The sequence below is a fragment of the Castor canadensis genome, chromosome 15 (genome assembly GCF_047511655.1).
Source record: "Castor canadensis chromosome 15, mCasCan1.hap1v2, whole genome shotgun sequence".
NCBI lineage: Eukaryota > Metazoa > Chordata > Mammalia > Rodentia > Castoridae > Castor > Castor canadensis.
The window spans coordinates 60,264,898-60,553,255 of NC_133400.1; the positions used below are offsets into that span (position 1 = coordinate 60,264,898).

General features: G+C 41.0%; 2 protein-coding genes and 1 pseudogene across 5 annotated transcripts; 2 read left to right on the forward strand and 1 right to left on the reverse strand.

Annotated features, from left to right (window-relative positions):
- Positions 1-216: 216 nt before the first annotated feature.
- Map3k8 (mitogen-activated protein kinase kinase kinase 8) lies at positions 217-21,602 on the forward strand. 4 transcript variants are annotated; one of them, XM_020178696.2, is made up of 8 exons: positions 217-348; positions 4,169-4,527; positions 11,218-11,385; positions 12,545-12,806; positions 13,623-13,729; positions 18,396-18,548; positions 19,233-19,479; positions 20,501-21,602. In XM_020178696.2, exons 2-8 carry the CDS (start codon positions 4,192-4,194, stop codon positions 20,629-20,631), a joined length of 1,404 nt encoding a protein of 467 aa, XP_020034285.1. In that variant the 5' UTR covers positions 217-348; positions 4,169-4,191; the 3' UTR covers positions 20,632-21,602. The 4 variants fall into 4 exon arrangements, with proteins under 4 accessions (XP_020034285.1, XP_073912410.1, XP_020034284.1 ...); XM_020178695.2 differs by lacking the exon at positions 217-348 and adding an exon at positions 375-730; XM_074056308.1 differs by lacking the exon at positions 217-348 and adding an exon at positions 798-3,852.
- Positions 21,603-25,921: 4,319 nt separating this feature from the next.
- On the forward strand, positions 25,922-169,045 carry LOC109695915 (uncharacterized; annotated as a pseudogene).
- Positions 169,046-172,396: 3,351 nt separating this feature from the next.
- LOC109695916 (lysozyme-like protein 1) lies at positions 172,397-183,879 on the reverse strand. Its single transcript, XM_020178698.1, has 4 exons — positions 183,741-183,879; positions 183,242-183,400; positions 173,517-173,595; positions 172,397-172,466 (listed from the first exon to the last, which is right to left on the reverse strand). The coding sequence occupies exons 1-4, from the start codon at positions 183,877-183,879 to the stop codon at positions 172,397-172,399; spliced, it is 447 nt and encodes a 148-aa protein (XP_020034287.1).
- Between the last annotated feature and the right edge of the window lie 104,479 nt (positions 183,880-288,358).

Here is a 288,358-nt window from a genome sequence, read left to right on the forward strand (position 1 = left end):
CCTGCAAGCGAGCGGTCTCTTTCTGTTTACGGAGAGAAAGGGGAAATGGAAAAGGCGGGGAGGTGGCGGCTGGCGTCCGCTGCGCCGCCCCTGGGCCGGCTCAGACGCCGTGAGTCAGGGGCCGGCGAGGACGGCCTGGGCGCGCGGGTGGCCTGCAGCGCACTTGTCCGCTCAGGTCCGGACGACGCGCCACGCCTGGGGGCCAGTCGCCCTGGCTCCAGCTCCGGCCGCTGGACTTCGGTGCGGCGGTGTGCCTGGCTCCCGAAGATCCGCCACCAGCTGCACACCGAGCCATCGGGAGGGACGCGGCTGGAGCGCTGGGCCGACGGCAGCGCGCAGAGGCCACAGGTAACCTAGAGTTTGGGGACTCCGGGCAACGTTCGGATAGCACCACTCCTAGGTACTCCAGAAGTTCCCACTTAGAAATAAAGGTGCCCCCTGCAAAGGAGAGAACTCGCAGGCGTGGAGGTGGGGATGGGACGGCAGCCGGCGCAGCTATGCCTTGGCTCTTGGCTCTGGTCGCCTGCTGCAGTCAGGCACAGCTGGAAAGCACCTTGCGCAAGGGTCTCACGAGGTGAGACTCCTCCCTCTTCCTCCTTCTTCCCGGATCCCCAGCTACCCAGCACTGCCAGTCTCGGCAGAGCGAGGGGGAGCGGGAACCCGCGGTCACCGCTCCTCCTGCGGCGGGGGACGCCGCCTGGACTGCTGCACTCTTTTCTGCAGAGACCTGGTGAGTGCACCGCAGAGGCTGGAGGACCCGGCTGCCACCCACCCAAATGATGAGTGTTTTGATAACATGCAAGCCCTTTAGGCTCCCTTGGCTTTAAGGATCTGGTGGAAGGGAGGGGTGGGGGGAAGTTGAAAGACAAAAGTTTGGTCCAGAAGAAAAAGCTACTCTTGGTTTAAAAAAAAAAAAAAACAGTGAGAGAAATGCTAAATTCGTTCTTGACATACCTGTGGCCTGAGTCTTATTTGCTGCATGTAATCCAATTCCAGCCGACTTCCCCAACTTTCTGGATAGGTTGAGATTTGTATGCACTATGTTCTGACAGATGGCTCTTTAGGACTTTGTCCTAAAGGAAAATAGGATAGTTTAGGTATCTAGAAGTTATGAAGCAGAGTAACTTTGACTCTACAGGGCTGAAATGCATCTTTCTGGGGCTTTTTGAGAACAAAAATATCATAGAGATGCACCCTACGGGGCAATGTACTATTTTGGCAGAAAAAAAATCTTTTGAGTGGGAATTCAAGATATACTCACCCTTTGTTAGGCAGAAACTGGTGCCTGTACTATTGGTTGTTTTCATTCACACTTGCCAGGACCCACTCAAGTTTCCTTTATGTGCATGGAAGAAGCCAAGAGTATTACATTAATATTTAGGAATAGTATTTCCTCTTAATTTCATTACTGCTTTATGAAATAAGCAGTTTATTTTGGATTATTATTTTGAAATTCAGTTTCAAACTAGTTTTGACTGTATTTGCACCTCTTTCTGTTTCTAAAATTAGCACAATCTTCTGTTAGGAAGTAGGAATTTTGTGAGGATTTTATTGTAAACTGTGTCCAGGGACAATGATATTATATAAAAGTCTTTACTGTTAAATTAGAATAACTTCACCATGCAAATTCATTAAGCATTTTGTCTGCTTAATGAAGGCAGGAAAGTACTGAGGCTTTTTGCAGGAGTATTTAGCAAGCTGACTAGCAGACTGACAGGTCATCAGGCTTGGTGAATAGCACAGATTTGCTTGATGGAAGCCTGGTGTTGCTAAGACTCAGGGTCAAACACTCTTCTATTCCCTGTCTTTCTCTCCTGATGTTATTCCCTCTCAACTAGCCATTGTGTGTGTGTGTGTGTGTGTGTGTGTGTCTGACCTCGTAGGTTTTACAATAAGTGCTTGGTGAATGTTTGAGACTTTCTGTAGGATTTAAAAACCAAAACTGATCTTCCACTGTAGATCAGCTGAGTGAATTTGAACTGCATAAACCTTTTCCCTCTTTCTTTCTTGAGTCATGTTAACACTGGGAACTTTATTTTCTGATCAAGTCATCCATTAGATAAGTGGGTCCCGGAGACTCTTCAGTCAGTGGGACCTTCAAGTAGACTTGTTTTTTGTTTTAACTTCTGTTTTTCTAGAAGCAGAAACTGCAACTAAATAGCTCTGTGAACCCAAACTCAAGTGTTGATCCATTAACCTAAGAAGTTCCCCCTTAACTGTACAGGTGCCAATAACTTGAATCACAGTCTCCCTCAAAGATGTACAAGATGTCTGCAAAGGAGCTGTCACCATGATCTTTGAACTAAGTTTGCTGTTAGTAACCATCAAAGCAATTCATAGGTTTCCGTTCTCCTCCTCCTCCTTTTTCCTCTTAGTTTAGATGCTTAGACACAATCTTTGGAATCTTACAGTAAAAAAGTCTGGGGAAAAAGTAGCCACATCCCACTTGCAGATACGAATGTTGGCTAATGCAGGATCTGCAAAGCCAGGTCTCTGACTCAGTACTTCTCCTTCATGCACATAAAACAGTCATGAATGATCATTTATTCACCACTCAGCAAACACTAGCTGAGCACGCTTGTACACTTGAACTCATTTAATCCTCTCAATCACCTCAGAGAAGGTAGATGTTCTTATTACCTCAATTTTGCACACGGTAGAAATTGAGGTTCAGAGAGGGGAAGGTATTTGTCCAGTAGCATGCAGGCGGAGGAGGGAGTGTGGCGGGGAGAGGGTAGATTGTGCTGAGATGTAACCAAAAGCAGTCTAGAGGACTATTAGATTGCGGAATGGATGCTAGAGTGCTTGCCTAGGGCACAGTTTATACATCAATGACCCTCAAATACATTAATGATAACACTGAATTGGGTGGTTCTTTTGTCAAGTGGAATGCACTCAGAGGCAGGTGGTTCCCAGGGGCATTTCCTAGAGCTTTGCACTAAGGTGATCTGATCTAGGTGCATGGTCTGGACAGTGTTATGTGTGTTCATTTTGGTGCTTTTTGGTTTCCTTTGGTGGTGCTGGGGGTGGGACCGGGGCTCCAGCACCAACCTACATGCTCAGCCTAGCTTGTGCTTTTAAGAACCTGAAATATCTTTCAGAGACAGGCTGTGCTTTCTTGAGGTTGAGGGAGCTCTGTAGTTATGTGAGACATACATGCTTTGAAATTGTCTTAGATCTCTTAGATCTGCTTATCTGTTCTCATTTGGAATGGGGTTGAGTTGTTTGAAGATCGGGAGGAACAAAGTCACTTTTTACCCTCGCTTTACCTTCTCCTTCTCAGCTGTAGTTTCTGAGTGTGGCACCTGAATGTGCAGAAAAACTGAAATGTAAATTTTGGCCAATGCAATCAACTTATTTTAACCCAGGTCTTGTTTATAACAGATTTGGCTTTTCTGGCCTCTGTCTACTACCACAACTTCTAGAGGTTCATTGAGGTAGACATCCTGTTAGCTTTCTTGGACCCTGGAGAGATTTGCTTTGTACTATTAAAAAAATTCTGGTCTCATGAGGGGACTGCTGAATCATTGGTAAAAGAATCTCCTTTCTCATAGATTCCAGTCCCCTCCCCCACCTTCCAAGGAGCTCTTTAACTCATTTGCATCAGAATGTTCCTGAAACTTAACCTCACATCAAATTTGCTTAGATTAAAATCCATTTTGAATGCTTAGGGCCCTAGGGGCCTAAATTTTATTTGCTGAGTTAGTTCCTGAATTTAGTCAAGTACTGTTTTTTCTTTAAAGTCACCAGAGGCACAAAAGCCACCGTGATTCTTGCATTGGATGCTACTTTGGGGGACACCCCAAAGTTAAAAGCTGTATGGAGCAGGGAGCCTCAGGTCTTCAAAGATCGGTGAGCCGCTGTCTGTATGGTGTTTGTGTTTAGTGAAAGTTTGTTTTCAGTAGCTCCAGCTGATGCCACAGTGAGCAAGCTCGCAGCCTCTCAGGTTTCCCCCTGCAAACTGAGCTGGGCTAAAGATGATCTAAGGTCCCTTTCAACTGGGCACTGTCTGCCCACTTAAATTCACACATGCTGCTAACAGAGAGCTGTCATTTTATAAACAAAGGCATAGGGAAGCTTATTCCCAGCGCATTTCATGTCCATTTCCCTTTGGTCTCTGGTGCAAACACCAACAGAGTAAACTAAGTTTTTGTGTGTTCTCTTGTAGACTCTCCAGAAAGCACCACAGTGATGGAGTACATGAGCACTGGAAGTGATAATAAAGAAGAAATTGATTTACTAATTAAACATCTAAACGTGTCGGATGTAATAGACATCATGGAAAATCTCTACGCGAGTGAAGAGCCGGCAGTGTACGAACCTAGCCTAATGACCTTGTGTCCTGACAGTAATCAAAATGAGGAGCGTTCTGAGTCTCTGCTGCTTAGTGGCCAAGAGGTGCCTTGGTTGTCATCTGTCAGATATGGGACCGTGGAGGATTTGCTTGCTTTTGCAAACCATATATCCAACACTGCAAAGCATATTTATGGACACCGACCACAAGAATCTGGGATTTTATTAAATATGGTATGTTTTTTTTCCCCCATCCATTGAGTGTTGTCTGTTCACCTTTATTAATGCAGAATGGCATTTGAACTTGGTTTAGAGTGGCTGCCAGGTGTATGATTTTTAAAAATGGAATTTCTGGTAAGAATCATCTTCATGTTAAAAATGCAAAAAAAAGTCTTCATAAGAAATTCCTTTAAAGATTCTTGACCATAATTTAGTAGTAATTCTATAAACAGGTAATTAAGAATGTATTTTTTTTTCTGTGCTCAGGATCAAATACAGGGTCTTGCACATGGTAGGCAAGCACTCTACACTGATCTATAGCTCCAGCACTTAAGAATGTGTTTTACTAATAATTCATTACAAAGCTCATTCATATTTATACAGAAGAGAAAGGCTTAATGTTATTCTTCAGCTGAGAGAGGAGTACTCTACTGATATTTTTGAAGACTGAATTATTGGCTCCTCCTCTTGTGTGACATCTTGAAATGTTATAACACTAATATTGGCTATATTTATTTCTTGCAGAAATGTAGTTTGTAGGTATTAAATAGCTATCCAGGAGTTCGCTCTCTTTACTTGGCAAATGAATAACAAGTGATGTATTTAGTTAATCACTCTAAGTATGCAGGTAATTCAAAGCATTGTGACAACACTTTGTTGTCAGAATAGTCAATCAGGTGGTGTGCTTAGGTGTGCCTGGCATTCTGGCAGGCCCTCAGTATGTCAGAGGTGAGTGTGGGTGGTGGCTAAAGGTGATCTAATTTTGTAAAAAGAACAGTTTGCAAAGGAGTAGGTGGTGACTTGCAAGAAGTACTTATTGAGGAAAGTGACTTTCTGGCCTTTGGTGTGTATAAATTGCAGAATGGCCCATGCTGGGGGAGTCCACGCTAAATAAGGAGCGTCTGGGCAGAGTCCTTAATGGTTTTGTTTTTTTGTGTTCCACATTCATTTAACAAAAACAACACAGTAATTTAGGTCATCTAGGTAGTGAATGGCTGTGTTCGGCTCAGTATAGAGTGAGATTACGTTTTGTATGGTTGTGTGACTTCCTTTGATCTGGTTATACCAAACTGCATTTAATAGTTGACTAAGTACTTTGCTTTCAGAATATCAGTTCCTTTTATAAATGGGAAGTAATCATTTAAACTAGGAGCTGTACCTGATTTTCTTAGCTGAGGTATAGCTGGGTAGGGCTGGAGGTGTAGCTCAGTGGTGGAGTGCAGGCTTAGCGTGTACAAGACTCTGAGTTTAGTCTCCACGTATAGCCAGAGGGCTCTGGTTCACGGTAATATGCATGTGTACAATGATAAATTCATAAGTATTTCTGTCATTTTTACATGTGTGTTAAATGAAAACATTCAGAATAAACAAATTGTTCTTGCTTATAAGTATATAGAGACTTGGGTGTATTTGGCCAGCACCTTGGCCTATTAGACTGATGAAAGATGGGCCTTGTCCACAAGAGAACTCAGGAAAATTTTAAAGAGTACAAAGAAATGGACTCCAGCAGATTTTTTAGGAGAGGCTAGAAAAGCTAATATAAAATGGGAAGAAACTAAGCCATTAAAAAGAAATGAACATTTTATCAGCACAGGGTAAATGAAATATCATTCACTGCCAACAAGCCCATGCTCTACAAATTAACAATGTCTATGAGAAAGAAAACTTAAGAGTAAGGCATGTTATAAAGACATATTATGAAAACTTTAAAAATATTTTTATTTTAAAATGACTAGGGGTTGGGAGTGGTGGGACATGCCTGTAATCCCAGCTACTCAGGAGGTTGAGGTAGGAAGATTGTGGTTTAAAGCCAACCTTGGCAAAGTTAGTGTGAGACCCTATCTGAAAAACTAAAAAAGCAAAAGGACCAGGGACATGGTGCAAGAGGTAGAGCTCTCTTTTTGCACATGCAAAAAAAAAAAAAGGATGTAGATATATATTTTATAAATACATATATGATATATATATTATATATCAAGTATATAAAATATTAAGTATATGAACCAAGTATATAAAGTATACCAAGCATATAAAATATGAAGCAAGAAGATTGAAACACAGAATAGAATAAGAGGAGGACCTTACAATCAGGATTGTAGGTCTGTGGTCAGTGATGATGGGGTCTGTGGTTGTCACTGGCATTAAATACCAACTACATCCCTGCTACTGGTGGCCCTGTATGACAGCTCTTTGCTTCATAAATAATGGTGTGTGCATCGGACTTTGTCATCTCTGATCATAGCCAATCCGAGATGTGGTGGTGCTAGGGGTGGAGCTTGGTTTTAGCTCCTGTCCTCCTAGCATGGTGTTCTCTACAGATCCATCCTGTGGTCGTGACCTTTCTCTCCTCTTCCTACTGCCTTTTCAAAGCTTTTCAACTCTTGGGCTTTATTTGCTATTCTTTTTCTCTCTGCATTAGAAAATAACCTACTACCTAGATTGGTTCCAAGGCAAAAATCCATCCATAAAATGTACCTAGTACCTTCTTTCAAATATTCACCATTCAGTTGGTGACAGAGTTGGGATATCTCTATGTATCAGGTGCTCTTCCAGGTGCCAGATAGAGAGACTTTGGAATAGTCTGTGGTGTAGGGAGCTCGTTGCGTGGTGCAGGAGACAAGTGAACAAGTGATTGTAACACAGTGTGCTCAATCCTGATACGACTACACCCTGACTGTTCTGGGAATGCTTGGGCAGGACGCCTCACACAGCCACGAGTGTAGGGAGGGGGTAAGGGAAATATCAGCAGGGACATGGGCTTCCAGGAAGAATTGGCACCTAAGCCAAGTCTGAAGCACCCAGCTGGAGTCAGCCAGATGAAGTGGAGAGTGTTTCTGATGCAGGGAACAGCATGTGCAAAGGCCTGGAGGCATAGAGACTTGGTGTGTTCAGGCAGCTAACAACCACAGTACCAGAATTAATTAGCCAGGGTGGAGAACCAGGGATTGTAAAAACTTCCCGAAGCGTAGGCATGTTGAATGGCACTCTGTGTGTGCGTGCGTGCGCGCGGGTGTGCGCGTGCGCATGCGTGTACGTGCTGTTTTCTTAAATATAATGTTTGTTAATGTTTGTTACCCACCATCCAGCATGGCCGGGGGAAGGAACTTTGAGAGACTAAATCTAGGAGTTGCTCTGTGTCAGAGTGTTATTATTTATAAATAACCACTTCATAACCTGAGCTAGGGTTGAATAATCCAAGATGCGTTTCACACACTCAATTCTTTGGTGGCTATTTATGGAGCTGACGGGCTCCAAGGGATTCATAGAAACCTGTGTGAGATGCTGAGTGATGTTTCTTGGAACTTAGTCGTGCGGTCAGGGCTTCTCAGGGTTGGAAAAAACCCTTAAAGGTACGTGAGTTCAGCCCTCTGTAGTTTGAGTCACCCCACATCGTCATCTCTAACAATGGCTACAGCATTTGTGTCTGTGCTTCAAAATCTACTGTGATGAGGACCTCAGCACATACTGGGCCATTCGATGTCGTAGTTGTCAAATTCTGACTAAGAAAATTCTTCCTTATGTGAAACTAAAATGGACCGCTTGACTTCTTCCCTCGCCCTATACTTAGTCCTGCTTTTTGGCTGAAAAAAAATGGTATATACAGTGAGTGGTGCTGAAGGCTGTGGACTCTGAATTAAAGTCCCTGGTATGTAGTTTGCCTCAGAACTATGGATTGGCTATGTGGCTTTGGAGTAGTTATTTTATCCCTCCATGCCTCAGTTTGCCCACCAGTAAAATGGGTAACCTCATAGCATTTACTGTATAAAGTTGTTTGGTTCAAATACTACGTGTGATCTGCGTACACGTAGTGTCCAATGAATGCCAGCCATTGTGGCAGTTGTATACAGTTGTTACTCCCTTTCTTATGCAGTCCCTCCAATATTTTAAAACTTGGATGCTCCCTGGATCTCTCTCTCTGCACAATCATTTCTAGCTATGTCTGCTACTTCTGACTCATTATAGTATTAACTCTCCTTGTCATCCAGCAGTGCTGTTTGAACTCAAGACTGTGCCATCAGAATTTGAACATGGGTTCCATTTGTTGTGTGACCAGCAAAGTAGGCAGAGCTAGTGAGATCTTTGTTCTAGAAAATCTGCCTTTGTGACTGTAGCTCAAGGTCACATCTGCTTCATGGTAGCCATATCACAGAGGCACTCCCAGGACTTATTCTTATTAAAACACCTGAACGTTTTTCTCAAGTGCTGCCTCTCAGCCCAGAGTTGTTTTAGTATAAAAGTAGACATCTGGATGGGGAAGCAGAAGGCATGCGTTGCAGTGTCTGCACTTGAAGATGACTTTGATAAGTGGACAAATTGGCAGAGATAAACAGCACAGAGTACTGTGAGATTGCGAGGTGGGGCCCCTAGAAAGAATTAGATTTAAAAAAACCAAACCCATTGCAAATCCAAATAGGGACGGTCTGGGGCTAAGGAAAGAACCAAGAAGTCTGCAGAGCTGCACAGTGGTCAGGAATCACACCTCACCAGGTAAGTTCAGGGCCTATCATCAAAGAAAAAGCAGGGTGCATTCAGAAGAGGGTCCCCAGGCAGGTCCGTAGATTAGGGGGAAGGCAGGTTTTTGACAACTGGGTTTGCATGATAGCTCAGCTTTAATTACAGTCTTCTGGAGCACAAAAGTCTTTTGTGTAAAGACTAGGAGTTGTGGCTTTGGGGTTTTGCAGACCTGAGTTTGAATCCTATCTCTGATGCTGACTAGCAAGTTCCTTAACCTTGTGAAGTCAGTTTCCTCATCTATGAAGTGCAGATAAAATCAGTCCTTACCTGGGAGGATGGTTATAGACTTTGATGAGAAAATGTAGTGAAGTACTGAGCACAGAGCCTGGGTGCATACTTAGCACTCAGTATCCTCTTGGACATAAGAAAAGGATGAAATTGGGTTATAAGTTTAGTTTGGATAAAAGTAAAACTTCTGTGGAGACAAGTTAAACCCTTGTTAACCCAGGTTAACATGGTTAACTCGAGGGTGGATTGAAATTGGATCTGTCAGTATTTAACAGTAAGAAGGGGGTAGCCTGCAAGCATTCCTGTGTGCTGTGAGCATTCTTCTGTCTAAATGTGGATGGGACTGCATTTACCCAGTCCTCGGCGTGCTGCAAGATGAGGCCTCCAGTGACCAGAGGTGAACCTTCAGAGAGGAGGTCATATTACAAACTATACTCCCGCCTGTCCCCTCTAGAGTCCTGCACAGGGTCCCACACAGCAGAAGCACTTGGTAAACATAGAACTTTTAAACATAGTGACTTTGCATTTCTAAGTATTAGGGTTATTCTCTGTCTCATGCCCTGACTAATAGCAAGCATGTGGTTATGGGATGTGTAGCTAAAATTAGCAGTATTGGAGGCTGATTGAATAACCCTTCCGGTTATTAGGACTATGCCTGTAATGGAGAGTGAGAAATCCCAGGCATCTGCAGTAGAATTCAGGTGCTCATTCTTCTCCCATGGGATGGATTTGGGGTTTTCCACCTTCCCCTTCAGTGTCTTCCCTCCTTCACATAACTTAATGCTCTTTCATACTTTTATAATTCCTGAATTCATCATCTGAAGCCATAATATTGCTCATTACATTTAAGGAAAACTGATATTTTTGGAGACTATTTATCCCTTAAAAGAATACTTTAGACATTTTTTTTTATGGCTCGTGTTCCAGGTCCTACTTCCTATGGCTTACCATGTTAATTTGTTTTAATTTTAATTGTGATTATTTTCCCTTTTCATTTTTTTCTCTTTAGAAGTTGAGATATACTTTCTATACTGTAAAATACGCAGATCTCAGATGTCTACTTGGGTGAGCTTTGACAAATGCACACATCCTGTATCCCATGATGTTATCAGGATACATCTCAAAAATTTTAAGTTGACTCGTTTTGTTTTTGTTTACTTATTTTTTCTTTGAGTCAATTAGTTGTTTGTTTTTTATTTTTTGCTTTTTCAGTACTGGGGATCAAACCCAGGGCCTTGTGCATACTAGGCAAGTGTTCTACCACTGAGCTGTACCCCTAGCCCTTAGTTGGCTAGTTTTAAAAGCTATGATTCTAAGTGTTTTCTTGCCCATGAAGCCTCAGAGGTCACGTACCATCTGTCTCTTGCTCGTGGCTGCCTCCTTAGCACCAAATCCAGTGCTGGGCATGTGTTAGGCGCATAGTAAACACTGAATGACTAAGCCGAAGACAAATAATTCTGCACTGACTTTATTTGTGTAGCATTGTAAACTCATTGCTCTGGTCCCACGCATTGTTTTGCACAGTTCTCTGTGATCCTCAGTTAATTTCCACGCTCTCTGTGTGCATCATGTGTGAGTAATAGCTATGCAGACAAACAGGTTAGCACATTTTATTAGAAACAAGTCAACCTACAGGCGCAGTTGCAATCTTTATTTTCAGTCTTTGGGTCATGGTAATTATATTCCTTAGATAAATACTTTTTCAAGTTCTACTTGGTAATTAATTACTCATGAGTATTTGAAAATAGGACCAGATCTGACCAGGGACCCATGTCTGTTACATGCTTTCTCTGTCTTCTGTCTTGCTCAAGTTCTAAATATAGTCTCTGTAAAGCATCAGGATTATACATTTACAATGAATGGCAATTAATTTAAGTGTGGTGTGAGAATGCTTCTATTGGTGGGTCTTAGGAAAGGACAACTTTGCTGAAATTCTCACCTTCTGCATTTATTTTCTCATAGGTGATCACTCCTCAGAATGGACGCTACCAAATAGACTCTGATGTTCTCCTTATCCCTTGGAAGCTGACTTACAGGAACATTGGCTCTGATTTCATTCCTCGTGGGGCCTTTGGAAAAGTGTACTTAGCACAAGACATAAAGACTAAGAAAAGAATGGCCTGTAAACTGGTATGTATATTCACACTGCAGGTCTGACATTCTGGCCTTGGTTTATTTGTGTCAACCCAAGGTCCTACTCCTTACACTGGATCTTATCTAAGGGGCCCTGCCTCAAAGCATTGGTGTGTCTGGATTTGCTTGCTCCCTGGAGCCAGTCAGTTTCCAAATCTCTTCTTAGCTGCTTACTTGATTTTAATCTAATTAAAGGATTGCATTGACTTGACTACCATCATTGCTCTTGGAGGGGAGTGGAAGCGAACTCTCCTGCATTGGAAGAGCAAATCTGTGTACAACTGTTTCATCCTGTCCCCTGGGGAGGGGGTCAGGCTAAGAAGCAGAAACTGGGAGAGCCCAAGGCTTTTCAAGACTGCAGGTTTAAAGAGCTGAATTTCAATATACAATGACTGAAAAGACCTCGTCTCTCCTTACTAATAACTGATGGGCTGGTGGAGTGGCCCAAGTGGTAGAGTGCTTACCTAGCAAGTGTGAGACCCTGAGCCTGAGTTCCATTCCCAAAAAGAGGAAAAAAAAAAAACCTATGGCTGCCAAACTACTGGCACTTTGGAAAGTCTATAACATATGTGCCTAGACAGACTATAATCTCAGCTATGTGGAAGGCTATAGGTAGGACTCATTTTCTTTTAACCCACTGCTGTATTTTAAAGACATTTCCAAGTTTCTCTTGAAAAAGATATTTCTTTCTTATTAATAACTATCTAATTTTTCCATGGGATGGATAGATGGTTCAGTGCTTATTTTAAATGCATTACTAGAGTGTGATTAAGGGACCAAAGCCTTCTTGTTATCTCACAAGTTGAAATATTGAAACAATACAGCCTAAAATCTAGGTGTCATAAAGATGATGTGTGTAAGAGATCAGAAATTCTCTCACTTTTGATTCATTTGCAATTTTGAAACCTTGATTGGATCCTTACAAATGAAAATAGCACTTCACCATTTTGTTGTTTATGTTCTTGTTTTGAATTTCACCCCTATGACATAATTAATGCTGATGCAGATCTGAGAAGACCATTTTACCATGGCAGTACCATTTCATACAAGTCAAAAGTATCTTTAAGTTACCTATTTGACTTCTGGTTTGACCTGTATTCTATGTATTTTCACTTATGAGGTTGTTTAGAATTTTGCGGGTATTTTTGTCTTCTAGATCCCTGTAGATCAATTTAAGCCATCTGATGTGGAAATCCAGGCTTGCTTCCGGCACGAGAACATTGCTGAGTTATATGGAGCTGTCCTGTGGGGTGACACTGTCCATCTCTTTATGGAAGCGGGTGAGGGAGGGTCTGTCCTGGAGAAGTTGGAGAGTTGTGGCCCTATGAGAGAATTTGAAATTATTTGGGTGACAAAGCACGTTCTCAAGGGACTTGATTTTCTACACTCCAAGAGAGTGATTCACCACGATATTAAACGTAAGTAGCTTAAGCTGTATACCATTTTGGCTAAAAGAGACTCCCTATATAGTAGGCAAATGGAAGACAAGACAGTTCCCTTGGAACACTGTCACCTTCCTCTCTGTGCTCCTGAGACAGGTCTTAGGATCAAGCTAGGCTGCTTCAGCTTTCAGAAGAAAGGATGGTTAGCTAACAGTAAGTGCAAAGAGTATAGCCACACATCAGTTAGGTACACCGCCTATCAAGACTTTTAAAATAGTCATTTAAAGCTGAGAGTGTGACTCAATGGTAAAGCAAGTGCTTAGCGTGCATGAGGCCCTGGGTTCCATCTCCAGCACCAAAAAAAAAAAAGTAATTTGCTAGCACATGCATAGTTAGGGAACTTTTAAATTTTGAACACCACTTTGACAATAATCATTAAACAAGCCCTTTCTTACTGTTTTCTAGACTTGAGATCCAATGGTGAGGCAACAGGCCAGAGAGACCCACTCTAAATCTTTAATACCTAGTGCTAGATTGGACTAGTACAACTTTTGCTTTTTGTCTTAGAAAAGTAGCTTGGTAGTAGTAGGCTTATATCTTAAGGTTTGAAACTCAAGCTTTTGAGCTTTATTAATAGCTACCATCATCTGTGTTCACATTGGCTAGATTCTTGATAGATTTAAAGTGATTTAACCACATACCAATATCTGTGCTCCTCTTTTGAACATTGCAAGCCTGTCTTATTAGGAAACAATCCAGTCTATTCCAGTTTGAGACTCATTGTTTTAGATGAAGCTTTCATTTTGTATACAGGTCTATAAATAATTTTATGCTAAACATTTCTCATTACAGCCAGTAACATTGTTTTCATGTCAACAAAAGCTGTTTTGGTGGATTTTGGCCTAAGTGTTCAAATGACTGAAGATATCTATTTTCCTAAGGACCTCCGAGGAACAGAGGTGATTATATTCCTGTGAAGATTGTTAGTATGTTATTAAGAATGAAAGGACACATTCTAGAATTACCATAGGAAAGGCCTAAGAAGGGAATGAAAGGCATTGTACTAAATCACTATTGTTTTTAGAACACGTTTAATGAGCACTGTGTGCCAAGTAGCATTTAACACTTTAATTTTAACTTCTTTTTGCTCTGTCATTTATCACACATGATGACATTTACAATATGCTATATGATATTGCATTAAAAACATGCATACACAAACTGCACGTGTATATGCTTTGTAGGACATGTGTACATATATATGAACATACATTCATAGCACTTCCAAACAATGTAAAGTCAAAATAGACTGCCAGCAGCGTCTATGCAGATATTCCAAAATACTAAAATCTCCTAATTCTGAAATACTTCTGGGTCCCAAACATTTCAAACGAGGGATATTTATTTGAACTTTGAAAGCCCACGGTTGGGCTTTCAAAGCAATTATGGAATTATACTTAGCTTTATAATAATAATTTTAGCACTTCCAATGAATTATATTATTTAATCCTCACAAGAACTCTATGATTGGTAAATGCTATTTTTGTAGCAGATACTATTATTATTCCTCCTATTTGACAATAAGGAAATAAGCTTGAAGAGATTAAAATGAAACATCTGAAGTTACTTGCTACTGACAGAATTTGGATTTGAACTCTGTTCTTTCCAAATAAACCTAAGATTTAACTGCTGTGTAACTGTGACAGAGCCAATATACCGGTAACACACACTACTAGTATAACTGACACCACTAAGTTTTGGTTCAATTATAGTCTTCATTCTCTTGGTCATTGATATTTATTGAGGACTTACCATCCAGACCTAGCTTTCATCTTAGGGATCCGATAATAAAACTGAAGTTGTGAGCACAAATTCATCTTATTTGAAGCTATGAAACAGTGATAATATTTAACTCATCTGTGAAGAAAGAAAGCCTTTCTTGAATCTAAATGAGGTTGTTGGACAGGCGCGGGTGGGCCGTCAGTAATATGTTTGATTGAACACTCACACTAGGACGTTTGCATTTGATTTATTTAAGGAATATTTACTGAGCATCTGCAGGTGATGGGCTGTTGTGGGCCCCAGTGAGCCTGCTAGTGGTGGGACTTCAGCCATTCTCACTCTTTGGGAGGACTTATTTTATTTTAATTAATTAAATTTTTAGAAAGCTATTCTAACACATCATCTTATTGTTTCTTTTTGGCTTAAATGAATTTTTTAAACTAATACATAAAAACACAAAAATTGTACACATGAATGGGGTACTCCATGATGTTTCCATACAGTATGAATACCTATTGTGCAGCAGGTTAAACCTATCTGCCTTCTCCCAGCCCGTATCACCTTTTTTTTGGTGAAAACATTCAAAACCCTTTCCTGTAGCTTTTTGAGGTATGCAGTGCACGATGGCTTCCTGTGGTCCCTCTCTTGTGCAGTAGCCCTACCTCAGTACAATTCAGAGCACATTGATAAGCCTCCCCTCAACTGACCCACCTCCCCATCCCCCAAGACCTCTTTTAGAAAGAGATCAACAGGGGCGTTCCGGATGTGGCTGGGAAGGGAGAGCCGCCCCTCTGGCTACTCTCCAGCAGCCTGAGGCTCCACTACAGCCTCCCAAGCTAAGCTGCCGCCCTCCTCTTCCCTGGAGGTGCTCACCTCATGTGGTGAGGGGTTCTTGGCTGTCATTTGTGCCTCAAAGTCACCAGGTCAGTCTTGGTGTTCAGCCAGATGACAACCCTCCTTGAACTGAATTGCAGTGAAAAAATAAAGGTCTTCTTTTAACTCTAAAATTCTAGAAGACTTTTCTTAACTCTCTCAAACCAAAGACTTCCTGGGCAGCAGAAGAAACCTCTGCTTTGGTGAATTTCTTGACGTCCTTGGAACTTACTTGAGAGAGGTCTCTTGATAGCTGTCTGTGAACAGAATAATATTCAGAAGAGAAAACTATAGACTTTTTTTTTAATGAATGTTTTGTCTCCAGATCATAAAAGTACTTCACCAAAACACAAAACCTCATCAGACTTCATGCTTATGGCATGTTTTCTTTGGAAAAATGTTTCAGCATATTTTGGCCTTAGTCAGGACTTCAGATATGTGACATTCCACCCAAGAGCCAGTTTGAGAAACCAACTATTTATGGTATCAGAGATGGAAAATAACTTCTGCTTCCCGGCAGTGTGGTCAAATAGAATATTTTGCAATGCTGGAGAAAGGCATGTCTTTTCTGGGATTCTCTACCGGGATGCTTAGATGTGTAATAATAACATATTTCACTCCTCAATAGTACAGCAAGAATTTTGAGCTACTGTAAGTTGCTTTGTATGAAGGGCAACACTGACTTTAGTGTTTATAGTTAAAAGGTCTTTGCTTTTTGGTAGTACTGAGGTTTGAACTCAGTGCTCTGTGCTTACTAGGAAGATGCTCTACTGCTTCCTAGTAATCAACCTGCATTTACTATCTGTACAGTACTTAGAAACTGAAGCTGGATAAGGAGAAGTGAGATAATGCTTGTGAAGTCCCAAAGAAGCCTTCCAACCCGCTTCCTTTTCTCCTCATAATAAAAGAACAAATGAGATAAAATGATCTTGTTAGCTATATGGATCGGCTTTCCATTACAACCCCATTTCTGATCTCTTCAATATAGCTCACCAAACACTAATCACCTGTGGGTCTTTCTCCCTCCTCCCTTTCTTTCTCACTGTTCATACTCAGAGCAATGTATTGTAACCATGTAATACATATCCAGCGTTAATCTGACAGATATTTATTGTTCTTTAGTTACATCGTGGGGAGAAAGACTAAATAGTGTATGTAAATAACAAATTAGGATTACTTCCATAGGGTGGTCTTTTTAAAAAGTTCTTACTTTCTTCTGAGTCTTACAGAAACTTACCTTCTGTGAGTGTACATATAATATCACACGCACACATGTGCACAGGCACAGACACTCTGAGATGCAGAACTCTCGGAGAGGGTGAGGGTCCCATTGGCTCTGGTCTGTGCCTTCAAGGCAGCTAGCACTTGCTCTCCATGCCTGAGGGCTCACTGGCCTGGCTCTTCTGACTCATGGATAGCTTGAGGAACTGTCTGCTTGACGGCCTGCACCCAGGTTACCAGGCTGGACCGGATGCCACCTCCCCCAAAGGCAGCCTAGTGTGCAGTCAGCTAGAATCTGCACAGATATGGCCCATCAGACCAACGGTTTACAGTTTGCTCAGTTCTTGCTCCATATGGGGATGGGGAGGAGGAGATAGGTATCTCTTATTGTCAGCAATTTCCACTCCAGTTTTCTTTCTTTCTTTTTTTTTCTTTTACTTGATTGCAGTAAGGACACTAAACATCAGATCTACCCTCTTAGCAAAATGTTAAGTGTAAGACACATTGTTATTGACCATAGGTACAAAGTCCTACATTTATTTTTCTTAACTGTGTGATTATATTTATTCAGAAAGTCTTTCAGAATCCAAAAACTGTGTCTTGGCTACAGGGAAAGTTTGTGAACAAGGAGCTCAGTTTAGCTTGTATGCTGAGAGCCAAAGGAAGCCTGCCCGGAAGTGAGTTTTAGGAAGGAGTCGAGCAGGCTGAGGATGGGGAAACTGGGCAATTTCCCCAGTTTTTGAACGCTAGCTCTTTAGTTATTTACTCAGAAATGTATTCCGGGAACACCAAACCCTTTCCCCATATTCACATGACAGCTTAAAAACTTTTGAAAGCTGAATTCATGTTGAGTATCCTTTATCTGAAATGTTTGGGTCAGAAGTGCTTCAGATTTTGGATTTTTTTTTTTTCAGATTTTGGGATATTCACACATATACAATGAGATATCTTGCAGGAGGAAACCCAAGTCCAAACACAAAATTCATTTATGTTTCTATGCAGTACGTACACATAGCCTGAAGGTCATTTTCTACAATTCTTTTAGTGTTACTTGCATTTTTACTGTGATTTGTCACATGAGGTCAGATGTGGAAATTTCCACTTGTGGCATCTTGCTGAAAAAGCTTCAGATTTTAAAGCATTTCAGATTTGGGATTTTCAAGTGTTTCTTATTTTTCTGCTGTTGTTTGTTTTTTTTGTGTGTGGAACCGGGATTTGAACTCAGAGCTTTGTGCTTGCCAGACAGATGCTGTACCACTTAATCACCACTCTCTGCTCATACATTTTATTTTTTAAATTCTTTCATTCTGAGCATTTGGTGTTCATACCCTATAGGATTCTGCCACCTTTTTAGCACTGCAGATAGAAGTTTGTCGGTTAAATCACAAACAGATGAAGAAGTATGTTTGTGGTGTCATTCAAATATAAAAGGAATTGGTGTTTTAACAGACAGATGAACTATCCATGATCAGTGTTTGCAGAACTCTAGTGGGTTCTTGGCCCCAGGCTCTTTGCTGCCAGATCAGCCATGTGTTCAGTCTGTGCAGAGAGCGTTCTTTGTTGGACTGCAGAGAACCTTCATCTGAAGTGTCCTGGCTGTAGAGAATGTCTGCGGTGTTCTCCATAGCAATGACATCCTCTCCAAAGGGATGAAGCATGAATTAAATATGAGAGGCAAAAGAGCCAGTTTCCAGAATGGGTTCAGGGAAATGCAAACTGAGACAAATGGTGTTTCCGTGTCTTTTTCAGATTTACATGAGCCCAGAGGTGATCTTGTGCAGGGGCCATTCCACAAAAGCAGACATCTACAGCCTGGGGGCCACGCTTATCCACATGCAGACAGGCACCCCACCTTGGGTGAAGCGCTACCCCCGCTCAGCCTACCCCTCCTACCTGTACATAGTAAGTGAGGGTCTGCCTGCTGAGTTCTGCCTGCTGGGATAGAGGGGCTGCTGTCCCTCCTCTACCTTCCACACCTGAGTTGGGGGATGGTGGAATAGTGACCCATGAGAAGTGGCTGCAAGTTCTTCCCCTGTAGACAGAAGCTCCATTCTTGCAAAGAAAACATGGCTGTTTTAGCGAGACCCCACTAAGCAAACGTCAGATGTGCATTGGATATAAATTATATACTATTCCATTATACTTTATGTATAATAATAAAATACCATTTAGTATCATCAGAATGCTAAAAATCTGTCAGCCAAGTAAGTGTTCTTTGAACACTTTCTTTTTAAAAGAAGGTACCAAATGATTGCTCTCCTGCCAGCCTGGCATGTAGTGGAACATAACGTGTGTCTCCCATGTTACTGTGAAAGACTTAGGAGCAGACATTTCCCCACAACTGCATGGTGGCCTCTGGCCACTAATAGGAAGCTGTCATTGCTTATGTACCTTTTGCAGCATTAAACCAAAAGATGGTTTAGCTTGCTGGGAGATAAAAAGGGACGCTTGTTTCAGAGTCTGAACTGTATTTGCTGCACGTCATGTGGTAGGAAGCAATGTGCTTTTGAACTCTGGAAAGTTTGCTTTTCCTATCGAGGGTTTCTGTCTTTACCATTGATGCTAAAAGTGCTGTGTTATGGGTAGATCCACAAGCAAGCACCTCCATTAGAGGACATTGCTGATGACTGCAGTCCAGGCATGAGAGAGCTGATAGAAACTGCCCTAGAGAGGAACCCTAATCACCGCCCGAGAGCAGCAGACCTCCTAAAACACGAAGCCCTGAACCCCCCCAGAGAGGATCAGCCTCGCTGTCAGAGTCTGGACTCAGCCCTCTTGGAGCGGAAGAGACTGCTGAGCAGGAAGGAGCTGGAGCTTCCTGAGAACATTGCTGGTAGGACACCCTGCTATAGACAATGCCCCTGACCCCTCCTTCCATCTACATCAAACCTCTGATGTAGTTCAGGAGAAAAAGAAATAGCAGTCAGGCACCACGGCACACACCTCTAGTCCCAGCTACTCAGGCGGCTGAGGCAACAGGAACGCTTGAGCCTAGGTGTTCAAGACCAGCCAGGCCAACCCTGTTTCAAAAACAAAACAATAACAAAAAGAATGACTTCTGGAGTGCCATGCATTGTATGAGAAACAATTACAACATTAGTGAAAGCATCTTTAAAAATTGGCTCATTTGCCACCAAATCAGAAGAGGTTTTTGATACAAATACAGGTAACACAGTCATTGGCAGTTGCCTCTGAGTTGCTTTTTGCAACGGAGAATTTCATTTGGCTTTAAAAACAAGTCGAGCATGACAGCTTTGTTGTTGGAAAATGCTGCATTCTGTTTGGTCCAATTATGGCTCCTCCAGGCCGTGGTTAGAAACTTGGGGCAGTTCTCTGCACAGGTGAGATACTAAGCTTGGAGTCAACTTGCACGTCATCTTCTTCTGTTGAAAACCTCCTTGCCAAGTATGACTCAGTCCCATCTAGGAAAGGCAGTATACATTCCAGGAACACTGGCTATGAATGGAGAAGGGGCTCCATTTTTGTTAATTGGTGGCATTCTTAATCCATGAAGATCCAAACCCAAATGTCAAGCCTGGAACACTTGCTTGTCTGCATTCCTTTGTACTTGTCTGTTTTTTTAAAGTTTTTAGATAAAACCATCTGGACTGTTGGAAAATATGCCAGGAATTCTAGCTAATTTCTTATCTTCATTGACTGTCTACGTCATATTCCATAAGCTAGCCCTTAGTGTGTTCAGAGGCCAGACACTAAAGATCAGAGGTATTCTGATGACACCAAAGCTGGGACACTGTAGGGTTGGTTATTTCCCAGAGAATGATTTCTTTGCTGAAGGATCTGTCTTTGACACATTCTCATCATTTATTTTATTGTTTCGATGTTTCCCCTTTCAGATTCTTCATGCACAGGAAGCACTGAGGAGTCTGAGGTGCTCAAGAGACAGCGTTCTCTCTACATAGACCTTGGAGCCCTGGCTGGCTATTTCAATCTTGTTCGGGGTCCACCAACACTGGAATATGGCTAATGAGTGGCATTGTTTGCTCCAAACTAAGACAGCACTTAACTCCTGCTGCTGGTTCTGCAGGCCACACAGTGGCTCTGGACATTGAATCATACTCTTTATTAGGGGTCAGTGAGGGCTCCCATGACATGAATGTGACTCCAGGTGGCCCCTGTGTGTTTGATCGTAAAGCTACTCTGGTGTACGCCAGGCCTCAAGGTTCTCATTTCTCAGGTGGTGGGACTCAAAAGAGAAAGTGGAGATTCATAGAAGGATCGTTTCTGGTAACTAATACCATTCACTGTGCACTTTGCTTGAAATTTAAAAATTACTAATCACGAGGATCTTAGCCTAACATTACTATTCTTGGCTCTTATTTAAGTATGGGATCTTCATTTAACTCAGAACAGTTATTTTGTATATATTGGTGTATATTGTGTATAACTCTTTGAGCCATTATTAAGATTATAAATTGAATTCATTGTATTTTGGATAAATAGAATAAATTGAATATTGTAGCAATAAGCTTAACTAGTGTCTTAAAAATGGCTGATCAATTAGGAGCCATGTGACAGCAGGCCACTAGTGAGAGTTTGTGTTATGTTCCTATGGAAACATTGTACTGTACATGCTATGCTTAAAACATTTAAAACATGATGTTTTGAATGTGGATAAAACTGTGTAAACCACATAATTTCTGTACATCCCAAAGGATGAGAGATGCGACCTTTAAGAAAATGGAAACTTATAAATTCTTGGTGATGCTTTTATAATTCATATGACTATTTTCTTTAAAGCATTTGTTTATTAAAAATAGCATACTGTGTATGTTTTATATCAAATGCTTTTATGAATCTTATATATATTTTTAACATTTTAAAGTATGTGAGTACTCCTACTTAAAGTATGTTTTTACATTATATAAATGAAACCCAAATACATGTGTCCAATGTAAGTGGTCAGATCAACTGAATAAATTCAGTATTTTGTCTCAATTATTGTAAGGAGTGTGATTGTCAACTGGGACTGGCGTGGGCCGTGGGGTTGGGAAATACGTTGGAGAGAAAGATGCACCACAAGAAGGCAAATAACAGAAATCTTTGTAAGTTGTATGCTGCTCTTCTCTTGTGGCTTGGTACAGCTATTGTCGCCAGCTGGCACATATATCTTCTGGTACACTGAAGTAGAAAAATAATCGTGAGTCACTGGTTTAGGGTAAGTGGGGTTCTGTTTTATATCTTGTTTTTTATACATTCGTACTACCTTGGAATGTTGGCTTGCAAGCTCTTTACTCATTAATGTTTGGCAAGTTAATAGCTAACTTTCCTTGAAGTAAGGCAGATTTAAATCGCATACACTAAATTCTAAGGAAAACTGTTAAATAGGAGCCTGATCCTTCATCCACTGATGAATAGGATTCAATACCTTTGCATGTGTTACAAAAAAGACATCGTCTGTTGTATGTTAGTCAGCTTTTTATCACCATAGCAAAATACCTGAGACAGCTTTTAAGGAGGAAAGATTTTTTTGGCTCATGGTTTCAGAGGTTTAATTCCATGGTCATCTGGTCCCATTGCCTTTGAGGCAATACATCATGGTGGGAGTAAATAGCAGAGGAAGCTGCTTACCTCATGGTTGTCAAGATGCCAGAAAGAGAGAGAGAGAGAAGGGGTTAGGTGTTCCTATATTCTCTTTAAGGGCACACCCCAATGAGCTAAGTCCTAGTAGATCCCACCTCCTAAGGGTTCTGCCACCTCCCAATAGTGCAACAGGTGGGGAACCAATCCTAAACACATGGACCTTTAGGGAACTTTCCAGATCCAAACTATACCATCTCATAATCCTCACAACATACATACATACCTGTGATATGTATTCTTAGCATTTTTTTTCAGAGAGGGGAATAAAAATATAGTGAGGTAACTTTATGCTCAAAAATCACAAAGCAGGTAAAGAAATGCAAACCTAGGCCTTTACAACTCCCAAACTCAGGCTCTTCTTCATACTATGCTGCTTATAGTAAGAAATCACAGTAAGTAAGCAGCAGCTCTGTGCTCTTCTGGGATTCAGTTCCCTAGGTAATGTTGGTGGTGAGTGTACCATGGAGCTGATGAGGCTTCAGCCTCAGGGCTCCTCATTTGCCCTGGCCCATCCATGACTAATTGCATATCACCCCACATGAGGTTGACAAAACTTAGATCCACTCTTGGATAAAGGTAAACATGTTTTAATAATTTTTATGAAAAACTTACATATTCAATAGGAATTGAATTCCAGTTAACAAATTTCATTTGGAATGGAGAAAAACATTCTTTTAAAATACATTGAAGCTCCTGTGGAGAGGATGGGAGATGTTTGCTTAGAGTGGGGTCTGCAGTGATGGTGTCTAAGGAAGTAAGTGGTCATGAGAGAGTTACAAGGGGAAGTTGTGGCTGAGAGCCATGTACCATGGACTTGAAAGCTGTTCACCTGGGAGGCCAAGCGTTGCAGCTTGAGATGGGTCATGAGACAGAGATTCAGTTTAGGAGAAGCAAGGAAGCTTCAATGGGCTCCAAGGGAATCCATCACTCATCTCCTGCGAGGGTGGACAGTGGGACTGTGCAGCTTTGAAGTGTAGCTAGGACAGACTAATCACCTCCTGAAGCCAACTTCTGCCACCTTGGTTTTCCAGCTTTAGGCAACAGGCCTCTGATTGTGCGGTGGGCCTGTGTTGCACTTTGGGAGGAAGATGAGGCATTTTTAGATCTAGCCTTGGAGATTAAGTCTAAGCCCATTGATAGATGTGTAGTTGAACATGCTTGCTGGAGTTCACATGGACAACCTAGAACCTCATCTTCTGATCTTATATCCCCTGTGTATTGGCATCCAGGTCTGTAAAATAACCATAAGAAGTCTGTCAGGAATTTGAAGGAGCTAATGGGAAGGCAGCCAGCCTTGAAGAGCTATGGATCAGCCATGTCTCTATGCCCCTTGAGCTAAGCTTCCATTGGACATCCGCCATGTCACTAGACTATGTAACCATTAGGAATTGAGTTCCAGTAATAATTCCATTTTGAATGGAGAAAACCATTTTTTTTAATACATAGGAACTTTTGTGGTGAGATCTGAGGGATATTTGCAATCTGATATTTTATTGGAAGTGTATTTCTTCGTGTAACTCAATATGAAAGCCCATGTTGACTGGAGGGCCTGGGGGATTTTTTGCTTTGTAAGTCTGCAATGTGATTGAGGGTGAAGATAGATTGAAACTTCAAGTCCAATGGGCAGCTACGAGAAATATGCCCAGCAGAAGAGCAGGCCTATTAGTGGAGAGTTGAAGCCACATGGGGCCACTTTGGGCAAATAACTATGCCAGGTCCTTAGAGGACACAGGTAGGAGAAAGTCCTGATCCCTCTCACTTCTCCAGTACAAGCTGAAGGAAAGTACATTCCATTTTGGAAATGCTCGAAGGTAGAAGGCTCTTCATTATAACTTTTGTCCCCATCTGTTTCCAAAAATAGACTTTTCTGGTCAAGGATTACTTGCAATTTTACCATTTACCGAAAGCTGACTTTTTATTTATTTATTTTTGTGATGCAGGGGATTGAACCAAGGGCCTTGCACATGCTAGATAAGCATTCTACTATTGAGCCACACACCCAACCCTAGACTGCTGGCTTTTTAGATGTCATCTTAATCTCAAGGCATAAGAAAATGACCTTTATAGTAATATGCTTACTATCAGATCACCGATATCAGGTTCCAAAAGCTCACTCTGGGCCAGAGAGAACAATGCACTGTCGCCATCTGCCACACATGTGTGTACTAATCCTTGCAGACGCCCACCAAGATTGTGCTTAGCTCTATCTGGAGAGGAGAGGGTGTGCAGATCAGAAAGTGAGGAAGAAAGAGAAAATCACACTCCCACTCCACTGGACAAAGGCTCTCAGTCCAGGAGCATCAGCTCTCCCTTAACAGCTGTCCAGCCCATGGGCTAGATATTTTCTCCTATATGACCAATGTTTGGCCTCTGGGAAATCTATTTCTGATTGCCATCATAACTATCACCCACAAGAATAAAGCATGTGCTTCACATATTTTCAGTGTTGGGGTCAGTTCTGAGTAGTTAACCGAATCAGAGAAATCTGCTTCAAAGGTTACAGAACCAGAGGTATTAATAGCAGGCAATCTGGCTGTACAGAAGGCCATATCTGAATTAATGAGATCCTGTTGATTCTAGTGATCATAAAGGGGAGACCAACTGGAAATACAGATTAACCTATAATCAACTAATTGCAGAGCTTTCTTTCATTACACCTCTATTTAAAGGTGTCCTGAGTTGGCCTAGGATGTAAATTGGGTCATCATGGGAATAACACCAAGACTAAAAGAGATATGGATTTCTCTATGAATGTTGGTTATTGTTACCATTTTAAAATTTATTAGTGCTAAACGTTCTAGGAACCTTAATATATTTCAGCTTCATCTTTCTCACATGAAGGTAAAGTTTCAGAAAGCATCTTATTGGAATATGTTTTTATAGTGGTCCATTTATAAACTCAAAAGCACTTGACTCTTTAGCCTAATTAACCTTCTTTCAAGACATCAAGGGAGATGCAAAGGAAGAATGATATTTTCAACAAAAAAAGAAGGTTAATAAATGTTACTGAAGGCTTGGAGCTAGGAGTGGAGTGGACTTCTGGCTCCATCTTGCTTTTCACAAAGGCCAATGTCCGTGAGCTCACAAGGCTGAAAGCAGTTGTTTTAGAATAGCATCAGGAAGGTCTTCTGCAACTTTTTGGCTTGTGTGAGAAGGAAATGACACAATTTACACATACACACACATGCACACACACGCACACACACACATCTCTTTCTGCTTTCTACCTAGGTCAGGTCTTGACAAAGTTTTTCTCCCAATAGGACAGAGGTCTGAGAGGTGACAAAGGGCCTTGGAGATCCCAAGAACTTTGTGTGGACTTGTCCTTGGTTGGACCAGTGAGCAAGAAAGCATCAATTGCTTCCTGTCTTAGTTAAGTTACTTAGAAAATAAAGAAAGCTGGAAAAAGGGAGGTAGAGGAGGCAGAGGCAGAGCCTGAGTCAGGCGCTGAAAGCCAGTGGTCCACCAGCAGTGCGAACCCTTCCGCAAGCTGCGTTGGAGCCCAGAGGCAGTGGCTCCACCCCCTCACCCTAGCCTGGCCTGGTAGTCAGGGGCCTGAGAGCAGATCCTGAGGCCACCTTTGCTCAGCCTCAGGTGAGGGCTGGCTCTTTGCAAGGCATCTTCAGCAGCAGGTCCAAGGAGGCCTCTTCAGCAGCAGGACCGAGGAGGCCACCATGACCAAGAACTCCATGCCCACTCTTGTGGCCAAGCCCAAAAGGACCAAGGCCTCCAAGAAGTCCACAAATCACCCCACCAGTATTCAGACGTGGTTGTGGCGGCCATCCAGGTGGAGAAAAACTGCACAGGCTCCTCATGTCAGTCCATTCATCAGTATATCAAAAGCTACTACACGGTAGATGGATCAAGTTATCCATCAAGCACCTGGTGACCATGGGTGTCCTCAAGCAAACCAAAGGGGTGGAGGTCTTGGGCTCCTTCTGGCTGGCCAAGAGTGATGAACCCAGGAGGTCAGTAACCTTCAAGAACACCAAGAAGGAAGTCAAGAAGGTGGCTACTCCAAAAAGGTCAGCCAAGCTCAATAAGGCTGCCTCCAAAACCCCAAGCAAGAAACCCACAGCCTCCCTAGTAAAGAAGGCCAAGAAGAAGACAGCTGCCACTCCCAAGAAAGCCAAAAAATCCAAGCTTGTCAAAGCCAAGCCTGTCAAGGCATTCAAATCTAAGAAGGCCAAACCAGTGAAGCCCAAAGTCAAGTCCAGTGCCAAAAGGTGGGCAAGAAGATGTGACAGTGAAGCCTTTGCTTGTAGACACTCCTTCCCCTTTCCAATTTTCTTTAAATACTTTTCTCCTTTCTTCTCTCTTGATCCTCATCTGCAGCCCTTTGCCAATCCTAGTCTGACTAGGATACAGGTTTGGATTCCTCAGAAATCATGGAATAATTCCTTTTTCCCTAACTAGTTATGCAAGGATAGCAGCATCCTGTCTCACCTGCACAAGGAGGAGGATAAAGTTGGACCTTGTTTTCTTGATTGACTATTCATCTTGGGGGTTGGGATCTGGGTAGGCTCTGTTTTGTTGGGTGGCTTATTTGCTGTGAAGGTAGATGGGGAGGAAAATGGGCAAGGCAGTTCTACTGACTGAGGGGGCCTAGGAGCTAAGTCTGGGAGGATCTTTAGGGCTTTCTTTAAATTGGACACCTGCAGAGTTTCACAGCACTTCTTGGTGGTTGAGCAGTGGAGGTCCAGGCCTTCTTTCCCACCATGTTGTCTGCCCTGTGGCCCCCTATTGTGTTAGGGAGGAGAGAGGATCCAAGTGAGAGCTAGATGGGGAAACATAGCTTCTCCTAGTCAGCAGGAGCAAGCCATTGGGAAGAGGGGTCTTTGGGGTTGGTCAGTCTCTTGTAAAATGGGAGTAGAAATTTTGGGGGAAGGGTAGGGAGTCAATGAAGTGCCTCAGTGTGTCCTGTAGAAATGGAGTTTTTCCACACAATTGATGGACTGTGTCCAGGAGGGCTTTTTCTTTCTCCTTGGTTTTTTTGTGCCTCCTGTTTTAAGATGTGGCTTTGCTTGGTTTGATCTAGTGCAGCTTCACCCCCACGACACTCGAAAGAGCCTCCCGCCTCTTTACTTTTGAGTCTTTTCTGGAAAGAGTTGCAGTAAGACGTGCTGCAGTTGCTCTGAGTTTGCTAAGTAGAGTAAAGAGCTAGGTCTGATGCATGTGTGTACATATGTGCATGTGCACATCTAGGGCTAGTTTTTATGCCTCACCAGGAGCTGGTAGAAAAAGACTGCACAGTTATCTTTCTCTTATTTTTAATAAAATAGGAAAGTCACACAATTATGCCTCCTCACCCCCCCTTTATAAACAAGTGTCATTTGTGCCTGGAAAATGCTGCTATCTTTGTATTTTAAAACTTTAAAATAAAATAGAAAATGGGAAAAAAAGAAAAGAAAGAAAGAAAAAGAAAATTAATTCAGATTTTCTTACTGAAACCCAAACTTTCTTCTTTTGGTATGGTCAAAAGGTCAAAGAGAACAGAAGACTTGGCAGGGGTCTTCCTCATTCACCTTCTCAGATTTTTCCTCCCACTCTTGTCTTGACCCTCCCACCAATTCCCTAGTATTGTTCCCCAGAAGCAGTTGCTCTTAGCAAAAATAGTCTATGCACATACAAACGTGAGTCTGTGACACTTTTTTTGGTAAACAACATAAACATACAATGGTAGCATAATTTATGCATACTTTTATATCTTGCTTTTTTAATGGAATATTTCCCAAAGATTACAGAAAGAAATATTTATTAAGAGCAATCCCTTGACATGAGTCTTACTGAGGCAGGAGAGATAGATGAGGAGACAGGGAAATTATGTTATTTTAACAAATATTTATAGGACCAGACTCAGACATTGGAACAAGGAAGGCTTGTCTGGCAATGAGAGGTGCTGAAACTCACCTATTGTACCTGTGTTTTGGGAAGGTCTAGATAAGATCTCCGTATTTCACAATAATAAACAGCATTCTTCTTGGGCACTCAGAACCATTATCTAATGGTTGGGGTTGCTAGACTTCTGGTGATGTGGATTCTCCCATCCTGGGAGAGTATAAGACCATGGATACTGGTCCACCATTTTGAGTCTTTGCTCCCATTTCTTGTGTGGGGAACAGGAAATATTTCTCTCTCTTTTCTTCTTCCCCCTCCCTATCTATACTTTATCCTGTTATACTAAAATAAATCCTAGCTAAAACTTCCACCTTCTGAGACTCCTTGTTGTGAGACACCTTAAAATGCTTCTCATGTTTGTGGATCTGAAGGACTTGTGACTTTGTGTGGAAACTGGGAAGCTGTAGGAGCCCCCTCATCCATCCTCCACTAACATTACCTTGTAGCCAAAGTCTTTCCAGCCTCTCTGCCAGAAAGTAAAAGGCTTTACTTTGGCTTTCCTTGTACATTGCTTTCCTCTTCTAGAAATTCAGGGAAAGAGCAAGATAGCCTTTCAATTTGCAGCTAGCCATCAATTCATTTAATAGGAAAGAAAATTGAATGGCAACCAATTTATTGTTTTGCTTAAGGTCCACATTTATTCATTTACAGAGCATGGATGGGAACCAAAGTTCTTGACTTTTAACCTTGGGATTTTGCCAGCAGAACATACTGCTGTTTGTGCTTACTGTTTCCTTTTTAGTGTCTATGGCCTAGGAAATCCCAGAGCAGGAGCAAGGTAGTTCATACATATGTTAGCTGTGGGGTGTGGGGAATTGCTAAGGCCCATCTGAGTCGAGTAATCAAGCTCTCCCTTCTGTTCATAGCAAGGAACTGGATCCTGTCTCATGTTGATAGCACACAATGTGATGCAGATGGATAAGAAGAGACTCAGGGATAAAGGATGGAGAGGAGAAAAATACTCTACAGCTGGAGGGAAAAAAATCAATGTGATATTAAAGAAGAAGAAGCAGTTGTGTTTGGGGCAAGAAAATAAAGTCATGAGCTTTTTTTTTTTTTTTTTTTTTTTTATCAAACTTAACAATGACACAGCTAGCTGTGTTCCCTAAGAATCCTGGGATGTACTTGTGGGAAGCTATGAAGTCCATGAACTGATTCTGTGAAACTCCTTTTCATGTAAGCCATATTGGAATGTTGTATTATTTTCTGTTTAGGATGAATATAATCTCAGTAAATTGTGAATTCTGTAAAATCATGCACAATGTTCCAAGAGTAAAGCCCTTTCAAACTAACCTTAACCTTGCAGTTGGTAGGTGCATTGGGAATGTTGTCTTCTTCATCACTTGCCTTGGTGACTGATACTCCAAAAAGGGAGGTCAGAATGGGTCACAAGTGTGTTCTGCAATCCAGAGCAGGGAGGGAAATAACTGTACAATGACTTGAACCATTGTCCTATGAAGTTTTTATTTTGCCCAGCAGGGGAACAATCTCAGAGGAAATGGGTGGTTTACTGTGTATCTTTTTGGTGGCAGCCATTTTTACATATCTTAGCAAAGTAAGAAACTGAGGTCCTGAGAGTTTGGGTAAGTGATGTGGGATACTCACGCACAAATGACAGATTTGAGACTTAAACTCAGGTCTATCTGACTCCCAAACTATATTCCACTAAATTCCACTTCTTCATGATGTCACTGGAGGAAAGGGAAGAAACAATGTCTTACTAAAGCTTATTAAAACAAGAATCCCAATACTATGGCTATTATATTATTTCAATTTCTAGAAGTGAAGTTGTTAAATAGTTATAACATTTTAATGGAACATATCCTCTATTTTTGGTGGTACTAGGTATTGAACTCAGGGCTTTATACTTGCTGGCAGTTGCTCTACGACTTGAGCCACACAACCCCATATTCTCTTCTGTAATATAATTGTAAAGAATGTACTCTTCACTCATAAAGAGTTAACCATTTCATTGGACAATAAGATCAGAACTCATGATAGCCACCAGGTCACATACAGGTACTTAAGCACGTACTTGTATGGCACAGGCCACTGCACAATGCATGGGTATATGCAGAATATAAAGTTGAAGCAATAAAGGCTGAAATAACTCATAAAACTGGAAAGGATTTGCAGCATTAGTGTCTTTTTTAGGCTGAGCTTCCTAGAAAACAGAGAGCGAGGCAAATATTTTGTGGGAGGTACAGTTCTGGGGCAGTGAGAGCAAAAGAAGAGGGAAGTAGGGAAAGGAAAGAAAAACTGAAGCAGGACGAAAGGACAGGTAAATATAGTGAGATGCATTATTGAACTGGCCACAGCATCGGAGGAACACCCAGCAGGTTTCTTGTCCACATGGACGATCTTTGGAGAGGCTATACAGAGCACAGCATCCCAGAACACCCCATTGATGGAAAATGGGGAAAGAAATTGAATTTCTCTCTTTCCTGTGTCTTATCTTTCATTGATCAAGGGTTTCATGTGAATGTTAACTCTTCTACCCTTCTGGATTGGGCGGTTGCTGAGAAAGCCAGTTTTCAGGACTACCATTTAGCACTCCACCCAAATCTGTGTGCGAAGGGAGTCAGGCCTAGTGCAAGAGCTGCTGTGCCTCTGGAGCAATGGCAGTGGCAGCCATGTGGGGTCACGTGAATCTAAGCAGGTGCATGAATTACATCTGATAAAGAGCTTAAGTGAAAAGAGATGTGACTTTCAAATTAGCGTAATTTTAGGAAAATCTATTCACAAAGGAACTCTTTCTGGAGGTAGCCAGAAATTATCCTCTGGAGATAATTTGTTATCAACAGCAGACTTGTTACTGACTTCAGGTTGGAGGGATTTAGTGAAGAAAGCAATTGCTGAACTCAGGATATTCATGAAGAAGCAGCCACTTTGAGAGAAACAGCAACTTCTGGATATGGGACTCTGCCAACCTAGAGCCATTTCACAAAGAAAGAGAGTAAGAACTGCAACAATGGAAGCCAGAGAAAGAACGTCTTCTCTCTCTCTCTCTCTCTCTCTCTCTCTCTCTCTCTCTTTCTCTCTCTCTCCCTCTCTCCGTACATGTATATGTGTGTGTCTGTTGCCGGGAACCGAAGAGTCCATTAAAGTAGTTCATACAGGCTAGTGTCCCAGGCTCAGAGCTGGGTAGAGAAGTGAAAAGAGAGGACTTGGAGGGCACATCGAGGATGTGTAGCACAGCTCCCACAGATCATCTAGTCTGGGTTTTTCTCTCTGATACCATTTTAAAAAATCAAATGAAAAATGAAGTAGCTTGTTCAAGTTTATTGTACCAGAAGAGACCTTTCCAGGGTGCTACAGTTTGTCTTAGTGTTCCCCAAAGGCCCATGTGTTAAAAACTTGGCACCTAGCCTATTGGGACCTTTTTAGAAGGGTTAGGAGGTGGGGCTGAGTGGGAGAAAGTTAAAAAGGGAGTCGGCCCCTCCTCTCTCTCTCTCTTTGGTTCCCAGCCACCATACGCTCCTGCCACAGGCTCATAGCAACAGGGCCAAGCGATCGGACTGAAACCATGAGCCTTAAGAGTTGATTATTTCAGGTATTTTGCCACAGCAATGGAAAACTGACTAACACACGGGGTGATCTGAGCATAACTGGGCAGGGGGAGAGAAGAAAGGCAAACAGATGCCCAGGAGCAGAAGTGAACAAGGTAAGTTTATGGAATACCGAGAGGTGACCCTGACCAAACAGAAGTTGGTGGATTATGAGGACTGGTAAGTAGGTGGGGTCAGACTTTGAAGGGCCTGAAAATAGAGCAGGTCACTGTCCCCTTAGTGTGGCAGGAAAATCTTGCTATTACGTTTTGAGATGAAAGCAGCATAAAATGAGATTAGTTTAGACAGAACCAGATTACATTTTTTAAAAAAGGGAAATTGAACTCAAGGAGCCTACATGGGAAACTGCTAAATTAATACAGAACTGGAGAGGTGCAGCCTGGATTTTGACTATGGTAGAGGAAATAGTCATAAGGAAAAATTGGTAGGAGATGTATTGCTGGATGAGTGGATGGCAAACCTGTCTTTAAGTCTTTATGACTGACAAATACCAATGACTTTGACAGAAAGAGGATAGGTGGTCATCCAGGTTAGGGGTGGGAAATAGGGTGATGATGGGTTCTGGTTGAGACCAAAAAGACCCACTACTTAATCATCACCTCTGATCTTGCCATGTGCAACCAACATTATCATCTATAAAAGAACAGGGTTTTGTTTTGGTTTTTTAGTGGTACTGGTTGTTTGAACTTAGGGCTTTGCACATGCTAGGCAAGTGCTCTACCACTGAAGCCATGTCTCCAGTCCTTTTGTTTTTAGGGTAGAGTCTCTCCAACTTTGCTCAGGATGGATTCAAACTCTTTCCTTTTTTTACTTATTATTATTGTACTGGGGGTGGGTTCAAACTCTTGATCATACTGACTCTACCTTCCTAATAGCTGGGATTACAAATAGGCATCACCATGCTCAGATTGTTCTATCCTTTTAAAATAATAACCAAGGGTGGCAATAGGAGTGCTCTTTCAATGTACAGGTAATAAGGGGTGCACATCTACAGATGGTTCAAAAATAGTGATGACAGGTTGGGGTGCAGTTCAATGTTAAAATGCGTTCAGCATGCATGAGGCCTTGGGTTCAATCTCCAGCATCCAAAGGAATGTCTAACTTTATAACCAGCCTTGAAATCTGGCATAAATTTATTTTTAAGTTTCCTGAACATGAGATTGCTGAATCAAATCACCTCCTGCTAAGAAAAATGGAAAATGTGGCCAATGGAACAAAAACTCTTAAAAGCTACTGACAGAAATCAAACTATTTCAAGTGAAATAGTTTAAAGAAAACAAAAGTGAGGACTTTTGTCACATCATTTACACCTAACTATGTTTCTAGCCAAACAAAAACTTTACTTCTGTGGCTATAGAGCAGGTATTTCATGCACAAACAGAAGGAATTTTTTTGGTGCTGGTAGAAGAAGCCTCAAACTGCAAACAGCTTTGAAGGAACTTGTAAAAACTAAACATACTCTTCTATTAGAATGTGGTTTTATTTCATACATAAAATACACTGGCATTCTTTTTGATAGGACTCCTAATATTTCACAATGATTAAATGTTTGAAGTAATCAGATGTGTCCATATTGGAGAGAATCAAGTTAAAATAAAGCAATCATCCAAGGGCATCTTTCCAATTTGTAGGAGATTGTGGATGAATTTTTCACCCATCCCTTGGAGCAGTTGGGCATGGATGGGCTGAGTGGACACGTTCAGTGTGATTAAATAAATGGCAAAGCCATATTCACAGCCTGTGTTCCCAGTACTGTTTACCAAGGTCAAGGGAATCCATCATTATGAGTGCCCTCTGCAAATTATTCTTTGAATCTTTGCAGAGTTTATGTTATTGGGTGTGTTTCCTCCTGTGTGATGTTTTTGGAACCATAGAATCATTTTACTCATTCTTTGTTATTTCACTTCATCAGTGAAAAATGTTGCCGAGCGTAGGCAACAAATAAAAAGCTTTTCCCAGATGAGATCCAGTGCTCAGTATGAAGCTGTGTATACCACGAAGACTAATTTTGAGAAGTGAAGACCAAACTTTGAGGTTCAGTGCGTTGGCTTAGATAGTGTACTCTGCTCTATGATATTTTTATTCTCTTAAGTTTTTTTTTTTTCCTGGATGAAGTTTTAGATAAGGTTAATGTGACACAAATATCTGGAATTTGCCTTAAACAACAAGCACTGTGCTTTAAAATTGTTTCGTAAAGGCTGCTTCATAGAAATTATGAAGGACTTTTATCTCTGTAATGATGAAAATAAAATTCAATTTTGAAGAATGAGGAGAAATGACAAAAGATACTGGGCTTACTTTGCCAGGAGAAACTCAAGGAGCAATATTCAATTGCCTATTCATTTTTCCCAAGAACTGGAGATTCATTCTAAAGGAATAGATGAACTAATACCAATATGTTCTCCTATTCTGAAGAGGAGAAGAAAAACTCTGGAGTCAGGCAGCTGAGGCAGGAGGATCCTGAGTTGGAGACCAGCTTGGGCTATGGAGTTTGAAGCCAGTCTGGGCTATATAACAAGACCCTGTTCCAAAAATTAAAACAAAACCAAATAAAAAAATTTTTGGAATGTTTCTATGAAACATAGAACATAAATCTACAATTAATTTTCTGGAGGAGATATTTGGAAGAGAAAGGAAGTTTTTGAATGTACAATCTATGGAAAGCTGCTGGGATCAACCTCAAAGAAACAAAAATGTGGGCTGTATTGAAAATTCTGGAATTTATTGTGAAAAATGAGATTTAAGAGAATCCCTGCTAAACTACAGTCTTTTTCTAATTCTTTGTATATCTGCTATTTTGTGTAAAAGAAACTCTGAATTTAAAATTAATATAAACTCTTCTCCAGTCAACAATGAGTAAAGGTGGGCAAACCTGAGCACAGGGCCTATTATACATAAATATGCAATACCAGTATTCACAAAGTCATTGACAGATTTACAAGATATATAGCTGGAAAACAGAAATTAATCTACTCTCTCTTACTGCAGTTGATAAATACACACACATTTTTTCCTCTCTCAAAATTGCATTAGTGTAGGAGTCTTTGTTCCCATTTCCTGCCTGGGGAACAGGAAGTGCTTCTCTCTCTCTTTCTTCCCCTTATTCCTTTTCTAATAAACTTCACTGTTACTTTTACAAAAAAAAAAAAAAATTGCATTAGTATAATTTAAAATTATTTTCATTTTTGTGTTGTAACATTTACTCATCTGATAGCATTAATATGTAGTTGAACTCCAATAAAATCTTTTTATTATTTTGCTTTATTTCTGGTCATAACTATTATTTATTTTATTTTATGACTGTGACTGAGATAATTTTGTTATACAAAGAAAGGAGGTGTTAAAATGACTTGTCTCAGGGGAGAATATGTGAAGTGTGCCATTGTGACAGTTTCTGTGCAAATTATACAAAGAGGTCTTTTTCTGGTAAGGTGGTCAGGAAGTTGAATAACTTCTTAACTCTTGGTCAAGGTCTGAGTCTCGGCTGGGACTTTGTTCTTAGTTAATTTTACCCAGATTCTGGTAGATTAGAGGATGACTCACGAAGCTCATGCATAGTGGGGACTTTAACTAAATGTCTTGAACAAATGAGTATATAAGTGCACGGAGGACTCTATTCTCTAGCAACTCCCTTTTAAGCATGAAGTACCATGTGGACTCTTAATAGGTTATAGCTAGGGTTTAAAAACATGTTAAAAAGAATGATCTAGATTCTTAGTTGCAATATTTCTGGGATATTTATAAATGTTGGCATGGGTTTTAATAACTGGGTTGAATATAGCCTGATTCATAAGAAATTACAAAACCATAAAAACGGGGTGTTTCTTAAGGAACAAAATTTAATTTAAGAGGAAGCACACAGTGAAGAAAGATGACAAAGTAGCAAGAGTTGCAAAAAAGTAGAAAATAACATAGAAATGGAGGGACAGATTTTCCCCAATTACTTCTAAACTCTCCAATACACATTTTAGCTCTTTGAAGACCAAACAAGAGAAATGAGGGCTAGTGATTTACAACACTGGTAGGAAGCTTAATAGAGCTTTTAGCACAGTTTCAAGTGTGGGTCCTTCATATCTGACTGAAAATAGCCCAGCAACTCAAGAAGGGGTGATTTGCTTCCTTCCTCTTCTACACTCACTGATGGTAATTACAAACTGAGCTGGAATAACTTAAAAAAAAAAAAAAAAAAAAGCCTGAGAAGAAGAGGAAGTGCTTGAAAATACTTGGTGTGCTTGGTGTGAGTTCTCGTAGATTTTCGGTAATCGTGAACTGTGTTGATTTTGCCCCAGCGTTCTTCCAGTGAGAACCCCTGACCCTTTGCAGAAATACATGCAGTTCAGTCCTCTTTCTGGCGTGAAAGGCAATGTTTCTTCCTCATGCTATCCTGAGTGCATCAGTGCAAGCCTGGTAGTGGGTGTGGATAAAGAAACATCAGGCCAGGCCTTGTATTTTGATTCTGTTTTTTCTTTTTAAAAATGTTTTATTTTTATTTGACATACAGTGAGCATACCTATTTATGAGTTACAATGAGATGTTTCCATACAAGTATATATTGTGTAATGATCAAATTTGTGTAATTAGCAAATCTATCACTTCAAACATTTCTCATTTCTTTGTGCTAAGAAGATTCAAAGTCCTTTCTTCTAGCTAGTTGGAAAAATACAATCTTTATTATTAACTATAGTCACCCTACTGTGCCCTGGAACACAGAACATATTCCTCCTCCTATCTAACTATAACTTAGTACCTATGGACCAACATCTGCATCTTCCCCCCCACCTGCAAATCCTCCCTATTCTACTCTCTACTTCCGTGATCATCCATTTTAGATTCCAAGCACAAGTGAGATCAGAATGTATGTCTTTCTGTGCCTGGCTTGTTTCACTTACCATAATGTTTTCCAGTATTTTATCTATTAAAATTTGATGCTATTTTTAAAGAGATCACCTTGGGTCTTGGATTGGGGGTAGGGTGAGAGAAACGAACCAGAACAAAGAAAAGATAGTGAATTATGTTGAAGAGCCTACTCAGTCAGCACCCCAAAAGGGTTTTAGTTTGTATGAAGGACAGTCAAAAAGAACTATGATTTCTGCACATTATTTACAAAGGTGAAATATTAGTAACAGCAGGAAAATGATTAAGTGAATTATGGGACTTCCACTTACAGATTTTATATTCTCAACATAAAGAGTTAATCATTTTATAAAGGAGCTGATTCATGCTCTGTTCAGTAATTAGAGTTGTCTAGCCAGAAAATCTGAAAATGCTTGAAAGGAAGTCTCTCTTGCTGTTATGACAACATACAAACTCAGTACCTGGTTTACATGGGCCTTCATTGCCTGTTGAGTCTTAACCTTTAAAGCTTTCTTTGCCGCCTTTCTCTCTGGTCTTCTCACAGGTTGTTCCCTCTGTCTAGAACAAGCTTTCATATTGTGCAGGTAAATCCTGATAATTCTTCAGATCTCGGCTTTGACCTTTTCTCTCTGGGGGATGTTGTCCTTGCTCATCCTTCCATGACCAGGTTGGGAGCTGTAGAACTCTGCTTTTTGCTCCATATTGCAACGACCTAATTACTTCCGACACTACCCCATAGGCTCACCTGTTGCAGGGCCCAGGCTTTGCACCCTCAGGACCAAATTAAATCTTTATGCATAAAATGCTCAGTAAGTATCTGATGCACAGCTTTGAATATGGTGTGAAAATTGATCAGCAACCGTATGTGTTATGTTACCATTTAAACAACATAAAGGAAATAGTATACAACAACATGCTAGCATTTTCTTTGCTAGATTTGCATTACAGCTATGTATTATTTTTGCAGTTACTTAGAATTGTTTTGTTATTTTAAAAATGTAACAAAAAAGAGGAATCTATCTGAATTCAATCTTGCAGTGGAGAATAGAGTTTCAAGCATAGTGCCTGTAACAGTGCTTTGAGAGAGAGAGAAAAAAAATAAAGGCTAGAGTAACCTTTGGGTGGAGGGAAGTTAACATTTCTATAAACCACCCCATGCAAGCCACAGGAAGGCTGAATGAAAGGGGAAATGAAACAGGCAGGCTACAGCTGCTGGGGGCAGGCAAGGTCCACCCCCAAAAAGAAGGAAAAGACTGAAAGAGAGGTTTGTAGGTAGGAAGGGGGACAGTATGGGTGAATACCAAAGAAATAGGAAGGAATGCTCTAAACTAGCTGCGGATAACTTGGAGGGGCAGCCAAGGACAGTCAGCACCAGATAACTCCCACTGGGAGGAGCGTGACCTTATTTGGGTTAGATGGATAAGGCAAAGGAGGGAGCAGGCAGAAGGCACTCCTAGGAAATCCAGGTGGTGGTAGTGTGCGTGTGTGTGTGTGTGTGTGTGTGTGTGTGTGCATTTGCGTGTGCGTGCATTTGCGTGTGTGTGTGTGTGTGTGTGTGTGTGTGTCAGAGGTGGTTGATGGCACAAGGTTTGCAGGCAACAAGGCTCTAGGAAAAGACTCCAAGACAAACAAAAAAAGATGCACGCAGCTTGACAGATGCAACATCTGTTTATCTGAAAACAAGTTGGAACTGTCAGAAGAAAAGGTGTCAAAGGTGAGGGAAACTCAGGAATTGAGCAAAGATGAAGAAATCTACCCACGTGGCGAAACTCAGCTGAAAGTTGACATGCATGTGACTAACAGTGAGCAAGGGATACAGGCCTGGCCCTGGAGACTGGTGAAACCAGTGAGGCAGTGACAATGAGAACATGTTTGTTGTGCTGGAAGAAACTGGGTGGAGGTGTGTGTCAGGGACAACTTCTGGCTTGTTGAGTAGTAGGCTGGGGCAATAATGGAGTGACAATTTGTAGGGATCTTCTTAAAGGAACAGGAACAACAGCAAAGGGAGCTCAGGGGAGTTGTACTCAGAGAGGCATGCAGGCTGGGATGGCTGGCAGGATAGGAGGGGAGCACTGAGTGGGATTGCCTTACCTAGGTGAGCACTTCCAGGCCCTCCTCTGCTTCTCACACTGGTTGATTCACTTCAGTACGTAGCAGGAGTCAGATCCAGACGACATCCTGCTTAGATTTTTGAACCTTAAATTTTCTGAGACCCAATGCATATCTCTGTCTGGCACTAAGTTGTAACAGACATTTACTAAATGCTTCAGTAGAACAAAATGAGATGTCCTTTTACACGATCATGGACAATAACTGACAGCACCGGCTCCAGAGTATGCATCTCACCAAAAGCTGTTTCTGGCAGAGGCATTATTAAAACAAGCAGTTGGGAGGCCTCCAGCCTATATCCAAACAGTGTATCTCATCAGCCATCCAGATAAGTTATTTGCTGGGTCCTCACATACAAGGGTGACCTCAGAGGCATCTGATTATCAGGTCCCAAGTTCACACATAGGAAATGATGAAAAATACTCTCGGCTACATGCACACAGACACACGTAGCGCTAAGATGCAAAATTTAGGAGTTCAGGAATTGCCTTCTCTGCTATTTGGGAATGCTTATTATTAAGAATGGAGCCCCAAGCTGATACGCAGATAAGAAATGCAATGCAGACAGTGGTTGGATGGCTCTCAGATCTTCAGTTCCACTCTTTCCTCAAGCTCAGCTGCATCCCTGTCCCTCTAATTGTGGAAATTTTCCTTGGATCTGTGGGCCAACACACTGCCCTTTATGCTGACCTATGTTGAGCTGGGGATGTGTCTCTCATCTTCGAATAAATACATACAGGCTGGTGAAGTTGAAGTTCTTGCCTTGGTTTTGGTTGCTGTAGGTGCCAGTGGGAGCTGTACATGGAGGACACTGAGGTCAAGCAGGAAGGTTAGGGCAGGGTGGGGAAAGGCCAGAAAAAAGAAACCAGGGCAGGGCTATGCAGGAAAGCAGCTATGTCTGAACCGCAAGTCCAGGAACCATGACCATGAATATAATAGCAGATTTAGTCATTTAGGGAGCTTGTCATTTAGAGGAGGACTTTAGCTGATTCAGGCGACATTCAGAGACATGCAATACATGTGACTCAAGAGACCCACTGAGTGTGCTATGTAGTTAAGAGAATTAGTGCTTCATTTCTGCAGGATGAAGACATAGGTGCATTCACGAAATTAAATTGCATGACATTTCATTGGTATTGGAGATAGGCCATACATCTGCAAACAGTGGAGCAATTATATGCCCCCTGCTCAAGACGGTCTTGGTTTACACCAACTATTTTGCTGTAATATATTAATAGTACTCATTTTCTCTCTCAGAAGTATCCTGGTTTGAATGATACATTCTGTGGTCCCCTTCGCAAACAGCCAAGAAGATGCTGTGTTATAACTGAAAGGAAGCTTGGGTTCAAGGTCTCTACATGGAAACAGAATGGTAACTGCTGCCCAGAGGAACACAGGAGGAATGAGACAAGGTGAAGTAGCAGCTTTGGGAAGAAAGGGAAAAAGATGAAACTTCTGTCAAGCAGGAAAGAAGAGGAGGTTATCAGGGATCAACAAAGTGGTAGGGGGAGGGGGAAAAAAAGCAACAGCCAGAAAAGAAGCTGCTGAGGACATTTGGGTGGATCTGTCAGTGAGGTCTGGTGAGCTCAGAGCCAAAAGGACACATGTTCTCAGTGGAGCAAGAGTGACTTTGGAGGATACTGAAGTGTCACAGATGAAGAAAAAAATGAGTCATGGCAGTAGAACAGGACTGGGTGGAACTCAGAGGTTTAGTATTAACTTCAGGCAATGGGATCAACGTGTCACTGCCAGACTCCAGAGCTGTGCAGAGGTGGTGACAAATGAGTCCAGGCCAGCAAGGTCTGAATCAGGGTCAGAGATGGACACCAGCAAAGCTCTCTGAGGAAGCCACTGCTCTGAAGTTCTCTGACATAGTCATATTTTTTAACCTGACAAATTCAAGGTCATTGGTCAATGCTGACCTTGGAACAGATAAAGAATCCTAAGCATATGAAGATCTTAGATTAACCCTTTCAAGGAAAATGAGACCCAAGTGGGTTATGTAGCTTGTGTATCCACATGGTGAGGCAGATCTAGACCTGGAATCCCAGTAGTTGTTCCCAGGGCACTTCTCAGAGTTCCCAAAGTGTACCATAAAAAACACACATCCAACAAACCATGACACATCCTCCTTTCAGAAGGTAACCTTATAGGGAAAACTAAACTTAACCCAGGACTTATAAACTTGACCATGTTTCCCATTTTTTCCACGTAACACAGATTTTCTTTTTTGAGAAATACATCTAAGAACACACTTTGGAAACAAGAACCATGGGGATTTTGGCTGCTTAGACTCAAGTTCCCTGGGATTGAGATCCTCCTCATTCCCTAGGAGCCTTTGTACTATGTGTCTCAGTGGACAGCCATGTGCTCTTGGTTGGTAAGAGTATCAGCTAGGAAATCTGTTCTGGTGGGGTTTACTGGGTCATGTGACCCATGGGCTGTGTGTTCTCTATTTGCCTCTCCAGGTTCCTTCTCCAGCCTTCCCCACATGCTTTCTACCAAGTGGGCTGATCTGTATGGAACATGTTTCTGGGCTTGGGCTTCTGTGCCCTCCCTGGCTTTTAGTTGTACTTGAGCAAAGAGTAAAGCAGAATATCAGAGTATGCAGTGCCTTGCTTCCTCTCCTCAAGTCAAGACCCCAGGTGTGGCCACACAGCTCTCATCTCTTTGCTTGCTTTCTGTGGGCTGGGTGATTACTCCCTCCCATGTCCCAGGAAGCCCAGAGGTGCTCATAAATACCCACTGTCCCTAGCCCCAAGAACTGCACTACTTTTGTGGTTCTCAGCCACACTTTTACAAGCATACTCTTTATTAGACTCTCCTCATTTTATGTTTGTCACCAAGACCTTCCTCTTTGGGAGCTTGCAGATGCAGTCCTCTGTAGTAGAAAAGATTTTTAACTCATTATTCATTAATTTTGTTCAGCAAGTATTGATGGAGTGCCTACAGTGGGCCAGCCTGGGCACTAAGGACAGAGTTACAATGATGGGCAAGAATGGACCAGGTCCCTGCTGCCATGATGCTTAGAGAGGGGGATGGAAAATAAAGAAGAAATAAATCATGTCTTGTCCTAGCATTAGGAAGGAAATGAGCACGGGGCTATTATTGAGAATGATAGATGGATATTTCCATCTAGCTAGGCAGGTCTAAGACCTAAAGGATAAGAAGGTAGAAAGGTAGACCTAAAGGATAAGAAGGTAGAAAACCAGACAATTTTCCAGATGGGGGAAATATCAAGCACCAAGATCTGAGATAGGGAAAAGCTTAACATGTTTGAGGAAAAGGCAGGAGAGTGGATTAGTTAGGGGTGGGTAAAGGCTAGGTCATACAGGGCTGTGGGCAACAGAGAGAAGAGCCCTGGTTCCCTGATTCTATCTCTGCAAAGCTCCCACCTCACTCCCATGTTGCATCAGCCCCACCCATCTCCTCTTTCTTTCTCATGCAGTGGGATTCCACAAAAGCCTTGCAGCAGGGTCCCTGGAACGTGCCATTCCACTCTGCAAATGCAATGACTCAACACCCTTTCAGCATAAAATTCAAATTGCACAGGAAGTCCGCGGTGACCTTGCCTCTGTGCTTTTCCAGGCCTCTTCCCCTGATACTATTCTTTCCAGCAATGCTTCCTGCATCTAGCATAGTGCAGGCTTTATCTAGCTTTCTACTTTTATACGCTGTTTTCACTGCTTTGCATGTCCTTCCCACCTGCCAGCCCTCTCCTCTGCCTAGTCAACCACAGTGAATTTTGGTTCTTTAGGAATTGGCTCATGTCAACTTCTGACAGCTTCAGTCTCTCACATCTGTCACTCTTCACTCAAGTCCCTTAAGGGAAGGCTGTTTTCTTCATTTCTGACTCTCCTGAAGTTGTTTTCATGCTAACACATAATGTGTGTTTAATGAATTGATAAATAAATCAATATTTCAGAAAGTGAAGGGGAAAAAAGCAACAGTAAGAAGCACAAATACAAGGAGCAGCACTGAAGCACAGAAAAGTAGAAAAGACAAAAAAAAAAAAAAAAAAAAGAGAAGCAAAGAATTAAAGAAACAGAGATTCCAGGCTGGCAGAGTGGCTCAAGTGGTAAGAGTATGTGCCAAGCAAGTGTGACACTCTGAGTTCAAACCCAAATGCTGCCAAAAAAAAAAAAAAAAAACAAACAAAAAAACTCAGAGATCCCCTCCAGGAAGTGGTAAAATAAGAAGGGAAATGAAAATGGGGCTATCTATGTACCATAAATGCTAGAGGCACAGACTGCAGGGCTAGAGAACCTGAGAAACAAAATGTGGAAAAAAATGAGAGTGGTGTCTGCCATCTGAATGAAGTCAGTTGGTGAGGACTTTCTTGTTAGGCAGACTCAATCAAGACAGTATGCATATCCCACACGTATCAAGATAGTTTGAAAATCAAAAAGGAAATAAGAAAAGGCTATCCCCTTTGTAAAAGATTATCATGTTGCATTGTATGGTGAGCATTGGGCAGTTACAGCTCTCACACATGCAATGACTCATAACTGCTATGACAGTAAATAACACAGAGGGACGTGAGCTCTGTTCCAGTGCCATCTTTACAGCATGAGTACTTCTGAGACTCACTGTTTTGTGGGCTTCCTTGAACTCCCAGCTGCAAATTAAACCAAATAAGCTGGACTTAGCCAAGATTATATTTGGACAGGCATGGCACCTGCTAATACCCACAACATTTTCTTCTTGGAATCCTTTTATTTTTAATCTTATTTTTAAAAAATTTAAATTTTTTTCTTATGTTATTGTTGTACTAGGGGTACATTGTGACATTTACAAAAGTTCTTACAATATATCATAGTTGAATTCTCCCCTCCATCATTCTTCTTTATCCCTCTTCCCCCCCGTTCCTGGAACAGTTTCAACAGGTCTCATTTTTCCATTTTCATACATGACTACATAATATTTCCACTACATTTGCCCTCCAACTTTATTTGGAATTGCTAGTCACTTCAGACATGAAGGAAACAATTACTACAGTAGAGCTATTGAAGCACTAGGAAAGAAAGGAAGGAAATATTTACTAAACTCCTCTGAAGTGATAAGATGTTCTATATCATTTTTCTCATGTAATTTTTTCCTTGTTCATAGTTTTTTTTTTTCCAAGACTACATCATCTTGGGAAGAAGCTTTAATGATTCAGGTAAACTCAATTGAATCCCAGATTTTCCCTTGAGATGGTAGTAAAGTGTGTACCATAGGGATGAGCTATTCCTGGGCAGATCTGATGGAGGACAGATGTCCCCCCACTGAGGCAACATCCGAAACTGTGCTATCTCCATCCTCACTGACTTGTTTTATTTCTTGGAACCACTTAGCTGTTTACTCATTGCTAAGTATGATGGAGCAAGTGTGATGTGTCTCCCAAGAATACTTATAATTTGAATGAAAACTGGAGCAAAGGCAATGCCTGACTAAGAAGGACAAATACAAGATGGTGACTTTTCAGCATTGTAGGGAAGAGTATTCTCCAAGAAGACAGAGGCGCGTTATCCTTCTCAGTTACTCAAGGCACACTGTGCAGATAACTTACCATCTGTAAGTTTGATCCAGGGTGAAAGACATGCTGCCATGGTAGTTTTTTTTTATTTCAGACCCTCAACAGTCCTAATTTGAGTTGGTTAAAAGCAGCTTCCAGGCATCTAGAGGCTATCTGGGCTTTCATGTTGTCTGGCGCTTGGCTGTCTCTTATGTTACTATCAAGAGTTATATGGCTTTCCTTTTCCTCTTCTTCCTCACTAGTCTAAGCTCTCAAATTTCTCAAAGGTATAAAACATTAACCTTGAATTGCTATAGAATAAATATTTATGTCTCCTACAGATTCATATGTTGGAATCTAATCCTCAACATGATGATATCAAGAGGTAGAGTCATTGGGAGGTGATTAGGTCATATAAATGGAATCTTCATGAACAGGATTAGTGCCTTTTTACACAAAAGAGAACCCAGAGGTTGATGGAGTGGCTCAAGCAGTAAGAGCACCTGGTTAGCAAACATGAAGCCCTGAGTTCAAACCCCAGTGCTTCAATAAATAAATAAATAAATAAATAAATAAATAAATGAATAAAAGACACCCCAGACTTTCCCTTAGCCCTCTATCATGTGAGGATACAGCAAGAAGACAGCTGCTGATGGAATGAGGATGTGGGAACACCTGACACCAATCTGCCAGCACCTTGTTCTTAGACTTTTCAGCTTCCAGAACTATGACAAATAAATTTCTGTTGTTTATTATAAGCCACCCACTCTATGGTATTTTGTTATAGCAGTCCAAACAGACTGTGACAGGGATGCACCTAGAAAAACGTTTTGATTGATTAAGCAAGAAACATAGAAAGGCATCTGAAATAGTTGGACTCTGGACTTTGTTATGCAAAGAATTGCAACATGTCCATGCACACTTATTTTGGAAGATTGATCTGTTTCATTTGTGAAAGGTGAAAAGTCCTAAGCAGATAAGTCTGTGATTCTGTTTCAAAGTCTGTTCAAAATTTTACAGCCTGAAAAGCTAAAAATCCCATTACAAAAGGAGAGGAAAAAAAGAGAGAGTGAGATTGGGTCTCTGACCACCTGATAAAAATGATTTGGTCAGTCAAGGAACACAACTGGGTCTCAGGCAGGGGGCAGCACAGGATACCTTTGGAATGAATGTCCTGGGGAATCACTCTAGTGTGCAGTTCTGTTTGCAAGGCCAGAGGCAGAAATTTCCTCAGTCCTGCACTGACCACTGTGCACCTGCGTGAGAGTGTTCCAAGAGCTGGGCCCTAACCACTTCCTTCCCACACCTTCCCTTGCCTCCCTGTCAATTTCAAATGTTTTAGTAGTAACACAAGCATTTGTATAAAAACCAGACCTAATAAAACAGCTGCATTATAATTAACTAATACCCATTTAAAACTAAAGAGAAGCATTTAGCATTATTCTTTAGTCATATGGTTACCAAATCCTGAGCAGTGAATTGAGAATATGCTATAAAATGAAAGGATCACTGAATTTCAATCAGAAAGAGACATTAGAGAAGATTTAGTAGAGACTTGCTAATACAGAGCTGTGGAGACATTTTTTCCAAGATGGTGCATTGATGGTCTAAAAGATCCAGGGCTACTAAGAGTCGGACCCAGAGTGAGAGGGACTGCTAGCCTAGTTCTATTTCTCCTACAACATGCTGTAGAAGAATCTGAACTGTACATCCTAGTTTAGAAAGGGAGGATGAGGAGGAGGGGATTCAAATTACAGATATTTTGAAAGTGAGATATAAAAAGTTTAAGAATGATTGGTAAGTAAGAGAGAAACCATGAAACTTTTAGCCTGAGAGATTTATCTTTAAAAGTCAACTGAGTATTTCAATGGAAGCCCATTTGGCTAGAGAACATGAAACAAACACTCATCCAGAGAAATCGGGTGCCCTGTCAACCACTGGGTGTCAAAGAACAGTAGGCTAAACGTATCCTTGTCCAGGACACTCTGATATTTAAATACAGAATTTATGTAAGACAGTACTCTGGATGGATCTGAATGAAACCAGGCAGTTAGAAGACAATGATGTACAGAACAGAGTCAAAAACTTTGGAATTGAGCAGATCTGGATCTAAAACTTACCACGGTATGAACTTAGCCAGTCAGAATCTGCCTGCATCCTCTCTTATAAAGTGGGATTAAATGTTCACCCCATGGGTGAAACAGGAAAATATGAGTAAAAGTAACTGGCATATAGTAAAAATAAATGTAGGAGAATTCTTGACCCTTTTTAACATTTTAGGGTATAGAAGTCAAAGGAGAGGCTAAAAGGAAGAAATAAATAAAAATACATCCTTATCTGGCATATATGCCACTGAAGGAGCTAAGAGGAGCTGGAGGAAGACAAGCAGACCAGGGCACAGGGGAGATAAAAGCACAGCTTTTAAAGTGATTGTCCTTAATGAATCTCCTTTGATATACACCAATCTTGTCTATGTCCTAATCTAGACATATTAGGTTAAGGTTTCTGTAGTGGGTGAAGCTAAGTTTTGCTCCAAATTTAAAAAATATATAGGTCTTTCTAGTTCCTTATTTGTTTATCTTTTCTTTTCTTTTTTTTTGTTGGTGCTGGGAGTTGAACTCAGGGCCCTGTGTGTGCCAGGCAAGTACTCTACCACTGAGCCATATCTCCAGCCCTAGTCCCTTATTTGTAAACGCTATTATTTTGCTCATAATTATAAGAGCATATGGTTTAACACAGTTTCTAAAGCCAAATATTTAATGTTGATCCTTATGTACTTGAAATCCATTTTAAGTTAATACAAATACTTTCAGCAGATGTTACTTGAGAAAGCTTTGCTAGCTTGAAGATTCAATCCATTTATTTATTTAGATGGGACTGGGGTTTGAACTCAGAGTTTCATGCTTACAAAGTGGGTACTCCACCATTTGAGCCACACCTCCAGTACAATTTGCTCTGGTTATTTTGGAAATGGGATTTCATGAACTATTTCCCTAGGCTGGTCTCAAACTGCGATCTACCTGATCTCAATCTTCCAAAGTAGCTAGGATTACAGGTGCGAGCCACTGGTGCCTGACTTCAATCCCTTATTAAGGAAAATAAAGGAGGAAGGAAGGATGGAAGGAAGGGAGGAAGGGACGGAGAGAGGGAGTTGATTACCACATTTCCCCATGTAGAATTAATGAGGTGGCCAAATGGGAAACAAATGAGGGGCCTGGGGAGGGAAATGGGAGCCCTTATGGGAGGTGACATTCAGCATAGACTTTCCTCTCCAGTGTAGCCTGGAATTACCAGAGAAACTCTTAAGCTGGAAATTGGGTCCTCATATTTCAAACCTGTTGCCCCAAGAATAGTGTAATGTAGTGTTTTTCAAATGTCAGGTTGAGACCTATTAGTGGCTTAAGAAGTCAATTTTATAGTTGCCAATGAACCTTTATGAAAAAATTCAATAGAAGAAAATAGAACAAACTGCATTGCACACAGAGCTGCAAGGTGTGGTTACACAGGAGCAGTCTAGGGATATGTTATTTGCATTGCAGTCTACATGTCTAGCACCCTAGCTTTATCTTCTGGAATTCCTTTCCAGAAACTTTCCTTTCCATGGTCTGGGAATGTCCAGTTCTGTGGGTCTCAAAGCAGCAGCACCCTGTCTTCTTCCCCAGAACCTCAAATGGGGAAAATATTCTATCTCCCCTGTTCCTGGAGTCAAATGTGAGTTATTGCCCAAAGCTAGGTCAATTGGATATTCTGATCAAGAAATTCACATATTACTGGGCACCGGTTGCTCACATCTGTAATCCTAGCTACTTGGGAGGCTGAGATCAAGAGGATCAAAGTTCCAGGGCAGAATGGACAACAAGTTCGAGAGACCCCATCTCAACAGAAAAAAAAACTGGGTGCATGCTTGTCATCCTAGCTATGGCAGGAAGCCTAAAATAGGAGGTTCACAGTACTGGCCAATCTAGGCAAAAAGCCTATCTTCAAAATAACTAGGGCAAAAAGGGATGGAGTCCTGGCTCAAGTGGTAGAATGCCTCCTTAGCAAGTGTGATGCCCTGAGTTCAAACCCCAGTACCACATAAATAAATAGATAGATAAATAAAAAGAAATTTGAATCTTGAAGAAGGTGAAGCAGAAATTCAGGATAGTTGTAAATTATTTATGGTGTCAGAATGGGGTTGGGTGGCAGAAACCACCAGTCAAGGCTGGAAGCTGACCAGTATCTGTAAGGGCCTGGCTGCATTCTAATCAACACACCCTCTCTGTGTGCCCAGCTGCCCAGTCTCCTTTGAGTGCTACCTGTTTTCTGGTGCTGTGAGTCGTTCCATATATGTCCAATAAATTGCTTATTTGCAGAAATTTGCTGGGGTTCATTTTCATTGCTTGCAACCAAAACTCTGGCCAAAATACAGGTATTTTCTTGGGGTGTTGGACTTTCACTGTGATTTACCCATTCTCTTATCATGAATTCTCAAGGCATCAAAATATAATAATACAAAGGAAGAAGCAAAGAAATATATGAAAAGACAAAATTATTTTTTTCCTAATACATTATTTAACAAGCATTGTATGGTGATAGGAAAAAGACAAGAAGCACGGACTTCCTTTTAATGTAGCTCATATCAACCATTGGTTGATGATCATATCAGCCATTGCCTATCTAGCCAAAACCACTGTTCTGTGATTTTTCTGATGTCTCATTTTGACATTTATGAGTTAGCATTCAGTAGCATTAAATATTCTTCTTCAAGGTGTTTACTATTTATTCATCTCTATTGCAATCAGAATAATGTAGAATATTTGCACTCAAATATCCTTCTAAAGACCCAAAACTTGTGCATACTGTTTCATTGATTTTTTTTTTCTTTTGGCTAAAATAAAAAAAGTATAATACCTTCCCATCATTGTTTTTTTTTTTTAATGTGCTTTTGTTGAGACAGACTGTAAAGAAAGACAGTGACGAATAAGTGCATTCCAACAAACAATTATTTTCAGACTTTTAAAGCAGGCATTCCAACTTGACATAAGTTACCTTTTTAAAGAGGGCTTGTGTTTGTTTTGTGCATTTGACCTAAGCAGAAAAACAGCTCATTTCTCATACTTAGGAAGTGGTTTCAGTGTTGGAAAAACCTTAGTCATAGAGTGTGATAAGCAGTTGACCAAATATGCATTCTGCTAATGCATGCCGATGCCACCCGCTGCCAGGAGGAACCACCCAGAAGTGACACTTCTCAGTGGCTAAGGTAAAGCCATGTGAATGTTTGCATCACTCTACCCGAATACATGACGAAAAGCCAAAGAAATCACGCTGCCTAGTCCTGTGTATCAAACAATTTCTTATAAACCCATTGCTGGTCATGGTTTTGCAGGTAGGTAAAGAAAGTCTCAGAATCCCTGAAGTTTAGCTAATTTCTTGTTTGTCACAGTGGGGGATTTCTTTTTCCCTTTTCTCTTTCGCTTTTCTACATCATTTGAGCACTGCCCTTGTAGCTCTTCCCTCCTTCAGCCTTTCTGACCAGCATCATGCCACAATGACTTGTTTCCTGTGGGGACTCTGTCTTCTGCCCCTACCTTTACTATGCTCAGGCTCAGAACCTGTGATCAGTGTTGTTTTATATTCATCTGCTCTTCTTCCTGTGTGGCCAAACTCTGGTCCTGAGATGTTTCCATTTCAATGTCTGATTTTTTTGTCTTTTTTTGTGTGGAATCGAATCCAGGGCCTTGCACATGCCAGGCAAGTGCTCTACCACTGAGCTACAGTCCAGTTCTCAGTGTATGAATTTGTTGTTGTTGTTGGTACCACCAAGCTCAAAGCTTCACTCTGGCTAGGCAGGTGCTCTATCACTTTAGCCATGCCCCCAGCCCTTTTATGCTCTGGTTATTTCGAAGATAGTGTCTTACTTTCTGCCTTGATCAACTTGGGTCATGATCCTGTTACTTGTGTTTCCCTCAGCAGCTGGGGTAGCAGGTGCACACTATTGCACCCAGCCACTGATTGAGTTGGGGATCTCAAACTTACTACCTAGGCTGGGCTTGAACCAAAATCTTCCTAATCTCAGTCTCCCAAGTAGTTGAGATTATAGGCATGAGCCATCTGTGCCCAGTCGAATTTCCAATTATATGTCAAAATGGAGCATGGTGGCTCTTTACCTGGCTTCCCAGGCATCCTTTTTCTAGCTTCTGTCCTACCTCACCAACTCTTCACTGATCTGAGCTCTGATGGGGCTCCATAAGGCATGGCCCAAGGTGTTTTCACTCTAAACTCTCTTTCCAAGTGACAGTCTGACCGGGTCTCCTCTTGGGTTTTCTAGGATCATTAGCCCATACTCTAACGGCTCTTATATTTGCAAGTGGAGACCCGACCTTCCCCTTTCAGCCCCCACTCTTCTTGATAACCTCAGAACTTTCGGACAATTCAAAGTCATCATCGTGAAAACCCCGAGTGCCTCCTTATCTTTTGTTCTCAAATCTGCTGCTTTTTGGAATATGTTTTACTAGCAATTTCCAGGTCTGACCACTATGGGCACAAATCCTTTTCCCTCTTCCTGCTCTCTTGCCTCCATCAACTCATTCTCAGCTCCCTAGACACTGCTTTTCTTGAACATTAAAATCCAAGATGTGGCCTGGCAGGGTGGTTCACACCTGTAATCCCAGCTAGTCTGGAGGCAGAAGTAGGAGAAGGGTCGTTGAAAGTCAGACACAGGAAAAAAAAGCGTAAGACCCTATGTGAATAAACAAACCAAAAGCAAAAGGACTGGGGACCTAGCTCATGTGTAGAGCACTTACCAATGCGAGGCCCTGAGTTCAATCCCCAGCACCACAGTAAATAAATCACTAATACAAAATAAACAAAAAGGAAAAAGAATAATAAATTGTTCTCTCTTTTTTTTTTGACAGAACACAACAGTTCCTTAGACCAGCCCTCCTCTATTTTCTGTACCCCAGAGGTGACAACTTCAACAGTTGAAACTAGTTCTATGGATGGGTAATACTCACCTCGTCACTAAATAGGTGCTTCTATTGCTCCTTCTTTATTTTCCCTTTTTAGTTGTCATCTGTTGACTTCTTAATATGAAAGATAAAGTTAGTTTCCTTTCACAACCAGCTCCCACCACATTCATGGACTTCTAGTCCTTTGACATAAACTCCAATTTCAGTTAGAGGAAACCTGTAGAGTTAACCATTGCCCTTTTCTTTTTTTGTGATGCTGGAGATGGAAGCCAGAACCTTGCACCCATGCTAGGCAAGTGCTTTTGTGTGTGTGTGTGTGTGTGTGTGTGTGTGTGTGTGTGTTTTGAACTCAGGGCCCAATAATGCTTTTTAAAAGGGGATTATAAACTGGGCACTGGTAGCTCACACCTGTAATCCTAGCTACTTGGGAGGCTGAAATCAGGAGGATTGAAGTTTGAGGCCAACCTGGGTAAATAGTTCATGAGACCCCAGCTCCAAAATAACCAGAGGAATGTGGACTGGAGGTGTGGCTCAAGAGGCAGAACACCTGCTTTGAAAGTGTGAAGCCCTGAGTTCAAACCTCATCCCACCAAAATAAATACAAAATAAAAAATTCCTTTCTTTCTTCTCATATTGTTCCTTTGACTCCAGTCAAGGGAACTTCTTGACCTCTGACTCTAACATTGTGCAATTTCACGATAATTGGTTTTAGCATACTATTCTGAATATCCTGGGAGTCCTACTCTACAAATTCATTCTCAAATTTGATAAATTTATATCCATAATTTCATCAATGTTATTCTCCATTAATTTCTTCACTTAGCTTTTCCTTAATTAGACCCTATGCACACATTTTCTTAAATCTTCTGTTTTTCCTTCTTTTGTATTTTCTGAAATAGTTCTTCAACTTTGATTTCAGTCATCCAGAGATTTTTTTAAAAATCCATTATATTTAAATTTTAAAGCACTTTGTTGTGCTTTAAGGCACTATAAGAAAAACCTTCTTTTTTTCTGTTCACACTTCATGGATAGACTATGTTATCTCATTATTCCTGAAGAAATTGATGATAGTCTTCAAAATTCTTTCTTTTTCCTTTACATTTTAAATTCCTGGTTAGTTTGTTCTGACTTCCATTTTTCATATTAAAAGGCTTCTTAGACTACCAGGTGATCCATGGCTGCCCACGCACGTTTAGCAGATGGATATCCCATGGCTGAGTGGGAGGGCTGGGCACATGGACGTGTTTGTGACTGTGGGATTTACTGTAGAGTGAGCTGATGTGCTGTGTTATTGGGAAAACACAATGATCTCTTGAACTTTGTATCTGCCAGTCTTTCCTTGTGGAGGGGATTTTAGATTTTCTGGTCCCTTGTCTGAATGGTAAAAGCCTGGCTATTGACTTTCTGAGGACCAGGTATGGAGGATGGTGAGGACTCAGCATTTGGAAGTCTTCATTCAGCCCTATCTTCTTGGAACTCAAGTATCAGCCTTAATTATGCTTGGTTTCCCCAGCCATAGGTCCTCCATTTTACTCTTCCTAGAGAATAAGCAGGGGTGGGGTGGGGGGCCGTCTAAGCATGAATGTGTAGGTATAGGGGTTGAACTGATACTTAAACAGACTTTAAATCCAAGTTTTGGACTTAAAGTTCTGGTCCTCAGATCTTCCAGAGGTACCCAAACACTATTTCCTCAGTCTTTGGGGTATCTACAGTTCACATCATGTTATTTCTTGACTTTTTCCCACACTGGGTTAGGGCTCCATTTTCTCAGGTCTATTAAGTCAATTGCCACATATTCTTCCAGTTCTCTTTTATTTTCTTTCTGTTCTCTCTCTCTGTCTATCTCTCTCTCTATCTTCAAGTCTCTAAAAAAAGTCTTCATGGACTTTTAAGAGTGTGTGTGTGGGCCTATCTACCATCTTGGAAGTCAACTGCAATGTACTCTTCTAGAGCAATGAATCTCTCCTTTATAATAACATAACCCTATTTACAATTCCTCTTAAATCCAAAACAGGTCCTTATCCCATAAAAAAGAATTCGTATGTGTGTAAGTTTTATTTGCTATAAATTTCATTTTTGGTATAATGAAGGAGGTGTTTGGTATGAGGTTGAGAACTACTGCACTATAGTATGTAGACTATGCTGTGTTTAACTTCAACTATTGCTCCAGTGTGTGATCATGCCTGAGCTAAGAATAACTGAACACGCAGTTGACTCACAAATAATTATTCCTACCAATATAATCCTTAGCGTGGAATCCTTCTCAATAGCTATGCTATTTGGTTTTGCTTTCGTATTTAAGTACGAAAACAAAAAAACTTGTCACTATTTCTCTGCATGGTATTGGGTTGTCTGAATCTGTAAAGCCCAGTGTGGGCCAGCATTGGTGAAGAGCTGCTTTTTGAGTGGGATGACATTTGGACATGGTTCCAAAAGTCAGTGTAGCTGATTGTACAAATTTTGATCACTGGACTCCCACTTGTAAAAGGGAGATAAGGATGGTACTAATTCATAGGACTGTTGAGGGCATTCTATGAGATCACGGGTTAGGTTATATGCTTAGCATGGTGCCTGGGCAGAACAAGAACTCCATCACACTAGCTGTTACAGAAGTGGTAACATGGACTCTGGGATGGGCAGCCTATTTCTTTTGTTTTGTTTTGGTGGTATTGGAGCTTGAATTCAGGGCCTAGTGCTTGCTAGGCAGGCACTCTACTAGTTGAGCCACTCAACCAACCCTTTTTTATGTTAGATGTTTTTGAGACAGGGTCTCAGAAACATTTTACCCCAGCCTGTTGTCAACTTGTGAAGCTCCTGATCTCTGCCTCCAGAGTAGCTAGGATTACAGGCGTGATCCACTGGCAGGCAAAAAGTGTGGGTTTGAATCCTGGCTGTACCACTCATGGCTCTGTGACTTGGGAAGTTTCTTACTTTCTCTGTGCTTTGGTTTTACTCATCTGAAAAAATGGGATTGTAACAGAACTGCTTCAAAGATTGGTGAGGATTAAATGAAGGAATACACAAGAAACACTGGAATATGCCTGACCTCACGAAAAATTAGTTACAAATGTCATAGAGGGTACGCACTCACTAGACCCCTTACCTAGTTCTCTTTTTGGAGGGAGTTTAGAGGATGTGGCTGAGAATTTTATGCATGTTCTTTTGGAGTGTGGGCGTCTGGTCCGTATGTTTTTGGTTAGACATTAGATCTCTGCTCTTTAAAACAAACAAGATCTAGACTGTCACATAAGAGTGTACTTTAAAAAATAAATCTGTGGTCAGCATTGCTTAAATTGCTTAAATTCAGGATACGGTTTAAATTCTAAATCTTCACCAAATGCATATTAGCCCTTATGATATCTGCCAGACAAGTGATCTGTTGCTACCTGGTTCTGTAGCTCAGCTAAACCTGAGTACTGAAGTAATTGTTTACTAAGCTGAGATGAGAAAAAAATGTCTGATGTGTTCTGTTGGAACAACGCAAAATTACTGAATTTAGACTGGTTGTTTTTTGGCGGGGAGAGGTAGAGATAGGTTTGACATTCTATTTTAGAGAAGTCAGCAGTGGGCTACCCCCTTATCCCCCACCCTCAAAGGACTGGAGGAAATAATCATCTTGAACAATGGATAATATGGTCTTAGGGGTTGTGTCTGCTAAAACACCAGCTCTTCCCTTTGGGATTGTGCATGCCCACTAGGTACCAAAATAGGGTAAAACTTGGCACTTCCCCTTCATTTTGTGTCTTTCTCCTTTGTCATAATCTTGGGTCAGGTTCCTGCTCAACTCTATGTATGTTGATCATTAAAGCATTTAAGGACTGTTAATCTGAAGCTGACAATTCTCCTTTTCAAGGCTGAAAACACCAGGTGTAACTAAGTTTTTTTTAAAGAATTACAGAAATATTTATAACGTCCTATTCCAGACCCACTGGAGTGGCACCCAGAGGTCTTTAGTCCTTCCTCTATACCTTGCAGGAGGAACAGAGCCTTGCAGGTAGAGGATGAGATACCCTCTTCCTCCCCCATGAAGGACAATCCTTTCATGGGAACTGAGTTACCCCCGTTCCAGGATCACAGGCCTGATAGAAAAACTTCCTGAGAAGCAATGGAGATTGTTCCCTGAGGAACAGTAATTTCCTGGGCACCAAATGGACACTGTCTCCACCCCAAGCAGAAGCAGTTTCCTTGACATCCCTAAGACCACAACTCTTACCTTTGTTCTTTCCCTTCCTCGTAACTTCAAGACCACTACTGTCACTACCAAGGCAACTCTTAGACCTGTCTTCCTGTGTGGCCACACTGGAATTAGAGTTCCTCTTCTGGTTTCACATCAACTTCTCCACCTATTACTCAGTAGGGACCCATAGCATTGGACTTCTGCAGCCCTAGCAACAGTAGCACCATGTCTAAACAAGGTTCCTGGTCATTCACAGGCTTTGCTTGTCAATCCCTTCACAGAGGAGAAACTGTTTTATGTGCCTTATTGGATTGGTAATTTTACTGTAGCTTAAAATATATGTATCTCTAAATGGGCAGATGTTTTTGTAACCTATATGTGGGAAAAAGATAAGTCAAAATAAAAAATATTAAAAATCATGATTTGGCAAAGATCCTCAGAAAGTTGACTGATATTTTTAAAAATATCATGACTTTTTTAAAGGGCTCATTTGGGTTAAATCTGCCATTAGGAACATTCACTAGACCATACTAAACCCTAAATTAATTCAAAATGTGCTCAAAGTACATTGCTTAGAGTGCTTTGATTGTTTAGAAATATATTTTAAGTACTTCATGCAAAAGTAATTCAAGGAAGCACTTATTTTGCGTGTGTGTGTGTGTGGTACTAGATATGAACTCAAACTGTACTTGCAGAGGCTCTGTCACTTCAGCCACATCCCCAGCACAAAGAAGTACTTCTTAATTCACACAAATAAAATTAGTATTTTCCCCATGAATAAATTAAGGAAATATAAATGCACATTGTTTTTTACTGTGCAGAAAGGATGAGTGAGAGGCCTCGAAATGTAAGCTTTAAGTACAAGGCTGGGAGATTTTGTATAACCACCGCCCCATCCCCTCTCATTCCTTTGGACCAGCAGAACTGTGTATAAGACTTAGACAATAGTGAGGGACATGATTCCGGTGAATGTTTTCCAGAAAATCTAGGAAATGTGATTTTTAAGGCTCGTATTTTTCATGTGTTTTTTTTTGAGATCCCCTTATTGCATTTTCTGTCTTCTCCCAAGGCTGCATCTCACAAGTTTTCTCCAACTTTGTACTGTATTTCAAACACCCACACAGATTTCTTTCTCCTGGGCCATGGGTGTGGAGTGGCGAGGGATAAGGTGGAGATGAGTGGCCTTTAGTAATTCAGAATTTCCTATACGAGTCCTCATTTTTTTCTAGAGAACATCTTGTTTTCTCAGACCTGACATGTATTAATTAGTACAGAATGAATTTCTGGTAAAGTCATCTATAAGTAAGGCCCTTTGGATACCCACAAGTAATTTACAGGGAGCTCAAGATTTCATATACTGTTTATTCTTTTTATGAAAAATGGTTTACTTTTTTGAAGGCAAGGAGACATATAACTTTTGTATAATGCTTTTTATGTTTGTAAGCACTTCTGCTGGCAGCAATATATATATATAACCTATACTGGAAGGAACATTGATCTTGAAGTCCATTTAAGGTTTTGCCCTCTGACTAGAAAAGTATGAGAAAATTAGTTGGCTGTTCAGAACTTGAGTTTCTTCCTTTATACAGTATGCATGATAATAACTCTAGAGGGCTTTTAGGAAGTGTAAAGGGGCTCTATACATTGCAAAACATTATTCATGTCTAAGTGGCTACTCCAAACACAGCAAGTGCTTGATAAAATATCTGCTGGCCTATTACGCAAACCGTGGTTACCTTCCATATCCAGTATTTCTCACTGCAATTGGAAAGAGGCTGTCAAATGTAGGTAAGGTCTGTAAAAGGGAAGCAATAACAGATGGGATTTATTTATTTGTTTAGATGGGATCTCACTATGTAGCGCAGGCTGGCTTTGAACTTGTGATCCTCCTGCCTTAGCCTCCTGCATGCTGGGATAAAAGGTATGTACCACCATGCTTGCTCACAGATGGTCTATCAGTGTTCATAAGGGTGACCTGCTTGAGCATTGCTTATTTAATTTGAAACATAAGTTTTAAAACTCCACTGAATTTACTGGTGAAATGATAATGATGTATGGGATTTAGTTCAAAATCACCTGGGGGAATGGGGTGGGGAAGTAAGGGGGAGTAATAGATCAAATGAGATTATTCACGAATTCGTAACTGGTGAACATGAGTGGTCAGTATACAGGATTTGTTCTCTTATTCTCTCTGCTTTATGCATAGCATGTATGTACACATGTATATATCCTTTGTGTTGTTGGGGATGGAACCCAGGGCCACATGCATGCTGACCATGTGCTCTATCACACTATATCCCAGCCTTTATCTATATATTTTTGAAATTTCTATAAGAAAAACTTAGAAACTCCAAATAAATAAAAGAGTTCTTCCTAGAGCTACTCAGGATACAACAATTGGAAATTAACATCTGAAATCCTACTTGATGTACTGGTACATTGCAGTTTTGCTTTTTCTTCGACAAAGGAAAAAGTCCCTACTTACAGGTGGGAGGAAATAGCCCCAGTTCTCAATGGAAGCTGTTGGCTGACTCAACCCCTTACCCCAGGAGACTTGCCTCTAGTGGACAGGGTATTCCCCTGGGCTCAGCCTGGGCTCCAGTGACTCATACCTGAAATCAGTTTCACATCTAACTATCAAGAGCACTGCTCACTTCAGTTGGAACCCAAAGGCCTGGTTGAATTGAGGAGAGGTTATTGAATACCCTCTTTAAAGGTCAAAACTTTCCTCCAGAAAACAGTGTTCTCCAACTGGAAGCCTCTGCATGATGTCACCCAAGACACGAACTTAAAAGGGGACGTTTCCTAAAAGTACACTCCAATCTTGTGTGACATTCATGTTAGGGATGAAAGCAGCTTAAGCCATATGCTGACTTGTTTACTTAGTCTAAACAAATGCCAGGTAAGTTGCGGTCCATGATGACCTTGACAATATGGGCTGTCCGGACAGTTGACCACAGGCTTACGTTGCCTCTGATATCATAGGAATTTAGAAGAAGACACTTTCTCACAGCATGCTGAGCAGATCCCCATGGGTCAGGACCTTAACTCCCTAGGAGGCTAAATGCACATTCAGAAATCTTCCCTGCCAATGGGTTGGGCATCCCCTGCCCCTCCATGGAGGCTTGCGAGTGGGCTGAAATTTATTTATCAACCCATTCAGTCTTCCTCTTGCTTTCCAAGTGGAAGAAACAGGCTCAGGGAGGTGGAACAACTTTCGTACAGTCATACCTTGTGTGGCTCAGTTGACTTTGAGGTCATATTTTTGCTGATCTTAAGGAACCTAGAAATTCTTTGTTCTACATGGAATTTAAGGCAAATGTCCTGAAGATAAAAATCTAGCCTTTAAGAGGAATGCGAAAAAGATAAGAGAGCAAGAAGGTTTGCCCACGTTTTTCATACCTTGAAATAACTCTGTGGGAGTAAATGTGGTACTTCCATGTTAGCCATGTGCTAACAACACCCTTACTTACCTCAGATCTATAAATCATAATAACTGATAAGCTTTCCCTGTATGTTTTGCTCAACGATGTCTTGGCTATTTTTGGATCTCTCTTTCTACAAAAATTTTAGAATAAACTTCATGTTTTGTGATAAAACTTGTGATTTTACTGCAAAATACATTCAGTGTATAAATAAACTTGGAGATAACTTGTAGAAAATTGCTTTCACTTTGATATCTAGTATTCAAATCCTTGGACATATTTCCCGTTCTGTACCTAGGTTTTCTTTGATGTATATCAATATTTTCTGACTTATGCATAAGTCATAAGACTCTTACACATAAGGGTTTATACATATTTTAAATTTTTATTCTTAGCTTCTTTGCAGATTTTTCTTTTAGAAAAGTTGTCTTTTTTAGAAAGCACATTGTGTAATTCTTTTTTTGTTGGTGTGTAGACATGTGCTTGATGTTTTGCTGTTCATCTTATATAAAAGTTAGCTAAATCATTTGCCAATTCAATTATTTTATAGATTATCTTGGAGGTTTTGTATGTGGAAAACCGTATTATCTGTGAATAATGACAGTTATATTTTTTTCTCTTCCAATTCTTATTCCTTTGATTTCACTTGCTTATCTTATAGCTCGGGACAGTGTGTACATTAGGATGGATTGTAGTGAACGTCATCTTGTTATCAGTGCTAATAAGAATGCTTGTGTGTGTGTGTGTGTGTGTGTGTGTGTTAGTAGACACCCTTCATCATGTTAGGGACTCCCCATTTTTGCATCTTTTTCTGTTATGATTATTCCCATTACCCCTCCCTGCTTTACCCTGCTCTGTGTCCCAGGAGGCTGATTTACATGAGAGATATTAATGTGCTCCCTTGCTTTATGATGTCTGCATGGCTTTGGCCAATGGAGGACATTGTGAGAGATAGGAGAGAGGGAGCAGAATGTGGTCGGGATGGCTATTGCTCTAACTCCCTCCATCTTGGATCCTGCTAGGTAGCCTCCCTACACACCCTTTCTGTCTCCAGGTTCTGGCAACTGTTCCCTGTCTTGTTGCCTTTGGGCCTGAGGGTGGTAATGATGTCCTCTGTAACCTGATCAGATTTTCCTTGTAGTCAGTGTGTTAGTTCCCTTCCTTACACTTTGACACAAGCACCCAACTCTTGCATTGTATTCTCTGCTAATGTCTCTAGCTGGGTCCTTCTGTCAATAATTTCCCTTGGCCTAATAGGAGTTATTTTTCCTGGGAACAAGTACCTCAGAGCAGCCCACAGCCAGTGACTTACTCACCTGGCATTAACAAAAGGCTGACTCCCTTGTCTCAACGTGTTATAATCCTGGGATACAGTTTCTACTGTGGAGTTCACTGCAGGATCAGCTTGAGGCTGGGCTGCAGCTGAGGTCATACCCAGTTTAGCTCTTTCCCCTGCCCATTCTGCTTCCCTTCTTACTTCTCTCCTAAGAGCATGACCTCCGTAGATCACGGGTACTCAAATCCCCGTCTCAGGCTCTGCTTTCCAGGATCAGACCTAAGCCTGGCCTGAGGGAACAGACCCCGAGGAGGAGAGTCTGGATTGGCCCACTCACTGGCCAGCTGTCACTGGTGGTAGGAACAGCACTGCTAGTCTCTGGTGGGCAGTACCTACTCAACTGCAAAGATTTTCACCTGCTTCACGCTGGAACAGCATGCAGGTGGAAACAGATGCACCTGCTGTGTGAAAGTTGTATTATGGTCATCAAAGGCTGGGGAATTGGGGGATTTGAAGGTAGAAAATGTCAGGTTCAGAGCTCAGTCGTGAATTCAAAGCAAAATGTGGAACCAAAGGGTTTCCTTGGCAGCGTGAATTCTAACTCTCTGAGTTTGGAAGGCACCAAAGCTGAGGTCCAGATAAGGAACTGACTGGTGAGAGGACCACGACTTTGGAGAAAGTGAATTCTCAGATCTGGCAAGTCTCTCGTGTGACGTCAGAGCCCTGTTAGGGCAAAAGTAGATGCTTAAAGACTAGCATCGGGATGCCTTGTGTGCTGAAAAACCAAACACTCCAATTTCCCCACCCATCTGCCCCCAGGAAAGCACTCCACTCCTGTTCCATAGAGGGTAGACCCTCCTCCTTTGCCTGGAGACTATGTAGAAGCCTTAAGTGACTCATGTGCCTTATAAGACAATGCTTGTTGTCCTCAGTTCCTCCCTTACTTTCTTTCCTGGTCACCATACTTGTCATTAGGGTTAAATACCCGTGTGACTAACTGGAATGCTGCACTTGCTAAGAGAAGGCAAGAATTACAACCCGGAAATAGCTTCAAATCTGGCTGTTAGGTACTGGTAGGAGCACGAATTGTGTATTTGGGAGTGGACCCTGAGAGTGCAGGATCTTGGGGGACCCATTCAGGTGAAGCTGGGCAAGAGAGTGGTTTTCAACACAGATTTCTTCATCATGTAGGGGGGCCCAAGGGACCTGGCCCTGGTGGGATGGCTTTGCAAGCTTGGAGAAAGTGGTGAGGCATGCTTTGTTCTGCTTAACTGAAGTGGAGAGGCTAAAAATGCCATGGCCCACTGTGGAGGAAAGCCCAAGGACCCAAAGACTGCTTGCAATGGATTTGCTATCTGTAGGGAAAGTGGTTACGTGTAGGATAATGGATATGTACACAGGTGCACTAAGTACACTGTTGTTAGGTAATCACTGAAGGACAACTAGTTATGTAGCTATGGTTGGGTTCGCAGTACAGTAGGTACAATAACTTGGCTGGATGCCACTTTTGTCTTTATCTCTATAAAACCCACTGCTCAAAGTGGCCTGGGACTGGCTGCTGTAATGGATAATAAAAATGGCTCCACGTGTTTTCTCTGGACTGCCCGAAACACAGACCCATGAATACAGATTAGTGACCATGAAAGACAGTTACTCCTTTTTGTTCTGTTTCTAGACTTGATGTTGCTCTTAGACTGCAGACTCATTGACTGGAGGACACAGGTCACCATAAAGGATGCTGCAGCACTGTGGCAACTACATATGATAGTAGTGTTTTTTCCTAATCTTTTCCCAAAGGGATTTATTTGGGTAACCACACACTGATGAAAGCGGGATGCCCACATCTTTTGAGGAGTGATGAATACAGGTATGAGTTGAGCTGGGCTGGTATCTACCATCTTGGCCACGTGTCACAGTAGGGGAGACTGGATAATAAATGGAGTCATGGTTTGTTTGGAAGATTGGTAATAAGGATGTTTGAGAGGAGAGATATGGCTAGATGAATGGGAAGGGGCACACAGTGAGAGAATCTTGTATCACTTGTTAATGTCTACAAAAAAAGATGCACTGTAGAAAAGACAACTAAGAGAGGAGAGCAATCATGAATGGTATGTATGACTTGGCCAGGAGATGCCCATTTGTCTCTGTCCTCAACCTCCCAGGCTGATTGCATATGGGCTCATGGAGGAGAGTCACAGGCTACACATGGTAGAGGGTTGGGCCCTTCTTGCAGTGGGTCTACTGACCCACAGGGTGGATTCACTTAATGGACTTTCCCTGATTTCCAAATGTCTGTTAGGAGTGGACATACCTGGCAGTAGACAGAAACCTCACATGTGTTCCTTGAGTTTTTGAGTACGAGCCATCATAGTAGGAAAAGCAAAACAGAAACCCTTAAGTCATGAGGTGGATGGTGATGAGCGCCATCTTCAAAAACTATGGGATGTAGGGATAGTTGTCCCCATCACAGCTCAGTTTCTACCAAAAAAAAAAAAAAAAAAGAAAGATGGATTGTGAGAAGTGACAGTGACCTAGCTGAGTGCTTGTACTTTACCTCATGACTGGGCTCGGTCCTTTACTAGAGGACATCAACACTGACTGCAGGACACAGAATCAACTATTGATTGTGGTCTAAGCTGCCACAATTCAAACATTCCGTTGAATACCAATATTCAAGAACATTTTTTTGTCAGTACTCAAGAGGCTGAGGCAAGGAGATCATGAGTTCAGGGCCAGCTTGGGCTACAGAGTAAGACCCTGTCACATAACAAACAAAAGAATAGTTTTCAGCCTTAAAAAGGAAAGAAACGCTGGTATGTGCTACAACATGGATGAACCTTGAGGACATCACACTAAATTAAACATGCCAGTCACGAAAGGATGAATCCTGTATCATTCCACTTAAGTGAGGTACCTAGTGTTGTCAAATTTATTGAGTAGAATGGTGATCTTGAGGGGCTGAGGAGAAGGGGAATGGGGGAACTTTTTCTTTAATAGTTTCAGTAGCCCCTTGGGATCCATGGTGTATGATTCCCAGAAGACCGCCATTGAGGAAAATCCACTTATGCACAGGATGCTTACAGTGCAGTGCTGAACTGCGATGCTTAATTCATTTTCCCACAGCAATGACTAGATTTCGCTGAAGTCATGCCGCCTTTTGACACGTCTCAAATTTCACTTTAGCACTTCAGTTAAGCACATTCACCTTTACTTTGCTTTCAGGGTACCCCTTGCATTTTTGGGAGGCAGATTTTCACTACATAAAGGGCAGCTCCCACAGCGATTTCAGCACAACTGACTGTAACACGGATTGACTGACAGCTTCTCTGCATCCACTGGGCTGAGGAGGAAGCACAGGAATTTCAATTTTTATGTGTGAAATTTCTTTTTTATTTTAATTTTTTTTTTTTGACCGCACTTGCTCAAACCCACATGTAAGAAATCTGTGAGTAAGGCAGGCTGACTGTAGGGAGTTTCAGTTTTGCAAGATGACCTGAGAAGTGGAGATGGAGGATGATGTTTGGACAAGAATGAGGGGTCTTAACAGCACTGAATTCCACTGTTAGAAATGACTAAGAAAGCTAGTTTTTAATTTGCTTTTTTAAAAATTTATTTATTTTTGATGCTGGGGTTTGAACCCAGGGCCTTGTCCAGCTAAGCACACACTCTACCACTGAGCCACAGCCCAGCCCTGTGGGCACTTGGGATCTCCACACTTCACTGCTTTCTTTATTCTTGACTTTTGCTGTCTTCCTTAGACAGCAGAGGGAACTTTTCTGTTCCTTCTCCAGGATGAGCTGAGCTCCAGGCCATCTGCACATATGTGAGTGGTTTTAAAAGAGGCTGGTTTAAAGCCACTGAGTTTTACTGTGGCGTGTTTCTCAGAGAAATAGCAAACACACTTCAAAGTTCCAAATAGCATCTGTAAGGCCTATGTAGACTTTAAATGATACTAATGCAAATGCAAATAAGAGCATAAATGTATTGCTCTAACTTAAGAAATAAACATTTCCAAATAGCTTTTCACATTCCCTTCTCAGAGATAAATATGATCCTGATTTTGTTAATCACTTCTTGTTTTTTTTTAAAAACAAGTTTAACAATGTTTCTATGTATCGCTAACCAATAAATGCGTTGCTTAGTTTTGCTAAACTCTGTTATAAGGTGGGAACTTGGTTTGGTATAAAATTATGCTTTAGAGATTCAACCGTGTTGACTGAAGAATTTAACATGAATTACCTTCCCCACCCCCACACTGGTAAGTTATCTCCTCTGTCCTGCTATTGGTTGCCTTTGATGATATCACAGGAATATGTTACAAAATCCAATGCTGATTAATAAATTTCATTTTCTGCCCAAATCCAAGAGTGTTTCAGGATGCTTTCTACAAAGCTCTCCCTGCAGTTCACTTGCTGTTTTGTCCAGTACTTTCTAGCTTTCCAAGTTGCATGTGGCATTGGTCCACACGGCCTAGGTGTGCTTAGATTTCCCCAGATCTTATCCCCCAGCCTTCTTGTATCTCAGTCCTCCCATGATCACTTCCTCTTTCTTGAAGTTTGTATGTTAGAGTTTTTGAGGTTCTGTTAGTGATATCATATCAGTTTTGTTTCTCTGAAAATGTTTGCATTTTCCTCTTTTTTCTTGAAAGATGGTTTCTCTGGGCAGGAAGTGCCAGATTACCATTTGCTATGTCATGGCACGAATATTGGAGATATTAATCTACAGTGTTCTGGCTTCTGCTTTTGCTGTGGAGAAATCAGCTATTCATTTTATTGGTATTTCTTTGTAGACAGACATTTGTCTTTTCTCTAGAAATTTTAAGAGTTTTTTTCATTTTTAATATTTTGGAGTTTTTTTTTTACATACAAATGCATTTTTAAATTATTCTGCTTGAAGCTGGGTGTCGATGGCTGAAGCCTATAATCCTAGTTACTTAAGAGGCTGAGATCAGGAGGATCACAGTTCAAAGCCAGCCTGGACAAACAGTTCATGAGATCCCATCTTCATGATAACCAGAGCAAAATGGACTGGAGGTGGGGCTCACCTCCCGTCCATTTGCAAGTACAAAGCCCTGAGTTCAAACCCAAGTCCCACCAAAAAAAAATTAATAAGTAAAACTATCCAGCTGAGATTTGTTGAACTTGCTGAAGATGCTCAAATTCTCAGACTTACTTTCCTCCATTGCCCCTCTCCTAATTTCTCTGTTATTGCTTTCTGAACCCTGATTCAATGTATTCTTTGTTGAACAGTCTCTGCTGAGTGGCATAGCTCTCTTTATTCTTTTCCTTTTTAGATTTGTTCTTCTGTGCTATGTTTTTGAGTAATTTTTTCAGAAGTGCCTTCCATTCTACTAGTTTGGTTTTTAATGGTTTCTAATCTGGTGATTATTCTTCAGTGTTTAATTATACTCATTTTATTTTCTTTGGTAATTGTAATTGTTGGAAGTACTTTAAGATATGATGCCTTTTTTTCTGTTTATTCTTCCTCATGGTGTCTTGTTTCATTGTCAGTTTTATGATTTTTGAATGTGAGTTCATGCTCTTTGGACATCTACTATGGGAATTATTTAAAACCCAGTTGGTTTGAGTGGATGTATTTCCACAAAGCATTTGCATTTGCTTCTTCCTGGCACTGGGAATGTAATAAAATCAACTCCATTTTAAATTAAAACTCTTTGTGGTGTTCCAGGCTGTGCCACCCCTACTGGCCTGAAGATTGGTCAGTGGACATGAATGCTTAGGGAGAAGTTACCACTTCTACTCTCAATTTCCATAAGATGGACTCGATGGTGTCACAAATGACAGGATCTCATCTCTTTATGGCTGATAGTATTCCATTCTATATGTGTATCACATTTTCCTTACCCATTCAACCATCAGTGGACACTTAGGTCATTTCAATTTCTTGACAAGTATAAATAGTGCTACAATATGAACATAGGAGTGTGGATGTTTCTTTGTAATTATGTCATTTCCTTTGGATAGATGCCCTGGGATTGATCCCCAGCAATGCATAATAATAATAATAATAATAATAATAATAATAGTTATATGTTATATAATATATATTATTATCAGTTACTATTATTATAAAATAAAAAATTCCAGAACCAAAGCAGAAGTAGATCCATTTCTCTTGTAAGGTATATTTTTTTTGGTTCATCCTTTCCCCAGTCTGTATTTGGGATGTGGCTGATGGATGGTTTTGACATCACAAGGCTCGTCTCCTATGTCCTTAAACAAGGGAATTCAAACAAGGCTAAGCCACCTGGTGTCGGGGGAAATTTCTGGATCTGTTACAGCATCATCAACAAAGTACTTCTACTTTGCTCTTGTGGGAACTTCCTTGGTTGTTCATAAGCTTAACCATTCATTTCAAGATATCAAATTTTATGTTTAATCTAAAATTTTTAGGTTTTATAACAAAGTTTCAGTATTTTTAGGCTACTGTGTTCTTAGAAGTGGAACTCAAGAATATGGTCTAGAATCTCAAACAGTGCCTTTTGTGCAAGAGTCCTTTACATGTGTGTTGAATGAATGTGAATATTTGCCTTGCCCTGTGTCACATGTGAATCCTACTAACCACTATTTTGTATTTCTTTTGTGAATTCTCCAGCATTTAGTTTAGGGCTATGCATTTGTTAGAGGCTCATTCTAACGCTTGTTGTGTGAATATGCAGGTCCTTATCTTGTGTCTCTGGTGAGGTGTTAAACAATAATCTTTCTTGGAAACATGTTTCATGGATTAGTTACTTTCATATTAGCAAGCTCCTATTCTAATCAGCACCTCTTCTCCAGATGTTAGATTCATTTTGCCCTTTGTGAAGCTGGAGACCAGTGGATTAACAATTTTCTCACTTAGAAGCAATTACATAGCTGGGCATGGTGGTACGTGTCTATAATCCCAGCACTTCAGAGGCTGAGGATGTAGAGGATGTCATGTTTGAGATCAGCCTAGACTTCATAGCAAGACCCTAGCTCAACAAAATAAAACAAAACAAAACAAAAAAACCCAATCGCATCTTTGGATACCTAAATGATGTCAACATGATTGCTCTAACACATTTCCCAGGCTGAGCACCACACCCTCAGTGGCGAAGAAGTGCATTCTGGGTAAAGTTGGATGTGGTGTAATTAAAGCTTTATTGCTGACAGTTCTTTGTCATCATTCAAGCATACATTTGAAGAGGACTTGCACAGGTGGCTTGCACCTGGGCATTCTCACTGAAGCCACTGGGTCCTAGGCACAGAATTTCAGGTAAACAAGGCAGAGGGCAGCTTTGCCATTGCTCTGTGGCCAGCCCCTTGCAAGAGCCATGTCCAGGTTCTGGGAAACCTGCGAAATTTAGCATGACTCTCATTGCCTTGCTCACCACTGCAGCTTCCTGCTTTCCTACCCAGGGCTGCTCATCTCTGAGGCCTGGAGGGGCTGTGTCTGCCTGGCCTCTGAGTCCTCCACCCAAGACAGATAGGAACTTGGCTGGACAGAGGCTGAAGGAGAAGCCTGCTCTTCATAAACTTGGTGACGCTTCCTTCCCAGCAGCTTATTTCATGGTCATTCAATGATAAGTATTTGAACCATGGTCATGGCATTATTATATATCCTACACAGCTATCAGTTGCACAGAAACTTCCCTAAAAGATACAGAAGCCCAGAAAGTGAGGCTGGTGCATTAGCTCATACCTGTAATCCCAGCTCTTCAGGAGGCAGAGGTAAGAGGTTTGAGATTCAAGGCCTTCCTGGGCTAAAGCATGAGACCCTATTCAAAAAAATACTGTAAGCAGAAAGGATTGGGGGTGTGGCTCAAGTGACAGATCATCTGCCTAACAAATTCTGAGTTCAAACCCCAGTACTCCCCCCACCCCTGGAAAAGAAAAGAAAAAAAAATGATCAGAAAAGAAAAAGTGGGACTTCATTGGATACAAAGATGGTGCATTTACTTCTGCCTGTCCAATTAGATGAACAGCTGATCCACAAACAAGTATGGACCTAGTCCCTCTCAAGAGCTCAGCTTTGTGCTTGATTCTGAGAAGCATATAGGAAAGAACCAGGCTCTGCCTCTGGAGAGCACCACTTGATAACTACATTTCTGAAATTCATTCCACAAATATTTGTTGAGTGACTATGTGCAAAGCACTGCAGTAGGCATTTGGGATGCAGTAGTGACAGAGATAGACCAAGATCTCTGTGCTGGGCAACACTCATTCTAGTTGAGTCCCAGAACAGTTTTATTAATGGACTCAGATTTTTCAATGCCCCAAGGGAGACTTTTGCTTAAGGAAACCTTAAGGAAACTTGATTGTGAATTCTTTTGTAAGAAAAAAAGAAAAGAAAAAAGTTCCTTCTCAGGCCTGGGCCAGGCTTCCTCCAGTGGTTCAGGGAAGCAACAGTGGCTGGGTATGGAGATGCAGGTGACTAAGAACTGAGAAACAAGCTGGCCACAGGGGCTGGCCCATGGATAAGACGATGCTTCAACCCTGTGCATGTTCCATTATCCCTTAGGACTTCCCTTATGAAACACCAATCAAAGATCAAATTAGTAAGGATCTTAATTAACTCATCTGCTGGACCTTTTGAATGTATTTGGCCTTCGGAGACTAACCTGGACACGCACCCATGACACCAGCTCTGCACAGACTGTTAACTATGGTAGCTGTGTTTTAGAGGGGTAATACCTCTTTCAACCCATGGCCAGGTTGTGAGGTCAAGTGAAGAGCTAGAGGAGGAGTTATGAAAAGTGCAAAGTGCAGCACAGAATGAACTTAAGACCTGTGATCTCTCCAGACCAGTTTCGCACACCAGATACCGTGTTGGCTTATCATGACTCCCACACACTTGTAGGGACTCTGTGGCCAGTCAAGGATGTTCCATTCCTCCACTATGGAGTCAGATGATCTCAGGCGCCTGTACGCATGCTTTTATCAAGAGGTCATGGAGCAGACAGAGTGAAGAAAAGCTCCAGGCAGGCCTTGCCCACTCGCCCCTGTAATCCTCTCTGTCGTATTACACAAAAACTCCCTGAAGAATCGTAAATCTTTTTATTGGGGCTAGGGATGGAGCTCAGCAGTAGAGCACTTGCTTGGCATATATGAGTCCCTGGGTTTCATCACCAGTACAGAAATAAATAAAAAAGTTCAGTGAAAGTTCAGTGTGAGTTGGATTTGAATCCAGCTCTACTGTGTGCTAGCTGTGGCACCTGGAGCATCTTAAATAATAAAGCTGTCCTCATCTGCCATCGGAAGGGGGTGATCTTGATTGTACTGCTTCAAGGGCTCCTGTAGGATGGAACATGGATGCTGGGATGCCTCACACTGCCAGGTGTATAGCAGGTGCTCAGGTGTTGGCTCTCAGCTTGGAGAGGAGTGTCTGGATTTACACAAGAAACTTAAGAGTAAAGGAGCCTAGGCTGGTCGCTTATTTGAATGAGTATCATTCTCAGTCCCCAACGTCAACCAAAGAGGCCACGACTAGTTGCCTGCTAGAGATTCCTGTCTTTAGACTTGCCTCAGGTACTTAAAAATTCTCCACTCAGGAAAAGTGGAGAATGGGAAAGTGAGATGAAAACACAGCTAAAGCAACAGAACATCAACTAAAACTTTAACTTTCTCTTGTCGTGGACAGGCATAGACTAAACACTAGAAATATCGCAAGTTTAGAACGATGTATGCTGTTACTCTCACCTGAATTTTGAACTTCATTGTTTGTATACACCCTTCTGCCTTTTGACTGTGAAGTCTTCCCATGAAGATGGACTGCACAGAAATTTAGTAATCATGGTTTAGGGAGAGCTAGGCAACTCCTATTTTGCACACTGGATGCTCACAAGATTCTAACATATCCGTATTAGGATTAGCTGTTGCTTATTGTAGAATTGCCTTTGAAGAATGGTCACAATAGAGTACCAACCACCAAAGAAAACACTGCACCAAAAATTCCAATGGTGTTTCAAAATTGGTGGATGAAATCAGAAAACGGTCTCTTGACAAATATGTTACGCCATCTAGTGACGAGTTTTCAAACTGCAGGCACCTTTCTGCACCATGTGGATTTCTCTTTGATGCCCAAGCAACCCTGGAAAGGTGAGGAACACAAGGCAGACACCATATTAGCCAAAGCATCTGTCCTGAAGAATCTCACAGGTCAGGAGGCCATGGAGAAGTCAAGTGCATGACCTTAGTAACCCATCTGGGCAGAAGAGTGTTCATGACAGCTTTGCTTGGAAGTCTGAATTTGCTGTGCCTTTCGTAAGATACCTCTGGAAGGTGGACACTCGACTGATATGCTTTGTTCTGTGATGGGTTAAGGTCACAACCATTAACTTGACTGCTCTAATTTTCTACCTAAACTTCTTTTAGGGAAGTGGGAACTCGGAGAAATATTGGAAAATGAGAACCAATGTTAACTTCTATTCCTTTTTAAAAGTTTTTGGTGAGGAAATTGAACTCAGAGCTTTGTGACTGCTGAGCATATGTTCTGCCATTGAGCCATTCTCCAATTCCCTTATTTTTAAATGCAATAAAGACAAAATAATTAGCCCAAAGCCCCGCTCACAAGGTGGGAAAATTCGTCTTCTTGGCTTTTGAGTTTAAGATGGCCTTGTGTGGTTTTCACTCTTGATTATTCATTCATTTCTTCAACACAGGCACACCCTCACCCTGGGTCCATGATGGAGACTGGGAGGGACAGAGTCCTTGTTTCCATTGGACTTTTACAATAGACCCCACACTTCAAAGCATGGGTTGTGAAATCATGTTGTGGGCTGCAATGCAAAAAATGCAATAGAACAGAACACATGCTATTATGCTATGGCCTTGCACAGGAATATGGGGACATAGGCACAGAATAATGGCTAACCCCATGATGGCGTGGCCAATCAAAAGTCACAGCAAAATGCCTTAGTTTGGCAAAGACAATGGGTAAGGAGAAGACTCCAGTGTACCGAGTCACCCACAGAGGTGGGAGCCCAGATAGGTGAGCAGAGGTAGGACTAATGAGAAGGGATCATGTGATTGCTCACAGAGAGATATTGGGGCCCAAGTCACATTACCCCAAGCTATAACTGGAAAAAATGACAAGTCACCCTAAAATATTCTTTTATGGCATATTTGGTGCTCATTATCGTGAGACTTGGTAGATACAGGTGTAGCTTTGTAAAGTTGTCCTTTTGTAAAAGAAATTTATACCTGTAAAGGAAACCTATATTGTAAAAAATGTATCAGAAAGAATGATCCTCCAACAGCTTTTATTACCTGAGCAATTTTTATCCACATGACAAGACAACCTTTATGCTTGTTGCATTTTCTCCTCTCACTGTGCTATAGCATGTCTCCCTGCCCCATAGAGATCCCAAAAGCCTGGTCCTTTCTCTGGTTCAGGACACTGTAGAAGCTTCAGTCATCTGACCTCTCTTCCACTTCCTTGGTTTGAGGGGCTCTCGTGCATATGTACCTAATTAAACTTTTTTTTCTCCTATTAATTTGTCTTGTGTCAATTTAGTTTGCAGCCAAGAAAAGAACCTAAAAGGGTGCAGGGAAAACATTTTTCCTCCCTCTATAGAGACCTAGGGCTTGAAGAAGAGTGCATTTTTAGTCTCATGGCTAAAAAAAAAAAAGTCACTGATTTGGAGTACTGATAGGGAATGGAGATAGTACAGAGGTGCTTGAATTAGTAATTCATATTACATTAGTGGTGCCATGTTATCCATGGTTTCAGCTAATGAGGCCACCAGTTCCTAGAACACCTGGATCAGGAGTACCTAGACTCCATCCCCTGAGTCACTAATGAACTATGAAGAAGGACAAGGAAGGAAGATGCTTGGAGGGACTTATTCACTCTGGGTAGGGCCAGGCCTCCATTAAATGAAGGTTTATTGGAAGAGCACGTGCCCGACATGTGAGGCACTAGAGTGAACCAGCCCCATTTTAGCCTTTTCTTGGCTGGGTAACCTTTGACCAGGAATTAAGCTTTCTCTACTTCATTTGCCTTATCTACAAAAGGAAGACAATAAAAATTTTAGAGTAGTGTTGGGGAGATCAGTAAAAATAAACAAGTACCTGGAATATATTTGACATCCCAACAAATGCTATTAATTATTGTGTGAAATTTACAAACTGAAAGCCTCTTTGTATTACTGTCAACTGAGAGTAAGAATGGTAACTCAGCTTCCATAGGTGCAGATTTCAAAGAAAAGGGTTGTGTGGTAGGCATCTGATCTGGGTTACTCACCTAGATAGTGATTCTGGTTGTCACACAGCATCCACACTCAAAGGCATTTTCTTTCTTAATAATAATAACCACACCAACAGCTAACGCATATGGGGTTCCCATCATGTGCTGATCATAGACCTGCGTGTTTGGATCCTCATGACAAGCCTAAGAAGCAAGGGCTGTTATTCTATGGTGGAACATGGGAACTGAGGCCTGTGGCCCCTGGGTACCAGCTAGTGAGTCCAAGCTGGAATTGATGCCACAGCTTGACTGCAGGCTTCACTCTGCACTGCTCCTGATTCAGGTCTGTGCCTTCCAGAGCTGAAGGAATTGAAAAAGAATGTGTTTCTATGTAAAAAAAAAAAATGCTCATCAAATGTCAGAAGTTACTTAAAGATTAAATGACAGGTTATTAAGTGGTTTGAGGATCTGCAGAGAAAACATGACCTTCAAAGAAATATCACCAATTGTCATTAGTTTGAGGATCCATGGGTTTCACAGATCCAGTTCTCAAGGATGGCAAATGTCTAGTGTATTATTACTTACAAAAGAGTGCACTTAAATTTAACCATCACAGAGCTTCCTTCTATTACCAGGTTAGAATTTAAGCCCTTTTTCTGTAGGATTTTGAAAAACACATCAACAAATTTAACTTCTAAGTACTTGCTAAATACATACGAGTCTCATGGGTGGGGTAGTAGACGCTCACTCTTATGAGGACCGCTTTATTTATCAGAAAAATAAAGAATGTGGTCCACTTGGGAGTTCAGCCCTTCCACTCTGCCAGCTGCTTTTCAGAAAGTTCCTCTAAATACCCAAATCATCTGCAATGTCCTGTTTCTAAGACGGGCACGTGCAATTCCTGACTAGTTTCATGGTTCATGTTTTAGGGGAGGGTAATTCTGCTGACTCCAGACTCGTCCTGCTAATGACACAAATTAATGTGTTAGTTGAATAATTATGTAGGGCTTTCTAATTTTTTAATTTGGTGAAACTGAGGCTTGAACTGAAGGCATTGTACTGCTAGGGTATTGCCATACCCTAGCCTTTACTGGGTACTTTCTAAATGGCAAACAGCCTAACATTGTACTGTTAGAGTCAGATTATCCTCTCCAACAGAAGAGAAACCAAGGCAGAGAGAAGTTATAAAACTGTCTAGGATGATCAACTAGGAAACAGGGACTTCTATAAATTGGATTTAGAATGTTTCCCAAAGACCCCTGTGTTAAAGGATTGGTTCCCAGTGTGGTGCTACTGGGAAGTGGTGGAACCTTTAAGAGATGGGGTTCAGTGAGAGGTCTTCAGTCACTGGTGGAATTGATTGGAAGAGGATGGTAGAACCCTAGTCTCTTTCCCCTCTCATTCTGGTCATGCTTTGATACACACTTCCTACCAGGATGTGCTGACTCATGATAGGCCTAAAGCAATGGGTTTAAACATCTAAAAATGCAAGCCAAATAAACCTTTTCCTCTTTATAAGTTGTTTATCTCAGGTATTTTGTTACAGTAACAGAAAGCTGACTGACATGGTGAGAGTAGATTTGCATGTAGGCAGCATGGTTCCAGAACCCACTCTCAATAACTAGTTCCACAGGCCATTCAGTCTAAGTTGGTACTGAGCACTGATTTGGGGTACAGATCATCATCAGGGAACAGGAGCTAATGACCATAATATAACCAACACTGTGAGGTGGGGGAGCAAATAATCATGATCCCTGTTAACACAGTGGCAGCTTATTGAACACTCACAATATCCCAGGCTTTTTTCTTACTCTGCTGCCGTCAAATAGAATGAGGTATTCTTAGTCTCTTTTTTGAGTTGAGTAACTGAAACTCACAGAGCCTAAGTAATTGCCTCTGGTCACACATTTGGTTAACGGTGTCAGCCAGCTGTTGTGACTCCCAATGTTACATTTGTTCCCCTACAACATGCTATGAACTTCTAAGGAGGTGATAAAGGTGGACAAGCCTAGGACTTTCCTGGAAAGTTACCCTCCCACCTTCAAGGACTGTCAGAAGATCCATTGTCTCTCCTATGACAGCATTTGAAACTCACAGAATATCTGTTTCAAATACAAGGACTGTGTTTAATTTTTACATCTTCTATACATTTGGAACTGGTGGGAACCTGTCTACTTTTTTGGAGGATCCAGTCCAAGCTGGTTTGAAATACTTTGTGTACTTTGGGTGGTGGGCTTGCTCTGGTGGTCTCACAGTAGACGCTCTTGGCATCGCCTACTGGTCTGTGTGCTCGTTGCTGAGAAGCAGACCCTACTGCAGAACATACAAAGAGAAAGGTTTGTTTTTACCTCACAATTTTTAGGAGGTTTCAGCCCATGATGTGTTGGCCCCATTGCTTTGGGCCTGTGACAACACTGCACATCCTGGTAGGAAGTATATGGTAGAGCAAAACTGCTCACCTTGTGGCCAGGGATCAAAAGAGAGAAAGAAAAGAGTATAGGTCCCACAATTCCCTTCAAGGGCAAGCCCCCCAATGACCTAGAAACTTCCTGAGAGGCTCCACCTCCTAATAGGGCTTTTCTGGGACCAAGCTTCCAAAGTAGGGGTGTTTGTGGGGCTGTTTAAGGTCCAAACTATAGCAGTTCGATTACTAGAGAGAGACAATCTCTATTCACCACTCACACCACTCCCTACTCTCTCTACTCAGGAAAGTCTAATTCTTTTTCAAACAACAGCTTTTCAAATATTTGAACAATTTTCCTGTCCCTTCTTCCTCTTCTTTTTACAGAACTAAACATCATCACAGTCCTCAACAGTCACGTGCATGACATTTTAAGCCCTGCTCATTTTTCTTTGAACACGAAGAAGGTCAAATTCTGGATGTCAGAGAACCAGATCAAGACCAATCCACAAAACAGATAGTTTTCCTTTCCAGTGTGTAAGGGATTAGCGTGCCATGCCTGCCTGCCCTTGTCACCGTTGTGCGGTACCACTGCCATTTAAATGCTCATGCTTGTTTGGCATTGAAACCACCCGTGATATCAATCATCCTGTGTGCCCATTGCCAGCTTGGTAAAGAGCTCAGGGCAGAAAGCAATGCCCTGTGAACTCTAGGTTCTGTATTTCCCCATGTCTTCAATGTCACTTTGTCAACCATGACATTGACTTCTAGGCTTAGCCTAATGAGTTAAGTATGGCTTCTCTGTTAAGTCATCGCCTCTAGTCACTTAGATGAGTGAACCTTTAAGGGTATGCCTTGACCTTTGTCCTAGATTGGAGGAAGAAGCTGACATTTTCCTGGTGGTGTCTTCACAATCTTCAGATTCTTAGAATGTGAGCAGAACATTGAGAGTCATTAGTCAGCCCTGGCATATTCCAATTTCTGACCCAAAGAGCTACAGCAACTTCCCCTTTGAGAGTTCCTCCCTTTCGCATGTTGAAATTACAAACTAGAGAAAACACACAGCTAAGTTTCAGGTGCAACAGCTTTTCTCCAAGTCTAGAAACTCCCAGGAATTTTGCCAGTGACTCCTGTGCCTTTCCACTCTGCCAGTCAGAAGTCACAGTGAAACTCGTCATCCCGCCTGGGGGTTGTTTGCTGCCCACCTTTGAGTGCCTTTCATGAATGGCTTAGGGAAGTTACATTCTATCATAAAGCTCCTGCTTGGAGGGTTTCGAGCAATGACACCCATTTTCTTCTTTTTTTTAAAAATTATTCATTTATTCACAGGTGCATACATTGTTTGGGTCATTTCTCCCTCTTGCCTCCACCACCACCCTCGCTTCCAGGCAGACCCTGTTCTGAGCTTTTCTCCAGTTCCCTTGAAGAGTAGAAATAAGCAATAATAAGAAAGACATAGCATTTTTGCTAGTTGAGATAAGGACAGAGCGATTCCTAGCATTGCTTTCATGTACAAATGTGTTACAACCCAGGTTGATTCATCTCTAACTGATCTTTACACTGGTTCCTGATCCCCTTCTCATGTTGACCTCTGTCACTTTAAGGTTTCTGTCTTAATTCCTCTGGAGTGGGGACATCAAATGCTTTCACGTTTTGGGTTTTCTATCTAACCCTGTACCTCCCGTATATGTTCTCCCCTTGTCATGTAACCCAAGTCCTACAACATTTCTGTATTTGCCTTAGATCTAAAGACTGCATATGAGGGAGAATATACAATTTTTGGTCTTCTGAGTCTGGCTAACCTTGCTCAGAATGATGTTCTCCAGTTCCATCCATTTACCTGCAAATGATGAGATTTCATTTTTCTTCATGGCTGAGTAAAATTCCATTGTGTGTAAATATCACATTTTCTTGATCCACTTGTCAGTGGTGGGGCATCTTGGCTGTTTCCATAACTTGGCTATTGTGAATAGTGCTGCAATAAACATGGGTGTGCAGGTGCCTCTGGAGTAACCTGAGTCACATTCCTTTGGGTATATCCCCAGGAGTGGGATTGCTGGATCATATGGCAGGTCTATGTTTAGATTTTTAAGAAGCCTCCAAATTTTTTTCCAGAGTGGTTGCACCACCTTGCATTCCCACCAGCAGTGTATGAGGGCTCCCTTTTCCCCACATCCTCATCAACACATGTTGGTGGTGGTGTTTTTGATGATGGCTATTCTAACAGGGGTGAGGTAGAATCTTAGTGTGGTTTTGATTTGCATTTCCTTTATTGCTAGAGATGGTGAGCATTTTTTCATGTGTTTTTGGCCACTTGGATTTCTTCTTTTGTGAAAGTTCTATTTAGTTCAGTTGCCCATTTCTTAATTGGTTCATTGATTCTGGAAGAGTTTAGTTTCTTAAGTTCCCTGTATATCCTGGCTACCAGTCCTTTGTCTGATGTGTAGCTGGCAAATATTTTCTCCCACTCTGTGGGTGGTCTCTTTAGTTTAGACACCATTTCTTTTGTTGTGCAGAAGCTTTTTAATTTTATGAAGTTCAATTTGTCCATTCTTATCTGACCACAATGCATTAAAACTAGAAATCAACAACAAAAACAGCAGTAAAAAACATGCAGACAATTGGAAGCTGAACAACACATTGCTCAATGATCAATGGGTCATTGATGAAATAAAAGAGGAAATTAAAAGATTCCAGGAAGTTAATGAAAATGAAAACATGAACTACCAGAGCCTATGGGTCACAGCAAAGGCTGTCTTAAGAGGAAAGATTATAGCTATGAGTGCATATATTAAAAGGTCAGAAAGATCCCAAATCAATGATCTAATACTACAGCTCAAACTCTAGAAAAACATGAACAAGCAAACCCCAAGACAAGCAGAAGGAGAGAAATAATTAAAATAAGGGCTGAAATCAACAAAACAGAAACAACAACAACAAAAACTCTTCTTACAGTCTTTATTTTTTTCTCTCTCTCTCTTTCTTTTGTCATTGTTACATTTACTTACATGTGTATAAGTTGTTTGGGTCACCTCCTCCCCCTACCCCACTTCCAGGCAGAACCTGTTCCACCCTCTTGTTCTCCAATTTTGGACTAGGACTAAAAGAGACAGCCCAGGAATCAGCAGTAAGTAAGGACCTTTGGTCTGCCAGGGATGTGCCTGGGATCATTCCCTCTGCCAAGAGCACAGAATGGTGCTGGGCTTGGGACCAGCCACTGGTGGCAATGAAACCATGTGGCTACAATAGAACCATGCAACCAGCATGGCCCTCCACAAGTGATCAGATTTCCCCAGCTTTTATTCCCAAGAAAGTGAAAATGAGGAAGGAAAAGATAATTTCCAAACTTGAAATCACCAAACTTGAATTCTAAAAATGCTGTGACCTTAATTTATAGTCCACATATTAGACTGCATATTAATTATATTCCATTCTGTATATTTCTATATGCTTTTAAATATAGATTCTTTTTAAAGAAAAGTCTTACATTTATGGAAAAATCAAAACAAAAGCACAGAGAGGTCCCATATATTCACATAGTTTCCTCCCATTATAAACATCCTACATTAATATGGTATATTTGTTACAGTTAATGAACTATTGTTAATATTATTTACTAAAGTCTATATTCAGATTTTCTTTGTTTTTACCTGTCTTTTCTCTATCCAGGAGACCACATTACATCTTCTTGTTATAGCTCCTTAGGCTCCTCTTAGCTGTGACAATCTCAGACATCCTTCTTTTTCATGACCGTTACAGTTTTGAGGAGCACTGGTCACGTATTTTGTAGAATGTCCCTACAATGGGATTCATCTAATTTTTTTTTATTTCTGGTAGTTAGTCTGGAATTAGGGATTGGAGGTGGAAGACCATATACATTACATACCACGTCATCCTATCCCGTCAAAAGCACACATTATCAACACAATTCATCCCTGTCGATGTTGACTTTGATCACTGGGCTGAGGAGTATTTGTCAGATTTCTCCATTGCAAAGTTACTCATCCCCTTATCCCTCTTGCACACAGCACACTTAAGAAGGAGGAAACAGTGTGCAACCTCACACTTCAGGATGGGATAGTGATGTTCTGCTTCCTTGAGAAGCCAATACCTACATAAATTATTTAAAATTCTTCTGCATGAGAAATTTGCCACTTCTCTCCTAATTATTTATTTATCATTTATATGGGTATGGATTCAATTGAGTTTATGCATTCTTTGAGTTTTTAGCCTTTTAAAAATTTGGGTTTTTACCATTAAACATTTAGGTTGTTTAGTTCTTGTTATACTACAAAGTCTATTATAATGAATATGTGTGTATTTAAGTTTTGCTGACATCTTTGCATAATCATTTAGCATAGCCTTCTGGAAATAGATTCTTGGAACAGAAGTTATAAACATTTTAATGCTTTTTTGGTATGTACCACCAAGTTATTTTCTAGGTATGGTACTTAACTTTTATTTCTAGCTGAAGAATGTGACAACACTTGTCTCAACATATCCTTGCAAATGTTAAACATTAAAACATGTTGAATGCTTTGCTAATTCAATAGGAAAAAAATGCTTCAATCTTGTCAGCATTGAGTATAAATTTTTAAATATTTGTTAAGATTATAGAAAAACAAGTGTTGGTAGTTTGATTTGGGCCTGGGGTAGAGTTCATGTGGTAGAGCTCCTGCCTATCAAGAGTCAGGCCTAGAGAAAAGGTTAGATCAAAAAGAATTAACCTAGAAGGTATCACCCACGCACAGGAAATCAATGTGAGTCAATGCCCTGTATAGCTATCCTTATCTCAACCAGCAAAAACCCTTGTTCCTTCCTATTATTGCTTATACTCTCTCTACAACAAAATTAGAAATAAGGGCAAAATAGTTTCTGCTGGGTATTGAGGGGGGGGAGAGGGAGGGGGCGGAGTGGGTGGTAAGGGAGGGGGTGGGGGCAGGGGGGAGAAATGAACCAAGCCTTGTATGCACATATGAATAATAAAAGAAAAATGAAAAAAAAAAAACCCCTAGTACCACCATAAAGAATAGATTTTTTTAAACTCACCAGTGAGGGTATGCATTTTTGTTGCTTTTCAATGGGGGATGTGGAGTGCCATTTATGGATCTATTCTCAGCTCATACAGATCTATAGCCTAGCTATTACAGAGCCCCTCTTTCTTGCTAGAAATGTACAGTCTGTTGATGCACAATACCTCAACAGTCAGAATACCTGAAGCTGGGAACTTTCCAAGGGAAAGACATTTATTTAGCTCAGCATTTTGCAGGTCTAAGAACACTGATCCTGGCAAAGGTACCCTGACTGCATCACAGCCTGGTGAAGAAACAGAAAGAAAAACAGCTTCACACAGAAGAGAGAAAGCACACGGGGTGGCCTTGCTTTAGAACAACCCCTCTCAGGGGGACTGAATGACTCCTTGAGACCAGCACTAATCACTTCCAAGGGAAATGGCCCTGTAATGGTTTTAATGTGAAATGTCACACACAGGCTCATGTTTTGGATGCTTTGTCCCCTACTGGTGGCACTATTTTGGGATATTGTGGAAACTTTAAGAGGTAGGGCCTAGCTGGAGTCAGTAGGTCATTGAGGGCGTGTCCTTGGGAGTATATTTTGCCCTGGCCTTTTCCTATATCTCCTTTCTCTGCTTCCTGGCCACGATGACATGAACTCCTCTGCTCTGACATTCCCTCCCTGCCATGATGGACCAACATCTCTGGAACCTTGAGCCAAAATAAATCTTTTCTTTAAATGGTTTCTGTCAGATATTTGGTTATAGTAATGAGAAAATTAATATAGGTCCCATGACCTAATTACTTGCATGAGGCCTCACCTCTTAAAAGTTCCACCAATTCAACACTGCCCCGCTGGGGACCAAGTTTTCAGCACATGAATCTTTGAGGGACACACTCAACCACAGCTAAACCACAGCACAAGATATGAAAGAACAAGAAGAAAATGTGTGTGGGGAAGTGGGGCTGGAAGTAGGTATTGTTCTGTGGTAATACTCAGAATTGGTAGTTTCAATCTTTCCATGATCACTTTCCCTATTGGGTGACTTGGATAGTCCAGAATACTAGTGGATGGGAATGATGCAAAGGGAGTGACCTTTATGATTTGCCTGTGAATTGGAAACCACACCTGTTCTACTCAACAATTTTTATACAAAGTCAAATATTGTCTGGTTGGAGGAGCAGATAAATGAAAAAAATCAGTATTTGCTGTGCTTGAGTGGAGGTGAGTACAAGGAGTAGGGAGCTTTCTGGAAATAAAGATTGCTTCACAGAAAAGTGATATTAGAGCTGAATCTTAAATAATGAGCTCACCAGTTGGAGAAGAGAGAAGAGGATGACTCTGAGATGTGGGGAGGCAACAGGTGATTTGGAATGGAAGCAATAAAGATTTATTTAGAACCCATGTGATGGAATTCTAACCTATAGAATGGAGAAGACACGGCCAGTCCTTCCAAGCCTGTCCTATTACTACCCCCTGCCCAGCCCCTGCCATGTGTACTCAACCATGATCTGTTTCCCTTCCAGATGATTGGAAAAGGGAGACCCATTAAGGGATTGTTAGGAAAGATGGTGGAGCCTATATGACCCTGGCCACTTTAATGATTTTATGAAAAGAACTCTCTCCCACCAGAGTTTCACCTCTGATGCTTTTCAATGAGAAGAAATTGCTCCTATTGTCTTTGATTCATTGTATATTAAATATTAAATGTAATAGCCTACTATTTATTAAATACACATCAGCTTACTGTATCTAACAAACCACAGCTTGGTAGGAAGAAGTAGTGAAAAACTTTGAATGCTACACCAAAGAGTTTTGGTTTACTAATTTCACAGTAGGGTGTCCATGTGATACGTTTTCTAAAGAGGAGTGACATGATGAGTGCAGGTAGGAAATGCATAGGAGATATCTTCCAACCCAGGAACATCTTGGAATCTGAGCTCTTTGCCTATCTTGATTTCCTCTACCAGCTTTCCAAAGGATTGCATCAGTATCAAGAAGTGCCTGACAGTTCTACCACATTTGCAGAACCCTCTGGAATAAATCAGAAGATATTGGAGGTAGATTATTTAGTGACCACACTTTCCTCTTCCTCTAGGTATGCCTCAGTGCAATGCGACTTTTCTGCTCCTTCCATCAAGAAATGAAGGGTGGTAGAAGAGATGAAGGGTGGCAGAAGAGATGGAGGGTGACTGTTAGCCCTTGTTCAAACTGCTTACCTCATGTCTCAAGGGCTACCGTAATTACACTTTGCTATTGAATCACTCTTTGCTATCTTAAAAAAAGAAAGAGAGAGCTGGAGACTATTTCTCAGCACCTTGAAACGAGATTTGCTTAGGCTATTGAGACATTAACAAACATGATACAAGTAGAGGTTCAAAGCACTTCTGTGTTAGACTTTCATCTCTCTTGGATCCTGGGTCCTCTGTATAAACAAGTTTGAGAATAAGAAAACATGGTAGAGATAACCAGCACCAACAGCCAGACATAAGTGACCACCTTGATCAAAAACTGCAGGCAATCCATCAGATGACCTTGACCTTGTGAAGGACTCCAGGTGAGACCAGCAGAAAACCTACTTAGCTGAGCCCAGCCCAAGTTGTCCACCATAGAATAATGAACACCAAATTTTGAGATATTTTACTAGCAACAGATATAACCAGTGGGACAATTCACTGTTGAGATGGCCATAGATCATGCTGACACAGAATAAATCAACAGAAGAATCAAACCAGCCCCACCCACCCAGAATCCCTAAAATAGACATCACTGGTATTTTGATTTAATATTTTATGGACTTGTCTTTAAAACTAATGAAAATAATTTCCTCTTTCACTCCAGGTTTTCTTGTTTGTTTCTGGCATTTCTAGCACTTCTTGTTTTTCTATCTTGTCTCCTTTCTTCTTTTTAGTTTCTATTATAACAATGTCTACTTCTTTTGATAGTCTAACTCTGTGTGCATTCTCTCTATGTGGAGCAATACAGAGTGTTGAAATTTCTCTGCTTTGTGGACACTCTGGTAGTCCTTCCACTTGTACCTCTATTATTTCCTCTTTTGGTTTCTTAAAGATATCCCTCAATTAGGAAAGAAAGACTTTCTTTAGATTTCTTAATATTTTCTTCTGAGTGAAATATACAATCTCTGTATTTTAATAAATGTCTGAAATTATAAAAATCATTTATATAAATCTTTACCAAAGTCTGTCTGCCATATGATAGGGAAGGTGATATGAAAGAAAATCAGCACCACACAATAACGAAATTTTCTAACTATAAACCACTCACTTACTAATTATTTATAAAATAATTATAATTTTTATAAAATAAATTTTATTTATTTACTTATTTATTTTGGGCAGTACTGGGGATTGAATTTAGGGCTTTGCACTTGCTAGGCAAGTACTCTACCACTTGAGTTATAAACCCAGACCTTTTTTGCTTTAGTTTGTTTTTGTTAAGTTCTTATGCTTCTTCCCAGGCCAACCTTGGATCTCAATCCTATGACCTCTGCCTCCTGAGAATCTGGGATTACAGATGTGTACCACCACACTTGGCTCCAATTCTCCTTTAAATAGCATTATTAAATCTGTCTCTCATTCAAGATTTATCTTTCCTCTGTGAAAAACATTATATATTTTATTTTGATGTTAGCATGACACCCAGAGACTGCATGCATGCACTCTACAACAGAACTATATCACCAGTCCCTGAAAAACAAATCCAACTTTTAGACAAGGTTTAACCTCAAATGGTTCTTTCATATTCAAGAATTTAGTTACTAAATTTTCACTGTGTTTCCTAGGCACTTGGCTTTGTGCTAGGCTAACAGGGTAGAAGGAGATTCTGTCTTTAAAAGAGCAACAAAGAAACATAATATTAATTTGATATACTAAGTACAGAAATAGACATGTACATAGGGCATTATGGGCATCAGTGGCTGGTGTGTTGGGGGTGTGCTTGCAGGAGAAGGAGATGTCAAGTTAAATGGTAAGTCACAAGTCAGAGTTAGTCATGAGAAGCATGGAGTGCTGGGGTTGGGAGCACACAGGTTGACACACAGCGGCCTGAAGGATTCAGAGTGAGGCCTGGACTGCTATGGCGAGGGGCAGACTTTGTCCCACCATGCACAGTGAGCCACTGGAAGATCTCAGGCAGGAAGTGATGCTGTGGGATATGCTGGTAGAGTTCACAGAGCGAAGAGACTGACTGGGAAGACTGGTGTTTTTCTGGATCTGAGAAAGAACAAGAAGCCAAAATAGGGTGGTGCTACAGGAATAAAAAGAAGAGAGAAATGAAGAAATGTTTACACGCACACACAAACACACACACACACACTCACATTTGGTAAAAATAAAATAAATCAAGACCCCATAAAGGCTGACATACTGTTAGAGAAAAGCGGTGTTCAGTGCATTTCCTTTACTGAAGCAGTATAGCGGCGTGTGATGTGCTACCTTTATTAAGGTTCTCATGCACTAGGCATCGTACTAGGCTCTTAGAACTTCAGAAGGATAAAGTCTCCAAGCCATCTGATATCAACTGAGTAGTAAGAACCTGAGTCCTACCTGTATTGTAGGTTGTGTGTGTTATTCACACAATCATCTGTGTCATTGGTTAATTTCTCCCAGTCTCTTATAAATATTTAAAAATTCGGATTCAGACTAACAGCTGCAGAGGCAATTGTGGACCATTCACATTTTTTTTTGGTGGTACTGGTTTTTGATCTCAGGGTTTCTCACTTGCTAGGCAAGTACTCTACCACTTAAGCCATACCCCCAGCCCTTTTTGTTTTAGTTATTTTTCTGATAGGGCTTCGTGCTTTTTATTCTGGTCAATCTCGGATTAAGATTCTCCTATTTATACCTCTTGTGTAGCTGGAATTATAGGTGTGAACCACTGCACCCTACTCCACATTTTATTGAAAAATTTTATGGACCTTTGTGTTCTAGCTAAGTGCTAAGGAAGCAAACAGTTAGCCTTGGCACCATTTTAGTGTAAAAAAGAGGAGGAAAAAGAAATGTAATCTACAGACTTAAAATGAATTGGCTTGGGAAGTAAGGAAGAGTGAGTGAAGAGTCCATCCTGGAAGGTAGCTTGATGAGGAAGCTGAGGTAGGCCATACGAAGAAGGGTGATGGAGGAGTCTCAGCTCTTCAGTAGAACCACCACAGACATTGGCTCGGTGTGGGGCGGACATGATTGATTAAATCAATCTGAGACTTGTCTTCTTAGCCCTGTCCCCTAAATCAACTGTGCCAGTCAAGACTATTGGCTGGAGGATGAGGAAGAGAATGAGGTCTGCTAGGTACAGCTGAAATGTGACATAATCAGTTGCCAATTTTTTTACTTAGAGCAAGTTGATAGACATGGAGTTCATTTCCCAGATACTCTTACAAGTGTGAGGAGGACAGTGTTGGACCTCTGATCAGTGGTGGCTAAGGAAGGCTCAAGGGTGAGATGCTGCTCCCTGTTCTCCTTTGACAGGGGTCATTGGCACACAATGGACTATGCTAGTTGGCTTAGAGATTTTTGTTCACAGATTTTTGTTTCTGGGTCTTGTGAGGGAGGCAATTCTTTATATAAACACTTGTTAGGAAAGAAGGTTTTTGTTTTGTTTTTAAGAGGTGTTGCTTTAAATACAGGATAGGAAGTTCCTTCCTGAAGAGTTAAAACTCTGCAGGTTAAACTAGCAGCGTGCAAATGACAATCCGCCCATTGGCTGATTCTGTGACACTTACCAGAATCTTTGTTAAATACTGTTTTTCCCAAAAATCATGTAAGAAAATCAAACAATGGCACATACAAGTACTTACCAGGGAGAAAAAATAAATATGAAACCTTTTATTTATCTTTACTTTTAGAAGAAAAGAATACACCCTTCTCTATCAAATGCAATTTATTTTTTAAATAGCAAATCAGTTTCACTGGAATTGTTACCATTTTTTGTACTCAATATCATCTTTCACGAAAGGGGAAAAGGCATTCAGTTGTGGCTCATCTTGTAGAATATTTAGACAACACAGATAAGCAAAAAGGAGAAATAAAAACATTCACAATTTTACCTCTCTGGGAGAATGTGTGTGAAAATAGCTTTTCAGTATTGTTTCCTTTATGTAAAAACATTGTCCAAGTCTGGAAGGAATATCCTAGTGGTGCCTTAGGAGCAGCAAAGTCTCAGGGGATATACTCAGATAAAAAATCCAAGCTTTGACCTCTCCTCAAAGAAGAGATGATGCTAGTGGCATTTGTACCATAAGTTGTGATGAGAGGAGCAACTTGAGGGTGGAAGTTACACAGTGGCTCATGTTTTGCTTAGTTAGAGAGCGTCAATATGGTTCCCCCTCAGACTTCTATGAAACACAATACACAGAGGGAAGAGGATTCTGAGGTCCACTTTGGGAGGAGGCAAGAGGCCAAACTGGAAGCAGGAAAATAGGATCAAGGGATATATGCACACATGACAGATGGGGAGAGAAAAACTCCCAGGGTTGTAAAGCCTGGGAAGGACTGCCTGACTTGTTTAAGGAAGGATATAAGACATAGATGGAATCTTTTGCGATTCTTCAAAATATTTTTATAAAAAATTATTCATCATTTGCTGCTGTTTTTGAGGGATGGATTCCTTTCCTTTATGCATAGGAGTTCTTGTTAGTGGAGGGTCCATTGTCTGAATAAAGCTCGCCTATCAGACAACCAAGCTAACCACTGTGAAAATACTCACTAAAGGCACTGGTCACTCATAAAACCAATGCTAAATCACTTTTCTCCATTTTCTTTTTATCTCAAAATCACATTTTATACAATGAAATATGTTGGCCTTTGCTCTTTATCTAAAAATGAAGAAGCAACATTGCTCCCTACCCGTTGTTTTGTTGGTTGTCCTTTCTATGGTGTCTTATGCCACAGCAGCATGAGCATCACCCAAGGGAACACACATTACTACAGTGAGAATTTCAAATCTTGCAAAAGAGTAGGATTTCATAATGTGTTGAAAGTGACGTTGGAGAACTGCTCTTGAAGCATCTGCAAAGTCATTGATAAATGAGGATCTGGTAGAGTTGGGTCAAGTCAGCAAAAGAAAGAGAGAACACTGTTTTTTTCAAAGAGTGCTGGTGGCTCATGCCTATAATCCTAGCTACTTGAGAGGCTGATGTCTGGAGGATCTCAGTTGGAAGCCAGCCTGGGCAAATAGTTCATGAGACTCCATCTTTAAAATAACCAGAGTAGAATGGACTGGAGGTGTGGCTCAAGTGTCAGAGTACCTGCTTTGCAAGTGAGAAGCCTTGAGTTCAAACTCCAGTCCCAGCAAAAACAAAGCTATTTTTACTATCAAAGAATCACAGAAAGTCTGTGGGAAAACTGAGGAAGCTCTCTAATTGAGCAAAGCATGGATCCCTTTGTGAATTCACTGTGAAGACTCAATTCACAAAGAATGTGATATATCTACCTACTGTTCACTTTGTCATCCTAAGATTCAGTGCTTGAATACAGTTTTAACCAACATCATATGACATGTCAAATATGCTTGTTTTTGTGCTTGTCAGTTTGATTTTTCAAGGTTAAAGCTTGAGTCAAAACTCAGAAGCTTCTAGACATCATCAATAGCTACAGCAAGGTAGCAGGATATAAAATCAACATAGAAAAATCACTAGCATTTCTATACACTAACAATGAGCAAACTGAAAAAGAATATATGAAAACAATTCCATTTACAATAGCCTCAAAAAAAATCAAATACCTAGGTGTAAACCTAACAAAAGATGTGAAAGACCTCTACAAGGAAAACTATAAACTTCTGAAGAAAGAGATTGAGGAAGACTATAGAAAGTGGAGAGATCTCCCATGCTTATGGATTGGTAGAATCAACATAGTAAAAATGTCAATACTCCCAAAAGTAATCCATATGTTTAATACAATTCCCATCAAAATTCCAATGACATTCATCAAAGAGATTGAAAAAAAAAAAGTGAAATTTATATGGAAACACAAGAGGCCACGAATAGCCAAGGCAATACTCAGTCAAAAGAACAACGCTGGAGGTATCACAATACCTGACTTCAAACTATATTACAAAGCAATAACAATAAAAACAGCATGGTACTGGCACAAAAACAGACATGAAGACCAGTGGAACAGAATAGAGGACCTAGATATGAAGCCAAACAACTATGACCAACTTGTCTTTGACAAAGGAGCTAAAAACATATGATGGAGAAATAGCAGCCTCTTCAACAAAAACTGCTGGGAAAACTGGTTAGCAGTCTGCAAAAAACTGAAACTAGATCCATGTATATCACCCTATACCAAGATTAACTCAAAATGGATCAAGGATCTTAATATCAGACCCCAAACTCTTAAGTTGATACAGGAAAGAGTAGGAGATACTCTGGAGTTAGTAGGTATAGGTAAGAACTTTCTCAACGAAACCCCAGCAGCACAGCAACTAAGAGATAGCATATATGGGACTTCATAAAACTAAAAAGCTTCTGTTCATCAAAAGAAATGGTCTCTAAACTGAAGAGAACACCCACAGAGTGGGAGAAAATATTTGCCAGCTACACATCAGACAAAGGACTGATAACCAGAATATATAGGGAACTTAAAAAACTAAATTCTCCCAAAACTAATGAACCAATAAAGAAATGGGCAAGTGAACTAAACAGAACTTTCTCAAAAGAAGAAATTCAAATGGCCAAAAAACACATGAAAAAATGCTCACCATCTCTAGCAATAAAGGAAATGCAAATTAAAATTGCACTAAGATTCCACCTCACCCCTGTTAGAATAGCCATCATCAGCAACACCACCACCAACAGGTGTTGGTGAGGATGCGGGAAAAAGGAACCCTCATACACTGTTGGTGGGAATGTAAACTAGTACAACCACTCTGGAAAAAAATTTGGAGGCTACTTAAAAAGCTAAACATTGATCTACCATTTGATCCAGCAATACCACTCTTGGGGATATACCCAAAAGACTGTGACACAGGTTACTCCAGAGGCACCTGCACACCCATGTTTATTGCGGCATTATTCACAATAGCCAAGTTATGGAAACAGCCAAGATGCCCCACCACCAATGAATGGATTAAGAAAATGTGGTATCTATACACAATGGAATTTTATGCAGCCATGAAGAAGAAAGAAATGTTATCATTCGCTGGTAAATGGATGGAATTGGAGAACATCATTCTGCGTGAGGTTAGCCTGGCCCAAAAGACCAAAAATCGTATGTTCTCCCTTATATGTGGACATTAGATCAAGGGCAAACACAACAATGGGATTGGACTTTGAGCACATGATAAAAAAGAGAGCACACAAGGGAGGGGTGAGGATAGGTAAGACACCTAAAAAACTAGATAGCATTTGTTGCCCTTAACTCAGAGAAACTAAAGCAGATACCTTAAAAGCAACTGAGGCCAATAAGAAAAGGAGACCATGAACTAGAGAAAAGGTGAGATAAAAAAGAATTAACCTAGAAGGTAACACACACGCACAGGAAATTAATGTGAGTCAACTCCTTGTATAGCTATCCTTATCTCAACCAGCAAAAACCCTTGTTCCTTCCTATTATGGTTTATACTCTCTCTACAACAAAATTAGAAATAAGGGCAAAATAGTTTCTGCTGGGTATTGAAGGGGTGGGGGGGAGAGGGAGGGGGCGGAGTGGGTGGTAATGGAGGGGGTGGGGGCAGGGGGGAGAAATGACCCAAGCCTTGTATGCACATATGAATAATAAAATAAATAATAAAAAACCAAAACAAAACAAAAAAAATGACCCAAGCCTTGTATGCACATATGAATAATAAAACAATAAAAAAAAGAAAGATTTTCTTAAAAAAAAAAACTGATACCACTTACTATGAAATTTTAGTTTACAGTAGGAAATTAACACACAAACAAGCATAGAGATAAATATATATAAACCCCCCATGGATCCATTGTCCAGCTGGGACCACTATCCACACATGGCCAATTTGCATGTGAAGTTTTTATTGAATAAGAACATAAAAATATATAGACAAAAAAAAGGAACAGATTGTAATTGTATAGCTTTAAAGTTTTGCAAATTTAAATTCTATTTAATCAGCACATAGATAGAGAGATACAATATCACAGCCCTCCTCTGCCCTCTTCCAGTCACTATAGCCCAAAAGTTATGGCCATCCTGACTTTGAACACCATAGACTAGTGGCACAAGGTCAATCTTGTCTCCCTCATGTTTCTCCCAATCTGTCTCCTATCAGTTCATCCGAGAATATTTTGAAGGTAAGTCTATAAAAAGTAAAACCATATCACCATTAAAAAATCAAATGTAATACCAGAATTTGCCAAGGGTCAGCAAATATCCTGAATGTGTACACATTTGCTGCTTTTCTTTTTTGGTGGCGCTGAAGTTTGAACTCAGGACCTTGAGCTTGCTAGGCAGGTACTTTACCACTTGGACACACCTCTAGCCCTTTTTGCTTTAGTTTGTTTTTCAGATAGGGTTTTGCTTTTGCCTGGGACTGGCCTCTGTCGAAGATCATTCTACCTATGCATTCAATGTGGCTGGGATTACAGGAGTGACACCACACATGGCTTTTGAGGGGGCTTACTGATGTTTTTGCCCAGGCTGGCCTCAAACCATGATCTTCCTGAGTAGCTGAGATTACAGGCATGAACCAGATCACCCAGTTTTTGCTGTTATTTTTATAAATTAAAAATGTTTACAGTTTGACATTTGATCTACGTAAGATACATTAGTTTTCTTAAGTTTCCTTGAATCTGTAGGTTTTTCCCCTCTTTCCTTCTCCCCCCCTCTTCCTCCTTCTCCTCCTCCTCTTTTGCTGCTTTTCCCTTATTACAACTGGGTGTTTGTTCTGCAGTGTTTGTCCTCTGGTTTGGTTATCCTCGTTGCATGCCATGGTGGTATTTATCATGGTTTTCTGACTTGTGTACTTTGTAAGTTGGTAGTTAGATCCTGAGGTTTGATCAGATTCAAGTTCAGGCTTTTGGCAAGAACACTTCCATTGGTGGAGTGGTCTCTTTTTTGCGATGTTGGCAGCCTTCCTAGTCAGTGTTTAGGTCCATTAACATGTTTAGGCCCATTGCAAAATGACACTATTCTGTCATTCCTTCTCTATTTATTAGCCAAAATATTTCCCGAAGGAGAAACTTTCCCTCATTAAGTACTCGGCTATCCAGAGGGACAGTTTAAATAGGAAATGCAGGACAAATGCATAATTCTTTCCCATCATTTACCATTAAGTAAAAATAAGCTCCTTCCCTAGCATCCTCCAGAGGTGTGGTTTTTGCAGCTGGAGAGAATGCTCTGAATTGATGTCTCCAGAATCCATTCCAGTCTGGAGATTTGAATCCTACAGCTAAGTATCTCTTGCCTCACCTGGAAAAAAGGAGGCAGCCCTTTGCCAGAGAACTTCTCAGGAAATGTTGGTTGAATAGACATCTCTTTTGCAAGAATGCTATCACTTACTGAGCATGGCTAATGTGCTTTTATCTTCTGTACATTTATCTCAAAAACACCAGGACCTTGTGAACTCTGATCCCTTCTGTAGATGAAGAAAATAAGACTGAGGAAGGCCGGGTAACTTGTCTGGTTTACATGTCTCCTCAGAGCTGGGCCTCACACATCCAGTGTGGGTGACTTCTAGGCCAAGGTGGGTCAATGTGGGTATTGATTTCCCTGCTCACAGACACCCTCTCCCCACATGCTGGGCTTTCTGGAGCATCTGAACCTTGCTAGGTCCATAAACATCTAGAACTGCTTTGGAAGACCAACTCCCACAGCTGGCAGGCTTCCTCTTGACCTGACTGCCAAACTGTGTCTCAAGCTTTTTATTTGGTTCCTAGACAAGTCCTTCTGTGGACCAGGTTGTAAGGAATTCTGTCTCCTTATACACCAAACCAGCTGTGCTGAAGGAGTCCATGCAGGGTCACCTGGTGTCATAGGGAGCCTGTCCACATGCTCACACTGCCACCTCCTGGCAGGAATGGGAAGTGCCGCTATTCTGGACCTGAACTTAGTTCCCCTGCAGAAACCTGGGGGTGCTGTGGTGGGTTCTGCAGGCCTCCAACAAACCTGACAGCCAAAAGCCCTAGCATAGTTATGCAGTCTTGAGGGGTGTCATAACAGAGCAAATTGGTAATAACATTTATAGCTAGACTATGAGACTTGGTTAAGTATACATTAAAATTCCTGCAAGAAATTCTTGGAAGTTATCTTCATATATGTTGAGTTTTTTCTTCACCACAATTATTTAAGTATTCCTGTTTCCTTCAAATTTCTAATCACCTCTATGTGGTTTTTTTTGTTTTTGTTTTTTTAAGATAGAGTCTCAACATGTAGCCCAGGCTGGCCTGGAACTCACAACCTTCATGCCTCAGCCTTAGTGCTGGATTAGGCATGCACCACCATGCTGGGTTTCTGTGTCAGTTGTTTAATGAGCTAAAGGAAATCACCTTTTGTCCTCATGTACCAAAAAATCTGGAAAGTTGGAATTTCCTTTTGCAATTTTGATTATCGAATCCCTATAAAAATAAACACAGGTGTAAGAGCACAATTCATGTGGTTTTTAACAAGAATAAATATTCTGCCACTGGGCGTGTTTAATAATACAGAAAATATTAAGGATGAAACAGCAGCACCATTTGATAAACATCTTTTAGGCACTTTTTGTGCCAGGTTCTGGGAAATCAAAAGTGAATAAAATGAACTTACAGCTTTCAAGGAACTTGTCTTACAAACTGTGACATGAAAGAGAATTGAGTAAGTTTGGAACAAAGGCAAAAGCAAAGTTACCAAGGAATATAGAAGCAGAAAGAAGTAATTTTGATCAGGGAAGTCAAGAAAGACTCCAGAGAAGAGGTGATTTTTAAGCCATGATTTGCAAGGTGGCTTTGGTGGCTGAAATGGGGAATGAAAGCCACATTGTAAGATGTAAGAGAAACTTAAACTACTTATGCTGAAAAGCACTGACTCCTTATTTGGGCCCACGAATTAACTAAAAACAGGAGAAAAGCTTGGCCTCTCTGTTTCCATTTTGTACCTGTTGTCCTTTGCTGTGAGCCATTCTCTCTTATAGCTACCTTGGAATCAAAAGGACAGGAATGATCAATAACATCTTTATGGCAAGGAATTGAAACTATCCCTAAGGAACAGCAGAGTCTTGCAGGACAGACCACTCTCCAAGTGTGGAACTTGGATGATGTTGCATCTTGGAACAGAAGTAATCATCTCTTGGGAATCAGATTGCTCCCCTCAAGTGATGACAGCGATAATAACTTCTCTGGAATCCTGAAGAGCAAGGATTGAGATAATGGTCAACCATGACATGCCTGGCCAATCTGACTTCTGGAATACACCTGAGATAGACTTTAACTGTGCATTTTGCTTCCTGCCCTAATTCTTTGTCTATTTAAACCTAAAGCTATGTCTATACCTTGAAGATAGTGGAAGATGGGCTGAAGTGTTTACTTTGTCCCTTCCCACGTGGTGTTCTAGGTTGTGTAATAAATCCTCTCTCGCCTAAAAATAAAGTAACAGTAATAATAACAACCTACTTTCTACACCCTTCACCATGTCTCATTTGGTGCATGGTGTGAGTGGCAGCCCAGACCTGACATGTGGAAGCCCAGGAGTTTGGGTCTGGGATCCAAAGCTGCAGTTTCATTCTGAGCTGGTACATTAGCACATCCAGAAGTACAGTGTTTGGCCCTGTGTGGTTGGAGTGTGGCTGTGGGTCCGGTGGAGGGTTGTATGCCTCAGAATGTTCCAGCTCCATTTTATAGGCTAGCACACAGCATGAGGCCTACCCACATGGCAGAACACAGTAACTGCCTGTTGAGAGAAGGCAGTCAAGAAGTAAGCAAAGAAAGAAGGAAGGGCAGGCAATTACATGCCTGCTGTGCATTATAGTCACTAGAAACTAATGAGACAGTGGCCTCTTCGCTACCTCCCTGATTCTAGTTTTTGTCAGAGGAATAAAAAGAGTGTAAGAAGATATTTTCCCTTCTTAAATTCCTTGATGGTATGATGCTTAAAAGGCACTTATTATAAACATTCTATAATATCTTAAAAGTTACTGTACTTATAATCTTCTCCCTAAATGATACGAAGTGTTCTGATTTCACTGTTTTCCATTCTTTATCTCTGTTATACACCTTGTTGTTGAATTTTTACATAATCATTATATTTGGTGTAATTTAATTAAAAAAATTTTATTCTGTTACATTTGTCTAATAACAATTTTATTTAGCTATAATTCCATAGTGCACAACTCACCTGTTCCAAATCAACAATTCAACGATTTGGGTATATTCCAGTTATGCAATGTTCTCCACAAACAATTTTAGAACATTTTCATGACTATAAAAGAAAGCTTGTATGAATTAAAAGTTATTCACATTTCTACTAATTTCCCCACCCTAGACAATCACTAATCTATTTTCTGTCTCTATAGATTTGCTTATTGGGGATACTTCATACAGATGGAATTGCATAATTTGTGGATTTTGTGTCTGGTTTCTTTCACTTACTTTTTTAAAAGTTCATCTGTTTTGTAGTATTTACTGTACTTCATTCCCTTTTATTATTGAATAATATTCCACCCTATAAATACGTCATTTTATTATCTACTCATCCATTGAAGGACATTTGGGTTGTTTGTGCTTTTGGGATATTATGAATACTGCCATTCTGGACATAGAGCACAAATTTTTGTAGAGCCATGTTTTCCTTTCTCTTGGATAGCAGTAGAATAGCTGAGTCATATGGTGTCCATATGTTTCACCTTTTGAAGAGTTACCAGACAGTTTTCCAGGACCATTTTTATTTTGCTAGCAATGTATGATGTTTCCATTTTCTCTACATCCAGGTCATGCTTGCTATTATCTGTCTTTTTTAGTAAAAAGACATCCTGATAGGTGTGAAGTGGTACCCAACTGGAGTTTTGATTTGCATTTCCCCAATGGTTAGTGATGTTGAACATCTTTTCATGTACTTATTGCCATTTGCATACTTTTTTTGTAAAAGTATTGTTTAAATCCTTCGTTTATTGGGCCATCATTTTATAATTGATATGTGAGAGTTCTAGATACATGTAACTTGTAGAGACAGGATTTGCAAATAGTTTCTCCCATTCCATGGGGTGTTCTATCACTTTCTTGTTGGTGTTATTTCAAGAACAAAAGTCTTTAATTTTGATGAAGTACAATTTATTATTTTTTTGCTTGTACTTTTTGTGTCATATCTTACAAATGGCTGTCTACACATTGTCACAAAGACTGACTGCTATGTTTTCTTCTAAGATTCTTATAGTCTTAGCTCTTATATATAGGCCTATGATTCACGTGGAATCAAATTTTGTGTGTGGTATGTGGTACTGAGGTTTAAACTCAGGGCTTCACACTTTTGAGGCAGGCACTTTACCACTGGAGCCTCCAGCCCTTTTTGCTCTGGTTATTCTGGAGATGGGGGTCTCACTTTTTCCCTGGCCAACTTATATCATAATCCTCCTATTTTCAGCTTCATGCTGTTGTTAGGATAAGGATATGCTTGGATGCTCAGCTATTGGTTGAGATGGTGTCTTGCAAACATTTTGCCTGGAGTGGCCTTAAACCACGATCTTCTTGATCTCAACCTCCCAAGTTAGCTAAGGTTACAGGCTTGAGCCACTGGCACCTGGCTTCTAATTTCATTCTTTTTTTCATGTCAATTATTAGTTGTCCCAGCAACATTTATTAAAAAGATCTCCTCCCCATCCCCAGCAGTGAATTGTCTTGGCACCTTTTTTGAAAGTCAATAGATTAAAAATGTTTGGGTTTTTTTCTGGACTCTCAATTCTATTTCATTCATCTGTAGGTCTGTCCTTATTCTAGTACCATACTGTTTTGATTACTGTAACTTTGCAGGAAACTTTGAAATTGGGAAGTTTGAGTCTTCCAAATTTGTTCTTTTTAAAAAAGGGAGGTAAAGGGAATGGGTGGCAGTTTTCTGTGATGGCGTGCTGCTGTGTGATGGGCCACTAGTATGATATAAATGCTTCTGTCCCCCACATTCATGTTAATTTCTAACCCCTAAGGGGATGGAATTAAGAGAGGGGTGTTGGGGAGACGATTGGGTCACATGGGTGAAGCGCAAGATTAGTGTCCTTACAAAAGAAGCCTCAGGGAGACCCTCCCATCTCTTCAACAATGCTAAGGCACAGTGAGAAGGTGCTAGCAAAGAGGCAAAAACTGCATATGCTAGCATATTGATCTTGGAAATTCCAGCTCCCAGAACTGTGAGAAGTAAGACTGTGCAGTTCATTTGTTACCCAATTTATAGCATTTTTTATAGCAGCCCTAGTGAACTAAGATAGCCATATTGACATTCTTTAACTGGTGCCAAAGATACTCTTGTGGACATGAGCAAGGTCCACTTCCCAAAGATGGAGTAACTCATTGGGAATCACCATCACTACCACCACAGTCACAAACATATCTTGGAGTCCTACTCATGGTAAGATGGCACCCTCCTCTGTAAGTGTGAAGTAAATCCTCATCCTTATCTTCAGCACCATAGGTGATGCCATTGTAATTCAGTATGTATGGAGAGCTGTGCTAAGTCTCTGTGACAGTCAGCTTTCTGTTATTGCAGCAAATACCCAAGATAACTTACAAAGAAAAGAGGATTGTTTGGGGCCACAGTTTTGGAGGTTTCAGTCCATGATCACATGGCCCCTTTGCATTTGGGCCTGTGGTAAGGCAGCATTTTATAGCAATGGTGTTGTGGGGAAACCATACACCTTACAGCTATGGAGTAAAAAGAGGAGGAGACTAGAGTCTCACAATATGTATTGAGGGCCGACCTCCAATGACGCGAAAACTTCCTACTAGAACTCACCTCTTGGAGGTTCTACCATCTGCCAATAGCATGAGCTGGGGACCAAGCCTTTATTTAACACCTACAGCAAGTTTTGTGTGTTTTTTTAAAAAACATTTCCCTTAATCCTTACAGCTCTGTGAGGTAGGTAGAATTCTGATTCCCATTTTATAGATGAACTAACTGGGTCTTTGGGGAATTAAATAAAATATTCAAGGGCTCTTGCGTAGTAGGTTCTGGAGCCAAGAGCTGAATTGAAGCTTGTGTGATAGGCATCCATATGCTAAAATATGCTAATGCCTCACCATTATGTACATGAGAAACCCAAGGACTGCATTCTGCTGAGGTGATAGTTTTATGAAAATACCAATGTGGTAAATACTTTACATGAAATGACCATGCAGAAGTTGTAGCCCATAATAAATGATTTAGCACCAGATAAATAATTGAACCAGTGAATGAAATCATTCATTGTCCAAGTAAGCTTTAGGGGACTTGACCAGGTCTGTGCTGGTGGCCCTCTTTGGGCTCCATGCTGACCTTCCTGCTCATGACACTACTTGTATTTAGCACAGTTCTTTAAATCTTTACTTTTCTCATGCAGTGAGTGTCCCTGCACAGATACTGAAATGTGGTTTTCCTAAACTTCCTTCTTCTAATTTAAGATGAGGATATAATAGGCCTGTGCAGACAGTTTATGCAAATGGCACTGGCCTTTAGTCATGTTTCTAAAATTGAAGTTCTGTAATATTGGATATTATAATGTCACTGTGACTGCCAGAAGAGAGGAACAGTTGTGATGGTGGTGAAGGTGTCTTGCATAAATGTGAAAACAAACAGCCTAAGAGAACCACTCATTTAGTTTCACTGGGAGCAAGCTATTCATTCCCATGCTGTTATTTCAATGTGTTGAGTGAACAGAGACCTTTCAAAACTAAGCAAGCTGTTATAGATAAGTTGGTGAGTTAGTACCTTTCCTTGGCCCAGATTTGACCTTGGAGTAAGTAGAAAAAACAGATTCTGCTCTGGCAAAAGTTTCAGAGCTTGACTTTCAGTATATGTTTTCTTTCTTTAGAATTTGGAAGACACTGCTCTGTAATCTAATTTCTAATTTGGCTGTTGATAAGACTGATACTATTCTAATTTCCATGTGCACAACCTGGTTTTTTTTTCACTGTGAAACACTTTCAAGACATTTTCTGTTCCTTGGGACCAGTTCCAATATGACAAGTGGAAGCTTGCGAAAAGTGATTGCCCTCAGTCAAAAAAGCACAGATCCCAGAAGTTTCCAAGGTAAACTGTGGAGGAAAGCCCAGAGAGTTGAGTATGCCATGTGGACCTGCTCTATTAAATCTCAGCAGGACTCAGGGGTGACTTGAACACAGTTGCAAGGAATGGCTCTTAGGGCAGCACCAGCTTTGTTGAGACACTCAGCAGGGCTGTTCCTTGTAGGTCAGAGTTTATGGGAGGAACTGCTGATAGAGAACAGGGCTGTCTAGTAGCACTAGGGACAAAAACATCTTTAAATATCAGAGGTTAACAGCAGATTTTCACCATCACAAGCAAGTGAGCTCATTGGGCAGGAAGATTGAAAGAGGAAAAGAGTCCCAAACTGCAAAGATCCATGGAAACGTCAAAATCAAAAGAAAGCAGTGTTTTAGAGGCAAGACAGATGGGTAGCTAGTAAGACAACTGGAGATATGCACATATACATATGTACACATACAGGTGTGGGGAAAAAGTGTAGAGAGAAGATATTACACATATTAAGTTTATCCCAAAAGAGATTACAAATGAGCAAGCAAAAGGACGAGTTAGGCCAAAATGGAAAGTGTTGATCCTTTGCTCAGTTTCCAGATCTAATCCAGTTTTCAGACCCAGAATTCACCCCTTGAGTGAAAAGCTAGGATCCTATGGGGAATTATTTATGATATCATGGTTGGAATATAAAGATGTCTGTAATCACTTACTCAGAGGTCCATATGCTGAGGAAAGAGGAGTGACCAGGTCTTTCTAATGCTGCTGGATATATCAATGACACAAGACTTCCCTCATAGACTAGGGATATGTGGACCTTATACAGTAAATTGAGTCCTATTGTTGGCTCATGGGCCTACCCAGACTGTTTTCTAGTTCCTGAGTGTGTAATTAGAATGACTTACTCAGAAGTTAGTGTAGTCCTCATATTGGATTCTTAGTATGTAGAAGAAGAATCACTGTAATAGGAAGGCTTAGCGGGGTGCCTGACACTGCCTCCTACCCCAAATAGGCATTAAATCTAAACCAATGTCATACAAGTCATCAAGAAGTGACAAAAGCCGGGAAATCTGATATATCCTTTCTCCAGATGCACTTGAGGGGCTGTGTGTTGGGCTGTCAATATGAGACCTGTTACCAAGGAGGAAAGGGAAGCTGGTGTTGAAAGACCACCAGCATCATAGTTGTGCTTGATAGAACAATAATGTCGCCATTTTGTGAATCAGCCAAAATGGCAGCCCCACCCTTAAACAAATTCTCTTGCTCTAAGACAGCCCTACCCCTACCAGAGACTACAGCACCTGTACTAACTTCCTTGCCCTCCCCCTTCTATAAAAGCCACTGCTCTCCCAGGCTCTGGGCTGCGCCATCTTTTCCCTGGCCAGCCTGGCAGTTTGGGCCTGCCATTAAACCTTGCTCTATGGACGTGAGTTTTCTCGTGAGCTTTCTTTGAGAGCGGCGTTTTTCCTAACAGTGCTGAATCAGTTTATGTTGGTAACCCGTTTTCACTTGGGGATAGTTCTAGTGCATAGGTGTAGGTATTTAATTCAATTTCACCGACGATACATCACTGAGCGGCTACTGCATAGCACACAGTGGGCTCCACTGTGGCTGCCTGCAAGGCTGTTGGAAAAGGCAGTCACGCTCAGAAGCATAGGCACCACCCTTCTAAGTGCTGGCATGGCACACCGTCTAGGCGTCTTTTCCCACTGAAGGAGAGAAGTACGACAGCAAATACTAACATACTTTAAAAACGTATCAGCAAAACACGAGGGCCACGCTTTCAAAATTTCTTTCCAGTTCCCTGTTTCTTAATATCCTTCCCTTCCTTATTGGCTTGAACACTCACCTGGTGTCTGCCCAATCGTTCACTCTCCTGCCTTTGCTCCCACTCCCCACTTTCCTAGCAATTGTAGGAATAATTACCATGTTGGCTTGGACAAATTCAGGAATACATGAGAAGGTGGCATTTTAAAAATGCCAAACTTGCATTTTACAAGATCTTTAAAATGGCCTCCCTATAGTGTTAGAGCTCTGGATGTCAGCACACCTGCAGAGCACCTAGCCTTTGGCTGCCATCAAGCAGAAATGACAGATGACACAAAAAGCAGAACTGCAGAGGAGGAGAGACACAGATAGTGAACAGAGGCCCTTAGTGAGTTTAGGTTCGCTGGTATGTGTGTGTGTGTGTCTTTGTACACATGTGTGTTTATCTGTGTGTGCATTCATCTACATACATGAAAATCCTTTTGCAGCAAGTGTCTTTGATGCTATTCTGATTCCCACTCTGTGCATAATCTGTTTTTAATTTTCTTTCACTTTGACATCTTTTCTGTGTTCTAGTTATTGCAAGTTTCTTTTAATTAAAAGCAATAAATCTCCTTTGGCTGAAGTGACAGGTACTTAGAATCATTATTTTGCTTTTGGCCACTCATTAAAGGAAAAAACAAATCCACATGATCTGGAGGGAAACAGTTAAGTGGTGAGATCTCAGTCTAATCGTTTGGCAGTCAGTGGGCTTAGGAAAGAGGCAGCACTGCCAAAGAGACAAAATGAAGCTACCCGGTGAGAGCCACCAAGTCTCCTAACGAGCGGAAAATAGCCTGAGGGATACGTTTTCATCCCCTGGATCCAGGAGGTTGTTTTAACTCCACAAGGGTCCACTTGTTAATATTTTAAGACAAAACCAGAAAAATCTCTCATTAATTCCTGATTTCTCATATACTTGCCTTTGGAGAAGTTGTTAGTTCAGAAGTGCCTGGCCAGGTGCATCCCCAAAGCTAATGGGCCCAAGGCTGCAGATTACCTTATGGTGGCCCTGTGTTGGAAGTGGGTTGCCAGATCTCCTTGAACTAGAATTTGAGGGCAATCACCATCTTAGTCCATTTTTGTTGCTGTAACCAGAACACCTGAGACTGGGTAATTTATAAAGAATTGATGTTTATTTGGCTCATGGTTCTGGGGAGCTGGAAAGTCCAAGAGCATGGTCCTAACATCTGGTAAGGACCTTTAAGTTTCACCATCCTGTGGAAAAGGGCAAGAGAACACCTGAGAAAGAGTAAAAGGGGTGTGAGTGCCCCTTGATTATAACCAACCAACTCCTGAGATAAGCTCTTAATCCATTCGTGAGTCATACCCACAAGACCTAATGGCCTCTGAAAAATGTCCCACCTCATCAGCACGAGGATCACTGACAATAACACTTCATCATGAGTGTTGGAGGTGTGCAAACCACAGCACCTGTCATCCCAGGAAAGGAGCCATCAATTAAGAAAGGAACTCACAGGAAGTTTTCAGGACCAGCCTGATTTCAAAATGACAAGTGATCAGGCTGACGATGGTCTTGTTAAGAAAAGCAAAGAACTCCATGGAAAACAAGTTAATGTGGTGGCACAGAGCATGGGCACTGGTGCCAGATCATCTGGGAAGCAAGCCAGCTCTAGCAGCTTGCAGCTCAGCAACTTCAAGCATGAGACACTTGGCCCCTCTCTCCTTAAGTCCTGTAATAGCTAAAACAGAGATAAGAATATGTATGTCTATATTGTTGTTATGAGGGTAAGATGAGGTAACAAGTACATCATGCTAGAGCCCTGTGGTCTAAGCTGTTATTTTCATTACTCACCTAATGGGTCTCTACTTATGTTGGAAAAAAATAAGAGAATTAAATTCTAATCAGAAAGATCCCAGAACTGCAAAGAATGTGTTCATCAGCTTTTCCCACAGAGAACAATTCTGTGAAATACCGGAAAGTAAACCGAGTGTATGTTATGTAAACACATAGATATGTATGCATGATATTTCATTAATAAAGTTATGTGACAGCTGTCATTTGGAGAAGGAGAATGAGCTAAGATGGGGAACAAGTAAGGGAATTTTAGTTTTATCTGTAATATTGTTATTTTATTTCTTAATAAAAGGACAGATTGCAAGAAATATCATGACAACTGAGCAGTAGTCAGTTCTGGGTTCAGGCATAAGGCTGTTTGTGTAAGATTTCTTAGAATTTAAATGGCATATTCTAAATGTTGAGAAATTAAAGCATTTAAAAGACACAAAATAAACTAAAATCTTAATTTCAGAAAGCAAGTGATTGATCTGTGATCAATGTAAATGATGAGGACAACTAGGAGTGGCAGCCTAGGACTGATTTTTCTATCAACTTTTTCCCTGTCCATCCTACCAGAAGACAGAGAACAGCAGAGATGAACAGCTGTGGGCTCCCAGAGAGAGATAGAGGAGGTATTTCTCTATCAATCATGACATTTGTCTGCTTGATTTTTTTTAGACAGAAATGTGTCTCTGAAGTTTTTTACTCTTTCACAGTTGACTTGGTTATCGATGTCAGTTTGCCCTTCTAAACCAGTGACCTCTCCAAAGAAAAGTATATGAGAAGTCAGGAATTAGTAAGACTTTTCTGCATTTCTGTTAAAATATTAACTAGTTGTTTGGCCCTGATTTATTTGATTATCAAAAATCAGTTAGGTTGAGCTTGCAATGACTATGTAGTTTAGTTTTCTGATACTGTAATTAATGTAATTTAGCTCTCTGATATTGTATTTTTTTTTCAGGAGTTTTACCAAAGGAAGAAAAATGATCCAGATTAAGTGCACCAATGAAATGGCATTAAAAGGAAATATTAAAATGTTTTTCTTACTCCTTCAAGAACATTTTTTCTTTGTAACTAGAGTCACTTTACATTTTTCAAAGGACAGGGATTTTGCAAGGGAGTGTGGGTGACCATGTAGCCAGGGGTGGGGGCGGGAGACCATGGGTGCAGTGCTAGCAGCATAGGGTCAAGTCTTGACGCTATTGTGTGACACTGGGTAAGTCTCTTCCCCTCTGGGTTTAATGTGCTGATATATCAAATGGAATAGAGCATACCTTGTGTCACAGATTTGTTACAAGAAATAGCAGAAGGCAAGATGATATTTGAGGAAGTACCATGGAACTAAGAGTTACCCAAATGTCAAGTAATTTTATTCCAAACTTCCCTGTTTCAACTTGCTCAAGCAACAATATTCAACCTGTTTTCTGATATTTCCAGAGGTTTAACTGAAAGGTCCTTAAAGAGGCCACCCTTGTTAAAGATTTTTAAGCGTTATGTGGCTCCTTACTTGACTTACCACTGTGCCCTATGGATTTAAGGTTGTATCTCTTAGGTTTCTTCTGGATGAAGTAACTATTTTTCCTTTATAATTAAACAGCAATTTGTGGAGAGATGTTTTGAGATTATATAAACTCCCTGTTCTTATCAAACCTCCACTCACTAGTTTTAGCAGTTATGCATTTGAGATTCTTTCTTTCCTCTCATATTCACTGGTTGGTGTTTTGCTCTAGGAAAAGCCTCCCTCCCCTCATTAATTTACTTGTTCATTTATTCATTGATACCAGTAGCTACCCATGAATTCTTACTCTACCCAATGGGTTATAACCCATGTCTGTCATTTTATTTTGATGTTCAAGGTATCCCTACTTGACCAATAGGAGTCCCAGGCTGGCTCCTATAATCCTTTTGACAGACCCTCATCATTCTTTGGGTTTTCCTTTCTTTCCTGTTTTACTGTAATGATTTGTCTTGTCTGGGATATGAGTTTAAAATTCTACATAGGTGTCAACAAGTAGGAGAGAAATTTTGGTAAAAGATGCTGCCCCTGAATAAAATGCTAATTCAGAGTACCTCTTTTCAGGGTCTCTGATTAATTGATAGAGATGTGACAGAAAAAACTCTGTGGATATGGGAAATTTGGGCAGAGTTCCTGAAAATTGGAAACTTGATTTCTCTTCTTGAAAAACACTATGTTCCTGGGAAGTACATAGAAGAAATTTTATCAGAATCCTTTCATCTGAAGGAACAGGCTAAAGTGAAAGGAGGACATTTATTTATTTGAGAAATATTTACTGAACACTTACTATGTGCCTGGCATGGTCCCTTATGAAACCTGAATTTTAGTAGAAGAAACAAATGGAAAGATGGCCATGTGGGTGGTGGCCCTCATTTATCAAGGATTCGAAGTGGCTGAAGGATGAGTCCAGGCTACCTGGTGGGTGATGTTCCAGCAGGACCCAAGACCCTCAGGTAGAAGCAGGAGACAGGCATCCCGTGTGCTCTGAGCAGAGTGAGCAAAGTGGGAGAGTCTCAGAGTTTGCAGGAAGAGAGCTAACATGAAGAAAAATGTGGAGCATCTATGGAGTCAGAAAGAAGGACATCCTGTCTTTGGCATCCATATTGCAATGGAGGTGTGAGACTGGACATCAGTCACACCTGAAACTTCAGGGTGATTCTAGTTGCCACCACATTCAAGTCACTTTTCTTTGAACCCATGGAAATCCCAAGAATGACCAACTCCTATTGCAAAGAATGAGCAGGCTAAGGGTGGGATTGCATCCTTGGCCAACCATATAGTGGTGGCAGCTGAGGCAGGCAGCTACTTCACTTTGCACCTGACCCACCTAAAGTTATCTGAAATCCAGTGAACATGTCTCCTGTTCCAGGACCTTATGACAAATCAGACCATTGGAGCAAGACAGTATGCATTCTCATCAGGGAATCTGGTCCTTTGGAAGTCTGGTGAGAAAGTAACTTCTGGAACTTCCTTGTCACTTGTCTCAGTTTGAGATCTCTTTTAACAATCAGGCCACCCAACTAAAGGATAATTGTTGTGGGCCAGAAAGGCTCTTTGTTTCCCACAACTGATGGAACACACCAGCTTTGCAAAAATAACATTTTCTAAATGGCTACAGACACAACATGTCTTTCACCAATCCAAAATTTGCATTTCTGCCACAGCCCACCTGGCGGCCACTGCCTTCTCCCTTCTGTGCCATCTGCTTCCATGCTGCTTACCTCAAAGGGTGCTTGTTGCTCTGTAGTAGAGACATTGCTTAATTCTGCAAATGTGTGGTTTCCCATTGACACCCAAGAAAAAAGAAACAAAACCTGGGAGAGTTTATGCCAAATTCATTTGGTCTCTTCTCATTCATCACGGACTTTCCATGAAACCTTCTTTTCCTTTTCCTTTCACTGTCCATTGAGCAGAATACTTCCTTGACTCAGGCCTGTTGGCATGAGTAACAAGGATTACTGCCCATGCTGTGGGCCTTTTTGTGAAAAACTAAACAGAATAAGAATTACTCTCACTTCCCTTCCTTCTTCCTCTTGGAGCTGTGCCCAGCCCCCAGTTTCCGCTGGTCCTTCTGAAGCCTGTGAGAAGCCCAGCAGGTGCCTCTGAGTCTGTTGATCTAGTGTCAGATATGGAAACTCCAGAGTGGACCCAGGAGCTTTTGCTGATCTCTAAAACTCTCTTAACTTTAACTTCTCTGTCTTTCTGGGAGCCCTGACTGGAGCAGGGAGCTGTTTACCAGAGTTGAAAGGAACACAAAGACCACAGGAAGTGCTAGAGATAAGAATCTTGCCTCAGAAGCTAAAAGGATTGTCTAGAGAGTGACCAAAAGGAGAGGCCCAAGAGCAGTCACACAGGCAGCATGGGGAGACAGGTGATGTTAGGTCTAGGGAAATGGAAGACATAGAGGAGATCAGATAGGATTGTTCCCAATAGCTTCTGTAACTTGTATTGCTTTTATAGTCTAGGGATGTGAGTGCGTGATTTTATAACAGGTACTTAAATACTGCTTTTGCTAAAAAGCACTGCATCCTCACTTGAGCCTGCAAATGTCCAAAGTGTAACTAAAAACAGGAGAAAAGCTTGACATCCCTGCTCCAACTTTTTTTCAGGCTTTGCTCTGAGCCACTCTTTTCTCAGTCACCTTGTAGCCACCCTGGAACTCAGGAAGGTGGGACTGATCAGTAACATTTGTGACAAGAGTAGAAACTGCCTCTTGACAACAGTGCTTTTCTTATTGTGACCAGGTGTCATCTGACCATCTGGAGATGATCAACCAGATCACACCTGTGACTAGGACTGCTTAATAATTATGCATACTTCTCAATACCTCTCATCCCCTGCCCTGATTCTTCCTTTATTTAGACCTAAAGCTTATGCCTGTACCCTGAAGATGGACTGGCATGCTTACTTTACCTCTTGTCATAGTGTGCCAGTGCCATGTAATAAATCTTTCTTGACCTTCACCACTTCTCATCTCTTTATTTGACATATTGGAGGGAGTGGCTGGACCTGACATGTTAGAATCCCTGAAGTTCAGCCTCTGGCCTAGAACTTCTGGTCAGAGTTTGCCAAATTTAAAGTTTTTGGGTGTTATGTGCACAGAGATGTCTGCTGGGCTGCAGGTATACTGTTCTTGTAATTACACCTGGGAGTTGGTGCTGACAGCTGGAGTATTTGGAGTACACCACTGCAACACTTGCTGGAGGGGATCAACTGAGTATGTTTTTCTAGAGACTGGAAGAACAGAAGTTGAGAATGATGCACCCAGCAGAGTGGCAAGATTTCAGTCCAGTCCACAAGTCTCAATGGGTGGAGGGTGATTGATCATGTCTGGAGACATTTTTGATGGTCACACTGGAGTGGGACTGCACCTGGCATCTAATGGGAGAAGGCTGGGGATGCTGCTAAAAATTTCACAAAGTACAGAAATTATCTGCTCCCAGAAAGGAAGAATTATCCAGAACCAAAGTTGAGACACCTGCCTGGATTGTAGGAAATGCAATATAGATCAGATACCAGGAGGGGCTCATCCCCTCTAGGATCTAGTTCAAGGTTGAGGGGACCCTAACCGTTGAAAGTGAGGACATATAGGCTTGGTCAAAAACATCTTGCACAAGCCTTGCACATTTGAAACACAAAGCCCTTGGCTTCAAGACAATTTGGAATTAAAAGCTTCTTATGTATTCCTATAACCTTCAAGTGTCTATTCCTCCTCTCAGGTATCAAGATTTGCTGGTAGCTTATCATTGTCCAGTAGATGAGCTTTCTTCATGATGAATATACTCAACTTCCCAGCATGAAGAGCTGCTTAGGAACTTTAGAGCCCCACCCCCCATCCCCTCCATTGAGAATGTCACCTAGGAGTCTGTCTTACTCCTATAGCAGCCTAGAGACAATGGAGCTCTGAGGTGGGGAAAGTGAAAGGTGTTCTAGCCTCGGTTTGCTCACCTCTGAGATGATCTTTTTCCAGAAGATGATCTCTAAGCTCCTGTGATAATCACAGAGTCCATCAGGCCAATGCAACCATTACCTTGGAATCATGGGTTTCTGTGTTTCTTCCTGCTTCACTTTAAAATGAAGAGAAACTAGACATTGTCAGCATAAAGGCATTTTTGTGTTCTGTTGACTCAGAAGGCTTGGGGAACTGAGAAGAGCAGCCAGCCCCTCATGACAGCCCTTCCTTCATTTGGCTACAGCCTGAGGCAGGTGACTTGTCCTCCATAGTTCTTCTGCCCAATGTCTTTCCCCACTTGCCTGTCACCTCCAGGGTGACAAGAGCAAATACAGGATGCTTGTTACATTTGATTTTCAGATGCATGCTTTTTTTGTGTGTATCACCAGCATGTTCTAAATATTGAGCGTTCAGTAGAAGCACGTGTCAAACTTTGCAGTTTTATTTGCTAAGTCTGAAAACTCTGGTGAGGAACGAATGGAATGGAGCCAGTGAGGAAGTGGCCAGAGCTGGGACATCACTATGGCCCTGGTCTTAGTCCTTGGCTTCCCCAATACTCTTCCCCTCTCAGACAGCTAAGAGGAAGAGGACCGGCTTTCCACAGGCCTGCAGCTGAAGGGAAAGTAAGTTCAGGTGAACGGGGAACGCTAGGGGATTCCCCTGGGGATGCCAGGGACAGACAGTCTCATCTAAAGTTCGCCGGAAGTGGGTGGCTTGTGAAAATGAAGGCCTGATGTAACTGTATTGAGAGGCCCCCCCCAAGGGCAGCCTTTGGGGCTCCCCCGTGAAAGGCTGCTCCTGCAGATGACTGAGGGGCAGCAGGAGGCACAGGGGATCCCCTGAGGGCTGGCTGGCTGGGAAGCCCCAGGTTTGCAGCTGCACAGCTGCCCAACACTTTCAGATCCAATGCCCCCCTTTCATTACAAATATAGTGGTTTTTACTCTCAGTTTACTATCCTGAAATGAAAGCACAGTTTACTTTTAAATGTACGCAATGCACAGCAACTGTACTGTAATGAATGAGTCAGTGGATTTTATGCCCCTTTGCATGGATCCACCAGAAGTTCCATCTCTACCTTGTGTACTGGCCTAGGTACGTTGTGTTTCTGACTCATGTACTTCCAGTGACATTAGTGTTGTTAATGTGATTTTTACACAAATTGTCAACAACTCTTGGCAAAGTTGCAAACACCAGAAAAGCCAATCTACCTTTGATTGCAACCAAAATACACTAGTAAATTCAATGTACTGTGACCATGAGGAAAAGATTTGGATTTTTATGTAAAATGGAGTGTGTTCTGGGCTGAGCTGTGTTCTGACTTGTAGATTTGTTACCTACATGAATGTTTAGTGGTATATTTGGAAATCCTACAGAGTGTGAGATGATTTTCATTTTGTAGGATGAAGTGAGTGTTTTCTGTTATCCTCGACCACAAAATGTGAGAAGGGCTCTTCCAGTTATTATGACAACCCAACCGCTCCCGCCCTGGGTAGGACAGAAGAGAAGTTGAGTAGTGGTAGTAGCCAAGTACCATGCTACTCGTGCTTTCCACTCAGCTTTGCAACACCTCCAATCAGTGCATGCACTAGTAGTCATTTTACAAATGCAGAAAGCCAGGCTCTAAATTCACATATCCAGGATGTGCAGAGTCTGAATTTGGGTCCTACTCTGTCTTAATCTACAGTTGGACATTAATAATGAAGGGAAAGAGGCAGTGATCCAATTCCCCCAGCAACACAATGAAAAGGGCAGGTGATTTGGTGTTTTTGTTTTGTTTTGATGGACATGGTTCAATAGCAGCTCAGCCTGGAGGGAAGGACTGGATGAGGGGATTTCTTGGGGTCCATTCCAACTCTATGACTTTAAGTTTTTGTGAAAATGCTTACTTAAAAAAAAAAAAGAATTTCCAATAGTAAACACTTTGAACTGTCAAGTACACCATTTTTTTTCCCTGAGCTACCTATGAATTTTTGGAGGGAGTAGGAGGGAAAGACAAGGTCTCACTAAGTAGCCCAGGCTGTCCTCAAACTCAAAATCCTCCTTCTTCCTCAGCCTCCCTACTGATGGGATTATAGGCATGTACCATGACACCCAATTTCTATGATATTTAGAGTGACCAACCTTCCAGGAAGAAATTAATCTGCATAAACTGGAACCTTGTCATTTGGATGCTTGGCCTCTGTATTTAGATTTCCTTCTGCATAAGTGCTGCCTTGGTTCAGTTTTGGCCAACCTTAGGTCAGTGAATTCTGTCTTCTTTTGACTTGGGTATCAGAGGAATGGCATCCATGTCTGGTGACCATGACCTGTATATCAGGTCTCTGTCTGAGGAAGTGGACTCAGGTGTCCTAAGATGTGTGTTATCTGACGACAGGCTAGCATCCTGCAGCTCTGAATCCTGGGTTTCATCCCAGCACATACACAACCCCATCCATGGAGCAATGGCAAACATCCCTCCAGGGCAGTCAGCTCAGTTCACTCCACATCTGTGGGATGTCTACCCTGTGTCACCAACACTGCACAGAGGAGCACAGTCCTGAGGGGGAGACAGACTCACAAACAGTCTCTAAATGAAGGGATCCAGGAAAGATATGTGATCCTAATTTCAGACATTTAGCCCCAAGGCTTGGAGCTGCTGGACAGAGCAGAACAATCAAAAAGAACTCTGTTAAAATCTATCAAAAGTACGATTTGAGTTGCAAACACTAAATTTGCTTGTCACGTTTCAGGGATATTGTTAGGGCATTTCTAGAACCAAGAGGAACTTTAGAAGTCACCTATTACAGTTGAAGTTATTGTAAAAAGTGAGATGATATCTATCACATAGATATTGTCATTGTAACTGTGAAAGTGCTGGGGTAAGCTGTAAATTTGAACTAGTATTAGGATCCTTTTTTATATTTTTATGAAGATATATTAATTGTGCGTTGAGGGTGTTTTATTGTGATATTTCTATACGTAATATACTTTGATCATTTTTGCCCCCACTATTACTCTTCCCCTACTCTCTTTTCAATCTTGCATTTTTAAAATGCAATGGATTTAAAATGGATTGCATTATGATCATGCATACACGCATGCAATGTATGTTGATCGTGTTGTGCCCCCTCTCTCCTTCCTAGGTCCAGTGAACAGGGCTGCAGTAAACATGTGTTTGTAGGTAACTCTACTGTGTGCTGACTTACATTCCTTCAGATAGATGCCCAAGAGTACTGTAGCAGGATCATATTGGAGTTCTATTTTTAGTTTTTTGAGGAGCTTCCATACCGATTTCCATAGTGGCTGCACTAATTTACGTTCCCATCAACACTGTTTGAGGATTCCTTCTCCACACCACATCCTTACCAGCTTGTTGTTTCTTGATGATAGCCATTCTGACTTGGGTGAAATAGAGTCTGGAGTTTTGATTTGCACTTCCTTATGACAAAGGATGTTGAACACACGTCTTCATGTATTTATTAACCATTTGTACTTCTTCTTTTGAGAACTATTCAATTTATTTACCCATTTATTAATTGGATTGTTTGCTCTTCTGGTATGGTATTAGAATTCTAAATTAGGTAGATTTGAAAGGGATTTTTCTTAAAGAATTAGTTATATAGTACATGCAATAATTCTGTTTTAGTCTTCTTCAAGTTTTGCCCATTAACTTTTATGAGACTATATTTTTAAAAGATATTTGTTTTTATAGCTTTCAGTCAGCCTTTATTAGTTTGTGAGACTCCCTTATTCAATGCCAGAATTTTATCTTCCTTTTCCTTGATTGCCATCTAGTGGCAGAAATGGGTCATTGCAGACACACATTAAGGTGCTAGGAAAAAAAGTGGAGAGGGCAGACGGAACCAACAGTCCCCTTGTTTTACTTTCTAAGGAATACTCATGCATGTCTGTCTCTTCCCATACTCTCAGGATGAAAAGACTGAATAGGCCTTCTACACACTTTGTTGGCTTCTCTCACGCTTGCAGTTTGAGGTAGCCCATGGGTCTGAAGATTTCCTAGGAACAAGGTGGAATGAAGCCACCCAGCTTCCAGGGCAGCAGCCTCCCCTCAGGAGCCCCTGCTGTGTGTTCTCTCTCCTTACTGGGGACGGGAGGGCCATCAGCTTTGTACGATCTCAGGCAAGATCTTCGTGCTGGAGGGGACCTGGAAAGTGACTCTCACCCTAGAAAACTGACTTTTCATGGCCAACCTTGCTGCAGAATTGCAGTGGATTCATGGCTGATCTTTCTTCCAAGTTGTAGGAAAAAGAGTAGAATTTTCTCAGTTTTGCATTTTCTTTCATGCCCATATTTTTCTGAAATCATTGTTCCTACTACCCCTGTCTAAGTAACCAGGCCAACAAGTCACACTTATGTGAGGATCTTGGGACAGATGAATTGTCCTCTCCTCTAATGGTCCATGACTATTGGTTAGTGTAGGGCTACAAACATAAGGCTTATATTTTCCTCTGTCTTTCTGGAAAAGTCTTTTTTATTTCTTATGGTAAAGTTAAACTGATCAGAAACGCAAAATGTCCTGGGATGGTTACATTGTTATGCAGAGTGACAAGTCATACAGACAGCACCTATCAGCCTGAGTTCCTTATTTCACAGATGAAGTAGTTTAGGCCACAAAAGGTGGTGTGTGATATGCAAGGGGACAGAGTGGGGGCTGGGGTGTTGCGCCAATCACACTTGGCCAGTGTTCTTCCTTCTTGAACTCGAGTCCTGTTCTTCGAAGTGAAATGCCTTCATGAAAGCAATTCCCTTTGGTTGAGAAATACTGTCTCTGGAAACCAACAGGTCAAACATATGTGTGACCAACTATGGCTCCACTGTCAAGGTACCAGGGAATGGCTCTGGCATTGGAAGGCTGTCACAAGAAGAGATTAGCCACACAGAGCTTCTTCAGAAGGCAGATGAGCTGGTCACCAGGACTTGGGGCTGTCCAGGACTTGATGCCCTGGGGACAATGGTGGAGTGCCTCAGAAAGAAGGGGTGATCTCTGAGCATGTCACTAGTGACCTCTGTGCTGCCATGTCCCATGGCCAGTTGTCAGTCCTCATCTTGTCCATCTCAACAGCCTCCCAGTATTGATGGCTCCCTACTCCTCTGTGTACATCTTCCTCAGTTCCTCTGCTCTTTTGTTTTCCTTCTACTCACTGGCCACTCCTTCTCTGCTGGGTCTTCTGCTGCTTCTCCATCTTGTAATGTCACAGTGTCATTAGCTTTGTCCCTTGCTTATTTCTATTCTCTCCCTGGAGGTCTCATCCTGTCCCTTGTCTTCAATTAAATCTATACATAATAACTCCTGAACTTCTGCTTTCGGTCCAGACTTTTCTCCTGAGTCACACAGGTATATATCCAACTCCCTACTTGAAATCTTCACTAGGGTGTCCAGGACTCATCAGACTTAATAGGTTCAAATTTTCCTAAAATCTACACCACCCACAGCTTTCCCGCATTTCAGATATTGATGACTCCATTGGTCTAATTTCTTAGGCCAGAAATTCCTTGACTTGTCTTTTTCTTACCCTGCACTTCTAACCCACCAGGAAATCCTTTTGGTTCTTCGTTCAAAATATACCCAGCATCTGACCACTTCCCTGCATTTCCCTGCCAGTCCAGTGATGAGTGACCTTCTTATGGCTGGGCACCATAGAACATTCCACCAGGTCTCCTCCTTCCACCCTGAATCTCTAAGCTGCACCCAAAAGAATCCTTTCAAAATAGCTCAGCTGTGTCCTTTCTGCTCTGCATACTGTAGCCACAGCTTTCTGTTACATGCAAAGGCTGATGTCCTCATCTGTGTGATGGGCTGGGTCCCTCAAAACACAGATGCCAAGGTGGGGTTCAACAGCAGGGCTTTTGTGAGAGGATCTGCCTGTGAAACACTTCAGAAAGATGCATAGGAGGCTGGGAGAGGCATCGGACTGAGGTATAGTCAGATGCCAAGCGCAGGAGAGACTGGAACAGTTTAGGTGGAAAGTCCCAGGCCACAGCGTTCTCAGGAAGGAGAGCCTTCAAGGAGTTTGTACCTCCCAAAATGCCTGCATCCTCACCCTTCTGTGCTCTGCTATGGACTGGGAACAGCTTGGGGCAGCCTGCCTTTGGCACAGGCTTCACGTGGTTCATTCCTCTCCTTAAGGGGACGGTGGGGGGAGGGGTATGAGGCCACCACAAACAGCTTACAAGGCCCTACAAGATCTTGTCTCTCTTTTTACCTTTTTACTTCCTTGGTTGTCTCCCTCTAACAGGTGAGGTGGCATCTCACCTTGACCTGAACCACCGTTTCCTCCGTCTAGGTCCTTTTCTCAGTTATCTGCTTGGCTAGCTTACCCCTCACCCCCTTCTTCACCCATTCTCAATTCTCCCTTCTCAATGAGGCTGCCCTGACCCCATGTTTCAATCCCCCACACCTGCATTCCTCTGGCCTATTTTTATCTCAGCATTTCCGCCTTCTAACATGTTATACGATCCACTTATTTATTGTGCCTGTTTTAATTGGCTGTGTTCCTCCCCTTGAACGTTAGCTGGGGGGGACGGGGCGGGGGGGGGGCGGCAAGGATCTTGGCTTTGTTCATTAATATAATCAAAGACACTAGAAGAGTGTTTGGCACATGGCAGTTGCCCTATAAGTAGATATTTGATAGATGAATGAATGTTATCTGCATTTGGACCTTTGTAGGTTTTTATCAATCAGTTCTCTCTGTCTTGTGTTTTAATTGGGGTGCTTTGGTTAATAGACTAGTGATGGTAATTTCTCTTTATTCCCCCCCTGCTAAGTGCCACCTCCTTACTTCACAAGGGGATGGATTCATCTTTAGGGAGGGGTGCCCAGCAGGTGTGTAGTTCTCTCCCCCAGTCCTCAGGGTTGGTCTGTGTGGCTCATAGAATATGGCAGAATGATGGTGTGGCATGCCAAGGTTATGCTGCAGAAGGTATGGTGGCTTATTCTTTGTTCTTCCTTCCATCACTTACTCTAAGGGAAGAAGCTGATTGCCATGTCAAGAGGTCATTTAAGTGACTTGTGGAATGAAAGAGGGTTTTCTGTCTACAGCCCATGAGGACACCATCTTAGAAGCAGGTCTTTGGCCCCAGTCAAGACTTTTGGTGACTCCAGACCCAGTCCATACCATGAGCCCATTCTGAACCAGAAACTCCCAGTTCAGCTTCTCCTGGACTTCTGATCCCTGGAAGCAGTGTGTTAGTATATACATTTGTCATTTTAAACTGCTAAGTTTTGGGGAATTTGTTAGGCAGTGACTGCAAAAGCATTATTATAATTATTCACTTAATGACACTTACTGACTTAATGAACAACTTGATGTTCACAGACACCAGCTTGAGGTCACCCAGGTGGCAGGAGGGCAGGGTTTCACACTCCAGAGGGGCCAGAGTCCACTTGACCCCACAAAAGCCACTTGAAGTGGATATGCTTTCCACATTTTGTACACATCCAAGGTGACACACACCAGTAGCCAGGAAAAGCTTATGTCTGTTAAACTAATCAGGAAGACGAGGCTAATCTGCAGAGACTCAGACCAGGTTGTTAGGTAGCAGGACCTTCCAGAAGAACTTAAAAACAAAACCACACACTTGGTTTGATCCAAATCTACATCTCTGAGATTGAAATGCCCAGCTGCCAATCTCCTTCAAATGACATCAGGCAAAAAGAATTCAAATGCTGTCTACTCCAATGAAACCATACCTCCTTGCATTTGTTTCAACTTGGATGGAATTTCTCTCCAGGTTGGTTGCTGTGTTTGCTTGCAGTAACCAAGGATTTAGAATCTCAGTGATGCAATCTTTCCTGTTGTTCCTCTCATTTTAAAAAATGTGCATATGTGGCAAAGCAATTAAGTCATTTTTCTTCAGCTTCTGATTTATTTCTTCTGACCCCTACATTTTTTAACAGTCACTCAACTCTGATGGATTAAAAAAGCAACCTCATCTGAGTCACCTTTTTAGTACTTAAGTCACTATCTTCTCTTTATTGTGCTTTATCTGAGAGTCAAGATGACTTTGTTTAATCTGTGGGAGCCCAACACAATTTCCCTTCCTCCTCCCCCCAGTAGCCTGGGCTCAGCTGGAGGCCACTGTAGCATGGTAACTTCCATTTCAATGACATTATTTCTAATAAATGACTGCCCCATGGTTTATGGGGTGTTTCTGGCTCAGGCTCAGTGTAGCCAGCAGGAGTTGGGGGCAGGGTGATTTCCTGTCCCCTCTACCCAGTGGTTTCTGCTTCACCATGAAAGATCACAAGAGTATTTGATGTTGGTTCTTGGAACAGCAATCAGTTAATTAAAATCGCTGGGTGTTTGAATAAATTGAATGCAAACAGCACATCACTGGCAGCAGGCTGGTGTCAGAAACTCAGACAGAAAGCAGTACCCAGGGGGGCAGAGACACAGGAAATGCCTCTCAGCTGACCCTCCATCTTCCTCAATAATGAGGAGCAGGGGGATTAGAAGACAGAAATACAGCCACCATTCATCTTTGCCTTCTAAGCCAGAAAATCTCTCAACCCAAAAGAGTAATCATGGAGGTAAAATGACTCTTCTCATTTTATATCCATCTCTTTGATTACCAAAAGGCAGTCCAAGACAAAGAGGAAGAAAAGAAAGCAGAGGGTTTGAATTACCTTCGCACTTAGCAATTATCACCAGTAGTAGAGAAGCCTTAATCTTGTCCCAAGAATGGAGGTGCTTGAGAGGAAGGGATATGGTCACCAAGTTTCGTCTTTTGTTTTCTTTTGGAGGTCTTGACCTCTGGGTTGAATTGACCACTGGAATCAGCCAGAAAGAACCAGGGCTTGGCTGTTTGTTACATCATGAGCAGGAAATAAAGTTGGTTGTAAATCCCACTCAATTAAAGCTGTCCTGGTACCTGTGGGACTGACAATAGCCAGTCATCTAGATGTAAAGCCATTGGACTAGTATTAAATGATAGTCAAGATGTCTGTGCATCAGGTGGGTGACAGAGGCTGTGGTCATCCCCACTGCTGGGGGGCCAAATATGCTTGACAAGGGCCTCGTGAGGGTGAGTTGATGACATTTATGAATAAGAAAATTGTGTCTTTCTGTTGAGTGCTGTAGTATCTTGTGAGGATCATAGTCAAAACACACTTCATTAGAAAGGTCCTATTAATCAAGGCCTGCCTGGATCTTACTGGAAGTAATCTGTATTTGTTTTCTTTAATTTGCAAAATGTCTTTTGATGTGTGTCTAGACTGTTTAATTTTCCACATGCCTGAATATCTTTCCACACATTCAAGTTCTTTATACACAATCTACAAGTCCATGTTAATCCTATAGCTGGGATAGGACTGTGGCTGGACCACATTACCTGGTGTTCAAGAACACAAATCTTGACAGGCCCATCTGAGGACTCAAATGGGGCATGGCAGGTGGCTGGTGAACCAAGGAGCCATTGACTCAGGGACAGAAGGAAGACATGCAGACATTTCCCACGATCTCCTGCACACTAGGCTGGGACTATGTTGTACAGACTGCTTTGTGTTTCATGACATGCTTTCAATTAGTGATGGAAGATCCAAAGTTTGACTCCCATTTCAAAGGAAGTTGTTTAGATGCCCTTCCCCTGTACAGCTCTTCCCATTGATGATCAGGTGACAGAACATCGAAGATTGAAATGGGGGATAAAATATCGTTAGAGCTAAGAGAAGTCTCTATACGGGTCACCATTTTACTTTGTACATTTTGATGGATGACAAGTCTGAGGATAACAGGACAGTTCAAGGGTACACAGCCTGTGTGAGACAAAGGAAAAAGGGGTGGATATGGGGACTGTCAATCTCTCATTTGTACTAATGCTCAACCTGCCCTCCCCAGGGGCTCCTTCCCCTCCATCTATAAATGCTCCCCAGTCTCTTTCTCCCAATGCAAGTAAGTAAGTAAATAAATAATCCCTAACTCCCACTAAACCAGATCTCCTTTACCTTCATTTCTCCTCTAATAACCATCCCAATTCTACTCTTCTTTTCAGCCAAACTTTTTAGAAAGCAGGGAGTGTGGCTCAAGCATGAGACCCCGAGTTTAAACTCCAGTAATGCCAAAAAAAAAAAAAAAAACCCAAAAAGTGAAAAAAGGCACCCTCAGGGGGCCACGTGTTGTGGTCCACACTTGTAGTCCCAGTTACTCAGGATCAAATTTAGATCAAAAGGACTCGGGGCATGGCACAGTGTGAAGTCCCAATTTCAATTCCCAGTACTGAAAAAACCTAAGTTTGGATCTTAATAAACAATCGTATATTCCACTCTGCCCCCAAATGTCAACGAACTTCTTCTTGTTCCAAATCTTTCTTTCTTTTCTTTCTTTCTTTCTTTCTTTCTTTCTTTCTTTCTTTCTTCCTTCCTTCCTTCCTTCCTTCCTTCCTTCCTTCCTTCCTTCCTTCCTTCCTTCCTTCCTTCCTTCCTTCCTTCCTTCTTTCTTTCTTTCTTTCTTTCTTTCTTTGTCAGTACTAGGGATTAAACTGAGTGCCTCACTCTTGCTAGGCAGGTGCTCTATCACCTGAGCCACACTTCCAACCTGCAGCGGTCATTCTTGTCTTCTGGGGTAGCATTCCTATTTGCCTCCGTTGTGCTCCTGGCTTCTTTGACACCTCCCTGCCCTGCAGTCCTCTGATCTCCCCTTCTGTCCTCTGAGAGATTTTCTTCTTGCTGGCATGTGTGCATTCCGCAGGACTCTGTTCCCAATCACACAGTTCTTCCCGCCACAGGCTCAATCCTGAGCACAACACATTCTACCCACTTGATCAACTACCATAGACATCATCACAGTTCTCCGGTGATAATCTACATTCCGGACATCAGTGCTGAGCTTCAAACATGAATGCCCAACAGCTGTTGGACACCTCCACCTGGAAGTGCTATAGGACCTTTGGTATTGAAATGTCCAAAATGGAGTTCATGGTCAAGACTGGCACCAGGTATCATTTGCCTTCCTATATCTGATAGAGAGCAGGCATTCAATAGTTGTCAGCTGAGTGAGGCTCTTACTTGGAAGGCAGGTTGAGGAAGAAATATTTGAGAACTGTAAGAGTAGGAAAAAGTTCCAAAGGGATTCAAGGAACATAGGTTGGAGTGGTTATTGTACTTTCTTTTTTATGTTTACTTTTGATATACTTTTTTAAATTGTTGTGCTGGGTGGGAGTACAATGTACCAAATATACTTGAATTTACCTCCTCCACCGGTCTCTTTTATCCCTTCCCCCATTCCTGGAATAGTTTCAACAGCTATCATTTTTATATTTACATACATGTGTACACAGTATTTGCACTATATTCATCCTCCTACACCCTTTCCTTACCATCTCCCCCTCCCACTGGTACCAAACCCCTAGGCAGGACCTGTTTCACCTTCCTGTTACCTGATTTTGTAGTAGAAAAACAAACAACATTTTTGCTTGTTTAAGATAGCTACACAGGGAGTTTCTTTGTGACATTTTCATGTATTTATCTATTATAACCTGAATTGGTTCATCCCCTCTATTTTTCTTCATTCTACCTTAGTCCCTTTTTTATGGTAGATTCAAGTGGTTTAAAAATTCTTTGTTCATTCTTGTATAGAGAGTATATCAACCATATTCATCTTCTTAGTTTCCTTCTTTCATCCTAACCCTTGTATGTAACCTCCCCTTAGTGTGAACTGTTTTTCCTAATATTTCTGTATTTGTATTAGGTCTATATTCCACATATGAGAAAAAACATGTGATTTTTGGCTTTCTGAACCTGGCTAACTTCACTTAACATGATGTTTTCCAGTTCCATCTATTTGCTTGCAAACAACAGAATTTAGTTCTTCTTTGTGGCAAAGTAAAAGTCCATTGTGTATAAATACCACATTTTCTTAATCCATTCACCAGTATTGGGGCATTTTGGTTATTTCCACAGCTTAGCTATTGTGAATAGCACTGCAGTAAACATGGGTGTGCAGGTGCCTTTGTTGTAACCTGACTTACATTCCTTTGGGTTTTGTCCTTTGGAGTGGTGTTGCTGGATCATATGGCAGCTCTATTTTTAGTTTTTTTGAAGCACCTCCATTCTGTTTTCCAGAGTGGTTGTACTAATTATTTACATTCCCACCAGGGGCGTATGAGGGTTCCTTTTTCCCACATGCTTGCCAGCATTTGTTGCTTTCTGATAGTGGGGCTCTTTGAAGATGATACTTCTGTTAGGCCTTGCTCTCTAGCACCACCTCATGGACATCCTGGGTCAGCCTGGGGGCCTGAGTCTTAATTAAAAAAAAAAAATGGTAACTCAAAGATTTGCAGTATAATGATACCTAGCCTTTGCTGCCTTGCACTTTTGTTCCATCTGTTTAATTTTGCTGTTGCTATTTTAGCTCATTTGTTAAACAATATGAGCAGTCAACTTATAGGGTACCTAGACTGTGTAAAACACATGATAGTAACAAAAATTAGTTCCACCAAGAGTATAAATGAAAGCAAACAAAACTGGGCAATGCAATGTCCAGGCACTGTTCTAGTGCTTCCCATGGAATATATCACTTAATTCCTGGTTTGCTTTCCCAGGGACACCAGGTAGTAGTGGTGGAGCCTGAATCTAGCCAGGCAGTTGGCTCTTGTCCCCTGTTAGGATGAATAGCACTGGAAAGACACATGTATCTTCATACATGTATAGCTGTACATGTTTGGTTCACACAGAATCCACCTCACTGGTGCTTGCCTTTCCTGTAGCAGATTTTCAGCCATCACTTATTGAATGAACAATCTATATTAAGGTGATATTGGTGACAATGGATTACTGTGTCTATGACCCCCAGTAACATTTATTCCCTTTGTTAAGAACTTTTTGGAGGCAAAAAGCCTTCATCTGAAGAAATAACTCAAGGTGGTGATGGGCTGGAGGCAGGCACAATTTCAGGACATACCCTTACACCTGTCACATTGGCTTATTTTTAAAATGCTGAATATAGCCACAATTTCACACTCTGATTTAGCTTCTGTACCAACCACTGAACTTTGCTGGGTAGCCTACAAGCTCTGCCCTTTCTATTGTGCTCTTTGGTGCTCGATTGACTGGCTGTGATTTGTACCATGCCACTCATACCTTGACGTTTGAATTTTGTGCCAATGGCTTGCCAGCATCCCAAAAGCTCATGGCTACAAGCTGGTGACACTTCCCAGAAATCCCTCAGTCATGCTTTTCTCCTGATTAAATTTGCTCTGATATTTCAGTATAAGTAAGGCAGCTTCAGACATGGCATCCATATCTACAAAACTCCATGTGGAAGAGCAACCTAAACTGGAAGAGGGTTATCTTTGATGGGAGTTATCCTTTACAACAGGGCAATTGTCTTTTCAATAGGGGATGTAGCCAAACAAAATTTTGGGTGCAAACTTTAACTTATTGGACTAAAAAAAATTTAAAGTACATGCTTCAAATTTTTTGGTGGCACTGGGGTTTGAGTTCATGGCCTACTTGCTTGCTAGGCAGAAGCTCTACCACCTGAGCCTCAACTCCATTCCTGCTTCTCTGTTTCCACTCATATATTGACCAAAACATAAAAGTTATACCCAAATGACTCCTTACCCCCAATTTAAACAGGCGTATATGTGCATACTTTGTATTTCAACATTTCCTTCCTTCCTTTTTTCCTTCCTTCCTCCCTCTCTCCCTCCCTCCCTCCCTCCCTCCCTTCCTTCCTTCTCTCTCTCTCTCTCTCTCTCTCTCCAAGGTCTTGCTACATAGACCAGTCTGGCCTTAAACTCTCTTTCTCCTTGCCTACGCCTCCAGAGTTCTGGTATTACAGACATGCACCACCACGCCCTGACAGCTGTAGGATTCTGAAGATTTCTTCTCTATGTCACAATGTTTATAGTTTTAAAATAAGCATGCCTACTTTTATGCAATAATATAAAGGAAAGACTACAAAATGGATGGGAATGGACAGGGCTGAATTAAGGACCTATCATATAGTTTCCTCAGCAAGAATGCTCTGCTCTACGGAAATCAGAATTGTCTCCCTGATTCTCACTCCTCCCTCTTTCCTCCTAACATCAGTTAAAGGGAATTTCTCAAACTTCCCTTTCCTGTACTTGCAGTTTAAAATACATACATTGTTATGGTTTGAATATGAACTGTACCCCAGAGACTCACCTGTCCCCAGCTGGTGACACTATTTTGGGAGGTCCTGGAAACTTTAAGCTGGAGGAAGTGGCTCAGTGAGGGCCTGCCCTTGAAGGTGTCTTGTTCCTGGCCCCTTCCTGTCTCTCTGTTTCCTGTCAGCACGAGGTGAGCTGCTTTGCTCCACTGCACGTTCCCCGCCATGATGCTCAGCCTTGCCTCAGGCCCACAGCAATGGAACCAGCCAAATGTGGGCTGAAAGTTCTGAAAACATGCACAAAATCAACCTTTCCACCTTTTCAATAGTTTCTCTCAGGTATTTGTCAGTGAAAAAAGTCTAATACATATATCCTGAGATATCTCCTTGGGTTTTGACTTTCATTTCAAAGAACTTATGTATACCATAGACAAGTTCAAAGCCACTTGAACACTAAACAAGCAGTTCCCTTCTCTGTTCCTGCTTTGGCCATTTAAGCACAGGAGAAACAATGAAAAAACAAAACTGCCATGAGACCACAGGCAAGGCATAAAAAGCAGTGTCCCCTGTCTTGTCAGAGACTTCCTGAAGCTTCTGACCACTAACACTTCTCCTTTCCAAAGCCTACACACCTCTCTCTTTTATCTCAAATCTCATTCCCCTTAAGCAGCTTTGGGTAAAGCCACATAGCCATCAGCCCTGGGCCAGGAGTGACCTGCATAAGAAGGAGGGAAATGGACTGGGGGGGCCATGGTTCAAGTGATGGCCAAGCATGCACAAGGCCCCTACACACAAAACACAAAACACAAAACAAAAGAACAAACAAACAAAAAAATAAAACAAGGATGGAATCCAGATCTCGATGGCTCGTTAAACACAAAAACACTCCCCTGCTCCCAGTCTTTGCTCACCGCCTCTTTGCCAAATAAAGACAATGTCACATTGTGTAGCCTGAGTTTAATGGTTTTGTGTCTGTGTAATGGTTTTGTGTTTTCAATCTGCACATAGCTTGGAAACTTTCCTCTGGTCAGGATCTGTCATCATTACTAAGAAGGACCTGTGACATACTGAAGAAGCGAGATAGACATCAGTCAGAGCTCTCCTCTGGCTGGCGTGAGGGAGGCAGCCCCCTCCACGGTCTGCTAGTTTTGAACCAAGGATATCATGTGAATGTTAAGCTATTTTTGGACTAACTACATCTCTGGGGGCGTACAGAGGCTAGAAGAGCTTATTTTATTGGAATGTCAATCTATTTAATTTTTTATCGCACTTGGCATTTCTCTGAGCTAATTTCCTCCACAAAGTGGGGAGCTGCTGTGATTTATGTAGGTGGATTGCTCCTCAACTTTGGCTTGCACAATACACAGAGCTGCTCAGGAGTAGGACTCGCCAGCCCCGGCTGCAGCATGTTAGGTTTGGCATCAAAGCCGCAAACACAGATGACGTGGAAAGCAAATGTTTTTGCTCTTGCCGAGGAGGTATAAATCCTTGGTCTGATCAGGTTTCCCTGGGAACTGTCCCTTTGGATCTGTTTTCCGGTAGCTCTATCTCCATAGCAGAGCCAGTTAGTTTCATGGACAGTAGCTATAGATCTTGTGCTGCAATATAAAACACGATTTGTGAAAAATAAATTGATGGGTTACCCAGTGAATGAGAGAAGCCAAAGTTGGTGGCCTTTGGGAAGAGAGAGGTAGTCTGTCTCCACCTCCTCACCATGGCCTGATCAGACGGGACCTTTCCCACTTTCAAACGGCCTCTTTCAGGGCGGGCTCACTGTCAAATATCTGCATCTTACCATTTCAATTTTTTTAACCTATTTTTTAGATTCATGGGGTTCAGTATAATTTTTTTTGTGGTACTGAGGTTTGAACTCAGGGCCTACAACTTGAGTCACTTCACCAGCCTTTTTTTTTTTTTTTTTTGTGAAGGGTTCTTTCAAGATAGGGTCTTGTGGAACTATTTGCCTGGGCTGGCTTCGAACTACAATCCTCCTGATCTCTGCCTCCTGAGTAGCTAGGATTACAGGAGTGAGCCACCAGTGTCTGGCTCAGGGTAACAATTTAATATATGTATACAACTCGTAATGACCCAATCAGTGCAATGAACATTGCCATTTTCTCAAATATTATCATTTCTAAGAGTTGGGAACACTCAACCTTTTTCTTTAGTTATTTTGAAATGTGTAACTCATTGCTGTAGACTGTGGCGGCCCTACTGTGCCATATGATACCAGAACTACTGTTCCCATCTAACTGAGTTTTGGTACTCAGTACCCACACTGTTCTGAGCCCTCGTCTTCCTCTCCCGCCTTCCAAGTCGTCCGCATTGTCTGCCTATTCCCTACTTGCATGCGACAAACTTTGAAAGTGCCCACCCTCACCAATCATCAGAAAAATGAAAATCAAAACAACAACCAGGTTATCATCTCGCCCCAGTCAGAATACTTAGTCAGAATACCTCCTCAAAAAAATTGAAAATAGAACTACCATATGATCCAGCAATCTTACTTCTGGGTATCTATCCAAAGGAAATGAGATCTTTGTATCAGAGGGATACCTGAACATCTTGTTTATTGCAGCACTGTTCACAATAGCCAAAATGTGGAATCAACCAAGATGACTACTGATGGATGAGCAGATATTGAAAAGCTGGTACATATACAATGAAATATTATTCAGCCAAAAAAAAGGATAAAATTCCATCAATTGCAAATGCATAGATGGAATCAGAGGATATTAGGTTAAGTGAAATAAGCCTGGCACAGAAAGACAAAACCTGATTACTCATTTGTGGAAGCATCCCACCTTTTGTATAAGAGCCATTTGATTTGTTCCATAAACCTCTCTATTCTGTTATCCTCTCCTCTCAGTACACATTTTATAGTAAGAGCCATTCCCAACGTGGACTTTTTCTCTAAAAGCAATTGACACTTGAAATCTCACTTAAGGTTAATTTAAGCCTTAAGGCATGCCGTTCTTTCCTTCATTAAAAGATGGGGAAACTGAGGTTTGTCCAGGCTACATACCTTGCTGAGGGTCACACAGCTAGAATGAGACCATGTATTTCTGTGATCTCAGCTCTGTCTGGTTCTAACTCTGAGCTCAAATGTCTCCCAGAACTGAGGTAGACACCCTCAGTGATCAAGCCACTCATGACAGGAAAAGCTATTCTGTTCCCAAAACATGATCAAGAACAAGGACACTTAGCATCTAGTCCTGCCTTGCTGCTGACAGGCTCAGCCATGTGAGCATGGTCATAATAATGCTATTTTTATTACCGTTAATAACGATCAAGTGCTTGCTTTATCCTAGGCACTATTTAAGTACTTTGCAAGGATTATCACACTCATTTACACGGCAGCACTGTGAGGTAGGTGTTAGTAATAGGCTCGTTTTACAGAGCCTGGCACTGAAGCACAGACATGCTAAACCCCCCTTTCCCAAGGTCGAAGGCAGCACACAGCAGCAGGGCATAGCTTTTCCCTCTTTTTCCTCATCACTCATTGGAAAAGGGTTTGCTAGGTGATTTCCAAATGTCTTTTAGTTCTTTTGAATATACTGACTTCTCTGCTTTGTTAAATTGTTCTCTCTTTGTCTCTCTGTGTGTGTATGTCTCTCTCTCTCTCTTTATCTCTATTTCTCTTTTTCCCTCTTTTTCTCTCTCTCCCTCCTTTTTTGGTGGCACTGGGGTTTGAACTCAGGGTCTCACGCTTGCTAGCCAGGCACTCTACCACTTGAACCACTCCATCAGCACTTTTTTTGTGATAGGTTTTTTCAAGATAGGGTGTCATGAACTATTTGCCTAGGCTGGTCTCAAAGTGTGATCAGTGGCTAGCTGTTGTTCTCTCTTGAACTGATAATATACCCTTCATAGTGCTTGAATTAAGGGATATGTATGTGTTAGATCACAGAGGCCAAGGCGTCTCTCTTCTGGTACATCATCTAAAATAGACAAAATCCGGATAACATGAACTAATAGAATCGATAGTGGTAGAATTGAAAAGGAATATAAAAGTGACCAAGGGTTTCACGTTCATCTCTAGCATTTCTTTCTTTCTTTTAGTGAAAGATGACACTAGTAATATTGCAAATGGGCAGGATTGAATTTTCTTTCTTTCTTGCCATCAGGAGAAAAGTATAGATAAAAAGGGAAATGGAAAGAAGACAGGCCGAGAGAACAGGAGGACATAAAACAAGAACATGGGTGCAGTTTTGAAGAAAACCTTCTTTTTTGTTTTTTCTTTTTCTCCGAGATGGGGCTCACCATGTAGTCCAGGCCAGCCTCAAACTCATGACCCTTCCGCTTGTGCCTCCTGAGTGCGGAGACTACGGGTGATTACAGGTGTGTACCCTCACGCCTGGCCACTGGAAAGTTTTCTTATGCTTTCTTTCGGGATTTTCTTCCTTTTTATTTCTTTTTCTGGGGGAAAGCCTCAGAAAAGAAAAAGATTGGATGCAAGAGAAGGATATGCTATGCTGAATTGAGAATGTCGGGGATGAAGCCACCAGGAGTGTGGGCAGAGGCCTGTCTGCTGGGTTCTCAGATCTGCAGTTTTGCCAGGCACATGCTGGGTTTTGCAGTGACTCAGGAGATCCTGGGCTTCTGTGTGTGCTGCTCACTCCCAGGCAGTGATAGCTGGTGAAAATTTCCATGTACCATACCTCCCTGCCTATTTCACCGATGAGTTTCCATCTTTCTTACTTTATGTCTGTAAACACTTGACCTGTTGATAGAAAAAAAAAAAAAAAGACTTGAATGATAATGTTTGATGCAACTGCAAAATGCTGGTAATAATCAATTTTCATCCACAGGCCACAAAACTCCCGTGTGTTACCAAGCTGATTTTCATGTATATGAAACGAATCCCCAGTGGTCTTTACTTTCTGTCTGACATATGCACCCCTAAAATTTCGTGGAGTTTTTGGAGTCCAGAATTACACTGTTGAAAAATCTTTAAGGATTATTTATTTTATTGATTTTTCCTAGTCTCCCCATTTTCTTTGTAAAATCATTGTTTGAAGATTTCCTTGGAATATTTTACCAAATCTCTAGAATTTCCCAGGGATTGTGTTTAATAGGAGCTGGAGGGAAAAAGGAGGAAAATAGTACTTCTATTAATTATGAAGATACACTTAGGTTGATTTGCTAGGTAATGAAAGAGGGCTGAAAGAAATGAAATGGGGATTAGATAATGGGATGATGGATTGTTAAACTGACCTTACAGAACTAAGGTGGTAGAATGTGCATTACCTTTCTCTCCATTAAAAATGGTGGATTTTAGTTTACTAAGAAGACCATACCACTATGGCTAATTTCTGCCAGCTCCCATAATTGCCACCTGGTGGACCTGGGGCTAGAATTAAATGCCAGGCATGCAGAAGAGTTGTCCAGGCAATGACAACAACCCTCACATGAATTCTGCACAGAACTAATGACCTCATAGATGCTATTGTGATTAGTGTGTCTTGGGAATAGTAGCTTGTTAATAAAAAGGAATGTCATACACAATATCCTACAAATAGCCAAGTTACGATGGACTTTGAGTCCCTAGAATATAAATTCCTTAAAGGGCTTCAGATTATTTTTGAAGACTGCTCAATGTGATAGTGAGCTTCATGTTACTATAATGAAATCCCTGAGGCAATTAATTTATAATGAGAAAAATTATTTAGCTCATTCTTCTGGAATTTCCAGGCCAGGATCAGTCAGCTCCATGCTTTGGGCCTCTGGCAAGGGTGGTACATCATGGTGGGACTGAATAGAGAAACAAACTGCTCACTTCATGAGTCAGGAAGCTAAGAGGAAGATGAGGGCTAGGTCCCACAATCCATCTTGAGAGAAAACCCCCAATGACCTCAGGACCTCCCACAAGGCCCCACCTCATACAGGTCCACAGCAACTCCCAATAGCGCCACCCTGGGAACCGAGACTTTAGCACATGAATGTTGAGGGACACTCATAGTCACAGCATTCAGGTGCTCTTTTGTGTCCATCATTGTTCCCCCACCCTGGCCTTGGGTGTGTGTGTGTGTGTGTGTGTGTGTGTGTGTGTGTGTGTAGAAGCTAGTTCTTCCTTTACACCAAAAGAGACAGGTGTTAAATTCTATATAACACTGGTAGGCCAGAGGATTTTCATTGCTGATTAGGGAGAACATAAGAAAAATACCACTGAGAAGATAAATTAGAATTGCTATGTCGTCCTCTGTCCTCAGGATCCAAGTCTGTCTTTGGGGCTGGTATTTGTTCCTCTCTGCCTGGCCTTTGTTCTACTTCCATGGGGCAGTGGTCACCCCCAGTCACAGAGAGAGCGCTGAGCATGTGTAATGGATATTGTGGGAAGCTTTCTCCAGAAGCATCCCTTCCCCCAGCTGCTGGGTGCTTGGCTGCCCATAGCTCTCAGTTCTCTAGACCTTTCTCTGGGGTCATTTTAAACTTCATTGTGCACCACAACTACCTGGAGACTTTTGAACTACAGATGGCTCTTTGGCCCCACCCCCAGTGTTTCTGATTCAGGAGGTCTTGGGTAGGACCCAAGAATTTGCATTTCTAATGAGTCTCTGAGTGATGATTCTGGTTCCAGACCAAAGAGAGTTAGGTTGCCCAAGCTTCTGCCCTTCCCAGGGACAGCCCATATCCAATGATGGACTTAAGCTGAGTGATGAGTCCTGAAGAGGGCATTCTACCCCCTGGGCACGTCATAGGATCATCTGAAGTCCTCTTTGTAATGATCACAAACCTGTCTACTTTTCGCCCTGCCCCATCCTTCATGGGTGTTGATCTCAGAGCCCTTCTTGATAAACTGCCTTTCTGTAGATTTTCAGTTCAGAGTAAGTTTGGGGACTGAGGGCAGAGACTAATGTGGTTTCGATCTAGAATGTTCCCCAAATTCTCATGTGTTGAAGGCTTTGTCTTCAAAGCAGCAATGTTCAAGATTGGGACTTTGGGAAGTGATTAGAACATGAGGACTCTGACCTCATCAATGGACTTAATCCACTCATGGATTTATAATTAGATGGGCTGCTGGGAGGTGATGGAAATTTAGGAGGTAGGACCTAGATGAAGGGAGTTGGTCATTGAACACCCTGCCCTTGCTTCCAGGCTTCCATCGTGAATAGCCTTGTTCCACCACATACTCTCTTATGATATTTGGACTTGTCTCAGGCCCAAAGTGATGGACCAAGTGTCATGGACTGAAACCTGTGAAACTGTGAACCAAAATCAATCTTTCCTTCTTTAAGCTGATTTTCTCAGGTATTTTCCACAGTGGTGGAAAACTCACTAACATACCTGCTATCACATATTTGTACTTTCAGAGCCAGGCTTGGGAAGGGGAAAATTTTTTCTTTTCTACCTTCAGTATAATAAGTCTGTCTCCCAGACCATGACTTCCTATCGTGGGATTGGTGACTCTTCAGGGTGGCAGATAGTGAGAGCATTTTCTCTATGGCTTTTGAAAGGCAGTTTCTCAAAAATATAAAACTCCAACACAACTTCATCCTAGGATGTTGAGCTTTGTGTGATCACAGACAGGGATGGGGCATGGTTCAAGCAGTAGAAAGTGGTAGAGAATTTGCTTAGCAAGTGGGTGGCCCTGAGTTTGAACCCCTGTACTACAAAGAAAAAAAACAGGAATACATCACACACACAGGAAGGGATCACCAGCCAGTCCTTCCAAGGGAGGTGCCATATGCCCTGGGTACAGTTAACTGAAACTGTATAAGAACAAGCAATGCTCTAACTTTGTAAAAAAAAATACAATCTGTTCTTTCACTCCCATATCAAGAAATTCTTAAACGTTCATAACTAAGAGCAATCCCAGATCATGAGAACAAAGGAAACATTTGCCCCAAATGTACATTTAGGTCTGTCTTTATCACTTGTGAGTCTGAAAAAATATACATGTAGCTTTCAAGATATATTTTTGGAATTAACCTATTTTTGAGGCCAAGTGCAGTGGCTCATGCCTGTAATCCTAGCTATTCAGAGAGGATTGAGGTCCGAGCCCACCCAGGTATAAAGGTAAGATCCTTTTCAAGAAATGACTAAAGCAAAAGAGGATGGGGACATGGCTCAAGTGGTAGACCGTCTGCCTAGCAAGTGTGAGTCTCTGAGTTCAACCCCCCCTTTTTTTTTTTTAAAGATCTGTGTCCAATCTCAGGAAAAGCATATGGCATTTAATATGGAAATGCCAATTAATCACCTCATTACAGAGGTTTCTTCTGGAAAGACCTCAGTGGAAAATGTGCTCTCACATCTCATTACTACGAATAGCTGTGTCTTCTGAGCAATTAGTCTATTTTCATTGCGAAGACTCTTGGGAGATGACATCACAAACACAGTTGCAGGGGAGAGAGGAGCTGGAACCATAGACTCCCAAAGCTAATCTGGGCTATGAGAAGATTGTACAGGCTGCAGAAGTGGGTGGGAGAAGGGCAGGTGGGTGAAATTCATCCATCCTTCCCACAGAAGGAAATGAAGGAGCTGTGAGTAAAGGACAGTGTGCTCCCAGGTTTCCAGTGCTAGGGACACAGGAACAGTTCTGTGAAGATCAAGTTGAAGGTCATACATAGAACCCAATGACCTTGGAGGAAATTGCTGAGAATAGCATGTCTTCCAAACCTCCTATCCTGTTTTAATAATGGAGTTCTCAGTATGGAGGTTCCTCAAAAAACTAAAAATAGATCTACCATATGTGTTCCAGCTGTTCCACATTTTGGTATATATCAAAGTAAATGAAATCAGCATCTAAAGAGATAACTGCACACCATGGTTATTACAGCATTATTCACAGTACCCAAGATATGGAATCAGCCTGATGGCATCAATGGATGAATGAATAAACAAAATGTATTATATGTACCCATGGAGCCATAAAGAAGAATAAAATTCTGTCATTTACAGAAAAATGGATGGAACTGGAGGACATTATATTGAATGAAATAAGCCAGACACAGAAAGACAGGTATCACATATTCTCTGTCATAGGTGGAAGCTAAAATACATTGTCCTGAAAATAGAGTAATGATTACTAGGGATTGGGAAGACTGGGGGCAGGGATGGGTGGAAGGGTGGAAAAAGGGTGATTGGATTTGATCAGTGTATGCCATATGCACATATGAAAATATTACCTGAACCCCATTAATATACACAATTAATACATATTAGTGTATTAAAAAGAATGACATTCTCCCACAACATTCTGGGTAGAAATTGGGTATGAATGTGAAGCAAGACTGAGTCTCTACTTTTTTTAAATTTATTTTTAATTTTTTTCTCATTTATTCATATATGCATACAATGTTTGGGTCATTTCTCCCCCCTCCCTCCTACCCCCTCCCTCTCCCCTCACCCCCTTGCTTCCAGGCAGAAACTGTTCTGCCCTTACCTCTAATTTTGTTGAAGAGAAGACATAAGCAAAAACAAGGACAAAGCAATTTTGCTAGTTGAGATAAGGATAGCTATACAGAGAGATTCTTAGCATTGCTTCCGTGTACAAATGTGTTATATTCTAAGTTGATTCTTCTTGAACTGACCTTTTCTAACTGACCTTTTCTCTAGTTCCTGATCCCTTTCTCCTACTGGCCTCTGACGCTTTAAAGTTTCTCCATTAGTTCCTTTGCATTGAGGACATCAAATATTATCATGTTTTTTTGGTTTCTTACCTATCCTCATACCTCCCTGATCATGTGACCAAAGTCCAATCACATTGCTGTATTTGCCCTTGATCTAAAGTCTGCATAAGAGGGAAAACATACAATTATTGGTCTTCTGAGCCTGGGGAACCTCGCTCAGAATGATGTTCTCCAGTTCCATCCATTTACTTGCAAATGATAAGATTTCATTCTTCTTCATGGCTGAGTAAAATTCCATTGTGTATAAATACCACATTTTCTTAATCCATTCATCAGTAGTGGGACATCTTGGCTGTTTCCATAACTTGTCTGTTGTGAATAGTGCTGCAATAAACATGGGTGTGCAAGTGCCTCTGGAGTAACCTGTGTCACACTCCCTTGGGTATATCCCCAGGAGTGGGATTGCTGGATCATATGGCAGATCTATGTTTAGATTTTTAAGAAGCCTCCAAATTTTTTTCCAGAGTGGTTGTGCTAGTTTGCATTCCCACTAGCAGTGTATGAGGGTTCCTTTTCTCCTGCATCTTCCCCAATTACCTGATGTTGTTGGTGTTTCTAATGATGGCTATTCTAACATGGGTGAGGTGGAATCTTAGTATGATTTTGATTTGCATTTCTTTTATGATTAGAGATGGTGAACATTTTTTCATGTGTTTTTTGGCCATTTGAATTCCTTCTTTTAAGAAAGTTCTGTTTAGTTCAGTTGCCCATTTCTTTATTGGTTCATTAATTTTGGGAGAGTTTAGTTTTTTGAGTTCCCTATATATTCTGGTTATCAGTCCTTTGTTTAATGTGTAGCTGGCAAATATTTCCTCCCACTCTGTGGGTGGTCTCTTCAGTTTAGAGACCATTTCTTTTGTTGAGCATAAGATTTTTAGTTTCATGTAGTCCCATTTATCTATGCTATCTCTTAGTTGCTGTGTTGCTGGAGTTCCATTGAGGAAGTCCTTGCCTATAGCTATTACTTCCAAAGTGTTTCCTACTCTTTCCTGTACCAGCTTTAGAGTTTGGGAACTCTAAAGTTGATGAATATTTTGAGTGTGATATAGAGGAATCCTCAGTCTCTTGAGTCTTTGTCAAAAGGACAAACACCTGAATGTTCTGTCAAGTGTTGAATGGAAAGTCTCTGTTGTACTCCAACAGTCTTGTTACCGAGTAAGTATGAACATAAAAGACGTCCCAGCCAGCTCAAGGTCACCAAGCAGGAAAGACCAGTCTAATGTCATGTTGTTGAAGAATTAGCCTCCAGTCATGGTGGATATGTTGTAGTAGCAAAACTTCCAGTTAGATTAATGCTTATACATTGTATTTCTCAGTATTTAATATTTAACATTTTCATTAATATTCAAGTGATGCTTGTTTCCAGTGTTCCAATGCAGAACAAATCTTATATAAGGTGGGTGTGAAAGTGAAGCCAGATTGAATCTCTAGATGAATATTTCGACAGTAATATCAAAACTGAAATATATGCATAAGTATTAAAGGAAGGAGAAGAATGGTGATGTCAACCTTGTGACATCTGCTTTGCTCTGTCATTGATGGCCTTATTTGTACTCTCTCATTCCAGCACACTGGCCATTCTGGGGGGAAAAAAACAGTGTTTGCTTTCCAGGCCCCAAAGGGGACATGTGTTGGTTTAGAATTTCATTTTCAGTTGTTTGTTTCTCCCTACATCAAACTATCCTGTAAATGGACTGGTGACGGAGACCTACATCCCTTATTGGTGCTGTGGTTTCTATAGGTACTCAGTCATCCTAAACTAGGAGGATGGTTGATTTTGAGAGTCTTACCTAGTCATGTTCCCCACTTTGTCAAGTTTATTGACATTAGACATTGGGAAGAATGCCAGAGAGAAAAGTGGGCTCCGACATATGCTTCCCCTTTTCCTTACAGGCTCCTGGGATGATCTACTAGAGGTAGAGTTCATTAACATTGAACCTGGGCCACTCATTAATAGTTACATCTATGTTTGGCAGAGATACCACTATGGACTCACCAAAATGTATTTCCTACTCTTTTCCCAGGGTACATGAGCCTATTTAGAGAGGCAGGGCCATTTGACTTCTGGACCAGAAGCTGTAGTACAAGTGACATATGCCACTTTGGATTGACACAAGGACATCTCTTTCTCATCCTCTCTGCTTCTCTATCTCTCTCTTGTAACGATGTAGGTATTGAGACCATAGGAAAATACTGAATCACTGAGTCACCACACGGAGACTAGCTGCTCTGATGAGTGACTTGGACATATAGTAGATCTTGTGTAAAAGAGAAGTAAGTTCTAGTTATATTAAGCTACTGAGATTTGAGGATTCATTGCTACTGCAACAGAGATTAGTCTATACTGAAGAATGTTCTGTCTCATAAGAAGCAAATGAAGTTCTGCCTGGAAAGAGAAAATGTATTAGATTATCAAGTACATGTTGTGAGCAGGAAATGGCAGCTCATGCTATCATTGCAAAGAAAAGAATAATCCAATCTTCTCTTGAAATTTTCTGAGACTGCCCCAGATGGACCTAGCATTTCAATCTCCTCTCTCTCCCTTCTTGGCATGGTGCCTCTCCTGTTTTATAATTTATCTTATTTCAATTATGTTTTTAGGTGTCCTGATTTCTCATAGGCCTATGAATTGTTGAAAGATAGAAACTGTGTATTACTATTTGGACAGCTCCTCCCAATCTGACATAAAGCCTGACACGGCGTAAGTTCAAAAATATTTGCTGAATGGAAGAAAAAGAACATCCTTCCTTATTTTCCCCAAAGAGGTGTAAATTTTTATTTAGCCCCTAGTATCTGCAGAGGAAAGTTTACCTATCCTTCTCTCTTTGTACCTTCTGGTCCTCTTCAAACACTCATGAGTGCTTTTATGTCAGGTACTTTGTTAGACTTGGAAAAATGGTGGCCAATGACACCATGTCTACCCTCCAGAAGTTAACAGTCTAGTGGGAAGACAGACAAGAAAAGAAACAAAATATGATATGGTCTGATTGAGAGAGCAAGTGGAAAGGAGGCATAATGCCCAGGCTGGAGGAGGTAAGAATGGAAGAGGCCCAAGAGATGGAGAGTGGGGAGCCCTATGAGAGGGGGAGGGTCTGCTATGCAGGCCCAGGCCCAGGCATGTGTAAGAGGTGAAGCAGATGCCTGTGAGAGTGCACTTGTCTCAACATAGCTGAAGGTCAAGTATATGTGAGAGAATAGGAAGAAAGGCAAGGAATAAACTTGGGAACTTATCCATGCATGGTTGCAATTGTTTTAGCTTGCTTTTGTTGCTATAACCAAATACCACAGATTGGATAATTTATAAAGAGCTCACAGGTCTAGTGGCTGGGAAATCCAAGATCATGTTGCTGGCATCTGCTTGCCATTTGTTAGAACTTTCTGTATCATAACATGGCAGAGGGCATCATACGGGAGGCAAAGCAAACCAGAGAGAGCTTGCATTTGTCACAGCACCATGGCCAGGAGTGCTGGCTCACGCCTCTAATTCTAGCACTTGGGATTCTTAGGCAAGAGGATCCTGGATTTGAGGCCAGCCTGGGCTACATAGCAAGAACCTGCCAAAAGAAAAGAAAGGAAGGAAGGAAGGAAGAAAGAAAAAGGAAGGAAATAGGAAAGCCCACAATAATAATCTGTGAATAAATTAATCCATTCTCCAGCCTTCATGATCCAGTCACCTGTCAAATGTCTCACCTCCAAATATCATTAACATATGGCTTTGAGGATTCAGTTTCTAACACAGCCATTCTGGGTGCCAGGGGGCACATCCAATCTATAGAAGGCGTCTGTCTGGCATCCCTCAGGTGAAGATTTTCTGCAGGTGAGGCATCCCATTTGATATGCATGTCACATAGCTCCTTTGGTAAACTGGTAGAGGAGACTTGTTATGGCCCCTGCAGGAGTCCAGGGGAGGACAGAGGCAGAGGTACATACGAGAAGAGAGACATCCAGAGCTGGAGCTTACAGGTGATGGAGGAGATGGAGGAAGAGAGGAAATCTTAGATGAACTGTCAGATTCCTGGGTTATTATGGTACCATGGTTGATGAAGCCCAGTCCATGCAGGATTTATGGTCCATGTGTGTATGGGTGAGACTGGGTAAGGATGAAGGGTTCAGGTTTAGATTAATAACAAAAAGTCCAGAAAAACATGCAGATCTGAGGAAGCTGGATCCCGGAACATCTGTGGTAAGCAGTGAAGGATGGGGAGAAGCCCAAAATTGGACATCCCAATTTTGCCTGAAGGTGGCCCCGCTCCCATGGGTATTCCTTGGGACAGACATGTCTGCTATTGTAATAAACTGGGTAAACCTCCTTAAAGAAGTTCATTCCACAAACACATTTTAAAGAGAACTTGTTTGCTTAATGAATCTTAGAGTAAATGACTATTATTCTCTTCTAAATCCAAAAGTAGGGAAAAAGAAAATGAAGTTCTGTTCATTATTTTTTTATAGTCAGTGTTTTTTTTTAAAATACATTTGCAGAGATGAACTATTGTACAAAAGTATTTTCTTTTCCAGAAAGGGATAATTAAATGCCTAAGTCTAGGCTCCAAAAACTCTCACCAATCTGAGACTTTTTTATTATGGCTTTTAAAAGGAAGATTATAAATATTAGATTTAATATTAAGCTTCCATAATTGAAAAAGCCCTAGTATAAATTTTTAGGTAAGTGGATATCCACCCTCATTTATTGGTTTCTAAGACTGAATTTTAGTATGGGGTTTTAAAACCATCTTTTTGCTCTCCATGAAAAGGAATAAATCCAGTTCAGAACATCCAGAAACAATTGGATTACTTTTCTTCCTATGGGATTATGATCTGATTACACAAATGCATATACCTCTCCCACCAGCTTCAAACCTTATAACTTGCCATTTCTCTGCAGTGTCTTTAGGACATCAGACTCTAAGACACTTTTATTTCCTCCTGTTACTGATTTGGACCTCAATCTAACTAACTGCCCACCTCAATTCTTGATATGATTTGTTGCTCTTTCTTTCATTTCTCTTCCCCCTTCACTGGTCAGCTTCATGTATTAAAAGTGGTAGTATTCAATATTTGTGTTTGATACTTCTGAAAATAATTTTGGAAGAATATATATATACCTCCTGGCCCACTTAAGTTGACCGCTACAATTTTTCAACGTAAGAATAAAAAGATGTAAATCACCAGTTTATTAAATTCACATTGAAAAGTAAATTGATTATATTTCTCTTTAAATATATTTGGTAGAATCTGAGTATTTTAGCTCTTTCATACCTAGTATCATCCAATAACAAATACCTGATGAATTCTTTAGAAGTTATTCATTTTATTTGAAATCTTTTATTCCATGTTCTTTCCCAAATGTCATCTTAAAGTATTTTTTTGCTAGAATTTTTTTTTATTGGTAACACTATCATATTTCTCCATAACAAATATGTGGATATAAAATAAGTTTAAAAGGGTTTTTATTTCCTTTCTTTAAAACTATCAATACAATTATTATTATATGTAGCATATGAAAATAACAAGATAGTTTACACATTTTTATAACATTATTAAAAGTGTATTGGAGTCCCATTTCTTTTTTCTCTTTTTTTCCTTTTCTATTTGGCAGTACTGGGACTTGAACTCAAGAACTAGTGTTTGCTAGGTGCTTTACCACTTGAGCCATACCCCATTCTGGGAATTAACATTTCTTAATGAGATGGATGGGAAAGAAGTGCATATGGAACCTCAATTAACAAGGTTTCACCTGCCCTTACATTTGAAGGATTCTTTGATGCACATTTTTACACCTTAGGGCAATGCATACTTGGTATGATTTAGAATAAGAAAAGCAAGCACTACTTTAGCATAATGAGAGCAAAAGGACTGTGAAAGTGGACACGAAAGAGAGAATCATGAAGTTGCAGAGAAATGAAGGTGCACACATTCTCTTGGGCAGTTTTAGAAAAAGTTGTGTAGAAGTTAAGTGTCTGGATACATATTTCCTTAAAGCAGCTGCTTAAATCCAATTCTAAGATTGTTGCCCAGAGTAGCTGTAAGACAGTCAGTAGGTGCATCCCTCTTGCCTTTATTCTTCCAGGGAAACATCTCCTTTGAAAGGTATAATTTGAAATAATTTGGTAGAATGAACATTCAGCTTTGGTGGGCATGGGAAGCTTTCTTACCCAAAATTAATTTAAAATGTGTTTACTATTAAAACTTTCACATACACAGTGACTTTCAATGACTATTAGTTGAATGAGCACATATTTTTCACCTATTACCCACCTGTGCTTTTTAGTTAGTCCCATGCAGGTGTTCAGCCAGAGCCCATGACTCAGGATATAAGCGAAGTCCACAAGGATTCCACCCTTCATTCTTATCTCAGCGAAGCAGCAGTACTAGATGGACGAGTTGACCTTCGCAAGGTCAATAAGCTTGGTGTACTTCAAACATGATAATTTCTGCCAATCTGACATTATTTCCTTGCAAAGGAAGAGAAAAAGACAATATAATTCATGTGAAATTATTAATAAAATACATGTTATATTACGCTAAAGCCACTGGCTCACAATTGCATGAACAATCATCTTAAATATAATTTATTCTGAATCAAAATGGATGAATTATTTGGATTCTGTATAGATTGAGTATATTAAGAACTTTTAAAAACCTACTCTATAAGTTATTTTCCAATCTGTGTGTTTGCAAAACAGACTTTCCTTCCTTTTGTTTCAAGAAGGCTTTTTTTTTTTTCTGAGCATCTCATTGGCCTCTAGAATGATTACTACTAATTGTTAGTCAAATAGTAAACCATGTACATTAGTATCCAGGACTAAAACCTTGTATTATTCCAAATGAAACTTTCACTAAAGGTTTACAGACTGTGCCATACTTTGTTCAGGCTGCTACAGCAAAATACCTTAAACTGGATTTTATAAACAATAGAATTTACTACTCACAGTTCTGGAGGCTGGTTAGTCCAGGATCAAGGCACATATGGCATCTGGTGAGGGCTTATTCCCCAGGGATGGTGCTTTTTGTGTGCTTGCATGGAGGAAAGGCAAAGGGACTGACAAGTTCCCTTAAGGGAGGCTTCTTTGTAGTGACACTAGTCCCGTTCACGAAGGTGGAGACCTGGGGATTTAATCACCAACCCAAAGCCTCACCTCCTGATATGACCACATTGCAGATCATGTTTCAACATAGAAATTGGCGGGGGCGGGGGTCATATTCAGACCATAACAGACTGAAGAAGTGAACTTTGCTATCATTCTTGCTTTTCTACTCCATTTGAAAAGTATTTTTCCAACAGCTATCTCTACTATTCAAGTAGAATCATGAATTAGCTGGACTTGATTTCAAAGTCAACAGATCCATCATCTATGATTTGGCATGAAAAGACTCTCTTTTCCTTCTTTTTCTGGTAGACTCAAATAGCTGGAGAGGTTTCAGGAGAGAGACAGGCTGAGACAGAGATGTTGATGGTAGTAGTATAAAACTTGAGTTGGGATGTGGGTATTTTTAACTAATATATACATGTTGGTTGCTGCTGTATTATACTTTTTTCCCACTGGAGAACATTTTCTTGAGATGGAGTTGTGTGGTTTGGCACAACTGATCTGTTAAGTTTGAAATGAAATGTACCCAATGCATTTAGTTTCATGTTGAAATCTCAAAAAATGTTGAAACAGGAATGCCAAGTAGTTAGTTGGATTAAGAAAAGATTCAGAGACATAATTAGATTTTGGCCTCCTCTGTTCTTCTTTGGACTATGTTGGACTGGGAATATTAAAGTATTTTACTACTTTTGTTTTTCAGCCTTTACAATGTAAGTAATAGCTTCTCCAGGGCCTTGGTGGGCTTCTTGCCACTTTGTGTACAGCAACATCTCAAAGGAAGAGTGTGCATTTATTTTGTCTGTCTGCATAAACTTTCCACAGGACAGAGTGCAATCTAGTGGAAAAATCTCTAACTTGGGAGTTGGAAGCCAGAACTCTCAGTTCTGTCTCCAATGAGCCAGCTGACCTTGGGCAAGTCACTTCACATCGCTGAATTTCAATGACTCATCTTTAAAATAAGGAGGTCTTAGGTGATCTCTTTGGTTCCATTAATTTTGAAGACTTTAGAAGAAATAACCAGCAAGATATTTGGTGGTTTTCAAAGGTGTAATGATGCTTTCTAAAATGTCAGCATTCAAGCACACATGCCCTCAATTAGATGTGCTGTTAACATGCCGAAGTGCATCTCTGGAAGAATAAGTTGGTGATTTGCGATGGACAATCGTAATCTCAACACTTGGTGCATTAGTTTGTGAGGGCTGTCATAACAAAGTACTACCCACCAGGAGGATTAAACAACAGAAATTTATTGCTTCACAGTTCTGGAGACTGGAAGTCTGAGATCAGGGTGTCAGTAGGGCTCTTTCTCTCTGAGGGTGGTTGTGAGAGAGAGTATGTTCCATGACTCTTGCCCATCTTTTGGAATTTTATTGGCAAGAGTTGGTGTTCACTGGCTCATCTTGGTGGTATTTCCTCTCTGTGTGTATCTTCAAACCCCCTTTTAAATAAGGACACCAGTCATACTAGATACAGGCCCACTATCTGCAAATATGACCTCATTAGCAACAACACTATTTCCAAATAAGGCTATTTTCTGAAATACTGAGGCTAAAACTTTAACATATGATTCTGAGAGGAACATGATCCAACACATTACAGTTGACAATGGAATAAGCTGTGAAAAATTGAGGTTCTACATGTGACAAAATCATACTTGTGGACTGTGCAATGGACTTCTAAGGTTGGCTCGGGCAGGTGGCTTCCATCCATCAAGTCTCCTTTGATTCATTTCTGCAAACAGGAGTTAGAGTTTGTAGCCTGTATTGTCTCCTTCTTCAACCAGTCATTCCTGCTGTAAAGATAAAGGAAGTCCAAAGCGTCAACTCATCAGGCCATCTAACCCAACTACACTCTTGGAGTGAGTTCTTACTGTGGTCCTGGATTGGTTACTGTGAGAGTGGGTTGTTAGAAAGTCCCTTGGAATGCCCCTTCTTGCTCTTTGGCTTTGTACCATGAGTTAAAACTGCACCAGACCCTCACCAGTAGCTGAGCAAATAACAGCACCATGCTCTTGGGCTTTCAGCTTCCAGAACTGTGAGGTAAATAAAGCTCAGTCTCAGGCATTCTGAGCCTTAGCTAAAAACCTCAGCAGATTCTCTAATGCTGAAGCACATGCCTTCTTAGTTCTCCTCAGTTCACAGTAGCAGTAGCGTCTGGCTTTCCTTTGGGTGTCATGTTTTGCCTTTGTTAGTGCATTAGTGAAAATTGCATGACACTCTCCTATGTCAGAGATAGAAAATCTGTGAAGGCTGAGAGTTGTCTCCAGAGAATTCACACATATTGGAATACTGGACTAGTGGTGTCACCACTGGTGGCTCTATTGCAGTGTAGACCTTAATTTAGAGTAGTTGATCATATGGCAGCACAGTGATTCGATGCACTCTTGCCCTCTTCTGGTGGAATGTGTAAACAGAGGCAGAAAGGAAAGCCAGCCCTTGTCTTGTCCAAGGCCATGTGAAATACACAGGATGGCTAGGGCTCAAGGCAGGGAAGTAAAAGCTGCCTTTGTCCTGGCATAGACTGACTGGGCTGATCTCACTCTTCCTTTTCCTGTTTTCCATCCTGAAACTTCCTGTGGTGATCTTCCCAGCCTTCATTTTATGTAAGCAGATTCTTCAAAGGTCAACAGTTCTTTGGCTGAAAAGAAGGCGTTTGTGGGCCTGTGAGCTCCATATTAATATGGAGCTGCTCTAAAGACCAAAGGTTTCCCACTACTCAGAATGTGCCATGTTCCTCACCACCCTTGGACCACAAGACTGAACAAGGGCCTGAGTTTTTGCCTTTCAACTTTTACCATGTATGCCTAAGGAGTTATACACCCCCATCAGCTAAATTACTTTCCATTCTTATTGCAGTAAACTCCAGGTAATTAATTTTTGGTTTATTGTCTGATTGCTTCTCTCCCCTAGAATGTGAGTTCCATGGTAGCAGGAATCTTGGCTATCATAGTCTTTCATAATTGTTCTAGAAGGAACTAGCAAATGAAAGAATGGGTGAGTCTGTGAAGCCTATGGTAGACCAATGACTAGCTGAGAAAGAAGCTTTGCTAGGGAATGAAGAAAGAGTTGAAGACTATTGAAACTATTATGGAAATGTCTCTGTTTCCAGAGAATCCAAAGGAGAGGCCTTAGTCAAGAAGAGACAAAATGATATAAGATAGACAAAACTCTTTGCTACAAGCTCACGCTCTAGGCATGTTGATGACCATGGCATGTAGAATGGTTTGAGAAGTTGGAGAGAGCACCTTACTTTTTCTTTGTGTTTACCCATCTGGAATGCTTCCTTGACAATTGCCTTGTAACCCTCTCAGAACTCTCCAATGATGTAACATTTTTGATGGAGATAGAAAACTCATTTTGTCAGTTGTAAGAATCAGAGCATCAAATTGTGAAGCAAAGTTGACATCAATAAGATTACTGAAATTCAGGAAAAATTCATGTTTTGAGCTAGCCTGCTAAAAGTAAGCAAAAAAAAAAAAATTCCCCATAGCATTTTACCTACTAGAACAAAAGCTAATTGTTAAAAAGAATGCTTGTTTTGTTCAAACATCTATGAAATTATATTTCCTTTGGAAAATTCTTTAAATTTTTGAACTGAAAGGAAAATGGCTTTTCCCATGCCAAATCTTGAAAAAAAAACTATATATAATAACACATACCTTATATAATAGGTAGATTAGTATGGTCTGGCCATGAAGTATCCTCCAAAAGGTTCGTATGTCTTGAAGGTTTGGCCCCAGAGAGTGAATCCCACCATTGAGAGGTGACAGGATTCTGAGGACAATGACCTGTCGATGGACTGACCCTTGATGGATTCGTTATGGTGGCATAATTGGAAGGTAGAACCTAGTTGGGGGAAGTAGGTCATTGGGAGCGTGCACCAAAAGATGTATCTCACCCTGGCCCCTTCCTCTCTCTGTCTGCTCCTGACCAGCACGAAGTCAATAGCTTTCCTCTACCGTATGTTCTGTGCTGCCTCGACCCAGGCCCAGAAACAGGGAGCCAAGTGGCCATGGACTGAAACCGTGGAAACCACAAGCTACATGATTTGCCACAGGGCACTGTGACTTGTATGTAGAGGCCATTGCAGTGAAAATCAATGCCACACCATCTAGGCAAATTCATTACCTCCTTGCAGGAGCCTTTGGGGAATCCCATCAAGGATGTGGGCATTTGCCTTTGGAAATGTGTGTGCGTAGTCAGGGTAAGTAAGGGCAAACGCCCCGGAAACACTTCCTCCAAGATCCCTTTCCTTAGGACTTAATTCTGCTTTTAGAAACAAGTTTTTTCTTAAGGCCTAAGTGACCCCCTGCAGTGGACCTGACTGAAGAAGACTGGCTCCTTTGTGCACAGCTGCTTTCTGTAGGACCCAAGTGGATCAGCACTGAACCCTATCTTTAAGCTCCACGACACACTGTACAATTCTTCCCACCACATTTCCAATTTGGAGTGTACAATACACAAGGCTCTCACGCTGCATGTTACCACTAAGACATAAGCTGGCCCTGTGTGACACCAGGGAATAACAGGGGCTTCGCAGTCAGCCCACCCAGACCGAATGGAGTTCCTATGTGGTCACCTGGCAGCTGATTCTATTAATTAAAATGTTCACACCAATCAAATTCTGCCTGAATCTGTCAAAAGTGATTATGAAGTATAGTGGCTACTGTATGACCTGCCCAAGGCTCAGAATTAATCTTATGGAGTCTGTTTTTGATCAGCTACAAAGCATCTTAAATATTCATGTAGTTTTTACATAAACTGGTTTCAGTGTTGTTAAACTTTCTGGGCAATTCATTTTGTCCAAAGTAGAATCTCCCACTCCTGGGACTGGTTGCTAGGTAACGGGGACAATAAGACTTCTCCCACAGTGGTAGCATAGGATTTAGCATTTATTTTCCCAGAAGGAGTTCAAACCCTGACTCTTGCATCCTGGGAGTTTTTGAAAATTGGAGCTAATCTGCAGCTTGACTCAACAGGAGATAATTAAATTCCTTTACAGCCATACTAAGAAAGCGCTATGATATTTACATTAGTAATGCACAAAAACATTTTTTTTAACCTGACAGACTAAAGCTTATTTCCCAGTATTGAAAAGCAAATCTCCTTCCAAAATTATGCTTGTTGGGCATGTCTCCTTACAATCAAATCAAGCTTATCGGAACATTCTTTAGGCAAGAAGGAACACAGAATAAATAAGTTTGGTCCATAGCTTGAAGTCTGCATTTCTGGAATTTGAAAGTATCTTCCAGCTTGATTTTTTTTTTTTAAACAAATAAAGCAACATATTTCTATGCCCAAGTCCTATACTGAAGGTGGAGGGAGAACTCCTTCATACTGTTCAGCTATTCAAGTTGCTTAGGGAAGAATGGACCTCTAATTTTTCTTGGTGACTTTTGACCACATGTTCCAACTTTTTGAGCACATGCACCTCTTTTAAAGTAAAAATAATTTACGTGCATTTGATTTTATAAAGTTGTACTCTTAATAGACTTTGATGAGAAAATTCACATGTAAATGCAGATTCTAGGATCCTTTGCAATAATAATTCTGTTGCTTTCCAGGGTCCTTGGTTTTTTATCAGGAAATCTGGGACAGAAGATAGGAAAACTAGTACTTATTAGCTTAATGAATTCTGGGTTGGCCAATACAAGGGATTTCAAAGGAAGTCTGAGTCTGACATCTTGGACTAAAACATACACAATTCTCCAGTGAGTGGATGAACTTGGCCCTAAGAAGGGCCTCCTCTCCATGGCTGAGGTTTTCTTCCTCCTTTTGAAAGCCCCTGGGTCCTCCTGGAGCCCGTGGGTGGCATTGTTGTTGGGATGTGCATAATCCGCACACAAATGATTCATGTCCGGCGTGGGTGGCCCCTGAAGGTCCTTTCCGAGGACTCGCAATTGTTTTAAAGCTTCATAAAGGAGCCGGCACAGGGCTCTCTGGAGGCCCATCAGAAGTTTACTCTTTCAGTTGCTCTGAGCCAAGCCCTCATTACCAAGGTGAAACCGAGGTTAGGTTGCTCTGGCTCACTTCTCAGCATTAGGGGAAGTGATTGGTTTTTCAAATGTAGACCTCCCAGTGGCCTTTTGGAAGTCTCTGTCATCATTGGAGCCAAAGTCACAAAGGGAAGCCGTAGCCACATGCAGTAAGGGACAGATCACTGGCCCTGGAAGTGAAGGGGAAATGCCAAGTGCCATTTTGCCTCTTCTTGATCTGATTACTCACATCTGGGTCTTTTGGACACTCTGACTTCTTCCTTTTGTGGTGTTCATTAAAGAACATTTTTTTCCCTCTGTGGTCAGGCCCACCTACATGAGGCCGGAGGCAACCTTGCTCTAGAGGTCTAGGAGAGAGAGGATAAGTGAGGAGTGTGTTTGGAAACCTACACCACGGTTATGTCAATTCTCAGGGTGCAAGAAGAAGAGAGCGATTCTGCTGGTCCAGATGTGGAGGCCTGGCCCTACTCCTGGGAAAGGTTGAGGGTGAGGCTGGCCAAGCCAACAAAGACTCCAGGGTTGGAAGGAGCAGATCCTGATGGGCTCTGCTTCCCTGGGTCCAGTGTCTAACCCACAGGGCGGTATTGGCAGTCCCCAGCATCCCTCATTATGTAAAACAAGTCATTTGCCATCACTAGCTCCAGCTTCCTGTTTTGAAGCATCAACATAATGGATTCTCTGTTGTTCGTTTGTTTAACTAAGGAATATAATTCTGCTGTGTGGCTCCCAAAGTGGAAAGATAAAATTCAAATCGGCAGGAAATGTCAGTTTTTTCAGATCACAGGAAGTGGAACTGAAAAAAAAATACACTTCTTTCAAGTTGGCTTAAATTTAATTATGAGTAAATGATCAGAAAAAGACATTACCAGCAAATGTGCACTCAGAAGATGGGAAGCTCTTTTTTCAGGTAAGGAAGAAAGTACCCAGGAAATGGGCCTGACTTTGAGTTTGAGAATATGTTTCTCTGAAGCACCGACTTCTGCAAGTTAGCTAGGAATATCTATGTCTAAGTAGGTAATCAAGTACCTGGGGAGAAGAACTAAATTAGCCTCAGCACCACATTTGAGCTTTGAAAGTCTGTGGATGAGCCAGATTCCAAAATGGAATGCAATTGGGGAAGGTCTAAGCCTTGGAAATGCAAGATGGCAGCATGACTTAAGACCATCAATGACTTCAGCCACAAGTTCCCATCAATGCAGTCACCATAATGTCCAGTCCCATATATTTGCATGTTTGCTCTTCACCTTAATGGAACAGGAACTGGCTTGAAAAGAGACTCCAGGGAATGTTCAGTAATACCTGCAGCTGGCATTAGATCAGCTACTCAGGTAAACACGGTATAGTTAGATTACTATCCTCAATCCTTACTGAGTTACAATTCGTGCACATTTAGACACATGGGGAATTCAGGGAAGGTGTCATAAAAGATGCCAGGTAGCTTTCAATCACTGGTCTCTGGAAAAGGGCAAGCTGAGCTAGGAATCACTAAGGATGACCCTGGTACTATGGGAATTTGCCATTGCTTTCAGTGGATCTTTAAGGAGCACTGGAGCACCTGTATGTATGGTGACAGTTGTGAAGGAATACTCTTGCACATGGACCACTTATCTGCTCCAGGTCTTCATTGTCAAGGTTTAGTCTAAAAGTACAGGGAAACCAGATCCTGTCTTTCTCTTCTTTCCTATTCCCTTAAATCAAATGTAAATTCATAGAGTTTCCTCAGAGAATGTGTGATGGTTTGAATACAAAATGTCCTCCACAGGCTTTGGTGATTGGTTTTCAGCTGGTGACACTATTTTATGAGGTTCTGGAAGCTTGTGGAGGTGGGACCAAGCTGGAGGAAGCAGGTTACTAGGGGAGGGAACTTAGGGGTATTTTGCCCCTGACCTCTTCCTCTCTCACTCACTGCTTCCTGTCTGCAATGAGGCAAGCAAGCCCTCTGCCACACACTCCAGCTGCCATAATGTTCTGTCCAAGCCCATGGAGCCAGGTGACCATGAACTGAACCTTTGGAAACCAAGAGCTCAAATAAATCCTTCTTCTCTTTGGAGGAATTGTGTCACATGATGAAAATAGTAAGTAACATAGAAGGAAACCTTTACTCCCTTAGAATTTGGCTCTATTTCAGTGCCAACAATTCTAGTACTTTCATAAATACGTTCACCCATTCTTCATCAATAATTCCTCAATCTGTGTCCTTCTAAGATCTTGGTGATAGTTTTATGATAGTATCTCTTCAAGAGCAAGCACCAAGCCATCCAGTTATTTCTCATTTTTCTATCATACACACAGTGAACTCAAAGAACAGGTGTGTATGTATCCAAGTGACAGAAGCCCAAGAAGCCTACCTGTCAATCCAGGCCCGTCTACAGGCAGAAAGCCTGTAGACCAACCTCCTGACCCAAGGTAGGCTGAGGAGTACATGAGCAAATGACTATAACTAGGACTACAAACTTGCTCTTGTAGCAGAAAGCTTTCTTCTCTGTGTTCCACTAGATGAAAAGGATGGTGGGTAGAGTTTTATGGGCATGAACCTGGGATGACTTTTTATATCTGTTGTGGATAGGTGTTCCTTAAAGGCCCATGTGTTAAAGGCTTGATCAACAGTCTGTAGTGCTATGGGGAGGTGGTGGAACCTTTAGGAGGTGGGGCCTAATGGGAGGTCTTAGGTCATTAAGGGTGTGCTCTTGAAGAGGACTGTGAGACACTAGTCTTTCTCATGCTATCTCTTATTCATTCTCAGCCATGAGGTGAATGGGCTTCCTCTGGTACATGCTTCTGCCATAATGAGATACCTTGCCACAGACCCCAAAACTATGGAGTCAACTGACCATAGCTGAAACTCCAAAAGTATAAGCCAAAAAAACCCATCTTTTAAAGTCAATTATTGTAGGTATTTAGTTACAGTAACATAAAGCTGACTAACACAATGCTAGTGTCTTAAAGGAAAGTGCTATATTCATAATCTTCCCTGAACCCCCAACACACACAGAACACTTCCACAAGGAATCTTACGCAAGGACATGAGGTGTTTTCCCTGTCATCTTGTGAACACGCACTAGTTTTTGAATGAAACATCTTTCTTCTTTTTCCTGCTCTTGAGTGTAACTCCATGCTCACAAGACATGAATTTTTAAAACTGTGCAGATAATGAATCTCTAGGACATGGTAGAGTTCAGGTTCGACCTGTATAATGCCCTTCTCCTCTCCAATACTTACCAAATACAAACAAGTAACTTTTTTCTTTTTCCAGTATTGGAGATTGAACCTAAGACCTCTCATGCTAGGCAAACCCTCTACCACTTGAGCTATGTCCCCCAAGCCTTTCACTTGCATTTTGTTTTTGATATAGGGTCTTACTAAGTTTGCCAGGACTGGCCTTGAACTTGCAATCCTCCTGTCTCCATCTTCTAAGAAGCTGGGATTAGAGGCATGTACCACCACACCCAGTTACAGATGACTAATTGTAAAGTCAGAAAATGTTTTTTCTGGCTCAGTGGTGGAGCACCTGACTAGTAATCATGAGCCCTTGGGTTCGAACCTTAGTACTGCCAATAAATAAATAAATAAATAAATAGAAAATGTTTTTTCATTACTCAGGAGATATTCATGTCAACCTATTACATGTAATAGGTTTTCTTGGAAGTGAAAAATGATGCCATTAGTTTTAAATTTTAATTAACTTAGCACATGAACTAAAAATAAATTATGAACAAAGAAATAAAAAACTTAATACCATGGCTTAAACAGTTGTAATAAGGATACAACTACTTTGTTATTACTATATTTAATCCTTGATTATGCCTATTATGATATTATTATTATTATATTGATTCTTCTCTGGTAAGGGAGGGAAAAATGTCAACCTGATACTGGTAGACGTTTTTCCCCCCCTTCAGAGGCTAAGGTACTGAATTATTGAAGAAATTTAATTTATTTTAATTCTTTCCTGGTTAAGGTATTCCCTGACTCTTTTTTTTTTTTCTGGTCCGAATTACAGTTTACTTAAAACAAAGTAAACTTTTTTTTCTAACATAAAAGCACATAGGAAATCACTCAAATTAAAAAAAATAAAAGCAGTAAAGAGACCAGTATCTCATACATGTGCAAACTGCTGACCTTGATAGATTATTTACATCCAAACATTACAAAATAGCATTTTAAGTCACCTCTTAAGCTAGTGTTATTAGTTATTACAAAAAATTAAAGCTATGCACTTCACATTTTTAAATTGTACGTCAGCAACAGCATTTAAGCTTTTCTTTTCCAAGTTGGTCTGAGTGCAAGCTGGTGGGAGAGAAATTTTTTCCAAACACAAACAAAATGTGAATTCCAAAGACAATATAATCCTGATGAAAATATAAACATAGTGCTTAAGAAAAGACAAAGGATAGGGTGAGAGGTGTGGCTTGGGCAGGAGCAATTTTACCCCAAAAAATAAGGATACAACTACTTTGTTAGTACTATATTTAATCCTTGATTACACCTATTATGATATTATTATTATTATATTGATTCTTCTCTGGTAAGGAAGGGAAAAATGTCGACCTGATACTGGTAGACATATTTAGAGGCAAACATGGTATGCTAGAAAGGACACTGGAGTGAAAACCAGAGGGTTTGGGAGACTGTAAATTCCAATCTAGGAAACATTCATGTAGTACATACCAGATGCCAGAAATTTATTACATCAATTAAAACCCAAAACCCCATCTAATATCAGGAATGAGAGAAATGATATCACGATAGACCCTAATGATATCAAAAGGCTAAAAACAGAGCATCACAAATTGTACATTAATAAATTCAACAACTTACATGTAGTAGGAAAAGCACAAAGTACCAAAGCTCACTCAAGAAAAAAACAAGTGATCTCTTGAAACTTAATAGCTCTGAGAGATACAGATATTAGCTCACTTTACAGATGAGGAAACTGAGGCTCAGAGAGTAGTTTGTTACTTAAAATTCACATCACTAGAACATAGCAGAGTCAGGATTCAAATACAGACTCTATTTTTTTTTTAAAAAGGCTTTCAGGCAGTTACTTCTCTTGAACATACAAAGTAGAGATTTAGGATCTTAATTAGAAATGTGAAAAAATTGATGAGAAAAATCTCAGAAGAAAAAGAAAATGATAAGTATATTTTTCTAATCAGAGACATCTGACTTTGCTTTTTTATATTCCCGTAAGTACCTAAGAGTCATCTTCACTTAGAGGAAGTGGTACAGTGAAGTATTTTCATAAAATCAAGAGATTATAAAATCAAAGAGACAATTTAGTTGAATTCTCTAACTTTACAGGAACTTAGGTCCTAGTGGCTAGTGGGAAGCAAAACACAAGACTAAACACGGACTGCTCAACTCTCCATGCTACATTTAAGCTTCTTCTGGGAAGATATGATTGCTTGGGAATTCAGCCTTCAATGTAAATAAGCAAAATATTCTGGTAGCAGCAAAACTTTCATTTCAGTTTTGGAGATCTGTTTTGTAAACTTCTCTTTTAAATGCATGCTTTGTCTTCTTAGGTGTGTGTGCACACATGTGCATTTATGTCTGTGTTTCTTTCTCTTCTCTTCCTCTTCTTCTTTCCCTTCCTCCTCCTTTTCCCCCTTCTCCTCCTTTTGTAGTGGGATCAAACTCAGAGTCTTGCTCATGCTAGGCAAATACTCTATCACTAAGTTATGTCCTCATCCATATATTCCTTCTTTAAAAAACGCTCCAGGAGGGCAATAGCTATTCCTGAGTGTTTTTCTTCATCACTCCAACCTTCAACTATTAATACATATACACTTACCCATAAATGTGCTGGAATATCTGTTCTGTGCAGAGCTGTGCTGAGCACTGTAACCCATAATGTACAACCTGATTGGGGTTTTGATTAAGAACAACTTCTCCCAAAGCAGGCTGTGTTACGGCATCAGAAATGCAGAAAAAAAATACGCCTTAAGAGGTTCAAAGAGAGGAACAATCAGATTTGTCAGAATGGGGCTGGGAATAGAAGCAATTGTGGTTCTTTGCTGGGTGTGGTGGATTGGGCCTATAATCCCAGTACTTGGGAGGTGGAGGCAGGAAGATCCCGAGTTTGAGGCCAGCCTGGTCTGGCCCTGTCTCAATCCTCCTCCCAACTGAAAAAAGTCTCCTCAAAAGACATTGACTTTGCCATCACTTGGAAGGATGGGTAGGAGTTCAGTAGTTGGAAGTGAAGGAGGGGTTCGTGATGTGGGAGAGGGCATGTGGACCACACTGTCTGTCATTACAGACTCCAAGGCATAGGTGTGTCTTCTCTTGTTGCAAACAGTCAGTAAATGAGTGCTGATTGATTGCTACTGTGTTCTGAGGTCACTGTCATTCAATTCTGCCTTTAAAAACAGGCAAGGGGTATGGTTCCATAGACGAGGTACCAGGGTATAAGGTAATGTTCACAAAGGTCTTTCAGAAATGTACTGAGATGCCTTGGCTGAGCGACATTTCTTTTTCCCTTCAGAACAAATACGTAACTGTCGATACGTGTAAGCTGTGGTTAGAACGACAGTCGTATTCCATTTGTCTGAGCAGAATCTAAACCCAAGACCTAGAGGCTTTAGCAGAATTCATTCCACAACCACAGCTCTAATGACCCAGGTCCTGTGGAGGACTGCAGACCACACGTAATCAGTGTGTCCCCTCGGCAGGCTGCCTGGCTTCTCTGCAGCAGTGCGGCCAGGTCAGTTTTCCTAACCTGGACAGGCTGTATTTGCTGGAGTTTCCTCTCCTGGCCTGTAGCTGTCCCTGGAAGCCTTGTGGCAGTCCTTCAGCTGGGTGTCTGATTCTCCTACAGCAGCCTTGGCCCTTGACATTCTTTCCTTGAAGTGGTCAGGCACACTGATTTCAGGTTTACCACCACTGGCAAAGGGATGCCTTTGCAAGTCTTGTCAGTTGGAGGTTGAGTTATAAGGCAAAGTCTACAAGCAAAAGAGTCCTTATGCTTCAATAAGACTTTGCCAAGAAATTTGAATGGATTCAATGTTTTTCTGAAATAATGGCACACTTGCTGTATGCAGCAGTGTGGTTTCTGGCCTGGGAAAATCACACCTCCTCTGTCCTGACATTTGGGCAGGGAGGCAGATTGCTCATGAATTCATCAGCTGGGCATTTCCCTGAAGAATAAAGGCTTGGTGCACACCACTGCCAAGTCAAGTCCTGATGGATTAAGCTCAGATTGGGAGCCATCTTCGTGGATCTTCACCAACTCTCTAGTGACCTTCATCTGAAGACCCCCAAATCTAGTCAGCCATATACCCTGCCAAATAGGTTTAGACAAGAAGGCCTCGCTCACTTACACTTGTTACCTTTTTGTAATTATACAAAATAATGTGTTTCATCATGACATTTTCATATATATAAAGCACTCGATCACATCCACCTCCCCATTCCCTTCTTTTGTTCTCTTTCCTTCTCCAGCTGTTCCCTTCCTAGATAATCCCCCTTCTACATTAAAAAAAAGTCTAGATTCTGTATATTAGAGAAAACATAGGATATTTGTCTTTCTGAGTTTAACTTATTTCGCTAACATAGTGGCCTCCAGTTTCACCCATTTTTCTGTAAATGACAGAATTTCATTTGCAGGGGCCAGTAGTGGAGGTTGAACTCAGGGCTTCATGCTTGCTGGACAGGTGTCCTACCACTTGAGCCATGCCTCTAGTCCTCTTCTCTGGTCATTCTGTACATAAGGTCTCACTTTTAGCCAGTGCTGACCTGGACCATGATCCTCCTCTTTTATGCTTCTTGCCATGCTTCTTGCCATACCTGGAATGGCAGCTCACACCACCTAGCTTTTTCCTGTAGAGATGAGGTCTTGTGAACTATTTGCCTGGGCTAGCCTGAAACTGTGATCCTTCTGATCTCAGCCTCCTAAACAGCTAGGATTACAGGTGTGAGCTACCAGCACCTGGCAATTTTATCCTTTTTTTTTTTAATCATTGTTTTAAACCCAAGGTACACGGGATACATCAGGAAAAAATTCAGTTCCTGCTTTTTGGAACTTATAGTCTAATAAGATTCTGGGTGTTATAATCAAGATCCAAAACTTTGGATGGTGTGGGGAGGCCTGGTGTGGGAAATCACATGACCATTTGCAGACAATTTAATCAAAAGCCACATGGAGACAGTGTGAGTAGATTCCGAAGCCTTTGCACACCAGAACTTCTATAGTTGATGTCTCTTTATAAGAGTAACTATGTGGCTTAGTGTTTTCAGCTGCACACCACTACAGCCAGCACACCATATATTATTAGCAGAGTGGTGACAGATCACTAAAGCTTTGGGTATTGTTAGGAGTTGTCACTTCTGTTTAGTGTGGAGCTAGGCAGATGTAGGATCAAACATGTGATTCTAGAACCATAAATTCCTTTCTTCCCATAATAGTACTTAGTTAGGATTTGGTAAACACTCAACATTTAGGATTCTAGACCTGATGGACTGTTAGGAATCACGTGATCCTGTTATCTGATGGTGGAAGGGAGAGGCTACATGGAAGAGGAGGGATTTCAGTACCTCCTTCCTTTTTCTTAAAATTTTTTTTGTTCACTTATTCACATGTGCATACATTGTTTGGGTCATTTCTCCACCCTGCCCTCCTCCCCCACCCTCTCCCAGCTTTACCTCCTTCCTGATTTGGTACAACTCTGCTCTTGGTTGTCCTCGAATGTTTAAATTAAAATAATAACAATAATGGAGAAGTAGGGTTCTTTTTAACATTTATGCACCTTCTGTGCCCTATCTCTCCCCACAAAAGTGAACTTCAGCCATTTTTAAATGTTTTGTTGGCATACATTAGTTGTACAAAGGGATTTTGTTGTGATATTTCCATTCATGCATATAATGTACTTTGAACATATTCACCCCCCCCCATTACTCTTTTTTCCCCTTACTACAGTTTTCACTTCAATCATTTTTACTGAGCACCATGGGATCTGCAGGACCATTGACCTGTCTTCAAAGCTGCCTGCTGGGGAAGGTCAATGGGCGGGTTTGTCTGGGACAGCTGCAAATGAGAAGCCTCTATTCTCACCCCCAAAAGTTTTGCTTTTGATAGAAGGGAGAGGGGGGGAGGTCATTGCTAAGAGCAAAGGGCTCTATGTCACTGAATAGAGCTTGACACTGAATTGCTATGCAACTGATAGAGTCACCTATGCCACATTTCGTTTCGTTTTTTTAATTTGAAGTATTTTGCCATCCTTATTCATTTGTAAATGGTGGTAAACTACACATAACATAATTAAGTGCACAACTCAGTAGTGTCAGGTACATTCACATTACTGTGCAACCAACTTCCAGAAATTTTTTTTTTGCAAACCTCTATATGCATGAAACAACTCTCCATTTCTGTGTTCCTTTGTCTTCTGGCAACCACTGTTCTACTTTCTTCTCTAGGATTTTGACTACTCTTGGTACTCTAGGTGAATAAGTAGAATCACACCAAGCTTGTCTGTCTGTGCCTGGCTTATTTTACTTAGCACAAAGTCTTTAAGGTTCATACACATTGTAGCATGTATCAAAAGAGGCAAATCTTTCAATCTAACCATGTAAACATATCAGACAAAAGCAAATGGAAGGACATTTCATAAGATATTGAAATGTACTCTTCAAAAGGTTCTCAAAAGCAAAAAAAGACTGGGACTCTGTCACAAATGAGAGTACAGAAGGGGACATGATGACTACATGCTGGGTGTAATCCTGGGTTGGGTCAGAAAAAGATTGGTGGGAAAATCTGGTGAAATCCAAATGAAGTCTGTGATTTAGTTTAGTAATGTTATATGAAGGCTAATTTCTTACTTTTTGACAAATAAAAATTATATATATATATATTGAAGGTATACCATTGTGATATTTGATATCCAAAGTGAAAATATTTGTTATAGTTAAGCTAATTAATTCAAATTAAATTTTGCTCTATCTCTGACTGGCAAGATTTTTAATCTGAATCATTTTGTGAATGCCCATCATTTGGAAGCAGGTGAGAACCTAGATCTTTCAGTCCAGAGGGATCAGGTACGGTTTTCAGCCTGGTGATAATGGTTGTGCCTGAGACACTCAGTCGTCTTCTCAGGGTGGCAGCTCTGCTACAGGCTTCTACTCGTGCTAACTAAGACAGACCCCAGCTTGGTCTCCAGGTCTATACGTAGTCTACCTCCATCATCGGAGTAAGATGTGTTTCCACTATGTGTTAGAATCAACCTCTCTTGTTCCCTCAGTCTGGTCCTAGATGGGCCATGCACCTCATCTGCTGGGACAATCCCACTTGATTCATGTCAAAGCGCCTGAAGTGTGACAACTGAGCCCAGGAGTTTGCACTACAGGGTGCCATGCTTGAGGGGAGCAGGAAGCTTCCTTTGTATTGTCTTTGATAATGTGGCAAGAAGGACTGAACACCAAATAAATTTCCCATGACTCATTAGTAAACAAGAATATTCATTGCTTTTTTTTTTTTTTTAGAAAAGGAAACATAGCCTGTGATCCTAGCTACTCAGGCAGCAGAGATCTGGAGGAATGAGGCTCAAAGCCAGCCTGAGTAAATATTTCTCCAGACCCTATCTCAAGAAAACCCATCACGAAAAAGAGCTGGCAGAGTGGCTCAAGTGGTAGAGCACCTGCCTTAGCAAGCATGATGCCCTGAGTTCAAAGCTCAATACCATCAGGAAAGAAAAAAAGCAATGAAAAATAACATTTAAAAATCGGCATGAGTAATCATTGGTGGAGGAAATGCTGCCATAATTTGTTGAGAGATTGATTTTGAATGTCCTGGACATGTCCTCTTTGCTCAGAAAAATTTGAATTCTCTCTGAAATTAGTATTGGTTACCCATTAAGATACAGGTAGAAAACATAATGATGGAGAAAAAATTTGGAAACAATGCTTTCTTCTTTCTTTCCTTCTTGTTTCCCTCCCTCTTTTTCCTCCCTCTTCTGCATCTAGGTTTTTACTGATGGGTAGGCTGAAGTTTTGGAGTGTTATTTTTGTTTTCTGCCACTGCTAAGGCCAGAAAGGAATAAAATATTGGCCAGATGACTTACATACATTAGTGTACTTACTCCTAAGGATAATACTGTGGGGCAAATATGATTATCTCACTTTACAGATGAGTCAATGGTAGAATTTAAAATTTCATAACACAACTACAAGTGCCTGAATCCAGAACCTGAATCCATGAATCCAGAATTAGAATCTAAGTCCCTGACTCTGAAATTTGATGTTCATTCCATTAATTCATGAAGTAACCAAGAAGAAGATGCAGAACTTTCTTCTTGACTCATTGGACTATTTCACAGAAGGAAGCAGTTGTATAGTACTTGGGTTAGTTGCTAATTGATAAAACTTACATGTATAATAATAGGTAGAAAAGGAAGAGGAAGAAAGAACAAGATGGAAAAACACAGAGAGGAACAGTTACCTAACTCCATGTCCCTTTACATTGGCCTGCTGCTGAGAGAAAGATTGGATAGAAGTGGATCTTTTGAAAGACATTGACATCAGAAATGCTGCCAACAAAATCTTGCTGCTTGTTGATTATTACTTGCAGTGGAGAAGTGTAAGTTGTGTTATGTTAAGTGGAAGTTGTGTTATGTTAAGTGGAAGTTGTGTTAGGTTAGCAAAAAAATTTGGAATGTAAAGTGCCATTCTCCTTGATAATCATAAAGGGTTCTCCTGCATCTGTGTTTTCTCTAATGAACGGTAAATGCGTAAACATCATCTAGCTCTTGGTGTCCCTCCCAACACTGCTTACACATATGTTCTCTCTCTCTGTCTCTCACGTACTCACACATCAGTGAACAAATCAATAAGTCATGCTGACTGTTTACTCAGTGCCATGTACTAAGAAAGGCACAGTAGATAGAATTCACATGATTATGGGCTACATTTTGACTTAGTGCTTACTACTCTTGACCTAAGAGGAAACACAATGTCTTTTAAGGCAGAGTCATGGAAACACACTTCTCTCAGAGTACTTTTAAGGAGCACTGTTTGACTTGGGAAGAATTTATAAAGTAGAGTGCTCTTACCATCTATTTCAAATAAATGTGAATACATTACCTATAAAATTAACTCTGTCAAGGGTGGTTACACAGCTAGGCAAGACTGATTCAGAACAGTGGGGGCCAAGGGGCTTTGTCAAAACTGGAGAAAGCTGGGAGACCAAAATGTGGGTGCAGTTTGCTATAGCAGATAAAAGGTGCAGAGAAAACCTTGGGTTAGCACAGCTTAGAACTTAGGAAGTCGGGACCATTCACTGGCAGGCATTCCTCTGCTCTTCGCATCGTTCTTCATAGTTGTAAAGCATACCTGTAGAATGGTAATTCCAACGTTTCAGATCTTGACTGCTTCCCTGATAAATGTTTTGATAATCCTCCTTCCAAATAACCCTTTGATACTAACGCTAGAAAATAAACAAAGCGCCTTACCTCAATTTTGAGTCACATCAGTTCTGTATCTTTCAAAGTATTCACAAATGGTCCTCTTTGAATAGAACATCAGAACTTTGAGATGAAGAGTATGATAAAGAAAACTGGAAAGGCCAAAAGGAAAGGGTAGGGGATTGATATCTTATCCTATACCTGAGGTCTACATACAGCCTGGTCTGAAGAGGCAGTATGATTCACAGTGATGGGCACATTCAGGGCCATCGCATAGATTCAAGTTCTGGTTCTTCCACTTACTATCTGCAAGGCCCTCCCAGGCTCCTCAGTATCTTGGCCTTGACTTCCTCTGAGGTAGTATGAGGTCTCTAAGAATTAGAGATAATGCCTAAAAATAACTGCCATGCAAGTTCTTAATAAAAGGTGGTTACTACTATTATTTTATAAATATTCCAAACAGTGATTTGGTAACTACTGTAGCAATCTCTTGCTGCCTTAGGACTCTGAAGTTCATGTAGCTCAATCCCCAATTATAGAAGTGCTGGCATGCAATATGCCAAGGGATAAATACCTCAGTTTCCTCAGATGCCTTTCCCTAAGGAGAGGCCCAAGTACCATTCATGGCCAATAAGCCACATAGACTATTTCTAACCTAAGTAAGAAAACTATTTACATGACTATATTGGAATGGAGGCTACAAAATTAAAACTTAAGAAAGTGAAGGAAAATGTCCTGTGCCCTCAAATTCAGCATAGACTGTGTTGTCACAGCCCACAGATGACCCTGAGTGGCTCCCAGGGGAGAGGATGAAGAAGTTTTTCTCTATATGGTGCTATCAGAGATGACTGCGCTAAATCAACAGTCAGAGAAATATTGATGTGTAAATTAGAGAGAAGCCATTTAGCTGTGAGGTTCATGTTTGGTTTAGGATGCTTTTGACTTTGAAATGAGAAAGCTGACACTATATGGGGTACTCCCTGTAAGCGTGGGAAACCACAGGCTTTGGAGAGCCTGGGATCTGCAAATATTTGGGTTTGTTTTTTACCACACACTGATAAGTTCTAGTTTTAATTCCTTCCCATACTTCACTACATTTTTATTACTGCCTTTGCTTTCGGTGCCCGTTAAACACAACACACACACGCACGTACAACATCAACAGCAGCCAAAACTATTGCTTATACAGTTAATAGAAACCAAATGTCCCAGTAGCTTGCAATGCTACATCTCACATGTTTTTCTTTTTCCCACTGATTTAAGAATCTCCCTTCTTGAGCTAATTTTCTTCTCTGTTCCCTCCACCCCAAGCCCCAAACGTCTATAGCTGAAAGGTTTTTTTATCAACCACACTTTAAAACTACCGTCTCCTTGAGGGTGAACTTCCCTGCCTTGTTTCATTATTTGCCTGGCATTCTTCACAGATGGGGACCTTGACCTTCTGAAATTCCTGTTGAAGATTAAATGCTGAACTCAGCAGTCCATACGAGAGTTACAGACATTTTCAGTACACACAGCAAGACCTCTGAAGGGGTCAGATTATTAACTCATGGGAAAATGTGGATTGGATGGTCAAATGCAGGATGGAACCCACATTCCCATTGGCTTTTGGTGCTGGGATTCACTGAGTCCTAAGAAGGAAGTAGCTCTGTTCTTGGCTAGCAGGAGATCTCGTTTAGACTCTTTATTTTTTTTGCACAACCTGTGAATGCTATTGATCCCCTCTTCATGAAAGTTTCAGAGCTTCAGTATGCTAAGAAGTCCATCTTCTTGCATGCATCTATGTGTCTTTTTTTGGTAGTTTTGCATGGTGGTTGAGACAGAACTGCTGTCTTTTCTCTTTTGCCTTTTCACAAACCAGTTTTAGGCTTATGCAGTAGTTTAAAATATTTCATGTCTTGGCTGGATATGGTGGCTCAGGCCTGTAATCCTAGCTACTTAGGAGACAGAGATTCAGAGGATTGCAGTTTGATGTCAGCCCCTGCAAAAGGTTTGGGAGACCTCCATCTTGACCAATAGAAAGGTGGGCATGGTGGTGTACTCCTGTCATCTCAGCTACATGGAGAAGGACAAATAGGAGGGTCACAGCCCAGGTTGGCCCAGGCATAAAGCAAGATCCTATCTTAAAAATAATCAATGCAAAAAGGGCTTGAGTTATGGCTCAAGTAGTAGAGCACCTGCCTAGCAAGTGCAAGGTCCTGTGCTCAACCTCTAGTATCACCAAAAGAAAAAAAACATATTACATGGATGATCAGTAAGACAGAGATTGGAGGTCAGCTAGGTGTGTGACTACCACAGGTATATACATCCCATAGAGGTAGTAGGTTTTTTGAAGTTACCCAGTCAGCAGATGGAGAAGTTAGTGGACAAATGCATAATTTTCATTTGGCATGAAAACTGGCTTAGAGATGTATTGTTTTGTAATTAAACAGAGATTTTAAAGCTTATAAACATTCTAAAAATATGTGTGAATTTTGTTGAAGATGCTTTGAGCAATTGTCTCTTGATCAATTCATGTTTCTTCATTAGTCCCTTCATTCTATTTTCTGGAGTTTGGTGATTTTTGCTACTTACTTTCTGAAAAAACAAAAACAAAAATGTGGGGGGAATAGGGCCTTAGAGAGAAGGACAGAGAAAATATAACTCTGTGTTCTTCTTACCTTGGAGTCTATTAACATTCTCCTGGAATAGGAGGCTAAAATTCTGGGTAAAATGTGTTCTAGGACATGTACTCAGGTAGTATAGTGCAATGTTTAAGAGTTGGGGTTTACTATCAGAAAGATCTAGACTTAACTACTTAAATGAATTAACAAAGCTTTTATTTTTTAAAAATTTTTAAAAATTATTCATATGTGCATACAATGCTTGGGTCATTTCTTCCTCCTGCCCCCACCCCCTCCCTTACCACCCACTCCGCCCCCTCCCTCTCCTCCCCACCCCCTCGATACCCGGCAGAAACTATTTTGCCCTTATCTCTAATTTTGTTGTAGAGAGAGTATAAGCAATAATAGGAAGGAACAAGGGTTTTTGCTGGTTGAGATAAGGATAGCTATACAGGGAGTTGACTCACATTAATTTCCTGTGCATGTGTGTTACCTTCTAGGTTAATTTTTTTTGTTCAAACTTTTTCTCTAGTTCCTGGTCCCCTTCTCCTATTGGCCTCAGATGCTTTTAAGGTATCTGCTTTAGTTTCTCTGCGTTGAGGGCAACAAATGCTAGCTAATTTTTAGGTGTCTTACCTATTCTTATATCTCTCTTGTGTGCACTCACTTTTATCTTGTGATCAAAGTTCAATCCCCTTAACAAAGCTTTTATGACCTTGGGAAAGTTCACTAAGTTCTCAAGCTTCCAGGTTCTCATTTACAGAATAGGAATACTGTTAGCTTGACAGCAGTGTTAAGAGTACTTTATTGGCAAATGCACGAAAAGTCCCCATCCATGCTTACCGCATGTAGGAATATTTATTAAGCAGTATCATTATGTCATTATTATGTTCTTGAATCTGCCACTTGTGGAAAATTTTGTTTAGCTGTTGAACCATTAGGCGACGGTGCTAAACACTTTACGTTACATGTGGCAGTATAATTTTGAGAATTTGGTGTTGAGCTTTTTCTCTCTTTTGATTACACAGGTAGCAGGCTACTGCTTGGATGCCCAAATTTGTGAGCAGAATGCATGCGGCTATCCCATTAAAGATAGCAAAATTTGATGGACTGGATGCAAGCAATTTCCTACCGAATGGACAGATTTGTTAACAGCTGTCCAGGGGGCTGCGTGTCCTGCACTCCTTATTTTCTGAAAGCTGTAAGTTTGGGGATCTGAGTTATTTTCTTAGAGTGCATTTGGCAGCATTTATAGGAAAGTCACAAAAGAGAAAATCTCAAAGATTTCTGCATTTTTGTGCTAAATACTTCAGTCCTTTTAGCCCCTGCACGTGCATTTTAAATATCCAGGATGATACAGTGCTCACCTGATTTCATTTTTATCTATAATGTGACCAATGCAGTCCAATCACTTGTTGCTCTTGTATTCAGGTTTTGTCTGGGCCCAAGAGCTCAGCTTTTTTTGAGCCTCACACAGGAAGTCGCTATAAACCATACAAGGCTGCATGCCTACCTGACTCTGGTCTCTGTCTGATTAGGATAGGGAGAGAGTGCCCAAACTCTCAAATTGTAACTTCAAAAGAGCTTTCTAAAACTATTGAGGGGTAATAAGAGACTTCAACTTCTCTTCCCAGGAACTCTACATTTTGCTTAACTCTTGTTTTGGCTTCAGGCCAATAATGGTAACACCAACTTACAACACTTTGCAGTTAAGGGAAGGCTGTGTGTTCCTTACTGCACGTGTCCCCATCGTGACTCTGGAAGGTTCTGGGATGATTCAAAACAAATGCAAAAACTCATTGAGTACTTGCAATGTGCTAGAGTGTGTGTGGGACACTTCAATGCTAATAACAATCCAATCAGCAGCAGCACGGAGAGCTTCACTCAGGGGCTCCACTGCAGAGCTGGGCTTGAGCTGGGGTCTGCCTGGCCCAGCAGGCTGTGTACTTCCTTGGCAGAGGAGGCAAGCTCCAGGGAGTGGGAATCCCGGCTAAAGTCACAAAGTCTTTAAAATAGCCAGGATTCTGAGTCCTAGATTTCTCATTCCCTGACTGGTACTCTTCCTGTTACATTGCGTTAAAAGCACTCTATATTTTGGATTAGTAAAATTTCAGGGGCTTATAAACTACCCATTCAGCCTCGCCTACAGCTGGGAGTCAATAGATTAGTAAGTACCCCTCGATCAGCTCACCTGTGCAGCAGGACATATCAGAAGGAAGGGAGCTTCATCTGCACCCCCAGCAGCATTACTTCACAATGGTTCTCACCCCAGGCTGCCAAGAGGGTGACTCTAAAAATACCCATGTCCACTGTAGACTGAGTCAATAAGGGCCTTTGAGGGTGGGACCTAGGCCGAGTGTTTGTTAAGAGCAGTCTAGGAAGTCCTTATAGGACCAGGGATGAGCTCTGGAGGCTGAGAGAAGGGAATTTTCAAGGAGGCAGTGGGGGCATCCTGCCGTCTTATTGGCTTGCACCTTCTCTAGCTTCCAGAGAGACATATGTCCTTAGAAATGGCTTTATGCAGCTCTTAGCATGAGGCCACATGCAAGGAATCATGGGGGGAGGAGAATGCTATGTCAAAGCAGAAATCGTAAATTTAGAACTAACTGATGGCTTCCAAAGGGTGACAAGGGGATTGTGGGATGGCTGAAACTTAATTACACATATATCAAATGAGTATTATTTTTCTAAAGAGGGGGTACATTACTTTTGGGGGGTGCTTAATGGCTTCTGTAATCCAAAGAAAGTTGTGAAAGTTGACAAAAGCTACCTTATTGATTACTCCAAGAGCAATCAAATAACAGTGCAGAATAACAGAGTTGGAAGAAGCCAGAGGTTCATGACCTTGAAGGCAAGTGACAATGGCCTTAGGGCTATTGGAAATACTGCTACCAGGGCCACATGCCCAAAGGTGGTTAGGACTTTATAGTCTGTAAGTCAGGCTGTGAAATCAGCATTTCTAACAATCTCCCCATGTTTGTCATGAGCAGCTGGGCTAAGAACCAATTGTTCTGGTGCAACCCACTTAGTTTTTAGGTGAGACTGAGGCCACAAAGATTCGTTCGCATCAGTTTGCTCTGCCCCCTCCATTATGACAACTATTTACTATCAGTCCAGTTCTTTAATTCAGTTCCCAATTTCCCCCATCCACCTCTGTCTTTTATTTCTCAGAAAGACACTGCCTTCCATTCTTCCATTCTCTCATTCTTAGTCCTTCTTCCTTTCCCTTCTTTCCTTTAATTGCTTTTTGTTAACTCCCTCCCTCCCCTTCCTTCTTTCCTTTCTTTCTTTCTTCCTTTCCTTCCTTCCCTGCCTCCCTGCCCTCCCTTACTTTCCTTCTTTCCCTTTCTTCCCTCTCCCCTCCCTTTCTTCTTTTCTTTCCTCCTTCCCTTACTTACTGCTCAGAAAGATCTCCAGGTAGCTTATTTTCTACCTTGATTGGATTACTTCCAATGTCTGGATGAGGGTGTGGCATTAGCACAAATTTAAGTAGATGTTAAAAACCAGAATAATCATAATGATGATTGAAGTCATCATTTTTTCAAAAAAATCAAATTTAATGCAAAAATTCCATAATGAACAAAATATCAAATTTCAAAATAAAGCAAAGGTTACTCATAGTGTGGTGCAGACACACATGAAAACCCCAGGCATCAGAAACAAATCAGTGATATAGATCATGACTTTAAAGTTTTGACATTGTGTTCATTATGGAACTTTTGCCTTGGTTTAACTGCATTAAATATTTCAAAGAACTAGTGCAGTGAAATAACATTGATCTTAAAAATGTTTGGTTTCCTTGACATTTTGTACCTGAGGACAGTACTTACTGGACTGACTCGGATTACCCCTCAGGACTGAACCCTCTCAGTGGGACCTGTGGGAAGAACAAGAAGCTGCTGACCATGCTGGGCACAGGTTAAATGAGAGATCGACAGACAATGCTATGGATGGGGAGAGGGCTTTGTTTTTATGTATACAGCTGTCCCTTTGTATATGGGGGTGGGGGTGGGGGGTGATTGCTTCCAAGATTCCTGGGAGTACCAAAATCCCTGGATGCTCACGTCCCTACATGAAATGGCATAGCACTTGCACATAACTTACTCACACCCTTCCAAATGCTTTAGATCACCTCTTGATTACTTTATAATGCCCAAAACAATGTAAATGATACATATTTGTTGTTAGACTACATTGTTTAGGAAATAATGACCTCCCAAGGTCTATACATGTTCAGGGTGGATGCAGTTTTTTTCTCAAATATTTTCCAACTGGGTGGTTGAATCTGACGATACAGAACCTGTGGCTACAAGAACTGAGGATTTAAGTTTTGTTACAAAAGTTGATACTTGCTTTCTTACCAGCAAGTCTCAAATATATAAATCTTTACCAGCTTCTTAAAAAAAAGATACAATTTTGAGTTATTAGCAGTCAAGATGATTCAAAACCAAAACCAAAAAGACAAGCGTGTTGTTTGGCTTGACAGAAAAGAGAAAAGAGGGAGACAGGCCCAAGCAAGGACTGGAATTGCTCTTGTCTGAGTTATTTGCATGGAAAATCTAAATCTTCCCATCCTCCCAGACCTTCTAGGAAACCTTGTAAATGTCTTATCTGGACATTACTTATTTTTTTATTTTTGTGTCATACAAGTGAAGAATGTGTTTTCTGTCAGTGATAACAACAGCAAGGAAATGAGATAATTGAAAAAGGAACTTATTCAACATACACAGGCCTCACAGTGGAGAAGAATGTGAGAATACAGCTCTTCAAGAGTACACAGCAGTCTCTCTAAAAGTGCTCTAATTTGGATCTGAAATGTCACCTTGTAGGTGAAGGGACTTCTTCCCACCAATACTCCTACGATGCACTGTGCCGTCGTGGGCCCGAAGTAATGGGGCCAATCAGTCATGGACTGAAAGCTCTAAAAATGAGCACCAAAGTACAGTCATTAATGTTCTATAACTTTGGAAGAACACCTGAGATAGCATGTAAGGAGGAATGGCTTATTTTGGCTCATGGTTTCAGAGTTTTAGTCCGCGGTCAGTTGGGTCCATTGCTTCTGGGACTGTGGTAGGCAGTATATCGTGGCCAGATCACATGTTTGCCTCATGGTAGCCAGGAACCACCAAGAGATGGACAGGGAGAGTCTAGTATCCCAATATCCCTACCAAGGGCATACTCCCAGTGACCTAAATTCCCCTAGTTCCTGAAAATTCCACCACCTCCACAGATGGGTGACCAAACTTGCAACACATTGGCTTTTGGGGGATGCTCTAGATCCAAACTGTAGCCCCACTTTGCTTTTTATAAGTTGACTATCTCAGACATTTTGTTACAGTATTGGAAAAGCTGACTCACTCAGATGATCTTGGGTCTTCCCATGTCTGTAAAGGAAAAGGTTGAATCCAGCTTCATAGGATCTAAAAGGGCTGGTGGCTACAACTCATGCTTGGTGACTCCTTGGCATGATTGTCAGCATGACCAACAGCACATGTATTTTCTTGGTTTGTAACTGTGCAGATTCTACAACCTTAGTATTTCTTCTCAATGCCTGTGTCTTCCTCACTATTGAGAAAAAAAGATACAAACAAAAAACCCCACCTGGATATAAGGCAAATAGGTGGACAGCAATCGAGTCCTTTCAATGTCTTCTGGGACAAAGGTGCTTTCTTCACTTCTCTGTTTACTATTGTTTAAAATCCCTAAACTTAGAGAAGTTTTTATTTACTACAGCTACAAATAATTTCTGTCAGAAAAAGTAACTCCTAAGTGTATAGTTTAATTTTCCCATAAGACATTAATTAGCTTGAATATAACCCAGCAGTCTTACCCTGACATTCCTAGTGTCAGTTGCTTATAAATACACGTAGCTGCTCAAATCTCTCTGAACTGGTCTTAATACTTCACCGATTCCCTCATTAATAAGTGGACTAGATACAATTTTTGACACATTCATTTTATATTTTCATGAAGAGTCATGAATTTTCTTTTTGAAAATTGCACTTGAACCCTTTCTCTGCCTGTGGACCTCACAGTGTAGATGCTTTCTGCTGTCCCTGTCTGCAGAGAAAACCCAGTGCAAAGGAGTATGCCTGCCATTGACCATACTCACCTCTCACATACCATAGTGCCCATGCATACTGACTCAAATATTTGTAGAATGTTGTATGTTTCCTAGTCTCTTTGTCCCTCTCTGACATTCTGCCTTGATGCCTAGGTCAACTTCCTTAAATCCGTGGGACTGGCCCTCAGGCGGAGCCATCAAAGGGCATGACTTCCTGAGTACTCAGGACACAGCCTGAACCATAGATGAGTGTACTTGTTCTCCTCTCAGTGACAAGTCCCAAGGAAAGTCTACCCCTTTAAGTCTCTTGCTTAGGTTTCCTAGCCTTGCCTGTACCTTAGAATTAATTTAGGAATTAAAGGAAAAAAAAGGCAGATTTGGGCCTCAACTTCAGGGGGCTTGATTTAATCAGTGAGCCAGGTGGGACATCAACATTTTTTTGAAAGTGTCCCCGTGATTGTCATGTGCAGCTAGCATTGAGAACCACCGTTCTATTTAGCACTGTCCCTAAATGGCCCAAGGGACACAGGCTGTCCCATTGGCTCTGCACCCCTCCTCAAATGTGGGTAATTTGATCCGTGTTCAAAGTGTTTCCAGGGAATGGGGGAGTGGAGGAGGTGTTTTTCTATGGAGTACCCCTGTTAGTCTTCATGGTGGGCCCCCAGGAGTTCCAAAGTCCATGGGGGGAAAAATCCCAGTTCCTCAAAGATTATCATCTTATCAGCAATCTCTCTACGGTTGCCCAGACCCATCTATTAAAAGAGGTTTTTTTTTCCTTTCTTCTTCTTTTCTCTCTTTTAAGTTCTAAGTCCCTGGCAACCACTAAAATGTGTCAGAGGCAGAAACTACCTTTGATAGGCTGTCAACATTTGAAAACAGCAATTTTTAACAATTTTCTCAAATCTCCCTTTTTTCAAGTATTTTTTTGGCGTCCACTGGCAGGTCTTGGGGCTGCTGATATGCACGTTGGCTTCCCCAGGCTTCCACTCCAGCCACCCCTCCCCTCCTTTTCCTCCTTGTCCTTCCTCCCACCTCCCCCTACAAATTAATGTGGTGCCATTGACGGGTGGCAGGGTGCTCTGAGACTGTGCCTCTCCCCTGCCTCTCTGCCATCCCAGCCTGGCAACTTCAAAGCTGTCATCATCCGGTTTCTGTCTACCCCGAGCCCACGTGGCCTGGCTCCACTACTTAGGTCAAAAGTGCAGCTGCAGAGCCTGGGACGTAAGCCTGGCCTGGCAGTGACCAGTGCACAGGCATCACCTCATCTCCCTCCTCCTTCCCATTTTCTCTGTCCTTCTCCACCTCCTCCTTCCCAAAGTAGCCCTTCCTCTGAAAAGATAAGGCTCTTTCTCTCTGGGTTTCCAGTCTCCTGTCCCTGCCTCTCCTTTTCCTTTTACTCCAGACTGAGGCAGGCCTTTGTGAAGGGGGGCATGGGATTTTGCACAAATATTTAATCATTTCCAATCTGCCCTTTTGCACTGCCTGTCAGTTCCTGGGGTTGAAACCGCTCTGTTTGCTTTAGCCAGTAACAGGATACTGTTTGGAAAAGCGATGCAGAAGTCAGATTACTTATGAATCTGGGCTTTATTTTTGCATGAATGCTTTTCAAGGTAACTATAGATTTCTTTTTTTCTTCCTCACTAAGAATTATGTTGCCAGTGGGGGTGTGGTAGGGAGCGGGCAGGGAAACCTAGCCACAGCTTTAACTTTTTGCCCTGGAGCTGGGAAGTCATAGCAACAGTGGCGTATTAAAATAAACTCGGCCACAGTTTCATGTGGGGTTTCTTTCAGCCAAGATCTGCCCCACTTTTCTTTAGAACATATTATTATGCAACATACGGTTCGTGCTATTAAAGTGTCTGCAGTGCCTGTAAGAAATCACCTGTTAGAGCATACTACAGAAAGAAAAAGGGAGGAGAGTAATAATCAGTAATTGTTATTAAAACTATTGGTGATATTGTTGCTAATCCTTACCTTAACTGTGTATGGCATATTTTATTCCCATTTTACAAAAAGAGAAACAGAGATCTGCAATATCTTTCTCTGTGCTCTTCAGCTAGGCATGGACAGGCTCTGGTACATTCTCAAGGGGCCTTTTGTCAACTCCTGATCTGTTTGTACAACTTGTGGCTTTGCTGCACAACCAGGGACAGGGGATAGCCCGTCATGGTAACCGTGTGCTTTGGAATCGTCAGTACAGTGCCAGCTTTTTCTCTCCATACCAACCAGTGACAGATAATGGATCCTAATTGTGCGGAAAATGTTACCAATATCATACTTTCAGCCTCAATTCAAGTTGTCCCCAGAGTATCCAGAAATTCACTGGACCATGGCCCCATTAAAATGCACACTGAAGACTTTTGATGAATTTGAGAGGAGATTAAGCAGCTAGAAAGCAAAGACCTTTGGCAAAACTTGCCTGAGAATTCAAGATCTGAAAAAGGAAAGATGTAACAATAGGGAAGAGAAGAAATAAATTATGGGACAGCATGGCAACTGTAATGCTCTTTTTATGTACGTACCATATTTTGGAAAATATTCACGAGGTAGAAATCTTGCAGTACATTAAGTGAAAGGAACATAATACAGAATGAAATACTTTATTACTCCTATTTTATACAAAGCAGAAAAAGTGTAAGGAAGACATAAAATATTACTAATACTTATTAAGTGGTAAGAAGAATTCATTTTTATAATTTTGAAATATATATTTTTGTATGATACTGGAGGTTGAACTCAGTCTCACACTTGCAAAGCAGGTGCTTTACCACTTGAGCCACTCTGTCAGCCATTTTTGTATTGATTATTTTTAGATAGGGTCTCATTTCATGCCTGAGCCAGCATGGACCTTGGTTCTCCTACTTATGCTTCTCCTATTTATGTCATTCCCTGAGGATGACAGGCACATGACACTGTGCCCAGCTACTGGTTGAGATGGGGTCTTGTTAACTTTTTACCTGGATTGGACTTCAACCCAGATGCTGCTGATCTCCACTTCCCTAATAATTAGGATTATAGACTTGAGCCACCATGTTGGCTGAAAAATATCTTCCACAATAAATATGGATTATTTTCACAATCAGAGCCTATTGAATAAGGTGTATAAAACAACAGAAAGAAAATCACCACTGCTCAGTGGACAGTGTCTTTTTAGGGTTACATATCAGTGAGGCAGCCTTGGTGGTAAAACCTGCCCAGGTTGTAGCTTTGTGTAAGGAAACACACAGTCTTTCTTCTCTCTTCTACTTTCCAATGACACTGTTAGCTTTGTGTTGCTGTGACAAAATTCCCAAGATAAACAACTTACAAGTACAAAAAATTTATTTCGGCTCCCAGTTTCAGAGGTTTCTGTCCATGGTCACTTGGCCCCATCACAACGGGCCTGTGATGAGGCAAGACAGCATGATGGAGAGTACAGCTGTTCACCTCATGCCAACTAGGAATCAGAGAGAGAGAGAGAGAGAGAGAGAGAGAGAGAGAGAGAAAGGAAGGAAGGAAGAGGCTTGGGTCTAAATATCCCCCTCCAAAGGCTCCCAATGACCTACTTCCTCCAACATGGCCCCACCTTCTGAAATCTCTAGCATCCCCCAATAGCACTTCTGGCTGGAGGCCAAGCCTTGGATCCATGAGGCTTTGGGGGACATTCCAGATGCCAACTCTAACAGCTCCTGACCTCCTCTTAGCTGTTCTTCTGGGTGGCTGGAGGATAAGCTTAAGCAGGAAGCTTGGTGAGTCTATGAATTAGAACAGTCTCTGGGTGTCCCTCTTTTGCATTCCTCTGGGCTTTGGAGGAAAGGAATGAGGGAAGATCACCTTTTCCAGATCACAGTGCTGGGTAGCTGTCCACCCATCTGCTATGTTTTAAATATGGGTGTCCCCCAAAGGTCCGTGTATTAAGGGTTTGTTCCTTGTGGTCCTTTAGGAAGTCCTAAGGTCATTGAGAGCATGCCTTGAAGGGGATTGAGCACTCATTGTCTCTCTTTGGTGCTCCTGGGCTTATGAGATGCAAGCATTTTTTCTCTGCCATATTCTCCTGCCATGATGTGCTGCCCTTACCACCTGATCTTAGACTAGAATCTTAGACCAGAATGTGAGACAAAAGAAATCTTTTCTCTTTATAATTGCCTCAGGTGCTTTGTTATGGTAACACAAAGCTGACTAATACACTACCTCTAAAGGAGCCCCAATGTGGTCTAGATGTTTCTGTACACACAGATCTTCCCCTACTGGCATCCTAAGTATTTCCTTTGCAAGACTGCTGCATGAATTTCTGACCCATGACATCATTGCAAATGACTGCTACAGCTTGATGCTCCATGCAGTGCCCGCCCTGGAGGACGGTGATGTCCAGTTGTGGTGCTTCCTCAAGCAGCGGGTACTCTTCAATACAGAGGTACCTCAGAGCGCCTGGATTCCCACAAGATGATGCAAGGAGTGTGGACCTGCAGTGGGTCTGTGTTGGAAGGCTTCTTATATTTTAAAGATTTTCATATTTTAAGTAGAATATAATTTTTTTTAGTTGGAAAAAGTAACATATTTTGTTGTGAATTTCAATTTTAGAAATTTAGAGCATTTTTCGGACACACAGGAAATCTTTCTAGGCTTCCTTCCTAATAAAGTCTGTGTTTTTAATTCACCTTGATGAGATTAAGTTGGTTGCACAGCTTTTTCGGGGGTGGCTATGGTGTGGACCATGTTCGAGGCACTGAGGGAAGAAGATGTGTTGAACACAGGCGAGTGATTCTAGCACTCCTTGTCCCCAAAGGAACTCGGCCATGTTCATCCACTGAGTTCTGAAGATCCCTGCAGGGGGTCTGTCACACCGTGAGCCTTGGGGAGATAGTCACCATTTCTGCATCTGAGGGATGTGTATAAAATGAATAACATGTTCCCCAACTCCCCAATGTCATTGTGAGGAGCATTTTGAAATTAAAAATGTTTGAATGCAAGATCTTATTTACACTACTTCAATCATTCTACGTATGTCCAATGATACCAAAAAAAAGTTGGGCAGATGGCATAACTCAAGTGGTAAGAGTGGTTGCCTAGCATGCCCTATGTTCAAGTCCCACAACTGAAAAACAAATATGCAAGTAAAATACAAGATCCAGGCTCACGGAGCTTACGGACTGAGTGAGAACACAGATCCTTGATGATCTAATCCATGGTACACAGAAGCCATGAGTTCAGAGGAAGAACCTTTGAGAGGTCAGAGGAACAGGGAGCTTCATGTTGGCTGGGTTGGACTTGAACAGGCCACAGAAAAATGCCATGATTTTCAAAAACTCGGGATCAAGGATATCTAAGGGGAAAGAGCATGTTGGGCTCGGGAGGCATCAGGAAAATGGCAGACCAGACTAGAAAATGTTAAAAAATAATAGAAAGCTGGATGTCAGTGGCTCATGTTTGTAATCCTAGCAACTAGGGAGGCTGGGATAGTGAGGACTGTGGTTCTGGGTCAGCCCTGGGGCTAGGGAGTGGGGAGAGTTCACAAGATCCCATCTTAATAGGAAAAAGCTGGGTGTGGTGGTGTGTGCCTGTCATCCCAGAAACAGTGGGAAGTGTAAAATAGGGAGACTGTGGTCCAGGCTGGCCTGGGCAAGAATGAAGACCCTATCCCAAAACAAACTGGAGCAAAAAGATCTGGAGGTACAGGTCAAGTGATACAGTGCCAGCCCTGAAAGCATGAAACCCTGAGTTCAAACTCCAGTACCACCAAAAAACATAAAACAAAAACAGGGAACAAGCTAGGATTCAAAGGGACAGAGAGGCAGGGGGCTGGAGATCTCAAGAATCAGGCAGTTGTGTTCCCAAAGAAAGAATGTGCCCATGTAAGCTGTCCTCTATACCCCCATACCCAACCATCTACTTAATGCATCTGGTAACCTGGTAATAAGATAGCTGTGAGAAGAAAATAAAGACGAATATTTCCAAATGTCTTAGAAACCACACAAGGGAATATAAATGTGGTCTGCTATCTTAATACACTTGAGTTAAATAGAGAAAACCCAGGAATAGAAATAATCTTTTCAATTGAATTTCTAAGGGCATTAACTGTAGAAAATTATCCAAGAAAATGTATTTTTTCAACCTAAATTAGTATTTATAGAAATACTGAATAAATAAAACATTGGCAGATGAAATAGTAGGATTGCATGCTTAAGAATTTTATGAATTTTGCAAAAAAGATAGATCAATCAAATTGTAGGGTCAGCCAACTTCCCATTACCTGGATTTTTTTTTTGGAGTTTTTTTAATGGTCTTTCCCCTAATCATTGAATGGCTGGCGCCAGATCTGTGCCAACCTAGCTCATTAACTTGGTGCCATTGGCTTTAATGAAGCAGGAGATTTGGCTATGGATGGGGATTGCAAAACAGATGGATGATTGGACAATAATAATGAAAAATGCATGTTTATGGGCTTCTATAAGCACAGGTTATTGATTTAATGCAGTTTAATGGATTTTATAGTTTTCAGATTTTCTCTAGTCATCTTACAGAATTATTTTCCAATACTAGAGTTTCAAAAACTTTTTCTCTATGGTTTTGCAATGGCTATTCAATTGTCTAGGATTATATGATCAGATATGTTTTCATGTTTGACAAGTAGACATTAAGATTTTTTAAAGCTTATGTATACAAGTGAAGCCACTGAATATGATATGGACCCACAAGACAGACCTGGGTAGTTGGCAACAGGTGAGCATAAAGCGATTTTTAGGTGCTGTGCTACTTTATTAGCCTGATCAATGGGGAAGAAAGTTCCAAGTGGAAAGCTTATTTGTTGGCATAGCCATGTCTCCATTTAGTGCATTTTCTGGGTTATATTACATTCGACAAGAACCTATTACTTTCACCTAAATTTTAGAACAAAACTCCTTCAACCAACACTGACCAGGCAGGGCAGAGATATATGAACAGAAAACAGGACAACAGAAAACCTGGCAGGAGCAGAGCTACCCTGCCATGTGGGCCAATAGATGAAGCCATCCCCATATGGAGCCCAAGGCATTCTGGGAATATCTCTGGGGTATGAGGTCCTCGGCCTACTGCTACATGTAATCAGGCTCCCTTCAGATGGTCACCAGATTCCTGACCAAACTAATAAAATTTTCAGGTTTAAGGCTGAAAACAATTTTTTCATGAGGATGTCCACATGTGTTTGTTTGTATTTGGCAGATTTAATTTAAGTGGATGATTGAAAAAATGGGGACTTCTCTAGATGCTGGAGTAAGAGCTATGATTTAATCTGTTGGTCCCATTTGAGTTTCCACTAGGACTCCTCTGAGGATGCCAGAATATTCTCTCTGGGAGTGTGGAGCTGAGGAGGGGCTGTATGTCCACTGACCTGGGGAAGAACACCTGAATGCTCTAGAATAGGAGTTGGCAGATGGTGGCCCATGGGACTATTCAGGTTCCTTGCTGAGTGCTCCCTTGACTAAAAGTCATACTTTGGAATGAGCAGACATTTCTGGGATTCAGGAACCAGGATTCCTCACAACGAAGAAAGAAAAGTTTATGCCTTCCAGGACTCGAATATTCCAGAGGTGAGTTTTAAGTCTTAACATCATGTTATTATGACATCATTGATACAGAGTCAGGGTGAAATAAAGACACACAAATGGAAATATTTATTTCCCCAAAATACAGCTTAATTTTCACTCTGCAACTTTGAGGAGGAATATTGGGAGGGAAAGGGAGAAGATGGCATGGGCAAATTGACATCCACTACAAATCTTGGGGAGTAAATACAAAGCATCCTTGGTCCAGGTCCAGTTCATGAAACATCACAACCTTTTTTCCACTCAGACAGGTCTTTGCCCTCGCAGTGTTTCTTCCAGCCTTGCCTAAGCAGGAGGGGGAAGCAGGAACGGCAGAAAGAAGCATGAAAATCCAAATATGCTTAAGCTCTCTCAAAGCCCATAGAGTATCAACCAAAATAACCAATGATGCCCAAGGTTAAATTTCATTTTCTTCTAAGATCTGAGGTCTCTATTATTTTGCCTTAAGACTTTTCTCTCCCAGGTTTTCTCCTAATCAGTATCTGTTTCATCAACAAACAAATAACTTTTATAAGGACGGGTCATTGAGTTAAACACCCACATCTCTAAAAATCTGCATTCTTTAAGTGGGTGGCCTGATGAGCTGTGTTCACTAGAAATACAGCCCCCAAGGCGGCAGGAGATCTGGCTCAGTGATGGTTCATGCTCAACACTAGCTAAGGATTTCTGCTAAGCTATCAGGTAACAAATTTAGGCTTTTTTTTTTGTTTGTTTGTTTTCTCACTGCTGCTTATCCTGTTTCCCCACAAAATGTTGCTGCATTTCTCCAAGATCTTATCCAGGTTTAGAAATACCAGATTCGTCTACTGTATTGACTGGAGAGAGACTTTGCAATTCACATTAGAAAGTACCTCCTTTTCCACTGTTTGGAACATCTTCCTATGAACATGCAAATAGCCTGACACAGTATATCACTTCTCCTGACACTAGTCCCTTCTACCATGTTAACCAGACATGGTACACTGAGTATAAACGAGATCACATGAACATTAGTGGACCATTTCTGCAGAGGCTGGTTTTCAAAGTTCACCCTAGTCATGATGAAGAAACACACTATAACCGGCTCCCATAGCTCATGCTTATAATTCTAGCTACTCCCGATCTCTAAAGGCTTGAGGTTCGAAGCCAGCACAGAAAAATAGTTCACGAGACCCTATCTTGAAAATAACCAACACAAAAAAGGGCTGGTAGAGTGGGTCAAGTGGTAGAGTGCCTGCCTAGCAAGTGTGAAGCTGAGTTCAAATTCCAGTACCATAAAAAAGAGAAAAAAGAAAAGAAAAACACACTGTAAGTTTTGCCCAGATCAGCCCAAATCTGCCAAGAGAAGACTCTTACCAGTAGTTCATCCCTTGTGTCTCTTTAACAATTTTCTTGGCACAGATGATCGAATCTGTGAGATCATCAGTGACCAAGTCTGCAAAAAAGAGGAGACATAAATGCTAGCTGAGACTTTGTGGTTTGAGGGAGAGCTGCACATCAGGGTTTCCTTATTTTCTCATGGTTTGGGGATCTAGGGGGCTGAAAGAAGACTGACTTTTCCTACATGGTCACAGTCTCAGTTTCTTTGAACTTCCTCACCAATAAAATACCTTTGGTTTTTCAAGACCATCCTCATCTTCAATTACCTGAGATTTTGGAGGAATGACCCAGTCCTGAAGAGTTTGGGGGACTATAGGTGGAGAAGACACAATGGCAGAATATTTTTTATGTTCTGAAGAAGTACACAAGTAAGACAGGACAGTATGGTGCTTTTTCTACCTGGTTAATTTGACATGTAACATCTCTCTGTTGGTTAATATTAAACTTTTGTCTATTATCATTTTCCAGTTTGCATCTTTTAAAAACATTTATCCAGTTGGTCATAATGGCCATGATTGTAATTCCAGCTACTCAGGTGGCAGAGACAAGAAGATCATGATTTGAGGCCAGCCCCACCAAAAGTGCAAGGCCCCATCTGAAAAAGCAACTGAAAACAAAAAGACCAGGTCTGTGGCTTGAGGGATTGAGCACATGCCTAGCAAGTACAAGGCCTGAGTTCAAGTCCACTATTGCCACAGTGTTTTCATGTGCAGAAAAATTTAAGTTTTAAATCAAATGCACCTGTCTTTATCTTTTATTATTTTTTCTATTGCTTCAAATAAAATTAATCTTTTAACTGAAACATAGTCACTTATGTCAGCATTCTTTCCTGCTTGCCTGGAATTGGCTCAAAATTCTCAACACAAGCATGGCAGAAAAAGCTGAGTAAATATAAAAGTCCAACATCACTTCTGTTGTGAGCTGGGTTCCCCAGGAGCAGAGTTAAGGATGGAACACTGATTGCCAGGGGCTTGAGGTGGCAGACATGGGAACAAGTTGATCACAAGGTACAAACTTCCAATTATACCAAGAGTGAGCTCTCGGGATGTAACGAACAGCTTGACAACTCTAGTAAAAAATACACTGTATACCTGGAATAGAGAAGAGATCTTAAGTGTATTCTCCTCTCTTTTACACACACATGTGTGTGTTCATTAATTTGTGATATGTTCATTAACTTGATTCTAGCATATGTAGTATACATTCCACAATGTATACATACATCACACCATATACCTTAAATACAATTTTTATTTGCCAATTATACCTAAATATACAGGTATATTTAAGTAACATCAAATACACCCAAAACTCCAGTTTCTCAGTTGCCCTGGCTCCATTTCAGATGTTCTGGAGCCACTGGTGGTGAGTGGCTCTTGTACTGGAGAATGTTTCCATCATTACAGAAAGTTCTAGAGGACAGCACTAATTTAGGAGAAAAAAAAGATAACAAAAAATTTACCAGTATTTTAAGAAAGATCAGCTCTATCTAAATTGTAAGATCACTGAAGCTCTTAAATCTTTGCTGCATATTTTCTAAATTTTTATAGTAGAACCGCGTTAACTTTATTTCCAGAAAAAATGACCAAAGAAGGACAATAATGTTAGCTTGAAATGTTGCATTTTGCTAGAGTATTATAACACCAAATTCTTGTGGAAACACTATCCAAAGTAAATTTTTTTCCTTGAACATGCTGGTTTACTGGCTCATTTTGGTGCTTTCTCTGTTAGGTTTATCTAGAAAATAAAGCTAGTGACATTTTTTTTAAAGTAAATTTGTTCTAAGTGTTGCTTTAAAAAAATTTTTAAACAAAAAAGCTATTAACTAGGACAAAAATTAACCAAAGATATCTATAAGATATAGATTTGTAGCAATGCTACAAATCCACTAGCATTTAGTTTTCATGAAAAGTAAAACTAAGACAGCTTATGGAAGTCTCGTTTCTAGAGTTTGAAGTATTTGCAATAATAATGGTTATTATTACTAGCTAGTATTTATAGGGAGAGAGTCAGGCATATGTTAAATATCCTTACCTAACATCCCATCAATCCTCAAAAACCACCATTTTGGTGGGTACCATTATTATCTTTATAAACCAAGCTTACACACCCGAGTAAAGGATGTGACTCCTAGACTTCTCCCAGGAGCTGGTGAGGTTTCAAGGTGTGGGAAGGACACAGATTACGGAAGAAGTGCATCAGATTCTCATATGATGACTGGAGCACACCCCAGGAGTATACACAAACAGCAAGACTTGGATTTGGGGGAAAGACAGGTTGTTGGATAGAGACGCTCTGTGAGGATTAGACCTAGGAAGTGGTCACCATAGTGTGAAGTTGTCAGCCTCCCACTTTGTTAAAGCATTTTGCTACACAATTGGGATATTAAAAAAAAAAATGCTAGTCCAAGATGACTGAATTTGCCTGGGAAGAGTATATTTAGGTTGGTGGGAACTGAGAAAGAAAGAACCTGATGCAGGGCTGAGATGTTAAAGCATTATAGAATCACCACAGGGGGGCAGCAGAGGGGCAGAAATGAGGGAAGGCTGCAGTTTTTATAAGGATCCATGCCAATAATTGCTTCTGCCCAATTTACTTTAAATAAACAATTCTGTCCAGCCGAACATGAATAAGGAAGGGGTTAGTAAAGATTATTCAGTGGGATAGTTTATTCTCCCACATCCAACAATAGCAAACAGCAACATTCTGTACAAAAAATCTATTCTAGCTTAGTTCTAGTTCAAAGTCTCTGTTTCTCCCCAACGCTCTCCTGTCTCCTAAATAAATTATAGCTACCTTGCCCCTGATTTATGTCTCTTTCCCCTCTCTGAAGTGACAAAAACCAACTCAGGTCTCAGAATGATGAAAAACAAGATTGATACAGGTGGGCTCAGCTACATGGAATCTCTTCTTACATATCTCTCATTTTAACAAACTCTGCACAGCTGGAGGAAAATAAAGACTGTCACTATATCATGAATTTTGAAAACTGTGCATCTTAGTTTACGTGTGTATGCATATATCATGCATGTTTAATTATTGTATCAATCACATTTTCTGTTGCTAAAACAAAATGCCTGAGACTGGGGAGTTGGCAAGCGTGACGCTGGCATCTGCTTGGCATCTGGTGGAGACCCTTCTTGTGACATCAGAACATTGCAGAGAGCATCAAGTGTGCTAGCACAGGTCTCTCCTCTCCTACAAAGCCATTCCCCTGGCCTCAGCTAATCCTAATTAATTCCCGAGGACCCCACTTCCAAATACCAGCAATGTGAATTTGGAGATTAAGTTTCCAGCACTTGAACCTTTGGGGGCCACATTTAAACTGGAGCAAAAAACATAAAAAAAAAAAATTCTGTCTAATTATTTTGAAAAAAAGAGGCAGGATTTTAGGAATACAGTTTGGAAAGGGAGGAGATTGTATAATTTCAGAAATAAGCCTGAAGTGCATGTATACAGTACTTATTTGTAATGTAATGTACCTTGAAAACATGCCAAAGGTGACTTGTTTCTATGTTCCCATGAGAAATATCCTATCTCTGTGATACATGAGACAGAATGACATTGTTCTAATTGAAACTTCTCTGGCCTGAGGCTGAGGTAGGCCAGTAATTGAGAGCTCATTAGGATATAAACCCAACATCCTGTTTTTGGTTTTAAAGCTGTCCCTAAAAATTCCATGTTTTCTTGCTCTTATTATTTTTTTCCAGTGTTGGGAGCGAATGCAGGTCTTGCCCATGCTAGGCAAGGGCTCTACCATTGAACCACACCTCCATCCTGCCACGCTTTTTATAATGAGAACACAGATATGAATGTTCTTTCACCTCTACCCATGAACCATTTCAATAGTTTAATTTTGTAGAATCAAAGATTATCATTCAGATATACATTTCCCCCATACTTCCTTAATTGGAATTAAGTTGATAATATTAAATTAGTAGGCTGCATGTAAAATCAAGCATGTCCAAAATGGAGAAACAGATTTTCCTTTCCAGTGTAAACAACTATAAAATAGGACAAAATATGGGAAAAAATTGTTTTCAGACATTGGACAACTGGCACTGCAGAATCACGATCCTCGAGACAGCGAAAACAAATGAGATGAGCTCTATGGTTGCCACGACTTTCTGCTCAAGGACACTAAGGAGGTAGAACCCAGGCAATGGATGATGACTCTCTTCCCCCCACTCCAGACCCAGGTCAGAGGCTGTGGCAGCCGGGATTTGTGAAGAATACCTGAGAGGGAGGGGCTTCCCAGAAGAGAAAGCCCAGGAACCTGCATGGGGATTCCACAGAGTCATTGCCGAAGGCTAAGATGAGTGTGCAGAGGGTATGGCTCCATGGGACTCCATGTGGATAGATAAGAGCAACTTCCTGAGAGCTCGACAAGTGCAGAGGGCTCACATAGGGCTGGAAGACACTTGGCTGCTGGAGGAGACCTTACTGAACCCCTAGGACATTCAAAGGAGACACCAGAGGAATCATGTTTTGGTCTAGGACCAAACTAGTCCTACCATAAAGACTGCTCTAGTAGAGCACCTGCCTAGCTAGCTTAAGACCCTGAGTTCAAGTCCCAGTACTACCAAAAAAATAAACAAAAGCTGCACTAGAACTTCCCTCATGAAGTTTAAGGGTCAAGCTAATCAGGATGAAAACTGTTTTCCAAAAGATTTTTTCAACACTATTTAAAGGAAGACAATGTAATCCAGACATGCAGCAATGCTAAATATACAATGTCTAGTAAGCAATAAAAAATATTACATGTGATGCTGGGTGGTGGTGGCTCATGTGTGTAATCTTAGCTATTTGAGAGGCTGAAGTCAGGGGGACTGAAGGTTTGAGGCCAGCTTGATCAAATAGTTTGCAAGACTCCATCTCCAAAATTATCTGAGCAAAATGGATGGAAGGTGTGTCTCAAGCAGCAGAGTACTTGCTTTGAAAGCATGAAGCCCTGAGTTCAAACCCTTGTCCCACCAAAAAAACCAAACCAAAACAAAAAAAAGTGAATACAGGCATAAAAATGTGACCTGTAATCAGAAGAAAAATCAGTCAATGGAAAGATCCAGAAATGATGGAATTAGCAGATAATGAATCCAAAATGGTGCTGATAAATGTTTATTTATGTAAAGGAAAACATGGATAACAAGAGATAACATACATAAGAAATTATCTAACACTGAAAAAAAATGGAATTCAGAAATGAAATATCCAATTAGTAAGTTTAATATATTAGGCCCTTCAGGAAAAAAAGATCAGAGAACTTGAAGATACAGTAACAGAAACAATTCAATCAAACAGTGAGGGAGATAAGCTTAAAAAAATAACCGCAATTATCTGTGTGAAAACATCTACAATCTCCTGTGTATGCTATTAGACTCTTAGAAGAGAAAAGAAGTACTTGAGTTGGCTCTCTGATGCTTATTTTTACTAAGAAAGCTCGAGGGAATGGTATTCTCTGAGTTTGTCTGCTTTCAAATATGTTCAATTGTTTCCATGATCTTATACTAAAAGATGAGTTCAACAGGTATAGGAAAAGAAAAAAAGGAGAAAAAGTATTAGAAGAAAGAATGACTGAAAATTTTCCTGGGATGAGAAATACATACATACAATTTATATATAACTTTCATTCATGAGGGATTTTATGTACATATAAATATACATTATATCATTACATATTAATTTCTCTTCCTACTAAATAAAATATAAATATTTAAATATTTTAAAATCCCTGAAAACAAACATGAATTAGAGACTAGAGGCATTTTTAGACAAATAAAAGCTGAGCAAATGCTGATTAATAGACCCTGACTGCAAAAAATAAACAAACAAAAGGAATTAAAAGAAGCTGCTGCAGCCTCATTTCACTGCCTCCCAAGGGATCCCACAAAGGAATGAAGCATGCTGGAGGTGGTGAGCATGTGACAAATACAACAAAAACTTTCTCCTCATTAAACAATTTATAAGTCAATTGTGTAAAGCAAAAAATAAAAATGCTTCAGGAGGTATACAAGATGCAAAAGTAAAATGTATGACAACATGGCACAAAGAAGTGAAGGTAGAATTCCAGAAGGTAATGACGATTATTAGAAATCCCAGAGTAACTGGTAAAAGTAAAACATAGTTAAGAAGCCCGTGGAAAAAATAAAAGAGAATATGGAAAAATATTTAATCAATTCAAAAGTGGCAAGGAAAATGAAACCAAGGCTAGGTGGTACAAATAGAAAACCAATAGCAGGATGAGATTTAAAACTAATCTCAGTAATCACATTAAATATAAATGATCTAAGCCAAGGTCCAGCAAACTATGGCCCACAGGGTAACTCCCTGTTTTATTTCTATAAATAAAATCTTATTGGAAATCAACCAGGGCCATTCATTTTTATATTTTCTATGACTGTTTTCACACTACTACATCATGGTTAAGGAATCAACAGAAACCATATAGCCTGCAAAGTCTAAAATATTTAGACTTTAGGAAAACACACGCCAATCTATGGTCTGATCACTTACTGAAATGCAGTGATTGCCAGAATAGATTAAAAAAAAAAACACACAAAAATCCACAGATAAATTCTATCCATGAAAAACTCACTTAAATACAAAGACATGGATGAGTTAAAGAATAGAAAGTATTAGACTATTTAAATGTTTCACAGAAAAAAGCTGGAGTGACTGCATTACTATCAGACAAAGTAGATACCTGGGTAAGAAATGGTGCCAGAGTTAAGGAAAGACATTGACTCTAGTGATGAGAAGATCACGATCCTCAATAAGCATGCACCTAATAACAGAGCCTCAAAAACTCATGACAGAAAAAAGAAAGAGAAAATGAGAGTTATAAGTTATTCTGATAGATTATTCACCCAAAAACTATAGAATACACATTTTCTTTAAATGCATATTTACCATGGAGACATAGCTCTATCATAAAACAAAGATCAAAAAATTTTAAAGGGTTGAAACCAAATAGAATAAATTCCCTGACCACACAGGATGTAATTAAATCAATAAATGAAATCATCCTGGGACCATCCTTTATTGTTCTGTTGAGCACTCCCTCTGGCTTTCTCCTTGGCTGAATTGCTGGTTTCCTGAATTTATGTCTTTCTCTTTCTTGCTTTACTTTATCCTCTTGGTAAAGCATCTTTTTTAATAGTTGTGTGAGGAAGGATGCATAGGCTCTGTTCTGAATAGCTTTGTTGCCTCTGAAGCTTCTTTCTCTATTCTTCACTCCCTGTTCTGTGCACTGATCCACAGCACTGCTGTTCCTAACCCCACTTCACCGTCCCCATAGCTTCCCTATGTTCAGATCACACATTTGCAGGTGGATCTTTTGTTAAAATTCTCCTCAAATTACCCATATGAGTTTGCTATGTTTTCCAGTCAGAATACTATATGATTAAAGTGTATTCATGACATACTCAAAATGTCTTAATGATTTGGCTGATACAGAATTTTATATTGGAAATCATTTTCCTCAGAATTTTGACAAATTGTTCCATTTTCTTCTACTTTGCAGTGTTGTGGTTGAGAAATCTAGTGTCGTTTTCTGAAGGCAAGAGAAGGATCCATTTCCTTGCTCATTGGGTCTTGGCAGCACTCAGTTCTTTGCAGTTGTAGGACTGAGATCTTATTTTACGTGTCAGACAAGGGCTGCTCCCAGCTTCTATAGGCCTCTTGACTCACATACCTTGACTCGTGGCTCCTTTACTCTATCCTCCAAGCCAGCGATGGTGGACTAAATCTCTCTTATCCTTCACATCTTTCCTTGTGCTATTAGATCTCTCTGACTACAGCTGGGCAAGAGTCTATTACCAAGGACTTGGTGTGATTTGGTTGTGTCCGCCATATGCCCAAGATAATCTCTCTTGCTCAAGCTCAGCACCCTTAGTCATGGCTGCAAAGAGCCTTTTGCCATGAAAGATAACTCATCCGTGAGGTTCATGGACTAGACAGTAGACAGCCCCTATGTGGGCAAATGCATACATCTAGACAGACATTTATCTGGACACTCCTACCCACAAGCTTTTAAGGAATGCTAATAGGATTGACCAAGGCTAAGGAGGGTTGGAAAGTCCTGCATGTAGGAAGGTAAAGATACTGAATGCTTTAGCACAGAAGATAAGAATTGGAGATGGATCATTTGCAGATAGTTAAAGAGTTTTTATGCATAAGATAGATTAAAGGAAGGTGGTTACGAGGAGGTAGATTTTGGCCCAACAAGGGAATGTTTTCCATGAAAGGATGATCACAACTGTGTGATCTGCCTCATGACCACTCTGAGTTAATGTAGGGGAAGGGACAATTCACTTGCTAAATTAACATGTTATTTAGTCATTTGTACATTCAAAATGCAATACTGATTATTTTACATGTGGCAAAGATAAATTAAAACCCAGTTTATTTCCTGTTTCCAAAAATTTTGCCAGAGACTAGTTGATTGCTCTGAACCTACTCTTGTTCCTTGTTCTCTCCATTCATGTATACAATAAATACTATGGAGCATCATCACGAGGAGGCCTTGAGGATACATCAGTGATGGAAGCAGATGAGGCTCCTTGCCTTCATGGGCTCCTGGAAGTCCACTGTCCGGCCTGTCCAGTAGCTCTTGCATCTGTTCCATGTCCTCCATGCCCCCAGCCATGACTGTCATTTAGGTCTTTTTATCACTTCCCTCAACATCTGCAGTGGCACTTCAGTGGTCTCCTCTTTCCTGTATCTCATACCCTGCTTCCTCACTCTGAGCATACAAGCTCTGTAAAATGGAACTCATATAACCGATATATTTTGTTATCCTCAAAGCTATGCACACATGTGTTTGTTGAATGAGTGAAGTGGAAGGGAACTCTAGTTTAAGAAATGTAGAGTGCATCCATTTGTCGCAATGTGCACAAAGAAACACAAAGGGTATCTGAGTGATTTGCTTATAGAAATCAGTTGGCAATGAGCTTCTTCATTTTTTTTCCTGTGGTGGTAGAAATTGAATCCAGAACCCTGTGAGTGCTAGGCAAGCACTCTACAACTGAGCTACATCCCCAGCCCTCTCTTTATGAAAATATCAAGTGTCTGAATATACAAAAGGCTAATAAAGTCATTTATCCATCCCCCTGCTTGCATGGAGGGTATACTGAAAACCGTCTGAGCAGCAATAAATCATCTTTGCACATGTTGGCTCTGGATCCTTAGTATCACACCTCAAGAAACTATTGAATAATTAATTGGCCCAGGAACAGGTCTATTTACAAATCTGAACTCTGAATTTAAGTTAAGCAAAAATGAATGAATATTCTGTGATTAGCCTTCTAACCTTTGTCCCTGACAATGATATTTTTGGAAAACCAAAACTGTACCTGAGCTGGATCTGGTGGTGCATACCTGTTATTTGAGCTCTTTGGAGGTGGAGAGAAGAATTGTGGTTTGAGGCTGGCCAAGGCAAAAAGTTAACAAGACCCTACCTTAAAGAACAAACAGGTATAGTGATACAGACCTATAAAATCTCAGCTACTCAGGAGGCACATGTGGGAGGATTGAGGTCCCTAGGCTAGCCTGGACACAAATATGAGACCCTGTCTGAAAAATAACCAAAACAAAAGGATTGGATGTATGGCTCAAGTGGTAGAGTGCCTATCTAGCAACCGTGAGGCCTTGAGTTCAAACCCTGGTACCACCAAACACATAACAAGCCAAACAAAAAGTTGTACCTGAGCAGGCAACATGACAATAGTTTTTCTCCTGGAGCTTTTCACTTCTGCACCACGTGAAGCTGTTGATCTGGAAAATGCCATAGTCGATGCTCCCATCATCCAGGACAGTCTTGGCCGAGGTGTTGTAGTGGCTCTCGTAGTACGCCATGCAGATCCCTACACGGGGAGGAAGCCAGAGAGACCCGCAAAGAGTCTAAGCCTGTTCTGAGGGGCAACTTCTTTACACATGACACCTAATTGTCTCCTCCCAGGAGACCCCATGAAGTGTGTGAGGCCCCCCCATACTCATACTGCCAGCAGGGGTGGCACCATTGTCTTAAGTCCAGGAGTTCAGGGGAGGAAAGACAGCTGAGGGGAATATGGGACTGGTTAATAGCCCTTCCTAGTGGGCAGAGCACAGAGAGGCTGGAAATGAGCTGATGGGAGCACGACTGGGACCTGAAACACCTTAGAGGTGACCCCAAGGCTACAAAGAATAAGGAGGAAGAAGTCTCACAGTTTCCAAGGTTAAAGCCCCCATAATTATCCAGACTGGCTCTGGAAAATATTTTTGCCAGTTTACAGCGAGTGTAGATTTTGGACTCCGTGACTGTGATGAGGCCAGCCATCAGGGCCAGGACGCCAGCAGCCTTCATCCTTGAGACCATTTGGATGCAGAGCCTGTGAAGGAGCAGCAGAGTGGTCAGGAAGTCTTGATTTATCTTAAGATCATGTTGCCAGTGCAGGCTTCAAAATCAATCAGTCACAGTGGTGGACAGTCCTACCTAGGCACTTGCTGTCACTTTTAATCATTCTGAACCTCCCTGGGGAAAAGGAAAGAAAATCCAGACAGTGTGCATGCAGGGAAGGAATGAGATCGCAGGTGCTTAGTATTTTGTCATGAGGTTTTTTACAGCTCAGTGCTATGATGAAGAGCAAAGAAATCAAGCCCTCTTCAATAACATCCAGGTAGAAATCACAAGCCAATTTCTAGAGTCCCAGTACAACTCTAAACTCTTTATTTATTTATTGAACTCTATATTTATATATACATATGCATATATATATATATATATTCAGAAAAAAACAGAACACAAAGATGACACCTTCCCTATATACACAGGCCATTATAGCCAGAGATAAAACAGATGTGGGTCTGTGAACAGTGACAAGGTTTACTGTTGGAGGTTCACTGAAGGAAGATTATTAGCACACTATTTTTCTCTTCTCTTGATGCTTTTCCAAACACAGGAGGCTTGCTTCACATTTATCATTCCTTTGTCAAGCACGGTGGTACACGCCTGTAATCCTAAATACTTGGGAGGCTGATATCAGGAGGATTACAGTTTGAAGTCAACCTGACCAAAAATTTCATGAGATCCCCCATCTTCACAGAAAAGTGGTGGTAGGTGCTCATTGTCCCAATGATGGTGGGAAGCATGAAATAGGAAGTTTTTGGTCAAGGCCAGCCTGGGAAAAAGCATGAACCTATCTACAAAATAATCAGAGCAAAAAGGGCTAGAGGCATGGCTCAAGTGGTACAGCACCAAAATGAAGCCTGGAGTTCAAACCACAGTGCCACCAAACAACAAAAAATTAGTTTTTAGTCTTATATTGCAACTGTAATGTTTTGGGGGCACCCACAACTGCCCCAGTGGGACTTCCTAAAAGCCTGGCACCTGACTGAGGGATGGAGAAAAATAGGTTGCAAGTAGAGGAAAATGTTGAGGAGAGAGGGAGAGAGGCAAGTTGAACAACCTGGCTGGAGTGAGTGTGAAGTAAAATTTCTCATACCTGCTCAGGAGACTACCTCAATATTCATAAAGATTTTCTTATAATCTTTTCTGCACCAGCAGAGAAACTTCTCAGGTGTACTGGCTTCTCTTAGTGGGGCTAGGTACCCTAGTTGAGAAGTGGGTGAGTATTCAAGCAAGGTCAAGCCAAAGAATCACAATGGGGGCTGTACGTCACTAAGCAATGGGTAACTATGGGCTTGTGACTAGCTGGTGTCAGCAAACCAGGCCTGCTATTGTAAGTAAAGTTTTATTGGAATCTGACTTTGCCCGTTCAGTAATATATTGTCTATTGCTGTTTTCATGCCCCACTGTCAAGGCCAAATAGTTGTTTCAGAGACTGTATGGAATACAAAATCTAATATGTTTATATTCTGGCTCTCACTAGGCACTGAAAGCAGATGAACAAGGTTTAAGATACAGAGCTCACAAATAAAATGTGTTTCCACCTCCTGCTTTAGAATCTGGTTTGAAATAGTCAAGAGAAAAGTCACAGCAATGACAGCTCTGAGCAAAATGTCCTACATCCTTCGAGCCCTGGTTGCCATGGCTGGTCCTTTGGGATAAGTGGTTTCATGACAGTCATTCTGATCTTATTTAAAAGGGAGGTCCCCAGGCCTGCCCACACAGCTGTCTTCTCAGGCAACTCTGTGGGAAAGCCATTGTACTTACTCAGCCAGTGATGGGGAGCTCTCCTCTGCTTCCTGCAGTCCTGAAGGACATTTCTGATTCTTACAAGCACAGTGATCCTTCACTCAATCAAGACCTCTACTCAGAACCTTAGAGAAAGAAGAATTCTTAACTCCTTTGTTTGCAGCTGCCCAGAGATTCTGGAATTCTGTTCTTGGGACTTAAGGCCATGACATCCTGCACTCTTGTTGTCAGTGGCAGGTGATAACTATATTCTAAGTCTTCCTGTCTCTGCTTTTGCCTTCTTGCCCTTTAACAACCATCCTTACTACAGAGTTTGGCCAGGGTCTCCTATTCTAGTGAGAGTTCCTCCACAAAGCAGCAGTCTCCAAACTTTATCACAAATCCCATTAGTAAGGAAAGTGAAGCACATTCTCCAGCAGGTGTATATTGAACTAAAAATGACACTCCTGTATTTCTGTACTAATATGCGACAAAAACTATAGACATATATAAATTTAGAATTTGGAAAGGGAGACAGATGAAACTAACATTTAAATTTTAGTGATAGCACAAAATTTCTTTGCTCTGAATAAATGGTTATTAATAAAATATTTGTAGTGAGATCAGTGTACTGCCAGTTTTTTAAAAACTTTGGTATGAAACTGGGTAAACCAATCACCAAAGTTTCATTTATTTCTATATTTGGATTTAATGACACATCTGAAGTTAATTCTAATTGAAATATATAAATCCAAGTGGAAAATTATTGTTGGGTTCATATAACCATTACATTTTCAAAAATTCCACTTGCCAGTAATATAGAGATTTAGTCAAAATTTACTTTTCAGTCTACATAGTGTTACAATGTGCAGCTATGATACAACAGCTGACTCATGGTCATGACTATTGAGGTTATTTCATTTTTCTAGTATAAACACTGTAAATAATAATGTTCACCTTTGGAAGAATATCCACAAGATAAACTCCTGGAAATGGAATTGCTGTGTCAAAAAAATGTTTTTGTAATTTTGATAGATGTCATTCAATTGCGTTGACATGGACTCAGGAAGATGGCTTCAGCACTGCCAGGCCAGCACGCCCTGCTATCAAACGATTCAGTATTTCCAATCTAAGGGATGAAGCAAGATGTGTCAGGATGGTATCAGCTTCTACCTCCCTTATTTCAAGCTGGCTGAGCATCTTTTCCTACGTGTAGAATCTACTGTGGATCTTCTTCTGGCAAAATGTCTGAAATATGAGAAAACATAGAGGTTTATTCTTCAAAATACTTTAAAATAGAGATTTTACTAATCATTGAGGAAATGGGGACAGATTATCTTTTTCTTCTTTAAACAACTTGTTTAACAAATTGAGGGATACAAGACAAATATACAAAAACCATTCATATTTTTCCATATTCATATTTTTTATGATCAGCAAAATTTAGAATTTTAAATAAAAATATCATTCATAATAGCACACAAAAACAAAGTACTTAAATTTAAATCTAATGAAATATGTGCAGGATCTGAATGTTGACAACTATAAACACAGATAAAAAAAATCAAAGAGCTAAACAAATAGAAAAGATACACCATGTTCATGGATTAGAAGTCTCTATTATTAAGATTTGACCTAGGAGTCAATGAAATCCAAATCAAAAATCCTAGAACATTCCTTTGAAAATATCAGGAAGATTATCCTGAAATACATATGGAAAGCAAAGAGGCTAGAATAATTGAAAATATTCTGAATAGAAAATAAAATTAAAGGACACATGCTACCTAATTTTAAAGAAATATGAAGTTGTTGTGATCAAGACAAAGAGGTATCAATGAAAAGATAAACACATGGCCATTGGAACAGAATAGAAAGCCCAGAAATAGAGCCACAAAATGTAGTTAATTGAATTTTTAAAGATATAAATGTAGTTTGATGGAAAAGTGATTTTTTTCAACAAATAGTATTAGAACAATGGGTGTCTATATGAATAACAACAAAAATAAAAGAAGTCACACTGAAGGAGACATACTTCCTACCTTATTTATATAATAATTCAAAGTGTATCAAAGACCTAAATGTAAAAAGTAGACCTTGGGTTTGGCAATAACTTTAAATATAACTTCAAAATCATAATCCATGAAACAACAGTAACAAAAGCTTAACTAGATTTGATCAAAATTAGAAATGTTTGCTCTTTGAATGACACTGTTCAGAAAATGAAAAGACTAGCTAAAGTCATTTTCAAATTCGTAAATATGAAAAATTTACAAATCTCCTGTCTGATGAAAGCCTCATATCCACATGTAGAAGATGGAAACTAAATTCCTAGCTCTCCCGCTGTACAAAATTAATTCAAAATGGATGAAAGAGCTAATGTAAAACATGAAACTTTGACACTACTATGGGAAAACACAGCAAGATACAGGCACAGGCTACAACTTTCTGAACAAGATTCTAATAGCTCTGAGAGTAAAAGAAGAATCATCAAGTAAATTGCATCAAATTAAAAAGCCTCTGCACATCAAAGGAAACAATTAGTAGAATGAAGAGGTAACTTACAGAATGGGAGAAAATCTTTGCCAGTATTCATTGGATAAAGGATTAATATCCATAATATATGAAGAGCTCAAAAAAGTAAACACCCGAAGAACAAATAGCCCAATTAACAAATGGGCAAATGAGTTGAGCAGACAGTTCTCAAAAGAAGTACAAATAGCCAATAAATGTATGAAGAAATATTCTTAGCCTTAGAGGAAAATCAAAACAACATTGAGATGTCATCTCAACCGGTCAGAATGGCTACCATCAAATGAACAAACAGCAACAAAAGCTGATGAGGGTGCTCTGTAGTGGGTGGAGGGAGTTCACACACCATTGGTGGGAATATAAATTAATGTAGCCACTAAAGAAATCAGCATGGAGGTTCCTCAAAAAGCTAAAAAGTAGAACTACTATATGTTTCTCTATACCACTCTTGAGCATTTATCCAAAGAAATGTAAGTCAGCTACAACTAAGATACCGACACACCCATGTTTATTGCAACTCTATTCACAATATACACACTGTGCAGTCAGCCTAAGTAGCCATCAACCAATGAATGGATAAAGAAAATGTGGCATATATACATAATGGAGTATTATTCAGCAATAAAAAAGAATGAAATTAAGAAATATGCAGGAAAATGAATGGAACTGTAGAGCATGATGTTAAACAAAATAAGCTAGACTGAGGAAGACAATTATCACGTTTTCCATCATATGCAGAATCTAGATCCTCCCAAGATGACATGAATATAACAGGAAGACTGTTTGAGTGGGGGGCAGTGGAAAAGGTTATGGGGAGTGAATCTGACTCAAGTATACTATAGGCATGTATGAAAATAAAATAATGAAACTCATTAAAATTGTAAAAAAAAAGGTTAAGGGGGGATACGAAAGAGTAATAGAGGGGGTGAGTGTGATCAGTCCATTTTATGTATGTATGGAAATGTCACAATGAAATCTTTTGTACAATTAACATACACTAATAAAAAGAAAGACTTGTATATAGACTATAGATCTCAAAATTCAGCCACAAGCAAATAAATAACCCAATTTAAAAATAGGCAGGTCATCTGAACAGATGCTTAATCAAAGAAGATATACAGGTGCCAAATAAGTATCTGATGGATGGCCCACATCATTAGTCACTAAGGAAGTGAGGATGAAAATCTCAGCCATTTCAGTACCAGTCAGACTTGTGAAAATGAAACAGACCAAACCAAATAATGATGGAGACACCAAGCAGAAGGAGCAGCCAATCATTACTGGAGGGAAAGCAATATGGTTCAGTCCATTTGGAGCACATTGGCAGTTTCTTGCAAAGTTAGACACAGACATACATAGGAACCAACAATCACACTTCAACATTTTTATCCAAGTGAATCAAAAACTTATGCTCACATGAAAACAAGCTATCCAATGTTTATAGCAGCTTTATTAATAGTTACTGAAAACTGGAGTCAACGATGATGTCTTTTGCAGGGGAATATATAAACAAACTCTGGTATGTCCTTACAATGGAATAGTACCCAACAGTAAAAGGAGTGAGCTATTGATTTTCACAATCTGGATAACTTAAATGCATCTTGCTAAGTAAGCGAAAGAAGCCGAAGCCAAAGCCAAAAAGACATATATGATTCCATTTATAGGACATTATGGAACAAGCAAAATTGTGGGAATGGAAAACAAATCAGTGGTGGCCAGGGATTAGGGGAGGGTTTGAGTACAAAGGGTTCACACAGGAAAATTTTAGGTCAATGAGACTATTTCGTATGGCACTGAAGTAGTGGATATGTGGCTTCAGGAATATCCAAAGTCATAGTACGGTGCACAACAAACTCAACTTCATTGTATGCACATTTAAAAAATCAAACAGGATGTTGGGGGATCCCAGGAGGGAATTTAGACTGAGAGGAAAATATACTTGTATCACAAATGTCTTACGTAACCTCACTGAAGGGGATAGAGAGAGAGTTCCTGATCTAGGCAACGTTGGAAAAGACTGTTTCCACTGGAGGTTTTAAATCTAAAGACAAAAAGATTTGTGCATAAATACTGTACTCTAGTGGGTAAATTTGATTTTTGTAGCGGTGAGGGTTAGCAATTCTGAAAAAGTACTTTACATGTAGACTAGGGTTGAACAAATGAGTAATAAATCATAGATAATAAGAACCAGATGTCATATGACTAGAAGTCACAAACAAGCAGAAGAGGAAGACCAAAATGAATCCTGTCATGTTGGGTTAGAATCAGAGGTATTAATATTGATCTATCTATCTGTCTGTTTTTAGCAGAGAGGCAAATGTAAATATGTGTATATACATTAGTGTATGTACACTTATTTCTTAACCATGTCTTTAAAGAGGACCTACAAACTCCAGTGACAATGAGTATAGCTAGCCCTTAGAACTTGCCTCTTCTAACATTCTCCAATCAAAGCAACTAGGACTCCTTGGAAAATTGACTAGTTTTAGAACTAGGGCAGGGGAAGTGCAGGATCTTGTTACAATAAAAAGATCATCTTGTTAGTGGAAGAAAATAAGGAAGTGCTTAAAAAAAGAAAAACAGGGTTGATGGGGTAGTGGAATATATCAAAGGGACAGCCGAGCTAAACTAAAAAATCTCCAATGACCAAAGCTGAGACAATTTGAGCAACAAAATAATTCTCGATTATAACAGAGAAGAAAATAAAGGCCTATAAGTATGTACTGTATAAATGAATTTAGAATTAATTAATATATGGGGAGAAGGGAACAGTTCCTGAGTAATTCTGAATAATCTATGTAGATGGTTATTAAGCTCCAAGAAATAGAGTTTGATTCTCTTCTTTTTGCGTAGGGACTGGACTTAGTTACTTGCTTCCAATAGACGTAGAAAGAGGAAAGTAGAAACTTTATGGTGAAGAAGATGGTAGACTCTACCTTAGCCAAGTGAGCACCTTGGTCAAGTGACCACTGTTAAACCAGGAATTACCAGGGATGAATCATGTTATGTACCCCTGATATGATGAGAAAACATTTTACCACTGTGGTTTTCCTTCTCCAAATCCTTAACCCCTGTTTAATCATGACAAAACATTAGTGAAAACCAAATGAAGGACATCCTACAAAGTACATGACCAGACCTTGTCAAACGTCATGAAAAGTGAGACTGAGAAACACAACAGACTGCAGAGACTAAGGGATGTGATGACTAAGTGACATATGGGGTCTTGGATGGGGCCTTGGAAAAGAGAAAGGGCGTGAGAAAACTGGAGAATTCAGAATTAAGTCTGTAGATAATACTTTGCACTGATGTTAATGTACTATGGACAAATGTGCTTCGGGGATGTGATTTTATATAAGAAACGGTGGGGAAAGTATAGATGGCCTCTCTACTGTCTACAACTTTTCTGTAAATATAAAGTGATTTCAAATAAGTTAAGGAACCTGCTAGTTAGCATGCTGCTGATAACCACGTTCCACAGAAAAGGAGTACATTTGAACTATGAAATACTTAAAGATTATAAAATAAAATGATTAATCTCTATGCCTGACAACCCTTCTAAAACTACTTTGCCAATCAGAAACCTGTCAAACACGTGGTACAAAAGATTTTCATTGTAAATTATTGTGAAGATTCTATTGTTTCTTTAAATAGAGAAATAAAATCATTTCAATAAAACTGACTATGTTAACTACTGCTATGGTTTGGGTATTGAATGACCCCAAAGGTGTCTGTGTGGTCCCTGTGGTGGTGCTATCACGAGGTAGTGGAACTTTTAAGAGGTGGTACCTCGCTGGAGATTTTGGGTCATTGGGGGTGTGCCCTTGAAGAGACTTGTGGGACTCTGGCTCCCTTCTCTTCTTTTGTTTCTTGGTCATGAGATAAGTGTTTTTCATTTTTTTGCCACGTGTTCCTGCCATGATATTCTGCTTCACCACAGGCCCAAAGCAATGAGGCCAATCAACCATGACCAGAGCCTCCAAAACTGTGAGCTAAAAAACCTTTCTTCTTTATGAATAGATTAACTCCAGGATTTTGTTATAGTGATTGGAAGTTCACTAGCATAAATATTAGTCTAGTTAATCTTGCTGGTAGTTTGATCCTATTTGCTTTTTGTATAAAGTGGACCAGGTTGGTGATATCTATATTTTCTAAACTGCCATTTATGACCATGAACTAAAAGAAATTAACAGATACATTATTTTCAACCCACTTATCTGGGAGGAGCCATAGAAAGCAAGGTGAGGCCACAAAAACCATAGAGCTTAGGTATAAACATTCATGAAGCTAAATGGACTTACACATTCACCTACATTGAACAATCAGTGCAGAAACACTAAACCAATTAAACATAGAGTTGGTCATCTTAATGGTCATGATGGTACCAGTGGTTTGAAATGTGTGTGTATTTATTTCCTTATTGTGGTTAAATACACATAGCATAAAATTTACTATTTTAACCAATTTTAAGGGTACACTCCTGAAGCATTATGTACATCCACAATGCTGTATATCCATCTCTACTCTCTGGTTCCAGAACTCTTTCCCAACACTGGTAATCACCTCTTTCCTGTTCTCTGTCTTTGAGAATTTGCCTGTTCTGGACATTCTCTTAAATGAGTATGTACTGTTTTTCAAAGTGTGGACCATCCCATCAGCCTGGGAAACACCTGTGAAATGTGTTAAAATGAAGTTTTCTTAATCTTATCTACTGAATCAGAATTGACGGTGAGGGGCTAGGAATCTGGGTTTAGACCTGCTCTTCAGAAGAGTCCTCTTAAGAGTGGGAACACTTGAAACAGCCAAGTCCTTTCCCTGTCTTCCTTAACATTAACAATGTGGATGGTAGATCTCTCTTGGGCTTAGTTGGGCAACTTTACAAATGAATTCACAACTGAGAGTTAACCACTGAAGTTGACTCACTGTGTAAACTCTTCCAAGATAATTGCAATATGGTTATCCCTTGGTAATCCCAAGGCCTTGGTTTCCTGGGCACCCACAGATACCAAAATCTATCAGAGCTCGAGGTATAGTATTTGCAAATAATCTACACACATCCTCCCAAACACCTCAAATCATCTCTATATTATCTAAAAAACCTAATACAATGTACATGCTACCTAAATACTTGTCATACTGTATTGTATAAAGAACAATGACAAGAAAAAGTCTGTACACATTCAGTCCACATGCAATTCTTTTATATCTCGGTATTTTCAACACACAGTTGATGAAACTCAAGATGTAGTCTCTGTAGACATGAAAGAGTGACTGTACTGAGACATCTTCAAAATGCCAGACACTTTCACAGTTTTCAAACTCTGTTCTGGGACTAAAAGTTCCATGGAGGTCCCTTGCTTGGGACAGCTGTCCCCTGCCTCCCCGGCTTCACAGTGGGGACCTGAATCACCTTGTGGGGTGGACAGATCTACTCCAATCTCCAGGATTGTCTTACTTGCTCTACTTTTTTGTGGGGAGAAAGAGGATTTAAGATGGGATCTTGAGAGTTGGAGCTCTGAATCAGATTCAGTTTCAAATACATTTAAAAAACAAAAGGACTCTGTCTAAAATCAATACACTACAGATAATGAAATTTCTGGCACTGTTGTAGACTAGTAGGGAGCCATCTTGCCACTTGGGGGACTAAGCCAGCTTAGGCGGGTTTAAGGATAATGGCACATATCTTCAGTTTTAAGGACGGCATAGGTGATACTAAGCCAGGTGGACTGGGTAAGGTCCCTGGGAAGTCATACTATATCACCAGTACCCTCAGGATAAGCACAAAGACAGTTTCATAAAACACCCAGAGATGGAACTGTAGGAGATCAAGTCATACTTCTGTCACAACTCTTGTCCCACCCCATATAGATATTCTGGTACCACCTCCACTACTTTTAGACTTATACAATAAATACTATAACTGCTATGTGAGTTTATTTCAAAAATCCAAGCACAGAAGAGAGATCATTTATAACAGAACAAAGAAGTACTCTTTGCCCTCTGGAAATTTCTAGAAGAGATCATAAGGTTGGGTTTCTCCACTGATCAGTTGAGCTCTACCCAAAGCTGTTGATATCAATCCTTATCAACGCTATATTCTTCTCTAGATTTTTCTTGGACTTTAGGCTGTGAGTGTGATGGGTGGAGACTGACCACTGGGATCACAGAGTATCCCATCTTCACAAAAAGATATGCATTTTGGTCAAAATCCTAAGCTACCACTTAGAATGATTCCTCTGAAATAATAAAAAGGGTAAAATGATTTCATTTTAACATATTTGGGTTCATGGTTATTTATTATACTACACATTTTTTACAGTTTCCATTGCTGTGCATAGGAGAGAAACATTTTCATGAGTGGAAATTGAATAGTTAAGAATGCACACTCTTTTTTTTTTTTTGGTGGTACTGGAGTTTGAACTCAAACCTTCACACTTGTGAGACAGGCACTGTAACACTTGAGCTATGCTCCCAGTTCTTTTTGCTCTGGTTCTTTTGGAGGTAGAGTCTCACTTTTTATCCAGGCCAGCCTGCACTGTGATCCTCTTATTTTAAGCTTCCTGCCTTTACTGGGATGCGCCCAGCCATTGATTGAGAGGGGGTCTCGCAAACTTTTAGTTGGGGTTGCCCTTCAGCCACGATCCTCTTGGTCTCAGCCTCCTAAATAGTTAGGATCATAGGCATAAGCCACTGCTAAGAATACAAACTCTTGAATCAGATTGCCAGGACCTGCCAACTTCCCATTGCCAACTAAACATTGCTTTAACTTCTGTGTTAAAGAGGGAAAGATTTCTTTTGGCTCATGGCTTTCAGAAGTTGCTTGGCCCTGTTGCTTTTCAGCTGTGGCACAGTGCATCATGCCAGGAGGGCATGGCAGAAGAGCCTGCTTACTTCATGGTAGCTGGGAAGCAAAGAGAGAGAGAGGAAGAGCCCGGGGTCCCAAAGTCTCTTTTAAGGGTCCACCCCCAACGGGCTAATTTCCTTCCACTACATCCACCTCCTAAAGGATCCACCACCTCCCAAAAGTGCCAAGGGCTGTCAACCAAGCCTTCGACACCGGGCCTTTAGGGGACATTCAAGATCCAAAGTCTAGCAACTTTCCTGTGCCCCGTTTGTCTAGTCTGTAAAGTGGGATAAAAACAGTGCCTTTAGCAGGGTGTGGATACCAAATTGGAAAATACGTTTGGCACAAAGCAAGCACTCCATATACTTTGGTTATTAGTATCATCAGTAGGGTTACTATTCTGACTATAATTACTGCTATGGGGAATAAAATGAACACGAAGCTTAGGCAAGAGCAACAGGCAGCTTTGACAGTCCTTTGGAAGAAGACATAAGAGGCACCCAGCAAGGAGACTCATTCATCCTGAGGTCCAGGGGTGGTTTCTAGTAAAAGCAGGAGTTCTTTGTGCAAGGGTTCAGATGATCTGAAAACTGTTCTGTAATTGTAAGCACATACAAAAATGTATGTATCCACATACATTTTTCCAGGGTCAGACTCTAAATCTGACCAAATCCCCAAAGGAATCTGGGACTTTCAAAACTGAGGAAGTACTCCTTTGAAGCCTGTGCATACTAAGCCAGGGTGAGACAGCTTCCCTGGCCAGTGTGTCCTGAAGGACACGAATCCTTCAGGGATCTTTCATACCATGCTCATCAGGCACTGGCTCGTTTGGAAGGTTTCTCTTTTTGATATCCTTGACATTTGCCAAACATATAACAGGGGTTCTCCAGGGTCCCGAGCCCTCCAGAATGCTTTGCGGATAGAGTTCAGGCGAGTTGGATAACATTCATTGCTCCATGAAACACAAATTAGCTAACATCTGTGGTAGCACAGGAATTTCTTTACTTATTCATGCCTTAACCACGTGTGTGTGTATGTGTGTGTGTGTGTGTGTGAGAATATGCAAATATTTGGTCCTACCACTGCAATTGTGCTATTTTTTCCCACCCATTGGCAAAGCTCTTTTTCTTGCCAACATCTTTATAAACTCTCTCCGTTTTTATTCTCATATGTCAGCATGTCATGTCATAGCCATTTCCAATTTTTTTTTTAGTCCAAGATAAATGCAGGAAGAACTTGCACTGTGGCTGAACCCTTCTTAACTTCTTGAAAGGAAAATGTCTGTGTGGCATGACTTTTTCCATCTTTTAATCCAACTCCCAGAATAAAGTCAGAAACTTAGCAGGCTTCCAAGTGCTGGATCCTTTCAGTGGTGAACCCCATGTTACTTTGAGCCAGATAATGGGGGTATAAGGTATCAATTAACCACCTCTTGCCTTGAGCTGGTCCTCCAAAGGAATCCCAAATAGGAAAGAAGTTTTATGGAAATAAGTGTAAGGATCCTGATTTCCTCACTGTCATTTATTTACTGCATCTGGTTGGCAGTAATTCATAGCCATGTGTTTAAAATTCCTGTTTATCTCCATCCTGAGCCTTGGCAGGCTCCAATGGTGAGAACAGAATCGATGGGTGACCTTTCAAATGTATAACCTAGATTTAGGAAAAGTTACAATCATGAATCTGGGTTCTTGAAGTTTATAAATTAAAGACAGCTATTTATAAACAAATAATAAAACCAATGAAAATGAGATTTTTCTTTTTTTTTTTAAAGCAGGAAGAAACCTCAAAAATGTGGTACAGTACATATTTGAAATCTGAAGTTAACCAGAGAGTTACCTTGTTATATTTTAGTACGTTGTTCAAAGTTTGGCTCCAAGTAAGCACTCAGTAAATGTTGTTTGAGTGAATACTTGTGATTCAGTGGCTTGCTCCACGAAAGAATGCTCTTCTCTGGACATGGTGGTGCATGCCTCTAAGCACTTGGGAGGCTGAGTCAGGAGCATTATGAGTTCGAGACCAGCCTAAGCTTAAGATCCTGTCCTATAAGAAATCCAATTTTTTTATGTGTGAGTAAAGTGGGAGAGTTTATTGAGAGAAAAGTAGCAAAGAGTACAGCTCCTAGAGCTGGGAGGGGTTCCAAGAGAGGGTGCCCAAAGAAAACAAAGTTTTAAAAAGGGAAATAAGAAAAAAAGAAAGAGGCTCCTAGCATTTGGCACCTAGTGTTAACAGGACATGTTTGTGAACTACTGAGTTAACAGTACAATCTATGGCAGCTGAGTTAACAAATGACTAGTAATAAATTACCAATTAAAGCAGAGGCAGCTCTCCCTGCTCCAGTCCCCACATCCCACAATGACAGTGCAGTCACCACGGTTCTTTCTGAAGATAACAGTCACCTGGCACAATTGAAACGTTGCCTTGTGCAGGACCTTCATACAAATGAATTAAGAGGTGGACTTCTCACAGTAGCTGGCACTGGTTAAGGGTATTCTGTCCCACTTAGATGTTGCCATTTCTTCCATCTCAGGGAAAGGCATCCCCATCCACCTTAGTTCAAGCCCCTGGCTCGTCACAAAGTCTTGAGTGCTCACAAGGCAGGCTCTGTTTTGTCTCTGTCTTTTTAACAAAAGAGAATGTAGTTGTAAAGGAGTTTTCACACAGAGTTCATGCCACTAGTGGGGCTGCATGAGAAAACCCAGGATCCAAGATTGCATGGAAATTCTTTCTGACCCAGTTGTGGCAATAATATTTAAGATTAACTCAACCACACAGTCTACAAATGTTAAAAACCTTGGGCACGTCCAGAAAGTTAGTGCTACTAATTTCATCTGGGCAGATGGGGAAGCTCTTGTCCGTGTAGATTGTTTTCTTTGATTAGTGTCCTGGTTTGTGAAGCATTTGAACCTCTTTTTTTTCTGGTTTCTGCGCAATCCGTGCATTTTTCTGGCCATTAGTATCTTTGCTAACCTGTGGGAAAAGACAGGCAAAGGAGGAGCCTAATGGGACCATTTAGTGTTGTAGTTCTGACAAGCAGAAAATGCAGATTCTTGTGTCCCAGGTCGATGCATCCCGGCAGGATATGCGGTCGTCGGGTGGACGTCGGGTGGACGTTGGGTGGACGTTGTGAGGGTGATAATAAAGCTTATTAAAGGTGAGGGGGAATGTTGCAAAAGGTCATGGTGGGCCAGGTAAGAGGCAGAAGCAGAGAGAGAGCAATTCCTGTTTCCAGGTGCTTGTAAATTTTGTCCTAACGTATGGGAGGGGAAAAACCTGGGCCATTCTTGATCACCAATAATCCAGGAATGTGGAGGCCTCTGAACTAAAGTATGAAAAATCTGCACATATTTGCAATTGAAAAGAAGGAAGAGAGAGAGAGACAGACAGACAGACAGACAGACACAGACACGAGCAGTGCTAGCCTGGCCTTCCTCACTAGGGTTTTGAACTGAGGGCCTCTCAATTGCCAGGCAAAATAATGTTTGAGCCACACATGCAGCCTTTTTTACTTGTTATTTTTTCAGATAGGGTCTCATACTTTTTGTCGGGTCTAGTCTCAGATTGCAATTCTCCTACCTCTGGCTCCCACCTAGCTGGGGTTACAGATGTGTACCACCATGCCAGGCTTGTTCTTCAAGATAGGGTCTTGTTGACTATCTCCCACCTACACACACGGACACACACATACACACACATACTGGGCTGACTTCAAACCTGGATCCTTTCACCATTGGCTCCTAAGTGTCTGGGATTACAGTATGAGCCACTGTTCTCAGCCCCATTGTGTTTTTTATGGCTGCACTTGTGAACGATTTCGAGAGAGAAGATGTTAAAATGATTGGCAAAAATGAGGCTTGAGGTTTTTCTGTATTTAAATTGATTATACTTTCCCTGTGCCTTACTAGAAAGGAAAATGAGATTTAATTTGATTTTCTGTGTCAAGAGGCTGGCAGTTAGCTTTGGTGTTCTTACAGTCTCATGGTGGAGCTGTTTGGGAGAATCTTGTCCTTTATGTTTTAAAAGACACTGTCTTTTGTAATTAATTGCACATAAAAGAGAGCAAAATGTGTTTTCATTTATTAAAAATTAGTACAACTTGATTTTCTTCCCCCTGAAAAAAAGTACTGTGATATTTCTACGTGTGAAGAGTTCCTGCTTTGGATGGGGTTTGATGACTCAGGCTTGTTTACATTTGTTTGGAAATGTACAATGTCCGAGATTGTGCACATGTAGGTTCATTTTGAAGCGAAGGCTGGCACTATTTGGAAGTCAAGAACTATTCGTATTTGAGAAAAGAAGCCTTTGAAATTGTGAGAATGTTTTGAAATGCTGCACTCACTTGGCTCAGAAAATCCAAGGTCTTAATTTGTGTTTAGGCTTCACCCCCTCCACCTTCTACAGCCTGGGAGAGAAACCAACCAGCCCATGCGTGAATCTGTGGGAGAGCCAGGCAGGCACCAAACATGGTTTCCATACCCCCAGGGCAAGGTGAGGAAGAGCCCAGGCTCTCTGCATCTCCCCAAAGGTCAAGTGGAAAATGTAATGCTGACCTCACCCCCGCTCCTAGGAAAATATACTCAGTCATTGCTGGAGGGAACATTCCTTGCCTTGGAGACAGCACAAGTGATGACTTTAATAAATGCCTAAAAAAAATTCCCAAAGTAGGCAAGGAAGATGATTTGAATATGAATCCTTTTCTCATCTTGTTGGTCCATCATACATAGCACTTGGTGACTCATAGTGTAACTGGATGGTTTTGCACTGGAATACACCTTGGTTCTTGCGTCTGGTGAGGAGAATTCAGGCAAGATGAGAAAATATAGTGAAAATGATAGTAAAGTTTATTAGGAAAGGAATTCAGCACAACATGATGGAAAGAAATGGGGAAACATTTCCTATTCCCTTGCAGAAAATGGAGAAAAGACTCAAAATGGCAGCCTTCATCTCTAGTCGTATACTTTCTGAGCTGGGGGAACACATGGTCATGTCTAGCAACCTTGAATGATTAAGATAGTGGATCTGGGTGGCTAAGATGGGTGCTAAGACAGGAAGATGTCATCCATGCCTACCCAAAATGCAGGAACAATAGGCAAGTCCTTAAGTGTTAGGACTTCCCTTTGCTAGGCATGTATTCCATTCTTTTTGTCCCGATACCCACAGGATCTTTGCAGCTTCATAACATCTCAGAGGAAGGAAGATGCAGAGAGCCCCTGTAAGTCTCCTTATAACTTAACAACTAAAAGGAGGTGCGGGGGGCGGGGGGAGGAGGTGGTGGCTAGCTCCTCTGGGTTTTTAGTTTTTACTTTCTTATTTCAATGTTTGAGTCTAGCCCTTTTAATATTAATTAAAACAATATAACGTCCCTATGTCCTCACTCGTCTATCTATTCTGGCTCACCCATCATTCATGGCCACCTGCTACCTGACTATAGGTGTGCAATGAATCTTTTTTGACCTTAATTATTAAAGATTTGAATTATTATAAAATATCCTGTGTTATAGATACCATAAATAATTCCCCAAAAGGTGGAGTTGGAAGTGATTCTCTTATACACAGCCTTCTTCTTGTGGGAAGATATATTTAATGTGGTCTGCTTTCCTTTGAGGTCTCAGCACAGCATACACAGTCTTCAGGACCCTCTTGGGTTTGTTACTTCATTCCCTGCTTGGACAGAAAAGGACAAAAGGCTTGGTGTCAGGAACTGTACTGAGGACCGATGTGGATTATGTTTTTACTTCAGTTTGTACCAGCCCTTGTGTTTCTTGGGGGAAAAATTCTATTAGTGTTCTTTTATGACTGCCAGTGGGAGAGAACATATCTTAAAAGTTTTTAAGGGCTGGGAACCCAAGCCTATAAGTAACAGCTGGGAGTCTTGTCAGAACTCCCTGCTTCCTTTCCCTCATAAAACTGCTATCGACATCACTCTATGTTTATTTTTTCCCTGCATTTTAATTTGCTTAATGGACTTTAGCTGAAGGTCTGAGGAAAGTCAAGTCTAATAAACCCCTAAGGACTTAGCCATCATAGTTCGGCACTTTTGGATGATTTTGTCTGTGTTTCTTCATTGCTGCTACAGAAACAATGGCTAGAGAGCACTCTTAACCTCACCCTACAGTTGGGAGCTGGGAAGCAATAAACCAGGCGAGTCAGACTGCCTGCTGCCTCTTCTCCACACTTCTCTCCTCTCCTACCTCCATCTATCCCTATACCTCTTTCTGTCCTCTGTCCTGTGTAGGGCTGTTTCACCTCAGCATTCATTTCATCTACTTTTTCCTCCTTTCTTAAACCTATTCATAAATGTCCACCTAAGTAACAACTGAAAGGTTTTTTTTTAAAGGAATTTATTCAGGATTTACTGATGGGATTGCAATCTGGGATACAAAAGTGATGCTATGTCACTGCCCATCCAGGAAGGCAGACAAGGGTCACTAAAGGTAAAAAGAGAAAGGTTGTACAAGTGGTTTTGAAACAGTTATCCTTGGCTACCAAGATTAATAACAGGGTAGCCTCAGTCCAATGGTGAATAGACTGTTGCTAAGCAGGTGTCCTGGGAGAGGTGACCTCCATGTGACATTGTGCTTTTGGCAGTCTTGCATCACAGTTTCTGTTATCAGGCAAATTATGCATTGCTTCATGGTCACTTTGGCTTCCCTGTGCCAGGGTCTGATGTGAGTGACTCCATCTTGACACTGACAACGCTCACATAGACTGGAAAATAAGACAGGCTTCTATTTCAGTTTACAGCATCTCAAGCACTGTGAGCACTGCATAGTGAACGAGATGTTGCTCGTGTCCTCAGGGAGCTCCAACTCTAGAGGGAATGAGCAGGACAGATGTGGGGAATGGTAAAAAATACACGATTTCTTGGAGGTCCAGGGAGAGCTAAATAGAGAGAAGTAAACTGAGCTGGGTGTTAGCTTATCATCACTGTGACAGAGCACCTGCAAGAAATGACCTAAAGGAGAAATGTTTATTTTGGCTCATGGTTTCAGAGGTTTCAGTCCATGGTCATTGTCTTGTTGCCTTTGGGCCTGAGGTGGCACAGGACATCAAAACAGGAGCTTCTAGCAAAAAGGCCCTCCATCTCCTGGCAGTTAGAAAGTAAAGGCAGAGACAGGAGGGGCCAGGCTTCTAATATTGCTTTGGAGGACACCCCCCCAAAGATCTAACTTCCTCCCAATAGGCCCCACTTCCTAAGGTACCACTTTTTGGCACCCGCCTTCAAATCATGGGCCTTTGGGGGACATTCAATATCTAAACCATAACAGCTGATAGTGGAAGTTTGTGACAGTGAGGCAGAAGATCTCAGAGTCTAATATTCTAAGAGTTTGATTCTCAGATCGCCACCACCAGAAACTCCTGCCTGAATTGTTAACTATCCAGATCATTGGTGTAGGAGCCAGGCCTACTGAATCCACATTTCTGTGGTAGGGCCAGGAAACCTGCATTTTAAGCAAGCTCCTGAGAGGATTCCTTAGAAGACTAGTCAGTGATGTGATAGCAGTAGAGAGCTGTCAGACTCATGAATCATAAAAATTCTTTCCTGTATAAACTTTCTTTAGAAGGTTTGGCTGTGTCTTTTACAAGCAACACATTTTCATAGTGAAATGTCATCATTTTAATATTGTGTTTCTGAGCACATTTGCGCTTCCTTCTACTATCTTCTACAATGCTTTTTCTTTGCCTTTTTTTCCCCCCCTCATTCCTGTCATCTGTTGAATTGACAAAACTTGTTTGGTGCTGCTTTTGTTTGTTCTTGTTTTATTTGTTTATTTTGTTGTCTTTTTTTTTTTTGGTTGTTCTTGTTTTTTCTCCCTCTTTATGGCAGTTTGAATATTATAATTTATGTTCCTTCACTTTTCCTTGCAATTTGGTTTTAGCGTGCTTCTTTTACTTTACATTTGCCTGCTGACATCGAGAGCTGTCCAAGGCTTATGCCTTCCTCTCAATCAGGAGGAAGCACACTTTGCATAGTTTCGGTCTTTGCTACCCTTTTTCATATTATTGTCAGCTGGAATTTTAAGTCTACTTCTTTAAAAACAAAATGTAATTGGTGCTTTGATATTTTACTAGCAGTAGTTAGCTATTAATGCATTTTACCAGTTTCTTTTTGCTAAAGAATGTATTCTTTAAAAATTCAGGAAGGGGGGCACGTAAGTCAGTGGTAGATCACTTGCCTATTAATTCATATAAAGCTCCATTAGCTGGGTTCAATTCCCCAGAACTGAAAAAAAATCCTGGAAGGGTCTGTGGGTAATTGACTTCTTAACTCTTTTAGTGTTTGAAAATTACTTTAATTTGGCCCTTAATTTTAATGCTAGTTCTTCCTGATAGGTGACTGACAGTTATTTTCTTAGTGGTTTAGGCTAATCACTCCATTGTTTTCTGGTTTCTGTTGCTGTTGAGACATTTGCGTCACCTGTGGCAGACAGACTTGAAGGTGGCCTCCGAAATCTGACCTCCTGGTGTTTGCACTCTCATGCAATCCCCTGAGTATGGGGATTGGGCAGTGATGCCATTCCCATGATGATGTTTGTGCTGTGGAAGACTGGCACTCGAGTCTTGTTCACTTGCTGTTTTGAGGACACAAGTTACCATATGGTCTACAGCTGCAAGGAGATAAATTGACCAATGATCTGAGTGAGTGAAAGCATGTTCATCTCCAGTCAACCCTCAGATGAGAACGCAGTCCCTGCCCCACCAACCCCATGAATGCAGCACTAGAGAACCCAGAAAGCCAGGTCCAAATTCTTGACTCACAGAAATTATAAGAAAACAAATGTGTGTTTTTGGTTTTTTTTGGCTGTACTGGGTTTTGAACTCAGGATTCATACTTGCTAGGCAGGTGCTCTACTGCTTGAGCCACTCTGCCAGTCCTTTTTTGTGTTACGTATTTTCAAGATAGGGTCGCATGAACTGTTTGCCTGGAATGGCCTCCAACTACTATCCTCCTGATGGCTGCTTTCTAAGTCCCTAGGATTACAGATGCGAACCACCAGCACACTGCTGAAATACGTGTTATTTAAGCAGCTAAGTTTGTGGTGACCTTTATGGAGCTTAGAGAACTCCATTGCATTTGTAAGTAACTTGTTTTTTCCTTATAACTTCTAAAGATTGTCTCTTTCCTTGACCTTCTACAGTTTCAGTACAAAGTGTCTACGTGTGACTTTATTTTTCTTTGTTCTGTCTACACTTGGCATGCACTACATATATAAGGGTTATTTTTCTTTCCTTTTTTTTTTTTTTTGGTGTGGTACTGAGGATTGAACTCAGGACCTTGTGAATACTAGGCAACCACTCTACCACTTGAACTATGCTTCTGGCCCTTTTTTTATTATTATTATTATTATTTTTATGAGATCGGGTCTCACTAACTTGTTCAGGCTGGCCTGGAACTTGTGATCTTCTTGAGCTGGGATTACAGTGTGTGCCATCATGGCTGGCTTCTTTTCCCTTTTCATGACTTCAGGAAAATCCTAAACTATTTGTTCTTCAGAAGTGAAGGCAAGAGAATATGGTTGATTGACTGTACATACATATGTGAAACAGAACAATGAAACCTCTTGCAATTGCTTTAAGTGAGGCGGGGGGGGTCTGCAGAGGAAAGATGGAGGGGGTGATGTAACAAATGTACATGTAAGAGTACTGGGAATTGTCACAATGAATTACCCCTGTACAATGAATATATGCTAATAAAAATGAAAAAAATTGCCACTGCACCATTTTGTAAATTCTTTACTTTCAGAACTCCTGTGAGGCTTAAGAGGAATGATGTTAATATGTGCTCTATGTTACCTGGCCTTTTCTTATATATTTCACACTTATCTGCATGTGTTTCCTTGGGAATCCCTCAATACAATATTATAGCGCTGTACTTCTGTAGCTGTGACAAATCTGCTATTTATTTTCCTTCTACTTATTTTTAGATTTCAGTTAATATGTTCTGGTTAGAGTTGTAGCACTTGTCTTTTCTATTCTCCCTAGTTTTATTTGTATTTTTCGTGATGTGTTGTTCCTGCTTTGGTTTTCAAGCTCACCTGGAGAAGAATACACGTGTGCGTACGTGTGCACACATGCATGTTGCCTTGTTCCCTGCTAGTATATTCTATGTGGATATTTCATGGCGTCTCCATCCACCAGCTCAGAACCAGTTATTCTACACATTGTCAACGTTCCCATTCCTCAGCCAGCAAGGTCTTCTCACCTCCAACTCTACTCACTTCCACCACATCAGGAAGCAGCTCTGTGTGGCTCAGCAACCACATGTGGAGGCTCCATTCACTCTGAAAAGACCCACTTCAGCCCTGCTTCCACTCATGCTTCAGGCCTAAAGCCACAGAGCCATGTTTCAGTGCCCACTTCTTGCTGTGTATCATGTTCTATTCACGACTATGAAGTCATTCATCTTGGGTTTTGGGTTTTTGTTTTTTTTTTTTTGCATGGTTATGAAATAAAAATTAATTTATTTTAACTTAATAATGCATATAAGAGATTAACATGTAAAACCACAACACTTTGTTTGTAATTTCTAGAATCCTTCTTGTTCAAGTTTCTTACTATTATATTTGGTTGGGATGGAATATTTTCGTGTCAATGACAAGTATCAGAATCACTGTAGTGGTGCATTCAGGTTACTGTAATAAAATACTATAAACTGGGGAGCATATAAACAATGAGGTTTTTTACTGTTCTGGAGGCTCAGAATTCCAAGATTAAGGCACAAACAGCTTGGTGTCTGGTGAGGGCTCATTTGTTTCCCTCTTCATAGGTAATACCTTCTCACTGTGTCCTCACATGTCAGAAGGAGCAAGGGGCTCTCTACTGAGGGTCTCTTTTATTAGGGCACTAATACCATTGAAGTGGGCCCCATCCTTCTGAACTAATAATCTCTTCTCAAAGGTTTCACCTCCAAATATCATGACCTTGAAAGTTAGGATTTCAACCTTGGAATTAAACATTCAGACTATAACACTCATCAAACTCATGTTTTGCTGTAGTTTTTAGAGGCAGCACATGAAGAACATTTGAGGTTTTACCTGTTTACATTACAGGCACATCTTACCATGTTAGGATATTTGAGTGTATCAACCTCAACCTTAATAGACAGGTTTGATATTGAATTACATTTGGCTTTTTGTCGTATCTTAAAAAAAAAAAGTGTGCCCTTAGAAGAACTTTCAAAATGGCACATGAGGCACTGAGTTATCTCTGAAAAAGATGTTACAAAATCATTTTGGGCTGTGGAAGCATTATAGGGTAGGAGTCAATGTATGAGCCAGGGTGACAGCAGTGGGAGCATAGTTCTGGGGCCAAGACTGGCTGGCTTTGAGTCTCAGTGACTTCCTTGACTTCTTGCACAACCTGGGACTCTTTGCCTCTGTTTCCTCATCTGTAAAATGGGAAAAAATAATAGAACTCCCTTTACAAAGTTATGAGGGTTAAATGAGGCAATGTGGGGACATGCCCAGACATTTTCTGGCATGCAGTAATTGCTCAGGAAGGCCAGCCATTATTATTAGAAGAAATGTGTAGATAACTGAATTAGCAATATTGAAGAAGAAAACAATCACTTGATGCCAGAAGCTGCTGTTGCTGTTAAAAAGAATCAGTCCCTTTGTCATACTTGATTTTCTGTTTCTCTGACTGGATCCATGGTTCTCCAGACATTTGGTCACACATCATTCTGGGTGTGCCTGTGAGACTGGTTCTGGATGGGGTTGCTTTGATTTGCATTAGTAGACTGAGTAAAGCCAATTATTTTCCAGAATGTGGGTGGGCCTCATCCAATCAGTGGAAGATCTGATTAATAAGCCAGGTGGAGCCTGCCTGCTTTGAGCTGGGAAATTGGTCTTTTCTTACTTTTGAACTTGACCTGAAGCACTGGTTGTTTTTGAGTCTTCAAAACAACTGCTGTTTATTGACTTGAACTTGGGCCATCAGCTCTCAGGGGTCTTGGGACTCATCTGTCTCTGTAGCCACATGAGTCAACTCCTTATACTAATTTTCTTTCTCTCACTTCCCTTGGTTCTGTTTCTCTGGATAGCTCTGTCATGCTCTTCTCTGCCGACTGGGCCTTGTGTGTATGTGGGTGACTGGAGGTTCGTGACCTGTGATACCATCAGTCTTGGCTTTGGACACCGCTAATGTCAAAGGATTTGAATGTCCACATCTGTAGGCCAGCTGAGATCTTCTTGCAGACATGGAGCTTGGTGATGACCGAGTGTTCATTTTGTTGGTGGTTCTTCTCAATCACCATGTCTTATACATAAAGCTGTGTGGTTTGAGTCCTTCGGAAGACTGTCAGTCCTGTTGTTTGGTTGGGCCTGGTCTTCACACATTGTTCTTCTTTCCAGAATTCTTTCACTTCAGTTTCTGATCTCAGTGGGCCTGGGCCTTTTATCCTGTCATGTATTTGTAAAATTCTAAGGCTAAACCTTGGCTTTGGGGAGATTAAGATATAAATAAGCAGACAGCTTGGTGTCAGGCTCCACCCTAAGGATTAAGGCTCTGCTGGCTCCAGCCCTGGGTGCTGGGTACTTAGGAAAACGCTGAGGTGAGAAAAGCCTGCCCTTCTGTAATCACCCAGTTCCACAATGCTTATCCTTTCCAAAATACGCTATTTTTTTTTTGTGATTCTTTTCTTAACTTATTTTTTATTATCATATTATTGCTATACTGGGGGTACATTGTGACACTTACAGAAGTTCTTACAATATATCATAGTTGAATTCACCCCCTCCATCATTCTCCTTTATCCTCCTCCCCATTCCTGGAATAGTTTCAACAGGTTTCATTTTTCTATTTTCATACATGGTATTTGCACCATATTCACTCTCCTACACCCATTACTTATATCCTTCTCCTTCTCACTGGTACCAATCCACAGACAGGACCTGTTTTGCTTTGCTCTTTACTGTTTTTGAAAAAAAAAGTCATTTTTGTTTGTTTAATATAGCTATACAGGGAGTTTCACTGTGACATTTCCATGTATATATGTATTATAACCCAAATTGGTTCATCCCCTCTGTTTTTCTCCTTTAAACTTTAGTCTTCTTGTGGTAATTTCAGTAAGTTTTAAAAATTCTATATTCATTCTTGTGTAGAAAGTACATCACCCATAGTCACCTTCTTAACTTGCTTCTTTTACCCTCCTTCTCCCGTTAGTGACCTCCCCTTTGCATGACCTGTTTTTCATAATATTGCTTGTATTTGTACAAGCAATTTGTATCTTCCACATATGAGAGAAAACATGCGGCCTTTGGCTTTCTGAACCTGGCTAACTTCACTTAAGATGATGTTCTCCAGTTACAGAAAAAAATTAAAAATAGAACTGCCACATGATCCAGCAGTACCACTCCTAGGGATCTACCTGAAGGAATGTAAGTCAGGTTACAACAAAGGCACCTGTACACCCATGTTTATTGCAGCATTATTCACAATAGCCAAACCATGTGTAAGCAGCCAAGATGCCCCACTACCAATGAATGGATTAAAAAAATGTGGTATTTATATATAATGGAATTTTATTCAGTCATAAAGAAGAATGAAATTTTGTCGTTTACATTTCTACTTCTAACGGACTTTTTTTACTCTGATTTCACTGTGTGGATGTGGTTTTTCACTTTTTGGGAGTTGTCTCCTCAGAATCTGATGAAAACCATGGCCCCAGAGCAAGCTCTATTCACACATAAATTTGCAAATACTCACAGGGCCTTTGCCCTAAATGTTTACTGTGGAGCTCCTTAAGAGCCCCCATGCCTGGCATGATGGTGCATGCCTGTAGTCCCAGTCTCTTGGGAGAGATAGGTAGGAGAATGGAGGTCTGAGGCTGACCCTGGGCAAAAAGCACAAGACCCTACATGAAAAATAACAAAAGCAGAAAGAGGTGGAGTTGTGTAGAGCTCCTGCCTAGCAAGCATGAGGCCCTGAGTCCAAATCCCATTACTACCAAACAACAAAACAAAAAAGAACCTCATGTCAATGGCTGTCAAGTCGCTTCCACCTTGGCATGCCCTGCTCTTTCAACCAAAGGAAGCTGAAATTATTCCATTTCCATTCACTCCCTGGTCCCAGGGGTTGTAAATGAGCCCCTGGTGTGTCTGCTTCCATCTGGAGGCAATGTTTTCATTGTCAATTAAGTGCCAATAAGAAAGCCAGACGTAGCTTTTGTAAAGCCAAAAATGCATTTATCATCTCATTTGTCAAGGACCGATTTTGTCAACTGAAAGATAATGTGCTGAATGTGACACCTTCCTCACCGAGAAACTGAGGCCCTCCTGGATTCCAAGACCACTGCATCCTCGCCAAAAGCACAAGTGAAACTACGTTCCTCCTGCTCCTTGAAGGCACAATTTTTTCCCTACATTTTCTTTGAAATGGGTAGATTTTGATCCAGACCCAGGAGAACTAGTTTTTTTTGTATTAAGGGTTTTTATTTTTATTTATTTATTTATTAAAAAAATAATTTCATTCATATGTGCATACAATGTTTGGGTCATTTCTCTCCCCTTCCCCCCACACCCTCCCTCACTCCCCCTGCCCCCCCACCCCCTCACTACCTGGCAGAAACTATTTTGCCCTTATTTCTAATTTTGTTGTAGAGAGAGTATAAGCAATAATAGGAAGGAACAAGGGTTTTTGCTGGTTGAGATAAGGATAGCTATACAGGGCATTGACTCACATTGATTTCCTGTGCATGGGTGTTACCTTCTAGGTTAATTCTTTTGATCTAACCTTTTCTCTAGTTCCTGGTCCCCTTTTCCTATTGGCCTTAGTTGCTTTAAAGTATCTGCTTTAGTTTCTCTGCGTTGAGGGCAACAAATGCTATCTAGTTTTTTGGGTGTCTTACCTGTCTTCATACCTCCAGGAGAACTGTTTTGTGAGAAACACAGTCATTTTATCTCAGACGTTTTCTTCCAAAAACAGCTCATTATTTTGAAATATAATGTGAATAAGTGGATGGGAGGTGCACCATTTATGTAATTTCTGTTGCTCTTTCTCGTTATCAAATGAACCACCACATTTATGATAAATTCTGGACTACAAAGGGTCCAGGATCACATTCATTCTCTAGGCCACATGTCCCCAAATCTGGAGATAAGTATATTGTTTTTAAGAATCTCAAAAGCAGCCGGGCACCAGTGGCTCACGCCTGTAATCCTAGCAACTCAAGGAGGCAGAGATCAGGAGGATACGGTTTGAAGCCAGCCCGGGCAAATAGTTCTCGAGACCCTATCATGAAAAAACTCTTTACAAAAAAGGGATGGTGGAGTTGCTCAAGGTGAAGGTTCTGAGTTCAAGCCCCAGTACTACAAAAAAAAAAAAATCTCAAAAGCAATGTCCTTATTTGGATAACATAGATCTGTCCCCAGGTGGATTATTTGGATGTCTCACTTCCTACCATTTCCTCCAGTGTGTCGCATTGCATACTGCCCAGCTGTGAGTGTCTAGCATCCCCATACACCCTTGCTGTCCCCAGCCACCTTTGCTATGGCATCTTGGCCGGCCCCAGCACTCTTTGCAGAGCCATGGTCTTTGAGCCTTGGCCACAACAGTGTTAAAGTTTGACTATTCTTGAGTGCTTTGCTCCAAGGCTTGTTCTCTGTTCTTTACAAGCAAGTTCAGTAATGGCTTGCTACACTTAGTCTCTTTCATATAAAGTAGTTACATTTTACAATGAGACTTCTGTGATTTAACCTTATAGGGGAAAACAGTATTGTGAAATGGTAGACCCTGCACTGAAGCAGTGTGGCAGAAATTTTTGTCACAAAAGAACTCAAATCATGTCACACATAGAAAGGAAAAAATGCAGTCTGGAGATGTGGCTTGAGTGGTAGTGCCTAGAAAGTATGGGGCCTTGAGTTCAAATCCCAGGTCTGCGGGGCGGGGTGGGGGGCGGGGGTAAAGAAAGAGAGACTGCTAGGATAGGTCTGTTGGTGACACTGTAAAGATCTACCTTTGAGACCAAATTTTCCTTAGTCTTGACTGGAATTCAGACTATTCTTTCCAGAATATCTGAAGAGGTGGGTTGTAGCAGATGCAGTATGCTAGGGTGTACGGACACAGAAGAATTCTCCTGCACTGATATGATAGATGAGAAATGTGAGCCATCAGGACCACAGTGTAACACATCCAGTGTTTCAGAACAAAAGTACAATCTTTGTCCAGAGTGTCCGAGTGAATAAGTGTGCTAGGGAGAGATTGTGGGTAGTGTGGAGGAAGAAAGATGGCCTGTGTAGGAGGCTTCCTTCTATTCCTAATGTACATCCTCTGATACAATTCTTGTACCAGCTTTCTTTGAATACTGATTAGAAAGGAAGCCCCGTTAACAAATGGCAAAAGGACATAACCATGGAATTATCATTTTCATGTAATCAAAGATACTATGACTGTAGGTCATATAGCAAGTTCTAGAAAATTATGGAATTCCCATTAAAATTTAGGAGATTTTGGGAAGCATTTAAAAGCAATAGGTGAAAAGACCCCTCAGCCCTGCTTGTCCCCATTCCTCAGGTGTATTTCAGAACCTCTTACTTCACTTGGCAAAAAAGAAAAAGCATATTTTATTTTCTGGAACCTGTTAAGAATATTGTTGTATCTAGTAGGAGTTGAAAAGTTCTTTTGTGGGAAATCTGTGTTTCCTGTAGCCTGTGTTTGTGAGGCAGGACTTTGTAGTTTTCCCAGGCAGAAAGTCACAATTCGCATTTTGGAAATATAAACAAAACAAGTAGAGAAATGATGATGGCTCCCAGGACTAGGGAACAAAAACAACACGAACATAGGCACACTAAAGTGAGGGAAGTCAGGCACACACTGCCCTTAGCTGAATATAACAATTTCTGTCTATTGTTTGCTGCTTTGAAAATGAATGATCAGGGAGCCCAAGAGCTCACCCTCCCTTTCATCAATTAACTAATGTCTGCTCTCCCATTACTGGTTGCTTTAAACAGAGTGGGGCAAGCTGTCTCATCCTCTTTGCTACTTTGGAGAAAATTTGCCCATGTTTTTCCAATAAAATGATAATGTGTAACTTGGTTGAATCAATCATGGAGCAGGAAAAAAAACATTTCAGTTGGTGAACCAGATGGCCAAGTTACCAGCTCAAATCTTGAAGTAAGGGGTTCATTCTAATGAGACCACTTGGTACTCTTACCCACTTTCCATGATTTATTTAATTTGTTGAAATTCAGCCCCCTCCTCTGGTGCTTCTGTGAGTTCACCCATACACAACTAAAATATTTCCAAATAAATATAAACTTCCTGTGCATAGTTTCAAAGACATGGACAGAAGCTTCCACAGCATAACCATCCCTGTCTCAGGGAAGAAAACTTAAATACTTTCTTTTCACAACAGGGTACAAAACATATACCAATAAATTTCCTGATACTTTGTCATCTGGTATGTATATAGCACCTTCCTTTCTCTAGGAGGTTGTGCAAAGAAATCAAGGTGACCCTTACCCAAGTCAGTTGCTTTGCTACTGTAGAGTCCCGTGTGTTCCAGAAGTATTTGGTGCAATCTGTTGATATGTTTTTGTTGTTATCTGTATTAGAGATCTAAGTGGGCCACACAGTAATTGGCTTGCATCCCCATCCATATATCTTAATGTCCAATGGGTGTGTGTTTATGGGGTTTAATTATTCACACCCTCAAGCCAGCTGAGTAAATATGTCTATCAGCTGCCACACTGTTGCTCATGCATCCAGGCCCTGACATGAGCTGGCCTGGGGCCACCCTGCACACTTGCAGAGCACTCACACTGGCCTTGAATTTTTATTTTTGAACAAACTGCTCTCATTTCTTTTTCTTTCTAGATCAGCTACAACAGAAAGTTCACATGTCTATCTTTAATCATGTTGATTAGACGCAGCAGAATTGGGAAACAACACAAAAACCTGTTTTCACAGCTGCTGAAGTGAATCAGGTATATGACCACAGGTGACTTGGCCAACAAAATGTATAGGTTCAGGTGTAGAAACAGGTGGCTTCTTAAAATGTGAGAACAGACTTAGTACTTGTCTGTGATATTTCTTGATTCTACCACTCATATTGGTCAGTACTAAGCTAACGTGAGGAAAGAGCTGGAAGAGCTAACTGTCCACCCTTGGGAGCAGCCTGCTGGTTGCTCTGTGCCTGGGCATCTTCTTCTCTGAGAAGGACTAGGGTCACCAAGAATTTTGGCCAGACCTGCAGGCACACTGCGATCTGTCAGCTTCTTGATGCCTCAGTCATCTTTGTACCCCAGTGCACAGTGGAATGTCCCTAGCTGGGAGTTGCTGTTTAGGGGATCTCTTTAGGACAAGAAAGTGCCTCAGCGTCTGGGAGGGGCCTGACCATTCCTGAGACTGTTCTCAGGGTATGGCACCCAGGAAGAAGCCATTCACTGGCACCAACACTGCAGAGGAGCCCAGCACTGTGAATAGAGGAGGCCGGGGCCACACAGGAACTGAAGAACAGCGTCACAGGGCAGGCTGATGGTCCAGGGATGAGACCAGAGGAGGTGCCAGGAATTTTCCTAAGGTTTGTCTTGGTGAGATGGGAACCACGGGACTTTTCCACGACTGAGGGTCTCTGGCCAGTGTGTGAGATAATGAGATAAGGAACATGGCTTCTCTCTCCTTTCTTCTCTGTCTATTCTTTGTCTCTTCTTGTTCTCTCTTCTCTTTCTCCTCCCCTCTATTTCTCTCTTTTTCTCTTCTCTCTCCTCTCTCTCTCCTCTTGTCTCCTCTTCTCTCCAGACCCTCTTTCCTGTATTTTTCCTCTTTTCACCTTGATCTTCCCCTTCACTTTATTTCCTTCTGCAGTGAGGTGCAAGATTTCCAACATGGCACCATGACAATGGTGGGTACTCTTTCTACTTGGGAACACACGTGTGTGGGGAGGAGAAGGACAGGGTAAGTGGGGTTAAAAAATAATGTTGTAGGCAAGAGTAGGGTTTCCACACAGCAACCATCCTCAGCAAGAAACAAACAGCATGAGGGCTAGAAGGTGCCAGGTGGGAGGCAAGAGGCAGGGAGAGAGGAAGCCGGAGCTGCTCAGCAGGGGAAGAAGGGAAGCTAGTGACAACAGGTTTTCTGGCAAGGTCTGCACATGTTGCCTGGGAGGAGAAAGATCAGAATTGTCCTTTGGGACTTTGAGCTCCATCAGTGAGGGAAATGATGTTTCTCTCCACTGGTATATCCAAAAGAGCTACCTTAAAAGGGTGATGGTAGAAATAGTACCAAGGGCTGAGGGTGTGTGGTGACTCACCCTGGCCCTACCCCATTGTGCTCATGTCCCTTTGCTCTTGCCCACCCTTCACACTTGGGATTATCCCAGTGCCTTAGAAACTAAACTCCATCTAGAGCCTCCATGAATGAGCTTGCCCTTAAATTTCTGCCATTTTGCTAAGTTTGGAATACATGAAGTGTATTCCCTGCCAGAAGGACCACCTGGGAAGAAAGCGAGAAACACCTGCTTGTGACAGCTGGTGGTCAACTCATCAAGGACAATACAGATTAAGGTACAAAATAGTTTATGGAAGCAGATCAAGGCCACCTGGGTTGTTGGTGGGAAGAGGTAAAGAGCTAGGAGGATGGTGAACAGACGTTCTGGGATACTGGCCACACCATGGAAAGCCTGAAGCAGTTGGAGAACAGCCATGTGGACCCCAGGGAAGTTTAGCACTGAATAAGTAAGAGATAGCTGTGGACTTGTATATTCTCTGTAGTGTGACCTTGAGTTGCCCATCTGTCTGATTCAACCTGGCATATGCCAAGGCCAGCTCAGTTCCACACCCCAGTATAGATCGCAGGAACTAAAGTACACATGCTCTTTTTATTTTTATTTAATTTATTTATTTTTCTGGAGATGGAACCCAGGGCCTTCCATGTACTAGGTAAGAACTCTACTGCTGAAATACACCCCCCACCTTCCACATACTCTTTTCAGACAGAATGGTTAAGAGTAGTGCTGGAGAAATGAAGGGTTTATTTCATTAGCTGTCAAGTTTTTCCTAACTGAAAAAGTCATGCTTAATGAAAAATAATTGGAAAATAAAAAAAGGGGGGTTATGTAAATATTCGAAGTGAAAACTGAAAAAACTCATAGCTGACAGTACATTTCTTTCACATATTATCTCATTTAATAGTTTTTAAAGAACACTGATAGCCAGCAGGCCCTGTATTAGGCACAGGGAGATGCTCAAGGTCTTAGTCTTCAGTAATAAAAAATCATGAGTGTGTGCTCCAGCTGGTAGGTTGTTTTCTTCTGTCAATTACATGGTGACAATTTTCTTATCTCAATAACTCTTTTTCTATAACATGCTTGATATTGTCTACATATGATTTCATTATGTAGATTTATCATACATACATGATTTATCAAAGTCCTATCATTAGGCAACCACATTTTTAAACTTCTCCCTTTTTATTACGACAATGTAATGTTGTTATGATAGGTTTCTACTATTTTTATGAATTTAATACAAGATATTTAAATGTTTAGTATTTATTCCCAGTGTTCAGGAATGGCTGTTTCTGAGTTAGGGATGTTGTTAGAATCCAAGGACCCTACTCAAAATTGCACACTTCCAAAGAATGAAAATAAAAGATGTTAGGGAGATGTTATTCTCCCTAACATCTTCTGAATGCATAGTCCTCCCCCGCTCCACTTTGTTTAATTTATTAGGGGCTTTGTAGAATGCTTTCTAACCATTGTTACCTTTTCAATCAGACACTATTGTATTTTACTAGCAGTAATATAGAAATGGGTTTATGTTACTTTAGACAAATTGGGGTTACTTTTCCTTGTATAAGAAGGAGATTGGAGTGGCTGGGCATCCTGTGTTGAATCTAAAGTCTCTGGATCCTCTTGACCTTGTCTTATGAGTCACTAAATGACAGCCTCTGCTCCATTCTTCACATCCTCACTGAAGATAGAAGATAGTAAGAAGCAAAATGTGGCACACATACAATGACTGCCTCTGGAACTCTAGCAAATATCTTTTTCCAGCTCTTTATACAGATTCATATCACCTTGGCAACTGTGTCTGGATATGGAGAAAATGAGCTTTTATGTCAAAATGAACTGATGGGAAGAGGTTCGCAAATGGTGCTTGGGACAGCCAGCCAGTAGTGTCTTGCCATGCTCACTTAACACATGACATGACTGACACAGGACTATTACAATGCTCTGATTACCAAAGCAATGGCTTTGGTGTCATTAAATCATCCTTTTAATCTGGACTTCTGTATCATTGATGCAGCACCATGGGCTTTCTACTGGAGAACGTGATCATGGAAAAAACAAACAAACTAACTGTCTTAGAAGAGAACACATAGAACAAACATATTCTCACCAGCAGTGTGTGGGATGGTCTGCTCCTTTACATCACCCAATTTGGACATTAATATTACTTGAAATATTTGTCAACTTGATAAACGGCTCATTGCTTTAGTGTTGATTATTAGTGGTTTGTCATTGGTTTTTTGGCTGGGTGTGCTTTAGTTCATGAACTGCTTATGCATCCCCTTCTCCCGTGGTCTGTGTGTGTGTGTGTGTGCGCGGCAGATGTGTGTAGACGTTTTATTTGTGCCAATTCTTTTCCCCTTCTGGTTTTGACCTCTCATGTCATGCTTTGGCGTGATTCCCCTTCTCATAAAATAATTACGTAGGAGCTCAGCAACATTTTCTTATTTTATGTTAAGTACTCTTTAATTCATAGGAATTTCTTTTGGTATAAGCCATGAAGTAATACTCTAACTTTGTGTGGTTTTTTTCCTTGTACATGCTAGGCAAGTGTTTTCCCACTGAGCTCCACCCTGAGCCCTAACTGTGTTTTCCGAACAGTTAGCCATGTGCAGTTCCATCACGCATGTCCAGTGCACGTTTAGTATGTGTGCACAGACGATAATCGTCTTCTCCTCCTCACTAAACGGACCTTCAACCTTTATCACCTCATTTTTTTTTGGGTCTGCTTCTAAACCTTCTACTCTGGTCCTTTGACGTCCTTGTCTATTCTGGAAAAAACACTGGATTCCTTCATTTACTAGCACTTTATAATCTAGTTTAGAGCCTGACCCTGAAAGTCTGTTGCTTGCAGTCTGAAATATTTTTCCCCCTGCAAACGCCATCTAAGACATTCACTTCCCAGGACAAACAGAAGATACTGGAAGATAAACTCTGATGTCAGCGGTGGTCGGGACATTTCACCCCCTGGCTTCTTTTGCTTGAAATGAGCCTCTATTTTTAGTCCAGGATGAGGGTTATTTATAGCCACAGTTTTTTGAAGCTCAGACAAAGTGCCAGGTATGCGGTTTAGACAATGGAGAACCAGCCTGACAGGGAACCATACATCCCTGGGGGCTGGGACGATTTTTCTCGAATGACACCCTCCCCATGGCTCCCCAGCCTCATTCCTCATTTTGATCCGTGTGCCAAATCCCAGGGTTTGACACATGTAAAGAGATAATTCATCTGATCTCCAGCTTGTTTTTGACTGTTTAAAAAAATGCAGTAAAACTTTACAGTACGACCAGCATGACTCAATGTTGTTTCTGGATTTCAAAATATTGAGGTTAGATGTGCTAATGATTTGCTCCTGAGCTACTTTTACAAGGCAAGCCAGGGCCCTCTTGCCAGCACATCTGAGCAATGTGTTCCCAGAACTCCCCTCTCCATCCCAGTGCACACCATGGCCCCAGCCCCAAGACCAGAGGGAGATGGAGTACGGAGTCACTGGTAAAGCAGCGGCCACCACCTTTAGTGCAAATCAAAATAAAAACATGGCTCCAAATAACTTTGTTCTGTCCTTGTTATATACGATGGAGAATGCATCTTTTTTTTTTCAAAGCATCTGGTCAGATTAGAATTTTCCAGAAATACTTAAATATCTTTCTCTTTCTCATATATCAGCATGCATCTCATATTCAATCTCTTGCTCCCTCTTTTGCTATCTCCTGTACCCCAATGGTATGCGGGGTCAGAGACTGACCTTCATTGCTGGAAAATAATCTCCTTGTTTTGACAAGAAAAGACTTGGCTTCTATGTGAGTTTTATTTTCTACAAATGCCATAGCATTTATCTCCCAGAGAGGGATCATTATAGATCCCAGAGTTCATCTTATCTCTTAAATAAAACATTTTATTTACAGAGAGACTTCTGTGGCATGTCTGGATACTACTGTTGGCTTCTTCTTCTTCTTCTTTTCTTCTTCCTTCTTCTTCTCCTCCTCCTCCTTCTTTTAGTGTAAAGACAGAGGACTTTTTTCAGACTTTTAAATGAATTTGTTTAATGGTTGGCTTTAGCGACAGTTACTTGCTTTAAACCATTGGCCAAAATCCCCCACAAAATCCACTTATCAACTTCAGGCTTTTTGTATGCCTCTTCATTCAAAAACTTTTATTTAAACTCCTGTTCTTTTTCAAACTCTTTGACAGTTCAGGTGCAGCCATGTGGGAGGGCAGTGATCTAGAAATTGTGGCATTTGAATTAATGCCTCCAATACCTAATGTGGCATTCTGTCCACCAGCAGGTCACACACATATCTCAGTAAACAACTCTGGCTGTCTTAATATTTTGCCTTCAATCTTCTGCAAGTGTTCCTGTTTGCAGACAAACTTCAGTGTGCTTGAATTACATGAATAATTGGGAACATCCTTAAAACAGGTCATGACATTTCCTAAGGCTGTGTAGATGATGCCGTGAGCAAGGCTCTCCTTAGGCTTGCTATCATCATTTGGCCTCCCAAATGGGAAATTTCACCGGCTAAAGGTAGAGTGGGATAAATAAAAAAGAGCTGAAATTTCATTTATCCATGAACTCTTTTCCTTTACTGAAAATAGAAGAATCTGATGAGTCACACACATCCTTGTCTAGGGACAGGGACCCACTTAACTTCAGTCTTGACTCTCACATCCAAGAAACCACAACATCTAGCCCTTTGAACACAGCTCTCCATCTCAACCCCTCACCCCCACTCTCTGCGCTTGCTCCCTTTCTCTCCTTCATCTCCCTGGGAAAACTATAATGGAAATAAGTTCTGCCCTGGGCCAGGATTTGATGTCATGTCCACTAAAGTCAGTGTTGGAGGAAGGAAATGAGGGTCTTGACAGGGTGGCAATGGAATTCATACTGCATGGAGCGTCACAGAATGAGACTTCCCCAAGTGACTTGGGGCAGAAAGCTCATCTTTATGACTTCCAAATTTTCACCTCTAAAATGCAATAAATTCTGCTTCTACTAATTAAAGACATTTGTGAATGAGGTTAAGCTCTTCTCTTTAAGAACTGTTGTTGGGTCTGTCTTATAACATGATTTTAATATTAATTTCTTTAAGAGAGAAGCAAAATGAAACCCACCAAACACTGCTGAAAAGGGGGGAGGAGGGAGAAGAGAAATGGAAATATAATGAAAAGGGTGAACTTGTACAAGGTACACTGTACACACATATGGAATGATCACCACAAAATTCCCTCATATTATTAATGTATGGTAATTCAAAAGTAAAATTAAAGAAGAAAGAGCTACTGAAATTTCTGATCTAGGTGCTTCAGATTTCCATTTGTTATCCACTTTTCAATATCTATATATTATATAGATATATATCCAATCAAAATCACAAATGGCTCTAGAAATTACAATTGCACTACCTATAGTAGAAGAGCTGGCACAGTAAAGCCATCTGCATATCCACAGTGTCATTCAGCAGAGTGTCTTTAGTTAAGGGTTCTCATTGCTTCTGTTTTTTTTTTTATGCTAGCATTTTCCATGGCCTGTGATGCTGTCACTCTTCAGGTATTAAAAGACCTCATTGTCTGAGAGCTGGACCAAGCTCTGAGTCTTAGGCTGTGCAAAGGAGCTGAGAAACTGGAGGCCCTTGGGCTAGTGGTCTTCCTGCCCAGGCTGAGAGACCATGGCCCCTCCTCCCCACCACCACCCAGTCCTGCCTCTGTGGTCTGCCCCTGATGCTATCAGCATTCTTGTCAGAGTCTGTCTGGGTGACGGATGATTAATGAGCTGTAACCACCACTATCTCTGACAAGAAACAGCACTGCAAGGACTGGGGCCTGGGGATAAGGAGGGTAAAGAGAGCTCATTTTATGTAGATCCTGGTCCCCATAACGATGTCCAAGGAAATTCAGCTTCAAGGCAGCCAACATAACCACAGGCATCAGAACTTTTCTGAAACAAAGCATTTTTAACATAGACAAGTTTTGCAGAGAATCTTGAGGAAGAAAGGGTTATTTTTGTTCTCCTCCTTTTTTTCCTCCATCTCCTCCTTCTCTTTCTATTTTTTCCCTTTGCTCTTCCTCTTCTTTATTTTTCTTTTTATTTTTTAGTTCAAGGTTTCCAAAGCAGAATCAGCTTTCTTTGGTAACTCAGGGCTGGTGTGCTGTCACTTGCTAACCGACCATACACATACAATTCCAAACAATGGTGTCAGAAAACTGAAAGAGGAGAAATGGGAAGTTTGCTTTGAAGAAGTTAATTGCTGGGATTTATTTGCTATTCACATTCTCCAGTGGCCCTGGGCAGTGCGTCACTTGTCCCAGGAGAGGGCTGTCTCCTCTCCAATCCCAATGGCAGCATGCTTCGTTGCTATAGGTGTCTTGCTGAAATCCAAGCAGGTCATATTTCACTGCCAACATGAGCAATTACATTAGCCTTTTAATATGTACTTTTGTCCACTAAATGACGACGGCCACAAAAGCTCTTGCATTAGGAACAGGTTGTAAATAATCTGCTGCCTGTCATTTCTCCTCAAGCCAGCATATCTACTTAGTGATGACTCCAAGTCACATGCTCCACAGCTCAGGTCAATCCAAGGTTTGGCAGCAGTGATGTCTGTCTCAAATGACAACTCCAGGTAACTTCACACACAGCAGCCCAAATTCCATCCCCTCTCCTCACTGCTGAGATAGCCAGCTCTCTTTGCAATGTGTATAAACCAGTTGTCGTCCCCCCTTTTCTATGGCAGCAGCTTCAGACTTTACAGCATTGTGGTGACCATTGTCCCTCCCATACAAACAGGGGAGGGGGCACAGCCTGTGTGATGCGCTGCACATGGGGCTGTTTGTGGCATTGGCATGACCTGGGTAGAGCTGTTGGCATGTTCCACAGCCAAATCGAACACCCCCAGGGGTTCTGAAGAGGGCCAGGAGATGCAGACCAGAACACTGCCAGGGCCTTGGACTGCATGGAGAAGGAGTTTATCTGCCTCTTGTCTGCAGTAGCAGACAGGGCAAACAATCCCCAAGGAAACATCAGCCTCGCTCTCAGGATGGAAAAACCAAAGCTCCACTTGAGCTCATCTCTGATGCCTTTTAATCAGCTGCCAGATCAATAAACTGCTCCTGGAGCCTGGATTCCTCCAGGCTGCGTCTGCTGTAGATTCCCTGCCTGCTCTGAAACAGGTTGGCCGAGGCAGGCACAGACTCGCAGCAGGCTTTCTAGCTTGGCCAAGCCTGGGGCCAGGTTTTCCATGTGCTGGGTCAAAGCCCCTGGGGAAAACTGGGGTGTCTTAGATGCTGTGGCCAAAGGAAGAAGAAAGGACTGGAGACACTGAAGGGCCTTCTAGAAAAGAGGCTGGGCTCAAGGATTGTGAGGATGAAGTGAGGCATGGCTACCTTCTAGCACACTGTGCCAATACCCACAACTCACACCCAGTTTCCCTGCATCTGAGAAAGATCCAGGATGCCCAGGCATGCCATGCATCTGGCCGTCTTAGGCCCAATGTTCTGATCCGTGAAATGGATCTGTCTGGTAGTATGGTTAGGTGAACTGAGTGAGACCATCACTCTGGGTCACATTATGTGTGGTGGGGTATGTGTCCCAGCCCAGGACAAAAATCTGCAAGTCACTTGAGGGGTTGATTCTTAGCCAGGTTGTGTGGAGGGCAGACTTACTCCATCTGCTGGCCTCTGAATACTGTTTTTCCAATTTCAAATACACGGGGACTTATTTTGACTCTACCCCTTCTATGCTATTGCAACCTCCAGCTGTCCAATCAGAACAGACCTATTGGTTTCCTTTTCCCTTTTGCTTGGAACACTGAGCCTCTAAAGCGAAATGATACCGAAGACCCACGGGGCATCAACGGGATGGAACCTGGAGTCCAGAGAATGTAGTAGCACGGGCATTCCTGAGTAAAGTTGGACTGACCCAGTGCACTGCTTACTATTTTCTGGTTCCTTGTGTAGCTTTGACCTGGTGCCTAGCCTGTCTTCATCTCTTTTTTAATTCTGTTTTTTAATTTATTTGTTCATCTTTGTTTATTTGTCTTTGAGACAGGATCTCTCTCTGTAAACTAGATTGGCCTCAAACTTGTGATCCTACTTCCTCAGCCTCTCCAGTGCTGGAATTGCAGGCAAACACTACAATGCCTGACCCCTCTGCTTTCATATCTTTCTTTTTATGGTAACTTCCTTCTCCTTCTCCCCCCTCTCTTCCTCCTCCTCCTCCTCCTCCCCCTTCTTTTTCTGGTAATGCTGGGGTTTGAACTCAGGGTCATGCACTTGCTAGGCATGTGTGTTACCACTTGAGACATGCCCCCAGCTCATCTCTTTATTTGTAAAAGCTCCAGATAAAAGGCATTTCTATTGATGAAACAGCAGTATGGCTCCAGATAGAAACTCATAGGTGCTGCTGCTAAATTATTTTTCTAATTAAGATCTATTCATTAAAATAATTAGTGCAGGGGATTAAATGTTTGAGTTTCTGTGACTGTCTTACAGGAGCTGCCACATGCTAGAAGCTTAAAGACAGATTCCGTTCTGTGGCAGGGATCCTGTGCTGACCTATTTGGGGCCACGCATTTGGAATTCAGGGCTCCCACCTACATCAACGGAAATGCTGTGGGCAGATGGAGCCCAGTGTTCCCACCCCTTGCATCAGGCACCTGGATTCAAAGCACAGGACAAAAGAAGAGATATTCTAGGAGAGAGGGATTTTGTTGTCTGATTCTTTGGAATTATACTCTTTGGCTTAACTACTAAGACTGGTTAGATGTTTTTACTTCATGTTTTCATACTTACAGTGAATTTGTTTAAAAAGATCAAAACTTGAAACATAAATGTTTATATTTAAAAAGACATTGATTTCACAATTTCTAGACCTCTGGGACATCAGGCAAATTGATAACTAAGATGGACTTCCTTGCTGATGGATCACATGGGTCTAGAATACTGATTTTTGAAGGAAGAGTGTTTGCCTCTCTGCAATGTTCCTGACATGGTCATGCTTTGTAGTGGAATGTCTCTGAGATATACATATCATCAGAAATACAGAAAAGCATGCCTTTAATTAAACATCTCATAACCCAGGACCAACTTTTTGCTGTCAATTTGTTTGTATCTTTCCCACTACTTAGCCTCTCTACTGTGTGGTGGGACATCTTTGGTGGCTTGCAAGGGAGCTTGTAGGTCTGAGATGAGAACTATGAGTTCAGCTTGCAATAGTCTCCTTGTTTGTTTTCAAACCAATGCATCTTTTACCTAAAGCTTTTAGATTCAATGCGTTCAGTATCTTTGTGCCTCCTTTCCCCCTGTGACTTGAGTAAAGCTAAATATTCTTTCACTGTAGCTTAAAAAAAAAAAAAAGCCAGGTAAATGAGGATTTTACTTGATATTAATGACCAATCAAATGGAAATACTTATTCTTAAGCTAATGAGTTGAAGAACTGTCCACCAAATTAACCCAGTACTTTGGGGACACTTTTCATCCTGATGTTCTTCAAATGTGCATCACATTTGACACTTTGCCTAGTGTCTTCATAAGTTCTTTGTCAATGTTAGCAGATTTAAACTCCATGTTTCTGCACTGATTAGTGATGTGGTATGTGGTAGAGGCCTTTTTGGTTCAGGAAGATGATTTTCTTGAGAAAGATGACACTCAGGCTCCGTGTTATGAAACTCTGTGGCAGTCCACCTGTACCTCTTACTATGAAGAGTGCCTTCTGTCCTGTGACAGTATTGTTTAATATGGATACCTTTTCTTCCTGGAAATTATAAGGGGTTGAGAGCAAGACGCATATTATAACAATCTGTTTTCTTCCTGAATATATTTCTTGTCGACAAGTTTAAAGAATAACCCCTTGAGAGAAAGAACAAACAATTGTGGATTTTTAACATCAAATAAATAGTTTTATATCTCTGTTTTAAAAATGCATCACAAATATTTCTATGAAGTTCTCCAGATACCTATGACATTTCTTTTCTTTAGAAGCCAAATAATATAAGAAGAGATGCAGAAATATTGGAACAAATTAGAAATCATCACAGTTGGTATTTGAATGTACTCATTGAAGTGATAGATGAGAAACACAGAGTAGAAAAATGGTTTTGGAACAGCCAGTGTCCCAGTAATGAGGGAAACAGACTCCATATTCTATCCCTATAAAAAATAATAAGACACGTACAAGAACAATCCTAGCAGCTTTGTTCCCAAAAGCCCCACACAGAAAACAACCCAAATGTCTATCAATACTGAAATGGATAAATAACTGATGTGTCTACAGAACATAATATTCTCCAATAAAATAGGACAACCTACAGATACACAAAACAACAGAGATAGAGACATAAGGACAAGTGAAAGAAACCAGATTCCAAAGAGTGTATACTTTGCAGTGAAATTTCAAGAAATTTCTAAAATAGTCTAAAAGTAGTTATATATCAGGAAAGTTGTTTTCTCTGGTAGAAACAGGAATAATGAAGAAAGCACATAACTGAGTCTTCCAGGGCGCTAAGACAATTCTATATTGTGATCTTGCTGTTGTTCACATGAGTAGAAATTCATCAAACTATACATTTAAGATTTATGCTATATACGCAAATTATAAAAAGAAATTAAAGGAAAAAATACTGGTATTTATTAAGTGCTTACTATATGCCAGGTGCAGTGCTAACTGCATGAGGTTTTAAAAATATTAAGCATTTTGCCAGAGCTCACAGATTCTGTGAGTGAATCCTGTCTAGGCCAACTCTAAATCTCACGCTCCAAATTTCTGTGCTCTGTGGTCCCCAGCTAATCCTGGGCCTTGCTGGGACGTGGTCCTTCCAGCCACCAGCCTCTGAGCCAAGCAGGTGGGCCTGGGGAAGCGGCAGCGGCCTCACTTTAAAAGTCTGTTTCATAACAATAAACCTCTGTTGGTGTATTAACGGAGCTGTTAAAACAGCTCCCTTGCTATTGCCTATGTCAAAGGCCCTTGCCAAGTCTCGGGGACAGTGGCCTGATTGTTGAGGAAGGAACTTGCTGAAGCAACAGTGAATGGTGTTTTCAATAAGACATGGAGGTAGGAACAGAAAATGCATTATTTGTGGTATTTCTTCACATTTGAAGTTCATTTTGACCGGATGCTCTTTTGGGGAAAGAAAACCAGACATAAAGTTTTAGAACATATTTCCTCTCCATCTACTAAGATTCTCTCCCTAAACTTAATTATTTTTGTTAAATTTGTTAGAGTCATGAGGTCTAATTTCCAAAGCTGTTATTAGCATTTATTAAATGGACATTTACTCTCCCAGTATATACTAAATGAGGGGTCAAATAAATAAACCAGAACCCCATACAGTCTCATTAAATGAAAGAAGAGAGAAACCCATGGTCTACATAATTCTTCCATCTGCGCCACTTCTTCCTGCTTCCTCCAAAGTCATCCTCCTTGTCTTCTGGGTCTGCCGTCTTGTGTGGAGGAGAATTGCTGTCATGCTGTGCTTAGGAAATTCTGAAGAGATTTCTACTTGGTCTACCTCTAACTCATTTATGACTCAATTTAGTTAGGCAAATCCTGTAGAAATTCCTTTTCCTTCCTTTCAAATCCTGAAATCTGAACTCCACATCCAGGAGGCAAGGCAGTGTAGGAATGAACTCAGCCAGGTAATGCCACTGTTACCTTGGGCGAGTCGTTCAGTGACTGTGAGTTCCCTCAGGTTCTTGGACTACAAAATGATGAGTACAATACAGACCACAGAGGAGATTATAAGGGTTGCACTAGAACGTTAAGCTTCCTAGTGGAGCATCTTGTACATGGAGAGAACTCACTAAGCAATGATTACAATGATAGTTTCCTTAATAGAAGTAGCTGAACTCGGAGACTTTCCCTCCAGAAAAAAAATGTGAATCGGGGTTTCACTGCTAAGCTCTTACTTACTGACTTTGTTTTCTTTGCTGGGTATAAATTAAGCTAGGCTTCAAGTTCTGCCATGTTTCAAAATTTGCAAAATGTTTCATTTTTAAAATAGAGTCCTGATTGGAAATAAGGCAACCTTAATAAAAATGAACAAAATCCTAATTTTCTGAACTTATTCATGTGGTAATAGATTTCATTCTGTTTGGACTCTGCGTTACAAAAATACACGGAAAAGTTTACTTGAGTTTCCATTATGCAGGGAAGACATGAACACGGAGGCTGCATAATGAAACTCTTCTCTTCCTCCCAGTCCAGCTGGGGAGCCATACCCACCACCAGCATTCTTAGTCACACAGAGAAATTCTCAGACTCTCTCCAGCCTTTCTGTAACCCAGGGAGTCCACCAGTCTGACCTAAGAGATGAACATGAATTTCTATCCCTGTTCTAGATTCTGTCCTGTACCAATAGTTCTACATATGACTGAGAATAATTTTAAAAAATCAAAATGGAATCAGCTTCGTTCCACATCTTAGAACAGGTCTGATCAGAGTTTGGAATTAGGATCAGAGTCACTCTGCTCACCTTTAGTTTCCCTGGCCATTTCTCTCTGCCCTCTCCCCTTTGCCCGGTAGATGGCACTCCTGAGCGAGGCTCTGGCTAAGGTGATGAGTCCCTCCAAACCTAGCCCTCCTCCTACCCTGCAGCAGGTGAAGCTTTGGGAATCTCTGACGTTGTCAGGGCCTCTGTGTGTCCCTGCTATCTGAGGTAGATGAAGGCAGGAAGACAAAAGGAAACACAGGGACACCTATGAAACTGGTTATCTAGTTTCATATTCTCTGGGGAATGTGGACTCTTGCTTATCCAAGGTCTAACTACAAGCTTCAAACTCCTGGGGGCAATATTTTTAGATCTGAACATAACATCAAGCTTATCTACAACTTTCTATTCTCCCATTTCTAACTAATCTTTCCTATCTGGGCCTTGCCTCACTGGGTCACCAGTTTTGTGTAGCTTTTTGTAAGGGGCAATTTAGAATAATCTGGGACCTTCTCCAACATTCCGCTCAGGCCTGTGGCCTTAGACATCCATACTCACTGGATGGCTCACATGGTTTGTCTTGCAGAGCAAGGTCCTGCTGACTTCCTTGTTTCCACCCCTTGGAGCCTCTTCCTTCTCTAGGGAAACTGTTTTAAAATGACTTCAGAGAACCAGTATTGTGTCTTTGTATCTTCAAGATTGCACTGTGTCTGCTTGCAAACTCCTGGGATGTATTTAATTAGAATCTCTGGAAAAAGATACCTCATAGGTATTTTATTGCCCTTGAGGGAACTAATCAACATTTGAGAGACTGACTCCAGTGTATGGGAGTCAGACTCCCAACACGTTTATTAGGAAACCATCAGCTTCAAGGAAGGGCCTCTGGCAGAAGGTAAAATTTTGCTTCTGGTGGCAGTGGAAAAAACAAACAAACAAATACCTAAAACCTACCGGGAGTATGCCTATCTTTTTTTTGTCCTTTCCTAGTCTAAAACCAGGGTTTCTTAACATTGATGTGATTGACATTTTGGTCTGGGTTCTTCTCCTGGAGAGGGGCTGTCCTGTGCATTATAGATTTAGTAATGTCCCTGGCTTCTACCTACTAGATGTCAATCGTATCCTCAACCCGAGTTGTGGCAAGCAAATATCCCCTCTGGGTACATACCCTCTCAGTTGAGAACCACAGATCTAGATCAGTTTCTCCAGCGGGATTAATTTTAGACCTTTAGTCAATGCTGTATAGTCAAGCTCATTTGCTTATAGAGCTCAAGTACATTTCATTCCAAAGGTACTAATTAAAGAAATGACAACAGGTTGGTGCTGGGAAAGGATCAAGTAGTGACATCGTCCAACCTGGGCAGGATGATTGGTACATTTTATTAATGGCCACAGTTCATGGATATAAGTCCAGAACAATGGTCCACCTTTCTATTAAGTTATCTGCTGTAAAAACAAAAAAAGTTTATTACCTTATAATTGGAAATTAACAAATGCAGAACTGAGAGTCAGTGGCCCATGCTTGTAATCCTAGCAACTTGGGAGGCTAAGATTGGAAAGAAGAATCAAGGTTCAAGGCAAAAAGTTTGTGACACCCCCATGTCATCCAATAGCTGGGTGAGGTGGTGCGTATCTATCATTCCAGCTGTGCAGGAGGCTGAGATTGGGAGGATTGCCATTCAAGGCCAGCCCAGGCAAAAATGTTTGTGAGACTCCATCTGAATGAAAAAAAAAAAAGCTGGGCTTTGTGGTGCATGCCTGTCATCCTTGCCATGGTGGAAAGCTAAAATAGGATTGCAGTTCCAGGAAGGCCTGAGCAGAACATAAGACCCTATCTCCAAAATAACCAGAGCAAAAAGGGCTGGAGGTGTGACTCAAGTGATATAGCAAGTGCAAAACCCTGAGTTCAAACCCCAGAACCATCAGGGGGGTGAGCGGAAGAGCTATGTCTTGTGTTGTCTTGCTTGCTTGTTTTTTTGTTCTACATTCTTCTCTTTCTTTCTCTCCTCTCCTGCTGTATTCAGTGGTTTTCTTCTTACGCTTTCTCTAAATAAGTAACTCTGTTTCTAAACATATGGAATCCCAAATCATTCAACCTCTACACCCATGGAGCCCCTCATCTGGAGATGTGTGAATTTTTTTCTCCCTGTTCCAGTTCCCTCTTTGCTGTAATTAGTGGGGTCACTAGGTTGTGTTTCCACAAGTCATCTAAGAGAGGTCAGAGTTTAATATAGTCAAACTCTAGCCTACTTACTGTATAAATGACTTTAGTACAACAGTAAGTTGTTTTCAAATTCCATTATGGGGAGGTACGTTGGAGGAAATGGTCTTCAGGAAAGAGAGAAGGACGTCAAGATAACTCTGTACTGAATAAGAGTTGTTGATACCTCCCTCATACCCGGCATCTTGTTCAGGGAGCTGCCATGAAAACTCAACAGAAGGTGCTCAGCACACGTTGGGGTCTCCCTATGCTCCTTCCTATGACTGGGTGACTGCCAGGAGGAAGCAGCCCCCGCTATTTCTACCTGATGGAGGGAACTCACTTGCGGGACCCTCATGCAGGCCTCACCTGGGGCAGGTGGCGTCACTTCTATGGATGGTTGGGGAAGGCATTGTGCATGCGCTGATCTGTGCTCGCATCGACCTGGGGCCTACGCTGGAAGTCCCTTAACTCCTACAGTGGCCCTGCCCAGGCCGGGGACAGGACCTGACCCTTCCAGTTACAGTTTCCAGGCTGTAGGATCGCTATGCCTAAGCCTGGGGTTCAGAAGCCTAATTTAGGGCAGATCCATAAACAACCATCATGAGTAACACCCTGGCAAGCGCGCGTGCGCAGTGCGAGCTTGGCGCTCACAGTTTATGGAATATTTGGTTGCCAGGCATCTTGATGGTCAGGAGCTAAAGTTGGCAGAAAAACTACTGTTTTCAGTGGTTTCTCCTTCCTCTCAGTTACTTTTCTTTTAAAAATAAGTTTTTAAAACATAAGCCCTATATTTCATGCCAAACCACAGGGTTCAATTTAGCATTTTGGGGTAGTTATTTTAATTTATTTTTACCTTGTATTCTTTAGCATGCAATCAGGGCGTAGCACCAAGAATTGGGCATTGTGCTTTCATGGCAGATGTGAATAAAAAGAAACGAAATATTTAAAAACCTTTTATAGAGCCAATGCCTAGTTTTCTTGACAATAGTGATATTTATTTCAAATTGATGGGATTCCTCAAGATGTATTTTAAAACATTTCTTGGAATTTTCATGAGCCTGTTTATAAACAAATCTAGAAAAAGGGTAACTATTTTATTATCTCTCCATTTCTTTTAATAGATAAAACTCTAGTTATCTTCCTTGATCACCCTTTACCAAATAGAATCTTTTTAAAAAAATGCTTCTTAAAACTAAGATTAAAAAAATCATTAGAAGTTCTCTAGGCACACTTAACCTGGAACTCTGTAAAAATAAATAGGTTACATATTTTTAAAATAATCATTTAAGGTTATTTTACAAAAAGATGAAGCAGTTTCTGAAAGTAATTATCAAAGGGTCCACATGTGTGTTCCAAAGAAACCGTAACTGTATATGCAGTTTAGGGATTTTTATGTTAAAATACAAGTCTTTGACCTTGTGGATGAATTTCATACATTTCACAGACTCTCTTCCAGTCATAGGGCCAGAAGTGAGTCATTCCTAATGAGTTTCTGCTTTTGACTACTTTACTAAAGAAAGATTAGGGAAGTATGAAGTATGCCCCAAGAGATCAAGTGGAAGAATGGTTAAGAAAATTCTCTTACATGAGTTGAGACACAGCCCAGGGTCATATTTAAGTCAACACTTAGTATATGGCTTTTATGTTCATCAGGAAAGAGAAGGAAGATGGGAGGTAGGATGAGTGAGTTCAGGGCCATTTGAATTTGATTTCTCCAGGTCCACATTATGGTGAAAGGTGGCTCCTAGAGCTGTATGTGGAACCACTGAGCATCAGCCCTCCAGATACAGCCACACTGGTAGAGATGTGTGACAGCAATGGGAGTGCTAAAAACAACGGAGCTAAGTCAGAAAAGTAGCAGAAACTCTTTGAATCTGATAGTATAACTGAACAGGCAGGAGCACAGCAGAAGGCTCCTGGCTGTTTGACCTCCACTGCTCAATGGTTCAGAGCCTGAGTTTGCATACCGCACAATCTAGGCTTTCAATTCTGAGTCTGCCACTTTGCTGTGGGACCCTGGGTAAGCAGCAGACATTCTCACCAGTAAAAAACTAAAGAACATCAGGGAATTCCCAACACATTCTCTGTGAGGATCCTATGTCTGAAAAGCACTTGGTGTGCTTGGCACAGCACCACTGGGTTTTGTTTGTTTTGTTTTTGAGATAGTGTCTCGCTTTGTAACTCAGGGTAGTATAGAACTCTAAATTCTCCTGCCTCAGCATCCCCAGTGCTGGGATTATAGGTGTGCACTACTGTGCCTTTCAGCACCACTGTTTATAAGTACAACCTTGGGGCACTACTCACTTCCTGCTGCTGGGCCCCTCTGCTCAGAGCACCCAGGATCCTATCGGCTCCAGCTGTCATCAGCCTGTGGTTAGTTCCTGCTACTATTCTACTTTTCACAAGGTACTTTTGCAAGGGTCTGCATGTAAATCACCTCCAGAAACTCAGATGGCTCACAGCCACATAGATGGCTCAGAGCCATACAGAGCAGACATGGCTCTCCCTGGGACTAACTGTCCAAACACCAGCCCTAACCCAGTTAGCATGGCACACGGGACAAGAGACTCATCCAGTTATGCCCAAAAATGTGAAGTCTTCCAACAGTCCTCAGATAATTGTCTCTGCTGTCTGGTTATTAAAATGTCACAAGGGGGCCCTCAGAGAAATAGAAAGAAGAGGTCACTAGGGTTGGGGATACAGAGACTGGAAAGATGAAGCATGAAAGTGCCTTATCAACATGTCTGGTCCAGGCAGCCAGGAGGGCTTTTGGAACCATGAGCTAATAATTTATCTTGTATGCCACTGACCAAGTTCATCATTTGAACTTGGTGTATTTCATTTGCCTTTGATCTATTTCTCCACTGCAGAATTTTTCTTTATTTTTTTAAGTTTTAATTCCTTCTGCCTAGAGGGTAACAAATAAGTAGTATACTTGATGGTGAATTCAGGAGATTAAGTAGGTCCACAGGACTGTGAGTCTGTCTGTCTGCATCCTAGATCCCTTCTACAGACTCCCCTCCCCCTTCTTGGCACAGGGTCAAGGTATTTCATTGAGTCTCAAATAAAAACAGATTGTTTTGCTTTAAGCACACAAGGGCGGCCCAGCTAAGGCCAGATCATGATTGTATTATTTTAAATCTTTTGCTGGGTGTAGTGGCACATGCCTATAATCCCAACACTCCAGACACAGAGGCAGGAAGATCATGAGTTTGAGGCCAGCCTGACGACATATATAGTGAGACCCTGCCTCAAAAAAATTTTTTTTTAGATAATATAGTTTATTTAACTCAGTGTGACCAAAATATTTTAATCTAGTCACAGAATCAATACAGGTTGAACCTTCTTAATACAAAATTCTGAAATCTGAAACTTTTGGGGCACAAACATAATGTTACAAGTGGAAAATTCCACACCATGAAAATTTGTTTTATGAGCAAAACTATTAAAATTATTGCTTTCAGATTATGTGCATAAAGTATATGTGAAAAGCAAATGAATTTCATGTGTAGACTTTGGTCCCATCTCTAAGCATCTCATTATTCATATGCAAATATTTCAAAAATCCAAAACGCTTCTGGTCCCAAGTATCTTGGATATAAATACTCTGCCAGAATTAAAATTATTAACGAAAATATATTCATTATAAATGTGATGATAATCTATTAATGATATGTTTTACATTATTTTTGTACTAAATTGTTGAAGTTTAGTGTGTATTTTATATCTGCAGCATGGGTCCAGTTGTTGAGGCCTACCAGATTGGCCAGGAGTTGTAGATGGATAAATGGATCTTCAAAGCAAAGAGCACTTCTTGCCCAAGCTCTCACAGCTAGAGTTTCAGGAAAAACTCAAACACACATATGCAGGTCATGACTGCCTTTTATTTTTAGGCTCCTTCTGAAATTTTCCTTATCTCAAGAAGGTGTTTTTGTTTTTAAGTTTCCTAAATGTGTTTCTTGATATTTTGGACAAGGGAAAGTGGTGTAGATAGGATCCAAAAGTAAACGAGATTCCGCAGTCAGGACCTCTGGCATTGGTTTCTGGTATGTCCTGGGTCACTTATCTCAGGAGCCAAATGCCCAGGGGGATTGAAAGGAGCCTAAGGAGTTCTCTTTGGAAATCCAGCAGACAGGATCTGTTTAAAAGGCTACAGACCTGCACTAACACAACCTGGGGTCCCTGGGGTGGCGAGACAGGCACCAGAGATCACCAGCAAGTTCTTCAGGGTCAGGCGATGGTGGAGGAATTAGAGCCAGGCTCCCTGAACATATAATACCAAACCTTCAAAAGTTTAGCTTTTATGCTGCTCTGGGTACGTTATGGTTCTGACAGATAGATGTCCAGAGGGGCAGTCAAAGAAGTGCCTTCTTTCTGGTCCTAGCTACTGAGCAGAATGAATGGCAAGAATGGTGGTGACTCCAGGTGGAGTCAGAGCCTAGCATCTCATTTTACACTTAGAGAAAAAAGTTGTTCTTCTTCTCTGTGCTTCAGTTTTTCCACTTGCAAAATGGGGCTCCAACACATATCTCTTAGGATCCTAGTGAGGATGAGTAAGGAAGAATATCTAAATCACTTGATAAGGTACCTGGCAATGGACAAGGCACAGGATAAATGTCTGCTGTGCTATGGTTTTGCTGTTCCTATGCTGTTTGTATTATATCAGTCGACAAATATCATGTGTGCCTGCTTTGTATCAGATATTGCCAATGTTCCTGGCATATAGTACATTCTCAAAAAATGTATTTTATCAGTATAATTATGCTAAGACTTGACATGTAAAACTAAGTGGACTGAGAGTATGCTATCTTCAAGTTCAAGTTCAAGCTTTCTCTGTGAATTTCAAACAATGTCCCTGTCAAGCACTTTCCTGAAAGGTAAATTCTCTAAGGGATTAATCAACAGGCCCACAGAGACTGTTTCTTACAACTGCTCAGCTCCTTCTCATCCTTCTTCATGCCTCCATTCCAGACCAGGTGTTGCAAATCCATCCTAAGGGTCTCTCTGGTTCCCTGGTAAACTTGCCTAGACATGGAAGAACCCTCTCTCCACCAGCTCAGTCAAAACAAAGTTGGGTTTTTCTAAAGGAACCAGAGTGGGCATTGCTTTCTTCAGAGCTTTTGTAGATACTGGTGAAAAAGCATAACCAGACCTGAGAAAGCTCGTGACTCTCTGTACCTGTCCAGCAAGTCCCATGAGGACCAGGAGCCAGGAAGTAATGGAAAGCAGCAGCCTGGGAGCAGAGCTTTCTACTCTTTTAGGATGCATCTTCCTTCCAGTGGTAATGGTGATGCTTCCAGAAGGAAGAAGGTAGAGATGACCATTGACCAATGGGAACCAAGTCAGAAGAGGCAAACCATGGCTGACAATGCCAGTGATGAGCTGAGAGCTTGACACATGAGCATACAAGAGACACCATAGGGGTCTTTGGACATAGCATCTGTCAGACTCACAGATGAGTTCTTGTTACCACGGCAACCGAGGCACCGATGTCACTGTGGTACAGTTATATACCTGGACTGGTAGTGACGCCCAGGAACTCACTTCCGTGGAGTGTGGAGGAAACAGGACGATCCTTTCAGCAAAAGCAGACAAGCTATAAAAAAAAGTCCTTACTTCAGGTTATATTCAGTCCCGGACCTTTCGCTGACTCCTGGCCCAGTAATTTGTTCCCCTCCTTGTTGGCATTGATGCTGGTGAAGTCAGCAACATAAAGGTGCGTTAGAAAAAGCAAAACAAAATTAAAGAGGAAATACCATAGAAGTTACAACATGTAGCCTGAGACCTCTAAAACCAGGTCTAAAATTGTCTTGGTTATATTGGCCACACAGACCCAAAGTTCCTTTTGTTTTGTTTCCTCTACGGTATTTTGGGTTTGAGTCTGGACTTGGTGACTAAGACTCCAAATTGGAGACAAATTGGCAACAGTGGTAAGTCAGCTGAGAATCTCCCTTCACTCCCAGAATCTGGGGCAACATCACGGGGGGAGTTGGAGGGTTGCAAAGTCTGTTTTGGTGTCAGACAAGTTGGCTTTCAAATCCTCACTTGGCTGCCAGTGAGCGATTTGACCTTGAGCAAATTACGTGGTCTGGATTCAGCTCTGTGCTGAGTAGAGTGAATGAGAGGCACCACAGTTTAGTCAGGAGCTCTGGTTATGGAGTTCAACTTGTATTGCAGTTTGGACTCCATCACTTACAGCTGTGTGAGCTCCAAAGCTTCAGTTTCTGTGCTGATCAATGGTCATATTTGTTCTAATTGCACAGGCTCGAGACTGGACTCAATGCGATTGCACATGTACAGTACGTGCGCCCTGCCAGGTGTACGACAGGAACTTGGCAATGTTAGTCCTGTTTTTTATTTGTCTGTTTATTTATTTTTGCAGTACTGGGGATTGAACTCAGGGCTTTGTCCTTGCTAGATAAGCACTTTACCACTTGAGCCATGTCTCCCCACTTAGGGACTCCAGCTTTGCCCAGGACTGGCCTCAAACTTCAACCCTTCCATCACCCAAGTAGCTGAGATTACAGGCATGTATCACCACACCCTGTGCATATGTTAGCTCTTATCACAAATCAGTAACACATCTTATACATAAGAAGTGGTTGCAAAACTTGGTCTCTTCTGCCTTCTGTTCCTGATCTCCTGCAGTGTGACCAACCTCTCTAGTGCCTGCTCAAGCTGGTGGGGCCTCTGTCTCACTCCTCATTTCATCACTGGAAGCTCTTCCTACTGTCTTATCCATCAGTTAAGGACTGACCCAAGAAGTATGTACCTGGAAGGAATGGATGGCAATGATGACCTATAAGGCTCTAGGAGGGAACACTGTCTCTAGAGCTGATGCGATCAGCAAGTTGCTGCTGCATGCTGGGCTGAATCCAGGTTTAGTCAGTGACTCCTTCCTGCTGGCTGGGAATCTGAAGGAATTATGTCATGCTACTGTTGTTAAAACAAACCCCAAACCAAAAAAGCTTGTTTCAGAGTCTGAGGAGAAATAGCTGGAATCATGTATTTATTGTAAAATAACTAGCCACACATGCTAAGAATTACTTTCAAGATTCTTAAATTAGGCAAGACTTAGTAATATATCTCCTTCATTATCAACATCAGTGGGAGGTTTATTATTTTAAATCAAGTTCTGTTTTGTTTTGAAAGTACTGTCTAGCATGCCCAGAATACTTACACCAGGAAGTCCTGTGTTTCTGACCATGAAGGGGAGAGTTTGTATTGGTACCTTTGGGAATCAATGTCCACAGTAATGGGTGAGGCCAGAGTCATCAGAGAACGGGTCAACCTGCTCACCAGTGAGTTTTAAGGGATTCTCAACCCTTGTGGGACTGAATTTTTAGGTAATGCTCTGGGCTGAAAACTACCTTTATCTCACATAGGTGTCATATGGCCATATTTCAGGCAGGCAAACACCATTCCCAGAACCCAGGTCCTATATCCTCTCTGACATGGAGCCAAGCACATTCACACTTGTCCTTCAGGATACGACTGCGATACTGAACGGTTCAGTGTTGGAATGCCTCTCTCTGCTTCTTGGCAGAGCCAAGATGCCTGACTGACAATTCTGAGACAGTAGGTGGTAGACACAGTACTCCTGTTTCTGGCCGATCCCTGGGGATCTCAGAGAGGTGCCCTGCCATGGAACCTTGTAAAGTTCTGGTATCAAAATTTGGTTCTTCATTTCCCCAAATGAGAAATCATATCTACTCATGATAAATTATTTAAACTGTACAGAAAGACATTTTTCAAAAATGTCTACCCAGGTGCCAGTGGCTCATGCCTATAATCCTAGCTACTCAGGAGGCAGAGATAAGGAAGATTGTGGTTGGAAGCCAGCCCAGACAAATAGTTCATGAGACCCCCCCATCTCCAAAAAAAAGAAGTGGCTCAAGGTGTAGCCCTGAGTTCAAATCCCAATACAACTAAAAAAAATCTAACATTCTACTTGATACTGTCAGGAAGTTGAATGTCCTATGGGCTTTTAAAATGTGCACACACACAATTTAACAAAAGTGAAAATTTGCTGTTTATCCTCTTTTGTAACAGTTTTTTCCTCCTGGATGATGGGAACTTTTACATAACAATGTCATTACTTTCAATGACTGCCTGGAATTCCTTTGTTCTTTTTTTTTTTTTTTTTTGACCAATACTCTCTTTAGGTTGTTTCTAGATACTTTTTAAATAAATAATGTTGTGCTTGATGAATATCCTTCTAAATACATTCCTGTAATTTTTCTCAGGTCAAAGGGCAACACATTTAAACTATACACATTGCCAAATTACCCTCTGAAATGGCTCTAGAAATTCGTACTCTCATCGAAATTCATGCATGTCACAATCATAGGATTTTTTTTCCCTAATCACACATGAATGGGGTAAGAGGAGCCAGTGATACCAAACAACAGAGTTTCTTTTCCAGTACCCCGATTCTTTACCTGAGTCTTCCTTGTACCCCATTTCCAACTTGGAAATCTGGAATGACTTGGCAGAATGAAAATAAAAAGAATTATCACAATGTGAACTATGAATAAATAATTCTCACCATAGATGGAAAGAAATTAGAAAACACTAGTAGGACATAAAAAAATAAAGAAAAACAGACAGAAAGGAAGGAGAGAGATTTCATATGAGTAATATCTCCTTTTTGCTCTGTTTTCTTTTGAAATTAGGTGTTCTGAAGGGAGGACCTTCACTGTGGCACTGACAACTATATGTTTCAATATCATTTTAAAAATGTCATATCTTGGAAGATCCAGATGCTATTGTAATAACCCAATTAGCTTTCCATAATATTTTCTAATGTACTACAAGCATTTGGCTTTGTGGACAGTACCAGAAAATTCCTTTGAGATTCTTAATAATGATCAGAACAGCTAAGATTCTATGAACAGAATAATTTAATCAATGAATGAGGAGAATACTAGCAAGAAGTAGTTCCTTTTCTCAAAATTAGCTAGGTTCAAAAGATGTTGATGTTTATTCTTTGCCTATGAACTCAGAAAGTTTTTAATAATAGTAATAAAAATGATACCTGAGATTTGTCTCCTGGTTTGATTTCCCAAGCCATATTCACATGGATTCAAGAAGAGTATGAAAGGACAGTACCCTGGGCTCTCTTGACATTTGGATAAGAAGAAAAATGCCATATGTGTGATAAAGGACTTGGGACTTCCTTTTAGGGACAAAGTTGCTAGACTGTGGGACTCTTCAGGACCTAAGTACCAACAGAGAGAGAGGTCATGCCTTTCTGTCCTCCAGAAATGTCATGAGGAGAATGGAAATGTTTCTGTACCAATGAAGGGCTCTTTAGATTTCAGGGAGGACCTCATCATAAGGCATCTTATTGTTCCTTGAAGGCAGACATGTCTTGGATGTAATCATGTCCCCTGAATACTAACCCCTGGATGCTACACACCTGATACATCACAGCAAGTGCACAATGATGACAGCCTGTTCTCTCAGAGACAGAAACACAGAAAGAAATTCCATTGAACCTTTTGTCCTTATCAGTACAGGGGAAGTGCAAGCATGAGGTCATTTCAATGTCTTCGACAGCTCTTTTCCCATGCATCCTGACCTCTGCTTTCCTTTGGTGTGGATGAGACCACGTGACAAGTCAATGGCACCTCTATTCTTAGTGTGCAGTCACCTGGTATCAGGCAAGTTACTTCCTCCCCTCACCCAAGCCCTTTGGTCCCTTCACCCCACCATCTCTTCTCCCTTCCTCTCTTCAGATTTCTGGGAGAAAATTCCAGAGATTTGGAAGAAGTTTAGTAAAACCTCTCTATGCCCACCTCAACAAACATTTATTATATTCTGTTTTCTAGGCTTTTTTGTGCAGGGATCTGGAAGGAAATCTCTTTTTTCAAGACAAGTCAGTAGGAGGTGACCAGCACACATGCATTAATGGTATTATAATTACGAGTAGACTTGATTTGAGGTGACATATCAGACCTTTACCCTATGGGTGCCAGCATTCCCAGCAATCCTTTGTTTTAGTTTTGCTTGACTGGAAATTCCATGCTATAACGGCCTACTGCATAACTAGACCAGGATTTGAAATTTATCAAATTTCATATTTCAAATTCACAGTCAGTGAATGGCAAGTTTAATATTAGTAGTCCATCTCTCTGCAATGTCATGGGTGAGTTTGAGGAGGACCAGTCCAGATGCAAGAAGATGCATTCACAGTCAGTTGCACAAATCCTCCCAGGAGATGCCATGCACCTAAGCTAGGGTATTGGTTAATTCAAGAGAGAGCCCAGACTTGAGATCTATTTAAGAGGTGAGTCAAAGCTCTCGGTGGCTGGTTAGCACAAAGTGGGTGAGATGGAGTGAGTTTACCAGCAACTGGGTAAGGTGCTCAGAACTGGATGTTGGTGCATCACTGATGTCCTTAGGGAAAGGGATATCCTATGAGGACAGGAGATGGTGAACAGGAACGAGTGGCCTGGGGAATGAGTGAAAAATGCTGAAAAGAGGACAGGAAGTGGAGAACTCTGGTTTTGTGATGGTGGATGAGAAGAGGCCGACATAAAGAAAGCCAGGAAAGCCAGGGAACTTCATACTTTTTTTTTTTTTTTTAGAGAATCAAATGGGAGCTATTTGAACAATTTTAAAGGCCACGGAGAAACTCAGGGAGGTAGGAAAGTGGAAGAGAAAAAGACAAATGGAAAATCTGGAGAGTGGAGGGATGAGTTCATGGGGTAGTGGGGGAGCCCAGGGTCCAGGGGGTTGCTCAGCTTTGAATAGGAGAAAGTAAGTTTCATTTTCAATTACTGGAAGTAGGTTAGGTTTGGATGTGGGTGAGCTTGTAGATAGAGGGTCAGAAGCCAAGGGAGGTCACACTCAGAGGCCTCAGTTTCTCCTCAAAAGTGGAACTAAAGCCAGACTGAAGTGAAGGGGAATGAGAGTGTGTGTCTTCCTATGGGGCGAGGACACAGGATCTCAATTCAAAGTTTGATTCCCCATCTCACTGAAGTGGATTCAACTCCAGAGGATTTGGGAAGGGAAGATTTGGAATAGTGCCGACTTACTGGGAACAAAGCTGAACAAAGGCAAATCATTCAACAAGCCAGTTGTAGAGACTCTAAGATGGAGGCCCAGGATCTGTGGCCCCCCTCAACCGCCCAGAGCCTGGCCTGAAGTGTCTCAGAGCAGAGAGAGGAGAGAGGCCCTCTCTGCTCTGAGGCTGGAGGCTTATAGAAGGGCACACCAAATCCACAGAGAAGCAAAGAAATTCATAATCCTTATGAATCTCTGTGTAAAGACGAGTAGGGGACAAAACACCATACAGTGTGTTCCTGCCACTAAAGAGCTTGCTTATTGTATCGTGGGGTAAAAGTATAAATAACAAGCATGCCAGTCTTTGATTCTGTTTGTTTAGCTCATGCTAGTCAAGCAGAGTCAAAATACACTCTTGTAGGATGCTGGAATTAGTGGACAAAAAGGAACCTAAATTTTCTGTCATTTACCCTCGTCACCAAGGACATTCCTTGCCCTCCTTTGTAACACATTCCAGTGTCTCACAATCCTTAAGGAATTTTCCTCCTAATGTCAGACTTCAAAAGAACAATGTTGAGAAATTATATTACAAAGTTCAAAAAGAAAAAGAGAAAGAGAAAGATTCATTTCTTGTTTCTGTGCTTCAAAATTCTCCCTGCACTTCCAATTGGACATGCTGTTCTCCACTGCCCGAGGGCACTGCAGAAAACCATTAAGGGCTTTTGATGTGCTCAGAGTGATGCCGACTGTGTTCTCCCCAGATCCAGCTCTGTTGTAGAGGCCAGCATGGTTAGTCTTCTTTCTTGCTATGCGTGTCTTTGCACACCACACCGTGTAAATATGTGGTAGATTATGTATATGTTCCACATGCTAGTTAACTTTTATCTTTATCAAATTATTTGAGAACTCTAAGATGAATGTCATTAAAATCTAGCTTCCAAAAGCAAAGTGAGTGCCAGTAATGAGGAGAGGTGCTTTAAGTATCAAGGCTAGTGACCACATTTCTGTAGTAAGTATTGGAATTTGTGATTTAGTGGCAGTGGTTTTATTCTTTACTTATGGCTAGAAAGATTCTGAAAATCATGTATCTTCATGGCACTTTTAGCCCCTCTCAACAATATCATTCCACCCATTCAAGATGGTATATTTGAGAGTTAGGGGGAAAAAACCCAAAGAATTGAAGAGGAGATATTCATTTGGATGGCTCCAGAGACAGGTGTTTATTTTTTTCTGTTTGGTCTGATCAAAGTGTGAAAAATTCTGTGTCTTTTGAGAACTCTGTTATTGATTCTTGTAACTGAACCTGGACCTTCTTATCTTCCTGTGATATTAAAACTACAAAGAATGTGTGTCACTGTGGATAAACACAGAACAAGAGAATAGTTCTTTCTCAAAACTCAAGCTGCAAAACTCCTTGGAGAAAGTAATGTCCCCTAGCAATGTGTCCAGGGTCAGGGTATACACCAGCTATTAGTACAGTATGAAAGCTTAGGGTTCACTGTGATTTCTTCAGTTTTTTGTGTTGCCTTCTATCCCTTATTATCAAAAGGACAAAGTGAGAGTCTGGCCACTAAATGCATTTGTCGGCAATTGAACAAGACAGAATTCTTGAGTTTCCCAATGGATAAACGTCTTTCATGTTAGATTGTTATTTGCTTGGTTCCCCAAGTTATCCCACTGGGAGGCCAGTCCAGCATCCAGCTCAATTACTTCTTTGACATTCAGTGAGCACTGCTTCTCCCCCTAGCCTGAAGAGCCAATGGAAAGTAAATCCAGCAATCCAGTCAGGGTCCCAGTTCAGCTATGGTGTCAGCCATGCATTTGTTTAATATATATGTCTTCAGCACCTACTGTGCACAATGGAGAGCAAAACAGAAAGTGTCTTCCCCTTAGCTTAATCTCACCTTTCAGCTCAGAACTTTCAAGGCGAAGTTCACATCCATTCAGCACTGCTTTACTTTTACCAGCTCTGGGTGAGGTGCTGTGTAAAGCACTGGGCAGGTATAAATTGCTCGTGCTCCTGACACTAGAGGAACTTAAATATTTTTTTTAAAAAAAGAAACACTCCCTAATTACCAAGTATTTCTTTATTTCTCTTCTCTTTAGAAGGGAACATAATTCATTGTAGTCTGCAATTTTATTTTAGCTTCTCATCTTCATACTTTCTAACACATCTCTGTGAGGATGGACAAAGTTCTTAAGAGAATTCAATGATTTAATTTTTGATTCAGACTAGCAAAAATACACATCTGATGATTAAGTTTGGATTTAGGACTAAAATGTTCATGTTAAAGACGGCCCTAAAATGACTCATTATTAGATTAAACTGATTCTAATTAGATCAGCCATCTCTTGACATAAAGAAGAAAAATCTATTTTCTTTAAAATGTGGCAATTTCTAGGAAACTGGCCCCATAATCCTAAATTAAAAGCAGGTTCGCACAAGTTGGATTCATGCCCCCTTGAGCCTTTGGTATTATATTTGGTCTGTTTAGTTAGTTAAATAATGGTAACAAAAGAAGACAGAATAGATTATGTTAAAGAAAGGGAAATTTAAGAGGGTAATTATGGCATTAGCTGGGCCAGAAGGTGAGGGTTGAAAGAAATAAGATATCTGCTTTCTTAAACAAAGTGCTATGTCTCCATTTGGCACGACCCTTCCTGGATAAACAGAATATTTTGCCCCATTCCCATAAGCAAGAGAAAGTGAAGTCTGAAGACAGTGTTGGGTGAGACATTTATAGGTTCTAAAGTATCTTCTATGAAATTACTTTACTTCTTGTTTTAAATGAGGGTGTTAAAATTCCAGTGAAATAGAATATTACAATTTGACCCAGGTGTGAGGGGTTCGAAATTTGGGAAGTTCATTTTCTATGAGGCCAATACACGAATAGTTTCCTTGATTATTCAGTGGGCCTCTTACATAAAAACAAGACCCAAAAAAGCATGGGAAAGAATCTTCAGGGAAAGGAGCCCTAGAAACTTTTTATTTTATTTGAAAGACATAAAAAAATGGAACTCTGTTGGCAATGCTGGAAGAAGCTATTTCGAATGATGAGTGAAATGAAGTGATTACTCACTAGAGGGCTCTTTTATGACCAAACTTCAACTTAGGAAGGGACTACTTTCCAGAATGTTCAAAAGGAGAGAGAGAGGGAGAGGGACAGGGACAGGGACAGGGACAGAAAGAGAGAGAGAGAGATTGGATTCTACTCAGCATTTTCTAGTTGGATGGTATTTTCTCACCCATCTCTAAATATTATTTTCCCTAACCCTTCACTCCAGATCAAAGACCCAGGCTAATAAGAGATCTTAATCACTTTTATGCGAATTTATTCTATATTCCAAATCATCAGATGATCCCTGTGCATCATAGGTCTCTTGGGCCAGTTAAGAAGACCGCCATACACAGTGGTATAGAATGCAACATTGATTTCCTTATTAAATACCACAATTTACTTATTATTAAATAGCTAACATATTGTGTGTCAAAAATGTGTTGATTTCTTTGTATAAATGTTCATAATATTTAAACATGAAGATCTGAAGTGTATATTGTTATAATATCCATTTTTAGAGGTGAGTGAATGGGCTTGGAAAGTTTAAATTACTTGTTTAAGTTTATGAAATCGGAGGAGGGGAGGGGTTATGATCCAGTTGTGAATAAACTCACTCTGAGAACCCACACTGTGGCCTCTATGATTTTCTGCTTTTATGGTCTCCAAAGTGGAATTTCAAATGATCATTTATCACTCAGGAGAAACCAATGAGGTAGCTCAGAAAAAAATAACCAGGAGATGAAAGGGCAAAATACCCATGAGCCCCCAGTTAGTCTAGTCCTGTCTGAAATGCATATTTTGTTGGACTAAACTTCTGTAAAGTCTTGGTCTATATATGGTGAATCATAGCTAAGAGCCCAACTGATTATGAATCAAAGAAGTATGTCTTTGTCTCTAGCTTCTTCTCTGCTCTTTTCAGAGCAGGCCAAGCCTGTTTTCTTCATGTCCCCTGCTACCATCTCAAACTTAGGAATTTGTGGATACATCTACCTGAAAAGAATTTCCTGTTGGTCCTGAATTCTCCTAGACAAACTCTACTGTCTTGCCAGGTCCCTTGCAAATGTTACCTCGTCTACAAAGAATTTCCTGATCTACTTGCCTTCCTTTTGTAAGTATTCCCTAACTCAACAGGTTAAAAATGTATATCTTTTGTGTATTTTTTTTAACATCTTTCCTGTAATTTTCTTGTGGCTCTTCCCCAAGGTGTCTTGGAGTAATCTTCACACATTTTTCTCTCCTGCACTTGGCAGGTAAGTTTCTTGAGGGTAGGGTTTATGTCCCAGTCTTCATGGAATCTCCCATAGATCCTGCTCATTTCCCTTTGTTCTCTAAATAGGGACACCTAGTATTTGATAGACTACAAAAATGAGCACATAGAGTGAAAGGAGATTGGTGCTGAATCTCACTCTCTGCCTTGGTGATCATTTCCCCATGATTTTGTCCATCAGATGACCTTGATGGCTAGCTAGATAAACTGGCTTCCTCTGTGTGTTTTGCTCCTGGGAATAGAGAGGTATGTCTCACTAAGACTTCCCCAGCCTATACCTGGAGGACTTTCTGCTCAGTACAGAGAAGATTATTTTTGTTTAAGTAACTTTATTCTTCACAAATCAGATATTGCTTTGGTACTTAAATATTTTGTTAACACTAAAGCCAAGCTCTGGTCTTATCAGAGTGATAGAAAAATATTTGAGGGGGAGGGAACATTTTTTCTCAATTTCTCATAATCTTGTTTTTATTACTTCCTTTTAAAAAAGATGCTTTTCTTTTTTATTGTTAAAAATCTATTTTTTTCCTACAAAATATGAATTAGTTATGCTTTTTGGCCCCAAATGTCAACTATCAACCCTGCCTCCCCACTTCATCAATAGATCAATACAAGAATTTCTTGCTGAAGCAGGAAACACTCAACCCAATTGAGCTGGCTGGTTTCACCAAGGGCCATTAGAGCCAACTAGAGTGCCACATCCCAGATGAACATGAACTTGAGTCGGTTTGCAGTTGTCTTTCCACTGCACTGGGATGACACTTGCCTTTCTTTGCCATGTGCCTCCTACTGACATGTAGCTTAGGAGCTTACAAGTGGATGATTGCTATCCATCTGAAAGAAGAAATCAAATAAGGCAGTAGAGAGAGACAGCAGAGACAGAGAGAGAGAGAGAGAGAGAGAAAGAGAGAGAGAGAGATTTTGCTTCTCCAGGAAGTCGAGGTGGAAGCCAACTTCCTAATTCATGTGGCCACGGAATGTCCAACAGCATTTTCCACAGCCTTGAGGTTTTGAACTCAGTATGCTGGATAAATTATAAATCAGCGACAGCAGCTCATTGCCCAACTGCTGTAGCAGTTCTTAATTTTCTTTTGGAATTTCTTAGCAGTGTAGTGAGTAAAATGTCCTGCTTCCTGCATTGTGGGGGCAGTGTTTTAGCCATGCAAATGTTTATTTAGTCATTCACTTATTCAATCATAAAATATTTTCTGAAGTCATAAACTGAAGTCTTCCTGGGATACGAAGATCTTGTTGTCATTGGGTGATTTTATACTAGGAAGAGAAGACAAATAAATAAGAAATTATTGTGAATGAATAATATAAGTGCTATTAATTTATCTTCATAAGCAACATAAAAAATATAAAACAGGGTGACTTGAAAGTGACTTGTGATGGAGGGTGGATTAGATTGTTAGAGAAAATCTTTTAAAGAGATGTTTTCAGAGCTTAGGACCATGTGAAGGTGGGAGGAGCCATGACTTGTTGCTATGAGTGGATTTTAGAAGAATAAGAATGGAAGTGAGGGGAGGAGTTAGGGGGCTTGTTAGTGTAATCAGGTGAGAAGGGATGGTGGCTTGACTATAGAAGTAGAGATGGTAGACAAAGACAAAAAAAAAATGGGGGTAAAAAAAAAATCTCAAGAATATCTCCACAAAAAGTTGAGAGGTACCGAAGTATTAAAAAGCTTTCCTAATGGATCTTCATCTCCAACACAATATCCAGTTGCTTACTAACTTTTAGTGTAGTGGACTGAATCACTAACACAGAAACTTGAAATACCCTTCTCCACCCACCTGTGTTACTGCAGATTACCTTTTCAGAAGGTATTGGAAGGATGGAGGAAAAGGAGGTTCTGAGTAAAAAAGCCAGGCTCAAAAGGCATGACATTGTATGACTCTATATAACACTTTCAAAGTAACACATTCTAGAAAGAAAGGATGGGTCAGTGTCAGCCCATCCTGACAGGGATTAGGCAGGTAGATGGTAAGGTATGACTGCAAGGGGATGCATTTGAGCTTCTTTGTTATGGTGGAATGGTTCTGTAACCTGATTATGGTGGTGAATCTATAAATGTACATGTGATAAAATGTGATGCAGTCTCTCTCTTGCTTTCTCTGTCTCTGTCTCTCTCTCTCACACACAGCATGTACACACACAACATGTGAACATTGGTGCAATCCACGTAAGGTTTGGTGATGAGCTGTGGCTATGTGAGATGACCTCGGGGTCTAGAAGAAGGGTGCATCAGAACCACTATTTTGCAACTTTGCATGAGTCTAGAATTCTCTCCCCAAAATTTGAAACTTAAAAGTATGAAATGAAAAAAATTATGCCATAAATGGCTACAAAATGTATTTCTATGCCATCTTTATTAATTGCCAGATTTTATACCTTGATGTTCAAGCAGTGATGGGTATACATTCCGAACAATGTGCCATTAAGTGATTTTTGTCATCTGAATATCACAGAGCACACATTTACAGACTAAGATGCCTAACATCACCAGGCCACACAATCTTGAAGGACCTCTATTAGTCACACATTGAAACGTCACCACTTAAAGCATGACAACATGTGAAAGAATCATTATGTGAAAGCAATATGGGATTTACATTTTTCTTATTTTACAAGAAAACATAGGCTGGCTTTTTGGTGACTGGAAAATGAGAACCAATTTAGAATTAAAATGCTTACCCCAACTGTTTCCAAGGCAAAATGATAAAACTATATCATTTTCTTAGCAGCAAAACAGTATTTTTAATCTAAACAGGATACATTTGTAAAGAGACAGTAGACTGGAGGTTACCAAGGGCAAGCAGGGAGGAAAAGCATGGAGTTATTTCTCAGTGCATATAGTTACTTTTTGGAGTGATGAAAAATATTTGGAAATGGGTGGAGTGATGGCTGCACAACATCACAATGTAATTAATGCCACTGAATGGGATACTTAGAACACTTAAAATGACAAAAAAAATCACATACTATACATTTTAAGAGAATAAAAAGAATGTACCTCCCCTATAAAGAACACATTTACTTTGAACCATGGGTGGGTGTTAATATGTTTTATAAAATGTGAGATAAGGGTCCACACAGCACGATGCCTAGACTTTCCCAGGCTTGAACATGATTTTGAGTAAAAATACCAGTTTCTGAAAATGGATGAGATTCCCTGGGGAGTAGAAGATGGGGAGAACAGAAGAAGCAGATGAACCCTTAAGTGCATCACTTTAGAATTTGATAAGGAGGAGCCAGCAAAGGAGAGTAAGGAGAAATGGCCTGTGAAACAGAAGAAAACAAGGAAGGTGTTGTCCCAAAGGCCAAGTGTCCAGCGGGTTAAGGGATTACGCACCTCATAGAAGGAGGAGGTGGGGAGGACCAAGCAAAGGGAAGCGCAACTGGATGAGGCAGTGGACAGATCTCTGGTGGCACAGTTAGAGCAGCGTACTATTCCTCCTATGACTGTGATGGGTAAACAAAGACAGTGGTGGGCTGAGAAGGGCCCAGAATTAAAGCAGCGAGGCCATCCTTTCTTGGAAAACATTTAGAAATGGGGAGGCAATGATGTAAGGAGAAATATGAGGAAGGAAGGTGGCTGTTTTAAGGGGAAAGACACTGGAGCATGGTTATAACCCAGTGGGAATGATCCAGGAGAAAGGGAAGAATGGAGATATGGATAAGCCACAGCACTCGGGGCTAATAATGCTCAAAGGAACCTGTGAGTCACCTTGTCACTTAGCTCTCCCTCCTCCTGGGTGCTGCATGTTAGCAAGATCCTGGGCTTCACACCCTCATACAAACTTGCAGCCCATGCCTCCTTCCCAATTCCAAGGACTCCAATTTCTCCAGGAGGGCTAACATTATTTCCTCTTCAAAGTCTGCAACCAACACATACTCTTTTTCTTTCAAAGGTTTTGGACTTTTGAAAAGATCTTGATAGTTATCTTCTGCACATAGCAAAACCCCAACAAATCAATCTCTCTCTTTCTCCCTCTCTTTCTCTTTGGTACTGGGAATTGAACTCAGGACTTCTCACTTGCTAGGCAAGGGCTCTACCACTTGAGCCAAGTCTCCAGCTCTTTTGCTTTTAGTTTGTTTTTCAGATACAGTGTTTCGCTTTTGACCAAGCCAACCTCAAACTTCTATCTTTCTACCTCCTTTCTGCTTGCTCCTCCTGAGTATCTGGGACCACAGGTGAGCACTAGCTTGACCCCTCCCCCCCAGTCCTGAATCAAAGCTCTGCCAACTTTCTTGGGATTCACATCTCTTCTCTTCACAGAGAAGTGTCCCTTTTCATTTTGGAGCACAGATGCTATAGCCGGCAATGGAAGTCATTGAAATAAATATCCCAGCCATTTATCAACTGCCTTTAAATTTTTAATAACTCCTGTGTCATTTTTTGCAACTAACGTTGTTACTTACCCACGTATTGTCACCTACTGTGTTATAAATATTTTCCTATGTCACTAAATATTCTTTACTAAATAGCCATTAGTTACACAGTATTTTGTGTTTTAGACATATCATGATTTATTTTATCAAAATCACATTCATCTTAAATGTATCATTCAGTTTAAAATAAAATTTCAAATTCTTACTGTGCTAAATGATATTATGATATTCATTAATCTAATGTTTCTGAGTATACCATTGATATGATTTCCTAAAATAGAATTTGGGGCTAAAAGATAATGACATTATAAATAGATATGACAAGATTAGATATTTGGGTGATATTTCCCTTGGATTGCTTAGGGGCTTCTAAACCAAAAACAAGTATAGTATTTGGAAAGGCATCCGGAGGTTTTGTGAAGTAAAAATGATTTGAGATGGTGTTGGAAAGTATCCACAGTGATAAGTGACACATCAAGAGTGATCAGCAAGGACAAATCTTTGAGTCTGGAATTTTAAGCAAGAGAATGGTGACAGACTACAGATACATTCATACACTCTGTCCTGTGACTCAGGCTGGGCCACATCATTGCTGGTCTAAGCAGGTAATGGGGGATGATGCTTTGAGAGCAGGGGAGGGAAACCGTTCAGATCGTAGAATGTGGCCTGGAGCATTGTGCTTCTCCAACTATCACTTGCTTGTCCTTCTCCAACTAGTATAGTCATGGTCACACTGACTAGAAAGAGAAAACCTGGGAGAGATCCTGAACCTCATAAATCAAGCATGTTAAAAATCTGTCCATAAAAAAGAGAGGTTGGATCTATTCTTTGTTACATTTTCTGCCTTTACCCCTTCCCGGGAAAAGATCATTCACCTAAAAGAGATGCATGAACTTCATCATTTATTGTTACTAGACCTTCAGCTGCAGGCTCAACCAGGAAAAAAATTCACAGATTTTCAAAAATAAAACAAAATATAGCCAAACCAATGCTCTCTGCCCACCACACATATACTAATGTTAGTCAATTATCTTCTAGAAGCCCCAGAAAATTCCAGCAAGATAAGCCACAAGACAGAATGTTTTAGGTGAGACCTCTTGCAACAGAGTTGTTTTGGAATTTGGCCAAGTTAGTGTTGGTAAGGTGCTTAAAATTATCTTGGTGTGTAGCAAGTGTTGGACACAATGCAAGCTCCATTAGGGCAGGGGTCTTTGGGTGTCGTTCGTCAAATGATACCAGTGGCTGGCACATAGTAAATGCTCAATTTGGGTTGTAGTTTGTATATAAAATATCCCCCAAGAGTTCACGTGTGGAAGGCTTGATCCCCAATGAAAAAGTGTTCAGATGTGATTGGCTCATGAGGATTCTGATCTCATCAATGGAGGGACGTGGTGGAAACTATGGAAAGTGGGACTTGTTTGGACGAAGGTCACTGGAAGAGTGCCATTGAAGATCATACCTTGTTCCTGGCCCCTTTTCTTCTCTCTCTGCTCCTGGCTGTTATGAGGTGAGCAGCTTTGCTCCACCATACCCTTCTGCCACCATTTGCCTCACGACAGGCCTAGAAATAAAGGAGCCAGTCAACCACGGACTGAAACCTCTGCAACTGTGAGTCAAAGTTAATTTTTCCTCACTTAAGTTGCTTTTCTCAGATATTTTTGTCACAGCAACAGAAAGCTGCCCAACATGATGTGTATTTGTTGCTTATTTTTATTATTGTCATTGTTATTAGTGACATTTGAATAGCAAGCATTAAAACAGTAATATTAATAATGATTAATTAATGCTAAGTGTTTGCTCTGCCAAGAGCTGTATGGGTTTTGAAAATCTCCTTTGTCCCTTATAATAACCCTGTGTGATAGTTTTTACTGTCCTACCCCTTTTATGAATGTGAATACTGAAACCAGGAGAGATGAAGTAAATAACTTGCCCAAATCCAGACAGCTAGATTAAAACTTGAGCAATTTGGCTCCAGGGCCAGATTAGTAAAATAAAGCAATAGTGGTTTTTACTGCAAAGGACAGTAGATGAAAGATTACAATGTTGTAGAGGCCTCATTTTATAGTGTCTTGAAGAAACAGCATGTGCGAGGAAGATACTGGCCATCTCTGTCTAGGTGGTGGGGCGATATTAACCACCTAACCAGGCCACTGTCAAGCCTTACACTTTGTGTGGAGGCCACGCCATCGAGGTAAGCTCCTTCACTTGCATTTTTAAAAAAAACGTTGTGGCATATTTGCTCTCTCTCTCTCTCTGGTTCTTTCTTTACACATGTATTTATGTATATAGAGTTATGTGGATATATACACATATGAATGTAGGTGCATATATACATGCATGCAGATATGTATGTATTTATGTAGATCTGCATCTGCTTACCCATTTGAAAGTAAATTGCAGATGTTACATTAAATCACTCCTAAATACTTCAGCATATATTTCCTAAGGGTAAGGTTATTTTCCTACACGGTCACAATGCTATTATTACTTCAAGAAATTTAACATTGAATCAGTAGTACTGTATAATCTATATTTTACACTTTCTAGCTTTCTAACAGGATCTAGACAAAGGTCATACATTATATTTATTTGCCATGACTCTTTGTTCTTTAATCCAGAAAATTCTCTTAAATTTCTTTTTCTCTCATGACAATGGCAATTTTGAAGAACTCTAGCCAGTTGGTTTGTGGCTATTTCAGAATTTGGATGTGCGGAGTAACATGCAATTTGGATATGTTTGACCTTTTCCTCTTGATTCGATTCAGTTTATGTGTCTGGGTGAAAGAATACCACATGTGCACTTTTGTATTCTTGCCATTGTATGAAATCGGAACGTACATGAAATGTGTTCCATTATTACATTTAAGTTTAATTACTTTCCCAATATATTTCTCCATCATGAAGGCCCTCTTTTTAGTTTGTAAATAATTAATGTTGTGGGGATAACATTTTCAGACCCTGTGACTATCCCCTCCCCAACTACTGTCAGTCAATGGTTTTACTATTCATTTGTCACTTTTACCTGTGTCAGTTCCCATGATTGTAACTGTGAAATGCCCCACTTGCATTTGACTTTGCAATAAGCAGTCATTTGGGAGTAAAGCTCACAAGTGTCCTAGCCCTTTTCTGTCCATGCCTGAGCACCCTATTTTGTGTGTTGGGGAACAGAGCTGAGATTTTCAAGAAAATACCCTAGGATCTCAAACCACTTCCATGGTTGGCTGATTTATAATGAAGCAGAGTTCTATATCATGGCCTTAAAAAATGCCATGTATTTTCAGTACAGAAGCACTTTCTTAGGTATTTATGTTTTATTTAAAATTTGTAGGATGTTCTATATCAGAAAGTGCTATTGATCAACCAAAGAAAGCAACTTCTCTAACATAAATCTATCATTATTCTAATTCATCCTTGCAGCACATTCAGAACTTAATATTAACAACTGCACCTACAGATAAGGTAAAAATGAGTTGGCAATTTGTATAACATCATTTGGCAAAATGTTCTCTTTTCTCATTACCTCACTCTCTTCAGCTATGTGAACATATGATTTCAGACACAGAACTGTTCTTTAATACTGATGGTTGAGATCAAAGACTCAACTTGTTCTGAAGGTTATAAATTTGAGAATATTGGAGAGCTTAGGATATTGGTTGAAAGAGATAGAAAATACAAATCTTCAAAGTTCAGAGTTATTATCCTGCAGGGTTAGACTTATCTCTGGGCAGCAGGCAACAATCCACTGATAAGTTTAAGTCTGAGGATTTGATCTTCAGTGAAACTCTGTTCAGAAATTTTCTCTTAACCAGCTGACTTTCTTTTGCATCATTCTAAGAAGATAGTCCAGGTCTAGGAAGTTTTACAAACCAAATTTCCATTCAGATATTATTTTCCTCTTCCCATAGTTCTATTCAATGGTTCCCTTCATGTAATTTAATTGAACATCTTTAATGTGCCACAGGTATAGTAAGAAGGAAGAAAAGGGTTATTCAAGTAAAGCCTTATGGCAACAGTTTCTGTCTGCTGGGGAAATGACCTACTTCAAATGCTGAACACTTACTTTTGGATTTAAGGAAAGTTCTTGATGAGGCTTGATGGGTCTCCTTGGGTAAGAAGGATGAGTCCTTCCTTTGCTCACTCTCCATGTCTAACTGCAGAGCCACTCTAGTCAAAGCACTGCTATTGGTAGAGCAGTAAGTGAAGGCCTGTGAATTCTTTTCACTCACAGGTCTCCAGCTCTCTCTGCCATCCCCAGGAGAAGTACCTTAAATGTCCAGGCAGAAGCAGAGATGGTTGGTTTTTCTCAATTATTCTTATTGAGAGGAGAAATAAGAATACCGACACAGATCTCTTCTTAGGATTGGAGGTTCAGAGGCCCTGGTGACTTAATGGCTAAATTTCACTGCAGGGACACTGGACACTGGAGAAGCAGGCATGGCAAAACAGTTTTGACCCAGTATTACATTGTCACAGAAAGTCTCAGCAAAACTGAAGATTGAATTGACATAGGGACTTTCTCAGGCACCAAAAGCTGTAGCCATCAGTTTCAGATTACCGAAAAGTTGATAAATACATACATAACTACAAATATAAAGATACACAAGTGTATGCATGTATAATGCAAGTGACATAACACTACACCCAAATACACATGTTGAATAATATGAACAAAATGTACAAAAATTATCAATACATTAATTTCCATTACTCTGTTTGACCTGTTTCTTTTTTTATTTCTTAGAAACACAAGCTAAAATACTGCACATAGAGACTAGAAAAGTTTTCATCTAACAAGATGTTAGATAGAAATGCACAATGTACTCTTTGGATGAAGAAATTAACCATCATAAGATGAGGTTGGAATAAGCCATTTTTAGTTAGGTGAGATAGAATGAATGAGGTTGAGAAATGAAGGGAACTTTCTAGAAAAAGAGAAAAGAAGAATACACACACACACACACACACACACACACACACACAGCCCAGAGTGTACAGGGACTCACAAGCAGTTCTAGTTGAAAATTCTTGAACCAAATTGAGAAATTTGGAAGATAGAATAAACCATGATAGTTAAGTTGTGAAGTGTAGAAGGAGAGGGACAGCAGAGTGGGATCAAGCAAACAGGCCAATGCTCCCTTCTTGCAGTGCTGAGAACCTGCATGGCAATTTTCAGGGAAAAACACCCCCTCCTAGTTATGCCTTGTTATAGTTTTGTCATGATCAACTTATCAAACTCAATGGCTTTTGGAGGGAGTCTAAGAATGGATTTAATTTACCCTTAATTCCCTTCCATCACAAATATGCCTCTGGAGACAAAGTAATATTCATGGTCTAGGAATTGAGGGAGAAACTGTCAAGTATTAGCTTTTTGGAGGGGTTAAAAGTTAAACAAATAATTTCTATTAGCATAAATTAATTGTACAAAAGGATCTCATTGTGATATTTACATACATGCACATAGTTTGATCAAATTCACCCCATATGTCCTATTTTGTTAACACCTCTCCTTTCTCCCCCCTTCTTGTAATCGTTTTAGTGGGTTTTATTACACCATTTTCATACTTACATATAATGTACTTTGATCATATTCACGTGACCTCATCACCTTCTCCTTTCCTCCTCCCCTCCAACGGATCCCTCCCTCAAACAGTCTCCCCTTTACAATCATCTCTGGGTATCATTCTTTGACTTTTTTATGTGCCCAGCAAACACAAACACAAAATAGTAAACACAGTCATGTTAAGTCTCACCTTTGTTGACTTCACTTTCAGGTGGAATTTTACACTTAGCTAAGCATGGAATAAAGAGGATGGGGAAAATGACATCCTCACAAGAGTTCTGAGAATGCCTCAGGTACTGAGCCCTCTCAAGTGATCACAACCTTCTGCCAGGCTCATAACATTTTTTTAAGTGCTTCTAATACTAAGTACTTCATACAGGTTATTATATTGAACCTTAACTAAAATTCTATGAGATACATAATATTATCAAGCCTCTCCCATACATGTAAGAGGATGGATTTAGAGAGGTTAAGCAACTCACCCAAGTTCATGCAGCAAATATATGGTAATGCTAGAGTTTGATATTAGATGTGTCAGTCTGCTGTTAAACAAAGTCTCATGCCCACTATTTAGCAGAGAGCCAGATAATCTGCAATAAAAGGAGCCACAGTACCTGAAATCAGAAAATCTGGGCTTGAACCTACTGGTGTCACTAAGTAGATGACCTTGAGTGTACTGGTTTCATCATTTGCTCACCTTGTAAAATACAAATAATCAGCAAAGCACCAGTGACTCACGCTTGCAATCTTAGCTACTTAGTAGACTGAGATTGGGTTGATTGCAGTCTGAGGCCAGCTGAGCAAAAAGTTCAAGAGACATCATCTCAACCAATAGCTGAGTATAGTGGTGTGTGCTTGTTATCCTATGGGATGTGTAAAATAGGACTGTGGTCCAGGCTGGCCTGGACAAAAAGTGAGATTCTATCTCCAAAATAACCAGAGCAAAAGGGCTGGAGGCATGACTCAAGAGGTACAGCACCTGCCTTGTAAGTGTGAAACCCTGAGTTCAAATCCCAGAACTGCCAAAAAAAAAAAAAAAAAAAAAGAAAAAAGAAAGAAAAGGAAAAAAAAAGAGGAGCAATCATGTATTACTAGTCTACCTCTTTAGATTGTTGGGGGATTGAATCACGATGAGACAATATATACAAGTATTTTGTAAATCAAAAACCATGAGACAATTGTAGGGTTGTGTTGTTTATAAAGTGAAGGTTGTTATATCAATAGTTGATAAGAGAGAAAAATTACAGCATAGGACTTGGCAAACGAGATGTATTCAGCAGCCCATTGCAATCATACATATTTTCTAAAGACAAGCAGAGAGGTTGTCACTTGTCTCTAGAATTTCTGAGAAGAGCAGTGTCAGGTGTATAATGTGTTGAGCAGGTTTGCTATTCCCTAGGTTTTTTTTTTTTTTGTGTGTGTGTGTTACACAGGTAATCATATAAAATCACATCTAACAAGTTGCAGGAAAGTTATATTCATAAAAACAGTAATTGTTATAATCTAATGTTATGCGTAATTGTCCTAAAATATAAATATATATTAACTACTTGTCCCTACAAGAAAGAGAAAGAGCTATTTTCCAATTCTGAAATTATATTCAGTCTCATTCTAGATGACTAGGCTTATTTCCCGAGCTTAAAGAGAAGTGAGCCCCATTTGCTGATGACATATCTGCTCTCTGCACACGGTACTTCCAACCAGAAAGATAGAAGCAAGTTAAAATGATGCATGTTCTTTAGGAGTGTGAGCAATTTTAAGGTCCCTGGCAAAAGAGTAAGTTCTTGTAAGCTTAAAACCTTGTCAGTCAGCAAAATTCCTTGTTTCTAGGCCAAAAGATCCCAGTTGTACTGGCATCATTAATATCACAATGAAAGTATCAGTACAGACAAATCTATGAATTTTTTCCTCACTGTTAACTTTGAGCTGAGATACAAGTCAAAATATCCTACTCTAGCTAAATATTTGGGACATTTTTTAAACTCATTCCAAATAGATCATGAAACTGTGTGAGGATTTCTTAAAACTTTGGCAGTGGTAATAATTATGATGAAAATAAACTTTTTCCTAGAGTTTACATAATGCTAGGAACAGTTAAGAATAGTTTACAAATTAATAGTTCTTTTAAGCTTCTCAATAAGCGTCTATGAGATAGTGTGTCAATAACTAGCATTTATGCATGCCAAACTACTTCAAAACTTAATGGCACCAAACAATAGCTATTATTTCTTAGGGCACAATATTGCTGTCCAGTGATCTGAGTGGCCTTGGCTCACTCTGAGCAGTTCTTCCATCTAGATTGAGCTCATTCATGCTATGTGGTTAGATGCTATTTGGCATCTGTTTGGATATGGTCCAGGACAGCCTCACTGGGATGTCTTGTCTCAGCCTCCTAGGATCTCTCCTTGAGTAAACTAGCCAGACTTGTTCACATGGTGGAAAGGCAGGTTTCTGAAAGGAAGTGGAAGACCAAGTTACATTGTCTCCCAGCCTAAATTAAGGACTTGTTACTTCTATGTTGTGTTGGCTGAAGTAAGTCACCAGGCCAGATTAAAAGAATGGAAAATAAACTTCACTTCCTGATGGGGGAGACTGAAAAGGAGGTGGATACAAGACAGATGATTGTGGATATTTCTGTGAGTCAATACAACTAACTACTCTGACTATCCCTATTACTGAATGAGGAAACTGAGGTTCAGAGAAGTTATAAAAGTTATTGAAAATACACAGTCCCCCTATTTTCATTTCTCTCTTTGGTACCAGTTATTTCATAACCCTATAGAGTTAAATCTGAATGATAAATAACTTAAACAAGATTGAAACTAAACTTTAAAGTCAATTTGTGCTGAGTATGGGGACCTATGCCTTGTAATCCCAGCTATTTGGAAGGTAGAGGTAGGAGGATCAAGGTGAAGGTAGGAGGATCGAGGTCCAAGTCTGGCTGGGAAAATGTCAAAACAAACAAAAGCAAAAGGACTGGGGGCATGGCTCAAGTAGTAGATGCTAAGCTCAAGGCCCTGAGTTCAATCCCCAGTACTGCTCCCCAAAATAAATAAAATAAAAACAAACAAACAAAACCCCCTGAATTTGCAAGCCATGTTCAAACTTTGTTCTTAACCACAAAGAATATAGTAGTATACTTATACCTGGGAAAATGGTATCCCCCTTTGGAGAAGAGAGCTACCACAGCAGTTCAGTACACTTTGAAAGGAGAACATAAAGCTGGTTTTCCTCCTACTTTTTAGAAGAAAGAAGGGAGGTAGGCCTTTTGCCTTCTCTCCTTTATCACAAGGAAATCTCAGGACAGGAGGAAAACAGGCCTCTCTTTTTGTATGTCTTTGTAGGAGTTGGCAACATTTTAAATATGTAAGGTGAAGTTGGACACTATGACCCTCACAACTCAAGCCTATGTTAATAGGCCACCTGGCTCCTGTGCCCTCTCCCTCCTGGGGTTGCATCTAGCCAATGAGATTCATTACTTGGATGAAGCAACTTTTGGTTAGTTTGGGGCAATTTCTGACATTGAATCCTGAAAGTACAGAAGGAAGAGGTGAAGTCCTAAGAAGAAAATCCTCTTTGAGTTATATATTCTGATGCTTCAAAACATCCACACGCTGTGGCACAGTGGTTGACCCAGCTACTCAGAGATGCTAACACCCCAACTGGCTAATTGGCTATTTTGTGTAATGTTTTTGGTGATTTTTATTTCCTTCTTTACAAGTTGATTTAGTGAACTAAAATTTCTACTGTAAAGACAATGCTTTTCTAAAAGTAGAACTACCATATAATCCTGCAACACCACTCCTGAGAATACATCCAAAGGAATGTAAGTCAATGTACAGTGGAGACACCTGCACACCCATGTTTATAGCAGCACCATTCACAGCAGCCAAGCTACAGAATCAGCCTAGGTGCCCATCAACAGACAAGTGGATAAAGAAAATGTGAGATATATATATATGAACTATTGAACATATATATATGGACAATTTTATATATATATGTATGTATGTAATAGTTTATAGACAATGAACTATTAGGTCACGAAGACAAATGAAATCATTTTCCTGCAGGAAAATGATGGAACTGGAGATCATCAAGTTAAGTAAAATATGCCAGACCCAGAAAGACAAGTATCATGTGTTTTCTTTCATATGTGGAAAGTAGGGGGAAAAGAGGGTAAATGATCTGAAGGCAGGAAAGGGACTATCAGGGAAGGGGAAAAGGAAAAGTTCCAGGAGAAAAGGGAGGAAAAGAGACAGGTAGTAGGGAGGGTGGATACCACAAAAGCATGATAATGAATGCATGCATGAATAAATGCAGTGAGGTCTTGAATGAGCCCCACACCAGCCTGTGCATCCCAGTGAGTAAGCACTCAAGTGAATGGGGTGGGGACAGGCACTCCAAGAAGCTGCTTTAAGGCATGGTTTTGCCAAGGGCCCCATAGCATCTGTTCCTGCCAGATCAGAGCGCAGAGCATTCAGTGTGAGCCCTTTGGAGAAGTCAGTACAGGCTCTGCAAGGGGAGAGGTTGTCACAGCAAACCAGAAAAGTGAAGGGCACAGAAAACAAGTCAGGGAGTGAGAGGCTGGAAGTTTTGCTCATGGGGGACCCTGAGGTTTGGAGAAGCTGATTTTGCAGTGGAGTGAAAGGCCCTTGGGCTAAAACAGTCAGGTCTCCTGTGCCTGACACACTATAGTCATCCTTTCTCCCTCTATTTATTTCCGTCCGACCCACTTTCTTTCACTGTATTCTCCACGATACTCCCGATGCCAATGGAGAACATTACATCTTAGCTTTGCAAGACAAACCCCTCTCCTAACCTTTTCAACAGGAGCTCGTCTAGCTTCTGCTGGCATCTCCCAGGGATGAGGTGCTCTCCTTTCTAGTGCAGCTCATTCTTTTTTTTGAAAAGCTCTAACTGCTAGAAAACTCTTGCTTATGTAGAGGTGAGGTTTGATTCTCTATAATATTGAACTTGTGGCCTGGTTTCTTTGTCCTGCAGAAATACTGAATGATCTAACAGATGCACCTGTTGGGTAGATCTTCCACTGTGCTGTAAGCCCATCAGCTTCACTCCTTTCATTCCTCCCAACTGATTTTCAGATTTGTCTTCCTTCTGGTCATGTGTTAGAACTCACTGAACCATAACACCCCAAGTTGACTAATGTAATGGGAAACTGGCATTCTCAAGCACTTCTTATGAAACTTTTGCAATCACATTCTACCTGGTGAGTTTCCATGAGAAAGGTTAGTGGAGATGGTGGTGGTAGAATCTCAGGATCTCAGCTGCAAAGCTATTTGCTCTCAGCAGCAATTTCAACAACGAAGACGTCTCTGTAAGATTATTTTTATTTTGCAACCTAACAACAATATATAGGTTGATCAAACTGGGTGTGGGGGGTGGCCTGCAAAACCTTGAGTAAATCTTGAATTCCACAAAAACCAAGTTGAAAGTCAACAAGTTTCACAGCTAATGTTGACAACCACCAGGAGAAATTAGAGACAGCACTGGGCTGTCTGCTACACATGACTACTTCCTTCCTCGTGGTGACCACACTTTTAGTCAGTACCATGTTAGGAGGTCACACAAAGCAAAAATGTTCCATAGTGAAACCTTTTATTCATTTCTTATGGTGAATCTTGCCTTCTGGAAAGACAGGTGTTGTTCCTGTGTCTGATTTGAACATCAGAGATACAGAATTCATAGTGACAGCATTCTAAACCCTTTCTATCGGTGAAGTGCGACTTCTCCAAAAGCATGCTAGCCACATTACTGTATAAAGGCTAGTTGGCGCCAGCCTTCAAGGTACATGTGCAGGGACAGGTGTGGGGACACATGCCTATTATCCCAGCACTCCAGAGGTGGAAGCCTACAGAGACCCTGTCTCAAAAATCACACACACACACACACAAAAAATAGTTGTATTACACAGAGCTTCCTGTGGTGCCCACAGCTGACCTTCACCTTAAAGGACCTTAAAGCACATCCCCTCCATCCTGGCAATGCTTTAGTAGCCTGTGAAAATCAGGACGAGATGGAATTGTTGTATGACATTGAGTAGTGCAATAGCTGGATAAATGGGCTCCATTACAAATGGCCAAGTGAAGTTGGGGCTGTAACACAACCTCAAAGAACAAGGGTTTTCCCATGCTCCCTGTGTGGGGCTGGCCAGAACCCCTCCAAGGGAGTAGCATGTGGTGCTTCTGCATAGCTGAACACGGCCTTTCTATGGCTCACACTTGGGAAATGACCAATGTTCTAGCCTTAGCCACCACTGGATTAGGTATTCCAGAAATCAGGAGTAGCACTGGGCTATAAAATGTACCCACCAGCCCCCCCCTTGCTGGAGAGAGTTCTGTCCACATCCTGCAGCTTGACTCCCTGGGTCCTTGTTCTCCCTCTGGGATGATCACTCCATGGGACAAAAAGACAGTCATATGATGAAAATGTTCTGAAACTGAGTGTTGCTTTAATCTCTGCAGACAGCCCAACACTCCCCCTCCCCACTCCGCAGCCAAAGGGTCTGCACTGCCCCATGGGTGTTTGGATGTGAAAAAAGAAATCTCCCCACCCCTCTCCCACACCCCTCTCATGGGACAAAGAGCAGGGATGGGGGAGGATTCATTTCAAAGTTAGAGAGCAAGACTGTAGCCCTTAACGGGTGTCACTTAATCTGCGATGGTATAAAGCAGACTCTGATGTTTACTGGATCCTGGTCAGAGATAGGATGACAGCCAGGGAGTAGGAAATGGGAACCGTGAGAACAGAGTAAGGGGGGCTTCTCTCCCGGGCTAATACCATGCTGCTCCCCTCATATTAGTTGTGGGAGTGATGAAAGCTGCCACAGTGGCTTCAAAGCAATGCTTGGCAATATTTTACAGATGACAGAAGTGAAGAACCCAATTTCTAACCCATCTGGGCCCTTTCCCTTGGACTCAAGTCCGTGTACTTTCTCCCCTCCCCTTAGGTCCCTGTGGACCCCCTGGGCCTCTTCATTCCTTTGTCATTGTGATTCTGTACAGGCAGGCTGTGTCCCAAGCTTGTGTAGAAAATAGGGACATTGGTCTAGAACACTAGAACGCTCTCATTTTTCAACTCCATTCATTCATTCATGGCTTCACAGATTTATCCATAGTCATATGAATAGGTTAGATTTTACCCTATGCTCCATTATTCTGATTACTGTCTTTTCTAGGTATCAAATGATCCTCCTTTCCCCAGTACAAATTTCTGTGCAGCTAGCTGTGAAGGTTGAATTTGGACACTAGTCACCTTTTGGGGTCAAATTATTTTTTAAAATAAAATTGTTCAGCTGGGTGTGGTGGCTCACACCTGGAAATCCAGCACTCAAGAAGCTGAGGCAGGAGGATCATGAGTTGAGTTCAAGGCCAGCCTGGGCTTTGTAGTGTGACCTTGTCTCAAAAAGAAAAAACATAAAATAAATGAAAAGAAATAAAAGAAAAATCATGTATGGGAAAGAGTAAGTATACCACATAAAGTCATTGGCCTCTTGTTCAATGGGAATTAACTTTGAGTTTTAGTTCCAACATTAGCAGAGGTAGAGGAGAGAATGAGAGATCAGGGAGGCCAGGCCCACGCAGGATCCAGACTGTGTGTGACCATGAAGGAGAGGGGGCAGGGAAGAATGTCCGTAGTTCATCGTGGTGGTCTGTGGGGCTGGGGGTCCTGGGCAAAGCTTGAGGCAAGTGTTCTGACTTAGCCAATGGCTAAGGCGTTTTTCTGCATTCATTTTTGAATCTGAGAGAATAATATCATCTGCAAAGACCCACGGGCCTCATTTCTAGACAGGAAAAATCCCCCTTATTATCTTCTTAAACTATTTCCTGTAGGTTCCCCTCAAGTAAAACCACTAAGCTCCTGCCAATCCGGTTCCCACTGACACATGGGAGTGGTGCCCTCAGAAAGGGAAACTCAAGCCCCCAGAATTTGGCACCAAGTGAGAAGAGTTTCAGTTCAGGCTGACTGCACGGAAAATGGAAGCATTTAAATGGGTGTGGTGAGTTTGCTCTGCACCCTGTGTGCCTGAAACACAGACCATGGCTGCCCTTCTGGGGTGAACCTTTGATAGTGAAGCAGGGTCTCCTCTCTCAGATACAGCCAAGCCAAACTTGTCACGTTCTCTAACGTGTCTGGCACCAGGACCACGTAGAGACTTTTGTGTGCATTCAGTCTTTTAGCAATTGGTGATTAATAACATCTGAAATTTCTAGGACAGATTACGAGCCTGTGTTTTCACATAGATGAACTCACATAAGAGGCCTTGAGCAGTAGGTCCATTTAACAGATAAGGAAACTGAGGCTCAGAGAGATGAAGTGACTCAATGGGTTCACATGGCTGAAAATGACCAGAACAGCCAGATGAGGCCCAGGCATGCTGACCTCTTTGTTCTTGGGGCCAAGTTAAAGAGCAGGTTCTTCCAGGGTCTCTCTAAGCTCCTCACTTACCACAGGGAGCTCCTCCTGCCAAGGTGATTTAGCTACCAGGTGATTTTGTAAACGCCACAGTAAGCATCTTCCCATCAAAGCCTGGAACTCTGCACTCCATTTGCCTTATGTTCCCATGGTGATCTTGGAAAAGCTTACAGATCTCCAGGGAAAGGAGAACCCGAGATGCTATTAGAACAGGAAGGGAGATGGTGTCCAGCATTGGTCAGGGCAAAGTGGGGAGAAGCTCATGGATGGGGTGTTTGGATGGGTCCCCACAATGCCCCAAAGTTTAGCAACAGCTGGTCTTGTCACTGCACCCCAATTCACTCTTATCTCTCCCTTTCATAGTGCATGTGCAATACTTGGGGAGATCAGAGGCTGACCGAGGGAGGACCCAGGAAACTATCTGAACCCATTGGTCTAGAGACCCAATACCAGTGCTACCTCCCCTCGTAGACATCGCACAGCACACTTGCTCTGTGCAGTTGCTATGGTACTGGGGTGGGTTTGAAGCCGAGGCTTCCCCAAGACACCCTCTGTCCAGGATGCATGGGACTCCCATGACTGATCTTTCTCCTCCAGGCAGCTTTTGATGTCCAAATCTGCCCTGTAGTACACAACTACTTCTGGGTCTCGTGATGTTCCAGGGTTTCTCTGCCCAGCTGTGAATGAGCTGTGCCTCTTTGTAGTAGAGGAAAAAGTGCCTGTCGTAGTGTCACTTTTATCTCTGTTTCACAGATGACTTCCAGCAAGCACGAGCCACCCTTTCCAGAGCATTCAAGGCTGGGGGATGACTTGCCCCTTCCCTCATGTTTATATTAGTTTCATAATATAAAATTCACCCTACTGTTCATGCCTATAATCTCAGCACTCAGGAGGCTGAGGTAGGAGGATTGTCAGTTTGAGGCCAACCTGGGTTACATAGTGAGACCTTGCCTCTAAAACAAAACAAAACGAAATAAAATAAGCTTCACCCTCATGAGAGCACATTCTACTTGCAGGACTCAAATATCCTTGCAGAAAGGAATAAACTTCAGAGAAATGAATCCAGAAGGTTTCTCAGCTTACTTATGTTTTTATTTTGACTTTTTTTTTAGGCTTCAAGAATCCCAAGAGTTTGTTTTTACAAGCTTTTCTACCATCATCTGTATACTAAGGTTCTTTGAAATATGCTTCTGTGATAAAAATCTAAAAAGCTAAACTATAATCAAAGTTAGATATTTGCAAATAATCTGTAATGTAAAACCAGACATCACCATATTGTTTACAGTCTCCTTCTGAAACTCAGAGCAGAGAGATGGCATTTTGCCAGGTTTGTGGGGACACTTCCATCTGTTAGTTTCTTCTCATAATATATTGGTGCAAATTAGATATTGTATATTACAGCATCCATGCATGTTTTATTCTGTATTTTGTTTTTCAAAATTATATTCTTAGACTACAAAGGGGCAGAAATTACTTCTGACTATGAATACTGCATACTTTACGGTAGTTTTAACCATGATGTACTCTCGGGGTTACTTTCCTGAGTTTATTTATTCTGTTTTCTTTCCAAGTAAGCAAGTCAGATCTCAACACTGGGCATTTGGCGCAGTGAAAAAAAAATATCTGTTACACTTTAGCAGTTACTTATCTGGACTATAATTAGAGCAAAATAGAACTACTGAAGATTCTAGGGCTGCTGGTATATGAGAAAGTAGGCTAGTAGATGGGAAAGCCTACACAAGACTTTGCAATGAATTTTTAGTTTGAGGCTGGATGTCAGATGAAGCAGCAAGCCACTCAAGCAGAACCCACCCTGGAGTCCGGCACTGGTCTGCTTCCTCTTGGGACATCTTCTCTCTCCCCCCTCATAGCTTCCACCTTCCTGCTGGGCTAGGGTCCAGTGCAGCCGCTGCCTGCCACCCAGGGCTCCTCCACCGCTGCCAGGCACTGGTAAAAAGTCCTGATCACAAAAGGCCTTCTCACTGGGCACAGAGCAAAGGAGACTGTGCTTCTGGCCAGCACTGGGGTGAAGTGAAGCAGGGAGTTGGTGGGTAAGGATCAAACAGAATACTAGTCCTAGTCATCTTGGACTGCTGTAGCAAATACCATGGGTGGCTTAAACAACAGAAATTTGTGTTTCACAGCTCTGGATTCTGGAAATCTGAGATCAGAGTGCCAGCAGCATCATCCATCAAGTTCTCAGTGATGACCTTTATCCTCACATAGCCTTTCATTGGTGGTGTGTGAGGGGGGAGAGAGAGAGCGAGACAGAGAGAGAGAGAGAGACAGAGAGAGACAGAGACAGAGACAGACAGACAGACAGAGACAGAGAGACAGAGATCATGTCTCCTTTTCATAAAGCCATAATTCCCAGACTTGGAGACTCCACCCTCATTATCTAATCTAATCCTAATTACCTCCCAAAAGCCCAGCCTCCAAAGATGATGATATTGGGCATTAAGGTTTCACATCAGAATTTGGGGGCAGGGACACAAGCATTCAATTGACAGTGGCACTCATGGAGACCTGGCTGTACTCACAGTACTTACTCAGGACACTCACAGTTCTGAGGCAAACAAGGCCTAAGGCAAGAAGGCATGCAGTGGAGGAGATCCCTGTGGAGTCCACAGGGATGATCAAGAGGAACTGGATCTGTCTCTAGTGGTGAGGGGGTTGAGGGATTTATCTGGGTGCCTGTGGATTTTGTAGAATGACTTTTGAGTCACCAGATCTCACCTGCTTCTCATTCCCAAAACAAGGTGTGACCCAAGCCTCATATTGGTTGCTTGGGTCTTCCATACACAATTTTTGCCTTCTCTACTTATCCTCTATACTATTTCTTTTTAATTTTTTTCAACACTGGGGATTTGAACTCAGGGCCTCAAGCTTAAGTGCTAGGCAAGGGCTCTACCACATAAGCTGCTCTCCTAGACCTTTTGCTTTTAGTTTGTGTTTCAGATAGGGTCTTATGCTTTTGCTGGGGCCAGCCTCAGACCTCCATCCTCCTACTTCCACCTCCCGAGTAGCTGGGACTTCAGATGTACACCACTGTGCCTAGCGTGTTTTTAAGATAGGCTCCCATTAATTTTTATCTGGGCTGGTCTCACACTTCAATCCTCCTGTCTCCGCCTCTCTCTTTTTTTTTTTTATGTTTTTGTAAATTGTGAAAAAAGTATAGCAACAAGTATGTCAAAATAAAAGTGGCTAATTCTGTAGAATTAGGATTTGAGGCAATTATTTTCTAAATTTCATAATTTTACTTTTTATAAATGAATTGCTTTTCATTATAAATTTGGTTTCTTCAAGTGAACTTGTAAAAATATTTATTCTGTGAATCCAAATATGCCAGTGACTAGTGAGCACTAACTCTTTATGGTTTCATTAACTAAAGTTTATATTTGAATTAGAAAGTTTTTGTGGCACTGAGGTACTTCCTAAAGCCAAACCCTCAAGGCTGTCACTGTGTGACTGCTTTGGGGATCCTTTTCAAATACATAGGGAGTCCACTTTCCTTAACTTAGATGGTTTTATCTGGAGTCCCATATTAATAACAAACCACCCTAGTGGTTTGTAAGGTGCCCTACATAGTCTTGCTTTATTTCATCCTCACAACAACGTTGGCAGATAAATACTGGTTTGATGTTAGGGTTTGGATCTTAAATGTCCCCCAAAGTCTCATGTGTTGACGGTTCGTGGCCAGCCTGTGGTGCTGTTGGAAGGTGATGGAACTTTTAGGAGGCAGGACCTAGTGTAAGGGAATTAGGTCATTGGGACTGTGCCCTTACAGGGAATATTGGGATCCTGGCCCCTTCCTGTCTTTCTCTTTGCTTCCTGGTTGCCATGAGGTCTCACCATTGTGTTCTGTATCAGCACAGGTCAAAGCAATGGGGCCCAGTAACCATGGACTGAAATTTCTGAAACTCTGACCCAAAATAAACCTTTAAATTGATTATCTCAGTGTCTTGTCATAGTGATGGAAAAGTGACCAATACATTTGATTATATCTGCGCATTAGAAGAGTCTAGTGATTATCCTTGTTCACAAAATGATGAAGTGAACCCCAAATCAGGGCTGACTATTGGAATACCCTGTCTCTGAAGACCATTGAGAAGGTTCACACTGTCTCTTCTAACCCCTACAGTGCATAAAGTCTGAGGCCTGGAACCTGCCTTCAACTTCAGGGGAAACCCCTTCCTGTGTGCCTGATTAACAGAGAGATAAGGTCCCTTTCTTTTTTAGAAAGAGTTGGCTCCACATGCCAACATGTCACTTCAAAAGTCAATTTTTTACATCGCTTAATCATTTAATGAGCAAATATCAATTCCCACTCAAGTAACATGCTAAGTGTCATGAGATTCATAAACGTGTAACACAATCCTTACCAAAACAAAGCTTTTTACTCACTTATCGATTCTGAGCTGCAAACATCTAGATTTAGGTTTTAATATTAAAGTGCTCCACAGCAAGAAACAGGAGAGATTGTAGTTAATTACTGTAATATGTCCAAGTGTCTGCATAATGCAATTAGGTTTTTATGGTTTCCTTCTCTTATAGAAGCATAAGGACTGGGCTACAATTTATGATTTCTCATGCAAGGTCAGTTAGTTCTTCCAGTGGCCAGAATCTGCCTTGCTGGGTTAGAAGCCAGTAAAGATCAGCCTCGGGAGAAGATGCAGGAGATGAGGAATGGATACATCGGGGCGCTAATTGGTCTCTTCCTTCTAGAAAGGAGGGGCTGTGCTGCATATCCAAGGTGCTGTAAATTCAGGCCCAGAGCACGTGCATGAAGAGGCTGAGAAGGGAGTAACATTGAAGCATGGTGGTGTGGGGATGTGGGAGAAGTCCACTTGCCAGGGGGGAAGGGGAGGGAGGGTCCCAGTCTTGCACTTTTCCACTAATTGGTTGTAGATTTTGTTGATTTGCCATCTAACCTTTCTGGATCATAATTTCTTTACTAGTAAAATGAGGGCAGGCAAAATGATCTTCGAGTTTCCTTTGAGCTTTAATGTGCTGTTTTTCTAGGTAATCAATTAGTCAAGCAGTTAACCAATCAGGTCATGGGTTGTACAGGGTCTTCACTTCCAGGACCTTGATTTCCGTCAAGGCCATGAGGGAAGTCCTACATAAATACGCACACACACAGGGCAGAACTGCTCTCCATGCCCGCGCCTGTCTTATCCAGTGACAGCGCTCTCACTCTCGGGCTGTAAACACACCAGGGGAGTTTAACACATGCAGAATGTGAAGCTGACTGCCCTGATGTTTTGAGAATGATTTTTTTATGGAGTGGTGAGGAGACCTTTTTCTGTTTCCCAGAGGCCTCAAGGTGCCTCCTACTGATGCTGAACACAGCCTCAGAGAGAGGTCTTGTCTACAAGCCCTGCTTCATGGGCTACTGCAGGGCCCAGAGCTCTCACCCCGCTGCCTGTGGTGAGCGCTCCGTGTTCAGGCAGAAACACGGTTAGTTGGAACTGACTTTTATTTCTCCCTGTAAGACCTGGTGAGAATGTCGGGAGCATTTATTAATCATAGGCACAAGGGCTCCGAGCAGGTCAGCCAGGAGTCGAAACCTGAGGGAGAGGGTGCAGGTAGGGTCGGCTCAGAACACTGGATCCGGGCATTAATTAGAAACACTGGTGCCCTTCACAGGGCCAGCTTGTCTAAGCTGTTGGGGCCCGTGTTCACTTCATAAAGTTGTTTTATATGGTGTTCCTGGCAAGAGCTGGACACTTTAAAAGAAAAAGAAAAGAAGCATTATTGGCAGCTTGGGGTGGTGGGGGGAGAGTTGCCTTGTCTGCCATTCAGCTCTCCAACCAACCTCCTCTCTCCTCTGCAATTGTGAGGACAGGGTTGGACAAAGCGACATGGCTTCTCCCTTGTTAAGGTTTCTAGGGAAGTGGGCTAACCTTTGCAATGCTGGTTTGCTATCCTGTGAAGTGGAGACAAGTTTCTCCCACTTTTTGTCCCTTGAGGCTGCTAAAATAAAGCAGAAAGTAGGTTTAGAACACTGTCAGGTACTGTGCAAATACATAGGTCTTCTTTCTATTCTAATTCTTAGGTCATAAATTCAGGGTGCCAATGTCAATGGCAATGAACACAGTGATTCTCAACTTCCCAGGACAGATTAGCAATGTCTGGAGACATTTTTGGTTGACTGTAGGTGGGGGTGGGAAGTGCTTACCACTGGAATCTAGTGGTAGGGGGCCAGGGATGCTACTCAACATCCCACAATGCACTGGAAAGCTGTTACAGCAAGGAATTTTCCAGTCAACAGTGCTGAATTGGGGAAATCATAGACTGCAGGCACGCTGGTAACCAATGGTACAGATAAAACAAGCCCAAGTCCACCTTCTGCATGAGGAAATAAATAGGGTTGCAGAGGGTCTGCACTTATAATGATGGGCAGGAAGGAAAAGGAAAAAGTATGCTGGTGGCAATGAACTCATGGAAAACTTAACCAAGTGTGCTAGTTATTAAACCCTTGTCCCCCAGAGTCAATTCTCTGCTCTTGGTGCTGGAGCTGGGACCTGCGAATTACATTTCTTCATCTGCCAATAGGAGGCGCTGGTGAGGTGATTGAGGAGGAAGACACACCTTGCCTTCAGTCCTAATCCCTCTCGCCCAAGCAACACTGCTTCCCTTGTGGTCTGCTCAGTAACAAAACGGTCCAGTCCAGTTTTCACTCCTAACACCCCCAGGAGCAGCCTCTGAGAAACAGCTCTGCCAGCTGGATGGTATCCCCCTCTCAGAGGTCAGAGTTTTGGTCCATGGAGCCATCCTCCAAACTGTTTTCATCATTCCAACTTCTTCTTGCCCTCAGTCCTTGGGCAATAGCTCCTTTTTCTTGTTTCTATCTCCTTGAGACCTCAGTGTTCTGTGTCTGCCTCTTCAGTTCTTTTACCAAAGAACTAGTGATCACTTAGTGATTTTTTAGAGTAAATTCTCTCTTAAACTAACTAAGGCAGCTCTTGGCTTCTGGGTGGACCCTGGCTGAAACAGAAAGAAATGATAATCTTATTTATGCAGTGAGAAGAGTTCAAAAAGGTCCCTCTCATGGGATCCCACATGGCAGCTTCCTCAGTGGTGGTGGGTGTGAGAGCTTTGTTTATTTCTTCCTGGGTTTATTAAGAACATCCTCGTAAGGAATCACCATGCAGCTGACAACATATTTCACCTCATCAGAAACAGATTTGCTAGCTGAGCACCAATGGCTCACGCCTGTAATCCTAGCTACTCGGGAGGCAGAGATCAGGAGGATCGTGGTTCAAAGCCAGCCTGGGCAAATAGTTCACAAGACTCTATCTCGAAAAACCTTTCACAAAAATAGAGTTAGTGGTGTGGCTCAAGGTGAAGGCACTGAGTTCAAGCCCCAGTACTGCAAAAAAAAGAAAGAAAGAAAAAGAAACAGATTTGCTAAAAACAGGAAATGAGAAGCTTGTAAGTTCTTGGGTCTACAAGTGATTCTCCTCAGGCCAGTGTCTCATGTGGACTTTGCTGAATCAGGAAGAGCAGGAGCCCCAGAGTGAACTTCCAGTGGTAGCATCCATTTCTCACCATGCTCATCAGCATCTTCTGAGTAAAGAACAGTGGAATGCAATCTTGTGCAGAACATGAGGGCTCCTCTTCAAAAAGAAAAGAAATAAAGAATTAGTGGTAGAAAAGCTCCATCTGTCAGATTTATAAGGACTATAAGAAATGCCCCAGCTTTGAAACACAAGTCACTTGGTTTATGGGAAGAAACTGTGAGATACCTATCTTTGTTTTCAATGAAGTAAATATTTTTTTAAAATATACTGCATGTGTATTTTCCTCTGTCCAAGCTGGAAACAGTAGTTGCAAAACGGTCTATGAGCACCAACTGGAGAATGGTGAGGAAATCAAAACAGAAAGCCACATTGCTCCCCTCTTATACAATAAATTTCTACTAGTTATTCCTTTCTGGCAGGAGGAGAGCAGAATAAACATTGTTGGAGGATGTACCTGAAAGTATGTCTTCATTGAAATGTGGAGTAGTGCAGGATGAGACTCTGTGGCTCCAAAGAGTGTCAGCTTCCCACTTCTTCCCGTCTGATTGTGATGGACTCTCCACTGAGAGTCCAAGGGCCAGAAGGACCAGAAACCACTTTGGGGTGTAGAACTTGGACACTGCCCTTTTTTTCCCTGGATCAACTCTTTCTGCATCTCTTCTCTGATTCCCCAGAGGTGGGGGACCTTCTGCCAAGCAAGCGCCCAGACAACCTAGTTTTAGCTACAGGCATGTGCATGTGATGTGCAACTGATACAAATGAGAGAGAGAGAGAGAGAGAGAGAGAGAGAAAGAGAAAGAGAGAGAGAGAGAGAGAATATGTTTGTGTGTATGTGAGAGAGTGCATCATGTCCCAGACAGAGCTCTCTCAAAAAGCTGACCTACGCTTCTCTCCTCCCTCTTCCTCTGTCTCCCTAGAGCTCTATTCCTCAGCCTGTCTGAGGACCTGCAGAGTCACCCCAGATGCACCTACATCACCATTTCTGGTTGGATTCCTCTTGTTTCCTCAGATAATATTTTGGGGAAAATTTCTCTTGGAACATTAAGTGTTCCTTTCTCTTCCCTCTGAGTCAAACTGTCATGCCCAACATGGAAACTTCTACCATCTTCTTACCTCACTATGTTTCCATAAAGGTTTGTCTAGAAGCCAGAGAAAGTAGGCTGGACACAGAAGAGGAGCCAGATTGATCAGGAATAATCTCTATATTTTGACTTTTATCTAGGCCAACTTCTGCCTGAAGCTAATGGCAGAATAAACCTATTGTCTCCTGGTGAGGCAGTAAATCTAGAGTTCCTCAGGGCCCCTGAATCCACCCTGAAGGGATGGGCTAACATTCCTGTGAGTTTAAGACTGCTACAGATTGAATGCTTGGAGCCCCCTATAATTTACATGCTGGAACCCCCAAGTGATAATGTTGGGAGTGAGGCTTCAGGAAGTCATCAGGTCATGATGGTGGAGCCTTTATGAATGGGACTTGTGCTTTTATAAATTTAACTAAGTTTCCTGCCTCAGGCCTTCACCATGAGAGGACACAGCAAGGAGACAGCCACCTTTGAATCAGGAAGTGGTCCTCATCAGACACTAAAATCTGTGTGCACTTTGATCCAGGATTTCCTGGCTTCCAGGTCTGTGAGAGATGAATGTTTAAGCACTAGTGGATGGGATTTTGTTATCACAGCTCCACTGGATCAAGACAGAGAACTCTAAAGGCTAGAGTGTCCTAGAAGGCTGGGAACACAGATTCTCCTGGGAGGCCTGCGCTCAGAGGCCAAATGGCATTCCTGCTCACTCCAAACCACTTGGCACTCATCAGTTGGGTGGTTGCTGCCAACCTTGTGGCCAATTTGGCAGACTCTGTGAAGTCTGGGGATTGCTTTTCAGACATCTGGTTCCAGTTCTACTCTTTCCCCCAATGAGGATGGGGACTAGTGCATGGTGGCTTCATGGGCTTCCTGCTTGCCCCTCCCAAGGTCAGATGCTAAATTGTCCTCCAGAGAGAAGCACATTGCACACTCTCCCTTCACTCTAGTCTCTTCCAGGCTCTAAGACCCTTATGTCCTGCTATCTTCATGGCCTTTTGATCAACACAGTTACTTAGAATAACTTTAACAAACAAATCAAAACACACCTGTGCTATGGTCCCAAGAACAATTTGGACAAAGTGTGTTTGAGTAATGTGCTAATTTTTTTTAATGAGCATTGGAAGAAATGCAGAAACACAATGTGGTTTTATGTACTCCAGGGTCACACGATAGCTAGTCTTATTTTTTTTTTTTAGTCTTATCTTTTTTGATGACAATATAATGCTTACAATTTGCTCAAAGCAATTTTTTTCCAGTGCTGGAAAAGAAACCCAGGGTCTTTACATAGTAAGGAAGACTCTACGCTGAGCTACATCCCCAGATTCAAAGCAATTTTATGTCACTAATTTCACTGCACCAGGGTAGATAGTATTGCGGCTTCTTAACGGAACTTATCAGCAAACTGAAGCATAGTTGATTCCGTGACTCCTAAATGGGAATTAGTTTGAGATGAGAGTCAGTTTCACCCTAATTCTCAGCCCTGAGTGCTTTCTACTTTGTTATAATTTCTGCTGTTCTAGGTTATATATGTTTGGGACTTTTACATAATAGTCAAATGCAATAGAACTGTCCTATTTTCAGGATTCAAGGACCTGTGGAAATTGCGTGTTCCGTTTGATGTGTATAGAAGATCTTCCTTGAGAAATGATCTAGAGCTTTCTTGAGGTTTCCAAAGGAGACTGTGTAACCAAAAAAGATCCAGAGACTTGACTTGTACTGTTGTAATGGGACTGAGGTCAAGTTTATGGTGATCTTGGTGTAGGCCATAAGTAGAGAGTCCTTCTTGATCATCAATAGCCAGAGTCCAGAGAAGATGGGTATGAAGGGGGAGTGGCAATCACAGTGCTCCTCAGAGTCAGAGAGAATTGCTCACACTGGCAGTGGATAGAAGCAGTTAGAGCAACCACTTCTTGGGAAGGTGGTGTGCATTCTTACAGCCCCACACTGAGGACACAGAGAAGCTTAGAACCTTAGTTAGAGGTTCTACTTGCCCACTGTAGAATCATCTGGGAGCTTTGAAAGAAACCATGTCTGAGATCAACCTCCTGAGATTTCTGTTCTGTTTAGAGACCAGATTGGCCTCTGTAGTTCTCCTTTTCCTTCTCCTTTCTTTTTCTTACCCCTTAGATGAATCTCATGCTCAGTCAGAGCACAGACCAACTCTTCTTCTAAACTAGTAGTTTCTGACGTTGGCTGAACATTTAAGTTACCTGAGAAACTTTGAGACTCCTCTTGTCTGATCTTCTGGGTTAGCATCATGATTTTAAAAACCAACTGGACGTGATTCTCTTGGGCCACCAAGTTACAGAAACACTTTTTTGGAGTCTAATCCAATACTTCTTGCTACAAGGAAAGCCAAGCTAAAGAGAAGTGGCCCAACGTCATAAAGCCATGACAGAGTCAGTATTAAACTCAAGACTCTTTCTGGAGTTGAACAGACTTAACCATCAGCAGTTCAGGCATGTCTGGAGTAAGGGGGCTCCCAAGGGTGCCTCTTTCTTTGATTAAAGAAGATCTAGTTTTGTAGTTCTAATACCCCTGGATCTTTCTAACCAGTCGGAAACACAAGTGGTATACAGCTAATGAAACCAGCCCACATTTACTGAGTACTCACTCCCTGCCAGGCACTGTTTTACATACTGTATTACTCTTAGCTATCTTAGATTATAGTTGGGGAAAGAGAAGTTCTAAATCAAATCACTTGCCCAACTTCACAAAGCTAGTAAATATCAATCACAGCCATGACTTCATTGATTATAGTGGGTTTCAATGGAACCCACTTTCTTTTTTTATTTTTGGTGGGACTGGGGTTTGAACTCAGGCTTTGTGCTTGCAAAGCAGGCGCATTACCTCTTGAACCACACTTCCAGTCCATTTTGCTTTGGTTATTTTGGAGATGGAGTCTCATGAAACCCTGACTGGTCTCTAATTTTGATCCTTTCAACCTCAGCCTCCCGAGTGGCTAGGATTACAGGCCCAAGCCACCACGGAACACACTTTCTTAGTTACAATCCCATAGTACAGGAGGCCATTACTGGCAATAGGAAATAGTGAAAAAAAATTATATTTAAATAGGATTTTTGCTTTTAAGCAATTTGGGGACAGGAGCTTGGTGAGTAACTGCTTTCTCCGATGAGAACTGAGGCGTATGTACTGCAAAGCAAAGTTATCACTCATTCTGGATCAGAATTGAAATACAGAGTATTTTTAGGCTTTTCTGCTTCCTAGAATTGCATCCTGTCCATGGAATAATGAAAGGAGATCAACAGCCTAAAAGCTCTGAGGATCCAGCTTAGCGTGTGAATGCTTCCTTTCTGCCCCTTTTCTATGCCTGTGTGCCCTCTCCCAGCTGCCTGTTCAGAGACTCTTTTTTTCATGGAGGGAGAGAAAGCTTGTGTCTTAAAGGTACTTAGATGCCACTTTAGAGTTGGGAACCAATATATAAAGCTAAAAGCTGGAGCAGATCATGTTGATAGGGACAGTCACCATTGACCAAGGGGTAGAGCACAAACAGCTGGCTCAACATGAATGGCTCTACATTGTGATTCCAAGTGTGCTTGGGAGGAGATCCAGAGCATCAGTACTACCTTTGGGGCTGCAGGGACCTTCCTACCCTTTCCATCACTCCTCTATGGGATTTTGTAATATCCATTGTGACTCAGTCCACAAGTATCCATGGAAACTAAGGTAAAGATTATAGGAACACCTATCATTTTTGTACTGAGCTCAGCAGTTTACAAGGGCCTTTGAAAGTTTTCATATTTTTTTCAATCTTATGTATGGTCCAAGGTCTGCATGGACATCCCCTTCAGTGGCTGTCGCCATATACCAGTGGGTACCCAGGGACACACAGGGAGTAAAGAGCTGGAATCCCAGAGCCAGGGCAGCAGCTCTCCCAACCTGACCTTGTGTTTGAAAGTTAATCTCCATTAGCTTGTTCTAGTTTAGGAGGGCTGGTCATCTCCATCCACAAACAGGGCAGGACAGTGTCCATGAGGGAAGTTATTAGGGAGGCCCGACAGCAAACAGAATAGCTAGGAGTTCAAGCTATTGCATTTTTTTTTCTTGTCTCCAAGAAGGACTGAAAAAAGAAATCTCATTCTAAGTGTCTGGTGTTTGATCTTTGATCCTTTAGTAAAACACTGAAACGTTTTTTTCTTAAAAGAGTTCTTGTCATTGTGGAATCTATTTGAAACACTAAAGCTGTATTTGTTCTTTTGCCACTTATAGGACAGTGTCCAAACACATTTTGGACAAACATGTAATATTAGGATGTGATCAGAGAAACTTCCCAGAGGTTAAATCAAATGCATAAGAATTAAATGCTCTCAACATACAGTCTTTCTTTTCTTTTCTTTGTCTTCTCTTTTTTTCTTTCCTTCCTTTCTTTTTTATTTTTGAAGGGGTTTGTAAAAATATTACATAGTAGGTAGGTTGCACACTGCAATGGAGTCGCCTATGTGGCTAATTAGGAATACCCTAAGGCCAGTCCTGATGATGCCTTCCTGCCTGTAATCCCAGCTACTTTGGAGGCAGAGATGAGAAGGATCACAGTTCAAGGCCAGCCTGAGAAAAATGTTAGTGAGGTTCCATCTCAACAAAATTAGCCAGGTGTGGTGGTACATGCCCATTTTTCCAGCTACATGGTAGGTGAGATCCAGGATTCCCCAGGCAAAAAAAATGAGACCCTTCCTAAAAATAATTAAAGCAAAAAAGGACTGGGGATGAAGACAGGGCTCAAGCGCCTGTCTAGCAGTCATAATCATAATGATAAATAATTATCACTATCTAAATGCTACCACTTTTCTAGGCTTCTATCTTAGGCACCAGAAGAGTGACAAGAAATGTTGGGTGGCTTTACCCAGTCCTTATTAGACCCCTTCCTTTCTTTTGACTTGGGACCTTTGGGGGAAAAAATAAACCTGAAACACTAGGAGATTCATTGGGAAGAATTGCATGCACTCTATGAAATAAATCATAAAGTATATTGATAGCAAAAGATGACAGTAGACCAGTGGGTTCTGGTAAGAACTACCAATTCCCACTTCCCAGCACTGGTGAGTTCCTGGCCAGGTGTCAGTTCCTATGGTGCTTGTCTAGCAGGATCCAAAACTGTTTTCTTCATCCTCCCTGATCTGTGGTGCTGCTTATCTTATGCTCAGTCTTCTCATTTCAAAGTTCTAAGTCCAACTGTCTACAGGTACTGTAAATTAAATTTCTGTAATATGCAAAAGTGTTCTTCCCGATGACACAGACTTCATCAGCTCTTTTATTGCTGTTTTTTGTTTGTTTGTTTCTAACTATTTGGCACAAATCACTGCAAATACTGGTAACTCCAATTGTTTGAATGTGCTTATGTCATTGGTCAGATGACTGTGAAGACTCTATTAAATGTCTTGAGAATGCTGCAAGTCACCTGCATGCCACTGACCACACACATACACACACACATTATTCAGAAATCATCATCTTTATCAGCCATTGTATACAATATTCTACTATCAAAGTTGACTGTTGATTGCAGAAATGGTTTTGAAGCTGTATATATTCAACAGAAAGCTACTTCGCCTGAATTTTCTCTTTTCTCATGCAGTGCTAAGCAAGTACTCTATTTCTGAGCCACATCCCCAACCCATGCTAAAAATATTCTGGTTCAAAACTGAAAAAGAATATATGAAAACAATTCCATTTACAATAGCCTCAAAAAAATCAAATACCTAGCTGTAAACCTAACAAAAGATGTGAAAGACCTCTACAAGGAAAACTGTACACTTCTGAAGAAAGAGATTGAGGAAGACTATAGAAAGTGGAGAGATCTCCCATGCTCATGGATTGGTAGAATCAACATAGTAAAAATGTCTATACTCCAAAAAGTAATCTACATGTTTAATGCAATTCCCATCAAAATTCCAATAACATTCATTAAAGAGATTGAAAAATCTACCATGAAATTTATATGGAAACACAAGAGGCCACGAATAGCCAAGGCAATACTCAAGTCAAAAGAACAATGCAGGAGGTATCACAATACCTGACTTCAAACTATATTACAAAGCAATAGCAATAAGAACAGCATGGTACTGACACAAAAACAGCCATGAAGACCAGTGGAACAGAATAGAGGACCCAGATATGAAGCCACACAACTATAACCAACTTGTCTTTGACAAAGGCGCTAAAAATATATGATGGAGAAAAAGCAGCCTCTTCAACAAAAACTTTTGGGAAAACTGGTTAGCAGTCTGCAAAAAACTGAAACTAGATCCATGTATATCACCCTACACCAAGATTAACTCAAAATGGATCAAGGATCTTAATATCAGACCACAAACTCTCAAGTTGATACAGGAAAGAGTAGGAAATACTCTGGAGTTAATAGGTGTAGGTAAGAACTTTCTCAATGGAACCCCAGCAGCACAGCAACTAAGAGATAGCATAGATAAATGGGACCTCATAAAACTAAAAAGCTTCTGTTCATCAAAAGAAATGATCTCTAAACTGAAGAGAACACCCACAGAGTGGGAGAAAATATTTGCCAGCTATACATCAGACAAAGGACTGATAACCAGAATACATAGGGAACTTAAAAAACTAAATTCTCCTAAAACTAATGAACCAATAAAGAAATGGGCAAGTGAACTAAACAGAACTTTCTCAAAAGAAGAAATTCAAATAGCCAAAAACACATGAAAAAATGCTCACCATCTCTAATCATAAAGGAAATGCAAATTAAAACCACGCTAAGATTCCACCTCACCCCTGTTAGAATAGCCATCATTAACAACACCACCACAACAGGTATTGGCGAGGATGCAGGGAAAAAGGAACCCTCTTACACTGTTGGTGGGAATGTAAACTAGTATAACCACTCTGGAAAAAAATTTGGAGGCTACTTAAAAAGCTAAACATTGATCTACCATTTGATCCAGCAATACCACTCTTGGGGATATACCCAAAAGACTGTGACACAGGTTACTCCAGAGGCACCTGCACACCCATGTTTATTGCGGCACTATCCACAATAGCCAACTTATGGAAACAGCCAAGATGCCCCACCACTGACGAATGGATCAAGAAAGTGTGGTATCTATACACAATGGAATTTTATGCAGCCATGAAGAAGAACGAAATGCTATCATTCGCTGGTAAATGGGTAGAATTGGAGAACATCATTCTGCGTGAGATTAGCCTGGCCCAAAAGACCAACTCATATGCGGACATTAGATCAAGGGCAAACACAACAAGGGGACTGGACTTTGAGCACATGGTAAAAGCGAGAGCACACAAGGGAGGGGTGAGGATAGGTAAGACACCTAAAAAACTAGATAGCATTTGTTGCCCTCAACACAGAGAAACTAAAGCAGATACCTTAAAAGCAACTGAGGCCAATAGGAGAAGGGGACCAGGAACTAGAGAAACGGTTAGATCAAAAAGAATCAACCTAGAAGGTAACACACATGCACAGGAAAGTAATGTGAGTCAATGCCCTGTATAGCTATCCTTATCTCAACCAGCAAAAACCCTTGTTCCTTCCTATTATTGCTTATACTCTCTCTACAACAAAATTAGAGATAAGGGCAAAATAATTTCTGCCGGGTATTGAGGAGGTTGGGGGGAGATGGAGGGAGGCGGAGTGGATGGTAAAGGAGGGGGTGGGAGCAGGGGGAAGAAATGACCCAAGCATTGTATGCACAAATGAATAATAAAAAAATAAAAATTAAAAAAAAGATTTTCTCGTTCATATCCATACACTTGTGCATTACTTTCTAGTTAATTGTTTTTATCTAGTTTGTTTGTATTATTTTTAAAACATTGTATGTAACAATTAAATATTACATTATGCCAACATTTATTCTATCTGTTTCAAGTCCCATATTTTTGTCTGGTTCTGTGGTTCTCATTTTAAAAGAGTGTGTAGTGGATGCTATGGTGTGTCACTCTGATCCCCCTGCTTCACCCCCAGGGCTGGCTAATCCTTCTCTCAGCTGCTGGCAGTGTGGGCTGCCATGGGCTCCTAGCCAAGGTTCCCTCAGGGAATTACCCTCAGCCTAAAATGAGTTGTGTTTTTCCAGATGTCTCTCCTGCTCCCCTGTCATTAAGGCAGCCCCAAGACAAAGGGAGAGAGGAAGATGAGGAGGGGATTACAGCACCATTTTATGACACCTCTGGAGGGCCACCTCAAGTCCAGGACTCCTGTCCCCTGTCAGATCAGCTGAGGCCTCTGTTACTACTACATTGTGGTCTTGACCATTTCTTCCCTCCATCTCTTATATATGTCATGCCTATAGCATACCTAGAATAAACCATGTATATACAAGTCTCCATCTCAGACTCTGTTTCTCAGGAAACCCAGCCTTTGACAGAATAGAAATCCATCCTTCATCTGTGTTGAGCATAAGCCAACCTATTTGACTTTTTCTGCTTTAATTTAACTTAAGAAATCAATTTGTCTGGTTTTTTTCCAAGTTGCATTGAATGCTCTTGATTTTATAAACTTTGCCTTTGGATTCCATGTCAAAACTCTTCCTCTGATGTCACAAATTGACACTCCTGAAATACAGGGAGATGCAGAAAGAGAAATGCATTTGGGTTGTATAGATAGGCAACTCCATAGGGAATAACACAGCTCAGCTCTTGGTGGGGGTGAGAGTGAGAGTGGGGTGTGGGGTGGGGGGAGGAAGGAGGGAAGGGAGAGGGCTGTCAGCATCCTCCACAACACTGTTGAGTAACTCAGGGCCCCCTATCAGCACATGCTCTCAGGGATGGCTGGTCCCTGTGTCCCTTTAGCCACTCTGAACCCAACTAGTCCTCTGACTAAAGGAACTTTCTATCTCTCTGACAGGACTTCAACATTTTTTTTTCTATTCAGTGGCTTCAGCTAAGGTTTCAGTTCCTGCAACTTCTGCTTAGAGGAGAACTCTTTCCATAGGCTTAGCTACTACAGAAAAGATAATGTTTTTGAAGTGTTGAGACATACTCTCTGAGCCTGCTCACATTCCACAGTTTATATGCTGCAACCAGGACATGTTTTTGAAGAAAGTAATACTTGACTAAATTGTCCTCCTGACGTAAACCTGTAATTTAAAAATTACATATATTTAGAGAACAAGTCAAAACAGGAAGCTCATTCCCACAGTGGATAAAGATATTTAGGTATTAAAATACCTATTACTCGCATAGTAGACCTGTGTCACTGTGTTTAAATAGGAAAATCTAAAAAGTGAAGAAAGAGTGAAGAAGCCAGCCTCGTTTGCGCTGGACAGGGCTGAGGACATGCTCTCTGGCTGGCGATACACTCTCTGTGCTGTCCTTCGAGGTAGGGAGACTGTAATGCCCAGTTCTCCATGTGTCTGAGCTGTTTCAGGAGCAGTGTCCAAGTTCAGGCAAAAGAAGATACAAAGGAATGTGTGGACAAAAAAATAAGGGACAAGAAAAATTTATCAAAAATTCAAAGAGAGCCAGAGGGGGAAGAAGAAATCAAAAGTGGAGAAAATGAAACTAAGATGATAGCACTAAAAACCCCTCAACTAATGATCCTAAGAAGAATCTTATTAATTAGGTTTTGTGTATAAATTAGGCCCCCCGGAAAAAGCCATCCAGGTATAAATCATTTATTGAACATAGTATATGCTAATGAAAATTAATTAATTTAGAGAAAGGGCCCTGCTGTCTAGCCTAGGCTAACCTAGAACTCTCTATCTAGCCCCAAACTCACAGCCCTCCTACCTTGGACTCCTGAGTATGCCTCACTACACCTGGCTATGAAACTTGTTTATATGCAAAGAAAGAAGTTATTTCTGTTCTTAAAGACCAGAAGGACACATGGAAAAGTCAGGCAAGCAGGCCAGGTCTAAATAATAATAAGGTAATATAAAAAATGGCAGCTTGTCCCAGGAGAGGTTATTGTTTCTGTTTTCCAGTGCCTGGTACCGAATGCCCATTGCTGTTGTCTGGGTGAAAGAAAATTCATAAACAGAATTCATACCTGTTAACAGGAGCCTGCTGGGAACTTCATATAAACCCTCCCCAAAAGTGGCAAAAGGCAAACAGACCATCTCCTTGCTGTTGTAGAGCCTCTTCTAAGGGTTTGACTGATGGGAAAGTAGTCAGGTGTGTGCAGACGGAGTGCCCCTCTGCTCCACCTCTGCCCAGTCCAGATGTGATTATCATTCTGTGGTGTGTTACCTTTTGGTGAAGGAGATGACTTCACTATGCTGTGTGGATTAGCAACTCCTTTCACTTTGAACTTTGCACTCTTGTATAGTGTTTTGTAAATAGTAGATACACAATAAATGTTTTTAAATAAGTGACTGAAATTTTAAAATATTTTAAATTAATCCTATCTTGCTTAAGCATAAGTGTGAACTCTTCAGTCGTCTGGCCTAGTTTCCCCAAAACTCATTAGATTTCTGGCTAAGTCTCTAAGATGAACTCCACTCCTATATTCACCCACTTTTATGATCCTTGCCCTGGAGTGGGGCTGGGTACAGAGATTGGCTTCTAATGAACAGAAAATGGCAGAAAGGATGGGATGCAGCTTCTAAGATGGAGTTACAGAGATAGCGGCTTCTGACTGGCAAATCCCCTCTCATTGCCTCACTGGCTCACTTTGATAGAAGCCAGCTGCTGTGCTGTGAATGGCCCAGTGGAGAGGCCCACATGGTAAAACATTGAGAGCAGTCACTGGCCACCAGCCAGCAGAGGACTAAGACCTTCATCCAACAGCCTGGGAGGAACTGAACTGTGCCAAGAGCCAGGGGAGTAAGCTTAGAAGTAGATCCTTTCTCAGCCGAGCCTTCAGATAGAATGGCAGCCCCAGCCAATACCTCACTGCAGCCTACTATGAGACTTTGAGTAAATGGTCTAGGAGGTCATGTCTGGATTCCTGACCCACAGAAGCTGTGAAATAAGACCTGTTTGTTTTTTGGGTTTGAACTCCAAGCCTCGTGCTTGCTAGGCAAGTGCTCTACCACTTGAGCCACTTGGTCAATCCTCTTGTTTGTTGTTTTAAGCCTCTAAGGTTTTTAAGTAATTAATTTGTATTACATAACAATTTACAAGTTCACATTTAAAAGAGTAAGTTATTCAGTCATTTCATAATTGTTGAAACCAAGGTATCAAAAGGCTAAATGGAATTTCCATGGTTACTCAGGGAAGCAATGATCAAAAAAGAAATAAGAATTTAGATAACCTGCTGATTCACAGACTTATTTTCAGACAAAAGAAAATGGCAATATTTCACATGAAATAATGCTAGTAGAATTCACTACTAGCCATGGACTGCCTCTCTTATCTGCCTTCTACTTCCTTAATTTTTAATCTCTTCACAGAATAACCCTTCAGTGTTGGGCCTTTTTCCAGAGAATGTGATTCCTTTAACAAGGTAACTTTGGCTTTTTCAAAAGAAAGAGCTAGCAGGCATTCAGTGTGTGTTTGAACAAAATGAAATGCTGAAGCTTGGGGGGAGTTTCAAAGAAGCAGATCATCCAGAAACTTTCTTTACATGCTGAGAAGTAGGTCACAAATTTTTCATTCTTGAGAATCTTACTTCCAAATGACAGTGCTTCAAGAAGCACCTTTGTAATTACACTTTCTTCTTACTTAGTCAAGTGAAAAGAAACACTATTAAAAGTGTAAGAGAAGAATCTTTTCTTCTAGTGACATGCTTATCCAGGACCCCCAGCATTCTTTTCACTGAGAAATAATATTGTTCTGAATTATCACTCATGTGATTTAGTACTGCATTTAGATATAAGAATACTTTATGTCAACCAGGCCAATTTAGGAAATTCATTGAAGGAATCTAACAAGCCCTTTAAAAAGAGAGAGAGACATTTCACATTGTAGAATTCTAAACATTTAGTCTATATAGATTAACTGTGTCTTTACGAAAATCCGTTAAGTATATCATAAAAGAAAAGCACTAGAGTCTTGATGGTGTCCTCATATTTGGTGACCATTGCCAGCAAGTTGGCCTTGGACAGACTCTGAAACAAAGTGTTTCTACAACAAAGACTATCATGCAAAGCTTTCTTGTATTGAATGGTTGGTGAGTAAGGAACAGTAAGTCTAGCGTTGGAAGAAAGAAAAGATTATTATTATTTGGGAGCACACAGCAACTCTAGTACGATACTCACTAATCCTATTGTTCAAGGTCGAAGTAGCTCAGTGTGAGCTCAGTATGCTGGGCTGACACAGTGACAACCACCATGTCAATAATACATAGACATCACAAGTAAGGTTACGATAGATACTCACAATTACTCATCACGGCATCTCTGACACAGAAATATTACTTCTTTCTTGTATGAGGGGGAACTGGAGATCAGAGAAACTGAGTAAATCAGCTAAAGCCATTTAGTTAGTGGAAGGATTAAGGCAAGATTCAAACTCAGATGATTTTTGGTTAAATAATATAGCTGCTGTTGAGTGTGCTCTGCATCCCCAGAGTCCTAACTTAAAAGAGTGTGGAATTCCAGCTAAGTCCGTGCTTTGACCTATGCTGGTGAAACACAAATGCTCACGGTCAAAGAGTATGCACCCAATTACAGTGTTGACACACCCTGAGGAGGGAACAGCTTTCTGGGAATAATGACCACAAAAGTAAGACATAGAGAAGAGGCCTTAAAACAATGAAGATGTTGAGGAAGGTCAAGAGTTATTCGTGAGAGTGCTTCCCTTTGAGTATTTCTGAGCAATAAGCCCAGCCTACCTTTCAGTCTTCCCCAAACAATTCACATGAAAATTGAAAATGACATAATATGTCCATATTTTATTAAAAGGTCCTAGATTTGCCCATTGTCTGTTCATTTTTATTAGGAATTCTGAACAATTTAATATTTTCTAACCTAATTTTAGAATAATTTGGCTTCTCCGCCATTAAGAGTACTTACTGCGAAGTACTACAAATAGCAAGATGGTATTTTATGTGGCATTTTCCCAGCAAATAAAATAGTCTGACTTGTTTCCCAAGAAATTATTAAGATACTCACTTTAGAGAAAATGCTAATGTTCCTTTGACACTTAGAGTCAAAGAAGGAGAAAAAAACCTGTTCCAATGTTCTCCAGTGATTCCAGCTCCATGTGATCATGCCCCCACAGTGTTTTATTATCATTGTACTAAAAGCCAATTTACTTACATGTATTTATTTACTGTCTACTAAAAATCACATTATGGACAATTTACCCTGTCAGCCTGTCCTATTTATGGTGAATGTCTTATATTTCCTGTCATTCTTCTGGTGACTTTCTCCCTGTAGCTTCTATTTTCCCTCATTAATCCTTCAAAACCCCTTGGGAGGTAAGAGTGTGCATATAATTTCCTCTTTATTCTAAAATACTGTTTAGAGTTTTGCTTTGAAATTGCTTTTAGGGCTGAATGTTTGGTTCTCTTAAGTGAACCTATAATAAACACTGTTGAATTCTCTCCAAATTACCTCAAAGAATTACCTGCTTATCTGGAAGACCCATCAGTGTAATTTTAAGGGATTTTGTTTTGATTCAGCGGCACTGAGTCTTTGAACTTTTCTGTCTTAATTTTTCAGTCTTTCCACAGGAAAGGCTCTGCTGAGAACAGGCACTTTGCTGCATTTTTCCTCATAAATACTGAAGAGAGTGTTTTTGTTTCTATGTTGGTACATGTGATTCTTGCTCCAAAGGAAGCAAGATTTCCAAGATTAGGACAGTTTAGTCTGGACAGGAGACTAGTTAAAGGTTGTGTGAGTAAAAGCTACTTAGAGTTCAGAGACTGCTTGTGAAAACGAAATGATCCATTTTTGACCTTTCAAAAAATTCAACAAAGAAATGCTCTATGAAGTAAAGGAACAGTAGAGTTAAACCCGAGTTATGAATGTCTTATACAACTTTTAGAGACAAGCAATATTATTAGGCTTGTTTTCCAAAGAAGGAAGCTGAGATGCAGGAAAACTAAATAATCTGTGTATGTCCTAGAGATATAAGCAGTAAGGCAGAGATCCAAGTGTACTTGCTTAGATTTCAGAGTACAAGCTTTTAAGTATTGTGTTATAATTTTATAATAGGATCACTACTCTTGAAAGTTACCTAGCAGCTACTGTATGGTTTTCATTTGTTTGGGTTTTTTTTTTTTTTTTTGTAGTACTGGGGATTGAACTCAGGGCCTCTTGTTTGTCATGCAAGCATTCTACCATTTGAGCCATGCACATAGTCTTTTACTGCCTTTTAGTTTGCTTTTCAGGTAGGGTCACACAATTTTGACTGGGCTGGTCTTGAACCACAATCCTCCTACCTCTACCTTTCCAGTAGCTGGAATTACAGGTGTACACCATCATACCAAAGGGTTTTTTAGTTAACCACTTATCAGAAGATCTTAGCAATCCTGCCTGCTGACCCTCTAGTTCACAGGGTCCAGAAGAATGAAGATGTCACCCAGGATAATACGTGGCACTGCCCTTAGTCAGTAGATGTCGTTTTTCTGGAGGTAGCTTAGTGAGCAAAGGAGAAGCTATTGTCAGTATGGAATTGCTGGAAAGAAGGGAATGACTTTTCCAGGTTTTCCTACTTAACAGATTTTCAAGTACCCAGGCCACTGAGGTATTTTTCTCCCTTAGCTTGCTTAGATTTATAATGATGCACTGATTTTTCCAGTGAAAGGGTGAATCTAAACTCAAAGTCAGGTGGGTTCAGGTTCATGTAGAAGCAGATGTAGCAAAGAGAATGGGATGTCAAGAACCCATATTAAAATTACTTCTCATCAAATATGTGCAGGAAAAGATTATTCAGGCCAACCATATTGATGTTTAAAGCCCAAGTGGCCACAACCAGAAGAAACAGAGGTAGCAGAGGGTCAGACAGATTCATGGCTCCCAGGTGAAGGTAACAGCTCCCAGCATTCCCAGATTGACGGTGCTTAATGCAAAAGTCAATGAACACCATGCATAATACCTTGCCCCAGAAGACACTGAAAAATGTAAGGAACAAAATGAAGACAAGGAAGAGATAACAGTGACAATGGTGACCTGTCTTGTTCGCTACTGTACCCTGGGGTGTAGCACACAGTAGTTGCTCCATGAATAGTTTTTGAAAGGATAATTACTCTTTAAAGAGCTAGCAGAACCTTGCTAGCATGCACATGGAGGAAGGCCATGAAAGGGAAGATGTATCACAGAAAGGACTTATGACACAACAGAAGGTGGCCTGAGGAAGAGAAGTGAACCTGTGTTAACCCACCAGTTACCCCCAGGTGCTTCCCCCAAACTCATCTTCACACACCAGTTACAAACACCGAGACTTGGCCCTTTGGAGAATTCCAGAACTTCTTCCAGTTGGCTGTCTCCCAGAAACTAAAATCGAAGCTGTAGGAGGGACAAAATGACAAAAAAAGTCAGAAGCAGTGAATGACCAACCTTTCTTTTTTTTAACCAGACACCAGCACTGGATCTTTGCTGGCCTTTTAGAACTGCTTGCTGGTTCAGAGAGCTGCCAACTCTGAATAAAATGGTATCTGCCACAACTAACACCATACGGATTGACCTCTGATAGTGAGCTGACTGATGAAGGGTGCTAGCAAAACCACTGTGCGCTGTCACAAATCAGCTTTCCATTGAGACAAGTTTCTTTTAAGAAATGGTTTTCAGCTGTATTTTAAAATCAGGTGAGAGTTACAATTATAAGTTATGTTTCAGGAAATAAATCAAGGGATTTTTAAGCTAAACTTTTTAAGATAATTGTAGATTTACATGCAGTTATAAGAAATAGCATACAGGTTTTTTTTTTCCCAGCTTGCAAGATATTTCAGTGGTGACAGCTTGCAAAACTGTAGTACAATCTTACAATCAGCATATTAACGTTGACACAGTCAAGATGCAGAGCACTTCCATTCCCATGTGGATCCTTCACTGGGCCCTTTTATAGCCATGCCCCTTTCCCTTCAGCCTTCTTCTGTCCCTAGCAACCACTAATCTGTTTTTCATTTCAATAATGTTCTAGAATGTCATGTAAGTAGAACCATACTGGATACAGTTTTGTAGAGATTGCTATTTTTTCACTCAATATAACTCTAGGGATTCATCAAGATTATTTGTGATCAATAGTTCATTCTCTTTTATCTGTAAGTAATACAATAAACTATTGACTTGCCCAGTTTCTTTAACCATCTACCTCTGGATTGTTTCTTGTTTGGGGCCACCTTGAAAGAATCTATGATAAACATTCAAGAACAGATTCTGTGTACAAATAAGTCTTCATTACTCTGGACTTCCACATGAGAGAAAAAGTTCTCTAAGCCTATGAATATTTGAGTCTATGTTTTTCAGTAGATGTGCGTCCTCCACCTACATATGACCCTACATAACACATATCGTTTCTATACCAGGCTACTAACTCTTTAATGCCTGTTAGATGTCGCTATTATATATGTAAGTACACTGTAGTAGCCCATAGGGAAGTGCTTACAGGGTTCCAGACCATATTCTACATGCAAGATGTACTTATTCATAGAATCCACGAAAGCACTTTCTCTTTCCCATCATTTTATAGATGAGGACATTGAAGCCCAGAGATAACTTACCTAAGGACACTGGTAAGAAGGACTGAAATTGGGAGTAAAACGGACACACCAGAGCTCTGGTACCATAGGCCATAAGTTCAATACTATGTTGTACTGCTGCTCTGTCCTGTGGAATCCTTGCAAACATCTCCGCAAAATGGCTTTTGGAGTTTCAAAGGAAACCTTCAAGAAACTGCCTTCTGCTCTACCAGGTTTTGTAGAGGTTGAAAAATAAGTAGTCTAAAATGTCACTTTTCTTTCTGGTATCTCTTAGTCGCAGAAGGTAGAGAGAGCCTGCTGGCTTACTGACCTACAGAATTAGAAGAAAGATCTTCTCAATAAGCCCATGTTGAACTCTGGAGGCTCCCACCATGTGGTTAATGGCCCAGGTACCAGGGTCTTGGGGAACAAACGGGAACTCATTTTTAGGGAGAGGTTTGTTCCCAAGAGAAAGGAAATTGAGCTCTATTTGCCCAGGCATTTCCCTAAATTTTTTTGTATTAGAAACAATGACATTCTGTCTTTCCAGAAAGTAAGAAAACAGAGAGACTTGGAATTCCACTAAGTGAATTCTCTTCCTGAGTTCCTTTTCCTGATGAGAGTGGGTAAATAGTAATACTGGGATATAATATAT

Excerpts from the sequence above, each read along its gene's own strand:
- LOC109695916 (XM_020178698.1), bottom strand. The coding sequence starts at position 183,879 with ATGAAGGCTGCTGGCGTCCTGGCCCTGATGGCTGGCCTCATCACAGTC. Across the intron at positions 183,401-183,740 it reads GGGCTTTAACCTTGGAAACT|GGATCTGCATGGCGTACTAC; the intron begins GTGAGACTTCTT and ends CTCCCCGTGTAG. Across the intron at positions 173,596-183,241 it reads TTGTCATGTTGCCTGCTCAG|ACTTGGTCACTGATGATCTC; the intron begins GTACAACTTTTT and ends TCTTTTTTGCAG.
- Map3k8 (XM_020178695.2), top strand. The coding sequence starts at position 475 with ATGGGACGGCAGCCGGCGCAGCTATGCCTTGGCTCTTGGCTCTGGTCG. Across the intron at positions 731-4,168 it reads CTCTTTTCTGCAGAGACCTG|ACTCTCCAGAAAGCACCACA; the intron begins GTGAGTGCACCG and ends GTTCTCTTGTAG. Across the intron at positions 12,807-13,622 it reads GATTCACCACGATATTAAAC|CCAGTAACATTGTTTTCATG; the intron begins GTAAGTAGCTTA and ends TTCTCATTACAG.